Raw genomic sequence first — 288358 nt, 5'->3', positions numbered from 1 at the left:
TCTGTGGCGTAGCAGTTAAACACATTAAGCTGTAGTGTGTAGGTGTGTTTGAATCTGGCTTCCCTTCTCGATCCATTTCTTTTTCTAATGCAATAAATAACTTTAAATATATATTATTATAATTGGAAACTGTGTGTACAGAAATGATTTTCTAGGTGATAGGCTTGATTTTTCTGTGGTCTTCCACCAATACTGCGTCACATGCTCAAGGTCACACCTGTGAGGAACAAGACCTGAAGCCCTAAACACACACAGCATGGCTCGAACTCACTGCAGCATTAAGATGTGATGTACGCGGTACACACTCTGCTCTGAACATAATGCCATTTGATGTTTTCAGCGGAGGCTGTTGCCAGTGGTTTAATTTGGGCTGAGATGAGCTTCATGGCTGCCATTTGACCTCCTACAGGTCGACCCGTCTCTGCAGGGGTCAAATACATTACCCTTAATGTGCACGTGCAACTGAGTCCAGGGCAGTGGGGAAATAATCTCAGTGATGATGACAATAGATCAGAACAAACTGGGAAACTTGGAGTTATTCAGGTGGGATGATTGTGGATGGTGAGCAAAGGGGTGCTGGGACCTGGGGGAGTACCACACGGTTTACATTTCACTGCTGGAGAAATTATAGAATGGACTGCACAGCCATGAATGCGCACACTGAAGGTGGACGTGAATTTTTCAGTTTGTCCGTGTGTTTTTTCAATCTGAGAAACGCATTGATTGATTATGCTGTAGTTCCACATGACTCTATAATCTGAAAAACTGCTTTGCATAAAAGTTTTTTGTATTGTTTAGATATTTGTGGGCCTTCACTTATAATTATAATAATAACAATGTTATTATAAATGTAGGCTTAGATAGAAAATAATGTATTTGGATATGTACGGTGGGGTCCAAATGTTAATTTTATTTTATTTAGTAAATATTATATTATATTATATTATATTATACAACTACATTGACTATCTTAAACTCATTTGTAGAAAAGATTAGATTTGTTTATTTTCAATGTGGTAAATGTATTAATTTTTTTCACACGTCATTGTTCTAATAAGTAATGAAACAATGGTATTAAAATTCTTACACGTTCTAATTCTAACACATGCATTTATATCTGAAACTATAAACATCGCAAAGAGCTTTTCCTAATCATCAGTGTGAATTTAAATGTTTTTTCTAGGGATGCACCGATATGAAACTTTTGGCCGATAACCGATTATTCTTTATATTTGAAATCCAATAACCGATATATTGGCCGATTAAATTTAAATCCAAATTTTTATATCATTTTTGAGAGTCTGGTTACAAAGACAAAGGTTTCACCATTAAAAGTCATGTTCCAAGCACACAATTATAATGTTATCATTATAATTTTATGTAGCCTATATGACAAACTTGCGCTGTATATGTTGCACTTAACTGTATTTTCCTTTTTGAAGTGACTCCAATCATGTTTCAAGCAATTCAAAACCATCATGGCAAAGAGTGTGCATCTGAAGTATCTTAACTGAAGGAAATAATCCATTATTTATCAGCTTTAATATATCGGCCAAATTTTCTTATTGGGCCGATAATGATAACATTATAAATGAACATATATTGGCCGATACCGATAATGATAACATTAAACATGAACATATATATATATATATATAAATAATGTTAAAAAATGAACATTATTTATCGCTTTAATATATCGGCCAAATTTTCTTATTAGGCCGATAATGATAACATTAAAAATGAACATATATCGGCCGATACCAATATATCATGCATTCCTAGTTTTTTCTGCTGCTTTGTTATGACTTGCGTGGTGTTTCATGTTTTTTCTTTCTTATTGTAATGGTGATGTCTTAAATGACCCTGTGTGTCTACACACGCCTCCAACAGGCACGAGCCCCTCCGTCTGAACAAAAGAGGGCTGGACTCATTTGTGCAAATGTCCCAAGAATTTCTTGCTTTCCTTTTCTCTCTCTGTTTGTGCTGGAGCAGCCCCATCAATTACAGGCAATTGAGCCGGCAGCTCTCCACCCTCTCTGGCAAGGACATTGTAAAGCAAGAGGTTTCCTATTCATCTGCACTGAGCCTTGTTCAATGCACCACCCCGCAGTAGAGTCCATGCCTGTCACACTTAATCCAGAGCTCTCACACGGGACAGGAAGGTGTAATCAGTGGGATTTCTAGATCTTTACTGTTTTTAGAGCTCTTCCGCTTAGTTGGATGGAAATTGAGGAAGATGATGTTGGTTTTTACGCATGTTAGCTATGTTTGCTGAGACTGTCACTGCAAGGATGATTTTAGCACTTTCTCTATTCACATCTTGTCAGAAATTCTTAATTACTGAGTGATTAATGTACTAGGAAATTGTTTCAATAACAATTTTTATAATGGCAAAATTTGATCTGTGTGTCTTTATGTATAGCAAAACACTTAATCGCTGCATTAATTAATTAAATTCATGAATACATATATACTCTTTTTTTGGAAAGAAGTATCTTATGCACACCAAGGCTGCATTTATTCAATCAAAAATCCAGTAAAAATGGTAATACTGTGAAATATTATTACAATTTAAATGAACTGCTTTTTGAATATATTTTAAAATGTAATTTATTCCTGTGATGGCAAAGCTGAATTTTCAGCATCATTACTCCAGTCTTCAGTCACATGATCCTTCAGAAATCAGTTTGCTGATTTGCTTCTCAAGAACCATTTCTCATTATTATAAATGTTGAAAACAGTAGTACTTATTGTTATGGAATTTCTTTCTTTTTTTCTTTTTTTTTCAGGATAACTCAAAATATGACTTTTTGGCTTTCTCAAGCGAACATCAAAGTTTGTTTATGAACTTTAGCTTCTAGTTTTTATTATAATCATGTCTTTATAACTCACAATATGACTTTTTGTTTTGCCATTGCAGCTATGTAAAAATATGACTTTTCTTAATTTAAACTTTCTCTCACTAATTAACTTTTTATTTTTTTTATGAGTCAGAAACAGGATTCCAAAGAAAGCACATCATAACAAAATTAGATATGAAATGGTAAAATATGTAGCAGTAACATCTTTTAGCTGTTGAAACCACTACAATTTTGGTTGTTTTTGTCTCTTGTAATTACGTGTTTGACAAAGACATGGTTGGTAACTTTCAATAAAGGTAAATCAGACATTATGTGAAGTTTTCCAATCTCTTAAAACAAAGTATTGCAGTGTTACCAGTAATTTATCAGATGGTAAAATATGATGGTACTCTGATACATACTATGGTACTGAATGATTACCATATTCATATACATGGTGCTTCAAATATTACCATGTCTAGAAGCTGTGGTATTATCGTGGTACCATGATAATAGTACCATGCTACTTTTGTTAGTCAAGCGCTGTGGATCCAGAGAATTGTTTGTCTTGGGAGGAGAGTAGGAGAAAAGAAAAATGTTTGGCTATATCTCTGATGAAAATTTGACAAACAGTCCAGGGGACACCCTCCTCTCCAAAAAAAGAAAGAAATCCTTGTGGTGTAAGGCTTCAGACTCCCTCATAAATATCAATTTTAACATGCAGCAGTGGAGATCAATATAATTTCAGCCATGGAATACGACTTAAGGAGTTGGCTTTATCTAATTGGCCTTCACTGAAAAATGAACTCTGCAGCCTTGATAGGCACAAGCGGCTTCAGGCCTGGGGGGCGGCGCTGGTGATCAAGGGTCTGCTCTCTTTTTGTCCCCAGAACCACATCAATCACTGCTAAAGAGTCTCCCGTCCCACTGCAATTTGTTTCTGGAGCGCCCAGGATCTTTCCCTCCCACAATGCCCTTCTCTCTCGCTTGCACGGTGGCCAGAGAAGAACTCATCCTGTCAGCACGTCGTTAAATAGTTGGGTCTAAAGGCTCTGAGTTATAAATTGTTGTGCATAATTTATTTTTTCTGGAGGAGAGAAATCTATTGTGAAGTTAACTTTATAGAGGTCCGCATAACAAAAGGGAATAAATGAATGTGTTAGGGGTGAAGAGGGATTCATCCATCTAAAGGAGTCGACCCATAGGGTTGTGTGGTCTGTAGACATGTCTATGGTTTCGGGTTGCAGAGGTCCTTTGCAAATACGGGCTGTTATTGAATATTCTACACGCCTCTTGGCTTGTGCTCATTTTTATGCTCCGTATCAAAGCCAGAAAGAGAGTTTATTAAATAATTGTATCTAAATCAGAGTAAGGGATTGAATTATGGGATCGAACTTCATAGATGCACTAAAAGACATATTGTGCATTGTCTGAAGCAAAGCCTAACCAAAAAATTTAAAGTGTTTTCACAGAGATTTAGCATTTACATCCACCATGAGATTTTTTTTTTTCTCTTTTATCATAATAAATGATTTTTGTGTTTCAGGGACGAGCTCTACTGCACTGGGCGTGTGACAGGGGCCACAAAGACCTGGTGTCTCTACTCTTGCAGAATAACGCTGATATCAATAGCCAGGTAAGTCTGTAAACACACATAAAGACATTCTGGCTGATAACGATGACTAGATCATTTTCATGTTATAGCTGATAACCCACATGACGGCCAGTAAGTATTTTGTCCATCAACAAACACAATTGCACAATGGATTGCTGTGAACTGTAGACAAGTGGGTTTATGTTCAATGATATGGAATAAAACAAACAATATATTGACTTTTGAGATTCATTGAATTAATTTGATTAATTAATTTCATGCAATTCATTTCTTTAACATTTTTAATCATGTGAAAGTCCTAATATTGATCAATACTGGAACCAATATGATGACAAATATATTGTGTATATTAGGGATGCGATATAAGTTTTTTTTTTTTTTTTTTTTTTTTTTGTTATTAATTGTGCCTGCTCATTTCCTATATTTTTATTTTTATCTCATTTGTTAACATTAGTCAATATATTAACTAACATGAACCATGAGCAATACATTTGTTACAATATTTATTCATCTTTGTTAGACTGTTAAACTTATTTTGTTTGACTGTAATTTTTATGATACTGCTGGAAAACGCTTTTATTCAGAAACATGTTTACATGAAATATTTCAAAATGTATCACCTGAATGTATTTTAGATTTTCTATCATATGTCAAGTTGAAATGTTTTATATAATAATTTAAATTTTATGGATTGTAATTTTGACCTTGTGTTTGTCATGTAAATAATGCTAACAGGGTGTTAAAAACTTAATAAACAAACAAACAAACACACATTAATCTTTGTTAATGTTAGTTAATAAAAATCCAGTTGTTCATTGTTTGTTCATGTTAACAAATACAACTTTTGATTTTAATAATGTACTTGGAAATGTTGAAATTAACATTAACAAAGATTAATAAATGCTGTAGAAGTATTAATTCTTAGTTCATGTTAACTAATGAAACCTTATTGTAAAGTTTTACTGTTAAACTTTAAAAACACTAATAACACTGTTAAATGTAATCTTTAGCAAATCTCAAAATTAATATACATTTTTCATAATGTACATTATAATGTTGTAGTATACCTAACTTCACTTGTAGGATTTAAAATGAAAAATGGAAAAAAAAAAAAATGTAAGCATTTAAAAATGTCGTTTTTTTTATAGACCAATTAGTATGGTAACACTTTATTTTAGGTGATGTAGTTACATGTTACTACATGTACTTACTATAGTAATAACAGTAAAGTATGTATAATTACAAGTAACTAACCCTAAACCAAACCCTAACCATAACTCTATAGTAAGTACAAGTAGTTAATTAATATTGCTCAGTACTTATTTGAGTAGTACAACGTAACTATGTCACCTTAAAATAAAGTATAACAATTAGTGTATTTTAGTTATTTTGCTTTATTGAGATAGGACAGTACAGAGAAATGACAGGAAGTGAAGTGGTAGAAAGAGGGGGATGGGATCGGGAAAGGTCCATGAGGCGAGACTTGAACTCGGGTCGCCCGACTCAAAATGTTGGAGCGCTGCCCACAATGCTATCAGCTCCAACAGTATACAATTTTAATTGTCCATTTATCGGCTGTATATCATCAACATGAAAATAATTATATGCTTATCAGCCAGAATTTTAATATCGGTGCATCACTAGTGTATCCCTACACACAAGTGCGCATACAGTAGTTGTGTTAATGCTAGCTTTACTTCTTGAGTTACTACTGTTATTATTGGTTGTTTCTTGGCAGTCAGTATGCTTGTTTTGAGGTAAATGAATTGATTTATGAGCTGAATACTGTGGACTTTGTATAGAAGTATATATTTTACTTTTCGATCCCAGAGCTGATAGACCCTCATCCTCACTAATCTGAGAGAACAGTGAACTGGGAAGTCCTACTGCCATCCTCCATCCCTGAGCTTAGCAGCGACTGTACTTTAATCATTTAGGGATATCGTATCAGTGTATTTCAATGGGCGTTAAGCAACACACTGTAAGCAGGTAGCTGTATTTAAAAAAAAAAAAAAAAAAAACTACAGGTCATAATGGCAGATTTGGCTTTGTCTTAAGCTGGCTGAATACTGCATTGGGAAATTAATACGGTGAAGTACAGTTATGCGGTCACTGGCTTGATCTGATTCTCGCTAAGAAGAATCAATTGGAAGTAATCAGCCAAATTGTTTGCATTATACAACCCATATAATCAGAGCATTTGCAAATGACTCTCTTTTTTTTTTGGTGGCGGTGGACCTTTATTGTGTGAGCAGAGAGCAAATGCTTGGCCTAGATGACAATCAATGCTCTTCTATTGTTGTATTTTAACAGGTACACTAATGTGAAATCCCCACTAGAGCTACAATAGAGAACATAACGTCATATTATATGGAATAGACATTTTATCACCGGCTCTGTATAGCGTAAATAATCATATAAAGTTGTTATGTGCATAATAACACATAATAACTTTTTTTTAATTGATTAATCAGTTACCATACTCTGTGTTATTATGCACACCACAACTTTATATAATTATATATGCTATACAGAGCTGGTGATAAATATATTTGGATCATAGGTGGTCCCCTTACATGAAACAGCCATGTAGAATCTACAGATGTCCTTAAAAGTTCTGTGCTGGGTTACTGCACTGACCAGCAGAAGGTGAATATTGCTGGATGACAGCAGGAGAATTATTGAGGGCAGATTTATTAAGTAGTGTTCAGGTGGCATGAGAGAAAATATGGCCGTGTTAAATCATGCTACTGCTCCTGCCAAAATTATTATCCTATGTTAATACTTTCAGGAAGTGTGATTTGATAGCAATATAAAACTTAGTAGCCACTCATTAGGTTCAAGTATGAGCCATGACCGTGTTTGAAAAGCACACGACGAAACCACAAATAGCTCAGTTTAGACGTATTTTCTTATTTATAATTTTTTTCCAGGTACTTTGCCTCGTGTATACCAAGTGACTTTGATTAAATAAAATCTAAGACTAAAGTTAACACATTATCTATGAAAAATATTACAGTAGGCCATCAGTGAATGCTGTCATGGGTGAACCATGAACTGTAAAAACAGTGAGGTCGGTGTTCACGCATCTGTCCTGTGATCCGATTTCAGCTTAGTGTTAAATAAAGATAAAAGTGGTTTATATTTTTAATTTGTTGATTAAAAAGGGGGGAGGGAAAAAATGCTATTATGTATTGAATGAAAATTGTATTGAAATTAATCAACTGATGGACGCAGTGGTAGTTTGGTAGTAGTTGAATATTGTGGTGTTTTGGTGTAATCCTGGATCAAGTGAACCACAATAGGAGCAAAAAGTCCTCTTGTTCTCTCAGATTAGCTCATATGCCACCTGTCAGCAGCCACCTGGACAACATCACAGCAACAACATATATTTAGTTCTCTCTGCATAATTGAACAGAACTGGGACACATGGGAGAGTTTGGGGGGACTCGTTTTTCCCGCTCATTGAATGTAGTTCATGTGTGGTTCAGTCGGATATGTACCGGTAAAGTCTGTCCAGGAGTTCATGCATCTGTTGTTTTCAATTGCACTACAGAGGAAGTAGAACACAGTCAACTATGAAACCCACATATGAGTGGCATCAAAAAGTATTCCAATTATAATCAAAGCTGTGAAAGCACACAAGGCCACAGCATGCCTATTTTTATATACATATGTGTGGATATTTTTGCATGATTTTTTTTTTTTTTTTGTCTCTCTGTCCTAATTTATTTAATCTGTTATTTTTAACCATATACAGTACCATTCGATTTTTAATTTTATAAAAAGAAGTCTCATGCTCACCAAGGCTGCATTAATTTGATCAAAAATATAGTAAAAATGTACAGTGAAATGTAATTTATTCCTGTTACGGCAAAAATCTTTCAGAAATCATTGTAATATGCTGATTTTCTGCTCAAGAAACATCACTTATTATCACAGTTGAAAACAGTTTTTTTGTGGAAACTGTGATACATTTTTTTTCTTTCAGGATTCTTTGATGAATAGAAAGTTCAAAAGAACAGCATTTATGTAACTTTTGATCAATTTATTGTGCTCTTGCTTAATAAAATTTATTTCTTACAAAAAACTTGGAAACACTATATTTTGATGGTTCACTTTAGACATTCTACTAACTATAATTAACTTTGCAACCACATATCAACTAACTTTCAGTAGAGTATTGGTAAACTGTCTGCTTAATATCTGCTTACACTTTATTTTGATTACATTGTACAGACTGTAGTAACTTTTAGTATACTAGAGTCTACTAATATTCTAATGGGAGTTAGTTGACATGTAGTTGCAAAGTTACTTATAGTTATAGAATGTCTAAAATGGACCATCGAAATGAAGCGTAACCAAAAACTTTTACTGACCCCAAAATTTAAATGGTAGTATATGTTGCAAGGGTACAAGATTAAAAAAAAATATATATATATATATTTTGCTATTCTAAAATAATCTATGAAAAGTTGCATTTTTTTAAAGCAATAAAAGTTAGTGCTCACAGCTGATTGGTCCGTGTAAGTGCACATTCAGAGGTGACATGCAGCTTTGATGTTTCCAGTATAGACATCTTCACGCCGTTAAGCCTGGCACTGATGAAGGATCCAGTTTTCTGTTAATGTCAAACAGAACACAAACACCATTTATTAGAGATTTGATTCTAGGTGCTGGTCAAGCTTAACTCATTATTGCAATCATGCACCTAGCTGTATCTTCAGGCTAAAAATGGATGTATACAAACACACAGTTCTGTTCTTATACATTCTTTATTCTTTATACATTCTTTGGGGGGCTTTTGAAGTTATTTGCATGTTAAACAATCTAACAAACCGTTTCAGTGGCATGATCAGAAATTAGAGCATGACACATGGAACTTAATGAGCTTAGCACCACAAAGCATGTTTTGAGTCTCAAAGGCCTGATTAATGAGCGCTTCTCTCAAACAATGAAGCAGGCAAGCCATAACACTTTTGGTGAACCTTCTAGGAAAATATAAAACATGATAATCATTTTGAGTACTGTATATTTATGCATTGCTTGAAAGGCAGCATTATAGTGATATTCTCTGAAGATTCAGGTTAAGTATAAAATAAAATATTCAGCCCCAGTATGAAAATTATACATTTAATTTAGTTTGAATCGCTTAACATAAGGCTTGTTTCAATTATTGTTTTGCAGATCATTTCAGCCTTTGACATATAACTCTGTAAAATGGCACTTTTAGTATGCTATCCATTTTTGTTATAGTAAACTTTATACTTTTTAAGAAATTTGAGATTGTAGATTGACAATCGTCTATTGACTTACATTAAAGAATTAGTTCACTTCAGAATTCAAATTTCCTAATAATTTACTCACCCCCATGTCATCCAAGATGTTTATGTCTTTCTTTTTTCAGTTGAAAAGAAATTAAGGTTTTTGAGGAAAACGTTCCAGGATTTTTCTCCATATAGTGGATTTCAACAGGGTTCAACGGGTTGAAGGTCCAAACTACAGCTTCAATGGGCTCTACACGATCCCAGCCGAGGAATAAGTGTCTTATCTAGTGAAACGATCAGTCATTTTCTAAAAAACAAAACAAAAATGTATATACTTTTTAACCATAAATGCTCGTCTTGCACTGCTCTGCGCTCCGCCAGAAAGGTCACGCATGACGTAGGCGGAAGTACCGCGGTAGGGCGAAAAACTCCTCATTTTCTCCTCCAACTTCAAAATTGTCCGACATCATTGTTTTACCTTTTTTTGTAAAGGCCGTTTGACTTAGTCTTTGCATGATTGCTTTGTAAACACTTGCTCGGTACTTCCGCCTTCATCATGCGTGACCTTTCAAACATGATTGCGTAATGCGTGGCACATAGCAGAGCAGTGCAAGATGAGCATTTGTGGTTTAAAAAAAAAATATATATATATATATATATATATATATATATATTTTTTTTAGAAAATGACCGATCGTTTCACTAGATAAGACCCTTATTCCTCAGCTGGGATTATGTAGAGCCCTTTGAAGCTGCATTGAAACTGCAATTTGGACCTTGAACTTGTTGGTAACTGTTCAACTCCACTATATGGAGGAAAATCCTGGAATGTTTTCCTCAAAAACCTTTGTTTCTTTTCGAGAAAGAAAGACAAACATCTTGGATGACATGGGGGTGAGTAAATTTCTAATCCTTTTAATAGAATGTATTTAACCTAAGCATTCAAAATGTGACAGGCAACAATTATGTCATCATTTTATATTATTGCTGTTATCGTAGTCAGTTTGTATTTTCACTCATTTGCCACTCAGTTTTGTGGCCTTTTTTCAAATTTAGCTTGAGCTACTCTGTTTTTCTCCTTCTTTATTTTTTGTATTAGTAATTCTCTGTTTTTCCTCTATCTTTCTCCTCCTTTCTTTGTGTGTATTCTTATGAAAACAACATGAGCCGCCAGCAGTGGAGGGTGAATCCCAGAGCCGCTGTGTCTAATTAATCCACTCCCCTTCCTGCACGGCTGCGCTGGCCACACGCTCTCAGTCCATCAGATTGAAATTCATAACTTAATTGAGGTCAGAGCCTGGAGCCGAGAGAACAAAAGGCCCTGGCGAGGACCAGGTAGATCAATAGTGATAAATATCTGCCTGGGCTACTAGTAGTTCATGGTGAAGAATCGTTTGGGACAGAGAAAGAATGCTGTTTATTTACAGGTAATTTTTTGGTGTTGTGGAAAAGGAGAGATTTTTGTTTGTTTGTTTGTTTGTTATTTCGGTTCCTGATAGCAGTTTTAAGGGTTTGATTTGGTTTTACATAAGGTCACCTGTTGCATAATTTTATTTTAAAATGATGCAGATGTTGGAAGTCCTACACATTTAAGTAGGTTTGAAAAAAAGTGTTTGAGTTCTCATTCTCAACTTTCTTTATCCCAGCAATTGTTTAAAATTCCCTGTTGAGAACATTCTTACACATTCAGGTCCTTCTGCTGCTGCCACAGGTCCACTATAACAAATGGTTCCATCCTCCACATCATAACAAATACCAAAGGCAATCTGTCATAAGATTGGCGAGGAAAGGCGTCCAATCACCAGCTGCATGAGAATGGGGCTCAATGGTGGGATGGTTTAGTTGGATGGGGGTGAAACACCTGAGAGTCACACATTTACAGCTCATTCACTGGAGTTTTGCTTCTGATCTGAGGCTGGCTTTGCTATACAAATTGTAATCATTGTAGGGTAACATTTGAAACTCAGAGTAGCAGTGCAGGGCAGTCAGTGATTTTGGTTTCTCTAGTTTTGATTGCTGGTTTGGCAAGTGTTGTGAAGTCCAATTCATTTTAGCGAAAGCAAAAAAAGCAATTTGTGTGAGTCATTGTTTAAGAATGTTCCAAGAAGTCCCTGCTCTGCTTTTTGCTGTTTATTTTGAAGTGAAAAATAATCAGTTTATCACTGTTTTTCAAGTAGGTGAAATAGATTTCATCGAATGTTGGTTCTAGTTTGACTCTCAGCATTCTCTCTTACGGCCAAGTGATTTGCAAATTAGTTCAGCCTAATTATGAACTTTTATGTTTGGCACATGCTTTTATCCACGACTTGCATTGAATTCAATGTATGCATTTTATCAGTTTTAGCATGCAGTTGTTTTGGGGCAGTCGTGGCCTAGTGGTCAGACTGGTAACCCGAAGGTTGCAGGTTCAATTCTCAATACTGGCAGGAAACGACTGAGGTGCCCTTGAACAAGACACCTAACCCCCAATCGCTCCCCGGGCACCACACCAAAATGGCTGCCGGGTGTGTGTGTCCACAGTTTGCACTGTGTGTGTGTGTGTGTGTGTTCTCACTACTAACTACTCCTAATGTGTGTGCACTAACTTGGATGGGTTAAATGCAGAGGACCAATTCCGAGTATGGGTTACCATACTTGGCCTTCACATGTAATTTTTCACTTTCAATAGTAGTTTAAACAGATACAGACTGTGTATTTAAATTACATAATTGTCATACTTTTTTAGCATAAACATGTTGCCTTTATATGCAAATAAGGCTTATTATGGAATGTCTTATTTGCAAAAGAGGGCACTATTTGCCTGTCAAAATTAACATTGTTTACTAATAATATGAAGGGAATAGTGCAATTTTATTTAAATGATGTTTTGGAGAGGCATTAATTATCAAATTATGATTATTAAAGCATGGAGAAGTACATTAACCAGTCCAGGAATATATTACAGTGTAACTGAATGCACTTCCTGTTGCAAAAAAAAGTCGAGCAAGGTATTAGCAACACCAAGGTCATGGGTTTGATACCAAGAGAATACATAAACTGATCAAATGTATACTTTGAATGCAATGTAAGGCCTAGTCCCAAATGGCACACTTTATATGGTTTTGTGGACTTGCAATGGCCGCCCATGATCATGAAGTCCATAAAGCCCGGAACACACCAAGCCGACGGTCGGCTGTCGGGCAGTTTTTGTTCGTCGGCTGACTAAGTTTTCTCAGTGTGTTCAGCACCGTCGGCTGAAGTTGGTCCTCGTCGGCTTTTTTTCGGCCGATTCGACATGTTGAATCGGCGCTGGAGCTCGTCGGTCAGTTGGGCCATCTGATCATTCCGATTGGCTGTCCAGCTACTGCCACCTGCTGGTACGGAAAGACATTACTTCTTACGCAGGCGCAGAACAGACGTGCTACTTGGCCGTCGGGTGTCGAGCGTCTGTTTGGTGTGTCAGGGCAACTTTGGATCCAGACGCTGTCAACGTGAGCCAACCCCACAGTCTGCTTTCGTCGCCACTATTTCGTCGGTGTCGGCTTGGTGTGTTCCGGGCTTTAGACCGTAGTTTCGTGTAGCCAGACCTTCAGACTGATGGCAGAAGGTCTGGACTCCATAGCAGCTCTCATTGGCCAATGACCACCCAGAAGCCGTCTGACTGACATGTAAAGCAACAAATCACAGTTCGTTTTGTTCAGCATCATGAAAATGTTACGCTGATGTCCCTACAATAACAGACCGGTGTGTAAAACTCTTGGACGTATTTTAAAGAGTATATGCCACGAACTTTACACACAATGGCATGTAGAAACCTGTAGAATTCAACCAATCAGATGACGATTTCGAAACTCCTGAAGTGTTTCCAATTTTGTGTGCCATATGCATCAGACGTTCATCCAACTGTCCGTAGGTGTGACGTCTGAGGCTGAGACTAATGAGACCATAGGTTTCAAAATGGTGCTTATGAGTGCCCCCATTCTGGTCGATATACGTTCTTGATGCGCACTTTTGCTGAACCCGCACTGAAGCGAAATCCGCAGCAGACTCACCTGTCAAAGTGCCATTACGTTGCGAAAATGCAGACTCGTAGGAAGACCGCAAGTGTTTAGGGTGCCATTTGAGACAGGGCCTAAGTCCCTTTGGATAAAAGCAAATAAAAGCATCTGGAAAATTCACAAATGTAAATATGTTTAGAAAAAAACACTGTAAAGTCCCAGTAAAGTACACCAGATCGAATAGCAAGATACTCACCCTCAAATAGTTCCAAACCTGTATGAGATTCTGTGTTCTGCTGAACACAAAGGAATATATTTGGAAGAATATTAGTAACCAAACAGATCTCACCCCCCATTGACTACTATGCTAGTAAATGGGGGGGCGAGATCTATTTGGTTACTGACATTCTTCCAAATATCTTCCTTTGTGTTCAGCAGAACAAAGAATCTCATACAGGTTTGGAACTACTTGAGGGTGAGTAAATGATGACAGAATTTTCATTTTTGGGTGAACTATCCCTTTAAATTGCGCCATTCCGCACATATTTTTGCGGCACTGGTTGATTTGCATAATTCCTTTAGTGAATTGTGTGCTAAAATGCAGAAAGCACGTGAAAATAAACGACGCTATCAGCGGGCTCAATTCATTCTCATCGAAGTGTTTCATTCCAGCCGCAGGCAGCTAAACTCCTCTGATGAAAAGCCACTCTAGAACCATCTGTTTCTCTCTCTTCCTGCCGCCTTGCCACAATACGTACACTCAACAGTTTTCTTCCTGTTTTCAAACCATCCACATAAATTGTGAAGGACATTAAAGCTGTCCACAGCTGTGTGCTGAGAAAGAGGGAGAGAGAGAGAGATTGAGCATATTTCCCAGCAGGGGCAGAACTTGCCCTGTGGTTTATTAGTTTTCCCCCCACAGCGATTTAGCTGCGCCTGCAACATTGATTTTCATATTAGAGCGGTTTATGCATTTATTTATTTTATGTATTTCTTTTTGAACTGCTCTGATGATCCTGGACTTGCCCATGGTAATTCTCTGCCACTCTTGGCCCATGTGAAATTGCTTAATGGATCCTAAGACGTCCCCTGGGGTGGACACGGAGACGCAGACACAGACGAGAGGGGGGCGGGACTGAATTCCACGAATGTGTTTTGTTTTCATTTGCGCTTCTTCTTAAATGCTCTGTGTTTACCCAAGGACTGTCAATGGGAAAAGAGAGTCACTAATTCAGAAAGAACAAAAACAAAACCCAGACAATGATTTAATGTGGTTGTAGGAAGGCGTGAGTGCTGGTTATGCAGCTGATTAACATACGTACGGCGTTGTGCATTAGAGAGAAGAAAGGTGAACGCTGCTCTGCCTGGAGGATTGACTGTAAAAGAAAAAAAATCAATCAGTCGTGCTGCTGCTAATCAATCTCCCTCTGAATATTACAGCCAACTTAAACAGCCCCGTCCTCCTTAAGTGTTTCTTTGGAAACAATGTGTCTTTCTATATCTCTCCTTGTTTCTCTCTGTCCCTTGATTTAAGTCAGTTAGGCTAGAAAACTGCATGCAAATAATGTTATTGTGCTTATATTCTCAATTAAGGTGCATTTTTATTCACAGAAATAAGGATTTAGTGAAGTATTAGGCCCAAGTCATGAGAGCCTGTGGTAAAATCACTGTAACTTGAGTGATTTATTGCTTTTATTCAATGGCAGCAACAGTAGTATGATAAAATTAACCAATTTTCATTAAATAATTACATTACAATAACTGCATCCATCAAATAATGTTTTATTCAAACTGTAAGTGATAGTTCGTATGAAGACTCACTGCATTAATACAGATTTTAATTGATGTGCAGTCACAGGTGTGACAGCGACTTTTACGGTGACTCAAAAACATTTTTACAGATTTCTGAGTCATAACTGCTTTATAATATAGTATTATATATATATAATTGTTGTTGGTGTGATGGACGCCTTCCACTGAACTCCTGTTTGTGAAGATGCGCTTGAGTGTTTTGAGATGGTACTGTGAGGGAAACAGCCTGACCTGATCTTTACAGAGGGTTTGTCAAGGACAGTTTGGGATTGAGTGATATGCACTGACAGGCTAACCCTCACACACACAGACTGGCTTGCAAGGTTAACACGCTGCACACAGAGGTGAAATAGATTCAATTAGGAGCGGTCCACCCGCCTGATCCTTTTAACACAGCTTTCCCAACGAGAAAGTACCCTTGTGCACACACTTATATGGGTCATTCCTATTTGTCTTCTTCATATGTGTCTCAATATATTGGGTTTATTATTATTAAACTCGTAATTTTTTAAAGTTTTAGTTTTTAATTAGTTTTCTTTAATCACAGTTAGGGTTGGAAACTTTCAATGGGGATTAATGGGAATATATGGGATTCAACAGGAATTAAAGGCACACTATGTAAATTTTCGCTGCTAGAGGTCGCTTATTCAAAACAAAGGCATAGCTTGATGATGCCTTGATTTTGCGGAATCATGGGAGATGTTGTCTTCACGTCTACAGCCTGTGGAAAAGAATTGGGAGAATTGGGCAGAAATCATGTTCATGGATGAGATTATTACCGTTACTGTAGTATTAAGCAGAGTAGGACCGAGTGCTGTGCGAGCAGAAACGAGGCCGATGGAGCGATTGCTAATGAGAGACGAGCGCAACACACGTCTCGAGAGCAGCGAAACTGTTATTATGCCACAGTCGCTGCTTCCGCTTCTTCCGGACAAGCCTATGTGGGGTAAAGCAGCGCTGTTTTATCATATTAGATACATTTGTGTGTTGAAAGTTGTTAGAGTGCTACTCTGCGTTCGCTCAGCGGCTACTATGAGACACTTAATGCACACTGCAGTAAGCTAGATTGATATTAGTCATGGTAAAACATGGTACTCACTGTAAATCAAGAAAATGATATTTAAACAATAAGACTTACTGTGTTGAGCTATATAACATGATGTTTTCTTTCGATGAATGTATCCAAACTGTTGCTCACCTGTCTAATAAAACACATTAAAGCGTCTTTGGTGTTACCATGTTTTCTACAAAATAAAACCAGAAACCGAGGGTAACGCGGGTATGATGTCATTGATAGGCGATGCACGGACACAGTACATGTTCTGGTTAAAATGGCTTATTTCTCTTGATTTAAACATTCTTGGTAACATTTGGGATAATGTAAGTACATAACTAAATAAAATATATAACACTGTTCTAGTGATTTTTTGATATTTTAATCCAAAAATCTTATATATTGTGCCATTAATGGGCATAAACTGGAAATTTGCAAAATTGCAGGTTAGCCTATAACAAGGAATTAAATGTAGTTGAAAAAAACCCACCTTGTAGCATAATCTTGGTTAAAGGTGGGATCAGTATATTTTGAACAACGCTGTTGGACATTGTTGATATTTGAAATCAACCCAAACAAACCCACCCCTCTCTTCATTGCTCCGCCTCCAAAACTCACCCTCCAATCCTAACCACCCTGTCTGTCTCGAACCCCATCCAGATCGCTGTTGGCATGCGAGGCGAGTGCACTAACAATGACGCTAAACACCTCATTCTCTAGCAGTCGTCAGTGTGCAGTGTTTTAACTGCAAAACTCTCACTATCTGGCCACTGTTACACATGCAATGAGAGAGTGGATGTCTGTTTATCACAGCTGACGCGCAACAAAATGGTTCACGAAAAATAAAGCGCAGTTGATGAACGAACGACAAGGAAGCACAAAACATGATAAAGTAAAGATAAAAACACGTAAAGTACACGTACAGTAAATACAAAGTGTTCGTTGTTAGTCACAAACAGCACTGCAGCTCCAGACAATCAAAACCCAGTGTTACTTAAATGATAAGCGGAATCAAAGCAGCCTCCGCATCTGTTTTCAGGCCTTCCCGCTTAGCACTCTCCAGCGCTGGAAAGCTTTTCTAATATAAACGCGGTCCTAAAGTGCTTGCCCAGTCATAAACCTTCATTCCAGTGATATTCTTTTGAGCTATTTTGTATTGTGTCCCATCTCTCGTTCTGCAGTTTTTTTTCTTCTTATTTTCAAATCTCCCTCTTGCTCGTTCTGTCTCCTCGACCGTTATATGCCTCCTAATGCTGATTGGTTAGACGTTTGTTGTTGGTGTTGGCCCGACTACCTTCCAAACAGTGTTTTTGAAATTCTACTGAGACCACCTTTACATTTCTGAATTTCTAGTTCAGATGAATTTCTACCCTGGCCATTCCTCAATCACATGTACACAGCATACTACTTACTGCAGGGCTATTGAGGATTGAGAGGAAAAATGCAGAAACCAGAGGCTTGAGAAGCTTGAGATATCAAGGGATTGAGGGATCAATTATTCCCATAAATTACTGTTAAATTTCTAACTTGGAATGTTTCCAAAATTCCACAACTTAACTTCCCATGGAAAGTTTCCAGAAATTTACCGGAAAATTTCAGCTCCTTTGCAACCCTAATCACAGTATAAAGTGAATATAGGTGTGTTTTATATTTTTGGTACTTTTGAGAGATTTTTGACTTTTCCCCAAGTGTTAGGCACCAGCTTATACCAGCAATTTACTAAGAAATATTCCAGGTGTTTCTTAATGTTGTCTGTTCTCTAATTGAAATGTTCCAAACAAAACCACGTTCATTTTGAGAATATTGTTTTCATTTAGGTCCTTAATTACATCCTCCTCCAGGAAATTACATCATTTTTACATCATAGTTTGTGTTTCTCACTTAAAAACTTTCCGGATGGATGGATGGAAAAATGTAATTTATTCCTGTGATGGCAAAGCTGCATTTTCAGCATCTTTACTCCAGTCTTCAGTCACATGATTCTTCAGAAATCATTCTAATATGCTGATTTGCTGCTCAAGAAACATTTCTTAGTATTATCAATGTTGAAAATTATGAATGCTTTAAATAAATAAAGTGACAAAATACCTGAACTTGACCAGAGCATATTTCTCAAAATTGATTATACCCTTTTATAGAAATACCTCTTTAAATGCTAATTCATTTTTAAACATCATACAAAAGATCCTGCATAACAGCAATGACCCATAGATGTTTACATCATGCATAACTGTTTCCTCTGTATAAGTTAAACATCTTCAGTTTAATATATGTACAAGAACAAGAACTCCTATATTGTAAAGAAGAAGGAACCAGATATTCATATATCTTGTATTCTATCTGTGTAAGGCTGTAGGTGTTATGATCATGCATACTGCTGCATTTTCTGCATGCTCTGATTAATGGCACCTGCTCATCATATGCGTATCTGCATATGAATGCCGTGTGGTTATATCGATTCACTCCTCTGTCTGTCCCTCTCTCCTCCTCCTGCCTACTACCAGGGTCATTAAAAACCCCTGCGCTCCCTGCGTACAGTGATCATAAATCATAATTGCATGTGCATTTTCCCCATTTGTTTAATGTTTCTGTCCGGGACAGCACAGGGGGAAAAAAAGCGGGCGAGAGAGAGAGATAAAGAGAGAAAGGGTGTTCCTGGGAGAGATTTAGTCGTACTAGATAAAGCTGTGATGGTGGCTCCCAGCACACCTACCATATGCCACGGGGAGCTGCCGGGTTGTGCTGGTATGAAAACATGAAAGCTTTTAGTGACCTGGTGGGCAGCGTATGTATGCCAGCTCCTGTTGAAGCCTACACAGATGGTACTAGTGGACAGTCTCTATCACAGACGCCACAGAGACATAGTCTAATCCGTTTTACTATTACATTTCACCTCATCTTCACTATTTCTATCACTCTACTTCTTTACCCTGATACACTGTCATTTTTCCATTAATCTCTTTTATGTGTCTACCTTCCTGTGTCTTTCCGCTCTGTGTTGTCATCAGAGGGCTGTTTTGAGGTGTTCCGTTTTGGGCTAATCTGATTGGACGATGCTCCCTGAATGGATTGAAATACATAGAAGTGTTCTGGTGCACTTTGAAGTGTGAACTGATGCCTGTCTGTGATGACTAGAAGAGTTTAGACTTTATAAGCTTGTACAGAAGTCTCTTCTGCTCAACAAAGCTGCATTTATTTAATCAGAACAGTCATATTGTAAAATATTATTTCAATTTTAAATATATTTAATAATGTAAAAAAATATTTTTTAAAAAGTTACCATTCAGCACCATTACGCCAGTCTTCAGAGTAACATGATCCTTCAGAAATCAAATCAAATTTCTTTTTAGTGAAAAAGGTTGTTCTTAATATTTTTTGTGTAAATAGTGATAGAAAGTTCAAAAGAACAGCATTTATTTGAATTGGAAAAATTTTATAACATTATAAATGTCTTTACTGTCACTTTTGATCAATTTAATGGGTCCTTGTTGAATAGAAGTATTAATTTCTTCCAAATCCCCAAACTTTTCAACGGTGGTGTATTTGCCAAGTACAAAAGTACAATGAATTTAACATGCTGCTATTGTCAGCATAAAAACAAGAGTAAAAAAATGTAAATTTTCAATCACAGGTTTTTATCTGGGTCTTTTGAACCCCACTGCTTTTTTCTGTCTTTAGTGAAAGTTTTGTATGATTCACATTGTCATCTTTAGATTGAGATGTGAATTAGTTTTCTATATAAATATATATATTTATATACGGATTCTCTCACAAATTTGGTGCATCTCAGTGATATCTTTGTTTTCTGCAATGCAAGGGAACCTAGAGGTCTAGTAGTTTCTCTCTATGTGGTTTCCTGATTACAGGTTCGCTTGGTAAAAATGCTATGCTGGCTTCTTACTTGACTTTTCCGCTTCTCCCTTGAAAACCAAATGGAGGACAATCCAATTTATGGTTGATTCCATCAGTCTGCTCTAGAGACATTAGTCCCTGACCCCCTTACTCACGCACACACATAAATACATACAAACATGCGCTCACACATACATACATGAACACACATGCACTCACACACAGAGCTGCATATAGGACTTCAAATGCTCCATTCAAAAATTTATTTTATTTGTAACATTGCAAAATCAGCCTGAGAATTATTTTAGTTTAGTTTAGTTTAGTTTAGTTTAGTATTATTTTATTTTGGTGATACGAATTCATATGAATTCTTTCTGTACTCTTTAAAAAGCGTCCCAGGATTGAACAGTGTACTTAAAATATAAGATGATTTTGCTATTATTTTAAAACAGAAAAAAGTGGTATAAACTAAGTGTGAACAGACTAACTTTGACAGGTGTATGTCTCAATCCATTTCCCATGAGTCATAGCAGTTTATGTGATAGCCAACCTGTTTGTCTGCTGTCCCCGTCCACACACTGCCTCTTTTTGTCCATACACTAGCTGTGAACCAGAGCTCAGGGCCGATGCGGATGTTTCCTGCACACAAGATTAGTGAAAGAAGATTATGTTTCATAAAGCCCTCACTGTTTAATTATGGCTATATGTATTTATGTGCATCTCCATATCCTGTGTCGACCATTATCATAAACATCCACCACTCTATTATTCTATCGAGAAAGAAAGAGAGAGAACTCTGCTTATTTTTACTTCTGATCTCTTAACAATTGTTTTTGTGTGGGTGAAAACAATAAATATTGTCATTAATTGACTCGTTTCTGTATTTAGAAATATATTTCCATTGATTTTAAGCAATGTTTCCCTTACAATGATGTACCACGGTTTTGGCAGAATACCATAGTTAGTTGTAACTGTGACTTATTTATCATTAAAGCACTTTCTATCATTTTAAGTTTTTTTTTTTTTTTTTTAATCAGTAGTGACTAAGTTACCATCATTTTACCACAGTCACAAAAATTACTGCAGTAACTATGGTAAAAACCAATGGTTAAAAACTGTTGTTACCACGGGCAAGTTTTTTCATGTATATCAAATCATTTTGAAAGTTTTTTCTTTATCTCTCTTGCATCAAAAATTGTCACATTTTATTATGTAAATAACCGGTATTCCTGGACTCCATATCCTGTTCAGAGAGAAGTATCTGTATCAGAGAAGGTGAGGAGAGAGACTGCATCAGTATTCTGTTCGTCTAGTGGGATTTTAACCAGCTAATCCAATCAGAGAGCCCCCGGAGTCACTCTCTTGCCTCTCTGTAAACAATGGCTGACTCTGACTCTGGGATCGTTTAAGAGCCCTGGCCCTGGTGTGATGAAGATTTTTGGATTTGGAACAATGGGATCAGACTTTAGCAGCACCTGACTGACAGGGCCATTTGCCATCTCTCTAATTTGGAGAAGAAATTTCACTGGGTTACAGTTTAAAAGAACGAGTTTCTGAATGATGGCATCAGTTTTGGATAATAGATAATAGCGGTTTCAAAACCTACAGTGCTGCCTACTTAGATGGCATTTTAAGGAATCATAAACTCTCCTGAGTGTGAAGTCTGCTTCAAAAAGAAATCAGCAAAATAGCCTGTTTTGCAGTATCATGTTTCAAGTTCAGTAGAAAAAAAATCCATCTAAAATGGTGGTCAGAGAAACTTTACAATACCGTATTTTTCAGAATGTCACTTTTTTTATGATTTGAAATGTGCTGCGATTTGTCGGCGCTGATAGCCTCGTGGGCAGCGCGCAAACATAGCGCTGTTGTGCTTCGGGCGACCCGAGTTCGAGTCCTGGCTCTTTCCCGTTCCCATCCCCCTCTCTCTCTCCCAATTCTCTTCCTGTCTACTTACTGTCCTATCATAATAAAAGGCAAAAATGCCAAAAATTAAATCTTAGAAATGTGCTATGACTGTAATGCAATTTACGCCAAGCACCAAACATGCGCAAAGTGCACACATTTGGATTTGTGCTGAATTAGAGAGGTGTGGAAGCCCAAGTTTATTTGTATGGCACATTTCCCACATGCTTTCTCTTTAAATTAATTTAGGCATGATGTTTATTATAAATGCTGTTTAAAATGAATGCTACTATAATTTATGTTTGTTTTATACTTCTGTTTTAGCGTTAAATTTGGATTTGTTGTGGAGTGAGGGAGATGAATTTGTAGCGATTTATAATGTTTGTATACGTTTCATTTCATGTTTCGGTATTTTACATCATTTCTGAATGTAATAATAAAATGTAGACCTTATGTACCTCCGCCCCTTTTCAGCGCTGCGCTCGTTGTGTTCTGTCTTCCGGTTTGTATTCCCACAGCATGAAGGTCTTACGGATTTATGAATGAACCGTTCGTTTTAAAATCTTCCCGCTCTACTGACATTCGTTACGACATCTGCTTCAAACATTTCAATGCTCGTGATAGCTTTCATTGACTCTACAATAAGTAAATCCACTACACTAGCTAATTATTCTTCGACACAATATTCAAAAGATGGCTGCGCGCTTGTTTCTTTGGCGCATGTGACTTATTTTCCATGTGACTTTTTTCTTGGAAAATACTGTTTGTTTTTGCATTTGTTAGTGTTGCATTGTTAGATTTTCAATAGCATTAAAGTCTACTGTCAGATGCCTAAACAATATGCATGACCAAAAATATGTATGACCTGTATAGTAAATCCTCTGTACAAGTTTGCTAATGATATTGTCTATGGAGTATAATGCAGGCTGATGTTGTGACAGAGGGGCAAACATGCGACATGTCGTTAAATTCTCTCTGTAGTTCTCATTGGGTTCTGATGATCTCCACCAACCACCCAGCAAAAACAATAATGCCGTTTATCATCATTATAAGGGTGAAGAAGGCACATTGAAGTAGCAATTATAATATAATTTGGCCTGACGACACATGTCATCCGCAGAACTTCCTGACCCCTTGAGTGTTGCATTCCACTGGATTTATATCCACACACGCAGGATCTTTAATCCTTGCCCTAAATATGGCTTTCTCTGCATCGCACTTCTGATACCACAAGCCGTGTGGCAATTTGTCACCAGCACACCAGGCAGATTGGGCCTATTGTATAAGCATCTATTGTTGTGTGATGCCCTCAGTCCCCGCGGCTAAAGCATCCGACACGGTCCCAGCAGGGGACAATGAATAGATCATCCTAGACCTTTATACACATACAGCACGATGGCCTCATTGCCTCGTTGAGCACGCGGGTCAAAGGCTTGTTCATATTAAACTGATTTATATATCCACCCAAACAAAGTGCTCAAGCTCCTCTGATCCTGGTTACTTGTTCAAAAGTCTGTTTTGGAGGTTTAGGATCTGATTGTTTATCTGACAGGAAATCAATGTTTAATCTGTTCTCCTAATCCCTTCAAAGTCGAAATCACCTGTTTTAGGTTCTATCATGTGGCGGTAGTTGAACTCAACAGGCAGGGCTTACACTTGAACATGTTTGTTTGTTTTATGGATCTTTTTGGAATCTAATAGTCATTATGGATAATGATTAGAAAGTGTCTGATGAGTTTCACAAGAGTTTGATATCTCTAACTCAACTTCTTTCTTTTTCTCTCACAGGATGATGAAGGACAGACAGCACTGCACTATGGTAAGAACGCAACTATGCTATGGCGAGCAAAGTCTTTATTCTTAAAATTCAAATGTAAGCCATCTATGATAAAGGAATGTTTTGGGTTTTATGTATGTTTCACAGAAATATACATTAAATGATACCAGCGACTGATTACATGCAAATCCATCCACAGGATTTTCAACAATAACACATTAATAAGTAAGCAATAAGGTACGAGAGGCTGTGCTGTATCGTGAATAAGTCACAGCTGAAGGGCGTTGTTAGACTTATTGACGATACAGCACTAGCCTCGAGTACCTTATTGTTTTTATAAAACGGTTACCACACAATACAAATATTAAAGCCAAAAATATGTTTTAATGCAACTTTCATGAAGTTAACTTTCACTAAAAGCCTTCCTTCCGCCGGAAAAAATAGTCCCTGACCGTGAGCAGCAACGGAAGTTACATTATTACGCCATTAGATAGCGGCAAAGACTGTCTTTATGAGTGTGTCAGTCAGTAGCGAAGACTTTTACATTGAAAAGGCTGAATTGTTGTGAACACGGAACAAGACGCAACTGACAAATGCTTTGACTAGCGCTGTCAGTCATGGGAAAACCCCTTAACTGTTAAAAGGACAAGATAATACATCGGACATTTAAACAGATTTTTTTATTATGAACATAGGACTGACCTGAAGGAAAATGCTAAATCTGAATGCAGGTAATAAACTCGCTCACTCGATCTCTTTCTCACAACACTCTTCTACATAATACAGTAAGCTTCAATGAACAATATCAATTGAGAACATACAGTTTACGTTGCTAAGAATGGTTGGAGGGTGTTGAGTAGTGATACACAGAACCGTTGGGTGAAGCGGTCATAGGCGTGTTTTATCATGAATAAAACACAGCTATTGACCAATCAGAATCAAGGACAGAAACTAACCGTTTTATAAATGGTCAATATAGACCAGTTTACACCTCAGATAACACATTTTAGTACCGAAGAATTAATATAACTGCTTTAGGAAAACAAAATATTATTAAATTACTATTAATTACTGATTTTAAACCCTCTATACTGTCTTGTCCCATAGACTTCCATGGTAAATGTACTACTGTGAACACACTTTTTGTGTGTTTTTACAAAGTGAGGGATGAGTAATTCAATTAGTTTTTTTTTTTTTTTTTTTTTCAACTACGATTCAAACGTTTGGGGTCTGTAAGATTTTTTTAAAGGGATTGTTCAACCAAAAATGAAAATTGTCATTATTTACTCAACCTTATGTCGTTCCAAATCTGTAAGACTTTCGTTCATCTTCGAAAACACAAATTAAGGTATTTTTAATGAAATCTGTGAGATTTGTGTCCATCCATTGACAGTCCAAGAAACTGACACTTCAAAAAGTTCATTAAGAAATCATAAAACTAATCCATATGAATTGAGCTGTTTAGTCCAAATTTTCTGAAGAGACTCAATCACTTTATATGATGAACAGACTGAATTTAGGCTTTTCTTCGTTTAAACATTAATCAGTGAACATAAACAGAAGCTCAACCGAACCTGCAAAGATGAGCGAAAGTCTTACAGGTTTTGAAACGACACGAGGATGATTAAATGATGACAAAATGTTCATTTTTTTTAATGATTTTTTAAAAAAGAAGTCTCTTTTAAGCTCACCAAGGCTGCATTTATTTGATCAAAAATACAGTAAAATCATTGTAAGTAATAATGTGAAATATTTGTACAATTTAAAATAATTTTCTATGTTAATATATTTTAAAATGTAATTTAATCTTGTGGTCAAAGCTTAATTATCAGCATCATTACTCCAGTCTTCAGTCACATGTTCCTATAGAAATCATTCGAATATGCTGATTTGCAACTCAAGAAACCTTTCTTATTATTATCAATGTTGAAAACAGTTGTGCTCTTTAATATTTTTCCTGGAAAATGATTTTTTTCAGGATTCTTTGAGAAAATAGAAAGTTCAAAATCTTCTGTAACATTATAAATGTCTTAACTGTCACTGTTATTCAGAAATATTTCCTCCTTTTGGTTGAAATCTCTATAAAATGATTTCTGAATTAAGTTCTTATCCACCTCACCTCACGTCACAGGAGAAAGGTGTATTTGTGTGTGAGTGTTGGTACATTTGTCCCCTCAGCCACACATGTGGTAAACAGGACCTGTAATAATCACCAGTTGTCCCAGAGGAAATCAACAGTGTTCCTCTGTCATGTGACACTACACATGGGCGGCCTCCAGGCCCTTGTTTTCTATGTGTGTGTGTGTGTGTTTGCCATCTGTCCTCAGGTTGGTCGCGTGGCAGGGTAGACGCTTGAAGACGAGCACCCCTTTGGGAGGGAGAGCAGAAAAATGATAGGGGGATGGGATATAAAAAAGTGACTAATAAACATAAGCGATGAACTCAGAGAGACGAATAGCACAGAATGAAAATTCATTTCCACCTCTCCCTGTGTGGGGCCATGCGGCTGACACATGATTAATTGAGGGGTTTACAGCATGCTGTAAATTGTTCTTCTTCTCTACGGCTCCCCAGAGGCGTGAGGGGCTTTACGGCCCAAGGACCCGCACGCGTGCCGAAAATAAAATACAGTAACAAAAAAAAAAAAAAAATGGACTAGAGGAAAAATTCAGAATGTTTTATTTATTTTGCTTTCTACTTAAAGTGACAGTTCACCCAAAAATGAAAATTCTGTCATCACCCTCTTGATTTACTCATCCTCACGTTGTTTATAGACCTGTATGACTTTCTTTCTCGCATGGAACTCAAAAGAGATATTTCATACAGTGGAAGTAAATGGGGATAAAGGACAACCATGGTCACCATTCACTTTCATTGAATGGAAAAGAGCAGTTTTCTGCAACTACTTGTTACTTGTTTAAGAAAAAATGTCGTAGGAGTTTTAGAACAAAATAAGGGTGAGTAAATGATGACTGATTTAAAAATTATTTTCTTTTTTGGGTTCTTGCGCTGACATTTCCTTTCCTTGCTTGTGGAGCTTGCTAAGGAAGTAATCATTATTACTACATTTAGTAACGCTTTTACCAAAAGCTCAGAAATGAGAAAAAGCACAAGCAATTTATTATAACAGCTATATTAACTATACCATAATACTGAATTTTAAGAGTATTTTATTCTTAAATTAATTTATCACATTTAATTAATTAAATCACATTTTATTAAATATTATAATTTAATAAAATGTTATTATTTAACATTTAACATCAAATGTTAGTATTTTATATAAAATTGTTTAAATTTTTACCTGCCATACAGTAAAAAGTTTTAAAAATCCCAAGCACTATTCAAAAGTCAGGAGTCAGGAAGATTTTTTAATTATTATTATTTAAAGAAATTAATACTTTTATTCAGCAAGGACGCATTAAATTGATCAAAAGTGACAGTACAGACTTTTACATTGTCATAAATGGTTTCTATTTCTAATAAATTCTTACATTTTTAATAACAAATGCTTAACTTTAGATAAAAAGACTCATGGTTTCCACAAAAAATTAAGCAGCACAACTGTATTCATCATTGACAATAATAATAAATGTTTCTTGAGCACCAAATCAGCATATTAGAATGATTTCTGGATCATGTGACACTAAAGACTGGAGTATTGATGCTGGAAATTCAGCTTCGCCATCAAAGGAATAAATTACATTTTTAAATACAGTAAAATAGAAAAAGTTATTTTAAATTGTGATAATATTTTACAATATTACAGTATTTTTGATCAAATAAGTGCGGCTTGATGAGCATAAGAGACTTCTTTCAAAAACATTTAAAAAATCATACCATCCTCAAACGTTTGAGATATCATAGAGACTTGATCCTCTTGACTTGGGCCAGTAAACATCCACTTAACAACGGCCTAGCAACCGCACAGCAACATTCTTGTACTTGCCTTCTCTTTCTCCCTCTCCTTCTTTCACTTCCCTTGGTTGGGGGTCTGAGGTTAAAAGCCACTCTTGTCACTCAGGGTTTTCCTGCTGACATCAGCCACTCACCTAAGAGAAAGAATAAGGAGAGCATTTTCCCTCGTTTTTAAAAGAAGGCAGTAGTTGACACAGACGTGAAAAAGCACTCAAGCTTAGAGGATTGTCCTTGCATCAGCGTGGCAGGCAACACTAACAGGGTTACAGAAGTGCTGCCCCTCCCTGCCCTGCAGCCTCCTAATGGGGCACAAACTGCCAATGGGGCACAAATGCAAGCGTGCTGCTCAACTACAGGTGCAGTCTTCATATGTACTGTAACAATTATTTTAAGTGTATGGGTGAGAAAACTGGACTGGATTAAGTTCTTTTTGTCTTTTTGCTGTTACCTAAGAACTGGTAGCATTTTAGCTATCATTGAGATACAATTTTAGTTTTTATTCATATTTTGAATATTCATTAGTTTTTATTTTCTTTTTAGGTTTTAGTAATTTTGTTGTGCATTTGATCATTTTTATATAGTATTTTATTCATTTTTATTTCAGCACAAAATACAAATATACCCAACAGTATTTGAAAACTTCTTTTGTTGTGTTCCTTCTCTCTCTAGCCTCAGCTTGTGAGTTTGCAGAAATCGTTGAATTACTCCTGAAGGCCGGAGCTGACCCGTCAATCAAAGATCAAGAAGGCTCCCTTCCAGAGGAGGTGACAGAGTCTAGTGCCATCTCCTCTCTTCTGCGCCAGTACACTGCTCCTAAAGGATAAATCTCACTCTCTGAAACCCAAAAATCAATCCTAACCCACATGATCACCATCCTGTTAAAAGTTTATACAAACTGTGCTCCTTATCCAGATGGTACATGCTGTCAAATCAACAATAGTTCCCGAAATGAACTCGATCAGCTCAGCATTTTAGAACTATTCTAGTTCATCATTTGGCTGTGGAGCACAGATGTTGTACTTTCAAGCAGTTAAGTTCAGACAACCTGTCCTCCCTGTCCTAGAATGGTACATTCCAATGAATGTGTTACTGTTGTTACTATTAAAAAAACATGGAATCTTAAAATGGTGTCTGTTTTTTTTTTTTTTTTTTTTCTAAAGTTTTTCTGCCAAATGCACTATTCTTTATTATAGCGTTACCAGAATCAGCAAATATTTCTTTAGGAAGTCATTACAGAATGGTTTTATGCATGAAAGTCTGTTTTTGAACTGCCATAAACAGCATTTTTGACAATGAAATGTTAACAGTAGTGCTTTAGGATCATGGTAGAGGTCAACCAATGTGTTGATTATTATATACAATGGTGGTCAGAATTATTGGTACCCTTGGAAAATATGATCAAAGATGACTGTAAAAATAAATCTGCATTGTTTATCCTTTTGATCGTTAATTCATAAAATTAGCAAAAATCTAACCTTTCATTGAAGGAAAAGAATTGAAAGTGGGGGGAAAATCACATTATGAAATAAATGTTTTCCTCCAAAACACGTTGGCCACAATTATTGGCACCCTTTTATTCAATACTTTTTGCAACCTCCTTTTGCCAAGATAACAGCTCTGAGTCTTCACCTATAATGCCTGATAAGTTTGGGAAACACCTGACAAGAGATCAGAGACCATTCCTTCATACAGAATCTCTCCAGATCCTTCAGATTCCCAGCTCCATGTTGGTGCTTCTTCTCTTCAGTTCACTCCACTCATTTTCTTTAGGGTTCAGGTCAGGGGACTGGGACGGTCATGGCAGAAGCTTCATTTTGTGCTCAGAGACACAATTTTGTGTTGGTTTTGATGTTTGTTTTGGATCATTGTCCTGATGGAAGATCCAACCATGGCCCATTATTGGATTTCTAGCAGAAGCGATCAGGTTTTGATTTTTTTATCTGTTGGTATTTGATAGAATCCATGATACCATGTATCTGAACAAGATGTCCAGGACCTCCAGCAGAAAAATAGGCCCACAACATTAAAAATCCAGTGTTATATTTAACCGTGGGCATGGGGTATTTTTTTATCCATGTGTGCACCAAACCCATCTGGTGGGTTTGCTGCAAAAAAGCTCTTTTTTTTTTAGTTTCATCAGACCATAGAAGCCGGTCCCATTTGAAGTTCCAGTCTTGTCTGACAGCTGAATATGCTGGAGATTGTTTCTGGATGAGAGCAGAGGATTTTTCTTGAAACCCTCCCGAACAACTTGTGGGGATGTAGGTGCTGTTTGATCATTTTTTTAGGCTTTCTGAGACTCAAGACTCAACTAATCTCTGCAATTCTCCAGCTGTGATCTTTGGTCATTGGTCTTTGGCCATTCAAACTCTTCTCCTCACCGGGCATTAGACACACGTCCTCTTCCAGGCAGATTTGTAACATCTTTAGTTGATTGGAACTTCTTAATTATTGCCCTGATGGTGGAAATGGGGATTTTCAATGCTTTAGCTATTTTCTTACAGCCACTTTCTATTTTGTGAAGCTCAACAATCTTTTGCTGCACATCAGAACTATATTCTTTGGTTTTACTCATTGTAATGAATGATTACGGGAATTTGGCCTTTGTGTTTCCTCATGTTTATACTCCTGTGGAACAGGAAGTCATAGCTGGACAATTTCATGTTCATGATCACCCTGGTGTGCTAAAAAAAAATGTAAATATGAATGGGAATATACTTCAGAGATATTTTACTCATAAAAAAATTCTAGGGGTGCCAATAATTGTGGCCAATGTGTTTTGGAGAAAAACATTTATTTCATAATGTGATTTTCCCCCACTTTCAATTCTTTTCCTTCAATGAAAGCTTAGATTTTTGCTAATTTTATGAATTAAAGATCAAAAGGATAAACAATTCAGATTTATTTTTTGCAGTCATCTTTGATCATATTTACCAAGGGTGCCAATAATTCTGACCACTACTGTATACAAGTACATGGAATTTTTTATTTTTTTTTTTTAAACTGGGGGAAACATTGAGCCACAGAGCTTTAATAAGCACAAGAATTGATAAGCTACCTAATTTAGTGGATAGTAGAACATCTTTTTGATTCTCAGTGGATTCAATATTAAATGTAGCACAATTATATACTATATTAATTTTAGGTCTCTGGAGGGTAAATAGCATAAAGTACCTCTGATCAATGTCTTCATGTTGCTATCATTGAATTTTCGGCTCTTTGAATCTTTATGCTTCAAGAACACAAATATATTGGGTGACTTAGTGTTTTTGAACATTTTCCAAACAACCAACACATAGGAATCCTCAAACTTTGTTTTACTCAAAGCTCTACAGCTGACATTTGTTCAAAAACAGTGGGATCACCCTGTCTCCAATTGTGCAGTCATATTTACTATTGTTCAGGTGAAATTTTGTGGGGAAAATCCAGTAATTTCACTAAGAATCCACACATTCGGGAGTTTCACATGAGGTCAAAAATGTAGATTTCCCTCATGTTCAATTTGGTCATGTGAGAATTCTCCATGCTGACCAACAGAAAGATGTTTGTTTTGAAAGTGACTTCGGTGTGAGCAGTGCTTCATACATTGCTATGTTATTGACTTTTTTGGCCCATGAGATTTTGCAAAAATAGCGCTAATGTGACTGCACCTTAAATTGTCCTATGACTTATTGAATAAAAAGGGGACTCAAGTGGTTTGGGACTGCAGAGCTGCATCCCTCCTCAAGAGCAAGATCCTCTGCCAGTCGCTTTAGTTATTCCATAGGCAGCCAGGAATTATGGTATTGGTTTGTTTGTAAAGGCTGTTTGTCCCTTATTCCGGTAATTTCCATAAATCCGCTGGAGTTGGGGGAGGGTCAATGCCGCTGACGACATCCTCCGTGGGCTTGTCTGCACGACAGTGACACTAAGCCCATTATGTTTCCATTATGTGCCTCAATTTCCCCCTGAGCTCTTCACTTTTGACACGGACTCCTCTAAAATCATGTCCCATATTGCTCAGCTTTCTTTACTTAACGTTTATGCATTTTTACAAGTCGCCTCTCTGGATGCTTCCCTAACACCATTAGTGCCAGATGGTGGAGGTTTGTTACTCTCACTCTTTCTCTCTCTCACTGTCTGTCCCTTTCACTTTCTCTCTTTTTGTCTATCTCTTTCTCCGGCTATTCAGCCGCTTGTCCAGCTTAAATGGAATGACACGTACTGGACTACTCTTAATGCAATGCTTTACTCCAGCCTTGCTTAGAATTTGCCAGCCAGCAAAAAAAAAAATGCTGAAAAATATCTCACTAATAACTCTAAAAAAAAACTTGTAGTTAAAATATTTTGCTTGGTGTGCTATATCTAAGGAATAAATACAGTCAGCCAAAGTCAGACAAACACTGCAACAATATTAAAGTAATATTAAAACTGAAAATTGTGCCAATTGCTATTGTATGAAACACGCAAATTGACAGAGAGTGATACAATAGACATGAAAGTAGTGCCGGTTTCAGACAGTTACCCAAATAAAGCGCTGCAGTGATGACATATTTTTGTAGGCCAACCTGGAAGTTCGCATCACCCTGGTTCCCTCAACAAGAGCAGCTTCCAAATCATTAGTACCCATCTTACTGGATCTCATCTTGTCTGCTGCTTTTTACACAGTTAACCACCGGATCCTCCTGTCATCCTCGTGATGAAGGGCATCTCAGGAACGACACTCCAATGGTTCAAGTCTTACCTCTCTGGTAGGTCCAACATTTAGCTACTGGGGTGCCTCAGGGCTCAGTGCTTGGACCACTTCTCTTCTCCATCTACATGTCATCACTAGGATCTGTCATTCAGAAACATGGTTTTTCCTATCACTGCTATGCTGATGACTCACAACTCTACCTTTCACTCCAGCCAGATGATCTGACGGTAGCTGCTTGTAGTCTCAGCTAACCTAGTCTCGCATAGCCAGACCTTCAGACTGAACTCGGGTCTAGACTCTATCACAGCTTTCGCAGCTTTGACTGACATGTAACGCAACCAATCACAGTTTGTTTTGTTCTGCATCATTTTTAGGGGCGTGAAAATGTAATGTTGATGTCCCTGCAATAACAGACCGGCGGGCATCTATAAATTAATAATACAAGAATGTTGTGCAAGTGTACTGTAACAATGGAGCCGTGGACTTTACATACTTTTAAAAAACCAGCGTTTAGTTGATCCTGGTAAGTGCTTGTAAACACGACCGCATTCTTCTTCCACGAGGGGGTTAGCGTCACGGCATTTGTTTCCAGGCGAACCGTTAAAGAACGTGACACACGCGTCTCCCGGACATCCTGTATAATTCAACCAACCAGATGACGACTTTGAAACTCCTGAAGTGTTTCCAGATAAGTGTACCATATGCATCAGACGTTCAGCCAACGGTCCGTGGGCGTGACGTCTGAGGCTGAGACTACAGCTAACCCAACACTTCATCACAACTTCTCCATTCAGCTAGGTTCGTCAACCATAACTCCATCCAGGACAGCCAGGAACCTTGGAGCTGTGATTGATGATCAGTTAAACTTCACAGACCACATTGCTAGAACTGCCTGGTCCTGCAGATTTGCCTTATACAACATTAGGAAGATCAGGCCCTTCCTATCGGAGCATGCTACACAACTCCTTGTCCAAGCTCTTGTTCTATCCAGACTGGACTATTGTAACGCTCTCTTGGCAGGCCTTCCAGCATGCACTAACAAACCTCTGCAACTGATCCAAAATGCTGCAGCAAGAGTGGCCTTTAACGAGCCGAAGAGAGCAAACATCACACCTTTCTTCATCAATTTGCACTGGTTGCCAATTGCTGCTAACATCAATTTTAAGGCACTGATGTTTGCCTACAGAACAACCACTGGCTTTGCACCCCTATACCTAAACTCACTACTTCAGACTTATGTGCCCTCTAGAAACATCTCAAAGAGGCACAAAATCACTTTCATTACCTTGACTGTTCCATGCTGGTGCAATGACCTGCCTAACAGGGAATAGTCACAGCACTTACATATTGTTGCCCTATTGTTGGTTTGATTGCTTCTGTTGTTCTCCTCATTTGTAAGTCGCTTTGGATAAAAGTGTCTGCTAAATGATTAAATACTGTAAAGCTGTTTGGTTTAAAGCATTCTATTGTATATAAGCAAACTTGACATGATTTTATTTGACTGTCGAATTGGAGAACTCCTGCAAACATCCACATTGCTATTACCAGATGCTTTCTTAACTGCTGTTTTCTCACCATTTTTATTTGTGTTGTGTGTTTATTTTGTTATTGAGAGGAAAGAGAGCAGCACATATTTTCACCTAACGCCACTCTCAGCAGCGTAGGTGGCGTCAGGATGTTTGCTAAAAGTGTATATCGCTGCAAAGGTATTTCAACCCCTAAACAAAGAACAAAAATGAACTTTGCTGTGAGTAAATCGGGGCCTTAAGCGTTCTGACGACTCCAGCTGGATGGTGCGATTGACCAATCAGAATCAAGTAGGCTGTTTCATCCAGAGACAGCCTAAACAGTTCGAGTCAATCAAAGGCCGAGGTCATTCTAGTGCATATAGGCCATCAACTCAAGAGCTGGCTTCTTTATTACCTCAAATGCAAATGAAAATAATGCCCATTACACCGCTACAGTTATACTATGACCGTTTGTCCTTGCAAAATGAACCTTTCTTTATTTGTATGGCTGTTGAATTAAAATGCCAAACAAGATGTCAGTGAATGCCATCAGACACAAGAGAAAAATACCCAGTATATGCAGCCCAGATTACATTTAGGCTGAATAACTATTTGCATGTTAATTTATTCCTTCTCACCCGGGAGGCTGGTGAATCGTTGGCTTCAGGAAGTTCGTAATAAAAGCTCGCAGATCGATGATAATGGCATTTGCGCTTGTGTTTGTCATCTTTGCAAAAGCAACAGTGCAGGAATTTGCTCAGATTTATATGTATACTAGAGCTGTAAGTGGCGTGTAAATTATCCCAACTGTCTTTGTCGCTGTTTATCTTTGTAAGACTGAACTATTAAAGGCTGTACATTAATGGCAGCGGCAGCCCAATCAATGGCTGAGAGAAATCAGCTTGTTTGTGGCGTGTTTCTCTGCAAATAGCGCCTGTTTTGCTATTAAACCCCTTCTTTTCCATAGACATTGCTTTCATACCAGAAAATCGATACTGTTTCCAGTTAAACGCAAGCCGAAAACACAGTTTAACGATATTAATTATATCACTGTAATGTTTTAGATCAAATTTTGCCGCCTTTCATACGTTTTCACGACTCGGAAAGTTTAGGACGTGGTTTTGAGACGCAAAAGTCCATATATAGCATACAATATATTTCCATTTTGTAAATGTCAGGTCCAATTCACGCGAGTAAGAACGTCTTTTGAATGTGGTTATTTTACTCACAGTTGTGTTTTCTGGCCGTTGAGAACATCAGGCAACCTGCTTGTCCTCATTTCACAGAGCAGTTTACAATTAGGTAACATTTTAGGGGATTAGGGAAGGTTTGACTAAACAGCAATCTGCTACAGTCTGTGGAAGCAGAAGGATGAGCGTGTGGAGCCGGCGAACAGATGTGCGTCTGAAAGTTCCACATGTTTATGTGTGTGTGTGGTGGGATTTGCAGAAACGTTATTCCATTGTTCTTGATGTATAACCACAATGTATGGACACATATAGATGCTTTTGTAGTTCAACACATTAATACAGAAAATTAAGTAATTCCTAACGTGCACAATGCCACCAATTTACAAAATGGAAAAGAAAAAAAACAAAACAACAACAACTGTTTGTTCGGTGCTTGAAATATTATAAAGTGTGAAGAATTAAAATACTCCTATGGCATGTATGTTGGGAATACAATTAACAAATTAAGCTAGAGCCCCTGTATGTACTTTAAAACCCTGCTTGGTCAGTTCTTTTATATTTTACAAGCAAATGTCTGATTTAATTTAGACGACATAATTAAACATGGTGACATCAGTAGTTGAGATTAATGACTTTAAACCATGGGAGGTTTCTCAACACAAAGCCAGTGTTGTGAGGTTATACATTTTGTTTTTCTTATATGGGACAATGATGTGACGTGTCACTTTTTTGTCCAAAGGCCTTAATAATAATAAAAAACAAAGATATGACATCCAAAGTATGTAAGGTAGTACAACTAGGTCTCTTTTATTGAATCAAAAAGGTTTTAATTATATTTTGCTGCATATAAAGGTATTTTAAAGATTTTGAAGTGTCAAAAGGTCATTCGGTTTAACCGTCCAAAAGCCAATACATTTCATTTGTGATTTAAAATATCTTAAAATGTAATAAATGTATATGTTTTTTATTCTGGCATGATTTTATAACATCATATATTAACATAGTGCAAAATGGTATTAAAATTATGTGAGGAAGTCGTTGCTTTGTTATGAGAAAGAATGTCCGGAAAAATGAATTTCATTGAAGTCATTCGGAGTTACTAATATAAAGGGACCATTTTGGATCAAGTCATGCGGTCAATATCATGTGACAGGATGTGACATCATTCAGACACTTGTAAAGGACCAAATGATCGTGAAGCAAAGTAACTAACTCTCTTTTAACTATTTGAAAAATTCATGTTTTCACTTGCTCATACACATGTTCCGAAACATCAGGTCATTTGGTACAACCGCTATAAAACATGGAAAATGTTGTAATATTTTTTTTAAAACTACTAAATATAAAATGTTTAATTGTCCTTTTGCTTGCTAGCTAGATATCAGCCTGTTAGCATTGTTCGAAAATATCGTCATTCGGTTAAACCGAATGACTTTAAAAAAAAAAAAAAAAAAAAAAAAATGACAAAAGCAGTGTTAATCCATTATAAAAACCACATAATCTCATTGTTAACACTTACAACTCAAAACTAATTATATCTCCATTATGTTTTTTTTTACACTTTTAAAAACCTTATTCGTTAATGACCCATATATCTTAGGGCATTTTTTACATGTGTAATCAATGTATTTGTTTATTTGAATGAGAATCAAATAATTGATCTACTATAAAACAACAACTGTTATAGCTGTGTTTTATTTTATAATCATGATTAATAAAAGTGTGTGAAGTAAAAAAAAAAAAATGTTAAAAAAAAGAACTGCAGTAACCCAAAGACAATTCGGCTTTATTTCTCCATATAGATTTGACTGTACACAAACTCATACCATTGGACAGAAGGCATATAGGACTAAATTCAGTGCTCTTTTTTTCAAAGATCCATAGCAATAAATAGTGCTCATGAAACAAGACTGTCGACACTTTTTGAGACTTTACAAAATTTACAGCCATTAAGACTCAACAAAAACATTTCTGAATGGTTATTTTTCTTTTTTCATGTTGCCCTTTGTTAGCTTATGTTCACTCTTTCAGCATAGCGTCATCTTTACTCAGTCACCATTATGTGGGTCCAAAATTTGCAATATTAAAATTTGAATTATTTTCCTTGTGTTTACAATTGTGTCACCAGTTTTATAGTTTTACATCAACACATACTCTTTCCCATAATCCAACTCTTCATAATACTGACATTGGTACCCATAACAGGAATAAATAACACAAAATCCTCGTAGTTGTTGCTAAATGTGTTAAATAAGAAATGTAAGTTTTCCCTTTCACATGTTTTGCTTGATAATAATTGTTCAGGCCATACTTGTGTCTGTGTAATGGCCCAATCACATATTCTGATTAAAAAAAAAAAAAAAAATCCACTGTTGTCATCTGCTCTGAAATAAATTACATTCTAATGCATGTATGATATCTATTTTGCTCATGGAGCAATGACTGGGAATAGCAATGGAAAACAAATGTATGTTGGTAATACCAACCTTATTATTATCAAATATATTAAATAGTGCCGGAAATAAATATTAACCTTTATTTTAAACTTTTAACCAAGGTGTTTTGTTTCATTGCTTATCCAGGATGCCTGGATTTAACGTAAAAGTATTGAATGGACAGGGACCGTTGACAGAGAGAGCATCAGAGCAGTGCATGCGGATTCATCCTTATTAAAAAATAATCTTTATCTCTTCTTCAGACCTAATGTGAAGGGCCACCTCTAGTAGAGCCGTTTAGAAAGTTTCAACCATTAAAATCCCAAACCCTTGTAAGTAGGAAAGATACACTTGTGCCACTTGTTTAAATATCTCTCCTTGCTCGGTGCGCTCCTCTTTTTCCCGTGTTCAGCCTGCCGTGTGCAGTCGAGGAGGAACATAAAGTGCGTCGCCATTTTGAACATGGACGGTTCTCTTCCTCATTCGGAAACATGCATGGACCCTCTTGTTCTCAGAAACGTGGCGGATCGTGATTGTTTTTCCAGGGTGGTCTGGGCTTTGAACGCCATTCTCAGCCGCACGCCATTTCATGCTGGAAATCGTCCAATCCAGTTTTGAGAACAATGAAAAAATATGAGTTACAAAATTATGATACAGCGCAGACATTCCACGGCGGGTTGCTCGTATCAGCACGCCATTCAGCAAGGTTGAAGTAGGTGCCATTTTAGGCGTACCAAATACCCTCGCCACACAAACATTTCGCCACAGTTCTGGGAAAGATGTCTATAAAATCTTCAAACGTCTTTGTCTATAGTACCGCACTTTCCATTATGACCTTTGACCTCAGAACTGGGAGTGGTCCATTTCATCGAGCCATGAGGCAGGGCTGGTGGGGAAGTCTGGGTAGCCCGTGCTACTTCCTGTCGACAGGTCAGAGGTGGGTCCTCCCGCCATTGCTCTCAGAGCTTGACCTACATTAGGCTGACCGCCCTGACCCATGATCCCGTCCATGCTGAAGCCTAAGTTGTTGAGCAGCGGGGTGTGGCCTGGGAGGGAAGTGATGGATGAGGGTGACTGTGGCAGGCCGTAGGGACTTCCTGCCCGCAGGTCATGGTAAGGCTGCCCGCCCCCCTCCAGGGAGAAGTTCCCATTGAGCATGTTGCCGTTCGAGACGTCTCCGATGCTTCCGTACAAGCCGTTAGCGTGACCCAGGTCTGACAGGATCTGGTCTTCTGTTAGAGAGAGCACACAACATCACTTTCAAGATTGTTCTCACAAAATACACTATTGTTCAAAAGTTTGGGGTCAGTAGAAATGAATACTTTTATTCAGTAAGGATGCATTAAGGATTAGTTCACTTCAGAATGAAAATTTCCTGATCATTTACTCACCCCCACGTCATCCAAGATTTTTATGTCTTTCTTTCTTTAGTCGAAAAGAAATTAAGGTTTTCGAGGAAAACATCCCAGGATTTTTCTCCATATAGTGGACTTCAACAGTTACCAACGGGTTGAAGGTCCAAATTGCAGTTTCAGTGCAGTTTCAAAGGACTCTACACGATCCCAGACGAGAAATAAGGGTCTTATCTAGTGAAACAATCAGTCATTTTCTAAAAAAAATTACAATTTATATACTTTTTAACCACAAATGCTTGTCTTGCACTAGCTCTGCAATCTGCCACGCATTACATAATCACATTGGAAAGGTCACGCGTAGACAAGACCCTTATTCCTCAGCTGTAGAGTCCTTTGAAGCTGCATTTAAACCGCAATTTGGACCTTCAACCCGTTAGTAAATGATGAAGTCCACTATATGGAGAAAAATCCTGGAATGTTTTCCTCAAAAACCTTAATTTCCTTTTCACCGAAAAAAAGAAGGTCATGATTATCTTGGATGACATGGGGGTGAGTAAATTCTGAAGTGAACTAATCTTTTAAATTGACAGCAAAGACAGCAAAGACATTTATATTTTTACAAAACATTTTCATTTCAAATAAATGCTGTTATTTTTAACGTTCTATTCATCAAAGAATCCTGAAAAACAAAATGTATCACAGTTTCCACAAAAATATTGAGCAGAACAACTGTATTCAACATTGATAATCATAAAGAATGTTCATCAAATCATCATATTAGAATGATTTCTGAAGGATCATGTGACACTAAAGACTGGAGTAATGATGCTGAAAATTCAGCTTTGCCATCACAAGAATTAATTACATTTTAAAATATATTAAAATAGAAAACAGTGTCACGATATTACTATATTTACTGCATTTTTCATCAAATTTGATCCAAAATAAATCTTACTGAACCTAAGCTTTTGAACGGTGGTGTACAGAAACTCTTTCACATAGAAGAAGAAGAAGAAGAATTTCAGTTATGAGAAAGACCTCATAAATATCCCATTTAAAAAGAAGATTACATGCTTCTGGAAGTATCAGAGACGCGGTGAGCATTTGTGATTTACTCTCCATATATGCACAGGAGCGCAAACCAGACTCTGTTTTTTCAACAACAAAGGCCCTGTGTGCTTCCTTTCTAATTGACTAAAAGCTTCACCAATTTTATAGAGTTTGTGCATCGCTGCTTTCATTTCTCGTAAACACAGCCTCCCTTTGAAAGCGGCTCTAGAGTTTTATGTGTTCTCAAAACTGGCTGACAAAAATGAAATAAACATTAAAAAAACACGTAGCAGAACCAAAAACCTCATTTGAATATTCCAAACAATCCATCAAGTGGCATATTTTAAAAATAAAAGGAAAAGGAAATTAATGCGTGAAGGGAAATAAAAATGTTTTTGAAAAGAATACAAAGAGAGGCATCATGGGAGATGTAAATAGACTCACCTCTGAAACTAAGCTCGCTATCGCTGAGTCCTGCATCATCGGCTGAGCTCTCCTTCTCCGTCTTACTGGACCCTCGGCTGCGTTTGACACTTTTGTAGAACTGACCCCAGCGGTGCCGACCAGCATCTTTCTTCAAGCGTTTCTCTTTTGCTCGTCTGTTTTGAAACCACACCTGTGAACAAAAAAGCCTCAGTCAAGACTCAGACAGCCGCACTTTGAAGCCTAATTTGAAACTGACTTCTAGTCTCACCTGCACCACTCTCATGTCCAGGCCTGTTTCTGAGGAGAGCTGCTCGCGCACATGTCGTGCTGGCTTAGGCGAGTTCTTGTAGGCGCTTTTGAGTGTCTCCAGCTGTTTGGCTGTAATGGTGGTCCGTGGACGTTTTGCTCCTGTCTCTGAATCATCTGTAACACACAAATTTTAAAAATATGTTAAAATTCTGTCACTTCTGTGCCACTAAACAGAACTGTATTTGCTGCCACTGTCTGGTCGAACAGATAGCCTCTTATAGTTGTCTTTGCATATTAGGATATGTATGTTAACATGGACAAAATTGCACATTTTAGCTTTAAAGTCCCCCTGTGGTGAAAATCATGTTTGTCATGTTGTTTATATGTCTATCTGGTGTTTTTAATATGCTTTAAGACAAACCATGTGTGAATTCATAAGTCAACACCATTGCTGAGTATTTTCTCCTTAAAACTGCAGTGAACCAAGGACAGTCTCAAAAACGTCGTTTGAAAACGCTGGTGTTTCTGACATCACAAACTACCTTGTAACCAATCACATCAACGTGCCGGCGGGCTTTAGCATATCATTAACTATTACTGCTCTGAGTCTGAAGCAGGGGAGTCTCAAGAGAAGGCAGGTTAACCCGGTATATTTTTCTATTGACGTAAAATTGGGTAGATTTAGCAATATAGTGGGTGTATGATGTATATTACGATGTTATGAACTATATATTGTTCAAAGCGTTTGTAAGGATGCTGATTTTAGAAGGAAGCTGTCTGACTCTGAGATGAAGAACGGGAACATGGTTTGTGTGACATTAGCAACACATTATTTGCTGTTTGATAACAGATAGTCAAGCAAAAGGCTAATTACCGTTATGTGTCTGACATTTTAAAAAGCGATACCATTGTGCAACGTTTTCCTCAGTAGGTTGACCGAGTGGATCTCTGAGCTCGTGCGAGTGAGTGGAGGCGAGGATAATTAGCATATTCATAGATCTGCGTATATTAAATGAAGCAAGGGTGTTTAAATATGTAATTTTGGTGATCAAAGATGAGTTTTAAGGGATAAAATTATTTGCACTGTTCAAAAGTTTGAGGTCGGTAAGATTTTGAATGTTTTTGAAAGAAATCTCTTATGCTTATCAAGGCTGCACTTACAGTATTTGATCAAAAATACTGTAACGAATATTGTTAAATATTATTACAATTTAAAAGAATTATCTTCTATTTGAATATATTATATAATGTAATTTATTACTGTGATGGCAATGTTAAATTTCAACAATATTACTCCAGTCTTCAGTGTCACATGATCCGTCAATCATTCTAATATGCTGATTTGCTACTCAAGAAACATTTCTTTTTATTATCAATGTTGAAAACAGTTGTGCTGCTTAATATCTGCCATTACAGATCAATTAAACAATAAAACTGTAACGTGTGTTCTTAGAAGTTTTAAATTAGATGATATTTTTTGTTATTTTGATATTTTTTACTAATAATTGTCGTAATGAAAATGTATAAAGATAAAGGTTATTTTGAAATCGACATGAGCAGGGCTGAACTGAACTCAAAAAAGTTAATCAAATAAAATTTAAAAATTCAACTGAACTGATTCACAGTTGAAATGACGCAAACGTCTCAAGCATCTAAAACAAATCATCAGGCAAAATGTCAGTAGCTCATCTACTGTGGGTTACAAGTAAAGAAGAGTTTGTGGGATGCTTTGAGTGGAAGTGCTCACACATGGCCAGTCGATACTCCCCTGAAACTGTCACACTGTGGCGGAAAAGGGAATAAATCTCTCAGGAGAATGGCATGCCAGTGCGAGTTATAGGGGCCCTACCGTAAAAGTGCATTGCATCACTTAATATAATCAATCAACAGCCCACAGAAATCTCCATAAATACAGCGTGAGGGGCTTTCAGAGGCAGATCCATGAGAGGTCAGATCACCGAGAGACTTAATATGCCAGACACTGAGACCCCACTAGACTGTAGTTAATGATGATTTTGCCTCCTTACTACCATCCTGTTGCCTCATCTGATCTCTCAGTGTCTCTCTATGATTGTAAAAGAAGAAGTTAATTACACCATCTCCACTCCTGAACTTTGCTGTCAGAATGATTTCCAATTGAGACAGAAAATCCAGTGACGTGGGCCGAGCCTGAGGCAATGCATTTACTGTATATACTGCGGACAGTATAAAAGCATATCATGTGCCAATTCAGCAATTTAAATTCTGATGGGACTGAAATGGGCATAACTCATGTACATAAATAATAATAATAATAATATATGTTATAATAACATTTATATATGTTTTTATATTAATTATATATTTAATATTTATTTATTTAAAGTAATCTCATACATACATTTTGAGATTTGTATGTTTTATAAATATTCATTATATATATATATAATAATATATATATCTATCCCTGGACCACAAAACCAGCCATGAGGGTCAATTTTTTTAAATTGAGATTTATACATCACCTTAAAGCTGAATAAATAAGCTTTCCATTAATGTATGGTTTGTTAGTACAATATTTGGCTGAGATACAACTATTTGAAAATCTGAAATCTGTGGGTGCAAAAAAAATCGAAATACTGAGAAAATCTCCTTTAAAGTTGTCCAAATGAAGTCCTTAGCAATGCATATCCACTCACAAAAATACATTTTTGATAAATGTACGGTAGGAAATTTACAAAATATCTTCATGGAACATGATCTTTACTTAATATCCTAATGATTTTTGGCATAAAAGAAAAATCAATAATTTTGACCCATTATTGGCTATTGCTACAAATATACCCGTGCTACTTATGACTGGTGTTGTGGTCCAGGGTGTTTTATATATATATATATATTTTTTTTTTTTTTTTTTTTTTTTAATTGTTTTAATTTTCACTTTCACTTTCACTTTCCTTTCAGTTTATTTATATTATTATATTATAATATGTTAAAAAAAAAAAATCTCAACATTTTGTATGTTTTATAAATATTCATGTTTTATCGCATATGATACATATATGTCACACATGATAATCCCATCAATGACATCATCCTCCAGGAAGTGACATAATATTCTGTCATGTTTTGTAGTGTCAGTTAATTTGCCTTGCTTTAAAACATTCCATAATGTGTGATAAAATTACAGAAATTATTTCAGTTATTACAGAAATTATTTCAAAAAGTGGTTTAAAATAAAACAAAATCCTCTAAACCCCCATGCAAGCTAACTCAGTCCCTTCGCGAGCAATGGTTAAGAGTAGCACTTTATTTCTATCCCTATCTATCTTGACATTGTGTAAAACAATCAAGTATAATTAATAAATTTATTGAGCATATTTCTGAAATTCTGATATAGTCATCTGATCCTTTAGCACAAGCATATTCATACACAGCTTAAAATGTACAGCATGATAGGAGCAACCAACTGATGGTTCAAGAAGGCATGATTTACACTGATCTGAAGACAGCAGCTCACCATTTTGTTTGGCTGTTTCATAGTCCTCCTTGCACACGAGCCTCCCGTCCTCCATGAGGTAAAACTCATCACCAGTGGCCAGCTGTCTGCTGCACATTACACAGGCGAAGCAGTGAAGGTGGTACACAAAGTCCTGAGCTTTCCGGACCACCTGCGTCGGGGGAATCCCTTGCTGGCACGATGCACATTTTGTCCCGAAACGCCTGCGGGTACAAATTCAAAGTCAGGTAACACTTTACAATAAGGTCTCATTTGTTTACATTAGTTAACATAAACTAACAATGAGCAATATGTTTTATAGCATTTTATTAATTTTTGTTAATGTTAGTTCACAGTACATTAACCCTCGTTTTTCAATTTCAGTTATTTTTAACCATTCAGGATGTGATGTTACATCCAAACCATCATAGGCAATTACTTCTGACCCTTTCTCATAATCCTATATGCCTGTCCTGTTTATATTTTATAGTGAATTTTATATATGACAACATTCCCAGCAGTGTTTCGTTATATTAGTGCTTTTAGTTTTTGGTAATAAAAATAATACCTAAAAAGAATGTTCCACAAATGTCAGAATAATTCCCAAAACTCAGAATACACTATTTCAATGAAATAAAAGCTTTGGAAATGATTATATATTATTGTTTTGAAGTAAAAAGATTAGTTTTGCTTGCATCAGTTAAGTAATGTTAACAGATACTTGATTTGAAAAATAAAATACATTAAAATGTATTTAGAAACATTATCTAAAAGTAAGAGCTAGAAAGCAATATAAACTATGCAATTGTTTAAGAGGTACAATGTTTATATATATATATACATATAATCCTGGTTATACTGTATATACAATATGCTTAGTTCTGTAGATGTGTTCATGTTAACTAATGTAGTTAACAAATGTTAACGAATGAAACCTTATTGTAAAGTGTTACAGAAATTCATTTTTATAATTTAAGCATCATTACATCTTGTATTCTTCTTATGTTTTTAACTGTGGCTATTTATATAAGCAATCTTTTTATAACTGCAAAGTTACAAACGCTCAGAATACTATAGCGGGCATCTTTGTTTGTGCTTGTCATGTCCCTGGATTTGACAAATGGTCTTGATCAATGTAGCAGAGCAGAGAGATTCACAGGAGAGAGAGAGAGAGAGAGAGAGAGAGAGAGAGAGAGAGGCCACTCTAAACGCACGCACAAAACGCCTCATAAAGCACTGAGTCAGAATAGGCTGTAAATCACAGTGTGAATACTGCTAAATAAACCCTCCTTTTACTTAACCAAGGTGAAGTTTTTGCAACATTAACGGGAAGGCGAGACCCCCCCACCCCGCCCCCCTCGCCTGTGAACCGCCAGCATTTCCTCCTCCATCCCCCCCTCTCCGTCCTTCTCAGCAGCACCACGGCGGTCTTAACATTAAAATCCCTCCTTTTGTCCCCACGGGCTTGCTAATAAAGTTAGCCTCCACTCTGAGTCTTGCTAGCGTTTTAGGTCTCATTGAAGCCTGTGACATTAAAACCTCTCAAACATGATTTGGTAAAAGCCACTACTGATCCTGTTTTGGATAAAAGTCAAACTTAATTTCCTTCCTTAAAGCCAAGGGGAAAATCCAATCGCAAAACAGAAGAAAAGAGGAAAGAAAAGGAAGGGAACACAGGGGGATGTAGAGTAAAAAATGCAAACTTGCTTTCTTAAGTTCTAATATAGCATTGGGAATTGAATTTGGGAACACGCAGTCTTTGCAGCTGAGTTCCAGCACACTGTGCTTCCTAAGCTGACACAAGAAAAATGAAACACAGCACTTTATTAACAATGACAGAGAATGTGCCAGCCTTTACTTGAACATAGACACACACCGACACACACACGCCAGTGCCAAACTGCACTAAAGAGCAGAAAGAATCTGATGTGAACCGCCTCTGTGTAAAAGAGATATGACAACTGTTGTCCGACAGTCTAACTTAGAGCAGTCTGGTACTGCCATTTCCAGTACTTGATAATTCATGCAGCCAATATAGTTACTGAAACAACAGAAATTAAATAACATCTCATCATATTTAATCTCATGATATATAATGATGTACAGCTAGAGGCTTACATAAAACCCTGCTCCATTAACCACTTCAATTATGCATTTATTTCATTGGATAAATAAAGGTTGACTATTTTCTATTTGTTTAGGTATTTGATGTAAAAAATTAATATTTATATAAAATTAATATTTATTATGTTTTAATATAAATCACATTTTTGTTTTGCATTCATCAACAATATTATGCAATGAACACATTTATCAGACTGATATATGTATTAAACAAGAATAAAAAAGAAATTAGGCTAATTAAAAGACAGACAGACGATAGATAGATAGATAGATAGATAGATAGATAGATAGATAGATAGATAGATAGATAGATAGATAGATAGATAGATAGATAGATAGATAGATAGATAGATAGATAGATAGATGGAAGTACTCACTTGAAGAAATCCTCTTTGCAGTAGACATTCCCAGCGCGAGAGAAACACTTGTCTGCCAGGAGCGCGTGACAGTCGGCGCACTTGAGACATTTTGAGTGCCAATGACGATCCAGCACCTTCAGAATAAACTTATCCAGGATGTGTTGACTGCAGCCTGCGCACTGGGGGATCTCTGGAGGAACACACGAGGGACACTTAATGATCATTTTAAAAAGTTTCATTATAAGTCAATAAAAACATGCTTACATTATATAACGGTGGACAGGAATTGCACTTTCAAATACCTAGAAATTACGTTAATTTTAATGTATATTCATATAATTGAAACGCTACTGATCTGTAATGATCATGGCGTATAGAATAATGATAACAATAATGGAAGTTTTTATATAAATTGAAATAAATAAAAAAAAAAAAAGATTTAGAACTGGTAGATCTATGTGAAATCTAGTCGTTTTGACACCATGTTACCTTGTTCGATTGCATTATTTAGAAAATTATAACCTTCTGTTGTGGAAAATAATCTAAAATAATAATAATGGTGGGGAAAATACTGGTGAAACGTATAGATTTTCATATTTATTTTTGAAAATGCAAGGAAAAGTCAATAAAAACGCGACAAAAAATGTCTAAATGGATAGTATCCTAAATACAAATAAAAGCATACAGTCTAATGGAATTAGCTACTATAATAAATAAGACTTGTAAAAAAAAAAATACTATTTAATATTAATAAAATGTAAAATCTGAATTATTATATTATTATTACAATTATTAAATAATCGTCTTTATAATTGATTAACGTACGTTAGAGATCACTGTGACAGCAAATTTAGAGAACATTCCACGAGACAACCTATGGGACCGGTAAATGGTGGACAGGTGAGGAAAGATGTCCATTTGTTGGTAAATAATCAATATCTCTGAAGAAAACAGGCGAGGACATGAGGACATTGAGATTGAAATCATATAACTGCTCCATTGATTCTTTAACAGAGAGAGTCTGTCACTTCAATTACTGATGCTCGAGAACAAGTGATCGAACAAAACAAACACAAAACACTGACATTTAAAACCAAACATGAAATACATAAATAAATGCAGTAAAGAAGAAAATCCGTTCAAGCGTTCAGACAATACTCGGGATAATTTCTTCAAATCACAATATCATGACATTTAATATCGATATTTGACCTTTGATCCTCTACTCTTTCTGTCGGCAAGTTCTCACAGGTGCTGTTTAAATTCTGATATTATGACGCAAGAGGCCTATTATTTATATCAATTAAAGAATTTTGATCTCAGCAAATGCGTAATCATGTGATAACTGTTTTATACGTCATTAAACGTACGGCAAATGTCTCAAAGTTCATCGAAATTGACCTCTACAGCAACCGTAGCCAATAATATCACAATGACAGAGAACAGTATTACCCACACAAACACCATCCAATAACGCACAACACTAAAACAATGCCGTAAACATTAATTAAATAACAGAAATAGAAACATAAAACACCAAATAACAAAAAAAAAATTCTAATAAAATACAAACAAATGTGATGGTTTGCGTAGTATAATTCAGGAAATGCCCTTTTTCCATAAATTAACAGTTGTTATTATTGTTTTATTTATTTATTTATTTATTACATTTTACTTAACACAATATTTTTCCGAAATAGAGTAGCCTACGTATTGCCTAAGTAATTTATACTTTTTAACTTCCATAAAAAACTACAATATTTTGCAATAGAATTACATAGGCCTATATTGTATTTTAAAACAAAATAATTTATCGTTTCTTGTAATGTTATTTACATTTAACCAGTTTTTACTGTAGCATTTTACATTCATTTTCCGTTCAAATGTTTGATAGTGCTGTGTGGTTGAAGCCTCGTGTGGTGCTGAAGGAACAGCGCCCGCGCGCAGCTTCACTCACTCAACCGCCTTCAGCTTTTAACGCTCATTTAGTCGAAGGATGTATTTGATTAGCCATTCAATTAAAAGATGGCTGCCATAGCAGGCCTTCCTTTAACATCAACGTGTGCATCGGAAATAAACCAATAAACTCACTCGTTACTGGTTTTGAATCTTTGTGTTTATCATTCAAAGCATTCTATTTTAGAACTCGTTTCCTTGTAGGCTTCTGTTTTCGAATGTTTTTTTTTTTAATAATTACCCATATGTTGTTTTAAAAGCACCTTATTCATAAGAATAATATTTAGATCCATACCGCAAGAACAGATTATTCTTAAAATAATCCTCACTTAATCCATCATTTATTCGCCAAGGGGGGTTGAGTAGCAGTATCTTTTAATCTACTATCATTTAATGAAATTAAGCACTCGCCACTGACAGACCTATATATTGCCTACTTAACCTTTTGGCCATTCTTTTAAAAAAGCTAAGTGGTTCGTTCGGTTCTATGTTCCGTTAAATGCCCTTTGTTATTTTATTATGCACGGATCTAGTGACTAAAATTATGTTTTCTCTTCTTTACAATAGACAATTGCATGAGGTTACAAAAAAAGTCTGGTCCAAACAAGATGAGGTCCATCTGTACATTTCTGAAGCTCGCCTGTGAATAATTAGGTCAGCAATTTATCCAATTCAAACTCCATCTTGATTGTGAGATCAGATTATATAGGCCTAACACAGATTAATTTGCGACTGATAAGGACCAGATGCGAAGATAATAAGAAATGCCATTTTTAATATAAAATGTCCATGTACTGGTCTTATAATCTTTATTTCATTGAGACATATAACATGAAATGCACTCTGCTCCATTTAACCACTGCATTATAGAGAAATCGGATTAAATTATTTTTCTATCAGTCTCATTGTTTCGTTTCTAGCATCTTTTGGACCGCTGTTCCCAACCACAACTTATTAAGAGGTGCAATATAGAACTGTAGCCAGCTGTGCGATCTAACATTTGTCTGACCAACATGCAATCTGGCTGGGTTTAATTTTTCTTTACTGTGAGATTATAAAGCATTGCATTTACACCAGACACATTTTTATGATGCTGTGGCATGAAATTATTTGCAGAGCTCAGTTATGACCAGATTCAAGAAGAACATTTATCAGCTCTCATCTTAAAATAATATTTGAGATCTAATGCACGAGATTAAATCAGAATTTATGATCAACATCATATACTGTTAAAGCTATTTACACACACAAAAAAAAAAAAAAATACACACTAGTCGTCTGATTTAATTTTACCACCCAGATAGTCCCAGTGGAGTTTAATTAAAAGCTACATGTTATTCCACAGTGGTGGCCTGCAGACGCCCGGAGGAGGCCTGCCAATTCTCTGATTAACTAATCAATATAAGCAGAAGAAAAATCCCTTACGTTGCAGTGGCACTCCGAGGATGTCCGGCAGACCCTTCACCGCGCTCTCACCGGGCAACACAGCCGCACTTTGCATCATTTTCATCCAGTCTGATAAAACGCGCACATGCACACGCTCGCGGAAGTCTGAGAATCTCAGATGTGCATGAAATAAATTTTCTTTTCCCGGATAGTGTCCTTTTACGGTCCTCGCGCCTGTGGTTATCCTCGTGAAATAGTCGGGCGCTCGCGCGTGAGTTCGGGCTCGTGCGTTCTTTCGCTGTGTGTCACACAAACCGCTTGATTCATTCACACTGCAGGGGCGGCCCTGACGTCACTGCCCCGGGGGGCCAATGGGAGGCGTGGACAGGCGAAAGAGAGGCGGGAACTTGTGCTGCTAGAGCTCCCAGGTAAGTAGAAAAAGCGACGAGGAAGTGATGACGATAAATACAGGGCCACTACCGAAACCTCAGAATCTGAAGTGTTTTTAAATCCTTTTGAGACGTGTCAGGGGTCGGTCAAGCAAGTAACGTAAATATTAGATCTACGTGAATAATTAAAGCGTAGTTTATTTCAGGGTTGCTGTTTAGTGGATATTCAGGCCTGTGCAATCGCCTCGAGTAGCTATGGGGATGTTCAGGAATGTGTATTTCGACATAGCCTAGACTGTAGGCCTAAATAATATTCATAATAAAAAAGTAAAATGCTGATTATTGGCTGCCTGTAAGTTACCTTATCATATAAGCTATATATATAGCCTATATTTTTAAATTAAAGTTGTAAATTATTTTAAAAGATAATTCATTTTTACTAGGCCTAATATAAAAACGAAAAGAAAAAAGTATGAATTACCTTATAATGAATTACAATTATGAATTAGGCTATTCTCTCTACGTTCTGAGAAAATGTCAACAAGGCAATATGTGGGCTAAAATTGTTAAACTTATGTTACTTAAAATAAAAATATAGCACATTCCGTGCGCGGACTATTACATTAGGCTAGTTTACATTTTATTTAAAAGTTAGTTTCTTCTTAATCTGTCCTTTATAACGTTATACTTTAAATGGCTCAAATTAGCTCTCATTATTTTGTCCTGTTGACCTGAACAGTTCATAGGACAAAAACACTCGATGGTGCCTGGAAAACGTTTGCTAAAAATACAAACTCAAGAGAGCTTTTACGTTGTTTATCAGTCTCGACACAGTCGATCCTGACAGGACTCATTTCATTCGAGCTTTTCTCCCTCCGGAGAGAGCGGAGTTCAAGCGAGATGAACTCAATCTTCACTTCCAATTCTCTTCATGGACACTATAATGCGCCGTGTGTGCTCGCGAGCTCTGACAGTCACAGCAACAATGAAAACAAGCTTCAGAATGGAGCAGACAGTCTCATCATCGTCAGTCTCGCTGCTTTACGTAGCCTGTATCACGTAGCTTATGTCTTTATGTATGTCTCTCTTCTCTTATACCTCACTCCTCTCATCCTTACAATTACTTAAACAGCATATATATATATATATATATATATATATATATATATATATATACTGGAAGCTCTGTCAAATTCGTATAGAATAGCTGATGCGCGAAAGAACAAACTCTATGAATACAGTGAGAACTTTAGTTTCCTGTAGCTAAATAGAAATACACAACACATTTTAATTACAGGCCTACTGTTATTTACAACTGTATAAATAATATTTATAATTTCTATCTTACATTTTAACATACTTATTGAAAAGAAAGGTGAAGGAAATCCTTTCTAACTTTGCTAGTTTCACTATTCTATTCTATTCTATTCTATTGGAATGCATTATGTAATTCCACCTATCTCCCCACATCACACAACGCTTAAATAACTGATAAATCTCTCAGTTTACTGGACAGTCTCGTTGAAACCAGTTAATGTCCAATTTCAGAACACTAATAATAAAATCAATATCTATCTAAATTGCTCAACTTGAGACTGGAGACACACAATCCTCTCGTTTATATACACAGCGTATTTCAATCCCTAATTATCTTGCCTGGTGTAGCAAAATTATATAAATCATGGGCAGCTATGTTATAGTGATATGTGTAAATAAGACGTAGATGTCATCAAAGTCAGATTATTTCAAGTTTTAAACAACGCAACCCCGTCCACAGTCTTGCTTAATGGCTCCAGTGTAATTTAGTTAAATGAAAGTGATCATCAAGCTGATTAAATGGTGGCAAACAGCAAGCCCTCGAGCTTCACCAGATTCCCTCTTCATGGGCCAATGGTGGACATGGGAATTATCCCGGGCCACGCTTTTGATTTTCATTTTGATTATGGCGTGGAGTTATTATGCAGATTATTCAATTACGCTGATGGTCAAGTGAAAATGTGAATTTAGTCTTACTTAAACAGAACAGGGGAGCAAATGCTCTTAAAGCGCCAATGTTTTGCCACACGATTAAATCCGCGTGGAGTGCACGCGCGCAGTTATTTTGCATCTCAAAGTCAGTTTAAGTCACTATAAAATGCACTAAAGGGCACCTGTCCGAACAACGAGAGACCTGTGCACTATAATTCAGGGAAAGGGTGCGACTCCCGCTGACCCCGAGCACCTCTAATTACTGCCAGTATTTCACAGTATCCGCATTCTGACACCAGGAGCTGCTGCTCCATCATATTAGTAAAATGCAGGTCTCTGCACGCGAACAGTAATAGATCAGATTTCAGCCTCTCAATCTTCTCCTCATTGAGCGTATACTTGGACAAATGAATGTGAGCTTTACAACTGTACTACTCAAAACGGTGTTCATCACAGAAATTCAGAGGAAAATAAAATCAGGATCGTTAAGTAACACTTTACATCATTATAATCTAATAAAGCAGCGTTTAGAGGAGACTGGGGAGTGCTGTAAAACAGCGAGTTGAAACGACCAGTTTAACCAATTTCAAATGAGCTACATGAGTGAACCAAACTATCATATATGACCACCTCCCTGCTGAGGTGATAGTAGAAGTTGAAAGATATAGCCTGTATATAGAGAGAAAAAAGGCATTTTATTACGTGTGTTTTATAATGTTATTTGTGAATCAGCAGGTTCATTTGATAACATCTTCTTCTATAAATCTACATTAAAAAAAAAAAAAAAAAAAAAATGACCAGACGGTACTTGACCCTCAAATATTGCTTCTAATATTTGTTTACCATTTTAATCAAACTATTTAGAATGAAATGCCATTACTAGGAATAGTAATGAGGGATGACATAATTATTTTGAACAAGTAAATTAATTAACACAATGAATTCATGCTCAACATTTAAAATGTCCTTGTTTTCTATTAGTGTTACAACCCACTCCGGGAGTGACAACAGCGCTCTTTCTATTTGATTTTACACCGTTTAGGGAGAAGAAGTTGCCAATCTCATATAATATAATATAATATAATATAATATAATATAATATAATATAATATAATATAATACCAAAGTGTTAGATATAGCGCGAAAAAAACAAACAAATGCTTCTCAGTCTCCCTGTTGACTAATAGCCTACATGACAAATGCTGTTTGTTGTCAGTTTTCATCCATTTGTTAATTTAAAGACAGTGTCATACACTAAAAATGTGTTAAAAATACGATTTAAATACGAAACGACAATAAACAATGTTTGCGCGCCAAAAGAAGCACATCACGTCGCAGAGAGAGCATCATGCAAACCTACCGACAGTCGCGTGGCATGTAAATTTCAGCACTTGGACAGCGCTCGAGCACACAGGAAGTTAATTTCGTCTCACAAATACAAAGACTACAAAGATAGAAACGTTTTACCTGTCTACATCTGGTGGTTTCTATTCCGCGTAAAGAGTAAATAAAGGCTGGAACATCAATGTCAGAAGCCGTTCCCCCCATTTTCCCTGCAAAGGAAAGACAGAAAGAGACGAAGAGACCTCAAGAGAGGGCAACAGAGAAAATTAAATTGCACTTGGGGGCAAATTCTATTAGGGAATAGTTATTGTCTCTTGACAGGTCCTGTCCATTTACGTAATTAGTTGAAGTACGAGGTTCGGCATTGTTTAATCAGAATCTGAATTCAGGTTGGGTAAGTTACACTTAGGAGACATTTACCTTGGTGGACTTCTCCAAAAATCACAGTTACTATATGCCATATCAGTCAGTTATACATGATATAACAAAATATATTCAGTATATACACCCAGCAATGCATAATACCATATAATATTCAATACAATAAAAATGCATGTTTAAACGTGTATATTGGGTTTTTATGTAATTTATGTAAAAAAAGGAATCCTGGTGAACCTTAAAAAGTGAACCATACAACACAGTGATGGCTGACCATTGCAGACCAGGTCAGGAATAATACATTATAATTGTCTAATACATTATAATTGGCTAAGGGCTAGATCCTGCTTAGGTTAGAAATTCAATTAAAGGCGACGGTGTTTCACCTTAAGCTTACCATTAAACAATGAAGGATCCCCTGTAATGTTTTTACTTGCTTCAGCAATCGATACCTTTATTTATGTGCATTTAAGCAGGCTCCCATGAAGCATAATGATTCTGATCTTATGCATGATTTTTATTGTGTTATTCAATTGAAGAAAATACTTTAAATTAAAGTGCACATCTAATAGTATAATTAGATAAGCACTGAATAATACTAATGTACACCATGCACTTCTGTGTAGGCCTAATTGTTTGTTTGTTTTTTGATAGCATGAATACAAGTTGTATTTGTTATTTTAATCACTTACATGGAGCCTGATATGTGTTACATGACACTGTAATGTTAAGTAAATGCAACACATTTAGAGTTTATACTAACAAAATGATTTACAAAATCTTGAGTTGAGGAGTCTCGTCAAAGACAGATTGGGGTAAAAGAGAGGGGCATTTAGCTGGTAATATGTAATTGCTTAAACGACACTGATGAACATCTTTGAAGCATCTTCATGGAGATTACATTTCCGGTGTTTGCTGACAAGGCCGTTCATTCTGCTTCATTATCGCACGTTGATGGACATTCTTGGGAAGTCATCCAAAATCGTCTTATTGACATCATCTGGCCTGTCCTATGAGAAGAATGGAGGCTTTCAGGATAGAGCTTGGCCTTATGCTGATCTCAGACGACCTTCACCACACTATTCTGCAGTCGGTATATGAAGGGAAGGTCAGCAGAGATCCACAATAGCCTACATAGTTTACAGCTGCATGCCAAGAAGCTGAGCATATGTACTCAGCAAAAAAAGAAACGTCCTCATACTTTCAACTGCTTTTTTTCCCCCCAGCTAATTTCTTAACATGTGTAAATATTTGTATGAACATAAAAAGATTCAACAACTGAGACCTAAACTGGCATTTGCGAACAGAAATGAAATAATGAGGGTGGTGGGGGTCAATATTAAAAGTAGCAGTCGGTATGTGGTGTGTCCACCAGCTCTACAGTCCTACAGTGCATCTCATCTTCATGGACTGCACCAGATTTGCCAGTTCATGCTGTGAGTTGTTACTTCACTCTTCCACCAAGGCACTTGCAAGTGTCTGAGGGGGACATATGGTTACACATGAGGGCTTTTCACATTGCGCTTAAAGGGATAGTTCACCCAAAATGAAAGTTCTGTCATCATTTACTCACCGTCAAGTTGTTCCCAACCTGTATACATTTATTTCTTCTATGAAACACAAAAGAAGATATTTTGAAGAATGTTGGTAATCAAACAATTGACTTCCATAGTATTTTTTTTTCTTTTCTTTTTTCATATGAATTCAATAGGGTACATCAACTGTTTTGTTACCCATATTTTTCACAATATATTATTTTGTGTCCAAAATAAGAAAGAAATTCATACAGGTTTGAAACAACCTGAGGGTGAGTAAATGATGACAGAATTTTCATTTTTGAGTGAACTGTCTCTTTAACCCCGGGTTATCGTCGTTCTAAACAACGCTTTTAACCCCGGGTAAAGGAACGTTTCACACTAGTAATTTAGAACCGGGGTTATGAAACCTTGCTCTGGAGCAGGGTTAGCAACACTTTTGCGGTGTCAAACTTGTGCAGTGTGAAACGATGCGGCGTTAGAATGTTACAACTAGACGCTTAGCAACAGACAACCAATCACGTACTCATATTTGCCTGCTTTAGACAGTCACTGAAACACCGCGCATTGTATATAAACAGTAAATTCAGCGTTTGAGAGGAAAAATGTCAAATGTTGACAGAAAACACGACAATTTGAGTGAAGAATGGAACGTTTCATTCATACCTTTATAGTCCAAAATTCAGTATAAACTCGATAGTACAGACAGCAATACGAGGATGCGCAATGCTAGAGCTGCGTAAACAGTTCGCGTGCTGCGTTTATCCAATCAATGACACTGACACCACAAATATGCAAATATGAACGTTAACCTGGGTTCGGGAATGTACAATGTGAAACGTCAGCTTATGAATACCCAATTAATTGTAAACCCCGGGTAAATTATGAGCAGTGTGAAACATGAAGCAAGATAACCCTAGATTCCGTTTAGAATGACACAGGGTTAACTATTTCAAGTGTGAAAAGCCCTATGGTTTGGCACTGTAGCACTGTCTTAGGCATCTTACTTTAGGGACATTGCAGTTTATTGATCTGTTCACATCTGCAGTCCTCATGCCTCCCTGCAGCAGGACTGTGGCATGTTCACACATAACAGGGACGCCAAGCACCTTTCTCCTGGTGTTTTTCAGAATCAGTAGTGACTATTTAGTGTCTTTTATTGGAACTGTGACTTTAATTGTCTATCGCCTGTAAACAGTTAGTGTCTTAAGGACTGTTCCATAGGTGCATGTGCAAAAATTGTTGATGGTTCGTTGAACAAGCATGAAAAACATTGTTTAAACACTTTTCAATAAATATCTGTAAAGCTTTACAAAATTATCTTTAAAATAAAGTATCCTGAAAAAGAGACAGTTTGTTTGTTTTTTTTTGTTTTTGTTTTTTTTTTTTGCTGCTGAGTGTACATACTTGCTTTCATATGGCACTGGATAAAAGGACAATAATATAGTATATCTAAACGGAGCGTATCTTTTCTGTTCCAGCAGCACGGTGTCCCCGTGTGCAAAGCAAGGTTCATAAAGAAATGATTTACTGAGCGAAACTTGACTGACCTTCACAAAGACCAGAGCTGAAGCCCTTGGGGATGAATTGGAACGATGAATGTGAGTCAGACCCCATCACCTAACATCACTGCCTGACCTTACTGATGTTATACTGTCTGAATGGGACCAAATACCTGCATCCCTGTTCCAAATCCATCACAAGAGAACAGAAGCTGTTACAGCAGTCAAGAAAAGACCAAATTACTATTAATGCATATGGTTTTGAAAATAAAATCCACATATCTTTGATTATGTAGTATGTAGGGAACTTGCTCTTGTTACTTGCAAAATAAACACTACCAAAACAAAAGGAGATACTAAGAACCTTTAAAAAATAATTTAACCTTAAAAGCCTAGACAATATGTAATCTCTCTCTTTTTTTTATCATTAAACCTTTCAACCAGATTTGGGGGCTTATATCAAAAATCTCATCACATGGATTCAGTATAAAGACAGAATTCAGATTTTAAAAAATCATCTTTTTTTTCACAAATTTGTGTGTGTGTGTGTGTGTGTGTGTGTGTATATATATATATATATATATATATATATATATACTGTAAGTACTATATGTGCAACTAGTAACTAATGGCTTGTTTTCTTATAGTGGTTTAGCATGTCCTGCCATCTCTCTCCTGTCAGCAGTCCATCCGTCCATTCTGACTGACCGCATTAAAGCTAAGAATGAGGGCTGCATCTCAAAATATGTATTATGGACAAGGGGTAGTAAAATGAGATTAATCTGACCTGTTTGGCTTCTGCTTTAGGGCTAAATGTAACATTCAGGGGTCAGAGTATAAATGAGCTACAATAATGAAACCATATATTAACCCTTTTCCTCTCTTCACAGAATTAATTCACTCTCAGTGTGCATACACACTCACACACCCTGTGTACGCCTATGGCAGAAGCTTTATTGTATTATTAAAATCAGAGTGGTATGACAGCAGAGGTATCAAACCTGTCCAGCATTTTAATACCGGTATGCGATAGACCATAAACACGCAAAGTACATGTTGGAGGGCCTCTGCAATAAAACCCAGCATTGTCTAATTTATGGAACACAACACCAGCAACACAAGGTGATGTTTTACCCTTGCTTTCTGATGCTTTTGGTTGGGGGCTGGGGAGGTATCTTTTGTTCCATTGTTCCCATAGCACACAAAACAGGTCCCTCACTTAAGTCTGGAAGGGAACAGGAAGCACATTATAATGTGTCTTCACAGTTATATAGTCTGATTTGTACATTGAGACACTATAGCAAGATTGGATAGAAAATCCATGACTATAGTGTGTACTACTAACCCACATGCTGGCAAATTTGCTATGATGTATAAAGATCAGCCAGTTCTGCCAATTAAAAACAGTTAGCTATTGTTTAATATCCTCTAAAAAAACGTATAACCCGGAAGTGCTGCACTGTGTTTACTACATCAACAGTGTGGGAGACTGACATGGAAGGGAAGATATTGTTCAATAAAGTCTTTATTTTTATTTTGTTTTTGCACACAAAAACATTCTCGTCACTTCATAACATTAAGGTTGAATCACTGTAGTCACATGGACTATTTTAACAATGTTTTTACTACCTTTCTGGGCCTTGAAATTGGTTATGACATTGCTGTGTATAGGGAGATTGGAAGCTCTCAGATTTCATCAAAAATATCTTAATTTGTGTTCCGAAGATGAACGAAGGTCTTACGGGTTTGGAACGACATGAGGGTGAGTAATTAATGACAGAATTTTTATTTTTGGGCGAACTAGCCCTTTAAATGGACTCACAGAAATGGATAATTTCGTAAAAATCTTAGTTTGTATTTATCTGAAGAAAGAAAGTCATATACATCGGCGAAGGCATGAGGGTGAATAAATGATGAGAGAATTTTAATTTTTGGGTGAACTAACCCTTTAAAGCGATAGTTCACCCAAAACTTTTGTCATCATTTATGTTGTTCTAAACCTGTATGAGTTACTTTCTTCCATTGAACACAAAAGAAGATTGGTAACCAGACAGTTGGCAGTAGCCACTGACTTCCATATAGGAAAAAAAAATACTATGGAAGTCAATGGCTATCATCAACTGTCTGGTTACCAACATTCTGTAAAATAACTTCTTTTGTGTTCAACAAAAGAAAGAAACTCATACAGGTTTGAAACAACATGAGGGTGAGTAAATGATGGCAAAATTTTCATTTATGGGTGAACTATCCCTTTAATGATGATTTTTGGGGGAACTATCACTTTAAATGTAGTAAAAAAGTTCAAAGAAATTCTGTTTCTGATCCTCTGATCTACACTCTTTGTCCTTTGCTATAGGAGCCTTGAACTTCAGAGATTTTCATTTTAACATAGTCACTATACTTTCAAATGCTTAACATTGTCAACCCAAAGATTCATGTAGTACATCTAGTAAAGAAAAAAAAATGGGACAAGCAAACAGAGATGTGGGACAAAAGGGCGGCGCTCGGATTTCCACGAAAACCCTAAAGCTCAAGATCAAGCGATGGTGCCCTTCAGATGAGCCTGTAATCTGGAACACTTCAAACCCTTGTCTTCCAGTGTTCCTCTTCAGATCCTCTCTCCCTGGGGTCACCACCCCCTCCCGGGCACAGCCAACTTCCAAGTGTGTGAGGGAAGAGGCCTTGAAAGCCGATTGCGTTTTAATAAAGTTTATTATCGGGTGGGGGCTAATCCCCGTTGTAATCTCCCGCAGACCCAAAGGAAAGCAGGATTACTCACTTGCTATAATCCCAATGAAATTGTTAGGATTTAGCTAGCAAAACAGACCAGATGGCAACAGGCTAGTTCTTCCACTCGTGGGTCTGCTCACCTCTTCCCCGACCACTCCTCACCCCAGACACACTTAAACGCAACACATGATCTATTCATTGAGATAAACGCACACGGCACTGAGGACACTGATAGGGTGAATAATGCTCAGGCTTTGGAAAGGCTATGATGACAAAAGAGTCATGGTGTCTCATGAATGGTTACTGTCACACAGTCAAGTTTACAGTGTTTGAGAAATGAGTAAAATCATCAGGAACAGTCTGGAAGGCTGGAATACACTACAAGAAAACTTAAAGGGGTCATATAATGCCACTTTTACAAGATGTAAAATAAGTCTCTGATGTCCCCAGAGTGTGTATGTGAAGTTTTAGCTCAAAATACCCCACAGATCATTTTTATAGCATGTTAAATTTGTCACTTTTTGAGGGTGAGCAAAAACGCTCTGTTTGTGTGTGTCCCTTTAAATGCAAATGAGCTGCTGCTCTCAAGAAGAGGGCGGAGTTTCAAGAGCTTGTGTTAGCAGCGCCGATTACCTCATGCAGACTCACTAAAAATGTCAGAAACTGTTTCAAACCGAAGTTGGATAATTACAGAGAGACTCAAGAAAAAGTGACAACATGTAGAATGCAATAGGATTTATGTAGCTGAAGTGGAGTTAACTATCTTAACGTCATTAATTAGCATATTTTGTCATGATAAGCTATAAATCGCTTGTGTGGGAACTGTTATAAGTTCCTACAGAGCCAGAGAATATTTGCTGCTTGAAGATAGAACAGGTATAGTTTAGTTTAATTACGGTTATTACTTATATCATCTTGCTTTTATGACATGCTATTGCATTTGTGTTACGTACTGTATTGCAATAACATGGCCTTGACTCTTTTGTTGTGTGTTCTCGGGGGCGGGGTTTATGTAAATTTTAGGGTTAGTGATGTCACCAACCCAGGAAGAAGCTCGTTGTAGTCCCTACCAGCCATTTGTTGTAACAGAGAATTCTTTAAAAGAAAATATCTCCCGTTGCTTTAAACTTTGAATGTCATAACTTTGCAGATGTTGTTTATGCTCTAACAGCAACATTACACACTAACTGAGGTTAAAGAAGTGAAATCATAATCAACCACTCCTTTAAAATCTGATTTTTAAAAAACACTACGCATATTACACAGGCCAACTTTGTAAATACTTAAACCAACAATTCTTTTTTACAGTGTAACTTAAAGTAAGTTACTTGGTTGCCTTAAAATTTTGACTTCATTGAAATTAAAAATTTGAGTTAATACAATGAAAGTGAACAAAAGAAACTCAAAATATTATGTTATCTGAACTACATGAATTATCTAAGTTGATTTGACAAAAGAAAAAATTTTATAACATCATGAAAATAATATTAAAGGCACTGGAAATGTAAACAGGTGTCAATATGGTGTTAAAAAAGTCAAGTATCTAATACCATGGCAGAAAAAAACAACAACAACAACAACTGAATTTTAAAAATGATACAAGACGTTTTTAGAAAAAATAATTTTAATCAGATTTTACCCAGCAAAGCACATAATTTTAAAATATGTATAGTTCTTGCTTACCTAACAGGCACAAACCATAATGTCTGTGATTCTGATTGTTTTGGGCACTTGTGTAGAGTTGCTCTGCAACACACATTCATCTCTTAAAATATTTTTGTGAAGAAAAAAAAAAAAAAAAAAAAAAAAAAAAAAAAAAAAAATCGAAAAACATCATTATTTGATCAGGAAGGCACCGTAAATGAACAGACACTGAGATTAGACAAAATTAAAAAGGTTTAAACATACATACAGATGTAGCTCTACTGCTGAGCAGTGAATTTTCATTATAACCACAAGATGCATTTAGAGAAATTTAATTATTTTACTGAAGAAAAAGTTATGATAAAATATTTCTTATAATTTAAATTTTATGTTTCAAGAATATTATACAAAATGGTTGGTGCTTTTAAAAATGATGTGTGCTGCAGATTTTTTTTGAGTGGTCATATAAAAATGAATTTTTGTAGGACAAACAGATAAAGACATTAATTACAATTTTAAAAAAATGTTTAGATGCTTCTAAGAATGCAACTCACAGATAGTTAAAGTCAAAAAAAAAAAAAAAAAAAAAAAAGCAGACCACAAGCAGCCCTTCAAGTGCAGGGTCTGTAAAACGAGACTTTGGCATGTGTTCCTACTACCCTCTTAATTACCATAAAATCAAAAACAGTACTTGGTAATCCCCCGATTTCTGTGTATTGTTACTTTGGCGCTGAAGCTGTAAGTTTCTCTAGTAGCCACAGATTTGGTAATTCCTGCTAAAAGTAAAAGTTTACTCTGGAGCGATGCTCTAGGGCAGAGACACTTTAGCACGTCGCAGCTTTATCCTCAGTTTAAAATACAGGTACATGGCGAGCAGACACATGGTGGAGAGGAGGTACAGCAGGACACATAGGCTCACATCCAGCCTGGAGAATCCCACACTGAGCAGGGACATCCAGCGCTTGCTTTGGGGTCTGGGGTATGGCTCTATCCCGAGGTTCTCTTCCTGGCTTCCTAGGTCTCGCTTCACCCTCCAGCCTCCCTCAAACTGGAGGTCTTCCACATCCTCCTTCTTTTGCAGACTCCTCCGTCGCACTACGCCAGACATGGCTGCAGCTCGGAGGGCTTTGGCTTTATAGTGTTGGTTTACAAAGGAATCCAGGTCTACTATGTCCTCCTGGCGCTCCCGTAGTTTCAGTCCCACAATTCTTGGCTTGTGTTGGGATTGTGGCCGCTGTGGCTTCTCCCACGGTGCCTGGTTATCTGCTGTGTCTGCTCCAGTCTCCCCCATTCCCTCCAACTCCGCAGGGTACGGCTCACCAGCCTGCTCCTCCAGTGCTGGTTCTTCCTCTTCCTCCTCCTCCTGCTCGTCTTCTTGAGGCTCTTCGGCAGGGTGGCTGTCGAGAACCTCTCGAGCTCTCCGTTCCATCCCACGCCCGGCTTCTTTCTCCATCCGAGCTGCCGTAAGTCGGTTCCTCTGATGGATGAGAGCCTGGGTCTCGTTCTGCAGGTAGTCTGTCAGAATGCGAGCTGAAGAAAAGTAGTTTTGGAGGAAGGTCAGCACCTCCTCCTGGTTCCACTGGTGCTCACCGGTCCACTTTACACCATGACAGCTAGGACACAACTCCGGAGACGGCCACTGAATCTTAGGGAAATGGGGGTCCTCACTGAGGTCTCCTGTGTGAGATAAGAAAAACAGCCATCATAAATGGAGTTTTATAATTTCATAAATAGTCAGAGGAGGAGTTTCATAAAGCAAATCAACCAAAAATCAAACTTTCACTTTTCACCTGAAATTGTTAATCCAAAGTAATTCTTGCTTGTCCATCTGTGGAAATGTTATCAAAGTATACAGTATTGTTTTTTTTTTGTGTGTGTGTGTGTGTGTGTGTGTGTGTGTGTGTGTGTGTGTGTGTGTATATATGGGCTGTCAAACGATTAATCGCATACAAAATAAAAGTTTGAGTTTGCATAATGTGTGAGTACTGTGTGTAATATGTATATATAAATACACACAAATTAATGTATACATTTAAGAGAAATGTTATGTACAAAATATTTTTATTTATATATAATATAAATTATATAAAAATATAAATAAATACATATACTTGTAAAGATTTCTCAAATATATACATGAATGTGTTTGTATTTATATATACATAATTACACACAGTACACCCACATATATTAGGCAAACTCAAACTTTTATTTTGTATGCGATTAATCACGATTATATATAAATAAATTTATATATATATATATATATATATATATATATATATATATATATATATATATATATATATATATATATATATAAAAATATAATTTTATTTGTAAACAATTTATACATCACGGTAGTATTTGTTGTTCATACTTTATCCTGGTTTAAACTAAAAAGACTGTATTTTGTTTCTAATACAGTTAAAAAAAAAAAAAAAAAAAACTATTAAAGTAATAAAAACCAAATGAGAACCATTATTGAGAATAATTAACACTTTCAAATGCCCAGAAAGGTACTAAAGATGTATTTAAAACAGTTCATGTGACTACAGTGGTTCAACCTTAATGTTATGAAGCGACGAGAATACTTTTTGTGCGCCAAAAAAAACAAAATAACGACTTTATTCAACAATATCTAGTAATGGACGATTTCAAAACACTGCTTCATGAAGCTTCGAAGCTTTACGAATCAGTGGTTCGGAGCGTGTATCAAACTGCCAAAGTCACGTGAACCATTGAAATTTCGAAACGTTTTGAAACACTTGAATGTAAAGCCTTGTTTGCTGAAATCACGTGACTTTGGCAGTTTGATACGCACTCCGAACCACTGATTTGAAACAAAAGATTTGTAAAGCTTCGAAGCTTCATGAAGCAGTGTTTTGAAATCACTAGATATTGTTGAATAAAGTAGTTTTTTTTGGAGCACAAAAAGTATTCTCGTCACTTCATAACATTAAGGTTGAACCACTGTAGTCACATGAACTGTTTTAAATATGTCTTTAGTAGCTTTCTGGGCATTGAAAGTGTTCATTATCTTGCTGTCAATGGAGGCCTCACTGAGCCTTCGGATTTTATCAAAAATATCTTAATTTGTGTTCCGAAGATGAACGAAAATCTTACGGGTGTGGAACGACATGAGGGCGAGTAATAAATGACAGAATTTTCATTTTTGGGTGAACTAACCCTTTAATTTCAAATGTTGATGTCAATATTTAATTCTATAAAAGTATCTGAAAGCAATATTTTGTGGATTAAAATATGTTTTAATTAGTTCAGAACAATTTCATTCTGTGTATCAGAAAATAAATGGGTATAATTAGTCAAAATGGAGCAAAACTAGGTGAAAAAATGGTTGAGTAACTGTTGAATTTCTCTTGCAATTCCTCTTCCTGTCATTCAAAATTCAGAATTTTGCCCAACCTTGAGGTGCTGTGAGAACCGTGTGTGTGTGTGACAGGTCTAAAGACATGATCAATAGACCTGTGGGCTCTCCCAGAGGGAGGATCGTGAAGATAATAGATGAGGTTGGGGTGAACAACACACCCCTCCCCATCCACATGCACACGCACCAGCCTCTTCTCTTCACACCCCCTATGAACATGCCACCATCTCCAAATTGAATATGAAAGCCAGCACCTCTGGGCTGCAGCTCTCCCTCTAATGAATTACTATTTTTTCCCTTCAGATGTTTTCCTTTCCTCCCTCCCCCCAAAAGCCACCCCAGACGGAGGCATCCGCTAATAAATTGCTTGTGGCGGATGTCAGGGGGTGGCTGGGACACTACAAGAGGTGGCAGCAGCGGTTAGTTTACATCCCTCCCCCATCTCTTACGTAGATTAATCTGATGTATATATGCATGTGTGGACATACTCTGCATACCGCACTTTACATAAGAGATACATCAATTTTACTATGCGTCTACAGGAACCCAGGGGTCTTTATGCCTCACTCTGTGACAGCACTCATATCTGGCAGTGATGTGATGCAATGCCTATGAAGATCTTACTTTTAATCATAGAGCCCTTCAGCACAGAGGTGACTTCAGCTGTAGCACTGTTAACATTGATACAAAAGCTGGCTGGGACGGTGCATTAATATTCATGCGTGTGAATAGAGAAGGAGCCGTCACGTAGGACAGTTCCGGTAAGCGTGAGTGAATGGGAGTGCCGATGGATGGGCAGGGTGTTCGGATGAAGGGTGGATTGGAGGTCTGTCCAAACAAATGCAAAACAAACATATAGGCTAATCCTCTTCTTGGGATTTTCAAAAGAACCATAGAAAGTGGGGAATTGGAGAGTCATAGAGGAAGAGAGGGGAAACAAGAGGAATGTTTGGAATGGCATACTACCATACTATTCCTACTAATTTTGTAGCATGCAAAAAATGCAGCAAAATAACATATGCCACAACGCAACATACATGACCTGATCTGGCACCATGATTTTTTTTTATTTTTTATATTACTACTGTACATACTCAGCGTAATCATAAGTATTAACCCTAAATATTATTCTTGTGACCAAAATAGACATTTTTCAGTTGAGCCAATAAGCAATCACCTAAGAACATCCTAGCAACGACATAGCAACACATTAACAACAACATAACATAATGCCCTAGCAACCACCCAGAACACCCTAGAAAGTACCAACTATAGTAGTCAACATTTGAAGTGGATCAAAAAAGTTCAAAGTTGTCCTAAGAACTAAGTTGTCCTAAGAAGAAGGTTTTAGGACAACTTTGATGAAAGGTTTTGATTCACTTCAAATGTTGACTACTGTATATAGCAACTCATTACAAACCTCTCAGAACACCTTAGCAACCATATAGCAACGCCCAAGCAACCACTCAGAACACCTTAGAAAGTAGCAACCACATAGCAACTCATTAAAAACCTCTCTGAACACCTTAACCACATAGCAACGCCCTAGCAACCACCTAGAATACCCTAGAAAGTAGCAACTATATAGCATTAACATCTCATTAAAAACCTCACAGAACACCATAGCAACCTTATAACAATGCCCAAACAATCACTCAAAACACCATAGCAACTCATTAAAAAACTCTCAGAAACACCTTAGTAACCACATAGCAATGCCCTAGCAACCACTCAGAACACCCTAGAAAGTAGCAACTATATAGCATTAACAGCTCATTAAAACCCTCTCAGAACACCTTAGCAACCACATAGCAACTTATTAAAAACCTCTCAGAGACACCTTAGTAACCACATAGCAATGCCCTAGCAACCCCAGAACACCTTAGAAAGTAGCAACTATATAGCAACTCATTAAAAACCTCTCAGAACACCTTAACAACCACATAGCAATGCCCTAGCAACCACTCAAAACACTCTAGAAAGTAGCAACTATATAGCATTAGCAAGTCATTAAAAACCTCTCAGAACATCTTAGCAACCACATAGCAACACCCTAGCAACCACACAAAACACCCAATGGTTGTAGTGTTTTACATCTCTTCCTCAATTTTGGCAGACAGGTCAAATAATGATTTTACACAAAACAATAATTTAAAAAAAAAGCAAAATTAACAGTGGTTTCTGAGTTAACAACTGGACAGCACTTGCTGAGTTAAGCAATGTAGTGAGATCATATGTTGCATGTGTATATTATTTCTCATACCATTTAAAAAAATTGCAAGCAGTATCCTTCACAGTATACAGTAAGCAAGGATAGAAGAGGGAGAGCAAATAAAGAAGCTCCCCAATCAGTTTCAGAAAGCGAAACTTATTTGCCTTCCTTCTGTAGACGTCTCCCCCCTCGACAAGTGGCAGCAGTGCTGGGCTTAGGCACGTTGCTTGGGCCTTTATGCCAGTTAAATTAATTGTGCAGCAGTGATACTAATAGGCCACTATTCATGCCTGGTTAGCGGTGTGTGTTTGTGTGTGAGATGGGAGGGAACTACTAAAGAGGCTCACGATCAGGAGGAGGAAAAGGAGGGTCCCTCTTGGGGACCGAGAGGAATAAAGGGTGTCGAAGGGTGGGAGGCGAAGGTGGAGGAGGAGGAGGAGGAGGGGAGAGCGCCACCCACCTCACACACACTCTGTGTAAGCCACTTGGGCCAGAGATTACAAAGCAGAGGAAGGCTTGATGCTGGCGGCGTGGCGTGTGCCACCTGCTGTCCCGGGTGTCTGGGGAATAGAGGGCCGCGTGCCCCAGGCAGGAGACACTGTTGCTTTATCAATTGTCAAGCGGCGGGAATGACACTCCCGGGACACAAGAGACAGTGAGACCTAATCAGCAGAAGTGACAGGGGACCCAGGGACACAGAAGAGCCATAGGGGAACACACATGGGGGACTTTTGTCCAATTATTCATGACTTCATGGCTGGTAAAACGGAACAGACGCTAAAGAGGCAGGAGACATCAAAAGAGGACAAACAAATGAATTAAGCATGTGTGAAGAGAGGCAACTAACCCCCTTTATAGCCCTTATGGACAACAGTCATGCAGGTTGACAAGTTGTCAGAGAGATAACTAAGATTTTTATTTATGAAATGTCAACTATGTAGCCATTCACTTTTACTAGTGAATTCTTATTAAAACTGTAAGGTAACAGACAATGTTTTTATCAGAACAATAAACGAGTATAACTTCAAAATAAAATAAAATAAAATACTTTTTTTTTTTAGATTTAAATTAATTCATTTAGCAGACCCTTTTTATCCAAAGCGCCTTACAAAACAAAAAAATAAATAAAAATAAAATAATAAAATGAAAAACACCACTGTATTTGTAAAACAGGAAATTATATGGGGAGCAACAGAAGGTGTGAGAAATAGAAAAAGGGATGGATATAAGTGTAGGGACAGAGAAAAAGAGAGATAGACAGATAGAAGAGAAGAGGACAGCTGGTGTCTGCCCAGAGGATCGTCGAATTAAAGGGATTTAAAGAGAAGAAGCTGCACTGGTGCTCTGGAGAGGGAAAATCCACCCCAAAACTCCTGGTGTGCTCTCTTCTTTTCTCCTGCTCTATACTATGGTCATGAGTGACAGGACTGAATAATATCCTTGGTCCATAGTTAATTTTGATGAACGACACCTATAATTACTCTGCTAGGATGCCTGTGTGAACTGACTTCATACATCCACCAGTTGGTTGAATGCGATTTGAAAAATGGCTCAGAAAAGTGTTTTTAATGCAGTGAATTAAATTAAAATGTGTATTTCCAGTTTTAAGTGGAAATAAATTCCAAAACACAGTCCAAATACTTTTTGGAGCCATGTTAAATGTTATTCGTTTATGTTCAACACTTTACATTTGTTTACACTGAAAATACTCACCTGCCAGGCGGTTGTTGACCCGGTTGTGGCGAATCCACAGCCAGAGGATAGCGTAAGGCAGCGAGGGCACATGATCCATGCTCTCCTGGGCCATACTCTCAAAGTGAGTTGCACAGGGCCTGCACCCGAAAAAACTGCTGACATAGCCTCTCATCGCCTGCAACACTTCCTGAGGGTCTGCGATCAAGAGACAGAAAGAGAAGAAAGAAAAGAGGAAATGGACAAAAAAAAAAAAAAGTAAAAGAGGAAGTTAAAAAAAAAAAAAAAAGAACGAAAGTGTGATTGCAAAAGAAGCACTGCTAACTTTTGGTGCATGAAGCATATAGAATATAATATTAATATATTATATAATCATATATATTAATTTATAACAACAAGAATAATAGCAAAAATGATAAAATGTTATTATTTTATATTGCCAACAAGGCATTATTTCTCAATCATAGCTTAATAAAAATATGCTAATTTAAAATTTAAAAAACAAATTATATATATAATATAACATTTGACCCTCTCCTGTAAAATAGTTAGATAATGCATGACAACTTCAGTAATCTAATCAAAAAATGTAGACACCTGTTAATTCAGACACACAATAGGCCACTATCTAACCAATCTCTGGAGTCCAGATTGACCTACACTAATTCTCTCAAACACAACACATTCTGAGGACAAGTCGCTGCAGGTACCAGGACTGAGACAGGTCAGCTCCCACCTCGAATGCTCTCTAAGTTAGTTTAGTGTTGTGTTTAGTGCACTTCTTTCTTTCCGTGTTTAGCTAGTGGACATAATCCAGAGCATTGCCAGTGGACAGATGGACACCCCGTCCCTGGCCTTCCATCTGCAGGTTACATGACCCCCCTCCAACCGCTCGCACAAACACAAACACGCATCCACACGCAGATGCCCCCTCCGCTCTTCTTCCGCCCACTGTAAGCCTCTGGATTAAGTGTGAGTGGAGAAGCTGTGTTCACTGGGTCTTATATTAACCCTTCAGATTCCAATAATCTAAACAAATCCCTCTCTTCTACCTACACACAATTACTTTTCCAGCAGCAAAATAAGGCCCAAGAATAACACCGGCACACTGGTTTCCTGGAATGTGACACTCTGGTGTGTGTATATGTATGGGATGAAGATAGACTTTTCAACAAAATGCACCATAAACATGCTTGAGGAAAACACAGACGGCCACACACAGCCTAATACAGATGCATGTCAGCCTTCCTTACACAATAGCCAGAGCTCATCTGTCTCTAAAAGGCCTTGAAGGTTGTGACACAGGGCAGCTGATGGCAGCTCTCGAGGTCACCAACAGGCCAAGATGGGCCACATAATTCAGTCCCAGATTCATTAGACCACTTACAGTGTTTCATTTACATAAGCCTGAAACGTGAGGTCTGCAGCAGAAACTGCACAAAAAGATTACAGATCAACAAAGCAGACTGTGCGAGACACTTCCTGACTGATGTTTCATTGATTTGTTCTTTTTAGCATATTGCATTTCTGAAAGATAATGTTGCTTTTTACAAGCCCGAAATCATGAAAAAGTCGACATGAAATCTAAATTGACCCTTTTTACTTTTTAAATAGATTTACATTTGTGCATTTGCCAGACGCTTTTATCCAAAGCGACTTGCAGTGGGCTGTAATATTGGCACCCTTGGTAAAAAAAAAAGAAAGAAAAAAAAAAAAAAGAGCAAATCTGACTGAAAATTTGTTTTTGCCACTTCTCCTCTAAGTCTTTCATTCAAAATATTCACAAAAATGTAACCTTTAACTGAAGTTAATTTACACAAAATATAAATATGGAATAAATGAAATAAATACGGTTTTCTCCAAAATATGTGCGGCAAATTTATTACCATCCCTACAAATTAAGTATGTTATATAATATATATTAAGTATATTCCCATGGTATGTTTTTAAGTTCACTTTAGTGATCAGGAACACTTTAGTGAAAAGTCATGTCTTTCTGTTTCACTGGGCTCTAAATATGAAGTGACACACAGGCCAAATTCCTATAGTCATCTATCACTATGGAAGGTTGTTGAGCTGCACAAATCATGAAATGGCTATACAATAATATTTTAATTGTTGGAATACTCATTTCCACTATCTGGGCAATAATTAATAAGTTTAAATAACTGGAGATTGTAACAATCTACCTGGAAGAGGACGTGTGTCTATACTGGCCCCACACACACTGAGGAGGATGGAGTCGCATAACAAACTGTAAGGATCAAAGTATTTCAGATTCTAGTTGGGTCTTGTGGTCAGAAAGTCTCTAAAACTATGATCAGACCTCACCTATAAAACCACAACTTGTTTGGGAAAGTTGCAAAAGCCTTTGGTGACATCAAACAGCAATCTCATGCACCTACAGTTTGCAAGGCATTACTGGAACTTTTAGTGGGACTGGGTTTTATGGTCAGATGAAACCAAAATAAAGCTTTTTGGAAAAACACCAGAGGTGGGTTTGGCATAGACAGAAAAATAGCCATGTAGAAAAGTACCTCACCCCCACTGTGAAGTATGCTATGGAGCTAATTTTCTTCCAAAGACCCTGGACAACTTGTTAGGATACACAGTATCAGAAACTTCATTAAGTACATGCAGATATTAAATCAAGACCTGACTGGCACTGTCAGGAGGCTTAAACATGCTTCCAGGATGACAATGATCCAAAGCACGATCTCAAAATAAACAATAGAAAAGTTCACCGACCACAAAATGAAGGTTTTCGCCATTTACATAGCAGTCCCCTGAACCAAACCCCACTAAAAAAAAAAACCTGTGGGATAAGCTGAAGAAAAAAGTCCACAAGCATGGACCTCTGAATCTGAGGGATCTGGCGTGATTCTGTACGAAGGAATGGTCTCAGATCTCTTGCCATATGTTCATCAACCTTATTACGCATTCTTGGAGAAGATCCAGAGCTGTTATCTTGGAAAAAGGAGGTTGCACAAAGTGTTAAACGAAGGGGGTGCCAATAATTGTGGAATACATATATTTCAGAAAAAGAATATTTTGAATTAAAGACTAAGAGGAGAAATTGCAAATATTAATTTTCACAGTCAGTTTTGCTCATATTTACCAAGGTTGCCAATATTTGTGGAGCCCACTGTTACATTTATGGTATAGATCAGTTTAATTATGCATTCCATGGGAATCGAGATCCATGGCTTTACCTTGCTACCGTTTGAGCTGCAGAAAAACTGTTTTGGTTCTTATTGTAAACATCAGTGCACATTATTACAAAGAAAAATCTTTCATGAAAATGTAATAAGCAACTTTCCCATTTCACCATTGTCCCTTTGAGCAAGACATTTGGAAGACTACTAATTATAAATGTTTAAAAAAAGAAGGGAGCATTCACTCTCTAGTTGAGGTGCTATGCCTATTAATAGTACCTGAGCTGCCAATTTGTTTGGCCTGCACCGTAAGCACATGGAAGAGTGTCCAAACAGCACAGGGGTATCCACGGTATCGGGCTTGAGATCCCTGGCAGCCCACCCACCGAACACCCTCAGGCAACACGGCATCGCTCGTCTAAAAAAAACAAAACACACACACACACACACATATACAAAAATGCAGTCTCAATTGACTTGTGTTTCACTTAAATGACAAGAATCAATTGAAGTCAATCAATTTTCCTTTCAGTAAGTCCTCAAATGAAGTAAGGTGGATACTGCATTTAAAGCAGGTATGAGTGTTATAGGAAATGAAACCTTATCAGGGATTATTTTCAATCATATCTTCATATAATTTATGAAGATAACACAATTTCACTTAATGCATAAATAAAAGCAAATATCAAACAGCATTTAAACTCTTAGGCCTGGTTTGGAATGAATCCAGATCTCCCATTGGTCCATCTCTTGTGCAGAGTCACTCAGCAGTTGATTGGTGGGCGTGCCTATAAGAGGCGATGATCTTGATGACATCAGCCCTTTTCCTTATAGGACGCCTTCCTACTTCATTGATTCATTGATTGATTGACTGGGTGGCTAAAAGCTAATGATGTCACTAACTGATCCAGAGTATGTTTGTGTATGTAGGCATGTGTTTGTGTATATAGGCATCTTGTTCAAACAAAAATGAAAATTCTGTCATCATTTACTCTCTTTCTTCAAAAAAGAAGATATTTTGAAAAATGTCAAAAGTGCTTTTTGTCCATACAATGAACGTCACTAGGGTCTAGTGTTGTTTTGGACCCCGTTGACTTTCATTGAACATTCTTCAAAATATCTTTTGTGTTCTCCAGAAGAAAGAAAGCCTTTCCAGTTTGGAACGACATGAGAGTGAGTAAATGATGAAGGAAAATTCATTTTTGGATGAATTATCCTTTTAAGTAAAGGCAACTCTTTTGACTACATTTGAACATCTAACCATAGTGCATTATCACTATGCCTTAGCCATATGAAAGGCTGCATCACATGCAGGCTGTTTTTATGCAGCCTGCGTTTGATGTTGAATGGCATGGCTTGAAATTGTGCTTGCAACAGCTTAAATAGTTTAAATAGATGTTTTAATAAATTTAGATGAGTGACAGTCTCCCAATACACTGACCTCATGACACAAGTCTAAGTGGAGAAATGCTTACGTCAAAGTATTGACAAATTCAGGTACCTTTTCAAAATAAATGCAGTACTTTGCTATATCAAATGTCTGGTTGTAAAATTCTTATTTATAGTCATAAATGGAAACAAAAAATGAAAACCAGAGCACTTTGAGATGTTCTGCTCAGGTAAGCTTGACTAACCAGCACAGTATTGTCCAGCACATCTCTGAAATCGCTGTATTTGATCTCTGCCCCAGTCTGTTGATGTAACCAGCTGTCCATGATCTTCAGTGCACTCTTTACGGACGGACGACCTGGGAAATACTACACAAACAAAACAAGCACACACACAATCACACACTTGTAGACTAAAACATCTCATTATTTACATAAGTCCTTTTAAACCTAATAAATGTGACAACTATTTCTGCAACGCCGGTAGCTGTTGTCAAATGGTGAGATCACTAAATTTGCTAATGTGCTACTAGAAGACGCTAAGTAACAGTGAAACCACACATTGCAATCCTCTAAACCAATGAAACAAAGAACATTTTTTTACCTTAATTTAATAATGTTTAATGTTTTTAAAAAATATTAAGTCTTTTTTTTTAGTATTAAAAAGAAACACTGAATTAACTACTGGTAGATGCACCTTCTTACACCAGTGCAAATTTTATAGTGTTAAAGAATGTGTGTATGGAAGACTCTGGAAGCTCAGTGAAGTAATGATCAGCCTGAGCCATGTGGCACGAGGGAATGGACAGATTCAATGGCCCTGGATGGATGCCAGTGCTGACCTTACAATTCTGTGTCTGAGCTGGGGCCACAAAGCCAACACTAACACTCCGTCATGGCCCCATAAACACAGCCACATTAGTGCAGGCCAATGCCTGTGTGTGTGTGTTTGTGGGGAGGCCCTACAGGATCCCAGAGGTGCACCTTTCTTTGATTTGTGCTCTTGCGTCTTTTCAATTTTCCTGTGGCCATCTGTTCAGCATGGTGCGGCCTTCTATTCATCACCCTCTAACAGGATCTCTATTAAAACGCAGCTCACTTAAAAAGGCCTTGCAGAGATTTACTTAACCCCAATGCCCCACTCCATTCTGATTTGTTTCCTTAATCTGGGAGATTCGGCCATTGAGAACGCAGCCAAGGCGGAAAGCTAATCAAAGCTGCACAGGTGGGAAAAGTCAAAAGTCTCTACTAGTCAGTCCCTGTGTGTGTGTGTGTGTCATTGAATAGATCTGTGCACTGGTCTGGCCTCTAACTAGTGTGAAAAGCTCATTAACAGACCTGGATGCTGAAGAGGGTAATCTGGGATTGCTCATACAAAAGGCATTGTTCAAAACTAGGAGAAAACTCTGTTCTGAATCACTGCAATCAAAACAACAACGCCTACTGTGTGTGAATAACTCTCCAGGGTGCTGGCAGCTAGTGAATGAGATGCCGTGGAATCATTCTGTTATGCTGCAAAGTCTCTTTAAGAGTTGCATGAAGAAAGTACACAGATACTAATCCTAATGGACTCGATATTTGACCTGGTTAATAGTGTAAAGGCAGTAGTTATAATAGTGGTTAATAAAGGTAAAGTTAAAAGTGTGGGTTGAGAAAAGAAAACAATGCAGTCATCTGGCTCACATACTTTGATCTACACTGGCCCCAAAAGTGTCTGTGTATAATATATTTTATTATATATATATATATATATATATATATATATATATATATATATATATATATATATATATATATATATATATATATATGCGCATATGCTATTGAACTTTCTATATTTCTATACATTAAAGAATCCTGAGGAAAAAAATCTATCATGGTTTCTACAAAGAAATGTTTCTTGAGAACCAAATCAGCATATTAGAATGATTTCTGAAGGATCATGTGACACTGAAGACTGGAGTAATGATGCTGAAAATTCAGCTTTGCATTGGTTTTTACATGGTAAATTTGAAAGTATATTAAAATAGAAAAGTTTTTTTTTTAAATTTGCAATAATATTTCACCATCTTTACTGTATTTTGATCAAATCGAGCCGACTTATTTTAAAAATCCTACCGACCCCAAACTTTTAAACGGCAGTGTAAAATGTATGCATGTCATAACATTATATAACAAAATATTTGCATTTACTTTGGAAAAATATAGCACATTAGCAAAGTTTGTTTTTAATTACAACACGGTAACATGTCATAATGAGGTTCAATTAGTAAAAACATATTCGTTATCTTGAAATAACAACGAACAATACTACTTCAGCATTTATTCATTATAGGTTAATGTTCATTTCTACATATATGAATATATTAACAAATCTTTTATTTATACAACTACTGTATTATGATATTGAACCTAAAAAAAAAAAAAGAATATTTATCAATTAACATTAACCTAGATTAATAAAAGTTATATATTGTTAAATATTGTTGTACTTTGTTAGTTTATTAAACGTAAAGCATTAACTAATATAAAGAATTGAACCTTATTGTACAGTGTTAGTGATAAAACAATAGACATGCTGTTCAGCAGCTGTTTTGTTACTGTGTTCAGTTGTTAAATATTACATGCCCATAGTCGATGTGTGAGCTTTAGGGAAACTGACTTAACACGTCTACTAAAAATCGGACCAGTTTGTTAAAGTTAATAGCAAAACGGCACGGAAAAGTCATCTGTTTGCAGATGCCATGATACTTTGCTATCTAATGCAATAACATTCAGGTATTTTTAAGAGTGACTTAAGTGTCTAAATACTTTTAAGGACATCTGTAGTGATTATCTTTTCAAGAGAAGACAATGTTTTACTCTTAGATACTCTGATATTCAGACTAGGTCTCCAAAAGTATTTTTCTAACAGCCTCTGCATATTCCATCTACCAAAGCAGGGATATAGATCACTAACCACAAACAGCCCTTTCCAATCACTGTCCTTACTGATTCAGCCCCCCGCTCTCCCTTCTTCCTCCCCTTCGGACCATGACAATCCACTTCACCCTAGCAATATGTCATCTCCAATCCGATTAGTATCAGCATTCGAGAAACCACAGTCTCTCTCTCGGCAGTGGTTCAAAAGAGAAGGCATCTGTTGGCCCGGCCCTGAAGAAGACCCCAGTTTAATCTCACCCTCTGGGACTCAAATACAAGTGGGCCATGTAAAAGCCATCTAAAATGTTTCCCTGTTATCATGGCACTAACCAACAGCAGGTGCTAGTTGTCCACCAACATTAGGGATCTCTGAAAGCTGTTAGAATGAAACAGGAAACAGAGTCAGACATTTAGGACACCATGCCCTAAGATAAAAGATGGAGGCACGGCTGGATCTGGACCTCAAATTGCCTTCTAATTCCTTGTTTTATTCTCTCCCTCTTGCATGGCAGGAAGCCTCTTTCAAGAAAGCAGGATAAAGATGGGTAATCCTAAAGCCTCTTTGTAATGCTCTCATGTCTCCAAGATCCACTCTTTTAATCCTCAAATACATGTTCTGATTCATACAAATCCGGATTGTGCTGCAAACCTAGATACGTTGAGCAACAGCGTGACCGAGGAAAACACTTCTGTGTCAAACTCCATTCTGGCAGTAAACCGCTGTGCTAACAGCTATAAGGCTCCTATGTTTAGATTCAGTAATTTCACTTTAATGGCAATGAGAATGTTATTTGTCAGTTTTTGAAATGCCTTATTTTCAAAAATGTCACTCATAAGAATAAAATTAAAAACATAAAAATGCTCTCTCTTTATATTATATATATATATATATATATATATATATATATATATATATATATACACACACACACACACACACACACACAGTACTGTGCAAAAGTCTTAGGCCACCATTAGATTTGGTTTTAGCAATGATATAATGACCATATATAATTATTTCTCAGTCTCTTTATTAGAATATAACCAGAAAATACAGTAAATTTGTATGAAAAATTGTAAAAAAAAAAAAAAAAAAAAAAGAAAAAACAGCTTTTATAGGCTAAAGTGGCAAGTATTTTGTGACCTAAATGGAACGGAAAAGGATTGGAAGGCCAAGAAAACTTTCAAAATCTGATATTTGCTTAAAGAAACAATTTTGTTCAGATTTTTTTTTTTTTTACAATTTGCGTACATATTTCCTGTATTTTCTGTTTGTATTGTAATTAAGAGACTGAAAAATAAATATGGACGGTCATTAAAACATTACTAAATCAACAAAGCTGGTGGTGCACAGTACTGTGTGTATTTTATATATATATATATATATATATAAAATAAATTACATTACATTGCATTACATTTTTAAATATATAAAATAGAAAACAGCTATTTTAAATTGTAATACTACCTAACATATATTTTATACATTTATATTTGTCTGTAATTTGGTTTTCCCTGTGGGCACAGAAGACCCCAGGGTCACCTGGTGCAGGAAAAGGTTCAGGACAAGAGGGCAGGTTCACAGGATTACCCCATTACATCAGTCTGTCTGCATTCTAAGCATCTTAATCTAAAGCACCAAACCTGTAAGCAACCTAACAGTGTTTAGCATTCAAGCCACTGTACAGATCTTCAGCTCAGAACACGGAGTGAGTGTGTGTGTGTGTGTGTGCGTGTGCGTGTGCGTGTGCGTGTGTGTGTGTGTGTGTGAGAATGTGCTTGTTCCTCCGTGCCACCATTAATCTCTCCATGCTTTGCTTTAGTGGGGTTAAACACTTCCTCTTCACAGACTGTCAATTAATGCAGCCAGCGTGTCTGTTTAACAAGGCAGCTCAAAAGAGCAGGCCAAAAACAGCAAGGACACTCTGAAGAGGCCCAGCTAACACTGGAATACCAGAGGGAGTCGGGAATATTGACAAAACTAACCACAGTTAATGGGAGGCCTGCCCAGGGCCCCTGCCACTCCTCCAGGCATCTGTGTAGACCTTCCCTAGAGAGGCCTAAATAATCAGAGAGATTGGCAGTGCTACGCTGGACGGACGCAAAGCCAGCGAAAGGTCATTGTCTCAGACCTCATCAAAGAGATCTGCGGCACGTGTCTGATCCGGTAGAGAAGGAAAAGAGAAAGAAGAAAGAGAATATTCGAGTGAATCTCAAATGTTCAGTTCATATTTCACCCTCTTAAATCAAAACATATAATATACAAGATATTATATTTATTATCATTAAAATAAGGTCACATAATACAATGAACCTTAATGGCCATTTCTGCAAAATAATTTAATATTTATTTATTTGATTTTTAGGTGAAATGTTACCTGAACATTTCTTGTGAGAAAGATTGTTAGAATGTATAATTAAAGAAAAATAAACATATGAGGAAGCAACAGAACCATACACAAATGCAGTGAAATACATGTTTTTTTAAGATAAGCAATTGCTAAATCATTTTCTTTTCATTAAAAAAAAAAAAAAGCGGTATCATTTAAGTTGCACAAATCCTTTATCATTTTTTTCAGCTCTTTGGATGTATTCTTAAATGTCAGAAAATAACATCAGCAGTTAACATGCTGCAGTGAAAACATTTCAACATCAAGCGTTTAAAACCGCTGTACCATTTTTATCATAAGTGCTAATATATTTTCACCCTGAAACATCCATATGACCATATGGTGTACTTGATCTCCAGGATCATTTAAGGCCACAAGCACTGAAAATCTTTGTGATAAGGGTTGAAAAACTCATCTTGGATTGAAATGTTCAGTGTATCTCCCTCTAGTGGTTTGTCATGTGAACTGACTTGGCTGATACAGTTATGGTGATATAAAAGTGTAGATATTTTAAAAAGTGGATATTTAATGTGTGTTTACTGACGTGACTCACCTTAGCCAGTACATCTATGTACTTTTTGAGTGCAGTCAGATCTTCTCCACTGATGATGATATGACTAGACAGCTCTACACGCAGAGAGTAATGCAGCGCTGATTCCAAATCTGACATATACACACGTGTCCTAAATACACACACATAAAAAGCTCTATGTAGGATGATCACTGACATTGTGTGTACTATTTAAATCATGAGAGGCAACTATGAAAGAGTCCACATGATTCAGTAAACAATTTTGTTAAGACTTTAAAAGGATAGTTCACTCAAAAATTATTTACTCACCCTCATGCTATTCCTGATGTATATGAATTTCTTTCTTCGGATAAACAGAAATGAAGATTTTTAGGAAAATAATCAATCTCTGCAAGTCCATATAATGCAAGTGAATGGGTGCCGCTCAGTTGGCGATTGAAAAAGCACACACGGCGATCGTGATGGTGATTCATATGACCCCAGGGAATGAATCAATGATTTCTGAAGTGAAACGACAGGTGTGTGTAGGAAAAATACTAATATTTTAAACTTTAACTATAAATCTTTGCATCCGGTTTACTATCATACAGGCGTTCTTGAGAGGGACATTGTTACCTTCCATGTTACCGTCACGATCGGTGTGTGTGGTTTTGAGCGTCAACCGAGCGGCATCCATTCACTTGCATTATTTGGACTCAGAGATTGCTTTTTCTCCCGTAAAAATCATTATTTGTGTATATTTGTTTATGACAGAAAGTCATGTATATTGGGGATGGCATGAGTAAATGAGAGAATTTTAAATTTTGGTTGACCTATCCCTTTAACTATAATACATAATTACTGTAGAAAACATCATCACACTAACACTTAAAGGGATAGTTCACCCAAAATGAAAATTCTGTCATCTTTTACTCACCCTAATTTCATTCCAAACCTATAACTATTTTTTTTTAATGAAACCTGAGATGTTTCTGTCCCTCCTTTGAAAGTCCAGGTTACCAAAACCAAAAATATCCAAAAAGGTTATAAAGGGGTCGTAAAATGAATCCATATTAATTGAGTGGTTAATCCAAGTATTATGAAGAGATACAATCATTTCTTGCATGAGAACCAATGAAGTTCATTTTAGCATGTTACCAATGCACAAGTTTCCCTGTTTACCATATGTGATTTTTTATATTACCATATGCTCTATGCATATATTTTCATATGTGAATAAAAGCCTAGAATAAATCTGTTTGTCATATAAATCTCTTCACAAGACAAGTCTTATGGGTTTGAAATTTCATGAGGGTTAGTAAATGATGACAGAATTTTCATTTTTGAGTGAACTCTCTCTTTAACAAATGAAACTTTGATTTATGAATGTTCAAGTATGTACATATTTGAATATTCGTTAACTACTGTTAAGTGTAATAAGACTTAATAAAAACTAGCATCCTGTAACATTTCAATGCATTTATCTAGTAACCATGTAAGTAACTGATGCATTTAAATTATGTATTAATATGTAAATTATGACTAAATGTGTAAAGACAATGAACAATTTTGAGGCTTAAATGGCTTAATGGTTGATTATGTCAGCTTGTTTGCACTAACTTGTTAAACGGCCTCCATTCCTCTGTAGAGTTCTTGATGAGATCAATGATAGGAGTCTGGGGTCTGCCTGTCCGCACTACCCCCGGCAACCTCTGGAGGGCATATGAGTAGAAGGTACGAGCTTCACTGAGTCTAAGAAGGGAGGAGAAAAAGGAATGAGGGCCACACAACCACTAAACATGATCAACATTTGACAAAAGAATGTGGAGTAGCTGTCATGTCTGTCAGACTCCAGAAGAGGTCAAAGTACATGTTTATAGAGCTGCTGCTTGTTGAATCATTTCAATTTATGACAAGAATTAAAAGAAGAGTTAAGGTTAGAGTCTGGATAACAGCCAGATATAGGGTAGAGACAGTCACTCTACATCCAAATATAACTACTTCCTACTATACAGTATGCAAAAAGCAGTATGCCAAATGAGTAGTATGTCAGAATACATAGTATTCATAAAACAGTAGGCAAAAAATGGATTGCATTTAAACTATAAGGACACTTACAGAACATAAAGGGTCAAGAAATATGTTCTTCATCAAATGCATTACATACTCTGACAGTATGTGATTTCGCATGCAAGATTTAGAGTTATGGCCAAAAATAGAGATATAGACAGGAAGTGAGGGAAATGCGGAAATTACAACCCTAAATTACGTGTGAAACGCTCCTTTACCATGGGTTAAAAGCGGTGTTTAGAACGACCATAACCTGGGTTTAAGCACAGTGTGAAAAGCCCCATTTGTGAATTTTGAGTAAATAGTAGGCTAAATAAAGTAAATAGTACAACAAATAGGTTAACAAATACACTGTCAGCACTAAATGCTATTTGCATGGCATGAGCAGAACAGTTTTACAGTTGAGCTCAAAAGTTTACATCCCCCTTGCAGAATCTAGAAAAATGTGAATCATTTTAACAAAATAAGAAGATTGAGATTAAGAAGATCATGAAAATTGCATGTTATTTTTTTATTTAGTACTGTCCTGAATAAACTATTTCACATAACAGTTGTTTACATAAAGTCCACAAGACAAAAAAAAAAAAAAAAAAAAAATGCAGAATTTATAAAAATGACCCTGTTCAAAAGTTTACATACCCTTGATTCTTAATACTGTGTGTGGTTACTTGGATAATCCATGACTGTTTTTTTGTTTTGTGATGGTTGTTCATGAGTCCCTTGTTTGTTCTGAGCAGTTAAACTGAGCTCTGTTCTTCAGAAAAATCCTTCAGGTCCTGCAGATTCTTTGGTTTTCCAGCATCTTTTGCATATTTGAACTCTTTCCAGCAGTGGCTGTATGATTCTGAGATTCATCTTTTCACACTGAGGACAACTGAGGGACTCAAACACAAGTATTAAACAAGGTTCAAACATTCACTGATGCTCCAGAAGGAAACACAACGCATTAAGAACTTTTTGAATTGGATGAACAGAATAAATTGTACTTTTTTTGTCTTCTGGGAAACATGTAAGTATCTTTTGTAGCTTCCAAAGGGCAGAACTAAATGAAAAAATATGTTCTTTAAACAAAATAAAAAAAACTTGCACATCAACTTCTTGTTCAAAAGTTTTCACCCCTGACTCTTAACGCATCGTCTGGAGCATCAGTGAATGTTTGCAGCTTTTGTAATAGTTTTGTTTGAGTCCCTCAATTGTCCTCAGTGTGAAAAGACGGATCTCAAAATCATATAGTCACTGCTGGAAAGGGTTCAAATATGCAAAAGATGGAAAACCGAAGAATCTGCAGGACCTGAAGGATTTTTCTGAAGAACAGAGCTCAGTTTAACTGCTCAGAACAAACAAGGGACTCATGAACAACCATCACAAAACAAAAAAAACAGTCGTGGATCATCCAGGAAATGACACACAGTATTAAGAAACAAGGGTATGTTAACTTTTGAATGGGGTCATTTTTAAAAATTCTGCTATTTTCCTGTCTTGTGGACTTTATGTAAACAACTGTTATGTGAAATAGTTTACTAAATAAAAATAACTTGCAATTTTCATGATCCTTCTTATTTTGTTAAAATGATTAACATTTTTGCAGATTCTGCAAGGGGTATGTAAACTTATGAGCTCAACTGTAAGTAGACTGACAAACAATAAACAAACGATTCTTCTAACACTGTATGAAGAAAGTATCTTTCAACTTCATATTTGGCAGAAATTCTACATTTTTTTTTTCAGATGAATATCCATTAGAAAACTTTTTGAATAAAATCTTTGCCTAGTGATATTAAAGGGAGGGCAGTTTGTAAAATATGCTTAATAGACAATAGATTTAGGTAAAGAAATGACAAGGTGGTTCTTAAAGTGTAAATGTTCATTTCATTTATATACATTATATACCATCCAAAATGCTGGGATTGAAATGTTTTAAAGCTTAAAATGTTTTTCCAAGATTCTTTTAGGAATAGAAAGTTCAAAAGAACAGCAAGAAATCTTATGTAACAAATGTCTTTACTGTGACTTTTGATCGATTGAATGAATTCTTGCTAAATAAAATTATAAATTTATTTTTAAAAACAAAATCTTACTATTTGGCATTACCACTGTACCACTGGCTACCACAGTCTCTAGATATAAAACTGACTTTCTTGAATTCTTGACTCCAATTCAAACCTTTCTTAAGAATTCTGGGATCGAATAATATTAAAAAGTTACTTTTTTTCCAAAAAAATATTAGATGCGTCTAGGAATGCATTGTGAGCTTATACTCCCATGTCTCTCTTCTCCTGTTTTCCACTATCATCCATTTACCTTTCTTCCACGGATGAACAGATGGTGGGTATGGTGTGCTGATGAGATGTCATTACTGATCATTACCCTCTTCACTAACCCTGGCAATCAAACAATAAACACCACTGTGCATTCCTGAGTCTCTCGCACAGGAGGACACACACTCCCTCATCTACCCAGGCTTCAATCAACCCTCGCCGGGGAGACGGGGCAAAGCCTGAGGTCCCCAGGGTCCGACGGCACGCTTCTGAGACCACAAGGACCTGTTCGCCCAGGGAGATCGTGGAGATAGCGTGCGTGTGTTTGTGTTTTTGTGCATGCTACACGAGATCAATCACGCATTCAGACCTGACGGCACACCATCTGTTGCTCTGCAGAGCAGGGACTGTTTGGCAGGTGAAATGCAAAAAAAAAAAAAGAAAAAAAAAAAAGAGCACTATTGTTTCGGCGTAGAAGATTAAAACCCCCTCCACACACATGCGCACACCATCAAGGAGGATGGAAACAACATAAGCCAACCATAAATCATTTCTCTTTTGCATTTGTCATCTAAAGAGCCCCACACCCATGCCAAGTTATTTTTCTCAAACAAGCATAACAAAGCAAGCAAACCTCTGATTTATGCTCCTGGTTAGAAATGATTATGAAAGCTCTGTGATCCTGAATAATTGCTTGTATTAAAACTCTGTTGTCTCATTAACATGGCCAGATGTTGTGGGATTCTTTCTGCAATGGCTAATGATCATAAAACTGAGAAGACAGGATCAGGCAAATGCTAAGTGCTTAATTATAAGAATCTAAGAGTTAAATGCCTCGGCTCTAGCTCATGCTAATGCACCAAGAAAGAGAGATTAAAGGTGAAGTGTGTCATTTCAGTCTCTCAAGTGCAAGTTTATGTGATTTTTTTCAACTGTTTTATCAAAAACAAGATCAAAATCTGGAAGTCTGGTTGCTTAGAAAAGTAACAGCACACCTCGCCTCAAAAAGAAACATGATTTGAGGTATCATTCATGTCTGTAGCTAGCACAAACAGCACAGGATAAGTTAAACATAAGTGTAATACCTTAGTGTGATAATTTTCAGTAGGAGCAATATTAAAGGATTAGTTACTTCAGAATGAAAATTTAATGATAATTTACTCACCCCCACGTCATCCAAGATGTTTATGTCTTTCTTTCTTCAGTCAAAAACAAATTAAGGTTTTTGAGCAAAACATCCCAGGATTTTTCTCCATATAGTGGACTTCAACAGTTACCAACGGGTTTAAGGTCCAAATTGCAGTTTCAGTGCAGCTTCAAAGGACTCTACACCATCCCAGCCGAGGTTAGGTTAGGCATTTGACTTAGTCTTTGCACGTTCGCTTTGTAAACACTGGATTGCTACTTCCACCTACATCACGCGTGGCCTATCCAACGTGATTATGTAATGCATGGCGCATCGCAGAGCTAGTGCAAGACAAGCATTTGTGGTTAAAAATTATAAAATTTTTAGTGTTTTTTAGAAAATGACTGATTGTTTCACTAGATAAGACCCTTATTTCTCGTCTGGGATCGTGTAGAGTCCTCTGAAGCTGCACTGAAACTGCAATTTGGACCTTCAACCCGTTGAACCCTGTTGAAGTCCACTATATGGAGAAAAATCCTGGAATGTTTTCCTCAAAAACCTTAATTTCTTTTCGACTGAAGAAAGGAGGACATAAACATCTTATATGACATGGGGGTGAGTAAATTATCAGGAAATTTTCATTCTGAAGTGAACTAATCCTTTAATAGTTAGCATTCGGTCATATGACCACACTCTTTAGGCAATTATCTACTCATCAGGCTTAATTTACATGATTTAATGTATAATTTACTCCTGAAAATTTCCATGAAATCAGTCTGAAGTTTTACATCTGCTGTAGGGCTGAATGAAGGAAATGGAGCACTTACACTTTCAGTCTAGAGATGTTTCCGGACGAGTAGTACAGGTAGCAGGAAGGAAAATCGGTCACACCAAACCTGGACACCAAACTTATCTCTGTGTCCAAAACCCTACGCACAGCGATATTCTCATACTGCAACAAATCCAATGTCACCTAAATAAAAAAGAAAGAAAGAAAAAAAAAAAAAAAAAAAAAAAAAAAAAATCACAAGATAAAAACAACAATAAAAAAAATCTAATCTAATCTAACCCATTAGTACATTTTATACAACAACAAAAAATCCTACTCAAAAGGTATTCTGTATTCTGAAAAAAAGTATGAACAAATTAGTTAAAATCTTGTTTTTTGTTCCATGGAAGGGATCTGGACTTGGAATGACATGGTGAATAAATAATGACATGAATTATTCCTTTGAATCATCTTTGTGTAAACTGATCTCACCTCTCTCCCCACATAGGAGTTTTTACTCTCAAACACAAGAGCGAGGTACTTCACACTGTTGGTCTGGAAAAAGTTGTCTATCTCTGCTTCACTGTGGAGAGAAATTAGATTCAAATGAGTTAAGATAATGTATGCAAACCAGTCTGTAATGAGGACATGGTCTGACTCTAAAGTTTACTCATATCCTACCTACAGAGTTTACTAAAAGCTTACTCAAAGTCTTGAGCCTTGAACTAATTTAACTATGATGCTAACTTTAACACAAAATATATATTCTTCATTAATCAAAACACGATAGTTCACCCAAAAATGAAAATTCTGTCATCATTTAGTCACCTTCAAGTTGTTCCAAACGTGTATGAATTTCTTCTGCTGAACACAATAGAAGATATTAAAAAAAAAATACTAAGGAAGTCAATGGGGCCCCATCAACTGTTTGGTTACTGACATTCTTCAAAATATCTTCTTTCGTGTTTCACATAGCATACAGGTTTGGAACAACTTGAAGGTGAGAAAATGACAAGAGAATTTTCATTTTTGGGTGAACTATCCCTTTAAATTCCTGTCTAAACAATTTCTGACATTTCTGTGCTCTCTCTCTTTATTGGCTTTCAGAGGAGAAAAGGCTTTTTTTCTTTTCTTTTTTTAGCATTTCCTGCAATGATTTGACAGATGATACCAAAATAGAGAAATAAGAATGATGCAAATCAAGCTTATGGTGTGTCCTTTTCCTTCCCTATCAGTAACTTTTTTGCACAGTAGTGTTGACTAAAAAGCTCACAAAACCAACATGCTCGCTGACCCTAACAAGCAATGCTTTTTACATCACAGAACTGTTAAATCAACAAAGAGAGGATAAAAAGTGACATCCAAGTCTAAATTTTTAAGATTCAAAGTGCAAATAAAAATGAAGATATGCTTTAAAATTGGAGTAGAAAAGTAAGACATTGTGTTCTAACCTAGCTGTCTCTAAAGGTGGACAAGCTGGTGGCCAAGCCTCGTTGTGCATCTCCAAATTACTGATAATGTAGTGCCGAAGGCCTCTCACATCCCTCGGGAATCCTACATGGACATTCAAAACATGCTCATACATCAGGGGTGTCCAACCAGTGTTGCCAACTGCTTTCAATTGAAAGTAGCTAAAACTGGTAGCCAAGTGTCACTAGATGACATCATAATGGCAAATTCATTGATCTATATAAATATGAATAGAGATCAGTGGGCAAAATAAGAATCTAGATAAGGTTTGTCCAAGAAGTTGCTAAATTTGTCCCTAAACTTTTGAAAAAAAAGTCTCAAAAGGGGCGGGGAAGTCACTAAATCTAGTGACAAAATCCCTAAATTGGCAACACTGGTTCCAGCCCTGCTCCTGGAGGGCTACTGTCCTGCAGATTTCAGTTCCAACCCTGCTCCAACACCTGTCTGTAATTATCAAGCAGCGCTGAACACCATGATTAGCTGGTTTAGGTGTGTTTGATTCGGGTTGGAGCTAAAATCTGCAGGGCGGTAGCCCTCCAGGACTAGGGTTGGACACCCCTGTCATACATAGACAAAAGTAAAGTCATCATGCACAACAAAGATCTTGACTGAGACATTGGATTGGATATTTAAAGGGATAGCTCACCCAAGAATGACAGTATAACAACATAAATTTATGGCTGTTTCACATACTTATCTGTCATGAATATTCAAAAGACTTAGAATATATATATTTGTAAATGTTCTGTCATGCTTTATTTTCAGTCAGTCAAATACTGGCGCTTAATTTTTAATGTGACATATCACAAGAACTTCTGTGGCTTTTTCTTTTGCTCTCGCAGTGTGGAAAAGACAACAGTTGCTGCGGTCTTGCAATCAACCAATTTAATGAACAATATACTGCGAGATATTCAGCTTGCCTCAACTACATGTGGAATTTCTAGTTCCTCTTCCCACATTTCTCCTGGTCTATTTTGGCTGGAACAGTTTAAAACTCCCTTTTCTTCTCTTGTAATCCCTATTAACCTCCTGAGCTGTGGGAATGTTTCTTACAGAAGGAAGAATGTCATAAGGGTTTGGAACAGGGGTGCCCAACCCTGTTCCTTGAGATCTACCTACCAGCAAAGTTTAGCCAGAGATTGTATATTATAGGGAGATGAGAGGGTCTGTATCTCTTACCATTGGAGAAAGCGTAACGGCTAACTTAATCACGTGCGGCACCTCTCAGCCAATCGTGTAATGGCAGTGACATCAGTCGCAACATTCCCTAGTCTGCCTTCTCTTAAAAAAAATACATTTTTATCAAGCTAAAATCTACATATAGTTCCTAACAAAAGTATTGTTTAGTGTAAAACATGCTGAAGATTAGCAAACAGGCTGTCGATTAATTAAATGATTAGCATAGCATAGTGAAGCCTCTCATCCATTGACATCCATTCAAAAAACAGCCTCTGGTTTCCTTTCCTGCGTACTGCCAGAGGCGGAGCGTTAGCATTAGCCGTTACGCTTTTTTGGCTAAAGGTTGCAGGCTTGCCTTCCAGTGGCTTTGGTTTAGCTCCAACCCTGATTAAACACATCTGAATCAGCTAATTAAGCTCTTCAGGAGCACCTGATAATTACAGACAGGTGTGTTGAGCAGGGCTGGAGCTGAACTCTGCAGGAAGGTAGATCTCCTGGAACAGGGTTTGGAACAACATGAGCATCAGTAACTGAGAGAAATGTTTTAATTTTGAAGTGACCTAAATAAAGAATAAAGAAAATACATAAAGAAAGATTTTTACCTCTGAGCTCCTGCCCCCTGGACTCACTGCTTGAATAAGCAGGGAAGAACTGAGAAAGACAGAAGGAGATCAGTAACTTTGCTACTTGAGACCTTCACATCGGTTGCCCGCAGAGCCCCAATGACAGCTTTAGTCAACACCTCTTCCTTTTACTCCCCCTTAAAATTCATCAAAGCCGTGGAAGAATTTTACCCTGTCCCTTCATAAGAATGACCACTTTATTTTAAGTCAAGAACACAAAACTACACTAACAAAATCCAGATACAAAATGACCTAAATAGTAGAGGAACATCTATTGAGGAGTTTCAGGATGTTTTCCTGAAGGAAACTGATGACAGATAATAATTTAAGGAATGGCAACAGTTAAATGTTTACATGGAGAACGGACAAAGAGCTGACAGTTTCTGTTACATCAGTCCATCCCTCTGGCTTCAAAATAGCCCAAACCAGTGCATGACTGAACAAAGAACAGTTATTCACGAATAAAATGGATTCATCTGTGTGGAAAAACCTCACAAGTCGAACTATTGCAATCTGCAATGGGCCTCATTCATGAAACACAAGCAGAATGAATTTCTGTGTAAATCATTTGTTGTGGCAGCAACAATTTATGTTAAGAATGGTTTTATGAACAATTTACACACAGTTTCTTAATAAATGCAGTCTACCATTTTTGACCATTTCCATTTATTGTCATTTTGAGTATACACACATTTACATAGTTAACGCTGACATTTGTGTCCCTGGACCACAACACCAGTCACAAGTCACACAGGTATATTTGTAACAATAGCCAACAATACATAGTATGGGTCAAAATGATCGATTTTTCTTTTATGCCAAAAATCATTAGGTTAAGTAAAGATCATGTTCCATAAAGATATTTTGTACATTTCCTACCATAAATTTATCAAAAAATGTATTTTTGTGAGTGGATATGCATTGCTAAGGACTTCATTTAGACAACTTTAAAGGCGATTTTCTCAATATTTTGATTTTTCCTCAGATTCCAGATTTTCAAATAGTTGTATCTCGGCCAAATATTGTCCTATCCTAACAAACCATACATCAATGGAAAGCTTATTTATTCAGCTTCAGATGATGTACAGTTTCAAAAGATTTACCCTTATGACTAGTTTTGTGGTCCAGGGTCACATTTTATAAAAATTTGCATAAGGTTACACAGAAGAGAAAATTGTGTTGCTCAGATGTTGCTTGCATTTTCAGAGTTTGGAATATATATCATTAAATATCAACTTTGTCTCGAATGTTTCAAATATCAACTTTGTCTCAAATGTTTCAATTATGGTTGTATAAAATCAGCATTGCATTAAATTGCGTACAGCCATTTTTTGAGGTTGGCATGTTTTTTTTTTTTAATGTTTTTTACAAAGAAGTCTCTTATGCTCAACACTGTATGTGTGTTATTGTTTCCTACAGGAAAACAAATGGTGAACTGTAATTATAAACAACTACAACCGCAACAGTAATTGCATGGTGTCTAACTGCACTTTACCTTCAGTGAGGGATATCCTGTGATGCCGAAATTGGTGCACACTTTTCTGTTGCTTTCATCAGCACAATCAATAGCGGCCAGTTCCACAGCAGGCCTCCATTCTACAAAAGCAACACAACACAAACAATGCTGAGTTTATGAAACTGAATCAATGCACAGAATGGGGTTGATAACATTTTTGCAAATCAATTTCAGTTGCATGTCGTAAGGTTTCAAAAAGGAAAGTCTGGCAAGACAAGGCTGTGTTATCACAACATATGCTCCAATAACCTTTCAAAAAAGGGGACTTCCCAGGTATCAAAAGAGTCTGCCGACAAGTGTTTTTGTAGAACAAAGATACTTTCTGTCAGCCTAGATTAGAATCTCTAAAACCTCAAATCTAGGGCAACAGAAGAGGAAAAAAATATATGTACATTTCAATGTGGTGGTGTGTCAAAATCTAAATCAACTGCCTACATTTAGTATGGATCAAAATGAACAGACTCTGAATGCACAAATGATGTCCATAAATGCTGGCCAGGTATATAGCTCATTAGGCATGCTCACTTGGTAGACAGCTGACTAGGTCACATGATTATGATACACACTTAGTCACTATTTAGGCTCACTATGTTGATAGCTCACTTGGCATGCAGCTTAAGTTTTGAGACTTGTGTATATGCCATTGCACAAAGTAGTCAGCTCACTAGGTCGTTTATATCACCTAGTTAGCGGTCTGTGTCAAATTGAGAAAGCTAGACTAGTTTACCAGCTTAGTGGAACATGGTCATCACTAAGGTTATTATTACAAGTTTGGTGCAGATTGAAGGTTGTTAAAAACAGTTTGCACAGACAGCAGGATAAACCTCTCACAAAAAACATCACAATCTTAACCATAGCTTCGGCCAAAATTACACAAAGTGATTGTCACTAATGTAAAACCAGAATAAATGTATTTAAAATAACCTTTAAACCCTGTAGAAGATTACCGCCATTGTGTTTATTTATATTTGACAACAGTTGTGGCTAATAATACCAATTATAATGCCACGCCACAGTTTTATTGTAGTAACAAAAACAGTAACTATGGTATTTCAGAGGAAACAGGTTACCATGGTAAATTATATTGTAACGAAAGTCCACTGTTGAGGCTGCAGGACACGAACAGCTGTTACTGTGGTACCGTATCTTCGTGATGTGGAAATATAGCGCATACTAACCTTTAATATCTCTGGCGAGGGTTTTCCAGATGGGTGAGAAGGCGACACAGTGTCCGCACCAGGTCGCGTAAAACTCCACGAGAAGAGCCGCGGAGGAGTTAAAAAGCACCGAGTCCACATTCTCCGGTGATAAAATAATGACTTGATCCGACGCTGTGTACAGCCCAGCTTCGGTGATTAAAGGACTAAGACTTATAAAAGAAATAAAAGCACATAAAAAAGAGTTCAATGGATTTAGTTTGTATTTTGTCTTGTAACAAGACGTGGCACCGCAGCTCCACCGCGCCATCTTCCCTTATTTCAACTCAGACTAAACTAACACTATTAGAAAGTGATAGAAAGTTTACTGCGTCTGGTCACACGTTCAACTCCCTCCCACTTAACTCTACTCAACTCTCTCTCTCTCTCTTTGAACTCTAGTTCATAGCTAAACAAACCATATGAGTGTTTTTTTAAACTTTGGGCACTTTTATGTAATAGTCGGTTGATTTTTATTGAAACTATTAGATTTAAACTTTTCCCCCATTTTGTTATTAGGTCGCATTAAAGCTGTCTTGGAAACTTTTTTTAACCATGCCAAGATGTTTTGTTTTTTATTTATTTATTTATTTTTTACGTTTAATTTTAATGATTTTCTCTTGTCCCAGACCCACCTATAAATCATTCTCATAGTTATTAAAAAGAATTCCATTAATGTGTACACAAATTAATATCTTCCCTCAGTTGTGGTGTTATTGACATCGCGCCCAAAATCTTCCAACGTGTTTTCAAATATTCTGAACAATGAAACGTGAAGATAAAAAAAAAAAGAAAATGAAGTAGGCCAATTTTTATTATTTACAGACTGAACACGGAGGAGGCATATTGTATGTTTCCTTATTTCCTCACTGGTAGAACAAAGAAGAGCCACACTATAATTTTTTTTTCTCATTCCATCCATCAATATCCTTTTTATCACAAACATTAAGAACATCCCAAAAATAATTTAGACTTTGTAAGCCAGAATTTGTTTGGTCATCCCTGAATGTCTAGGTATTGACACCTTGATCCATTCGTCCAGAATCACCCTTTGCTCAAATATTGACATACTCTGGTCCAAAGTTTCTGACTAGGCACATTCCACCCAGGCAAACTTTGATTCAGTGTTGATACTTGGGGACCTTGGTTCGCTTTTAGAGGATGAAACTCACATTTTACATAAGGCACATATATCACAAATACAGTACACTTTGCGGTCCTGTTAGCATTAGAGACACAAATCTTATGTTTTTTTGTTGTTGTGAGAACTATTGAATGTGTTGAACTAGTATCTGACACAAAATTATGCATCAGATGTCTATTTACTGCCTTAAGATGCTGATTTTGGCCTGTCCCACCTCAGAGGTATGGACTGTATCCAACAAATAAAATCATACAATATCAAAATTTGAGATATTGGCCTGGTTTCACAAACAGGGTTTAGATTAAGCCAGGATTAGGCCTTAATTCAATTAGGTTTTATAAACATGCCTTAGATCAGTGGTTCCCAACCTTTTTTACGCCAAGGCCCCCCTCCTCTGCGAATCAATTATACTGCCCCCCCCCCCCCCCCCCCCCTTTTTTTTTTTTTAAATTCACAAAAACATTTGTATTTTAGTGTTATTAGCCAACTTTTCAACCCCATGTTATTATTTTTAAAGAAGAAATTCAAAATAGATTTAAACCTTCAGTGTTCTGTTTTGCAAACGTTCTTTACAACTTAAAAGTATTTCCTAAACAAATAAGCACGTCAACCTGCCATACCAAACAAGACCACAGGGACATCCCAAAGGACTGAATTTAAATACTATGCGGATCAGTGAGTCGAGAGCGCAAATGTGCGGTTTGTTTGCGCATAATAACAGACTCGCGCATGCCTGTCACTGAATCACTGAATCGAAACAAAAGATTCGAAGCAGTGTTTTGAAATCGGTCATCACTAGATCTTGTTGAGAAGTCGTTATTTTGTTTTTTTGGCGCACAAAAAGTATTCTCGTCGCTTTATAATATTAAGGTTGAACCACTGTACTCACATGAACTGTTTTGAATATCTTTCTGGATCTTGAGAAGTTAGCATTGTTGTCTACGTATGCAGGCCTCACTGAGCCATCAGATTTCATCAAAAATATCTTAATTTGTGTTCTGAAGATGAACGAAGGTCTTACGGGTGTAGAACGACATGAGGGTGAGTAATAAATGACATTATTTTCATTTTTGGGTGAAGTAACCCTTTAAGCGTTGTCTGTGAAACCGGGGAGTTTTGTTAAACTGATATTCAATTCAATCTATATAAAAATATTTTTAAATTATTAACCAAATTTAAAGGTCAAAAACATTATATAATGTGTCATTGTGCTTCAGTTTTTATCTATAAAATGTTCCTTTTGATTTTGTTTTGTTGATTAAACAAACAAACACAAACACTTTTCACAAAAAAAAAAGATCTCACAGCAAATGTTATGACTGAGAAATGAGATCATCTTTATTTACAATTTCCAAAGGATCAGTTCAGTTAACAAATATATCTATAATATGTACATGGAAGCAAAAGGAACCATGTCCATTTTCACAGCAATCTTCCATGAGTCCACTCACAGGAGATAGGCATCGACTCTATTTACATGGGTAAAACAATTTACAAGTCTTCAAGTGCACCTCTGTCACTCACAGTACATCATTATAAATATACATACACTTACGGGATGAAAAACATTTCTATGACCTACCAATTTAAAAGTAGAAACTGATTATCAAACCATTTGTGCCACACAAATCCTAATTTCCCCCAAGGCAGAGAATTACCCACCCATAGTTAAAAGTTTAAACTTATTAGCCAAAAAGACTATTAATAGTAGCCTATTCTCAGAACGAGGTAGAGATCTCCGTTACCTATAATTAGACGTGCTATTGTATGAGCGACTGATGCTGGGTATCAGAGACTCTGTTGCTGCATAGATGAAGTTTAACCCACTGACACGGCACAATACTCAAGATCTAACCTCACAATAATGCTGCAGGTCACTATAGGACAGACTGGCTCAGAAGATACAGAGGCAAGGAAGGGCTGGTTACAGCTAATTAAACATCTCAGACACTATGATCATAGTATGTTTCTGATGAAACCAGGATTGTAATGGACTTACAAACAAATATGTACATCACAGTATTTGTAGATAACAGAGTTTGGTTATAAAAACAAGATGGACGTGCTGAGCCCTTGAGCAATTCCTCTGAAAGGTACACAACGAGTAAAACGCCTCCTTTAAAAGTAAACAAATGTGTCCTTGTGCCGGCGATAGTGTAACATTACCATTCATCTTTCCTTAAAAAGGCAAAAATGTACTTTAAAAAGGTTCTGATGATGAATACACACACAAAGTAAGGCAGAAATGTACATTATACACTATTAGAGGTTTGTCCAGCTAAGAGGAAATAAGGCCAAAGGCCAAAGGGACCGTTACAACAAGTCAAAGGAAGGCTGGGAAAAGTCGCTCATGCATGAGCAAACATAACAATGGAGGCACTTAAAATGAATGGGATAAAAGGCAAATGTTAAGGCTAGAACCCAGCATGTCAGTGTTTAGCACAGTTAATGTATTTCAAATTCAATCTTTTGGCATCCAGTAACCATAGCATGTGTTGCCAATACAACATTGCTTGTAGGAGCAAAACAAAACCATTACTAGAACAGTTTTCCTGTTGCTTTCAAAAAGCATACAATTTACATATTTTTGCATTCAACATTATCTTGCATCAAATCCCTTTACACTGTATTGCCATTTCAACATTCAAATTGTACTCATTGTGCTTAGTTCTGCAATTAATCATGTCAATGGTAAAATAATCTCTTTTCTTTACATACTTTCCAACGTTACTTTCAAATTCAAATGTTACTTTTTTAAAAATAAATTAATAGGATTAAAAGAAAAAAAGTATTTGTAATTATACAATCTAATTAGAAATAAAAACCAAGTCTTTAAGTCCTCAGGTCTGTCTTGATTTGATCTGACCCATTTGTATATTAATAATAAGACTTGAGAATGGCAGAGCCAGTTTTAGCAGCAATGATGAACAGACACAGTATGGGGAATTTGGACCCGAACAGCTGCTACAATTAACACCGGAACACCAAGAGCGGAGTTCATCAGACTTCCCGGATGAGAATGTGAATATCTCCACGACAAGTCAGACCTCTGATAAGGTGTTATGGCCTTGAATCCTGAATCCACTATAGTTCTTGTTGTGGACTGCACAAGCAGACTGAAAGGGAATTCCTCTCTGAATGTCCTTTTATGCCAAAGCCTGGATTTTGTGTTTAATAGAAGGTACCTAAAACATTTCTCTGTACAGACGAGAGCATCATCAAAGAGTTCTTTTGGACTTCTTCTCTTGGATTTGGGTCAGAACATCAGCCGTGTCTTTTAGCAAGGCATCAAAAATCCCATCAGCTAGCTGCATCTTTACAAAAAGTTCATCCTCATCATAGTTCACCCACTGGGATTCCTCCTCATGCAACTCCTGGACCTAGAAGTGGAAGAGTGATTATGAATAAACTATCCATAGTTAAGTTTAAGTGGCAACATTAAAATATATTTACTCTATGTAAGTGTTTTCCAGTTTGAGACACTAACATTCTGAATGTGTAGTTAAAAACACTTACTAGAATGTGGTCAACTCTGTCTCTCTTTTTCCGTCCAAATTTGATCATTTTCTGCCAGTCTGTTTTCTGGTTCTGCTCTTTCTTTAGACCACACAACTTTAATACCTCAATGGTGACAAATTCCTGAAATAAAAAAAAAAGAATAAAAAACTTCAACATACTTATACATATACATATTAAAACAAATAAATAAATAAAATAATATACAATTATGTAAGTAGGGTAACACTTTATTTTACATATAGTTACTAAAGTAGTAACTATAAATTATGCATAAATACAGGCAACTAACCCTAAAGCAAACCCTATAGTAAGTACATATTGTAAATTCATATTACTCAGTACTTAAATGTATAATTACACTGTAACAAGGACACCTTAAATTAAAGTGTAACCGCAAGTAGTGTTGACAACTATAAGCAGTATTGACATCTTGCATACCTGGACTGTTGTGATGTCATTGGGGCATTTCACTCGATGGAAGTAGGTGGAATTAAGGCGACGTGGCTTCATCCATTGTGGTAGATCAACTTTCGGATCTTCTGCATAGATGTCCTGAATGACCTCCCATGATAAATCAAAGACGGCCTGTAAATAAATACAATGGCAAACATTTTTACAAATTTTCCCAGAAATGTTCACAAAAACAACCTTCCAAGGTTAAACAAACACCTAAATGTCAGCAACTCAAGCCCTACCAGTCTGTAGCTTCGTTGACATTGAGCCTCCAGGTCACTGGCTTTGGCGTCTCCTTCCAGGAAACTATTAGAGGGTTGAGGTTTGGGTACTGCAGTCAGACTTGGTCGACCATGACCCAGTTTGCAGATTTTCCAGATCTCCTGAGTAGCAGCGATGACCAGTTTCTCCACCTCCTGGACAGTGTGAGGAACAACCATGGCAGGCTCCACTGGTTGCTTCATCTGAACAGGAAGTTCAGGCCTGGGTGGTGTTTTGACCTGTTCACCCAAACTCAGGGAGCCAGAAATCCCATCTTGCTGCTGTTGACGTTTTTGCTTTTGCTGCTGTTTCCGTGAACTGAGACCAAAGTCCTCATCGAACCAGTCCTGCTCATCACCAAGGACATCGAAGAGCTCACGGCTCAGCTCCAGCTCTGCCAGACGTTTAGCTAGCTCTTCCTGTCCACTTGTACCCAGGACAGGGCTCTCCTGTTGAAGAGGCATAGTTAACATTCATCAAGATCACTTTTTTACAACTTCCATCAAGAGAAGATCTGATTTAACTTTACATGCTCTATTTGAACTTTGCAACACACTGCAGGCCTACAAAGAAGGTTCCAAGGTAACATCAGTCACTGGATATCTGTCAGTTCAGCTGAAAATGTCAACTTAAGCATTACACATCAGCAATGTTATCAGTTTGTTGAGTAAATCATTCACTTATTTTCAATAACTTTAAAGACTGGGTTTTTTAACTGGTTTCTCATTTCAGAGAGTTCTATAGGATCTTGAGATTAATCAAAATAGTCACTTACAGGTCTGTTGCAATGCTCTGGAGATGAAAGTTCCTCCTGATCATCATCAAAGAAGGTGCGGAAACTGTCTGTCTTTGTTTTGGATGCAGACCTGCTTTGAGACTTGAAGTTGTTGCTTCTAAGTCCATCATCTTCATTGATGAAGTCTCTTTTCAACTGATTAGCAGCTGATAACTTCCCCTCTTTGTCCTTCTTGATCTTCTGAAATTGCTTCACCGCATCACTTAAGAAGTTTTCCACAAGTTTATCTGCGAGGGTAGTCAAAGCTCTTTTGTTATTCAAGTCTTCTCCATTATCTAGACTGGCCTCCTCGATTGAGATGTCAGTGGATTTCTGAAGACCATCAACTCTGGATTTCTCACCCTCAACCAAAAGGTCCAAAATGACTGCTGTTGGTTCCTCTTCCTGCTTTTGGTTTTTGGATGTCCCTTTATCCAAATTATTGAGCAATGGAACGACTTCAACAGATGCGTCCTCGAATTTGAGAATGATGTCCCTGTCTCCGCCGTTAGGCACTGTGTGCGGACCTTTGTCACAGTCCTTAATGATATTGCAGTCAATATCATTAAAATCCAGGTTATGCTGAGATTTAATAAAGGTGCTTTGCCCAATGGAAAGCTGTTTGATGTTGAGTTCCATTGGCTTTTCATGCTCATCCAAGGGCTCTCTGGTCTCAGGATGCAAATCTAGGTCAGATTTTTCTCCTTTCATTTTGTTTAGCAGATTTCTGTGCTCTAACTGCTTCTCTGAGCTTTTGTTTTTTTTGTTTGGCTGGTCATCACATGAAGAATCTTCATCTTCTGTGTCTGCACTGGCCTCAAACTTCTCTGGCAGACGAGAGATCTTGTCCGGTGGGGCAAATATACCATGTTTTTCCCTACACTCAAAGTACACCACCCCATCATACGTTCCATTGTTACTTCCCTCAGGGTTGTCCAGTTCAACCCCGGCCCAGAATCCATTGGCAAATTTAGTTTGTCCCTTGAATCTCAGTGTCCCTGGTTGTACATTACTCAACAGAACTCGGTCTCCAATGCAGAAGCTTGGCAATTCGTCCTTTATTGGCAAGATTGGCATTTGGGGCTGTGGTGAAGTTGGACATTTTGAAGGGCTGGTGATGTCTTCTTTATCAAGGCTATTCAGGTCTGCATGACTTTCAGTTTGGAAGCTGCCATTAGTACTTCCTGATCTGACACTTAATTCTTCTTCAATTTCATCTTCACTACTGTATATTGGAGACTTATGAGATTTTTCTTTAGGCTCTGGGGCAGAAGGTGATGAAGGCTTTGATTCATGGTTATCCTCCTTGAATGACGACCCAAAGGAAGACTCAAAGTCATCGTTATAATCACCTGGGGGTGACTGTGAATCTTTCATCTTTGGTGAATCCTCCCTCCTGGACAACATGAAGTCAGGGGTATAAGAACGATCTATGACTTGAGGAGTCTTTTCAGCTGAAGGGTAGTCTATATCTTTTGATTTCACCACAGGAGATACGTTTGAGTCAGCAAAACTCATACTCTCTCCAGCAGCTGCAGAATCTCGAAATGCTGGCTTGTCATCAGCATCCTTCGCAGACAATCTTTCCTCTTCAAATTTGGAGCTCGCATCCTTTAGAGATGGCATCTGAAGTCCAAGATCCAGTTTAAGCAGAGGGTGAGAGGGCTGGTCAGATTGGTCATTCTCAGAAACCTCTGTCTTTGCATATTCCAGTTCCTCCATAATACCAGACTTGTGGCTAGAGACCAAGCTCTCATCTCCCGAAAGGAGGTCATTGGCCTCTGGCCTGGTAGAATGCTCTTTGATTGAGAGGGCATCTTCTGACTGGTGGCTTGGATACTCTGGACTATGCAAGCTCCTCAAAACGTCCATATGTTCTGGACTTCCCATAATTGGGGTTGGAGTGACTGTAGGAAGATCTTCATCTGAGGAAATGTCATCATGTTCATACTTATGAAGTCCTGATGGTACAACATCATCTGCAAGCAAAACCAGACACCATGCACAATTATAACATTATGTATATTTTTATTTTATTTTGAAGCAATATCCTCAATTTCAGCACTTATGTGATTTAGTGTAAAAGGCATTGCACCTTTATCTACTGATGCCTCCGTGGGAACAGCCTCTGATTTCTCAGATTCTGTGACAATCTTCCAGTTCTTGCTAGTCTCTGGCCTGTAAGAGTAAACATGTATCAATTGTTAAAAAAAAAAAAAAAAAAAAAAAAAACTGAGAATGAAGAGTGAATTAAAAAGGACTGGTAAATGTCAAGGCTGACCTCTGAAGAGGAGGGGGTTTTATCCGAGGCTTTTCAGTGGCTGACGTGGGAGTTTTAATCTGGGGTTTGGTAGCTGGAGTGCTGTCAGGCTCTTTACTCAACTCAGCCTGGGTCTTCTGAATAAAGTCATTATATGACTGGGGAACCATAGGAAGAGACAGTCACAAACATTAACATACAGCAAAATAAGAAAGTTACAGTATAGCCAATTTAAATAATATTGCAAAACTGCAAAAAAGTGATTTATTTAAAAGAAACAGCATAATGTTCCACAGAAATAAGTGAATATAGAAGGAGCTGGTCGCTAACCTCCAACTGTTTCAGCAGACTCGCCTCCTGAGCTTTCAGTCGCTCTTTTTGCCTCTTTTTTTGCTCTTTCTTTAGCTGGTACACCACTGATTTGCGCTTGCGGAGCTCGTCCTTGAGGGCACGAATGCGACTCTCAATATCACTCTGATCAGATGTGGTCTCTAAGGTAGGATATTTTAAAAAGTTATATTATTACATAATATTACACATTAAAATATTACACAACCTTAGCTGAGTATGAATATGAAACTAAATCATTGTCAAATCATTGTCTTCACCAAAAAAAATTGCCTCATGTGGTAATAAATATTTTATAGTCTCTATAAAGATTAGAAGTGACTAAATAAAACATTTAGATGGACAATGTTTGAATATAGAGGATATCACACAGATAATCAGTATAAGGCAGGTAGACTCATCTGTGCTTCTGTAACATGACTAAGCGGTTTGAGCCAGAGAAGTGCAGACACAGAGCTAAACATCAAGCATTATATTTTGCTGGCACAGTGTTCCTCTTCCTGTGTTCACGTCTCCAATTTAGTAAAGATGTAAAGGATAAACTGGGGCTAGTTCAATTAAACCTAAAACATACCGAGCCTAAAAAAACTATGATTGAAACTAAATAAAGCAAGGAAAAAAAAAGAACAAATATTACTAGTAAATAAGAAGAGGTAGAGGTAGTCAAATGCTACATGAAACTGTGTATTCAAGAAGTTGTAATCTACAAGGAAAACAGGCCTAGACTGAGTCGATAGAGCAAATCCTGATTATTTTCGAAGTCTGCTGGGGGAAGCAAGGATCTTACCGGATGGAGTGGCCGAATGAGGGTCACTGGTGAGGGCCTCACTGGTCTTGGAGTTGGAGTGCACCTGCATCTTGCTGCTTCCGCTGGTGCCAGTGATAGTGCCAGGTCGGCTACTGTCTGAATGATGAAGAGAGCTGAGGCTGGCTTTCCCTGGAGGAGACTGCAACACACATACACACACAGGATAAGGAATCCAAGGTCAGGACATGTAAATCACACTCACCAAAGAGAGCTATAATCAACCCTGTGTAATGTCACAAAACATTAAAAACAGCTTGGACTTGTAAGATGCAAACAACTTTGCAAATCCCAATGCCCATATTCAATAACTGCTCTAATAAATATTACCTATAAACATTAGATGCAGCATATTCCATCTTTGACTTCCTGCCCTAATGTTTCAATACAATTCAAGTGACAGCCACACTACTGAGCTGCTCTAAAGCACATACACAGATGTTTGCATAGTAAAAATGGACAAAAAAATTCCTAAACAGAGATGTGCAATGCTCATATCAAATGATAGGAAGCATTTAGTTGCAGTTATTGTCCTTAAGGGTGCAGATAATTACATATTAGGTTTAAGGGAGCATTTACTTTCTCACAGGAATGATATGGGTGTAATCTAACTGAGGGAACAAAATAAATATTAAATTACAGCATTTAATATTCACTCAGGTAACAGTTGTGCACTATAAATAGACAATGTCACAAACATAGGGGGCAAATACTGTGCAGGTTCCGTTTTCACCTGTTTGCTGCCTGTGGCGTTAAACTCAGGTGAATAGAGGGTATCAGGGGCTGGGCTGCTGCCCGGCTGAGGAGAGTGGAGCTCAGAGACAGGCCTGTCTGAGGAAGGGCTTGCCAGCTGCTCTGGAACAGACAAATCAGTGTGCACACTGGACACAGACAGCGCCGGGGAGTCATCTTCACTGACTACTTCTGTGAAAACATGGATGAAGATAAACAAGATGTAACAGGTCAATTCATGATCTTTGCTTTGATGCTCTTACACACCAACCTTAAAAAAAGTGAACAGAGTAAACACAACACAGTGTAGAAAACCTTTCCAGGGGCTAAAGGAGCACATTAATAAATCAATAATCCACAAGAGGTTGTGCTGTACAGTGATTTTACTCCAATTACAGGATGCCGTTAGGCACAAGGTGAAGCAAAGTTCCTAAAACCCCCTGATACTAAAACTGTAACAAAACTTCTTGTGACTCTTCATAAAACAGAAAAAAGGAAAGTTAATGAAAACTATTTTTTTTTAATACTAAATCACAGTATAAATTGTAGAAAATAATATGGCATAACTTAACCAGTTGCCAAGCAAATTTCCACACTACCATTCAAAAGTTTGGAGTCGGTAAGATTTTTACATGTTTTGAAAGAAGTCATTATGCTCACCAAAGCTGCATTTATTTGATCAAAAATACACTAAAATCAGTAATTTTGTCAAATAATATAACTTTAAAATAGCTGTTTTCCATTTTAATATATTTAAAAATGAAATTTATTCCTGTGATGGCAATTTTCAGCGTCCATTACTCCAGTCTTCAGTGTCACATGATTCTACAGAAATCATCCTAATATGCTGATTTGCTGCTCAAGAAACATTTCTTATTATTATCAATGTTAAAATCAGTTGTGCTGCTTAATATTTTTATGTAAACCATGGCTTTTTTTTTTCTTCAGGATTCTTTGATGAATAGAAAGTTCAAAAGAACAGGATTTATTTTAAATGGAAATCTTTTAACATCATAAATGTCTTTACTATCACTTTTGATCAATTTAATATGTCCTTGCTGAATAAAGGTATTCATTTCTTTCAAAACAAATCTTACTGACCTAAAACTTTTTGAATGGTAGTGCATTCGGAGTACAACTCATCTGCAGTCACTGATATAAATATATTTTCCAATATCACTTCCTTCACTATGTCTTTTCACACTCTTCACCTTGTCCTGTGGGACTCTCTTGTCCACCGCTGGTTTTACTGTGTTCGCTTTCCCGGCTGCGCTGCTGCAGTGGTGTTCTGGTTCGTGGCTGCTGCTGTTTTTCCCAGGCCGCCAGAGCTTGCTTCTCCATGCGGCGCACTTCTGCCTCCTCTGCATCCAACCGCTGCCTCCACTCGAGAAGTTCCTCTGCATGTCTGCGCCTCTGCATTAACTGCTGCTCCCTTTTAGTGAGAAATCTACAGGACAGAGAGTAAGAGAGACAAAAGAGAGACAGAAAAGGCAGAAGAAGGGAGAACAAGATTGTGTAAAGCAAAGTGACACGATTTGAAGACACACCACCACAAAAGCAGGCAAAGCAGACATCCAAATAATGGCACTCACCCACCTTCCTCAAACATCAGATTAGTCTCTTTTCCAAAATATGTGCAAACAAACAAACCCAGATACACACACATTCACTCTCCAAAACATGCTTCCCAAAACAGGCATGCCTCCGATTGGAGACCTGCATTCATTTTAATGGGGAAAATAGCCTTACTGTGCCTTTAATATCCTTATCAGGGTAAAACTCATGCATCTGGTACAGCTCATATGTGAAACACACAGAGACAACCACCTGACAAACACACAGGTTCCACCCAGGGTTGGACAAAGTGTTACACTTTTGTCTCTGTAAGTGCAATCCTGCAGAGGAATTATTTTTGATAGTATATTTAATAGGGGTGTGACGAGATCTCGTGACACAAAATCTTGCAAGATTAAATTGTGAAGAGATTTCTCGTCGAGGTGAAAAGCTGTCTTGCGATATTGCCATAACGAAGTGTGAGGGTGAAAATATTGTAGAATATGCTACCACTACGTTAATATTACACCTCCACTGTCGTTTTGCTTTTTATAGAAATAAAAACCATTTAAATCAGTTGGATAATGTTTGCTTCATCCCATCCAGCTCATCAAACACGAGCTGCAGAGTCGTACGTAATGCAGCAGGAATCAGAGTTCACTGATCACGTGACGAGAGCAAGTGACGAGATGACTGATAAGACCATGGCGGAGGATTCGCTGTGCAACAGAGTCTTAGCGTCTGATAAATGTCTGATCTGGTAGAATGCGCGTGTAGCACTGGAGCTCCCTATTCACAGAGTATGCATGATTGCAAAAGTAAAAGGCACATTCACACGCGATTACAATACCCTACTTTTTGAAAGCGGCTTCCTGATGCATGCAAATATCTCCCAATATAAAAGTTAAGTTAAGCTGGGCTGTGTAGTTGTAACTACCTCTTGGCTCTGTATCATGCTTGAAGAAAACTTTGGTCTCTATTTGCACTTTGAATATTGAGAGAGTACTTTGATTATGGTTGTGCTTACTGTTTGCACTTAATAAGACTAAGAAAAAACTGTGCTATTCATTTGTATGTATACTGTTTTTATTTCTATGACCAATTTATGTAAAGGAGTTCAGTTAGGAGGTCAAAAGTTGTAGAAGCTCATAATTCATGTAAAGTTCTGAAGAGACTCATATGAAATCATACAGGAGAGAAGGCAGCCAGTTGAGTTTGTGGCAAAACCTTTTACAGTGCTTCAGTATTGTCTATTATTGCATATAATAATTCATACTCAGAAAGTAGAACTGAAATGACATTCATTATAAGATGATTAGTTAAAACATTTCAAATGCATCTACAGACTATTTTTCTAGTCATGTATTTCATCGAGGATTTCTTTAAAATACTGTGTAAAAATCTCATCCTCGTGAACCCAATCTCGTGTCTCGTCTAGTCACACCCCTGATATTTAATTTACAGAGAGCCAAAACGTGTGTAAAATTTTTGAATTGAGCGTGAATCACAACTGAATTCTCGCTATTTCAGTTTTGCACTATTCCCTCTCTCGCATAGCGAATGTTCAAATGCTTTGTCAAAACTGATTTGACATGCGCTAACAACGCACATTAAACTGAATAATTAGCGTTTCACATGCTATACTGAATATTATAGTATATTTATCATTTTTAGCAAGCTGCACAAAGTAAAACTTGTGCTTCACTAAAGGCAGGTCATTTTTTCAGGGAGAAGAAAAAAAAGTCCTCCATGCATCATGACTTTGGTCTGGGAGATCAAACCCGCCTGCCTTTTTCATTGAGGTTTAAGATAATTAAAAACATGTTAGAGAAAAACAGATGGCTTTATCTAAAAGCAATCGTCTTGCCTCGTGAATACAACGGCCATCTTCATCTAACCATAAATTCTATTATGTTGCCTCAGTCATATATACTCATTAGCTCATCGCGGGCTACACTTATTTAATCAGGGGCTGGAGTTAAGATTTACTGTGGCCATTGGGCAGATGAAGAAGTCCTAAACTAGCATTATTCAGAAGCATACAATATATCAGTCTGCCCGGCCTGTCTGAAAAGAGATATTCCTTCTGGTCTCCACTCACCACGATACCAAGTTCAAGAACTGATTTAACAGAGTCGGTTTTTCTGTGCAGTGCATAGGTGAAGCTCACGAAAGTTGTCTAGGTTGTATTACACCACAAAATCAGAAAAAAAAAAAAAAAAAAAGTATAAATGCAAAATGATAATGAAGCCTATTTTTAGGATAATCAACATTATTTGCATTGTGATTTTCATGACAATTAGGCTAATAAATTCACCCCCCCATTATTTCTGTAAAGCATGTAAAAAATTTAAAATGTAAAAAGTTATTTATACAAGTATCTGCATTTAATCTATGAGCATTTCAATAAAAAAAAAAAAAAAAAAATTACATTAAAATCTAACAACAATCAAAACTATATAAATGAAACACGACAATATAAAAAAAAAGTAAACCATCTTGATGCATTATGGCAATGTGGTAGCCAGTGTTCTTAACGGTCATGAAAATGTTGCAAAAAACGTTACTGTCATAAAACAGGCTTCATGTATGCAAAATATATTTTATTGTTTTCCATTTGAATCCGAGGTGAAATTTGGACATTTTCGTGAGATTCACCATATATAAATTATATATAATTATATATAATTATATAAATTATTATATAATTATATTTATATATTAATACAAGACAGACTAGCAACAAGGCAAAGACTGGATTTGACAGGATCACACCACAGAGACAAAAACAAAGGACCCAGAAATCATTTAACCCACCATGATTTAAACAAGTCTGATCTTTGGCTTTGGGATTGACGGTAATCAATTTCAAGAGATTTGCCTGTATCTGATAAACAAATAAAGACTCAAAAACCAATCATGAAGGATTTTGGTAAAACATTGAATCATTAGAAACAAAAAATAATCTTCCCCGGTCAGATAAATAACTATGATTAATATTAAATTTGCTTTAGCCAAAGAATCAGCTTATTTCACCATGGTGTAGCTGGTTCATTTTCATCCATCCATTCATAACTGCATTCCTTTTTTCCGCTTTTATCCCCACCAAACTTCCCCCACCCACCCAGTTGTGGCAGTGGATGAACAAAAGCATGCTCCATGGGAAATAGGTGCTGAGAGGGGAGGAGGGAGGGGGCGAGAAGAGAGAGGAGGATTGTGGGTAACTGTACCTGACCAACTGGCTGTAGATAAAAAGCTGGAATTTGGGGTGAAGTTTTGGGAGACAGACAGACAGAGAGGCCCAGTGATGAGCAGTAAAGACAGAGAAGAAATAATGGACAGGAGAACAGTGTCTAAAAACAAAGGAAGAAAGAGAGGAGAGGACAGTCAAATATCAAGAAGCGCAGAGTTGGAGAGAATGAAACCATAAAAGAGAAGAGAGACAGACATAAGAAACACACAGATATGGAGAGAGAGAGAGAGAGAGAGAGAGATTGAGTGTAAACATGTGTATCCTTATTTTCCTCTTACTAATGTGCAACAAACAAACCAACCTGTTAGTGACTGTCAGCATTTAACTACATGCTGCAAATCCTTAAACCTCTACTGTGAGTGTCATGCATAAAAATAAGTCAAACTTTCAAAAATGATCAAAGACGCTACGCTTTAAAAAAACATTTACGATCAAGATGAAAGGTCTTGGTAATTACAAGCTTTCCTGGAAAAGCAGCCCGGGAAAAAGTATTTGCTCCAAACAGCAGTCTGGAAATCTCACAAATTGTCTAGTTCATATTTCAATTTTTCAGATTGGCACAATTAAAGGATTAGTTCACTTCAGAATTAAAATTTCCTGATAACTTACTCACCCCCATGTCATCCAAGATGTGTATGTCTTTCTTTCTTCAGTTGAAAAGAAATTAAGGTTTTTGAGGAAAACATTCCAGGATTTTTCTCCATATAGTTGACTTTAACGGTTACCAACGGGTTGAAGGTCCAAATTGCAGTTTAAATGCAGCTTAAAAGGGCTCTACACGATCCCAGCTGAGGAATAAGGCTCTTGTCTAACGAAACGATCGGTCACTTTCTAAAAAATAAAATAAAAATGTATATACTTTTTAACCACAAATGATCGTCTTGCACTAGCTCTGTGATGCGACGCGCATTACGTAATCACGTTGGAAAGGTCTTGCGTGATGTAGACTGATGTACCATGGTACATTTTCTCCTCTAACTTCAAAATAATCCAACATTGCTGTGCTGTGCTGTCTTTGCACGTTCGCATTGTAAACACTTGCTCTGTACTTCTGCCTTCGTCATGCGTGACCTTTCCAACGTGATTACGTAATGTGTGGCGCATAGCAGAGCAGTGCAAGACGAGCATTTGTGGTTAAAAAGTATATAATTTTTATTTATTTATTAAGAAAATGACAGATCGTTTCGCTGGATAATACCCTTATTCCTTGTCTGGGATCATGCAGAGCCTTTTGAAGCTGCATTGAAACTGCAATTTGGACCTTCAACCTGTTGGTAGCCACTGAAGTCCACTATATGGAGAAAAATCCTGGAATGTTTTCCTCAAAAACCTTAATTTCTTTTCGACTGAAGAAAGACAGACATAAACATCTTGGATGACATGGGGGTGAGTAAATTATCAGGAAATTTTAATTCTGAAGTGAACTAATCCTTATATAATGCTTATAATGCTTGTGTGTGTTTAATTTAACATATTTATTACTAAAATAATAATATTTGAACTGCTTTGAATTTGATTATGTTTAATATTTACAAGTATTTATGGTGATATAGAGAAAATGTGGACGGATATATAGTATTTAAATGCAATTTACAATTTAAATTTATTTACAAGTACAATTGTGAGGTATACTTGTAAATATACATAACTGTAGTATGAATTAATTTTTGCTGACCATATAAAAGTGTTTATATGGATGAGCACTGAATAATTACAGCTGGAAGTTATACAAAAGAGATCATCATGCTATTAGTCAGAGCGAGAAAAAGTTAGAAGAAGCGTGTGAACGGTGCTACAATCGCAGCACAGCAAGTGATTAGTTGAATCAGACAAGCGTGAAATCCCCTTCTCTCTGTGTACCAATTTTATTCGCAGGAGAAAAATATTTGTGTCAGTACTATGAAGTTTTTAAACAATGGGACGACCCTCATCAGTTGCCAATATATAAAATGGTAAACAAGAACCTGTTGTCAAAGCTTGAGTGGCTGAATATGGGAGAATGAGATCACGTACAATGGACAAAGCATTTAGAGAACATGTGGAGCTTTTTAAATGCATTAGTGAAACCTCATAACCAGCTGACTGTTTCAGAAATCTGGCTGCCATGAATGTACTTCCTGTTTACTAGTGGCATAAGGAAGCTGCTCTCTATTTTAGAAGTGAAAGATTCCTCCATTAATTAAGGGAGAGGGGTGTTTTCCTACACAGAGCACGCTTATGTTCAAACCAAACACTGTGCACACAGAAATAAACACTTTAAAATGTCACACATTCAGCAAGCTGTAGATTAAACCTCAAGGAAATGAATACATGTTATTAGTAGTATTAGCAAGTCATAAATGATAAGAAAAAGGCCCCTGTGCACACCAAACATACATTGTTTGTTTGGCCTTCTTGGAAGTTGTTTGCACTGCAAAACTTATGCATGTTTAAAGTTTCATTAAAGTTTGGTTAATATAATCAAATGGATAAAAAGTTCTGATTTTCTTCTTCACAAACCAATGCATTACTTTAGAGGACAGAAGAGGGATAAGATGGAAAGATAGAGAAGAAACATGCGTGGGGTTTTATTTACTTTTCATCCATGTGAGAGCGCATCTTTTTCAATTTCTGCATGATGCTGCTGGTTTCACTGCCAGACACGGACATGGGGGAGGGACTACGGGTCTCTGCGTCTGTCACTATCACACTGGGTGGAGCCGACTCCTCCGCTACACCTGACACAGGTGACTCCTGCATACATTTGATTAAAAATAAAAAAATCAGAGAAATCTACATTGTGTCTTTATTTAGAAGGTTTAAAGAAAATCTTTCAGAAGACTGACCAGCTTTGTGTCCTCAGCACTCTTAAGCCGCTCTTTGAGTTTGAGAGTTGTGTGTCTCATTCTCTCAATCTCCTCCTGCTGTTTGAGGAGCAGCTGCCTTTCTCTCCTCGCTGCTTTATTGGCCTCCTGTAGCCGTTTAATCTCTGCCTGTGGGACAAACAATACAGCAAAGTTTTAGCTTTTATTTCTGTGCCATACTCATGACAATTAATATTTGAGTATTTCAACAAATTATGAATATTTAACTACATATATAAATTCATCTTAAAGATATTCTCATAATTCCACATATGATCTTCACCTGTTCCTGCTGTAGCTTCAGTATCAGGCCTCTCTGCTTCTTACGAAGAGGTGGCATCTTATCATCCTCGCCTTTATCTCTAAGACGCCTGGAGGAACGGAAAGATGGTGAATATCATGTCACTATAGTTCACACGTATACTGTCTTTGAATGTATGGGTTTCTATTCCATCTATCAGATTTAACAAAAAAATAAATAAAAAAAAAAAACACTGCAAATTGTACAGAAATCTCTCTCTCTCTCATATATTATATATATATATATATATATATATATATATATATATATACACACACTATAGAACTGTAGGGAGAGACTTAAATGTATCAACTGGTTCAATAATAAAATTAGGCCATGATAATATGGGGTAATATTATTTACTCCCCACCTGTGCAGCCTTGGTTATATGAAAAGTCATAACATTCAGAGGCAGTAAAAATTATTAGATTTTTGATGTAACAGGGCTCGACAATAAGGACTGCCCGATGGCCCGGGGCCAGTGTGAACGATGCTCGGGACAGTTGACAGAACTGTCACTTGCCCGATCGGGCCACTGTTGTAGGGGTGTGCGTTATATATCATCTATGATATCGTAATTGCTGATTTAACAATCTGACAATCTAGTATGTCCCTCACTTTACAAAAACACACACATTGAGTGCACGCATGCACTATGTGACGTGGTCTAGTAGGTTAGACTAGCGTGCATATTTAGTGTACGCTGCGTGATTTAGTCTATTAAAATGCCTTTAGAATGCCCCAGAATTCAAGATAAGTGGCAAAAATGCCCCTGTATGTCTTTTATATATAATTTAATTTAGTTAACCAATATTACAGGAAGAGCGCCATTTTTCTCCAAATAAGCATGATTACAAATATGATACTGATTTTATACAACGTACAGTTTAATAAACAGTTTATATTAATGACTTACATTTTAGACACCAAATCGCCTGTTTCGCTCTATTTCGCCAACGGAAATAGTTCCACAGCATTGTTTTGCATCTCTGAGCAACACTTCCTGAATGAATCGGTTGAATCTCAATGACTCGCTCATTAACAGGGACTTGCTGCCACCTACTGGCGGGTTTAATTTCACATTTAAAGTATCTTTTCAGTTTATAAATAATTTCAAATGACATTATTTAAAGTTTTATATTTTCAACATTTCAAAACATTATTTATGCATCTGTAACTACTCTTGACTGATTAACTTTAATAAAGTTTAATCTAATTATATAGTTATACATTATATTACAATTTCTGTACCTGAAAATCTCCTGTTTAAGCCTACATAAAAAAACCTGAAAAGCAGCGTTTATTTCACTTGTTTATTCTGTTGTATTTATTTGTGCTATTACTTGTAATTTGATTATTTGTTCCTATTTTATTAATTAATGTTTACTTGTCTAACAATATTTAAAATTTAAGAGTTCATCTAGCTTTTGGTGTCATGACCTTATTTATTAAGGTTACATGAATCAAAAACAAAAAATAACTAGGCTTATTTTATAGGCCCATTTTCTTTTCTTTTACTTTATCAATTTTTTTATTGTGGGGCCAGTGAAAATTTTGGCAGGGCAAGTAAAAATTTGAACCACTGGCCTGACCGGGCCAGCAGAAAAAATTCTTAGTGTTAAGCCCTGTGTAAGCTTATGTAAGCAAAACTTTTTTTAATAATGTGTGTGAATTGCACCAGAGCAATTATTAGGAAAGGAAATTGGGTCAATATTTAACATCCGATAGTTTTAACATCCTAATAGTCAAAGTCAACTCATAACATAAATGTTTGTCCTGCCTCTTTTGGTGTTCCAGCCAGGCTAGTTCAGTCTTGGTCTTCTCTCGGAGGGCCTTCTGACGCAGACGCAGCAGAGAACTCTGATGCTGAGCGCGAACTTCCTCCTCCTTCATGTACTGTCGCACCAAGTCCATGGTGAACTTGGAGAAGCTGTCCTGGCCGCTGGAGAAGGGCATGCTGTCATCCTGCTGTGTATGGCGTGATATGAAAACAGCAGGGGAAAAACACAAGGTCTGAGTCACGTACCCATAATCACATACAGAGAGCTTCTTATCAACACACCAGGAAATCACAAACAAACTATGACATCCAAACAGAAAGAAACAACACCACCGTTCATACTGAACAAAACTGGAGCCAGAAGACGTGTGGCATGAGGAGTGCTGACAGGAAATTACCTTTGAGCTCACTCTAGGGCTGGATCTGTCGTGGCTGTGGTCATCATCAGACTCAGGGGTGAGCACTGGGCTTCCTGTCCAGCGATTCACGACGGTGTGCCTCGGATGGTAAAAGAGAGCGGAACGATCTTTCCTCAATGTCATCCTCTGTCATAGAGTCATCAAACTTCACAGAGTACTCTGTAGCAACGGAGTCTGCTGATTAGAAGAATAGACAGGAAGTGGTCAAAATAACTCACATTTCTCAGGACAGACTATTCACAATGCTTGTCCTCAAAAATTGGGCTTTACCTTTTTCTTCGAGCAGGCTGCGCACACTGTCCGAGCAAAGGGAGTCATCGGCAGCGGTGTGAGCCTGGTCCTCCACTGAACTACTGCTCCTGTCTTTCCCTTGTGTCCTCCTCTCCTTTTGATCAGAACGAGGTGGACTCAGCTGGGTACTACTGCTGCCACCACCACTTAAAAAGAGACAGAAATTAGCATTTACATACTCTAAACCATTCATTTGTGCTGTAAAAGTAAAATCATCTGAAATGAAAAGTACACAGCATTACCTGATGGTGGGTCTCCTGGAAGGGATGGACTCTAAGAGGCTGTCTGGTGGTGTCTCGACCTCTGACGGACTCTGATGTCTCTCAGGAGACAGCTCACTCTTCCAGCTACTGGAGAAGATCCAAAACAGCATCAGTACTGATGTATAGATCGCAATCACTAATATGACAAATTTGAAAAAATCTTTCATTTTAGAAAATGCGAATTGAAAGCATGGTTAAAAAAAAAATAGTCCTGTCATGATTTACTCATCTCCATGTTGTTCCAAATCCCCTGCCGTGGCTCTCATATCTCATCTGCACTTTTGCATAATTTAACTTTCACATAAGATCCCATTTTTGGAACGATATGAAATAATGACATTTTCGTTTAGAAATGAATTGTTTCTTTTAATGAAGAACTCCATCTGGCTCTTAAGCTGAAGCAAGCGTCGTACAGGAAGATAAATAAGACAGTTACCTGTCTGTGTGGGGGTGTGGCTGGTGCGGTTTCAAACTGCGGCTGTGCTGTCTCTGTTGGTCATACGGGGTTGTAATAGAGGGTCCAGGAACACTTAGAGCTCCTGCAATTTGTGAACGAGCCAGCTCAGTCATCTACAGGGGGAGAGAGAGGGAGAGAGAGATAGTTAACTACACTTTTGACCCTTCAAGCTGACTTCAAAGAGAGTCGCAGTGCCTTAAGGGAGTATACTTTACACTTTGAAAAGATAAACATGTAATCTTGTTTCTAAACAGTTGTGCATGTGTAGGTTTTTGTTTCTAGCATACAAACAAACACCCAAGAGTGTGTATTAGTAGGACTGAGAATCTCATTCGATTTAAGTGATTGAATCATGATTTAATTAAAAAAAAAATTCCAGTGTTATTTTAGTATTACTTATATACTATAATAGTTTTTATTAATATTTTAAATAAGTGTTTATTTTTATATTTTAGTTTTAATTTTAGTGAATTTCAGTAATTTTGTTATGTGCTTGTCATTTTTATTATTTATTTACTTACTATTTAGGTTTAATTGATTTTTATTTCAGTTTAAGTTATTTATTTCCAGTTATTAATTTAACATTTCAAATTTTAATATTTCAAAATATTTATATTCTATTTTATTTCAGCTTTATTTCAATTAACAAAAATGTTTTAATTTTAGTTACCAACTAAACTAACTGTAATTATCAGTAAATAAATGTAAAAATGTAATTAGAATTTCAGTGAGTCAATCCAGAATCATTTGAGAAAGAATCACAATGCATCTGTGAATCGTTTTCCCGTACCCCAAAATTGAGCTCACCTCTTTAATGTGTCGTGCCGTTTCAGCTGTGTGGCGTGCGGCCTCAGCTTGCTGGTTGATCATCTTGTTTGTGGTCTCATGCAAACCTCCTAATGCCTGCTGTTGAGACTGGAGCAAACTCTCCTGCAGCTCTGCATGGGCCTTGAGTCAAACACAAACATGTCACAAAATATATCTGTGCAAAATCATTTAACTAAAAGCTGCCATTTTTAACTTTGTTTTAATCAGATTTAGATTTTATCACCTGTCCTCATCTCATGAAGTTATCATACAAACTATGTTTTTTTTTTATACTAAACAAAGCAAATTCTGACATGAAATGCCCTCAAAGGTCTTAAACTATTGGCATAATGTGGTGTAAATACCCGTGCAGCTTTCTGTCTGCTTTCTTCCAGCTGCCGTTGTGTTTCAAGGGCTTCCTGCTCTGCCTTCATCCTCAGCAGGTACAGGTCACGTTCATGCCTCTGCTGCTGGGACTGCAAGAGTCAAAGGTTAAAGGTCACCCTCAAATACATGACCACAGAAGGTCAGATAATTGCTTTAGCAGGTGTAGAACTTCACCTTAAGAATCTGAGCGAGCGAGACGGTTTCTTGCTGAGCAAGAGACACACCTCTCACTCTCTCCACATCACTGAGCTGCCGCACTGACTCCTCCACTGCATCCAGGTAACTGAGCTCAGCAGACAGGCGTTGCTGCAGGACTCCAGGAGCAAACTGGTGCTCCGCTGAACCTGGGGACACATAGCAGACTAAGTAAACCAATTCCATCCCTGAACTGAAATTCTCCATTATCAGAGCAGACGACTTCAGCATTGCAGTTGCTTACAAAAACTAGACAAAGTCTGTTTACCTGCAGTCCTGTGCTCTGTTCTTCCTGGGCTTTGAGTATGGGGTGAGGGGTTGGATTTAGCCCTAGCAGCTGAAGAGGAGGATGAGGAGGAACTGGGAAGAGCCGTGTGAGGGGAGCCCGACCCTTGGGCAGATTCTCTGATTGGGATACTGTCACCTGGAGACAACCGGGAAGAACGAGAGCTGGCTGGAGAAGCAGCAGCAGGAGTCGTACCACGACTTCGGGGAGATTTCTTTCCCTCAGAGCCAAAATGACTAATGAAACAAAATAGGGAGAGGGGGAAAAAAAATATTATTGTTTATTGAGAATAATAAAAGTATTTTTAATACATATCAATACATTTTAATAATTGTTTTTTATATATTTTCAATGAACAAAATGATTTAGTAGAGATTAAGACAAGACATTTTAATTAAAAGTTCATCTAAAAGGTAAACATCTTGAGCTGAATTGTGCACAGCACTATACAATGACCACCAAAACCTCCTATAGTCCAGTAACCCTAAACAAATAAGGATTTTGTGCTTCTGTGGATGGAAATTATATCAGAGAAGTGTACTGATGACAGGAGTAACTTAATCTAGTTAAAACTCTGCTGCGGGATAAACTCATCCAGAGACCACATCTCTGGAGGATACGGCCTTATGAATGCTGAAAAGACAGGAAGGCATGAGGGGAATCTGACTCACAGGCTTCAACAAATGCCACAGGGAGGTTCGAATGTCACACTAGAGGGAAATATCTGCTTGGCAATGAGCCTGACCTGCAGCGCAGATAACCGACTGAACAAAAGAGCCAGTGTGTGCCTGCACGTTGCCTCCCACCTTGTTTCGAGAAGGGCTACAGCAGGCCAAACACTTCTACCCTCCACCTGATATTTAGCAGTACTAATATTGACACTGGCTCCAGTGGGCTCTAATAATTATGATAAACAGGAACAGCAAGGATATTGCATTTAAAGATATTTCCGTTCTGTGCTTAAAATGTCTGGGTAATGTCCGGTAACCTGCAGACTAGCAATGAAAGATGACTGTGCTAGTAAAAAAAATAAATACATTTAAAAATAAATAAATAAATAAATAAGAATTCTTTAAGAACTCTGTCAACTTTTAAAAATAGCATGAAGGTAACATGCAACAGGTACATGCAGCAGATGTTTTTATTCAAACTATGGTGGCTAGGGTGACCACCTGCAAAATCAAAAAACAAACTGGTTTGAATTCATTTTAAACAAAATCTGGCCAAAACAAAGTTTGTTTGGAGTTCGTTTCAGTAGTTTGAAACAGCTCACTAAAGCGAACTTTTCAGAAAGATTTGTGCCGGCTAGTAAACGCCTTCAAACTGCCACTGGTCCATAACAATTATGTAATATTCTTCTTTTGACCTATGAGCGAAGAATTAAAAAAAAAAAAAAAAAAAAAAAAAAAAACTTTGCTGTCACCATGAAATCAAAATTGACAATTCTTACTTGTTTTATGGAATATTGCAGTATTTATTATAAATGATTTATCCGTGCACATCTTTTTTTAAATTCATGTGCCCTAGTAATCTAATATTTAATCAAAATAACTTCCTCTCCCTCTTGCAGTGACTTTTCTTCTCTTCTCTGATGACGAGTTTACTGGAGCGAGGGCAGGACAACCTGTCAGTCTCATTAAATCACGGCAATAGCAAACTAAAGCCATCCAATCAATTCCCAATCGAAAAATCAAGTCCTGCCATACATTTTTTTCTTGTTCGAGAAACCGTTTTACTTGGATATACTACACAATAGGGAAGAAAAGACTATCGCAACTTCCATTTCACGCTGATTTTAACAGGACCTACCTATGGTTAGAGTGGACTGAGGCGCCCCCCAGTGTGCTGTCTGTGTCCACGCTCCTGTGAGAGCTGCGACTGGATGCTTTCTCTGAGCCACTCTTCTTAAAACCCTCAGAAGGGAGATCAGAGACAGCAGAGGATGTGTTTTTTTGTCCCTCCAGCAGGCTCCTTTCTGAGGCTGTAGGAACATACACAGAGATAAAATTAGGACTGTAATCATGATACAAAAATGTCTGTTCAAAACCAACATCAGTGAAATTGAGTCAGTAATCCTGATACTGTAGAAAGACTGGTACCTAAGTACCAGTACTTCTGATATCCCTATAGGAATGTACACAGAGAACAGAAACAGATTTAACACTGTATCACACTCAAAATCACATGATGTGGCCCTCTATAATATCTCTGACCTCTCTTGCTGCTTGAGCTGGCTGAGTGTGGAGAGGAGAGGGGTGTGAGAGCTGGTGAACGCTGAGATCTCTCTCCAGCTCTGTTATTGTAGGCAGATCTCCCACTTAGCAACTCGTCTAAAGGACTGAAGTGACCATGGCCATTACTGTGGAAAGAAGGCATCAGATATTATATTGAACATATATACACACAGATATGGACAATATACCACACAATGATTTTCATGAAATGGGAGGAAGGGATGGTATGATAGAGCAACACTGCCCTCTTCAGGTTGACTACTAAAAATTGCTAACTTCACTTTCTTCATCCATTTATATATATCAATTTGAATGTACAAGGTAGTGATCTACTGAGCATTAAAATCATTTTGTTTTACCTGAGCCCATTGGGACTTCTCTTGGATGCTGATTGGCTACTGCCACGCGAGGAAACAAAGTCATCCTCATAGACCATTCCATCCAATGAGCTGGCACCAGACAGAACAGAACGGAGAGCCGGAGAACTCTTATCGCACCTCTCTTCAAATGCTATACAAACAAATATATGCATGCAAGACATTTTTTAAAGAAATTAATACCGTTATTCAGCAAGGATGCATTCAGTTGATCAAAAGTTAGACTAAAGACATGTATAAAGTTTCAAAAGATTTCTATTTCAAATAAATGCTGTTCTTTTGAACTTCCTATTCATCAAAGAATCCTGAAAAAGTGCATCACTGTTCCACAAAAATATTAAGCAGCACAACTGTTTTCAACATCAATAACAAGAAATGTTTATTGAGCATCAAATCAGCATATTAGAAAGATTTCTGAAGGATCATGTGACACTGAAGACTGGAGTAATGATGCTGAAAATTCTGCTTTGCCATCACAGAAAAAAAAAAAAAAAAACACTTTAATGTATATTGAAATAGAATGCAGTAATTTTAAATTGCAATAATATTTCACATTATTACTGTTTTTTTTTTCTTTTTCTGTATTTTTGGCCAAATAAAGGCAAGACTGGTGAGAAATGACTTCTTTCAAAAACTTTTACCGATCCCAAACTTTTGAAATATCATATAAATGCATTATATATACATAATGTGACAGTCTTGTACACATCAGTTAGAATGAGTTAAACCTCAACAGGTCAAATGTTTTTAAAAGTTCTCACCTTTGCCGTAACTCATGTTCTTTGTAAATATATTAATAACACTGTGTGGGCTTCCTTTGGCCAGTTCTTCCCACGGTCCATTGCTTCCTCCTTGTGCCAGACTTGCTGAACTAAAGGGCAGGTGCTTCTCTGCCTCTTTCTGAAAACGTGAAATTGGGTTCAAATTGTCTCCATTCGAATGGGCTGCACTGTATCCTGTGGTTCTCAGTCTGGATTTGGGCAGCTCTTGCAGGTCTTCATCAGATATACTGCCCTCACTCAGCAGAGGACCCTCGCTGATAGAACCTCCGCTGGAGTCCAGCTCAGCTTCTTGAGCAACAGACTTTGGAGGAGAAGGGGTCTTGCGTACATTTCTAGAAGGGAGGCCGGAGACCGTGGGTGTTTGTTTGTTCCCATTCTCTATCCTCTCCCTAAAGCTGTGCAGGTTGCCCACACCTGGTAGGGCCTCATCATAAGTGCTCTGACCCGCAGCAAGCAGTCTTTCAATCCTTTCGACCAGGTCATCAGAATCTGTCGGATTCTCTCTGACTGGCGGACTGACAGGTTTAGCCCAGCGGTCATCGTTAGGGATTAAAAGACCCGTTCCTGTATCCCTGCTGCAACCGTAGTTTATTCCGGCACCGGCTAGCTTGCGTGCCTCGCTCTCAATACGGCTGGAGAGAGAGGCAGCGGTGGCCTTAAGAGCCTCAATACGGCTCATTTTGCGGCCTGTGGCTGAGGGCAACGACGCATGTGCAGTTCGGGACTCTCTGTTAGGTAGTGAAGGTTCTGGATCAAGTTCTAACAGCTGAGAGAAGATATGACCAGAAGGGGGCGGTAAAGAGCTGCTGACCCTCAGAGCAGGACCACACTGGTCGGATTGAAGCCAGGGTGACCCAGCAAATCCCAACTCATTCCTACAGTAACAATATAAAACAACAGATTATTGAAGTATAATGACTGTATGACCTAAAAAAAAATAAATAAATAAAGACTGCCACTAATGTATACACAAAAAAATCTGAAAAAAAAAAAAAAAAAAAATCTGAAAAAACATATGAAAATGTATGAATATTTGAAAATTCACAAACTGCAAAAAGCATATTATCATGTAATCTCACCAAAAGAATTCATTAGTTTAAGGATTCAGTTTTTCTCCATTTTTTCTTTTTTAGGAACGTCCCAGTGTCCACAAACTCAATATGCAGCAGACGCCACAAACTACATGCACTTAAAGGTGGCCATGGAAACCGATACAGGCTAGCAACAAACACTTCTCACTGAGCACTGAGCTGACGGAATAATCTGTTCTTACAGAACTACTTGAAATAAGAGCATAGCGTCAGTGTAAGGGAATACAAATGACTTCCCGTTTAGGGAAAGAGGATATTTTACTAATCTGTTCAGTGCTTAGAACAGATAAACACCAAAAAAGGAAGCTCTTTGGTGGAAACAACAGCTAACAATTTCAGGGATTTCTAGCTGGAAAACCAAACCTTACATTATGGTACGGATAATGGAATGGAATGGGATTCTCTGTGTGTGTTTTACCTGGAGAAAGGAGGCTGCCGTTGCTCCGTAAGGGACAGATCACTGCTGGAGGTGGCACTTTGAGGTCGATCATGTCTTTTGTTTTCTTTATCAGACTCTCCAGACGGCTGGTATACTGGTCTCAGCTGCAATGTTAACAAAAACACTTACAATAGTGGCCAATCAATATGGATTTTGCCAATGTCTAGACACCAGGGTGTCCAATGGTCAATATAATGATGATATTTAGTTGAATAGCCTAATACAAAAAGAGCAAAATAGACTTTTAACTGAACTAAAACGACAAATATACTTTTTTATTTATACTATCATTCAAAAGTTTGGGGGTGGTAAGTCTATTATGCTCACCAAGGCTGCATTTATGAGATAAAAATTTGATATTGTGGAATACTATTACAACTTTATAATGGTTGTTTATCATTTAAATAACATTTTTTAATTCATTAATTTTACAAAAATATTTATTCAAAACTCACTCAAAATATGTTTAATAATATAATTAGTGCTGTCAAAATTAGGGTGTTAACGTATGCGATACATTTTTTCAGTTTAACGCGTTAAAAATATTTAACGCAATTAACGCAGCATTTGTTTGTTTCCATCATAATTTGGCTAGTGTTACATTATATGCTTCATGCAAATGTTTTTAAACCATTTAAGCGCTACAAGACAAACGAGAACACGCTGTCTGTGAATGTGTCTGTGTGACACACACGACTTGTGTGCACAGAAAGGCGCGCGCCAAAAGAGTTCTCTTTTGCGTTTGAACAAACAATAACACAAAATTATGCCAAAATGCCTGTTTTGTCGAGTATCTCATAAGAGCAGTCTTAAATGAGTTAAATAAAGTCTTAAATGCACTTAGAGTTAAAATAAGATGGGCGTAAAAAAGGTTTACCTGCTGGCTCATGTTTGTCATGTCTGCACCATTGATCTCTCCTCTGAGCTGAGTCTGTTCCAGCAGCAGTTTGGTGTATGTTTCCTGGAGCCGCTTCTTTATTGGTGCTTCAGATGTGACTGGGCCCTTGGAAGCCCCTGCTCGTTGTCTCCTGTAGAGCTCTTGTAGGCGTTTATTCCTGTTCTCTTCCTCCTCTCTTTGAGCCCTCCTCTCCTCCGCTTGCCGTTTTTTCCGTTCTTCCTGCTTTTGAGCAATATACATTCGCACAGCTTCTGCATCATAGTGCCGTTTCTTTAGCACGGGCTGCTCAAGAGGCTCTGCTCTCTTGGTGGTCTTGGCAGGGCTGGCACTGCGGGAAGCTCGGGTCGAGGCACGAACTCTGGAGCTGGAGGCTGCCACCCTTCTGCTGATGTCCTCTTCCAATTGCAGGTCATCTAGTATGCCACGGATGTCAGCTGAGAGGAGGTCTGTGCTGGGAGACTTTCTTCTATCATTCCCTGCAGATCTGGAGGGTCCAGCAGGCTCATTCCGAAGAACATGATTGCGAGGTCTTTCCACACTGCTAGGCCTTGAACACCGGCTACGCTCAAGACGAGGATCAGAGCTGGAACGGGGGGCAGGGCCTGCAGTAAAAGATAGAGAGAGGCAAACAGTAGACAAGAGAGGGACGATATGTGAGATTATTACACATATAAACAACCGTCAAAAAAGTTTGGAATAATTAAGTTAATTAAGAAAAAAGTCTCTTATGCTCACCAGGTCTGCATTTATTTGATCAAAAATACAGTATAAAAGGGTATTGTGAAATATTACAATTTAAAAGAACGGTAACACTTAATCAGGTTTCATTAGTTAACATTAATAATTAACTGCACTTCGACAGCATTTATTAATCTTTGTTAATGTTAATTTCAACATTTACTAATACATTATTAAAATCAAAATTTGTATTTGTTAACATTAGTTAATGCACTGTGAAGTAACATGAACAAACATTATTATTTTTATTAACTAACATTAAAGATTAACAAATACTGTAAGAAATGTATTGTTTATGGTTAGTTAATACATTTCTTTACAGTTCTTTAAGTGTTACCAAAAGAACTACTCTATTTATACATTTATTTGTTAATCTTTAATGTTAGTTAATAAAAATAATAATGTTTGTTCATGTTACTTCACAGTGCATTAACTAATGTTAACAAATACAAATTTTGATTTTAATAATGTATTAGTAAATGTTGAAATTAACATTAACAAAGATTAATAAATGCTGTCGAAGTGCAGTTAATTATTAATGTTAACTATATAATATATATATATATATATATATATATATATATATATATATATATTTATTACACACACATATATAAAATATAATTCTACATGAATAAAATGTAATTTATTTCGATGATCCTTTAGAAATCATTCTAATATGCTGATTTGGTGCTCAAGAAACATTGTTGAAACAGATTTTGTTGTTTAATACGTTTTGTGTAAATCATTTATTTATTCCAAAGAATATTTAATTGAAATAGATTTTTTTGTAACATTACAAACATCTTTACTGTCACTTTTGATCAGTTTAATGCATCCTTGCTTATATGAAGCTTCAGTTTCTGTGAATTTCTGCCAAATCAGCAGACAATGTCAGAAATGTAGTGCTTAAATACAATAACGATTAAAATGTCTCCTGTTTTAATCAATCTTCCAAAAAAAAAAAAAAAAAAAAAACGCCACCCATACACTGCATTTATGCCACATGCCCTGTATTTATATGTCTGAACTGGAAAAACATCCTCTTCAGCGGTTGCTTGCATATAATGTTTAAATCAATACAGTATTGAGCATTTCCGTCTCTGCAGTCCAATAAATCAGTACTGGAGTGGCTGTATAAAGTCTGGGTCCAGCCCTGCGTGTGTGGAGGGCAGCATGACTGTGGAAGGAATCAGGTCGGCTTGTGCAGTGAGTCAGAAACACCCAGTCGAACCCTATTCATTACGGTCACTGGGCAGCAAAGTTTACCAATGCGGGGAGGCTGTCTGAATCTTTATTTATTAATAGACCTGACACTTGGAGCACTAGCTGCTGGAACACTAGCACTAGCAACAATGTGGTATTTAATAACTGTTGGCATTAAACTCATTTAAAACGCCTCAAGAACATGGGGTATCCAAAAACCAAAAACCAGGTAGCTTGTGAAATTTAAGGCTAAAAGAATACAGATATTTTAAGTTTGGTTTTTGATACGGCTGAGCTCTAAAGTGTCGGCATGGTGACAGGAGCGGAGCCAGGCAGATATCTCATCCTCTCACCTGTTCTCATCTGTGTCTCTGAGGACTGCGCCCGAGGCTCTCTGTGTAACCGTGGCGGTGGCCCCAGCATCATCTTCACCAGCTTTTGCCCATCTCGCCATGCTGACGTGCTGATCGCTATGGAGACAGATTACGCAAATGCCTTGAGACTACAGTTGTTCCCATAATTAATTAGTACTTTTTTTAAACAGGTGTGATTAAGGCAGAGAGGAAAGTATGACAAAAGTAACTAATAATAAAGAGACAGAATAGCTGCTCTGAATCAGATTCACACAATTATTTAATTAAAACAAACCTCCTGGTAGAAATTATCTTTCTCCAGAGAAAAACCCACGCTCGCATTTTATGTAACACAGATAGCAATTTAAAACTGACAGTATTTACATTTAATAAATGAGTCTGGTCTTACTGTGCATGATTCATCTGGGCATGGTATTATAAAGAATACAAACGGTGTCAAGATCAAGATATAATACATTTCTCAGCCTCTAAAATCAACGTCACTTGGAAAGGGAACAATATTAACCAATATCAATGCCCATATTTCACAATCCAATAAAAGCCAGGTGGATGAAATCAAAATACCACCCTATATTATTTCCTGCAGAATATCATTTCATTTTGAAAAACAAAACATTATTTAAAAAAAAAAAATCATTCAAAAGTTCCAGCTTTATGTACGAATTTTGCCTTACAAAAAAAAAAAAAAAAAAAAAAAGGGTCGGAAAAGTCATCATTCCCCTGATTTAACACTTCGCAGGGCCACATTTTGCTTTAATTACAGCCATTAATCTTTTTGGATTTGTCTGTACTAGCTTTGCACACCTAGATTGGGGAATATTTGCCCATTCTTCCTTGCAGAACAGCTCAAGTTCAGTCAAATACAATAGACTGCTCTCTTCAAGTTAGTGCTGGCCGGTATACCGGTTCATATGGTATACCGGTTTCAATTTCGAGACCGATATGTATTTTTCAAAAACCGTCATACCGGTGCGTAGCTGAAACAGCTGCTGTATCTATTCAATGGCCATGAAGCGCTATGTAGAGTGCAGACTTCTATTAACTGCATACCCTTCTTACACGAATGGAAACAACTTTATAACACAACAATAAATAGCTCACAAAACTAACTCTGTTTAATACTGCAAATACCATGTAGAGCTATATGATTTCCACAATGCAGAAAACACGAATGAAAACACGAATGAAATCACGGAATCCAGTCACAAATAGAACTTACTGTATAAAGCGGAACGTCACAGAATTTGGCAATTTTTGGATGAATAAATCAAAAGTAGGGCTGCACAATGAATCAGATATCGATACGGACTAGTGTCTGTGAATATTAAAGCTAAAAATGACTGCTATTGAAATCTGAAGTCTGTATGAATGAGCGGCGCATATTCGTCTACTACTACACATACTGAAGCATGCGTGACGCTCGCGATGATTTCAGTGTCTGTCTCACTATACATGAACTTCATCTGCAGAGCTGCTCTTAGAGTAGCTTTATGAACATTTCACCGTTTAATTTGAGAAAACTATCGACATTTGTCGTATCATATACACAGGAAGTCAAACGTCTTCACGACCGTCAAAATAAAAGTTCTGTATAACTTGAAACAACAGAAATATGCTATTGTACTTCGATTAATAGAGATAATAATAATCATGATAATAATAACACCGTTTATTAAAACTTAAACTCAAAAGGTCTTCATTGAAATTACAGAAATTGCACAGTGAAAATGTAGCCTACTTATTAATATTATTAATTTAATTAAATATATATATATATATAACAGTGATATACCGTGTATACCGTGAAACCACCAGAATCTTAAAAAAAACCGTGATACAGATTTTTGGTCAAACCGCCCAGCACTACTTCAAGTCCATCCACAGATTTTCAAACACGCTGGATTTCACTTAGGGTTCTGACTTGGGTATTCAAGGACATTCACCTTCCTATCCTTAAGCCATTGCGTTGTTCTTTTGGCTGTATATTTAGGATCATTGTCGTGTTGGAAGGTGAACGACCTGCCCATCTTTAGCTGTCTAGCAGAGGGATGCAGTTTTTTCTAAGAATTTGGATGTACTTGGCAGCATCCATTTTCCCTTCAACCCTGACAAATAGCCCAGTCCCTGATGAAAAGAATCACCCCCCACAACATAATGTTGCCACCACCGTGCTTCACAGTAGGTATAGTGTGTTTTGGTTAGTGTGCGGTGTTTGCTTTTCGTCAAACATAGCACTTGGAGTTCAGTCCAAAACGGTTAATTTTGGTCTCATCAGACCATAGCACCTTTTGCCAGATAGCATCAGAGTATTCCGGGTGTGTTTTTGCAAAGCCCAAACAAGACTGAGTGTGGCACTTTTTCAGGAAACGCTTCTTTCTTGCCACACTGCCATACAGGCCAGCTTTGTGTAAAGCTTGTGAGATAGTTGTCACATGTACAGAGTAGACCAACCAGTCCCAGCCCTTGTGTCTTTCTACAACTTTATCCCGGAGGCCTTTTGAAAGCACTTTCCCAACCATGGTGAATTCTTTGCAGTACCATGCACTACTAACAGTGGAAGCTGGTTTTATTCTGAAGTAATCAAAACCACTACAATTGATGTCAGGTGGGGCAAATATACACACACATTAATGTAGCATTAACAATACATTAATGTAATATTAATAATATATATAATTAACATGCAGCAATGTTGAGAATTCAATGTGTACTTGAACTGTGTTTGGCATTGCATTCAAAACATTTAAGAATGCAACAAATAAAATCTAGCTTGTATAACTAGAAGCACGCCTTCTGGGTTGTGTTAAACTAAGAGACACCGTGAGAAGAACTAACAGACTTCAGAAAGCTATTTCTGAAGTTAGGGGTGCACAGGGTAAACTAGTGGAGGGATGGGAGGAGGAGTCAAATTTCGCTTTTCTATCTTGTTGTGAAAAGAGTGACACCTCTCCAGCTGTCAGCGAGGCCACAACGGCTTGAGCTGGGACGCATCAAGCATTTCTGCGTCACTGTCACAGCACAGCAATCCCGTTAATCTGCATGCTACACATTCTAAAAATTTCTGTGGGGATAAGAGACTTAGCTTGTGCTTGCAGACAGACATTAACACACGTTGCTGGCAGGGCAAGAGGTTCACACAGGGCTGCCTGCACAGTTTGTGGGCATGTATGTGTGTTGAGTGGAACATTTGCACATTTTCAGTGCAGATTGATATCTTCATATGCAAAACTACAATTAAGCACTATTACATTCAGATGTTGAATTTCAATATAATTTGCTTAAATAAGCTACAGTAGTTTGCTTCCAGGACACAGAGTGCACAAAAGACAGACAGTAAGAAAGTAAAAGAGAATTCAGACCTGGTTTAACATTTGAGTCTGGTGCAGAGGAAGATCTGTGTACTTTCCTAACAGGCTTCGATGATTTCTTCTCTTTCACCCTCTCTCGCTCTCCAGGCCTCTGCTTTGGCTTTGTGCTCTCTGCTGTGAAAAGACAGAGTTCATAAGGGTTATTATTATTATTATTATTAAACTATTAAAACATGCTAACTGAAATAAAGCTGAAATAAAAATAAAGCATAAATATTATAAATGAAATCAGATATATAAAATTAGAAATGGTGACTTTGCAACTAACTGAAAAAAGTTTAAGTTGAAGCACTAAAATTACTAACTGGAAATAAATAAGAACTACATTTGAAAAATAAATAAATAAATAAATAAATAAATTAAACCTAAATAGTAATATTTAAATATACAAAAACTAAGATAAATGACAAAAGCACATAATAAAATTACTAAAAATTAAACAAATTAAAATGAAAACTGAAAGCATAAAAATAAAAGCCAATTCACAATATTAACAAAAATAGTATATAAATAATACTAAAATAACACTGCTGTTCATTACACTACACTCACAACCATTAGAGGTGTTGAAATTAATTGTTTCTACGATGACTACGACATCTAAAACTAAATTCTATTTTTTTGTGCTATAAGAATCTTTACATAAATTATAAAATAACTCAAATGGACTGTTGGGGGAGAAAATGCTATAAATTTGTACCATATGGCCTCTTTAATGACATCAACTCAAATCTACTGCATGCCAAGAGGGAATAAGCTGCATTGTTATGCATACTATAATGAGCTTGTTCTATAATGCTATTTTAAGGAACTGTGGAGCAAACTGATGCAATACTTCCAAATAACCTTGAAGAAAACTCCTAAGAACAGTCAGAGCTGACATGAAAACTTGTAACTATGGCAGTATGCCTGGAAACTCTGAGCCAATTAGGAGCATGTAATTCAGCGTCCAAGAGCGGTTTGGATTAAACATGCTTTTTAACCATACTGCAATCCAGTAGAAATACATGAATTTTGTGAGTTGTTTCAGCTGCATTCAGTGGCAGTTAAAACAGTGATGCTGTCCTAATTCCTGTTCATTACTCATGCTTCCTGACTCGGAGAGCTTGCAATGCGCAATAAAACATATTTGAGCTCCTTCACATCAAATGGATGAAAATTTTAATTCCAAATAAATAAATAAATGCCCCATTCACTATACTGCTATTAGGCTGAAATAAAGAGGATGACTCAAATCACAAAACATAATTATAGCATGAGTGATTAAGTTGACAACCAGTGAGCTGTTTATGATCAAGATACTGGCAGATAAGGTTTGTGGGTACCTTTGCTTTGTATTGGCAAGACTTCACAGTAAGGTTAACATTAGTTAACTACATTAGATAACATAATTAAAAATACTTCAATAGCATTTATTAATCTCCATTAATGTTAATTTCAACAATTACTAATACATTATTAAAATGAAAAGTTGTATCTGTTAATATTATTTAATGGTCCTGAGATACCATGAACTAACAAACAATTTAATTTAACTAATGTTCACAAAAATTGATAATGTAAAATGTATTGCTCATTGTTAGTTAATCAATTAAATAATGTTAACTACATTATAACTAATGGGATCTTATTGTAAAGTGTTACCAAAGTATTTTTCATTGTTATGTTCATGTTACCCAATGTAGTTAACTAATGTTAACAAATGGGACAATATACAATATAACAGTCTGGTACACTATGTATACCTGCGAGCTGTTGCGTCAGGTCTTTGTATATTTCCCTGCTTAAGTTCTGGAAATCGTCCTCTGCCCACACTTTCCCATCAGGTGTGCGAATCTTAGTCTCAATGGTATTGAAGCCTACAAAACGGGAAAACACAGAAGTGAGCCTCTTCTTACTCAACCACCTCATAAAACTTTTAGCGGATGCTTTTAACTTAAGTATCTTAGAAAACACCTTTACTGGTACTATACTCCTGGAGCAACCTGAGGTTAAGTGCCTCGCTCAAGGGCACAACAGTGATAGCCCTTATGGGGTCTGAACCTACTACCTCTCAACTACTAGTTCAATCCAAGGGGGTCATCTTTTCTCACTGGAGTCAGCTTACCTTTATAAATAGGTGCGGGAGGGGCTGGGGCCACTTTCCGAACTTTAGCAGTAGGTACTGTGGTACTGTGTACTGCTGCCCCAATACCCACAGGTTGCTCCAGGTATCCCAGGAGCTTGTTTCTGTCCTCCGTCTCTTCCAGATGTTCCCTCTGTCTGCGGATTCTCTCTTTCAGCTTCTCCAGCTTTTCATCAGGTAGCCGTCGTCGCAGATTCTCCAACCGTTGTGAGGATGCAATTGAACCCGGGCTGGGCCTCAGGGACATCTGGGATGTCTCAGCCTGTAAGTGTGTTCTGGGACTGACTTCTGACCCTAGTGTTGATTGGTCGGGCTGATGAATGGCGTTGAGAGCAGACAGATCATTGAGGTAGCGTACAGATGTGCTGTCTATAGCCGAGGAGCATGGGCTGTCCAGGTCTGCGGTCTGCATGTCTCGTGTGTCACGCTGATAGACCAGCTGACTTAAAGCAAAGTCAGGCTGAGTGATGCCCACCTCTGCCTGTAACGAATGGGCTTCTGGTTCAGAGTGGGTCTGGGACATTGGCAGCGGAGATGCTTCCCTATAAAAGAAAGACATGATTCAGGTTAAACTGAAGATCACGAGAAGATTTTTCTAGAAGTCATGTATACAACAACTCAACTGGCAACAGAAAAAGCAGTCCTGTAAATGGAAGTATCAACTACATGTATGCTGAAGTTAGAGAAGCAGAAATGGTGGTTCCTTGTTCAAATGTCTAGTTTGGGAGGATTAGATAGCAAACTTAACCTATAGACACAAAACCTGCACTCACTGACCACTGAATACTCCATAACCCGCTCTGAACTTTTATTCCTTAAAGTCCCCCTGTGGTGAAAATCAAGTTTTTAATGTTGTTTATATGTCCATGAGGTGTTTTAATATGCTTTAAGACAAATCATGTGCAAATTCATAAGTCAACACCATTGCTGAGTATTTTTATTTAAAACTGCAGTGATCTAAAGACCAGAATGGAACCAGGTTACCCCGTTATATTTTTCTGTTGATATAAAAAATTGTGTAGATTTAGCAATATAGCGGGTTTATGATGTATATAATCATGTTATGATGAACTATATGCCTTTCCCACTGATGATCTAAGGTGTACAAAGTATTTCTAAAGATACTGATTTTTAGAAGACAACTCATGAGCGGGAACATGCTTTGTGTAACATAGCAACACATTATTAGCAGCTGTTTGATAATGTAGTCAAGCAAAAAGCTAATCATATTAATTACCGTCATGTGTCCGACGTTGTAAAAAGCGATACCATTGTGAGGCGTTTACCTCAGTAAGTTGACAGAGTGGATCTCTGAGCTCATGCGAGTGAGTAGAGGTGGGGTTAATTAGCATATTCATAGATCCACGTATAATAAATGAAGCAAGGGTATAGTGATTCAAGCTATTTTAAGGCATGAAGACATTTTTTTTCACAGGAAAAAAAAAGTTTAAATATCTCATTTTGGTGATCAAAGAAGAGTTTTAAGGGATAAAATTATTGACTACAGGGAGAGTTAAACTTCTATATAGTGGTGAACAGGAGATCCCATTTGCTCCAATGACAAAAGAAAATATCCATGATAACATTGAGAGAATGATTACAGTGGTCAGAGGAGAGAAAGATGTCAAATTTGCTGTCACTGTCTCAGCTGTTGTTTTAGAAACACCATTGCAGCTGCGTTAATTTGTGTTAATTTTGTGCGTTAATTTCTTCGGCATTAAATGACAAAATACAAAGTATAGCATTATAAATGTGTATTAAATTAAAAAAAAAAATGAAAATATGCAAACTTTTACTAAATTTACGGTGTTGATAACTGTGGAAATGCGTCATCACAATCTGTGAAAAGGGTCCATTCTAGCTGCAGCCAACGTGCAGCATCAAAAATCTTTTTTAGTTCTGTTTTCTATTATACACTTTAGCTTTAACACATTAATTACTTTGCAGCTTTTACCTGAATGAAGCGAGTGGTTCTCTGAACTCCACAGCGCTGGGTTTTCTGGCATTACTGTCCAGAGTGCTGTTCCTCAAGGGACTGCGGGAACTTTTGTCTGGACTGCGTCGACTCCTTGTTCTGGATTTGGACCCACTTTCCTCCACATGATGCCCATCTGTAGTAAATACATAGAAGATGTGTATAATACATACATACATACACACACACACACACATATATACATACACATAAGTAGTTCACTTAAGTAGTCCTGTGCTGTGACAAAGGAATTTTAAAAGTACAATATTCTTATCAAATATGAGGTACATACAAAAAGAATGTATAACTGTACAACAATTAAAAACATTAAGATTTTAAATAGTTTTAACATCACATACCAACGACCCACATTATTTGATATATCAGTGTTTCATGCATCACTATTCACTGGCTACAGAACTTATACTTTACCCAAGTTGTGAGCTTATACACTAAAATATACTAAAAAAAAAAAAAGCGAAATAACTTAAAAAATAATGCCAAGGCAGCATGCATTTGTTGCGTCATCCTCATAGGTTATGCTCAAAAAACAAACACTGCGACTACTGTAGTCTGATTCACAAATGACTCTCATGAGTCATTTCTTTGGATGAATCACTCAAAACTCACAAAGCAGTTACTAAATTAACATATGAATCACTGAATTTCAAGCCTTTACTTTAAGTCATATATGACTCGAAATAAATCAAGAACAGTGTGTACTATGTTCATGTATCTTCATTAACAGAAAAAGCAGAGCTAATTTTTGTAATAAATGGTTTTCAAAAATTGAACATTAAAAAAAATGAACTGAAAAAAAAATATATATATTATATATATACACACACACACACACACATACACACAACTATGACCAGATATTAGTTAAAAACAAAAATATACCATTTCAGAAAACATACATACTGATCTGGTACAATATATATTAGGTGACATTAAAAACACCTAACTAAGGGATGTATGATATTCCCTAGTGGATTGCCTCTATATGTGTTACAGAGGACGTGTCTGTCTCACCTCTGCGGCTTATTTTCCGACTGCCACTCACAGATGCTTTCTTTGTGTCTAGCACTGAGTCCAGAAGCACTCCAGTGCCTGGTGCTGCCTCCAGACGATTCTCAATGTGTCGCAACTGAGACAAGACCACAATTAGCCATTGAGTCGACAGATCTTTGCACTCGTGGGGATAATGCTACATTAAACCTACAGAGTATACCTCTGAATCTTCCTTTATGATTTCTTTATGAACAGCTACTTATAATTACATTTACTGCATAACAAATGACGAAGTCTATGTAATAACAAGTATCTGTTAAGTAGGCCAGAACCTGAAACACGGGTTAAGAAATACTCACGGCAGCTTTGGTCTGATTTAGACTATTCCAGGCTTGAGATATCTCTGTTGAGAGATAAACATTAACATAAGTAATCACACAAACATGCTCATGATAATGTTCAAAGTATAGAGTTACATAGTTGGACAAACCTCTCCTGTTGTCTTGCCCAGCAAGAGCAGGCTGGGAAGAGACAGAGGCTGGTGGCCCCGCCTCACTTCGCAAGCGACTCCACATCGCTATGCCAACCTGAGAGGAAAGGGGGAAAACAGGCAAACAATGTGAGAGAAGCAATTATCTTGTCCACATCTGTGCCAAACATTGTTTTCTTTGGCAATGGCTTTTTGCTTAGATTATCACCTTAAGTGGCACTAAAACACATGACTTCATTCACATAGATTGATTCAAGCATATCGCTTTTAGTTTCAATGTCTCACCTAGAGGCCTCAGTTGTTTCATCAAAGCGAGGGATAAAGCATTGATGTACAATTATTGTTAGACTGCCTGAAGCCCAGACATATGACGATCTCAGAGCGTTATCAAGTCATCTGAATCATCCAATCTTCCTCTAAGCACTACCCTTATAACATGGTGTCCCTGTCCTTAAACGTCCCCAGAACAAACAGATTCAATGGTCTATTCTAGAGTAAAGAAAAAAAACTGTTTTGTGCAGTATTCCAAAAGGGACACTGAAATCACTCCCTCTGCTCGGAACCTTGAATTATATGGTATTAATAAAGCATGCATAAGACATATCTCAGAGGCCTTCATGCATATTTCATTGAGTGAATGCTGGAAAGCAGAGGTGAAGAGTCATTCAAACACGCTCTACCACTTCTCTAACAGCAGTGAATGAGGTAACGGAGATACCAAATGTGTCTGGAATGAGGAAAACAACAAAACTTTAAAGTCAGCAGCATGAAAATCTGTGTTCTAAATGCATATTATAGATCTTTTTTGTGAACAATTCATTTGTCAACACATTTCATTTTTTTGACCTCATATTGCTTAACTAAAATGTCATAACTGGACCTTCCAGTGAAAACCACAGACTTCTCTCTGATGACATGTAAAGGACTTCTCCAATCATTCAGGCCACTTAAATCCCTCCCATGCAAGATTGTGTTCATCGTATGCCTCCAAATTATGGTGCACTTCTCAACATCCAATCAACAATCGACATATAGAACCAAGTCCCAGCCCTACATTTTTCTTTTGCAATTATGTTACACTGGGATGTGCATAACAATACGGAAGAAAAGATCTGTTGCTACTTGTTTCATCACAAAATACAAAAGTACCCTAAATTTAAACCAGCTTTAAAGTGTTAGTTCACCCAAAAATGAAAATTCTGTCATTAATTACTCACCCTTATGTCCTTCCACACCAATAAGACCGTTGTTCATCTTCGGAACACAAATTATGATATTTTTGATAAAATCCAATGGCTCATTGAGGCCTCCATTGACAGCAAGATAATTAACACTTTAAAATGCCCAGAAAGGTACTAAAGACATATTTAAAACAGTTCATGTGACTACAGTGGTTCAACCTTAATGTTATGAAGCGACGAGAATACTTTTTGTGCACCAAAAAACCAAAATAACGACTTTATTCAACACTATCTAGTGATGGGCGATTTCAAAACACTGCTTCATGAAGCATCGAAGCTTTACGAATCTTTTGTTTTTCGAATCAGTGGCTCGGAGCGTGTATCAAACTGCCAAAGCCACGCCCCCAGTGGTGAACCATTGAAATTTCAAAACACTTATGACATATGAAGCCTCGTTTACTGAAATCACGTGACTTTGGCGGTTTGATACACACTCCGAACCACTGATTCGAAACAAAAGATTTGTAAATCTTCTAAGCTTCTTGAAGCAGTGTTTTGAAATCGCCCCCATCATTAGATATTGTTAAATAAAGTTTTTTGTTGGCGCACAAAACGTATTCTCATCGCTTCATAACATTAAGGTTGAACCACTGTAGTCACGTGAACTGTTTTAAATGTCTTTAGTACCTTTCTAGGCATTTTAAAGTATTAATTATCTTGCTGTCAATGGAGGCCTCACTGAGTCATCAGATTTTATCAGAAATATCTTAATTTGTGTTCCGAAGATGAATGAAGGTCTTACAGGTGTTGAACGACATGAGGGTGAGTAATTAATGACAGAATTTTCATTTTTGGGTTAACTAACCCTTTAAAGCTCTTGTTTATTTATTTATTTATTTTTTAAAAGTACTGATAAAGTTTTAGATTTTGAAAGCCCGTCATCTTTTCTTTCGATTTGTTATGCACATCCCAGTGAAACAGACTATCAAAAAAGAATTAAGACAGGGACTTGGTTGTACCCATCGGCTGTTGAATGGATGGAGGTAGATCGGCTGAATATAAGAGTGCAGTTGATTATAGAAAGAGTCCAAAATACGTCAGAGAGAAGTCTGTTGTTTCAATGGAGATAAAGTTAAAAACTTAAATTACAAATTAATAGGTCAAAAAATAAACAAAAAACATATGCATGGGTTAACTGTTCACAATAAGATAAATACTACGCATTTAGAACATAGAGGTAAATGTTCATTTCATGCTGACTTTAAATTTTTGTTGCAAATCCCATGTTTTTGGCTACCAATAAGAAAGACATACTTTCAGTTTTGTTTAAAGTGACAGTGCACCCCAAAATTAACATTGTCATCATTTACTCACCCTCATGTTGTTCCAATCTCTTGGAGGTTTGGAACATGAGGGAGATGTTAGGCAGAATGTTAAAGACTGACAGCCTCAGTCACCATTTTACTTTTATTGTATATTTTTTCCATAAAATTAAAATGAATGGTAACTGAGAATCATTCTGCCTAAAATCCAGCCATACGTGTTTGGCACAACACTAAGGAAATGACAGATTTTTGGGTGAACGCATTTTACCACAGATTTTGCAAAATCATACAATTCTATTCTACAGAATCCTGCATTAAGAAAAATTTAGAAGGGTTTGCAGATTCTGTGTGGGTCTACTCATAATAAACAAACAACCTTGTGAGTAGGCCTGTGTAATGACACACTCTATTGACATTTGCAAAGCTAAATGCACAATTAAACCCTTTTTCCAATTATAAAGACATAATCTGTGTGTGAGAGGTTGCCAGGGACTCTAATAAGAAATAATGAGACCACTTGTGGCACTCACCTGTTAATAAAAGAGATTTTGATTTTAAGTACAAACAAAACAAGTACTTGAACAACATGCTTTGGACTGGAGATACTGACAGAAACAACAATATGATCGGATTCTTCTTGTTAAAACGAACAAAATAAGCACTGCAAAAGAATCAAAGCTTTAAATCCTCAAAGTCCAAAATAGGCAAAGTAACTGCCAAGAAAAGCACACAATATCCTTTGATTTACTCATAAAAGACCCACCATTCTCATCCATATGCTCTCTATTCCGATACTCATAAATATAATTCACTTTAATGTCTCACTTTCTGAAAATGTATAATTAAAAACACAATGACCAGACATAGGCCTATTCTCTTCCTGATTCAATTTCATTTCACATTTTGGGAATTGAAACTTCATCTAACCTTGTGTGCACAGTATTCTAAAGTTACGAGATTATAGTTTAATTTAATGACTGCTCACATTTAAACAAATGATGAATAATACTAATAAACAAGACCAAAGATAAGAATGGACAAGTTACGCCTTCATGCATAACGTATGATTGACCAGGACTCACTTTCCAGCAGCTTTATTCAGAGAGACATAAGTCCACCTTGTCTTCTGGACTGCTGGACACATCGGACAGCTGGCGATTCTGTCAGCTCTACCTGCACCCAAACCCAGTGAAAAAAAGGTGACTTGACAGTGAAAGTCTTTCTTGAGGTATTAAACTACCAGATCATAAATCATTATACAAATCAACCTGACAGCACTCATCTTATGTTCACAGCTCTAGTTAGATGCTGGAATTAACACAGCTGATTACTGAAATTGATTGGCCTCCCAATAACTACTCATGAGCATCACTCTGAATTAAAGGGAAAGGGAAACACTGACAGATCAGCAGCATCAGCTGAGAGATCAGCTGACATCGCAAACAAAATCAGGATCAAATCTCAAGCGAAGGCATCTAAACGACACGCAAAGTGTGCGATCGCATTAATACATATTCTACATTACTAAAAAAACAAAATGTAACGTAACTTTAGTAGACAAAAAGATATAGAAAATAAAGAGCACAAAAAATTACAGCAGAAGAGCAACATAAGCATTACATAGACGTTTATATTAATACAGAATCAAAACTATATTACTCTAGCAAAGAAAAAAATATATGCGACTTAAAAAGACATTAAAATGAAATAAGTATATAAAAAATACAGTTGACGTATAAGTGTCAATCACACAAATACAACTTCAAATGAACTACCTTACTGAGGAGAAATCCAACAGCGAACTAAATCAACCAAACAACCGCCTAGACGTCTGCTTAAACCAATAATAATGTACCTCAGAGACTTTCGCAATATTACAAGGAAAATTTTGACCTATGTGTTTAAATTTTCTGACGAAAGTTATTGCTAACAGCTGCTGCTAACCGGCTAAACCATTAAAGCTCGCTAACAAACTTTTTTGCCTTTCTGGGATCAGGTTGTCTTTCGTTAAGCGTTCAGGTCAGAATGTGATTGGTTAATACTTACCTAAAAGTTTATTGTACCTGCTACCCGCCTTTCGGTGTATGTTTCCCGGCTTTAATGATAAGTTAGGACGGCCGTTGGCTAGGTTTGACGGTCCGCCATTATCCAAACAACTGTTCCAGGAAGTTCACGTCTGATAGAAACTCGCGATACTTCCGTATAGAACGAGTGTTTATTTCTTGGCCGTGTTTGACATCTAGTGCTCAACTAATGGAATTACAACAAAAATCATTTTACTTTGATCCTATATGACACAAGAAAGCCCTCATTACATATTTCACTCGATATGAGTTCAGCAAGGTCAACACTGGCTCTCACTTGTTTTTATTAGGCCTATTATTATTATTATTGCAATTGTAGGCTACTTACATTTTCTGTTACAAGCATGATGTCAACAGTCACATAAATGTTAAAGCAATCATTTATAATAATTATAGACCTAATAAATAAATATTGTTGTTATTATTAGGCCTGTTGTTATTGGTTGTGTATTATGGAATGTATAGCCTACACCAGTTATAACAGGAACCGCTTACTGTCACTCCACTTGTCAGTGTTTGTGGTGTTCCAGACCAAAGTGAGGAGCACATTGTGTGATCTTGCCTGGAGCAAAGAGCAGGTTTTTCAAAAGAATGACCGTCTGTCTGTGTTTTCTTGCTTAAGGATTGCCCAGAGCAGAATGAAGTGGGTCCTTGAAATCAAAGGATAGACAGAAAGCCTAACCGCAACAATTGGTTTGTCATTTCTTTCTCCAATAAAACCCATTAAATAAACCATGCAACACACCACTCATCCAAAAGATAATGAGGACCAGAAATAATTAAAACTATGGAAGAAGCAAAACTACTGGAGAATTTTCAGCATATATTTCACCTAAGAAAGGTGGGCCACACAGAACAATCATAAGCAAGCCCTTAAAATTAATCACTTCCATGGCATAAAGGAGACGTAACCATCAAAGCAAACGTGTTGAGCAACAGAAAACAGATCTTTTGCACTCTACTTAGACCTTGAACTTACATAAAATAACAGAAACAGAAATATTGGCAAAATCAAGAAAAAATATTGTGCATGAATGAAGCTGATCAACTGAATTTCCATACAAAAAAACCTCAACCATAGACAGATTGATGGCCTTCAGTATCCATAACAATTGGTTTTAAATTTCTTTCTCTAATAAAACCATTAAACAAGCCATGCATTTAGTGTAATAATGCATGCATGGAATTTCACGCGCCACTTACCCAAAACTAGTATTTCCAGATTAGACAGTCCTCTTAATAATAGCCATATAAACCGAGCTGCTGACCATACTTTCATTGTGTTAAAAGCATAATGTGAAATATTTAATAATTAATGTTTCCTAATTACCGAGACAGTTACTCTCGGCCCCCCTCTGGTGATCTAACCTGTCGTACTCAGTTTGTAACTGGGTATTTGTGTTCAGCACCCGCAATCTCTCCCGTACATTAACCATTTTAGTGCTGTATCAGAGAAGGAGCGCGAGAGAAAGACAGATGTACTTACTCGCTTAACAGAAACATATTTTCAGAATACGGGCAAGGCAGAAATGGAAAAACGCCATTCGGTCGCAGGTGAATGTGAGGAATAGTATAAGGAAACTCTGCGTTCCTGCGCGCTATTGCGGTGATGGAGCTCAGAGCACTTGTAGCTGCGCTCCGTTTATCTGATGCTGGTAAGCTTATGTTTTTATTCACGCTCATTATCGCATAGAGGTATTAGACTGATGTCTATGTTTGTTTAACATTGCCATCCACTCAAAATTTATAACTGCAGTTCTTACAGATGTTTTGCTGGACATGTAATTTACATTAGATTGTCTTTAACTTCTTTTAGTGTTTTGATAACATTATTTTTGATTCTTTTTTATTTGCTTGTTTGTCATTTCTGTTCATTTTAGTGAATCGCCTTGTTGAGTCATTCATCAAATCAAGATATCTAGTCAAGAAAATTATAGCCTATTCGTAGCCTATGAACCTGCGTGGTTCCGATTCCGAATCCTCTTTGCCGGTTTCATTAACGATTCTTTTAGCTGGCTATTTTTGAGTAGGCTATAAAATACTTTAGAAGGGAAATTCTTATTGCATACTGCTTTTGAAGCCTGTGCTGAGATGAAATGATCATTTATGAGTATGCTATTACAGATTTAAACAGAAAAGATAACACATTAGATATATATTTAATAAATACTTACAGAAGGTTTGACTTTTTAAATGACTTTTCACAGACTTTTTATAGGCAGGCTGTATTAGCCCTTAATAACAACACTAAACAAAAAAAAACAAAAAAAATAAAAAAAATGTGGTAACATATATAGGCTAGTTAATTTATATTTTTTAATAATCTGTCATGTTGTCAGCAACTAGTCAGTAAATACCATACTGATTTAAATGTCAATTTAAATGCCTAGCTACAACATACCATATATCAATTCGAATCGGACATTACGAAAGCAATTAGTTATGGTTCATTAAGAAATTATTCATACGTGAAGAACCGGCTAAAGAGTCGAATCCTTAAGGTCATTCATTCGTCAATGAATGTGATTCGCGCGATTCGAGTCACTAAAAAGAACCGCCCACAAGAGTAATTTGTTCGAGAGTCGGACTGGTAGCGTTGTATGTTTTGATTCACTAAAAAGAACCGACTCAGACGAGTCATTCGTTCTGGAATCGAGCTACACAGGTCGCGTGACTCCATGTGAAAATTGAAAATGCAGTTAACAAAGGTAGGTAGAAATCAAATCATGTTAGAATGAAATATTTACAAAACATCCTGTCTACTGACAATTTCAAAGACGCCATGAATGCATTTATCGTTGCCGATATCCGGTTCGACGGATAAATAAAAATGGCGGCTGATAGAGCGGATATAAGGAGTAAATAAATTCGTATATGTGCATAAAATATTAACTCAGTGTTGTTCTTTATTGTTCCATGTCACCATTCGCTTTACTGTTGTGTCGATAGTAGCTTCTGGTAGCCTACCCTAGTAACGGTTTTGTGAGTGTCATTACCGCTAAAGTGTTGTTCCATGACAACGTTTTGCGATTTAAAGGGATAGTTCACCCAAAAATGAAAATTACCCCATGATTTAATCACCCTCAAGCCATCCTAGGTGTATAAGACTTTGTTCTTTCAGACGAATACAGTCGGAGTTATATTGAATAATGTCCTGGAGAGGATAAGATTTTGAAGCCCAAAAAAGTGCATCCACCCATCATAAAACATGTCCACACAGTTCCAGGGGGTTAATAAAGGCCTTCTGAAGCGAAGTGATGCGTTTGTGTAAGAAAGATATCCATATTTAGAACTTTAAAAACTAAAATAACTAGCTCTGGCAGATGGCCGTACACACGCCGACCTATGCCAAAAGAGCAACCCCTGATGCGATGTAGGAGTAGCATAAGCTTTGACGCCTCTTTGACGCCCAAACCGGAAGTTAGCGGCACACGGGTTCCCTCGATCGAAAGCCTATGCATTTTTCCCATAGACTTTTGGAAAATTGCAAAAAATAAGCTCTGTGTTTAACAAAGGGTTATGACACTTACACGCTTTGTCTATCAAGATAATCTTTACAAGTTAACACAACATTTATACATTTTGAAGCCTAAATAAAGTCGTCAGATATAAAAAGCTAACATTAGGCTATAAACGGTCTACAGCACACCATGGTCGCGGATCAACGTCACCACCACCAAGCTTCCTCAAAGTTTATTTAAAAAACAACTTTATTTAAAAACATGTTTGCTGATTATGATCCGCGCTGTGTATGAATACTTATCCACTTTTTCATGACAAATGCTGTCCAAATGTCCTGTTTGTCATGATGACGTCTAAAGTCCCCGCCGAAGGAAGTAGTCCCTTTTAGCAATTTGTTAGCAACCGCCGTTTTTAAGACACAATAAAGGTTTAAAAAAATCACAAACGGGTTATAACTGGTGTGTTTTATGTCATAGATCAAAACATGAAAATATTTAGAGGCTTTGTTAACCACAGACCTTATTTCAGGTGATTTAGCAAAAACCCATTAAAAAAACCCATACTTTAGTGCGATGGAACTGGAAGTCCTAAAATGCTAACTCGCTTCTGGGTTTTGCCTACAAAAACACGTCATCCCTGAGGTACTCTATAGGGCTGAACTAACCCTTTAATACTGCTAAAAATGAGCATTCTGCTGGGAAAAGCGTTGTGTGTAAATTCCAGTAAATACTAGTAAGTAAGACATTATATCAAGGATTGACGAAAATCAGCGATTGAGGCAATCTATCTTTATCGCTTCACATTTTATAAACTACATAGTTAGACACATATTGCATAAAGATACTGCAAGTAGTTGCATTAGTGTATTAGTGAATAATTGTAAACCAAATAAAATGCACTTTAAAAGAAAGTGCACCTGTCACTGACCACAGTTCAGTCATTGTTCATGATAACATGAGCAAGCGCCTCTCAATGCACATTGATTCTTGGTCAGGGAACGAGGTGTTAGTCAATACAGGTTTTCTGTTGCAAAGTAGATAACAGACATCCCCATTTATAGAGTCAAAACCCCAGGCGGTTCTGCTGATGTCTAGGTGCATTATGTAGTGCTGCTTGGAAAACTACAGAACCAGCACATCACTCATTAATTGCACTGACAAATGGCTTTCCCCATTCAGTTATCACTGCATTATTTATTACTTAAACAGTTACTGGAAATAAAAGATGTAATCCTCATTGCAATGCACCTGAATAGCAATTACGGTCACTTTTTAATTTGAACAATAATTATGGCTGTAGATAAGTGGTTTTATCCTTTACAGACCAGCAAAAAAGTTTCCTTGATAACACGATATAATAATTTTCACTATGGGATGGGTATTGACACAAATATCATGACTCGATTCAATTTCAGTTCATAAGCTTTCAGTTCGATTCAACTGAATTTGGTTTGGAATTTGGAATACAAAACATGCCAATTTTTCTCAAGGAAAAAAATGCTGTAATGATACAAGGAAACCGTTCAGTTGGTACATTACTGTAATATTACAAATTAAAATAAACAGCTGATTTGTATCCAAACATTTAAATTGCACAAAAGGCATTTTTTTTCATAATAACATTTATAATGACATAATTATGTTTTTGAAATATCTCCAAAACATTTAAATGGTGGCTATCATAAAAACTTGTATGAGTTCTTTATGACTATTATTTGTTTTAGATTTTAGTTTTACTAAGAAAAATTGAACATTTAATAGGCTGTCATGATCATGAATTTTGTGCTGACGATTAATTTTCATTGCGATTAACGATTTAATTCTGTTTTGTTTGTATCACTTACAGTTTGGAATTGTATATAATATTATAATAAAAAAAGGCCCATATGCTTTACTTTAATGCTGTAAAAATATAATATAATATAATATAATATAGGGGGGAATTCTGGTTGATTGGGACACTTTTCCAGTTCATCTCAATGGCAAAAGTGTCCCAATCACCCTGAATTCACCATAATATAATATAATATAATATAAGTATTCTGCTAGTACCTTAACATAATATAATGCAGTCTGATTAAACCCAAAAACCTTTTTGTATAAAGGAACACCTTTGATTATCGTTGTGTACTTCACAGCTGTGCTTTTTATGTTCTTTGGCAAAATGTGATTTAAATTTAAACTGCACAATAAATGCGGTTATCTTAAATAATTGCGATTAAATCAAATAACCACAACCAGATGATTAATCAATAATCGTGACAGGCCTAACACTAAAGAAAGCTGTTATCTACAAACAGCTCAAGGTGCCAGCAGTTTCAGCATTGGGGAGATCCGATGTTTGGGTTTGTCTCTTTTTCACTTTGATTTCCATGAAAGCTGCCTGTGAAGTCAGTAGATCTCTGTGCCTGGAACTTGATGGTCTGAAGTGCCGAGTTAAAGAGGCTTTCAAAAGGCTGCAGAATGTTTATTGAATCATATTTGCTGTGCACATGTGTCTACACCACATTTGTGCTTTGATCCAGATTCCCTAATGCACAGAGTATGAAGCAATGTGAATTGCTCTCTTATTCGTGTATATTCTTTGTTTGTTGTCATGGAGACGAGGGTTGAAATTCAAGTTGATTGTTGTGTTCCACTTAAGTTTTAATTAAGGATTTGTGCTTTCATGCATCGTACATTTGATCCCTCAGAATTTGAATTTTGTCTGTTTTTCATGTGACTGTGAAGTCATGACCTTGTTGACAACAACTTTCGTGCGACCTCAGAAATTTTGTTAAGACACGTTGCTAGAATTAATTAATATCCCACAGGGGCATCTGTTGTTTATTATGGAAAAAAATCAGCCAAAAACCTCATTAAAATGAGATGGTCTTTCAAAGGTATTTTGCTGTTGGTGCTCTAAAGAAGATATTTTAAATGTGACAAAAGATGAGACAGAACAAGAATATATTTGATTTAGAGGACAAAATTAGGCTCAACATTGTACTGTACCCATCACTCAGCCATAAGAACATTTGCAGAGAGTTCAGTAGCAGCTCTCTTTTCACATTAACAAGGCTTTTATTGTAAGGTGGTGACTGCACTAGAAATTTCTGAGTACTTGAGTGGTAAAATAGGCTTTTTTCTTTAAAAAAAAATCACAGGTAGTTCTTAGCAGAGAGCATTAAAGGTGCACCAATGCATGAGAGAGGCTGCAATTCAGAGTCTGGCAAGTCATCGATTAAAGCATCTTTTCTGCATAATTAGCCCCGATTAGTTTTGAGCTCATTCTCTCCATCTGTTCTGATGCGAAAGCCTAAGCTCTGTCCACTGAGGAAGTTACGTACATCTTGAGCTGTTTAATTTCAATGCACCTCAGGTCTCCAGCATACAAAAACTCAGTGTGGCGTAAGGACTCTCATTTTCAAAATGGGCAAAGCCGTCACGGTGACACAAGCCATTTAGTGTGCCATTAGGTGACTTGTCAGGGCTCTCCAGAATTCAAACTTGTCTTGTAACCGAGTACTGTTTTTCCATGTTTCTAAACGAGATATCCAGATTATCCTATACTCACTGTAATTGTATTACACCCCAGTAATAGGGTCCTTTATCATTTCACTGAATGTGATTCCTCTTGCCACCTTGAGCGTGACAATCCTTTGATAACAGCTCTCAGAGATAAATAAGATAAATTGACTTGTTACGTGCATGACAGACCTATTTTTGAGTTAGACAATAGCATTTGCAACGTGTTTATTTGTCTTATTAATTTCAGGGGCCGTTCACATAGGATGTGTTCTTGTGTTCCGAAAGTCTGCAAGAGTCTTGAGGCGCATTTTTACAAGCTGTACAGTTTTTAACCCGCAACTCATGGCACGAGATGTGGAGAAAACCACAAGACACATTGCAGTGATCAAATACATTCATTTAGTGCAGGAGTCGGCAACCGATGGCACTGAGGGATAAACACTGGCACATAACAATAGCAAAAGAGGTGTATGTATTTCATTTAAATAAAGTCCCTCGAACTTGCTGTCACATTCACGCCTGCCCGGACTCCGTTTCCCAGTATCCTCCTGTTCCGCACTCCTGTTTGCACTTCCCTCATCAGTCTTCCCGCCATCTCCCCGGATTCCCAGCACCTGTTGTCCTCGTCAGCACTCCCTTTAAGTTGGACTCACTCCCTGCACTCCTTGTCCGTTATCTTGTTAACTTTATGTGTGTTAGTGTTGGTTTTCCGTTCCTACGTTCATTAAAGACCCATACTTTGTGGATTTCCGTCTATTGCCTGATCCCTGCAGCACCACAACGTAACAGAATAACGGACCAAAAAACTGACTGGTAATCTACAAAGATGGGATTATTCCTGGTTCCCGAGCCTCCCCAGCAAGCTTCAGCTGTGGATCGCCTGTGTGGCTGCCGGCAGGGCGGTCGCCCGCTGGAGAGGTATGTGGAGGAATTTGTCGAGCTTGCGTATTTGGCGAATTGGCCAGATGCATGTTTGAACGCCTGTTTTCTGGCGGGACTGGATGAGGACATGATTCGTTTTAAGGAACCTGCCTGTTTTTTTTCCCTAGTCGAGACAATTAATCTGATTCTCTTTCTGAATTGTTCTGATTTCGTAATTGAAGAGGTTCAAGAAAAGTCATGTACTCCTCGTCCAGTCCCCACAGAAAAACGGGCGGCCTGGCCAGTTCGCCAACCGCCGGTTTCCTCCGTCTACCCCTCCAGTGGGTGTTCTCCTGGGGTCCTGCCGGACCCAAACCCCAAGCCGGCAAAGAAAAGGAAGAAGGCCACCAAACAGCCCCAGTCTCCTGAGTTTTCTGCCTCCGTGCAGCCCCAGTCTCCTGAGTTTTCTGCCTCCGTGCAGCCCCAGTCTCCTGAGTTTTCTGCCTCCGTGCAGCCCCAGTCTCCTGAGTTTTCTGCCTCCGTGCAGCCCCAGTCTCCTGAGTTTTCTGCCTCCGTGCAGCCCCAGTCTCCTGAGTTTTCTGCCTCCGTGCAGCCCCAGTCTCCTGAGTTTTCTGCCTCCGTGCAGCCCCAGTCTCCTGAGTTTTCTGCCTCCGTGCAGCCCCAGTCTCCTGAGTTTTCTGCCTCCGTGCAGCCCCAGTCTCCTGAGTTTTCTGCCTCCGTGCAGCCCCAGTCTCCTGAGTTGCCTGTCACTGTGCAGCCCAAGATGCCAGTCCTGGACACGGAGGACTGGTTAATAGACTTTTGGACTGAACCAGCTCCCAATCTCCTCGACCTTGTGTCAGCCGTCCACGTGCCAGCCGCTCCAGCCGCCGCCGCCGCCGAGCCAGCCGCTCCAGCCGCCGCCGCCGCCGAGCCAGCCGCTCCAGCCGCCGCCGCCGCCGAGCCAGCCGCTCCAGCCGCCGCCGCCGCCGAGCCAGCCGCTCCAGCCGCCGCCGCCGCCGAGCCAGCCGCTCCAGCCGCCGCCGCCGCCGCCGAGCCAGCCGCTCCAGCCGCCGCCGCCGCCGAGCCAGCCGCTCCAGCCGCCGCCGCCGCCGAGCCAGCCGCTCCAGCCGCCGCCGCCGCCGAGCCAGCCGCTCCAGCCGCCGCCGCCGCCGAGCCAGCCGCTCCAGCCGCCGCCGCCGCCGAGCCAGCCGCTCCAGCCGCCGCCGCCGCCGAGCCAGCCGCTCCAGCCGCCGCCGCCGCCGAGCCAGCCGCTCCAGCCGCCGCCGCCGCCGAGCCAGCCGCTCCAGCCGCCGCCGCCGCCGAGCAAGCCGCTCCAGCCGCCGCCGCCGCCGAGCCAGCCGCTCCAGCCGCCGCCGAGCCAGCCGCTCCAGCCGCCGCCGAGCCAGCCGCTCCAGCCGCCGCCGCCGCCGAGCCCGCTCCGACTCCAGCCGCCGCCGAGCCCACCCCAACCGCCGCCGAACCCACTCCAGTAACCCACGAGCCCTTTGAACCCCTGAGTCTCCCAAAATATTTTTTGGGGGGGGGAAGGGTATCTGTGGGTGGGAAAGATGGGGGTGGGCTAGGAGACCCGCCGTGGCCTGCCAAGGCTCCTGACCCTCCGTGGCCTGCCAAGGCTCCTGGCCCGCCGTGGCCTGCCAAGGCTCCTGACCCGCCGTGGCCTGCCAGGGCTCCTGACCCTCCGTGGCCTGCCAAGGCTCCTGACCCTCCGTGGCCTGCCAAGGCTCCTGACCCGCCGTGGCCTGCCAGGGCTCCTGACCCTCCGTGGCCTGCCAGGGCTCCTGACCCTCCGTGGCCTGCCAGGGCTCCTGACCCTCCGTGGCCTGCCAGGGCTCCTGACCCTCCGTGGCCTGCCAGGGCTCCTGACCCTCCGTGGCCTGCCAGGGCTCCTGACCCTCCGTGGCCTGCCAGGGCTCCTGACCCTCCGTGGCCTGCCAGGGCTCCTGACCCTCCGTGGCCTGCCAGGGCTCCTGACCCTCCGTGGCCTGCCAGGGCTCCTGACCCGCCCTGGAGACCTCCGCACCCGCCTGCACCCCCCGCACCTGCCTGTAGGTCTCCAGGGTGCCCACCCCCCCTCCCCGCTGTTTCATCTGAGGCGTGAGGACACGCCTTCCGGGGAGGGGGAGGTAATGTCACATTCACGCCTGCCCGGACTCCGTTTCCCAGTATCCTCCTGTTCCGCACTCCTGTTTGCACTTCCCTCATCAGTCTTCCCGCCATCTCCCCGGATTCCCAGCACCTGTTGTCCTCGTCAGCACTCCCTTTAAGTTGGACTCACTCCCTGCACTCCTTGTCCGTTATCTTGTTAACTTTATGTGTGTTAGTGTTGGTTTTCCGTTCCTACGTTCATTAAAGACCCATACTTTGTGGATTTCCGTCTATTGCCTGATCCCTGCAGCACCACAACGTAACACTTGCATACGGATGTACATTTTGAGGTAATCATTCCTCATAGTCACACAGCCTGTTAGAACACAGCCTTTTTTCAATAAATGTTTTAATTTTGATTGTTTTAATTTTAAAATTATACACATATTGGTCTGCACAACTTGGTCAAAAATTATATTGCAATTATTTTGTCATATATGAAGGTTTTAAAGGATTAGTTCACTTTGAAATGAAAATTACCCCAAGCTTCACTCACCCTCAAGCCATCATAGGTGTATTTGACTTTATTTTTTCTGATGAACACAATCGGAGTTATATTAAAAATATCCTGACACATCCAAGCATTATAATGGCAGTGAACGGGACCAACGAGTATGAAGCTCAAGAAAGTGCATCCATACATCATAAACGTTCTCCACATGGCTCCGTGGGGTTAATAAAGGCCTTCTGAAGCAAAGCGATGCATTTGTGTAAGAAAAATATCCATATTTAAAAAGTTATAAAGTAAAATATCTAGCTTCCGCCAGACTGCCTTCCGTATTCAACTTACGAAGAAAGTGTAAAACTCTTGCAGTTCAAAACGCTTATGCTACGTCCTACGCCTTCCATATTCAACTTATGAAAAATCGTAACCAACGTCAGTTACGCTTTTTTCGTCAATTGAATACGGAAGGCGGTCTGGCAGAAGCTAGATATTTGTTCACAAACTAAGTGCTTTGGTGTGTTTTTGTAAGCTCTTACAGGCAGCAGCTTGAGTCTGTATGAATATTGGATCTGACGGTCTGCAAAACAGTAAATCTCATCACTTTCAGACCCTTGTCTTTGAACTCAGGAGCATGCTAATAAATACCCGACTTCATGCTCCCTAAGAAGCTATTTCCAAGGGCACTTTATGCCCTCATCATATTTCCCAACTGCTCTCAACTGTTTCGTCATGCTTTTTGAAGGGGAGTAAGGGTTGATCATTATGTGTTTAGTCTTGCTTTGTGTTCTCAGCAAAGTTGATGCTTGTTGTTCAAGGCAACCTGGGCTCATTCTATTAACAGTGGTGATAATTAAAAGGCATATAGTGCAAATGAGTGTAATTTTCGTTGTTGATGTAGTAGACTAACAGCAGGGGATGGGGCAACATCAGGCTATTATCTTAGATTAATGTTTCCCCCCGTCTCTGTTTAGGATTGTCTTTATCCAGCTTAAGTATGAAAATATGAACAATATGACTTGTATATGTGTTCAAATGTTATGCCACAAGTAGATAACTAACACCCTGGGCTCATACAGGGCTACTATAGCTGCTATTATGCTGATACAGAGAAACAAAGATGTTGTTGCTCTTTCATAGCTCAGGAAGAAGAAATGTATCTATTTTGTCTCAAATGATTCTTTAGGAAATCAAAAAGTGAGAAATTGTTTACATAGTGGGAGTACAGAGCTGTAATTAAAGTGGATACTGGATAGCATAGCTCAGATAATTTGGTCCTGGAAGAATTTGATGAAAAATGTTGAGGTTATATTGAAATTTCTCACTCTTGATGGCAGACTTTGGTATCTTGATATATTTGAGCGCAATTTGTTAAATTATTGAGACCTTTTTCAAAAATGCCCCATTTGCCAGTTGAATCATTGCTGTCTAGGCAATTATTAGGGGCCAAGCACCGAAGGTGCGAAGGCAACTATTGTAATTATTATTAGTATTAGTATTACGATGGTTTATTATTGAACATATAACGAAAAGCTTCCTCTGTCATTTGTTTTTTAGCTGATTTATTTTCAGTTAGATTATTAAAAATATCATGCTATACCTCAGTGATAAAAATAAAGGTGCTCTGTTTTTTTTTTGTTACCTTACTAAAGCATAAAAATAGCATAATATGTTCAGATCACAGACTCTGCCTGACCTAAAAAGCCTCTGCAATAAAAACATTGCAAACCTATACATTAGCTTATCAGCTTACAGTGTAAGGTTTGTCACTTTCCATTGTCAGTTGCACTCTCTCCAACCCGCGTGAGAGTCAAGTCTGAGGAGGAGGGGGCGGGGGAAACAACTAGTATTTTCCAGTATTTTGAATTTGCACTGCAGTATTTCCACTAGCTTTCCATAGTATTTCCTACTGTCAATATTACATACTGCACTTTTAAATTTATTTATTTTTTTTATTCAGTTTTTCATTATTCAGTTCTAGTTGCTGAACAGCATAAATATGCCTGCTTGGCAAACACATCTTTTATATTTGTGTGGATACTTTTTTGGCTCCTTCTTCAGCACTCCATAAACATCTTCTTCATCTTTGAAGTGCTGTATTTCATTTTCTTAGTAACCTCAAAAGCAGTAAAGTGTATAACTGCAGGAGGTCAGGCTGCATCTGGCTGAAAGCTTTTAAGTCCTGTGTTGAGGGGCACTGAAACCTTTGTGACTAACACTGGATTTGGCTGTCAGGTATAGCTTTCCAGGAAATGATGCAGCTTTACCAAGTACATCCAAACAGTTTGAGAATTAAAGTTAACCGTTTTATCATTTTAAAAAGTTTCACATCTATAGTAGTGAGTTTTGATTAATTTTGTTAGAATTAATGCCATATTCTATGAAATATCAAAAATTAGCTCAAATAAAAATGTGATGATAAATCCAACAACCCAATAAAACTGTACTTAAAGGGTTAATTCACCCAAAAATGCTGAACGAAGGTCTTACGGGTGTAGAACGACATGAGAGTGAGTAATAAATGACATTATTTTCATTTTTGGGTGAATTAACCCTTTAAGCCTGGGACACACTAAGCCGACATCAAAAAACTAGCGGCGACAAAACCTGACTGTGTTGTTGCCTCTTGTCGGCTGTATCTCGGACAAAAAGCTGCGCTTGAACACACCGCAAAGACTACAGCCGACTACCAACTAACACGTGCATTCTGCGCCTGCGTGTTAGTAAATATATGTCTGTATCAGCTGGTATCAATAGTCTATTTTTTCATTCAAAAAGGGAAACCGAAACTAGGACTGCAGATACACAAACCGTAAACAAAGCAGCGCTTGCTTACCATTTTGAATATCAATCACTTTCTTCATAGTCGGCTCGTTATTATGAAAATATTCGTGCATTCGAATGCTCAGGTAAGATGACGTAAAATTATAACAGCCTTCTTTTTGTACCCTCTTGACTTTTTTGCTTGCTTTCTTCACTTTTGCCTTTATTCTCGTGCATTGACTCCTTCACTAAACTGAACAGCCAATCAGAGTCTTCGGTCTCACCGATGGCCCAACGCCAATTCAACATGCTGAATCGCCCCCCCAAAAAAAAACAAAAATAAAAACAGACGCCGTCTGACTAGAGCCAGCGGTGTGGAACACACTGAAAAAAAAAGGTGACCGACGCTCAAAAATGGCCCGACATAGCCCGACATTGGTGTGTCCCGGCCTTTAGAGCCTGCCTTTGTTTTCTTGATGTAAAAAGGAAGAGCATTAAAATGTGTATTTGGTTGTTTGTTATCAGAAGCTTGAAAGGGGTAGTTCACCCAAAAATAAAAATTCTGTCATTAATTACTCACCCTCATGTCGTTCCAAACTCATAAGACTTTCGTTCATCTTCGGAACATGAATGAAGATCTTTTTGATGAAATCTGAGAGCTTTCTGTCTCTCCATAGACGCAACTGACGAACTTTGAGGCTTCAAATAGTTCATTAAGAAATTGTAAAACTAATCCATATGAATTGAGTGGTTTAGTCCAAATTTTCTCAAGAGACTCGATCACTTTATATGATGAACAGATTTAATTTATTCACATATATAAACTGATCAGCGAACATAAACAGAAGCTCAACTGAACCTGCTTGATGCGCGAGAACAAACCTCTTGTGGAAGCTCAAATGTGCTGCGTAACACATAAGGATGAACCTCATTGAGCTTCTATTTACCACAACTCGTGTGAGTTGATGAATGTTTATAGGCGAATAAAAGCCTAAATTCAATCTGTTCATCATATAAAGCGATCGTTTTTCTCTTCAGATTTATTTATCTTCAAATTGCGACTAAACAGCTCAATTCATATGGATTAGTTTTATGTAAACTTTTTGAAGCCTCAAAGTGTCAGTTGTGTAGCTGTCTATGGAGGGACAGAAAACTCTCAGATTTCATCAAAAAGATCTTCATTTGTGTTCCAAAAAAGAAAGAAAGTCTTACAGGTTTGGAATGGCATGAGGGTGAGTAATTAATGACAGAATTTTCATTTTTGGGTGAACTAACCCTTTCAAGTCATTTTGATTATTTTGAGATTAATCTCAAGGGTCAGAGGTTTCAGTGGAGTGAAAATGGAACCCTGTCTCAAGAATGTGTCTGTTCATTTTAATGGGTGCTACATGGCTTGGATGAACAGCATGGATGTGCAGGCATTGAACCTTATAAAGAGATTCACTTGTCCAGTCTCCACCACTGCTCAGTGAAACAGCAGCTGTAGCACACTGTGAAGGTTTCAGCGACTATTCTTATCTTCCAACACAGTGTCCTTCATTCCAGTGGCTCCTCAGTGCCACACAATATCAGGGGGCATTCAGAGAATTGTCCTGAGTTTTCCTTGTGAGCATGCACTAAAAAAAAATAAAAATGTTCAATGAAATTAATTAAATTCAGGACTTTTTTTTTTTATACACACAATTAAATTAAGCCTTTTAAATGAATTTTTGTTCGGATTTGTTCTAGTCTTGTCATGTGAACTTGAAATGAATTTAATCATAATGCAATAAAAATGTGAAGGACTGAGCGAGATTTGAATGCAAGTCATGTATTTCTCAAAAGTTGCTTTGGATAAAGGTGTCTGCTAAATGAATAAATGTGAATATACTGCATAAAACCAATACATTTAAAAAAATTTTAATTTTTACAATGTTTGGCTTTTTGTTTTCAAATAATGGTTTGTATACCAGTTTATTTCAGCACACATCAATAAATGAACGAATTACCATATTTTAATTTAGTAGAGTACTTAATTAAATAAACAGGGGGTGATGTTTGGTAAAAAAAAAAAAAAAGGCACTCAAATAAGATTACATTGTGTCTGAATCTGGATCTCAATTTATGTACATCCAGTTATGGCAGATACATGTCCTAATGCAAAAAGGTTAGCATTCCATTTAAAATTACATTTTATTTTGTGTATTTTAAAGATAAGTTCACCCAGAAATAAAAATTCTTTTATTATTTACTCACCCTCTGACTTTGTTCTGACTTTGTTGTGTGTAGTGCATGAGGTGTATGGACCAGTTTTAGGATACTTTTATGGTGATTTTGTGTCCTTTTCGAAACTTGAATGCTTCAGTCCACATTTATTGTAATGGAGAAGAACAAAACAACCAGAACATTATAAAAAAAAGTTATTTTTTTGTGGTCAAGAAAAAAATGTAAGGGGTTGGGATGCTGAACTATTACTTTGAATTGATTGCGTTCAATGAAATGATGTAAATTGTGACCAAACTTCTCACATAATTAGCTCAATTTTAATTACATTAATTTGAACAAGCAGCAAAAATGCATTTTTGCCTGATCCAACTGCTAAACAAATAAACAAGCAAGCAAATTCCTGTAAGTGCCACATACGTTTTCTTCCCTGTGGAAGACACCATTTTCTTTTAATGTTTTTTTCTTAAACCTGAGCTCTGTGTCTTTCCTTCCTTGTGTTTTATCTCCCCTTTCATTATCGCTTCTTGTTTACTTTCCTCTGCGCACAAATATATTCTTTCTCTGGTAAATAAACCGCCTCCTCTAAGCAGCACGGGATGAGCCATGTTCTCTTCATCATCTATTTCAGCTCAGCGAGACACGCACAGACACGCTCCAGTCACCATACTACAGTAATTAGACTCATGCTCACTGCTGTCTCTTTCCCCCTGAGCTCTATTGTTTAGGGACGGACAGGTGCTGTGGCCCAGGTGGATGTAGAGATGAGTTCCCGCAGATGGGTTGTTGGCCCGGCTGACGTGTGCACCGGCCAGACTTTAGGTTAGACTCGTTTCTGCTGGTCTGCATGTCAAACAGACAGCACTTCATACCGTTTCAGCCCGCCAGCAATGAGTCATGTTCATTGTGAATGTAGCAAAGGAGACAAAAAAATAAATCCTCTCCATACAAGGTTGTTTAGTCTTTATCTATTCCTCTTATGGAATCTAGTTTTACACAATAACAGAACTGTAGAAGAGTTAAGCTTGCATGTGCAGCTGCTCGGATTTGGGTTTTTGGATTTTTAGCTGACTACTTAGTTATTGTGATCTAGGGATGTTACAAAGCACAATTATGTTACCTTCTGAAGCACTGGTGCATGGGTCACAACCCAGAAATGGTTATTTTTTTCCATATCTATTGTTGACTTCAAAGGCCAGTCAAATTATAGGCAGGTTGAGTGACACCCCTCATCTTCAAAAACCATTAACCAAACTGTTTTAGGTTTAAGTTTTTCTTCAACCCTAATTAAACATACCTGGATCAGCCAATTATTGTCTACAGTGTGTCCCAATCTGCATATTACACATGCTAAATAGTATGTGAGATTAGAATAAGTGTCTCCCAAAGCATAATGTTGAAGAAAAGAGTATGCCAAAAAAGTCCTTGGATGGTCCTTATATTTTGGAAGATCTGTGGATCAACTCATTGCACTTTGGAGAAGAATTCAGTACAGAACTACAAACATGGTGGATGTGCAATAGTCTTTGGGTGTGTCTCAATTAGTATTCAGTGGTCAGGGCCAGTGGCGTAACTTTGTTTTAAAAAGTGGGTGGGACAGGAATGTGTGTGTCGGGAATGTGTGTGTATCATTACAATAATAAATGCACAAAATTTATTGACATAGACCTCATGTTTAATATGATAGTTTCGTCCTTACATCTACTATAATACAATATACAGTTAGTCTCGAAAGTATTTACATTAGTTAGTAAATACGTAAATCCGCATTTATATTAGATTGTCCTGATGGACTAGAGGTAGATTTTTTGTTCAGCATGCCAGAGGTTCTGGGTTCTAATCCGCCCTCGTGTTATTTATTTTATTTTTTTCTCATTAAAACCAAAGATGTTCATCAGTGATTGTTTATCAAGAGCAGAGACACATTTATGTGCATTTTGTTTGTGATTTCACCATAACGAATAGAGTCCGCGGCCACAACAGCGATAGATTGAAGCGCTCGTCCGTGTGAAGACTGCACAAGCGCAAAGAGAAAACTGTTGCGCCACTGATAACAGCGGTAACGAGCACTCAACATGATTTCAAAAACAACACATCCCAGCGCAAGATCATCTATTATTTAAAACAAACGAATGAATTGCTAATCAATTAGAGATGTTTCTTTTCTATTAGTATACATCCGTGCTGCAAGATGTTTCAAAAATTGGTGGGGAAATGTCCCACCCATCCCACCCACAAATTACGCCTATGGTCAGGGCACTGATCAGCGTGTCAGCCATGTAAGGACTGTTCCCTTAAAGGCACCCAAACACTTCAAGATAATCGGGCCAATTTTGGGCCCAATTCTCCCCTTCTGACAATCCTAGGTAAAGTCCCAATTATCTTGATGGTTCTACAGATTATCTTATCAGATTTTCCTGTGGGGTGAGTGATTGAAACTGCTCTGAAGAACGTTGGGGCCGCACTGATCTCAAATATATAGCTGAAATATATCACTGTGAAATATATAAATGTGGCAAATATATAATATACAAATATCGGAAATATATAACGGTGGCAAGCAGGATGGGGCCGAGAGTCACGGGAACGGAGCAAGGCCGGTGACTCGAGTGCCAATGAGCGTCACCTGCGCAATACAACAACATGTTAAAAATTTACCATCAGAAATCCTGTTGCGTGGGGGGAACCCTGAGGACAAACATGCACACACTCTGTAGATTGTCACGTGAAACTACACAATACCCAATCAGAAAGCGAGCTGACGGATAACACAACTTTTTCCTCAGCAATTTTTCTGTAAAAAAGCAGTCCAAACACTATTATCGCCATTTCATCTTGCCCGTCCTCCTCCATGTTTGTTTACTCTATAGTCACGTTTGACCACAAGAGATTTTGCGAGATTTCCTGTGATCACAGTCAAGACTCTGGTTGTTTGTGAATGGAATCTGTTAGTGTGCGCACTCCACACACTATAGGAACAAAGATATCAGTTGTGCTGTTGTTCATAAAAACCAAAGTGATATTGTACAATGAGGACATTGTCATGTGACCAGAAATAGTCATCAGTGTCCCAATGTGTAGTGAGCCAGGGTCCTTATTGTCCTTACCAGTGCCCGAATTTGTGTACACGATATACTGGTTCACAAGATAGACAATTGATTGAGACACATGCTTTTTTACATTATTGTGACATATATCCATGTGAAATGGCTTCTTGAACAAGAAAAAATGTAGGGCAGGACTTTGTCCATCTAGAATCAAGAATGGATAGTTGTGGGTTGCTATTGTGATCTCATGTGAGTGCCAGGTTGTCCCGCCCTTGCGCCAGTAAACACGTCATCAGAGAAGAGAAGTTGTTGCATGTAGACTGTAGATAGTAGACAGTGATGCAGCTAACTAGGGTTTTGAATAGAGCTTATATATTTATTATTCTATTCTAAAGTGTCTTTTGACATTGATGGTCTCTTTTTTCCTTTTCTCTGGGATGACGATAATAATAATGAGGATGATGATGTCGATGATGCCAATCATGACTGATAAAGCTATGATTAATCCTTCACACACTGTAAAGTACCAGACAAAAAAGGACAAAAACAATTCACAATCCAATGATTCATATAGGAATTTGAATGAAAACCTCCTCTTTTTACAGCCATTTCATAGCTGACACAATGCAACCAAAGCTTGTCATTTATTGTCTCCAGTTGTTTCAGCGTATATTTTCAGCTTCTGCCATTTGTGGAAATCGCACCAACACTTAACCTAACAATCTGTTTCCTGGTGAACCATGAAAATTCCCTTTTACTACCTCAGGCTTGTATACATGTAACATGTTTACAACCTTGTGGTGTAAAAATAATGGTATTGTGTGTACATAGTGTAATCGTGTGGTATTATACAACATGCTCCTTCAGTGATAGAACAGTGAAGCTGTCATAAATTGTCTTTTTATGGTAATCTGAATTGCCCACTCGTAGCATGGTGAAAGGACATTGAACAATTCAGAGGAAAACAACATCACCTCAGCTGACACATTTTGACAGACGCATTATTTAGCTGACGGAAATGTGCTTAAGACCATTAACACTGACCATTTTTTTTTCACTCAGTGGTTGAGTGAGAAAAACTCCATAATTGTGGCTTAAAACACTGAACTTGGAAAAGAGCTTAGACTTTTTGCTGCTTTTTGCTGTGGGAACTAAGGTAACAGACTTTTCTGTTTACAAAGCCTTTGGAAAATGTCAGGAAACAAAAGTACCATTGTTTTACCTTGGTATCCTAGAAGTACATGTAAAGAAAAAGTGCTGCGTCTGAAATCGCATGTTGTATAGTAGGTATTTGGTGTCAAACCGACCGTTAAAAAAGTATGTTCTATATAGTATGAATGTGTGTAGTAGAATGAATGAAATTCGAACGTACTACATCCACTATGTTTTCATTGTCATGTGTCCTACGGCGTCCGCGTCGCTTCACCTCCATTCATAAATCCTCCCGTGGCCTCATGGGATAGAAAAGTGCCCACCGAATGCGCACTTCGGAATCTCACCATAAATAGTAGGTCATCCGGGTACTTTCTGCCTGTTTTATGAATACTATTGGACGTACTGCTTGGCTCACAAACCCTTACCACTAAATAGTATGGAAGTAGATATATTCGGACACAGTGCAGACAGAGTTACGGAGCCCTGCATATGACATGATTACCTAAATGAAAACAAGGGGACAAATTAGTCCGTGGCCACTCTTTAACTAAAATAAGGGAACAAATTAGTAAAACATTGCCACAATTTAACTAAAACAAGGGAACAAATGAATGAAACGTGGTCATGAATAAATGGGAATGAATTCTAATAATAAAACAATATCCCAAGCCAACATTCAAAATTTGTTTGGATTTCTTATTTTAAAAAAATATGAATATCTTTATTTTGAATTCTACTTCCTTACATTCAGTTTTGCATTGCAATTCTGTGTCATGTATGCTACCTCAATTCAAATTAAATTCAGGAATTGAATTGGAATTGAAAAGGTATTCTCACAACCCTGGTAAATACCATGGTACGTACATGTGGTAATCATGCAGTGCCATGGTATATATCAAGGTACTTTTTTGTAAGAGTAGGGATATGATATCTTGAAATTTATGTTTTTTTTATTAGCATTCTCACTGTAGAGTGTTGAGTTAAATACCAAATGTGTGATTGTGGCCTTTGTGTAGAATTTTAGCTAGGCGTATAAAAAAGTCCTTTCAGCTTTTTGTTGTATTTGTGTTCTTTTGCATGAGATGGAAAAGATTCTAAGAGCTGTGGAGGTTCAGAAGTTCTCATTAATGAGATAGAAATGGTCCACTGCTGATGTTCTCTTCACCTCCTGTGGTAAAGCAATAAAGGGAAATCAATTTCATCTCCTGTATTTCAGGCTGTCTCTGTTGACTTGAGCTCTGATAATACTCCCAGACAGGCTTGCTAAGTGTCGAAGGTGATGAAGTAGGGCAGGAAAAGAGGGGGAGGACAAAAAGGGATTTTGCTGCTTAAAAGGGATTTGTTCAGGGTAGCAGGTGTTTGCAAAGGTTACGCGCTCTTTCACCCTCACCTTGAATTATCCAGTGCTGAGGGATTCGAGTTCAAATTCCTCTGAAAAGCGTGAGGGCATGCTTCCGCTCTCTCATCCTTGCTAACACATCCGGTCCACTGTTCTTAGTGTTCAAGGCTCTAAATGGTTTGCTTTTGTCCGTTTTACTTGAAAGAACTTGAGTCAGTTTGGATTATATCTTGTTCCCATTCCCAACCCATTTCTCATTATTGTCTCTCCTTTCAGTCTCACTTGAGTAATTCTTTCCTGTGATTGATTCATCTGATGTTCACCTGCATTCCTCTTTTGCTGATATAATTGACTGTTTTTGAGAGATGCGGCATATATATGACAAAATTGTTAAAAAAGAAACAGCATGTTACTTTTCCTAAGGAGTATGACTCACTAAAATAAAAGTACTTTTAAAGATGCCGGGTAGACATATCAGTAGAAAGGAAAGATAAACAGTACTAATAAAAAGAATAACCCCAACTGGCTGCGTTCTTCCTGGTCCAGGTGCAGCTTGTTAGCTATTTGAGTGGAATAATGGATCTGCGTCATTCACTGCCATGAATGATTATTACTGGAGATGCTCTGCTGTGCTCATATTTCTTGAGGTCATTTGGATGTTGTTTCTGTCGGTATCTCATGGAAAATAGATAATGTGTTTACTTGTGTTTTAAATGTGAATTTTCTGCGTGCCATTGTATTACCTTGGCTTTTTGTACATGGTACTATGATGATACCATTTTTTTGGATATATACCATCATAATACCATGGTTATTGAACATGTAACATGGTAAAACCATTGTATTCCTTGAAGCAGCTTGGAGTACTGTGTAAATACCATAGTATCATTCAGGAGCACCATGTTATAAGAGACACCAGGGCTAGTCATATACATAAAGATTTATAAATGTAATAAATGTCAGTTCAGGGCAAGTTGTCAAATGTGTTTTAAATGTTATAATTTGATACATTTAACTGCAAAATCTGTTAGCCATAATGATAACTTAAAGGGTTAGATCACCCAAAAAATGACAATTGACCCATGATTTACTCACTCTCAAGCCATCCTAGATGTATGACTATCTTTTTTCAGACGAACACAATCAGAGATATATTTAAAAAATATCCTTGCTCCTCCAAGCTTTATAATGGTTGTGAAGGGGGGGCCACATTTTAAAGCCAAAAAAAAAGCATTCATCATAAAAATAATCCGTACAGGGGGTTAATAAAGGCCTTCTGAAGCAAATTGATGCGTTTTTGTAAGAAAAATATCCATATTTAAAACTTTATTAACTATAATAACTAGCTTCCTGCAGACAGCCGTACACATCCATTTGTGGTGGAAGAGTAACCTCTGACCCGACGCATGACGTAATGACGAACGTGGAAGCGCAGAGGATAAAGCAAAACAAAACACAGGTCACAAATTAGAAGTCTCAAATGATCATTTTTAAAAAGAAATGTTGGAGGATTTCGATATAAGAGAAGAGGAGCTTGAGTTTGTTACCCAGCCCTATTTGTTTAAACTGCGAGAAGCGTCTAAGCTTACGCTATTCCTACATCCTGCGTCATACATCACGTCAGGGGGTTACTCATTTGCCGCAAGTTCACTGAAAGCTAGTTATTTCAATTGATAAAGTTTTAAATATGGATATTTTTCTTACAAAAACGCATCGCTTCCCCCTTCACCACCATTGTAAAGCTTGGAGGAGCCAGGATATTTTTTAATATATCTCCGATTGTGTTCGTCTGAAATAAGATAGTCATATACACCTAGGATGGCTTGAGGGTGAGTAAATCATGGGATCATTTTAATTTTTGGGTGAACTAACCCTTTAATATTTTTGTATGTTACCTTTTACCCTTTTCCTTCTTTTTTTTATTATTGTTTTAATGTTACAATTTAAAAAGACAGTGAATAGTCTATAATAGGCTGTTTAATGGCAGGTTGTGACAACTTACCCCATATAATCTGACAATATACCACACTATTTGGGGCATGTTGTCACAAAATGTCAACAAGTGTTAAATGAACATTATTTTTGTTGTAGCCAAGATGTTAACTTACATAAGAAATATTCAGTTGGAATAAAAAGTATGATGACTTGCCTTGGTCTCTTTCAAATCAAAGGCCATGTTGTTATCTGACACCATAGTAGTTCTACAGCACTTTTTATAAATAAACTTCTTTAAAAAGTACTCCAGGACGTCTGAAACTTCAGTTATCATCAAACACACACATATATCTATCTACTGACTCATCCAGTTGCAAACAATATCACAGTGGCATTGTTCAGATGTGTTTAGTTCAGACGTGCTCTGGGTTCATTTACTGTCTGCAATCATTTAGGATGGTTTCTCTGATCATTGTAGGAAATGGACACATTACATCCATAATTAACTGACAGTCTGCCACAGAGAACCTTTCCTGGTTTTTGTTTTTGTACAAATGCATTTTTATTTCTCAAACATCCGTCTTCCTTTTTCATTTATCAGAGTCTAATTAATGGCCTTCGCTGAAACTTGGCACAGGCAGGTGTATGTTTCTAGCTCGCTGTTGGAAGCTCTTATTCGTTATTATGCAGCTGCAATTAATCCCTGTACTTCCGAGTCAATACGTGGCCTGTCATTAACTCACCAAGGGTCAGGCTACAGCGATACTCACAATTGGGCAGAAATTTAGTGTGTGAATGGAAGTGTGACAAAATATATCTTCTCACAATGGTGGGATCATGTGATACTGAAGGCTTTTGCATCTTTACATTTTTTTATATTGTTGTTTAAATGGTGAATAATTTTGACTGATTTGATTTGAGAAATCTCCGTCTTACAGACATCTTGAATTCACAGCAATGATATTATAGAGCTAAAAGACTGAGAGCCATTTTCTAAAGTCTTTTGCCTTTAATATTTTGAGGAAAAAGGAAAATAGATCACATTGTCTCAAACTGTGATTTAGTGTATATTCTTGCTATACTGTATCAATAAATGTCTAATTTCTTTCTATTTATATTTCTTCTAAGGAATTTTAGGAAAAACCTCTAAGACAGAGTTGATACTTAAATGAGATTTATCTGAAAACTCCATGAGCACCATTTCTTTTTAACTATAAGAGCAACCTCTGAGCAATAAAATTACACAGCTACGTCACTGAGATAATAATATCCACTTTTAAACAGGATTTGGCCTTTTTCCTACTTACCGAAGGCTAGCATCATACTATATTTCACCCTTATTAGTGTTTGAAATGATGTTGGATGTGGGCCACCATGGTAAATATAGTCTAAACAGAAACACCCCTGCATCCTGCCGCAACTGTCAACAGCTGCTCCATTTTCAGCTGGGGTTTAATAAGATGCCACACCGCTTCTGCGTAGATTTGCGTGATGAATCACAGAGCTCGGAGCGCAGGATCAGTTTGTATTTTTCAGTCACATTGTTTTATTTGGCCAGTCTTACTAATTTATGCCCTGTCAGCTCTTGCTTCATGGTGTCTATGTTAAAAGGGGGCGAATAATTGGCTGGACCCTGCAAACAAGGTGCAATAAAAAGAAAGAGATACACACTGAAAATGTCTTTTATTTTAAACTATAACTTGCCTATACTATTTCAACAGTAACAACAGTAATCTATAGAGAATCATCATGGAAAAATATGTCATCAGCAATCAAAATTTCAAAGATTTCACGAAATCTGCTTTTCAGGACTGCCCAAGTTATGTTTAAAGGGATAGTTCACCCAAAAATTAAAATTCTGTCATTATTTACTCACTCTCAAGTTGTTCCAAATCTGTATAAATTTCTTTGGTCTGCTGAGCACAAAGGAAGATATTTTGAAGAAAGTTTGTAGCCAGGCCGCTTTGGGCACCATTGACTTCCATAGTAGGAAAAAAAAAAATACTATGGAAGTCAATGGTGCCCCAAAACTGTTCAGTTTCCCACATTATTCAAAATATCTTCCTTTGTGTTCAACAGAACAAAGAAATTTATACAGGTTTGGAACAACTTGAGGGTGAGTAAATGATGACAGAATTTTCATTTTTGGGTGAACTATCCCTTTAACTTAAGATATACTTAATATACAATACTTACTATACATCTTTTTTTTGTTTTGTTTTGTGATGGTTGTTCATGAGTCCCTTGTTTGACCTGAGCAGTCAAACTGGCCAACGCTCTTCAGAAAAATCCTCAAGGTTCTGCAAATTCTTTGAATACAGCAGTGACTGTATGATTTTGAGATCCATCTTTTCACACTGAGGACAATTGAGGGACTCAATATGCAAATATTACAAAAGATTCAAACATTCACTGATGGTCCAGAAGGAAACACAATGAAAACATTGTTTTGTAACATCATGCTTAATATGTTTCTATGAATGGGTCTTAAAAATTTATTTTAAGGCAAAGGAATCCTTCATATTTGGGGTTCTTGGCATTTACTCTAAAGAATTGTGGCACTGTTACATTGTTAAATGAACTCTAGATATGTTTTGTCATTAATATGAGAAGCTAATTTATAGAGGACACAGACATGAATGAATTGTTTAATAACATTCTTTTGCGTGATTTGTGACCTTAGCTGGGATTTTATTACGATTTAATTTGTTTATAAGCTGCATAACTGATTCCCTCATTAGGTTATTGTGACTAGAACATTGTCATGATTTTTAAAAGCTGTCATTGTCGCAAAATTGTTTTAAAGGCAACGCATTTAACAAGCATTGTAGCGGCAGCATTCTTTCTACAACAATTAGGGCTCCTTGTGAATGAGACTGGAGGGAATATGTCATTAAATTAGTGTTGCATTTGACAGTGAATAAGCTAAGGATGCTAAAACTCTTTACCTTGATGCTCCTGGCATTATATCAAGTCTTTGTTAGTTATTAATATCATAGTTAATAGTACATTTGTTTTTAAAGTCTTTATTGCATGTTGATGAACTGCTGGGTCATGACCCAAAAAAGTCTATATTCTGATAAATCACATGTCTGCTCCTGTGCATTTGCAAAATTGTCCATTTCCATGTCAGGTTAATAATTTTGCACATTGGTAGGCCAATGTGCAAATTTAATGGCTGGGTCCTGAAGCAAAACCTGTTATCAGTGCAGTGGTACGCCTTTTTGAGTCCAGTGTCCCCCTTATAGACATTTCTGGTACTTTTGTTGAAATAACTGCTTGTTTAAAAAAATTACATTCTGTAATTCCAGAACTTGCAATTTCAAGAACTGAATGTTCTTCAGGGTTCACACTTTTTATGACTAATGAATTTACATGACTTTTCCAGTCATTCGTGTTTGTTGGATAGGTTATTTTTTACTCACAAATAGCAATTTCTACAAAATAAAATTTTTAACAGCTTGACAGAGAAAAAATTACATTAATTTTTAGATATTTCCATGACCTTTTAAGATTTTATGTAACACTTAAAAAAAGGTCTAATTTGTTAACATCAGTTAATGTATTAACTAACATGAACTAACAGTGAGCTTTAACATTTAATAATATTTGTCAATGTTAGTTAATAAAAATACAATTGTTCATTGTTTGTAGGGATGGGTAAAAAATATCTATTTCTCGATTTTAATCGATTCTCATTTTTATGGACCAAGAAAATCCCAAGAATCGTTCTTTTAGTCTATGTTTTCAGTTGATGAATGAACAGAACTTTGTAGCATGTCTCCCATACAATAAATCGCACTAAGCTTTGTGCTCTGTTACTTTAGATATGAAACAAAGTTTCAGATTTAAATTCTGTCCATTCTATTATGAAATTCAAACAATAAATAGCATTTTGGCGCTATTTATTGTTGTAGAGCCTCAGTTCAAGTGAAGCGGCAGCGCGAAGCGCACATGAACTGATCATCTCTTCCGCTTTACTACTAGTTATAGCACGAAATAAACATGTATAGCTTACTGAATGAATCATGTCTTATGTAATCGCTCAGTCAGTGTTTCAACTTCGGAAAGATGCCAATAAAACAACTTGAAAACAATGTCATGTAACGTTACCTCAGAAAAGCAATTCAATGACCATAAACCTGATAGTTACCTAAAACAATAACTCTAGAGAGGTGCATTTTGCTAAATATATGCACTATATTACATATTCATTACCTGTTTTTTTTACTGTTCTTTCAATATTTAATGTATGTTTGAATACATTTGTCAAGTTTTTATCATAGCCACCATTTAAATGTAAAGTTAAACCATTAAAAAGTTAGTATTATAACTTTATTATTATAAAAAACTTTCATGTCTGTAATTTAAGTGTTTGTATATAAATCAGTTAATAGAATTGTTTATTGTTAGTTCATGTTAACAAATTAAACTTTATTGTAAAGTGACTTTTTCTAGTTTTTATGTCGCTTTTAAAATTCCCTTTTATATTCAGGTTTTTCAAGACCATCAAAACCCGGAATCGGAAGCTTGTGTTGTCCTATGTTAAATAATTTTAAGTCATCTTGCAGTCTTTTGGAGGCATGATGAGGCCCCCTAATGGGTTCTTGCCACATGGTTTAATTGTCGCCTTTCTCTATTTTCTCTTTAAACAGAACGATGCTGAGAATCTGTCCTCAGGATGTTGGAATTGGGCACGTGTTCGGTCAGCGCACAGACCCTCTCTGACCGTAATGCCCTGGCAGTCCCTTCTTTCGGTCAGGGCATGTGTGGCGGGAGCCCGCCTCCGCGATGTTTTCTCCTCCAGCCTAAGGACCCGGAGAGCTGGCTCAAGCACCGAGGAACCCTTGAGGACGGCTCCCGCTCCTGTTCGCTCCTGGAGCCCCAGAGACTGTCTGACAGCTTCCTGTCCCATGCATCTAGTTTCGATACACTCTACGTCCCCCGCCCGATGGGTCTGGCGCCATCCTCCCTGGATCTGGGGGGGTCGTGTGAGGGGGCGGCCGCGTTGGGTCTGGACCCCGACATGCCCGTCAGCCCGAATATCATTAAACGGCGCAGGGGGGGACTTATTGAGCAACGGGACATCATTAAAGCTCATCAGGCACACAAGATCCAGAGCACCCCACAGGCCCGGCGCAAGGAATGGGAGTAAGTGGCACATGCATACACACAGCATGCAATTTAATAAGCTCTTCACACACTTTGTAGAAATGTCTTTATTGGTAGGCTTTTATTGGTCACACTAAAAGAAATAGCTCACACAGAAATGAAAATTCCTTCATTTCGTTCAAACCGGTAGGAATAATACATTTTTAATAATGTTCTGGTTCCTCTGCTTTTGCCATTTCAATGAAGAAGCTTTATTTAAGCTTCAAAAAACACCATAAAATTATAATAAAAGTGGTCCAAATGACTGGTGTTTTATGTACCAAGTCTTCTGAAGGCATACAATAGCTTTGTGTGACGAACAGACTTAATGAAACAGATGTTATTCACTTAAAAGTGCATTCATGAGAGAAGTAGCTATATCTGATACACCAACAAGTTGTTGTTTTTGGAGCTTGAAAGCTCCAGTTGCCATTTATTCTAATTGCATGGAAAAAGAGTGACCAGTAAAATATTAAAATTTCTCCTTTTGTCTTCCATGGAAGAAAGAAGCTCATATGGGTTTGAAACCACATGAGTATGAATAAAAAATTAATATAAGATTATTCATTTTTGGGAGAATTCTTTTAAGATAGCTATAACCATAAATACACTGAATATATGACAGTCTTACACTGGTGTTGTGGCATTGTGGGGAACCGTTTACTTCTGTGCCATCAGGTGACAACATGCTAAGAATAATACAAAGCCTTGTTTCCACTGATAATAGAGTGATGTATCATCCAGGCTAATATATCAAAGGCTGATGTATCAAATTGCCGACCCCAAACTTTTGAATTGTAGTATATGTGTCAGCAGCATATTAGTCATATATAAACCTGTTCTCCAGATATCGGCATCAGTTATTGAAACCTGTATCAGATGACTAGTTCCACAGTGGGTCAGATTATCATGATTAGATTCTATATACGTCAGGTTACAAGCCAATATTGTGGGACATGTGGGATCCCACATTCATTTTGTTCCATTGGTGATCCTTGTAGATAAAACAGTTGGCTTTGTGTGCTTTTGCAGGCTAGTCTTCATCCTCTGCTTTTTTCATCATTAGGACATGCCAGTGTGGGTTTTACAGTTGTTAAACCAGGAGAAAATGGGCTGAAAAGAACACTCTGAGCTTACTTGTTATCGCTGCCTTATATAGTACATGTCATAACACTGGGAAATTATAGGTGTGTTGCATCAAGAATGATTTTCTGTAGTCATTTGAGTAAAAAGACTATATGAGCAGAATAGAAAAGGCTTTCTCTATTATGAAGTTGCAACCTTTGCAATTGATTCGAAACAAAAGATTCGTAAAGCTTCGAAGCTTCATGAAGCAGTGTTTTGAAATCGGCCATCACTAGATATTGTTGAATAAAGTAGTTATTTTGTTTTTTTGACACACAAAAAGTATTCTTGTCGCTTCATAACATTAAGGTTGAACCACTGTAGTCACATGAACTGTTTTAAATATGTCTTTAGTAGCTTTCTGGGCATTGAAAGTGTTAATTATCTTGCTGGCAATGCAGGCCTCACTGAGCCATCGGATTTTTATCAAAAACATCTTCATTTGTGTTCCGAAGATGAACGAAGGTCTTACGGATGTGGAACGACATGAGGGTGAGTAATTAAAGACATCATTTTTATTTTTGGGTGAACTAACCCTTTAAGGGGCAAATTCAGGAAAAAAACTGTGTAAAAAGTATTTATTTGCAATTCTTTGTTTGTATTATGAGCCTTTATCTTTATTTAAAATAAGTGTTATCAGGCTTAAATTGTAAATTGTTAAAGTGCTATTCAGCTATTTTTCTTGGTAATCAATGTCTTATAAATTAATTTTATTATACTATATATAAGTAAGAATTAATAAGTATTATTTAGAGAGCAAAAAACAATAAAAGCAGATGAAAGTACATCACCGCTGCAGCACTTTCATGTGTGTGAGTGACTAAAAAGAGTGTATAAAGAGAAAGAGAGAGCCGTGTCTCGCTGTGCTAGGACATTGTACTTCTGAAATGATTACCTATCATTTGGCTTTAAACATAGTATGAGGGGCTATAATGACCCTAACGCCCCTGAGACACGCTCACACACTCTCACAGACTCCAGATACACTAGATCCTGCTGAGCTGGGCAGCACATATCAGCTACTGATTTGTTCCCTGGACCGTTCTTTACTTAAATGTACCCTAGTGCTGACGCTAATGTACCGTGGGACTAAATATTTAAACAGAGATGTGAATGACGTGAATGTGTCGAAAAGGCATTTCATTAGATTGGGTGGTGGAGATAAGATGAGTGTAATATAGAAAGGAATTCTAGCGTTTGATTTGTGTAAATGAATGAAGTGCTAATACTGTTCTCGCAGAATAAAATACGTGTGGGTTTACTTAGCTGTGCTTTGTATATGATATGTCCTTATTTAGGCTAGGCAAACATGCACCTAACCTAATTTAATCTATGAATAAAATCTCTTTGACAAAGTAATCTGTTGGCCTGACAAGACGGCATAGCACTGTATGTTCTGTCTTAATAAGTGTTCAGTTTTCAGTGCACAGAGAGCTGTTATTGGGGCATGTTGTCACAACAAACTGCATTTCTTTTCAGGGGAATAATGGTGGAAATGTTCAGTGGCTTTTTTTTGTAGTCAAAACTGTCTATACATAATTATTTGGATAGATTTTGACTATTCATTGACCTTAGTTAAGTTTTACAGTATGTTTTTCTTCTATACAAAGGCTAGAATTTTACAGCCAATGAAATTTTTTTCTACCAATACAGCAACTACCTGATGCTGTTCATAAGTACAGTGTTTCTCATCCATCTAGCCCTGCTGGATAATTAAGACTTTTCAGTTGTGAGTTTGCTTTGAGGGAGGGAAGAAAATGAATGGTCCACGCGGGAGGTGGGGGTAGTGGGCTATAAATTCTGGCCTGTACTCGACTGAAAACGCAGTTTGTAAGAGAGATTGCTGCAGATATTCTTTTTCTGGCAGTGTATATAGTGACTTTTGTATGCAGTGTAGTCTCAGTCTCAGACATCACGCCCACGGACCGTTGGCTGAAAGCCTGATGCATATGGCACACAAAATGGGAAACACTTCGGGAGTTTCAAAGCCGTCATCTGATTGGTTGAATTCTCCAGGATTTCCAGGAGACGTGTGTCTCGCATTCTTTAACGCTTATCAGGATCAACTAAATGCTGGATTTTCAAAAGTATGTGAAGTTCACAGCACCATTGTTGCTCCATTGCTCCATTGACTTTGGCCAGTGAAAGCTGCTATGGAGTCCAGACTGTCTGGTCTGGCTACACGAGTCTTAAAGGGTTAGTTCACCCAAAAATGAAATTTCTGTCATTAATTACTCACCCTCATGTCGTTCCAAACCCGTAAGACCTTCGTTCATCTTCAGAACACAAATTAAGATATTTTTGATGAAATCCGAGAGCTTCTGACCTCCCTATACACAGCAACGTTATAAACAATTTCAAGGCCCAGAAAGGTAGTAAAGACATCGTTAAAATAGTCCATGTGACTAGAATGGTTCAACCTTAATGTTATGAAGTGACAAGAATACTTTTTGTGCGCAAAAAAACAAATAAAAATAATACCTTTATTCAACAATTTCTTCTCTTCCATGTCAGTCTCCTATGTTGTTCACGTATAAACACAGTGCAGCGCTTCCAGGTTGTATGTCAGAAATGTATTTTTGTGAATGAATACATATGAATGGTTGTATGTCAATGTATAAATACCCTTAGCTGAATGTATCTAAAGACTTATGCTTAAATCATTTAAATATTAAGAATGAGAAATATGGTAATAATATGTCAAAATGATTCTTTTAACTTTTATGCATGATATAGATAAGCTGGTTGGTGTTCTGTGTTTCTATCCATCTATGAAACCTGGCATGATAGTATTTCAACGTGACTACTGTAAGGTTGCATATGAGTCATATCTCTTGCAAGATGTAAGCTTTTGTCCTCCTTGAGCCCATGTGAAAAAGAGCCAATGCTTTTCCCGTCACCAAACAACTATTTCATATCTTTCCTTTATAGAGGAAAAGGTTCCTTTTCTTTTTTTCACCAGACAATGGAAGGACACATGCTAATTTTGTTCTTTTCAGCAGCCTCAGCCCTTAACATTAAGATGTTGAAGAGAACATTTTATTTCTTATATTTGGTCCAAATTGTTCAGACAGACATTTACGTGAACTTGAACTAACACTGTGTTGCATGACTGTGAATGTAATATGTGACTGCGTGGGAGTCTCTGTTCATTTAAGTAGCAGACAGAAAAAATACAAAGCCGGGGGAAAAAAAATTTGCTGTCACAAGCATACGTCATGTGTCATTTCACACACATGCAGAGACAATTGCGCTTCTCAATATGTCTTGCACTGGGCTATTATCGCCAATGTCTCTACAGATGCCTAATGGTTTGTTGATGCTCGCCTGGGTTGTGTGATTAAGCACCGTCAGGATAATCCAGCACATTACTGTAGACAATAGCACCGGTGCAGTCAAGAGTGACACAATGTTTTCATCTCCCATCTGACTTTACTGTATTCAAAGAGGTCATAGGCATCGCCATGGCAACCTCATCGCTGATTGCGCCAAAATCAAAACTCTCGAAAAGTGGATGGAGCGGATCCTCAAGCCACCATCCCCGTTGCATCCTTTCAAGATCTAATTAAACCTCTCACTCTAACTGATCTTTAGCCCTCATTTTGTGAATCATGAGAGGCTTTTACCCAGGCCTTTTCACATAAGCGTGCAACATATAAGCTTGTTGCCTGAAATACTTGAAGCAGCATAATAATGCCACCATTGCCAATGTATGGTCCTTAAAATGTTAATTCACCCAAAAATGAAAATTCTGTCATTAATTACTCACCCTCATGTCGTTCCAAACCCATAAGACCTTCGTTCATCTTTGGAATGGAAATGAAGATCTTTTTGATGAAATCTGAGAGCTTTCTGTCCCTCCATAGACAGCTACGCAATTGAAACGCAATTGAAAGAGATCGTAAAACTAATCCATATGAATTGAGCGGTTTAGTCCATATTTTCTGAAGAGACACAATCGTTTTATATGATGAACAGATTGAATTTAGGCTTGTATTCACATATAAACTTTCAACGCACACATCAGTTGTGGTAAACGGAAGCTCAAGCACGTACGCTTGACGCGTGAGAACCAATGAGGTTTATCCTTGTGTGTTACGCAGCATGTTTGAGCTTCTGCAAGAGGTTTGTTCTCACGCATCAAGCAGGTTCGGTTGAGCTGCTGTTTATGTTCGCTGATCAGTGTTTATATGTAAATAAAAGCCTAAATTAAATCTGTTCATCATATAAAGTGATTGAGTCTCTTCAGAAAATTATTAAATATAAAGGCATAAGTATTATTAAAATTAGTAGTAATAATAATAATAATATTTATATTCTGTAGATAATAGGCAGGTCTGACATCACAGAAATTGATTTGACCCTCAGTTTTTGAAGGATCTATTCTATTCTATGCTATTCTATTCTATTCTATTCTGTTCTACACTTGTCTTATAGCTAGCCCTTCACTTTTATTTTATTTAATTTTTTATTTTTGAATTTTATAAAAAAAAAAATATATTATTTTATTTATTATTTGTCACAAAACATGTAGAAGATGCATTGACATTTTGTTCCTTATATATTTGTTTTGGTGGTTATTGTGAGGAATTATTCTAGGCGTCCTAGAAATGTTTTTTTATTTTTTTTTTTATTTTTTTTTTTTAGTCTAGATGGATATAATTAAAGTCACCCTGAAATCAAAATTTTAGTTTTTTACCTTTTAGTATTAAATTGTTAGCCTTAAGGTTATGAATAAGCTGGTGTATTCCAAAACAATGACAAAATTCACGTTTAGGAGATATATAAATTCTAAACTTAGTCTCTCACTTCCGCTAAAACGGATCACTGATTTTCATGACATCACTGCGCACTTCAGCTTCTAATCAAATCTTCTGTCCAATCAAATGCTCTCTAAAATCTGAAGTCCCGATATAGAGGAGATTAGAATGGAGATTAGAATGAGAAATGGATAGAGATTAGAAGGAAACGAAACTCTATTGGCTATTTTAATAAAAGGGGCGGGGCTGTTCGACATATCCTGCCCTGTCTTCCTGTTTCAGTTGAAATTACGTCAACACACTGAATAATGCTGAATAAAGGCACTTCAGTTGGCCTTTAAGGATCAGACTATTGTTCTTATGGCATTCATTAGTTGCAGTTCATTTGGTTATGAACCATAGACATTTTTTATTTTTTTTTGCCAAAGCCAATTTTTACTCACATTTGGTGTTCAACAGGGGTTAATTTTGGACACTCTGGTCAAGACGTCACTGAAAGGGAGACACATTGTAAGATAATGAGAGCTGCTCCTAAACAGGGTGGGCAGAAGCTGCTCTGAGAGGAGAACAGTGTAGAACAGAGAGACCAAATGACAGACAGGCCTATATTTAGAATATATTCATGAAACAGAAAGAGGTTCTCGCACATACATTCATGAAACATATCTGCACAGATACACACACAAGTAAATGTGCACAAATTTCAATGCATTTTACCTTTTCACTAAGACATAATTTAAGTCAATTTCCCAATGGTGATTGTTGTTTGGTCCCCTGTAGGTTTTAATTACTATTGTTGTGAGGACATTTGCTGACCCAGATGCACTCACAATCATTTGTGAAAAACCCACAATTGCGCTTAGAAACATAATAAATAAACACTCAGTAACGTTCATAAAAACACACACACACACACAATACTCTGTATTGCCCTAAGCCTGTGTGATCTTACAATATAGGAGTCAGGGTCGTTTATCCAGGTGGAAGACAGGTGTTCTCTACCGTGGACCTGTGGCTGTGATGTGTTGAATGGAATGGCCCTTGGCGCTCTGCTGTCTCCATCTTTCACCATCATTCTGTGCTCTGACCAAAAGCAGAAATACAGCGGAGCTTGTGTAGACATCTAGATGTTGGGTGGAATTTTGTGTCTCATGTCCACAATACACAGTGACAACAGTGCATGATAAGAATTTGAATGTGATTAATGTAGTCGATGTATCAGGAATATTGGGAATGATTGACATGTTCATTGTCATGATACCAGGTGCAACAGTTCAAAGTTTCACTTTCTTTTCTGTTTATACGTTATGTTTTGAAGCATGTTCTAGAATTTATTCTTTTGATCTTTCGATCTGTATATCTTTTGATATGCACTGCCATTTAAAAGTTTAAGGTCAGTTTTTTTTTTTTTTTTTTTTTTTTAAAGAAATTAATACTTTTATTCAGCAAGGATGCATTAAAATGATTAAATGTGACAGAAAATACTTTTCTAATGTTACAAAGTAATTTCAAATAAATGTCTTTTTTTGCTTTCTATTCTTCAAAGAATACTGAAAAAAATGTACCACGGTCACCACAAAAAAAAAAAAAATATATAAAAATGTTTTCAACTTTGATAATAATAAAGAAATGTTTCTTGAGCTGCAAATCATCATATTAGAATGATTTCTGAAGGACTCTTGTGACACTGAAGACTGGAGTAATATTGCTGAAAATTCAGCTTTGTCATCACAGGAATAAATTACATTTTAAAATATAAAATAGTTATTTTAAATATATTTAGAATTATATTTTACAATATTACTGTTTTTACTGTATATTTGAAAAAAATGCAGCTTTGGTGAAGTTTTTTTTTTAAAAGTGTATATTTTTATTTAATTTTACTTGAAATACTGAATATGGCTGAATCTGTATATGGCAGAAATTGTAAGAGTAGTAAGCTATTTACTGTTCATTTGGTGATAAGGTTATAATCATTTTTTTTTTTTTTCTCTTTTCTTTTTTAAATGGTCCTCCCTGCCTTCTAGGGGGAAAAAATCCAATTAGATATTTCCCAACAGATCTGTGAGTCCAGGCTGTGCTGTACTGCATGACTGTCATGACATTATATTAAATGGCAAACTGAGATATCTCTGTTCACACAAATCACGTATACAGGGGGGAAACTATTTAAACAGTTATGGAGGTTTATATTGAGATGCAATGGGTGTTTTTGTCTCCAAGGGACATTTAAGATGCATTTGAGAGCATTTTCACCTTAAGTTGTTCTGTTCAGCCTATAAATGTTCTACTCTCAACAACCAGCAGAGTTTAAATGTCAGACTTGTTTGTCAAAGCTGAATAATTTATGTTGACATGTTGAAAAGGCCTATTCATCAGCCTGATCTGATGTGTTTGTCAGTCACAAAAGGAGGAGGGGCAGAAATGAAGAATGATGCTTCTGAATGCATGAGCACAATCTTTTATTTGTCAACGTGTTCATAAATTTAGCTTAAAGGTGTAATATGTAAGAATTTTGCAGTAAAATATCCTAAAAACCACTAGGCCAGTGTTATATATTTTGTTCACTTGAGTACTTACAATATCCTAAATGTTTCCAACTATTTGTAAATCATGAGAAAATTGCAATTTTAACCAAGGCTCCGGGACGTGTGAGGAGTCACCTGTCAATTGCACCATACCCGTGTTACCCTCGGTTTCCGGTTTTATTTTGTAGAAACCATGGAAACACCAAAGACGGTTTAATATATTACATGTTTTAATAGACAAGGGAACAACTGTTTGGTTACATTTATAGACAGAAAACTAATTGTTGTTATATAGCTCAACACGTTTAGTCTTCTTGTTTAAATCTAATTTTCTTGATTTTTTGCGAGTACCATGCTTTTACCATGCCTCAGAGAAAAAGCAGCTAACATAGAATAATCAGATGCAGCTTTATTTTTAGTAACCGTAATACAGAATTTTCTCCATCATACAATACGTTTTAAAATTAATTGCATGCCATTTATCCACACAAGCTATCCAGCATTTAATATGATATTCTAAAATCGATCTAGTTTACTGCAGTGTGCAACAAGTGTCTCACAGCAGCCACCGAGCGAATGCACAGAGTAACGTTATAACATCATTTTCAACACAGTCAAATGTATCTAATATGATAAACAGTGCTGTGTTACCTCATACTCATGACCGGAAAAGCGGAAGCGGCGCCGGCGACTGTTGCGCAATCACTCCAGCGGCCTCGTTCAGCTCCTACAACACTCGGTCCTGCTCTACTTCATACTACAGTAACATTAATAATCGCATTAACGTTAATAATCGCATCCATGAACATGATTTCTTCCCGAGTCCTATTGCGATTATTTCCACCGGCTGTGAGGTGAAGACCATATGTCCCAAGATTCCATGCTCAAAATTGGGTGTCATCAAGCTACACCTTTGTTTTGAATAGGCCTCTAGCGACCTCTAGCGGACAGAAAATTTTACATATTGCACCTTTAATGCACCAAGCTGCACAGTAAATGCCGAAAAAAGCATAACTAAATATTTTGCCTATGTTTACTTGCTATTTTGAAAGTTTTTGGTAAATTCTAACAACAACTTTCAGTAATATACATGTAATGTGTCTTGATGCAGTTTTTCTGTTATAGTCAGAAGTCGAATCAGCAAGCATAACAGGTTTTTGTACTTTTGGTCACTTAAAAATGGCATTGTTAGTCAGTCTAGTGAGATAAATCAGCATAATGTAATGTGTATGTTCTGTTTTGGTTTCATTTTCATTCTGTCCCCTGTTCTGCTTTGCCTAAGTTCTGTTCCCTAGTTAGTTTGTTATTGTTCCTAGTTCTGTTAATTTGTTCTCCCTGTGTATTTAAACCCTGAGTTGTGTCTGTTCATTGTCCGGTATCATTTATGTTTGCGCCTATGTTATATGTGGTTGTGATTATGTTTCTCCTGAGTTTTCCTGTGCCCGTTGGATTTAATTATTAAAGACTGTTTGTTATTTTATTCTCAATCGTCATGCACTTCACTACAGCCACCCACACGTGACATTTAATCATTAAGCAACAATATTTAATTTGAAAATTTAAATTGATTTTCAGGGGCATTGTTCACAAGGGCATATTCTTTTCAAACCGTGTAAAAAAAATCCACAAACACAGTGCCCATTAATGTCAAGTGCTTCAATTGAATCATTTAACTGAAATAAATTTTTAGACTGAACAATACACGCTCTGCTAGAAATGCACTTTAAATAATTGTTTGGTCTCTCTCTACTGTATAAAATAACAGACCAAACCCATAACTAGATTGGCCTAATATCATGAAATAGAAATAGCATGAAATATATCAAATATTGGATAACAAATATAAAACTGTGGAATTCACTTTTGCTTGGTTGCATTTTTGTACCAAGCCTTGGTTAATTTCTGACCCTAGTTCAGTCCCATTTGCCCTTTTCCCAGAAGGCACTGGGGGATGAGTAATTATGGTTGCATTGTTTGACTGTTAGCACTGTTGTTATTGATTTGTTGTCACGTTTAGCAAATGGTTGACTCTTCTCAGGATGCGCTTGCGTTTTATATGTTTAATCCTGTTTTGTGTTTTAGTATTGTGTGTTTTGTCTCATTAGTCTTCATGTGATGTTGTCAGAAGTTTTAACAAAAGCATTTTTTGAGTTGTACATTTCTTATATGAAATATTAACTAAAGCACATATTGAACAATTTTAAAATCATGTAAATAAATGGTTACTTTCCAAAGAACTTTATAGTACTATAACAATTCTTACTGTTTCTTAAATGAGTTGCCTTGGTTTTTTACATGAACACCTCTTTTTTTTTTTTTTATAGATTGAGGTTGACGGGGAGGGACCAGAGAGTGTCAGATTGCAGATGCATTACTTTTGAAGGAGTTTGAATGTATCGATAATCTAGATCTGTCTGCAGTCTGGAGAGAGGAAATAAATGGAAAAATGACTGAAGGTTTCTGTCAGAAAATGTAATTGGTTGCTAAAGTAAATGAAAAAATGATCTAATCAATGTGCACAGGGTCTTGGTACACTATGTAACTTTTGGCATTCTAGCGGTTAATAAACAAAACTGCATGCGTCTTGAGGAAGAACATTGTAGCCGGAGCTACTTCTCTCTGTTTATGTATATGACGAGTCATGCTGCTGGGCTACTCCGCAGTGGTTGTCGTCCCGCCCAGTCTAAAATAGTCCTAATATAAACACATATTATAGGTGTTATGTAGTGATTTAGGATAAGACAAAACACGGTTTGGTAGATTGATTCAAGATGTAGTTGCTCATTATATCAATTCTGAACAAAAAAAAAGCTACGTAGTGTACCTTTAAATAAACAATTTCATAAGCGTTGGATGATTTTACACATTTGTAAAGATGCTTGTCATCTATGAAATATGAAAATCGGTATATGTGAAAAATATATGAGAACACTTGTTTTTATTTCTGTAATTATTTCTTCCAGCTGCTTTCATAGAACATTGTTACTCTTCTTACTGCAGTAATTCTAGGAATATGTAGCCTAATATGGTCACTGTAAAACAAAGTGTTATCAAATTATTTATAGCATTAAATAATTTCTTGTAATATATACTTGTTGTTTGCTAAAAATTAGTGTTTTCACTGCAGGTAGACATCAGTATTACTCACAACTGCTTCTGAAAAGACTATATATATGGAGTCATAAGGTGTCCAGGACTCGTTTGTTGGTTTGTTTGGAATTTTTTTTTTTCAGTTTAGGGCTCATGTAAGCTCAAGAAAAACCAGGGCGACCATACACACTGACCTTCTGGAGAGATAACCATTACACTGACAATTTCTCCTGTTTTTACTGTCCAGACACCTTCAACAAACACCTCCTGCTGACCGAAAGATGAAGGCTACTTCTCTTAGCCTCAGAGAAAATTGAGATATATATATATATATATATATATAATTTTTTTTTGTTGTTGTTGTTGTTGATGATGGACTGCATTCAGTCTTTTAAGCAAGTACATTTTGGGGTCTTTTTAAAGGTCTAATTTTTTCTTTTTGCCTTCAAATATGAGGCTATTTATGTGGGAAACAGGTTCTAGTCATACCTGGAGCAGACTAGGCTTAAAGGATTAGTTCACTTCTGAATTAAAATTTCCTGATAATTCACTCACCCCATGTCATCCAAGATGTTCATGTTCTTTTTTTCTTCAGTCAAAAAAAAATTTAAGGTTTTTGAGGAAAACATTCCAGGATTTTTCTCCATAGTGGACTTTAGTGGGGTACAATGGGTAGAAGGTCCAAATTGCAGTTTCAATGCAGCTTCAAAGGGCTCTGCACGATCCCAGCTGAGGAATAAGGGTCTTGTCTAGCTAAAACGATCACGTTCATTTTCAAAAAAAAAAAAATGTATATACTTTTTAAACACAAATGCTCGTTTGCTCTGTGATCCGCCACTCATTATGTAATCAAGTTAGAAGGGTCACATGTGACGTAGGTGAAAGTACAGATCCAGTGTCTACAAAGCAAACATGCAAAGACTAAGTCAAACGTGCTTTACAAAAAAAAAAAAGAGATAAAACAATGATGTCGGACGATTTTGAAGTTGGAGGAGAAAATGAGACAGAGTTTTTCGCTCTACCGTGGTACTTCCGCCTACGTCACGTGTGACCTTTTTAACATGATTATGTCATGCGTGGCGCATCAGAGCAGTGCAAGACGAACATTTGTAGGTTAAAAAGTATATAAATTTTATTTTTTACCCCTATTCCTCGTCTGGGATTGTGTAGAGCCCTCTGAAGCTGCACTGAAACTGCAATTTGGACCTTCAACCCATTGTACCCCACTGAAGTCCACTATCCACTAAAAATCCTGGAATGTTTTCCTCAAAAACCTTAATTTCTTTTCAACTGAAGAAAGAAAGACATGAACATCTTGGATTTCACTCTATATACGACTAGGGGCCAGATTTACTAAACAGGGCAAATTAGCGTAAGAACACAATTACAAAAAAGCGGTGATGGGAGTGGAAAGTTTTGCACGTGATCTACTGACAAAGCGCAAATTAAAGAACACAGACACAGCCAGATCATTTCAATAATGACCAACGCAATCTACCAAGAGCAGCGCAAATTAGCAGGTTTTCAGCGGTAAATAATGGTGCAAATAACAGTAAATTGACTAGCGCAAACCTTAGTAAATCACTTTGCATGATTCATTTAAATACTCTCCTCCTATAAATTTTGCATCTGAAAGGGAAACTCCTACAAATGCATATGCAATAAAGTCAACCACAAAAATAACTCCTCTTCAGCGCTAATTTTTCACTGCTTGTCTTTAGTAAATCCTGACAGTAGTTTTTTAACGCCAAAAGAGTGCGCCAAAAGAAATTCGCTTTTGGATGCAGCGTTTGTGTTCGTGCGCAGCTTTTTGTCCAGGCGCAGCTGACGCGAGGCGACAACATAATCCGCTAGTTCTTTGACGTCAGCTTGATGCGTCACGGCCTGTTCGTAAATCCGGCCCTTGGTTTGTAATATGTTATATATATATGTTATACTTCTCTACTATATAGTACGCAAAAAACAGTATGTGAAAAAAAGTAGTATGTCCGAATTCATAAGATTCGAAAAACAGTAGGCGAAAAGTACTCGGATGACTTACTACTTCCGGTGGGATTCTGAAGTGTGCATACGATGGACACTTTACTATCCCATGAGGCCACAGGAGAGGATTTGTGGATGAAGTTAAAGGGACATAACTGATGCTGGTAGGTCATGTGACAGTAACAACATGGCGGATGTAGTACGTCCGAATTCATTCTTACTACATGTTTTCATACTATATTGAGTATACTTTTTCGTTCAGTTCCTTTTTTATCATGTTTAACATTACATTTCTCAAGCACAATTTGCTGTATTTGCTGATTTAGGTGCAGTGAATGGGATCAGGCCATTTGTTTCGTCCGTATTCTATGGTATAGTACTAATAACAATGCTTGTGGGAACGGATTCTGTGTTAAGAATAGACTACACTAATCATTTTGTTTTTAATTTCAGTCTCTCTCCCCTTCTGTTTCTTTGAGATCATTGCCTCTCAGCTTTCTGTATAATGTTGTTGTAGCTTAATAGACCCAGTCTCAGAGAAGCAGAATGTGAAATATTCCTCTCATAGGCCAGTCTGACTCTGTTATACACCAACACACAGTCTTGTGTGTTTTTAATTATTTATGACCCAGATTTATTGATAATATGGAAGCTGCTGCTGGCAAAGTCATGAAATTACATGTCAGCCATTGGTTGATGGAAGCGCTTCAATGTAAATATGCAAGTTTGCCAGTTTGAGTAAATTAAATAAATAAATAGGATGAGCTGATTTGTTTACTTTGTAAATAATTTTAATAAAAATATAAAATGTTACTGTCACAGATGTTCATTGCTATTATTTTTCATCAGTGGGCACCAATTATGCAGCGTTTTCACTCTCTTGATTAATTAGTGATCTAGAATCTAATGATATTGGAATCTTTGATTTGAATCAAAGGATTCTCATAATAAAGGGAGGTCATTTTCTAGTCTGAATCATCCATATTAAACCACATGAAACAGCTTACTTCATTATATTATATGCTTCTTCAGCCATTAGAACATAATTTGCATTAACAAAAGCAGAATCCAAAAGGAGACTCCCACATACCTCCTATAGTCTGTTGGGTTGTCTAATTAATTTTCTGTCCCCATTAGCGAATTTCATAAACGAGATTAAAAGTTCCATTCACTCTTATTTTCCCATTTTCTCCATTGATGTAGCACACAAATGAATTCAAAAGGAGCTATTACAGCTGTCTGTACAAAAAGATTGCTGCTCATAAAAACTTCATCATGTCCGTGACTGAACTGGGTGGTTAGCTAGAGTTATGGACAGTGTATATTCCTCTAATAGGGAATGTGTTATTGGTCTAGAACAGTGGTTCTCAATTGGTGAGTTACTAAAACAATGGCAAATGTGGTAATAACATGTAGCACATGAGCCATGTAATTGTACATAGTTTAAATAATACAATAAATAGTAAACTTTATTTTGGAGTTTCTATATAATTATAATACCCGTATTATTTCCAGCTATTACTTTTTTAAATTTGTATGTGTGCAAAATGCATAATAAATAATATTTTTTTTAAAGAATATAAATAAATATTAAATCATTTAAATTTATAATAAACCTTATATATTTAAAATTGGAAATGTGAAATTATAAATTATAACTATATAATATTAAATATAATTTCATAAATGTGTATGTGTGCAAAATGCATAATCAATATTTTTGAAATAATATAAAATAAATATTTATTTAAATATGTAATAAACCTTATACATTTAAAATTGGAAATGTGAAATTATAAATTATAACTATATAATATTAAATATAAATTCATAAAAAAAGTATGTGTGCAAAATGCATAATCAATAATATTTTTGAAATCATATAAAATAAATATTAAATAATTTAAATATAAACCTTATACAGTACATTTAAATTTGAAAATGTGTAATTATAAATGTAAATATACAATTATAAATTATAAAATTCATTTAAAAGTTGTGTTGGGGCAAGTGAAAATATATATTTATAATATATATAAATAAAAATATGAACTACTGGCATGACCAGACCAGCAGGAAAAAAAAGTACTTTACTGAGCCTTAAATAAACATATTAATTTTTTTTTTGAAGGAGGAGAAAACACTTTTTTTGTGACATCAAAGGCTGGACATCAAAGCATCCAATCAAATGTTTGCACTTTATTTTACAGTATGTGTACTTGCATGTACTTACAATGAACTTACCTAAGAAAATACTGGGTAATATTAGGTAATACAGGAGTTAAGGTTATGTTTAGGTGTAGGTTAGTACCTAGTTATTACCCAGTTATTGGAATTACTGTAATAAGTTGTTGTATTTTTCTATTTACCCTAACATAATGTTAATAATTTTGCATATTGTTGCACCTATTCAGTTCATAGTAACATTTAATGAGTTTTAATGCTTAATTTTAAGGTCATTTTTGTTGGGTCGGTGTTGAGCCGCCACATGATGTCCAATGTAAAATCTGTGTCCTGAAGCCAAATCTGGTGAGAATGTGGTCTTGAAGGGCCCTTTGGTGCTTTGCAGCTTGTGACGCAGTACAAAGACGTGCATGGGACAATTGTAGAGGGAGGTGAGTATAGTGGGGGGTGGGAGCTTTTAGGAGCATCGCTCCGTGCTTAAAACATAAAAGTGTTGAGAATACAGCAGGCCAGATGAATATCAGATCTTTCCTTTGCTGTGGAATCACTCACATGCATGTTCACACCGCATTTAAATATCAAAGGTGGAAACGTGCTTGGAAGCCCTTTGCATACCGGTGAAACGCTCTGTTTTGGGAGAGATCTGACGAAAGAATGTCATTAACCCCATTTTGGTCCTATATGTGATTATGAAAAATTGCTGCAGTGCTGTTCCTTGTGTCATCATCAAAAATTAGGTCTTAATTAATGTGTCTGACCTACCTGTTGTGCACCTGGATAGTCTGGGAAGTGTGTTAGGCTGACGTAACAAGCAGGTGAAAGATTATATGTGTGTGTGGTTGCTCGTTCTCTTTGGATACTCTATCATCTTGCCTTTCCATTCCTCCATTGGGAGGCGGCGGCCACAGTCATAGCTCATGTGTGGTGAGTAATGTGTTTTTGGAGAGCGTGCTGATAGATGGAGACAGCTAATAGGTGCATTTCACAGAAGCGACTCACACCTGCTTCCAGCATTATACAATCTCATCATCTCCCCCTTGTGGTGAATCACGATACTGTATTAACAATCATATTTTTTGAAAATCTCTTGTATTTTTTAGTTTCAGGTTGTAGAGGAGGAGGTCTATATATGATATCAGGAGAAAAATATACATCAGCATTCACAATCATCTCAAAGGCAGTTGTTTCTTTGGAAGTATGTGATTTAAAATACTGTGTTTGTTTTTGAAATCTTTGTTCATGGGCACTCAGTCCTAATCAGCGGGCCATTTGTTTATATATATATATATATATATATATATATATATATATATATATATACTCAGTCAAACCAAAAATTATTCAGACATTTTTGATATTTTTGATATATTTTTACTAGTGGGTGTAGGACACTATAGTTCATTTATGTGAGGATATCAAAAAAAAAAAAAAGTAAACTGTGACATTTTATACACAAAAATTCTTCATACAGTGGACTACCAGTAAAATTGATAAATTTAGAAGCAAAAATTATTCAGACACTTTGACCTGACCATGTTTTGCTTAAGTGTTATCTGACATAATTAAGATTATTTTTTTCTGACACAGTTTAACTCTGAGATCTTGTCACATTTTATTACCATTTATTTAAACTGTAGTGAATAAACTGTAATAATGAATGAAATGTTCAAGGTGTCTGAATAAATTTTGGTTTGACTATGTATATATATATATATATATATATATATATATATATATATATATAAATAACCCAAGTTAGGTTGAAAATGGACAAACCCAGCGATTGGGTTGTTTTAATCCAGTGGTTGGGTTAAATGTTCGTCCAATATGCTGGGCAGTTTTACTTAACCCAACTATTGTTTAAAAATTACAATATGGCTGGCTTAAAATGAACTCAAAATAGGTTGGAAATTAAAAATCAGACACATAATCACTAGAGGCAACAATAATAATCAAAAGGTGAACATTTATTAATAAGCAATTTAATAAATGTTTATTGTTTAATTATTATTAATTAAACTTATTAAAAAATGTTAATTTATTAAACATATTAATAAATGTTAATTTCCAACATGTTTTTAGTTCATTTTAAGCAAGCAATACAGTAATTTTTAAACAATAGTTGAGTTAAATAAAACTTCCCAGCACTTTGGGCAAACATTTAACCCAGTCGCTGGGTTTGTCCGTTTTCAACCCAACTTGGGTTGTTTTTAACCCAGCATTTTTTAGAGTGTATATTTGCTATAATTTTGCTGGTGAATATTATGCTGACTTTAATGGGCTTTTTAAATAACAGTGTCTGGTTTCAGGTAATTTCAGTGAACCAGTTAAACAATTAGTTCCCCTCAAAAATGTTCACAGAAGTCTCCATGTGGCATTTTTTTAATACTGTACATTCTGAAAAAATGCTGGGTTAAAAACAACCCAAGTTGGGTTGAAAATGGACAAACCCAGCAATTGGGTTGTTTTAACAAAGCGAATGGGTTGTTTTAACCCAGCTGTTGACCCAGTTGGGTTAACCCTCGTGCTCTGTTCGATTTCTGTGTACACTCTTTATGGAGCGGGTCAAATTGACCCTAATTGGATTCAATACAATCCCCAAAAATCACACTATGAAAAAAAAAAAGCATACAAGCAGGTACAAATAATTAACTTTTAATATCAATACGTTTCACACATCACAAAGAATACATTTCTGAATTTATGATTTATAAAAAATGTTTTTACCTGCTATTTTTAAGACTGCCCCTTCCCCCTCCTGTGGGACATTTACAATTATACATTTAAAACAATAATATCTTAGTCTAAACCTAAAGTAATCTTGACAAACTATATATCATTTGAAAGCTTTCAGACTCTAGTTTTTATATTTGGTGATTGATTTTCAAAAGAAATGACAGAACAATTAATAAATAGTGATAGTTTCTTCATTTGTGATGTGGTGCCAAACTATAACACACGCTCTAATTCTTTCCATATGTTTCTTATGTGGGTTTTAGAGATTCAATTCAAATCAAATATTAACATTACTGCCCAAACTTCTTCTGAATAGGATGTCTACTTCATAAATATTATGAAAATTATTGAAATATATGGTTCAGATCACTCAAACCATATATGGAAATGGAAGAGTTTGTATATGGTCACCGGTGGAATCTGGATGTCTAGTGAAAAAGTTTGGTACTGCGCACAAAAAATCTTACTAAAAGTTCTTTTTTTGAGATATCAGCCTAAAATTTGTTACAGAGCTAGTTCAGATATTTAGCTTAGATTTTTTGTAAAATACATATTTTATATAAAATATAAAAAACTATATTTTTATATTTTACATTTTCATAAACGTAAACTTCTGTAACTTTTTTTTTAAAACTTTACTTCTACAACTTTTTTTTTTTTTTTTACTTCTACAATAATCTGTAACGTTTTACCTTTAAAAAGATACCAAACTTAAGTCTATGCTCTGAAGTATTCAAGATTTTTAACAATTTAAGTTGGAAAAGTCATTTTCATATCTATGTTCAAAAAGTGTGACAGACAGTTAACATGTAAAACAACTTTTCACAAACTTTGAAAATAAAAAGTTGTTAAACTCAGGAAGACACTGGCACTTCAGGACTAGAGTTGAAGTGCTCTGACATACAACACAGAAGTGTTTTGTATTTTGGGTCTGTAGTTGCTTTTGAATGGCTGTCTATATGGGTCAAATTGACCCACGAACAGTAAGAATGTATAAAATGGGTCAAACTGACCCGCAACATAACACAAGGGTTAAATAAAACTTCCCAGCACGTCGGGCAAACATTTAACCCAACCACTGGCTTTGTCCATTTTCAACCCAACTTGGGTTGTATTTAACCCAGCATTTTTTAGAGTGTATATCAAAATGTTTAAATAAACATCCATCCATCCATCCATCCACCCACCCATCCACCCATCCATCCATCCATCCATCCACCCACCCATCCAGCTGCCGCTGAAAAATTGTGTGGCACTGTTGTGCTCTATTACCAATAGAGAGTGAACACTGTAAATCCCTTGCATAAGAGTACACTTAGCTAATTCTCAGCTAATTTGGGAAATTTGACAAAAAAATAGCACACGGATTTTGGATGCTTGACTATATCAGTGCTTGACCTTTCATGACCTTTATCTATGATTGCTTACAAATTTGCATGAAATGGCATTTGCATTGTTGTAATCAAAACCTCTCTTTGATTACCTAATCACATGGAGTGATACTTCACTTACAGGTACTAACTGTAACTGAGCCCTGCTCAAACCATCAATGCATAACACAAACACACACAAACAAATAACATTACACACACAGAGCACTTCCAGTATTCCTCATCCGCAGCCCCATCTGTCCCTACCCTGATTCTGTGCCCCTGACGCCCTTGTCTGTGCCAGCAGGGTGAGAGCCAGGCAAGCCATCCATCCTCCCCTGCCATGTGGGCTTTAAACCTCCGGCAAACCCTGCCAGGACCGTCTCCCGAGGGAAGATTTTGAATGGCCACTGTACAGGAAGTGTAATTTACAGTGCTGCTCTGATCTCCTCTCTAAATGCCAATATGAAATACAATATTCAATCTGCTTCATTTTAATATTCAGAGCAGCAAAATGAACTTTATGGAGATGGATTATTTAATCTCTGAAATAGGAGAACTGCTATGGTCAGGAGGTCTGGTGTACTTGTTAGAGCTTGTTAGAAATGCAGATTTTTACTAGCTGTTTAATTTTTCACCATAAGGTTTCATACAGTCCTGTTTGTGTGCAGCTGCCAGTTATTAGAAATAATCCTCATTCATTCATGAATGACATTTATACATTTTTTAATCTTGCTCTCTGTCTCTTTTTTTCTTTCTTTTTTTGTTTTTTGAACAGGTTTGAGGAGACACTACTTGTTCTAGACTGGAATCCAGACATTTTTTTACATCTTAGAGACCTTATCCTTGCACACACATACTGTGGATTTACCATTTTACAGTGAGGATGCCAGATGGGTAGTGTGATACTTTGATATATTCTATGACACTGAATGATTATCATATTCATATACCTTGATATTTACATGATGTTACGAACCCCACTTTCAAAGTGCTTGTTAGGGAAGGGGGCAAGTAACATAAAAAGGACACGCGAGATTAATAAACAGCATTTTTGCCGCAGCATTAATAAACAGTTTTTTAATAAACAGTTACTTAAAGTTCTTCAAATCATTTGTACCATGTACCATGGTACATGTGCAAAAACAACAACAAAAACAACATTGTAGTATCATGGTATGGTCTTGATGCTCTTCTAAGTGTACATCTCTGTTCTTTTTTACCCATTTGACCCCCCCTTTTTTGGCTGAAATTTTGCTGAATTTTCAAATTGTTCTCTTTCATTCTATGAGGATGGATGCTGTCAATCGTAAAAGTAACATTTAAGTATCCTATACAACTTTTTCATTATAAATCAAGTCTTCTGAAGCCATATGAGTAAATGATGACAGAATTTTCATTTATTTGGGTGAACTGTTCCTTTAAAGAACTCTTACTCTCCAGTATTGTTATTATTAAAATAATTTTCACTAATTAAAAATAAAGCTGAAATAAAATAAAACATAAATATTAGATGAAAAACACTAAACGCAAATTAGAAATCTTGCCTTGAGAGCTAGCTGAAATAAAGTTTTGTTGAAGTATTGCAATTACTAAAATTAAAACTGAAATACAAATAAATTGGTAACACTTTACAATAAGGTTCATTGGTTAACACTAGTTTACTACATTAGTTAACATGAACTAATAATGAACTGCACTTCTACAGCATTTATTAATCTTGTTAATGTTAATTTCAACATTTACTAATACATTATTAAAATCTTGTTAACATTAGTTAATGCACTGTAAACTAACATGAACAAACAATGAACAACCGTATTTTCATTAACTAACGTTAACGAAGATTAGTAAATACAGTAACAAATGTATTGCTCATGGTTAGTTCATGTTAGTTAATACACTAACTAATGTTTAACTAATTAACCTTATTGTAAAGTGTTACCAATAAATTAAACCTAAATAAAAACTAATATATAAGCTAATTCAATAACTTTAATAAATACTATAATTGTATATAAATAATATGAAAATAACACTATCACTCGTTTCTTTGGTCACAGTTTCCTACAAGCTGCGACCACTAGATGGAGACAGATCTCTGTCTACCACAACAGTAATAGACATTGAAGCTTCACACGCACAACAAAGAGTAACAGGTGTCTCACTGTTTTTTTGAGCTGTAACCAAATATGCTTTTACCTTGACAACAGAGAAAATGCATATGCTAGCTCTTAGATGTTTTTATGTCAAACTTTTGACATAAAAAAGGAACCAAAATAAGCAGGGATGCTAGATATCTAGAGTGGGCTTCGAAGAATGAATGACATGATATTAAACATTAATATTTTTCTCCTAAATAATTCAACGTACTTAGTACGACCAGGATGTGTCACATCACACTCATAAGTAAACATTTACAGTAGAGTTTGAGTTTGGATTTGCCACTTATCTTATATCTGATGTATTTTTAGTTGCAAACAGAACTTCAAATGAATATACGTTTGGGATGATGATGACCGTGATCACATACAACAATTAATATCCTTTCATGTTGTTGTTCGTAGTCTTTCCTGTTGCCCTATGCAATTATACATTTCTGAATTGCCGCATAGGAAGGTGGAAACAAAATTGTGGCTTCATCCTCTCAATCTCACAAAAACAGACACAAATTTATATATGTTTGCAGATCTGCTGTCTTCCAACTCACAATCAGTTGTCATACACTAAAATAAAACCAAGATTATTTTCTGAATATACGATTTATATAAGCTTGAGTTATGGTTTCATCCCAGTCGTTTGAGACGAGGAGAAGACGAGGCTGTTGCTAGGTAACAGAGCACAGAAAACACAAGCCAAATCGCTTGAATTAGGGCTTGGTTGAGATACTGCACTGATCCCATAGATGGGCTTTATTTAGTCTATGTGAGTTGTGATCAAGTGCTCTCGTCTGGGCTTTGTGTTGCTGGTGCTTTTGTGGTGACATTTCTAAGGTGATTATTTCAAACGCTACCCAGGCTCATTGTGCATGAAACAGGATGTGAGAAAGAGCGTTACTATCGATAGATTTTCCAGGACAGGGTTTGTGTATGTGTTTCTCCTTTTTAAATGACATTTTGGAAGATGTTCAATGTTTATAGACACCTTATAAATTTTAGTTTATGACCTATGAAAGAAAAAAAGGGACTTTAAAAAGCGAATTTGAAATTTACAATGGTTGAAAAAGATGAAAAATTAGCTAATAAAGATGATGAGAATGCAAAAGCACATACTGGTTTAATGGCATCCAGGGTGCCTTTCATATCTTGCAGCCTCTCATTTCAAATCCCATTTGAGTTGAGCTGTTAAAAATGAGACACATTTTGTCCTTGAAGACAAATAAAACTAATTATATCCATTTGTTTATGGTCCATTTATACCATCAAAGAAATCAAATCTCTTGATCTACCCTTGTGAAAGGGAAAATTCTCCCAAAAATGAACTCAACCTTATGTCTTTCCAAACATGTATACATTAGGTTCGTCATATAGGTTCGGATCAACATGCGGTTAAGTCAGTAGTGGCTTTTCTCGAAAAGAGCCCCGTACCCTGCCATCACAGAAATTAACGGTGGCTTGGGGCAAAAATGCCACCAAAATTAATAAAAATGCCCCCCAAAAATCAAGATATATGGGGCAAAAATGTCTCTGTATGAGTTCTTTTTTTTAATATATATAACAGGATATACAGTGCTGTTTTCCTGAATATCAGCATGCTTGCAAATGTGATAGCTTATTTATTTTATACTACAGTTCTTCTTTCAGATGAACACAATCGGAGTTATATTAATTAATATCCTGACGCATCCAAGCTTTATAATGGCAGTTAACAGGTCCAACGAGCATGAAGCTGAAGAAAGTGCATCCATCCATCATAAATGTACTCCACACGGCTCTGGGGGGTTAATAAAGTCCTTCTGAAGCGAAACAATACATTTGTGTAAGAAAAATATCCATATTTAACAAGTTTTCTAAACTTTTATAAAAATACTTTTATAAAACGGTTACCACACAATACAAATATTAAAGCCAAAAATATGTATCAATGCAACTCTCATGAAGTAAACTTTCAATAAAAGCCTTCCTTCCGCCGGAAAAATAGTCCCTGACCGTGAACAGCAACAGAAGTTACATTATTACGCCATTAGATGGTGGCAAAGACTGTCTTTATGAGTGTGTCAGTCAGTAGCGAAGACTTTTATATATACTTTTATATACAAGACGCGACTGACAAATGCTTTGACTAGCGCTGTCAGTCACGGGAAAACCCCTTAACTGTTAAAAAGACAAGATAATACATCGGACATTTAAACAGATTTTTTATTATGAACATAGAACTGACCTGAAGGAAAATGGTAAATCTGAATGCAGGTAATAAACTCGCTCACTCGATCTCTTATTTACAACACTCTTCTACATAATACAGTACGTTTCAATGAACAATATCAATTGAGAACATACAGTTTACGTTGCTAAGAGAGGTTGCTAAGGGTGTTGTGTAGTGATACACAGAACCGTTGGGTGAAGCAGTCATAGCTGTGTTTCATCATGAATAAAACACACCTATTGACCAATCAGAATCAAGGACAGGAACTAACTGTTTTATAAAGTAAAATATCTGGCTTCCACCAAACCGCCTTCTGTATTCAACTTACGAAGAAAGTGTAACGCCTCTCGCAGTTTAAAATGCTTATGCCTTCCATATTCAACTTACGAAAAAAGCGTAACTGACGCGACACAAATGCATACTTACACAAATGCATCGCTTCGCTTCAGAAGGCCTTTATTTAACCCCCAGAGCCGTGTGGAGTACGTTTATGATGGATGGATGCACTTTCTTGAGCTTCAAACTCGTGGGCCGTTCACTCCCATTATAAAGCTCAGATGCGTCTGGGTATTTATTAATATAACTCCGATTGTGTTCATCAGAAAGAAGAAAGTTATATACACCTAGGATGGCTTGAGGGTGAGTAAAGCTTAGAGTCATTTTCATTTTAAAGTGAACTAATCTTTTAACAATGTTAAATATAACAGAGATAATCAAGTAATTGCAGTCCATTGCATACATTGTTTTTTTGGGGGGGAATGGGTGGCCTCCAACTGTTTGCTCGAAATGGGCCTCAGAATTGCAAAGACTGTCTCTGGGTTGAGTAAATGATGAAAGAATTTTCATTTTTTAGTGAATTATCCCTTTAAGAACTTGAGTTTGGTCTGGAAATGAATTGGTTCTTTGTATCATATAATGCAATTAGATGGAAATATGTTGTGTTTTTTTTTTTTTTTTTAGGCAGTGAAGGATGATTCACAATCTAGGTATATTGTCATCGGAGGTCGATTCAGATGGAAGTTGCTTTGCAAGTGAGCATGTAAATCCTGCAGGTTGGACATTTGGATTGTCTATAGCACATACAGCGTGTCTCTTGAGTGTGACAGTGGAACGTACGTATAAGATCCCAGCTGTGAAAGGTGTCTTTTTGTTAAGCGAACCTTGTGCTGCCAACAACCGGAGAAACAAATTAGAAATTCAACGGTGTACAGTCACCATGGAGACCACTATTAGGATGACAAGGACACTACATTATGTGGGAGCGGAGATGTCTTGCAGGTTCATGCCTCTTGATTAGCTTTTAATTAGTTGGGAGTAAAATACAAAACTTAAACAGAGAGGTCAGGGTCCGCTAATTTACCTTAGATTGAGGTACGACTAGAACTGTCAAATTAATTGTGTTTTCTGTGATCAAACACAGACCTGCTAGACAGAAGTAGGAGGGAGGGAGAGAGAATGACAAACACAGAGAGACAATTACCAGTCTAGACATTACGTATTTTAAATGATTTCTTTTTTTATCAAGTATATAGCGACAATAAAATGTATTGGCTTACGATATACAGTAGGAATCAGCTGTTTTTGTTGTATCACCCTGTTGCATTTGTCTTTGAAAAATAGCAACAAACAGGCAGCAATTTTTTTTTTTTTTGCATATCTGACTCAAATCTGTTTAGTTGTTTATAATGTCTGAAGCTGTGTCTGAACTCATTTTCTCCACATATAAGGCTTCACTGTGTAGTAAAGACTGAATGAGTAAACAAGTGCATTTTCAAACAGCATATGCATGAAAATATCCTCTCAGGCCCCTCATGAGTTCAACATCACAGTGTTATGCCACGATAAACACAACGAAAGGCAAAATTCCAATTTTCTGCGCTTTCCTCTCAATTGTTGTTGAAGAAAGTCCCTTGGCATCACTGAAGCTTAGGTCAATTCTACTGCAAATGATGTATAGCGGATGTTGAGTATGCTACCTGAACAAATGCATCCGATTTCATCATTTGCAGTATATGTACATACACTCACTGGCCACTTTATTGGGTACACCTGTTCAACTGCTCGTTAACACAAATACTAATCAGCCAATCACATGGCAGCATGTTACAAGGCAAATGACAACACAATACTGTTGCAACACAATGTGTATTTTTCGGCTGTTTTTACTTGCAGCCTTCAACCTTTGCTCAAACAAAGCTGTTGTATGTCCTCCATTGTTGTTTACTGTCACTTTCTTCTTTATGGGAGAATGATGTCAATCACTTCTTTCTGGCATACACCACACCTATCAAGTAAGGGTACTGTTGGCGGTGGAAACGCAAGCCGGATCAGGGTTTGCCGTCCTGAATCGTACTGTATTGTACTGAAATGAACCATACTGCTCGGTGGAAACGAGCCATAAGTGACTGAACATGGCATGGTTGTGGGTGCAGACGGGCTGGTCTGAGTATTTGAGAAACTGCTGAGCTACTATGATTTTCACGCACAACCATAAGGTTTACAGAAAATGATCCGAAAAAGAGAAAATATCCAGTCAGCGGCAGTTCTGTGGGCGAAAATGCTTTGTTGATGCCAGAGGTCAGAGGAGAATGGTTTAAGCTGAAAGAAAAGGCAACAGTAACTCAAAGAACCACTTGTTACAACCGAGGTCTGCAGAAGACCATCTCTGAATGCACAACACATCGAATATTGAAGCAGATGGGCTACAGCAGCAGAAGACCACAACGGCTGCCACTCCTGTCAGCTAAGAATAGGAAACTGAGGTTACAATTTGCCGGCTCACTAAAATTGAACAATAGAAGATTGAAGGCGGGATGAGTCCCAATTTCTGCTGTGACATTGAAATGGTAGGGTCAGAATTTGCCGTAAACAACATGAAAGCATGGATCCATCCTGCTTTGTATTAACTGTTCAGGCTGCTGCTGGTGGTGTAATGGTATGGGGATATTTTCTTGGCACACTTTGGTCCCCTATAGTACCAATTGAGCATAATTTAAACACCACATCCTACCTGAGTATTATTGCTGACCATGTCCATCCCTTTATGACCACAGTGTACACATCTTCTAATGGCTGATGGATAACTCTCCATGTCACAAAGCTCAAATCATCTCAAACTAGTTTCTTGAACATGACAATGAGTTCACTATACTCAAATGGCCTCCAGTCACCAGATTTATATCCAATAGAGCAAAAAATCTACTGCAACAGAGTGATGCTATCATGTCAATATGGATCAAAATCTCTGAGGAATGTTTCCAGCACGTTTTTGAATAGTTGAAGGACTAAAATGACTAAAGCTGATATAAAAATAAATTAAAGTTAGCCTTTATAGAAATATATAAAAACAAAAATTATAAAACTTAAACTATTATGAAAATTAAAATATATAAATAAAAGCTAATTGAAAATATAAAAACTATAATAGTACACAAATAATACTAAAATAACATGGTAACACTCTACAATAAGGTTCATTAATTAACATTAGTTAACTACATTAGTGATCATGAACTGCACTTCTACAGCATTTATTAATCTTTGTTAATGTTAATTTCAACATTTACTAATACATTATTAAAATCTTGTTAACATTAGTTAATGCTCTGTGAACTAACTGTATGAATGAACAACTGTATTTTCATTAACTAACGTTAACAAAGATGTGTAAATACAGTAACAAATGTATTGCTCATGGTTAGTTCATGTTAGTTAATACATTAGCTAATGTTTAAGTAATGAACCTTATTGTAAAGTGTTACCAATAACACTTATTGGGTACAGTGTGAACAAAACCTACACGACTCTGTTCCAAAACCTATTGATCTACCTCGCTGCTTACTTCCTACATAGGCAGCGACTTTCTTGATTTCAGTAGAGGACGACATTAGCATGTTGCTAACCTAATGGCGTGATTCTCTAACAAGCATGAAAAACAGAATACATAGACATTTTTTTGAATAATATTAATTGATTTTAGTAAATTAAAGTCCCCCTGTACTGAAAATCAAGCTTTTAATGTTGTTTATATGTCTATGTGGTGTTTTTAATATGCTTTAAGACAAACCATGTGCAAATTCATAAATCAACACCATTACTGAGTATTTTCTCTTTAAAACTGCAGTGAACCAAAGACAGTCTGAAAAACGCCATTTGAAATCATTGGTGTTTCTGACGTCACAGACTACCTTGTAACCAATCACGTCAACGTGTGATCATCAACGAGTGGATCTCTGAACTGGTCTGAGTGAGTGGTGGCGGGGCTAATTTGCATATTCATAGATCCACATATAATAAATGAAGCAAGGGTGTAGAGTTACGTTCAAGCTATTTTAAGGCATGAAGAATTTTTTTTTCAAGGAAAAAATGTTTAAATATGCAATTTGGGTGATCAAAGATGAGTTTTAAGGGATAAATTGACTACAGAGGGACTTTTAAATAAAATATTACATTTGCCATCTTTCACTGAGCTCTGTGCAATGCGTTCCGGAATTGCACTCTCTGTGAATGGCACTTTTGATGCTGCCTTGTAATTTGGACAAAATTGGGTATCTAATTAAGTAGCCTACCTTTTGGAAAAGCCTTTGCTTTGGGAACGCAGCTATGGTGACAATGACTAGGTTTTGGAACAAAGCAACAGTTCCTCTGTCAGCACAGTCAGGCCGACTGCTGCTCTGGCCACTCCCATGCTTTCCATTAGGCTTATTCAACAGATTGTTATGAAAACGTGTTGACATGATGAATGCGTATCCTACAGTACTTCCTCCCTGCTTCTTTCATTCTACTATTGTCTTTCTCTCTCTCTCTCTGACACACTTTCTCTCATTCTGTTACCTTGCACACACACATACACTCTTTTTTCCATCACCACCATGGAGCACAACTGTACTTTCACATTCTGTGAGTAATTGGCCATAGAGGATGGACGCTGACAGCTCGAGTGTTTGAGTGTTTCTTTGTGTGTGTGTGTGTGTGTGTGTGTGTGTGTTTGCTCTGTCTTATTTATAGTAGACCTCCATATAGGGCACCTGCTTAAGTTTACTGCTTCACCTACTCATCTCAGCTGGGATATATACACTACCCAAATGTGTCTATAATTGGGGCAAAATTCACAGTGTTCCACGCAGACACACCCTGGAGGCTATTAAAGATCATCAAAGTCATCAAATAGGAAGTCATCAACTGTTTTTTACATTTTTTTCCACCTCTGCTCATCATCTGTGATTCCTAAATCATTAGTTTCTATTCACTTTTGAGAGGAAGAGAGAGGAGAAATGTCTATTTTCATTCATCTTTCTTGTGCTGTGCGATAATAACCTCAATCTGGAATGATCTACTGGGTCATTGGTCTATTGCAATTTCCATCATCATTTTTATTAGCCGCATCCATTTCCACCCCTTCTGTGTGAGATCTCTCATTTTGCAGTTGACTATTATTAGCAGGTCCTTTCTGGCCCTTAAACTGTTCTGCTCATTAATTTTAAGCAGATTAAGTGACATCACGAAATGCCTTACTTTCTCGCCTCACATTTGTTGGGTGTAGTTATTCACTTTCAAATTAGATTATTATTTGGTTTCTTCAATTCTCTGGACATTTTTTTTTTTTTTTTTGTCATAGAGGTGCTGTATTTTTTTTAATTAAAAATTATTTATTCACTTAAAAAAATGGACAAATTGAGAAAGGATGTGGTAATATATGCACTTGTTATTGCTGTTTTTAATCGCCCCTTCAAAGAATGCAAAATTCAGTTTTCTATGTAACACAGCATTATTTAAGCGGTATCTAAGCGTGTCATATAAATTTGTTTTTAAAATAATGCTGATGTTCCATGTTTAAAGAGAGTACAAGGTTTAGTTCAGGATTCTGAAAAGTCAAATGCACCCTGCATTACACCTGCAGAAATATCTCTGAACTCTGACAGTGTTGTTCCACTGATCATGTCTTGTTTCTTTGTGACAATTTGTGTCGTTACTAGGCCAACAAGTACTATCTCGCGCACAGGCCTGTCAGTAGATCTTGCAAACGCGCCGGAAGAGCGAGTTTAAACACCAATTATCTCTGAGCTCAAAGTCAACTGAACAAGCTGCTCCAAGAATAGAGATGCTTACACTTGGCACGGTGTCTGTTGTGAGTGAAAAGAATGTTACAGTGCTCGTAATTGATAATCCTCAAACATTCTGGAATTGTTCTGTATGTTTTCTTTATTTGAAATGTATATAAACTCCACACTTTCTCCTTGAGGGAGAGTTTGATAATAAAAGGGCTTAGTGACGTCAGTGTGAAAGGAACGTGTTTCAGAGACAGAAAGACTTTTTTTATTTTTTTATTTATTTATTTATTATTATTATTTTTTTTGCAATAACGTGAACCGAAGAATAGCCTATATTTAGAAAGTAAAAAATGTCATTTGGATTTCAATCTAACTTGTGTACTTTCTGAGAAGGAACTAGGCTACATGAAAGAAAGTGCTCACGATAAGGCTGAGAGGCTAAGATGTGAACGGTTAAAACTTTTGATGACTGTGTGTAGCCTATGCGTAAAATGAGGTAAAATATTTTTCCCTGTTTTTAATCGCTCTTTGATTTAAACGGACAAAACTTACATTAATATTGACGGTATCGTATAACCTAGTATTTGAAGAAAAAACATAAAGTAACCTATTCTGAGTATATTTGCATGTCTATAGAGGTTGTCTCGCTTACAGTTAAATTTATGCTCTGAGTAGCGGTTGGAGAGCCAGCACGCGCTCAGACACATTCGCGCTGTTGTGAGGGGTGGCCAAGCGCGCGTGCCAACCTTCAACAAACCTCATCCGCGCCTCACCGCACACACAGTGAAGATGGAGCTTGTTGAACACTGTCGTTGACGCGTTGAAATATTAAAAAAAGATCCAAAAAAACATTTACATTAAGTAAGTGAGATGGAAGAGTGACGGAGGCTGGCAAAACAGACCTGGAGACATTCAAAAACGATGGCTTTTTAGTTTTACCATGGTGTACTAAACATGGGTGCTGATTTCTACGGTTCCTCAGAAAAGAGTTTGTTCTCCTCCTGTTAAAAAGAACATCTTCATGGGATGTACGACTGGATATTCGGATTATAAACGGTTTTATTCCCCATTTTACTTTCAGGTAATGATACTTTTGGTGTTTTGGCGTGTGTAGGGATGTCTGTTGGAGTAAGCTACGTGTTGCGCGTGCTTGGAGGATGCAACGGTCGTTTTTTAACTCGTCGTTTGTCATAACAGGGAAACTCTTTCATTTTGGATGATTATTTGCAGTTCACCATGTGGAGGTAAATCGCACTTTTGCACCTGTTTTCAGAGGGGCTAAGATTTCTCTGTTTTTGCTCCACACAGAATGGCTCGCTTCGGAGACGATGTTCCCGGTCTGCTGGGAGCCGGGGATGGGGGTTCGGAGCGCAGTCGGAACCGGGATGCTCCCGCGGTATCCACAGGTGGAGTTTCACCAGCCTTCAAACAAACCAAAGCGCAGCGAGCCCGAACTATGGCCCTGTACAACCCCATCCCAGTTCGACAGAACTGCTTCACCGTCAACAGATCGCTTTTTATCTTTGGAGAGGACAACGTCGTTAGGAAGTATGCTAAGAAGATCATAGAATGGCCATATCCTTTTGTCTAAACGGTAAAACACGCCCTGCCCCCTAAAACACCAACTCGGTGTTGACAGCTCATGCAAATGTGTTGTCAACACGTTTTACAAAAGCACATGCAACTCCTGTGTTTATTTATGCTGATCTGAAACTCAAAATTAATCAAGCTTTTATAGCTTAAATATGCTACAGTCCCCTCAAAATCTCTCCCTTAATTTGAGTTTATTCTTATTGTTTATTTATTTTTTACATATTGTTTCTGTAAACTTTGTTACAGGGTATTACGACTTCAAGCCTCACAAAAATATCAAAATTAGCCTACTATTAATTCAGAAATTTCTAACATTATTATCTTATGACAGGTGTATTCAAGTCTTTTGTGAATGTGAATTATTTATGCAGTGAATTTATTAAAATGCCACAGACATATAAGTTAATCAAAAATACATTCAGTTCATGCAATTCATGAATACAGTTGGATGTTTTTGTGGGGCTTAAAGTAAAAATATGGTGTAACTGTCTGAAGATTGTATAAAGAAAATAAAAACCAGAAATTAAGCAATTTTTGTTGTTTTAAAATATTAACAATTCAAAGTTTTGTTCAGTCATTAAAATTGTTTTGCACACTCCCGTGCATTCAAGGTTTTTACTTGATGGTTACACCACTAGACTTACTTTTTTGAATTATTAAATTGAAAATTTTGTAGATAATTACAAAAATGTTTTTCAACACAACATTTGCATCTCTAAGATATTTTTATGTTTTAAATACGATTTTTGTTTCTAGATTTTTTTTTTTAATAATCTGACCCACTAACAGTCATTTGCATCAAGATGGCCTTGTAATGACACAAAGTGAAAATTGATGTATTCTGTTTCATAATACACTTCCTGATATTTTACACTACGTAATTCCTTGAACTGACTTGCTTTCAGGACCATGGACAGGGCAGTCAGAAATATATCAGGAGCAAGGCTTTATAACTCAGGGTTAAAAATGGTGAGAGTTAAAAAGATGTTGATTAAGGGTTAAGTATAGTGTGAAAGGACATGTGAAAGTAGCATATGTGTTTTAGCATTTCAAATTACAATCTGTGAGTAAGTGTTTGATGATGAGGATTATGTTTTGTTGTGAGCTCTCTGTGTAATTAATGCTCTGTCAAGCTGGTTCCTGATGATGAAGAAACATAAACAATTGTTGATGAGTTTGTCAGGAGAGGGAGGAGAGGTAAACCCAGCAACTACATAATCCCCACAGGAGGTTTTTGGACGCATGTCATTGATTACAGACTTCAAAGTGCCATGGTGTGATTAAAAAAAGCCTTCTCTATGATGCAAATTAGATGAGTCAGTGACAGGACATGATAAGGCTGTCGACCATAGTTGTCACAGGTGTGCACTACTGGAACAATTGTAAGGTTTTCATTTGCCCTTTTTTAATGTCACAGCAGACATGACTGTGTGTCTTAGCATTTACTTAAATTAGGCAGAGCTCAGTGACTAACTGTAAAAAATCTGTAAAAGCATTGCTGTAATCCAGTTATCACAGAGTTTGCTGGTTTAAAGCATTACAGTGTTTAAGCTTTAAAGTCATTTTAGGAGAAAGTAAGAGTGTCGTTTGAAAGCCATTGCCAGGTGGAGCACAGTATATATATATATATATATATATATATATATATATATATATATATATATCTTTTATATATATGGATGATTTCAAAACACTGCTTCATGAAGCTTTGAAGCTTTACGAATCTTTTGTTTCGAATCAGTGGTTTGGAGCATGTATCAAACTGCCAAAGTCACGTGAACCATTGAAATTTCAAAACACCTTTGACGTAATGAAATCTCGTTTACTGAAATCACATGACTTTCACGCTCCGAACCACTGATTCGAAACAAAAGATACATAAAGCTTCAAAGCTTCATGAAGCAGTGTTTTGAAATTGTCCATCACTAGATATTGCTGAATAAAGTCTTTATTTTGTTTTTTTGGCGCACAAAAAGTATTCTCGTCACTTCATAATATTAAGGTTGAACTACTGTAGTCACATGAACTGTTTTAAATGTTTTTAGTACCTTTCTGGGTGCTTGAAAGTGTAAATTAACTTTCTTTAAAAAAGAAAAAATCAAAAATATCTTAATTTGTGTTCCGAAGATGAACATAGGTCTTACGGGTGTGGAACGAGATGAGAGTAATTAATGACAGAATTTTTATTTTTGGGTGAACTAACCCTTTAAACACTACAACAACTAGCTTACTATTAATAAGCAGTAAATTTAGAGTTTATTGAGGCAAAAGTCGTAGTTAATAGTCAGTATGTGTTCCCCATACCAAAGTGTTACCATAATAAAATAAGATTAATTCTACATAGAAATCCATGTGTCATCACATACTTAAATATGTGAAATACAGGGGTAATTCACTGCTGCCAATACTGGTTTTTAATAAATCTTGGTTGTCTATGCAGTAGAAACAATTTTTTTAATTGCATTTAAAACCGAAAAAGGGCTGTGGCATTCCCTTTTCCAAAAAACTTTAACACCCACAATGCACTTTTGATATGGCACCACCTGTATGTCGACCCGATTGTCTGTGGGCAGAAAGTGCGGACAAAAATGCAGACGCTTTGCCTGTAGTTTTAACAAGAGCTCTGGAGCTGTCAAAGCTCCACCTGATGATGCAAAATAACATGTTTTGATCATTTGGCGAATTTTTGCTTACAAATATACAGGGAAATCTGGATGCTGACATTGTAACAATACAAAGCTGGTTGATAATTGCTGAACTTAACAAGTTTGATTGTTTATGCTTTAAAACATATTTCAGCGACATTTGATGTTACATTTGAAATCAGTTAAGCAGCTATTTGCTCAGACGTCTAAAAACAAATGTCTAAAAGCGAAATGAGTATGCAAGCTATAAAGAGAAACTTCTCGCACTATGCAGGCGAGGATTGTAAAGTGTGAACCAAACTGAGCCTTACACAGAGGTGTCACTTCCAGAGAAGAGAGGCTTTCGATAATGTGATTCCCTGCTCTTGGTTGACTCAAATTCTTTACTTGGGTTGAATGCCATTCCCGTTGTTTTGAATGCCATGAAGCAGAGATGAAATTAGAGCGGGTGCTTGCTGTAATCATGTGACAAAAGGTTTGGTTGTTGCCTTTGTAAGACAGTAACATGCTTAATGTTACAAGCGGTTCAGCAGCCTAATGATGAAAGAAGGAGAGCGATTGAGGGCAGTGATATCATGGAAATGTGCTTGTCTACGTTGATTGATATGCCTTTGTGTGTTCCTGCTTTCATTTGCAACAGCGTGACTCAGTATGTGTGTGTGCCTGCATGTTAAATTCAATTATAGCATCTATCTGGTCACGGCTCTCTTGTGTATCTAATGGCCCACTTGCGACATAATGCAAGTGTCAGTGTCTGTGATCACTTTAGGCAGATTTTAAGCATATGGTCTCACATCTCTCACTCTTAAGCTGAGAGCTTCGGGGAGCTGAAGAGATGGAGGCCCTGCTAATGGTGCTGTAATGACTTGGCATTGCCCCAAAATAAATGCAACTAGAGTCTGTTCCTTAGAGAAAGGAGAAAACTACATCCCTGTGAGAGTGATACTCAAGAGTATTACAAGGAAAGATCTAAAGTGTAATAAAATGTATGTCGTAGACTCATTATGGATCCGATTTGGTGTCATTATTAGCCAATGGTAAAGAGTTTCATGACTTTAGAGTTGTTCACACCCACTTGAGGAATTGATTGTAGGAGCTCTGTTCCAAAACCTAGCAAGCTGCCTACGGAGGGAACATTTTAAGGCATCATAAGCGTGTTACTGAAAGACTGTTCTAAAAGGTAGGCGTCTTAATTATGCAGCCTCCTAAGATACCTCATTTTGACCAAGGTTTTTAAGGTTACCGTCTGTTTTATCCCTCACATAGAAGGCAATCCCAGAATGGATTGTGAGAGAATATCTCCAAGATTCCAAGGTGACATAAATATAAATAGTAAATTATAAATAAATTTGTTTATGCAGAATGCTGAAAAGCTTAAAGTATTTCAGTATTGAAAAGTATTATTTTACCCAATATTTTTATTGAATTCTATCTCTTATTAGAGTATTGCACTATTAGCTTAGCAACATTATCAAAATTAATTCTGAGTTATTTTACTTGTGTGTGTCTGTGTGCTTTTGCTTATTAAGGCATCTTTACACAGAAAAGGCGGCACAGAAACCAACTCTGAAGCGGCATAAAATCACAAAAATTTGCATTTACACAGACTGTTTAATGCTTCTCTGAAGCGGCATAAATGCTTTGAACAACTATTTTAAAACTACAGTTTTACCAAAATGAATTTAAAAATAATTAAATAATAAACAATGAAATAAATCTCGAAATAAAAACATACGAAATTTTAAATTAATTTCCTCTGCGTGCTATAGCTATCTCACGCTTTGATGTTTGTCATAATTATGTGGTACTGATAGTTATTTTCTATTTCTTAATAAAAATGGTTAGAGTTGGAACAAATGCTACAAAGAAATTATTCATTATTACAGCGGGTAGATCACCACAGGATTAAAAGAGGTCGAACATTTTTATTTTTTTTTTTCCCAAAGAGCCAGAACAACAAATGATGCTAGCGTTTGCGTGTGTCAGGCAGGACAGCAGATGTCACCAGACCGTCGTGTGTGGGTGAAATATCGTCCTCAAGGAGATGATTTTTGGAATATAATATAACAATGGACAATCACAGTGACGCCGATTGTGATCTGGGAGAAATGTAGCAGCGCGTTGATCTGACAGTCTCTTCATAGGAAGATTACAAACGGCGAAAGCCAATTAATGACACACGGCGATTCTCTGCTGTTATTTTGGTGGTTTGCTTCACGATGTGTGTACAGGACTCTTTTACTTCACTGCCCCTTGTTGTTAGACATTTTTTTTTATTTGCCCTATATGTTTTGTCTCCTGCTTCTTGAATCTTGCGCCGCCTGAGCTGACTGGAATGCTTTTGGTTGTCATGACAATGACATAGTTTAGGGCGGCTATATTTCGCGTTCATTTACACTGAACCAGAACAGTATCAGAGTCGCCTTTGATACTAGGGGCTAAGGTGGGTCAGACCCGGCGTATTTTAGGTCTGCTTTTATGCGGCATTGCGTCTTTACACTGAATTCTGAGCAGACACAGACCCGCTTTAGAGCAGCCTTAAATCGGCTGTGTAAAGATGCCTTTAGACACTGTTAAGGTGATGATACACGCGGCAACTTTTTGAGCAATGTTTCTGGGCAATGTTGCCGTCAACAGGCAACCTAGTGAGACACAGGGCAACTAATTATGGCAACAGACAGTTGGCAGCAACGAATCTGAGAGGAGCAAATCTATTGCCAACCCAATAAATACTTTATTATTAAACACTTGTTAGGCACTTTATTTCAACTTTTCAAATATTTTCTTCATTTTGATTAAATATATGTGCCTTTCCAATCTGATTTGTGATGGGAAAAGCGAGTTTGGCAAAAGGTGGATTCGAACCCGGGTTGATCGCATCAAAAGCTACTTTCACATACCATACGCCCTACGCCACTGTAGACGTTGAACAGAATGCGTCTTTTTAGTATTTAACTGAAAACATTGGATGGCTAAATTACAGCCTATGTACATTAAATTGGACACCTGTTGGTATTTTAAGCATTAAATGAGGTAAATCCCTGTTTCAATCCCTGGTTGACACATGACAACTTACCAGCATACAAATATATAAGTTCATGCTCCTTTTCTTCGCTCCCCTGCCGCTGAGAGGCCACCATCTTGTTTGAATTTTTTCTGAAATCTCCATTCTGATTGGTGGATCTCAAAAAATTGCCCACGATCAATCTGAAGTATCCAGATAGAAATTTGCTCATTCTCAATGGGAAAGTGCCCAAGCAGCATTGCTCAAAAAGTTGCCCCTTGTATCATCACCTTTAGATTAGGAACATGCTATTGCCAAACTCTTTTGAAATCAATTGCAAGTCTAGTGTCTGTCTTAGGGGCCATTCACACAGAATGCATTTTCCATTGCACTTTTCCATTGTTTTTCTATGTAAACACATGCTAGACTGATGTGTTTGACTGTTGTGCTCGCGGCTCGCATCTTTTGCAGCGTCTCGCACATGACACGGCATTCTAAAAATGCAGTGCTAAAGTTAAAAAAAAAAAGAAGAAACTTTTAAACAAAAATTATGTCTCTAGACCTTGAGAACCCCCCCCCCCCCCCCCCCCATTCCACTGACATGCGTCTCACTTTTTTTAACAGCAAAAGAACAAAAGAACATTTATGTATGAACCGGCCCTAAGAGCATTATTTGTGTGGCATGCAGAGAAGCTGGGTATGTACGTGACATCACCGTTGACCGTTATGACTGCAGTTACGCAGTCATACACAACAAAACACATCCAAAACGCGAAAGAGCTCTGCGATTGACTGTACAAATAGCTTTGACACAAAATCTGAGGTAAATTTTTACAGACTGCCAAAAGCTACAGAAAAAAAAAGCAAATGGATTGCTGCAATTCACAGAAACAGCTGGACTCCAGGCAGAGAAACATGGATTTGCAGTTATCATTTTGTGTCGAAACGATGGATTTTGGGGTCAAATCATACCCTATATATTGTATTGTTATATATTGTTTTCAAATCATCAATTAAATATTTACCATGTTATATTCTGCATAATTGGGTGTTTTTAAATCAACACTGACAAAAACTATACAAGTTTTAGGGCTGGATGATATGACGATATATATAACATTGATATAAGTGATCACTCGGATTTAGACCTACCTTTATTGAAGTTATATAAAGCGTAAAGCGTTCACAGGCAGATTTGCTTTATGTATTTCCCCAGCATCGAAATCAGGCACATATAAATGTCAGGAAACATGATTCCTGGCTGCATGTCAGTATCCATGGATTAGGTTTTTTGACATGCTATAAGGAACACTTTCGAGCCCAACCTTTAGTGTAATTGTTCGTTTTACTTGCGTTTTCACAGTTTCCCCTATTAAATCCAGTCATGCAGCAGATTCTTTTGCCACTCAGCCCAGCTGAGGGAGCGTGTTCTGGCGGGAAAGTGTCGTCAGTGCATTCCCTCTATACTCCAAATCAGTCAGTTATGAAGTTTCATGATTTTTAGGATGCTGACTTAGAAGGCAGCTATGTGTAGGCAGCGCACTAGGTTTTGGAACAGAGCTCAGGTCTGGTCTCATTGTCTAACCCACATATGCATTTCAGATACATGCATCCTAAATGGATGGTTCTTGTTGCATCAGATTGCACTGTATGACAGCTGTGGCAGAGAAGGAAAAGTATTAACCCCTGCGATATCTCATAATTATGATGCAACCAAACAATGTAGGGAACAGCTGTTGAATAAGACTTTTCTAGGTGCATTTCACTGTCAAACAAAGACATTGTGACCTCCCCAAGGGCAAACCAGCTCTCATGTTTCTGTCAAGCTCTTTTTGAGTGTTTTTCTAGATGCTGATGACATCAGTCAAGATGTCATCAGGATGCTACTGCTTATTGTTATGGTTTCCTCAAGGTTACATCAAAGCACTTATTTAGTTTGCTTCACAAAAAAAAAAACATTAGATTTGACAAAAAGAAAGTTGAGTCCCCATGAGTCAGACCACAAAAAAAAAGGAAAAAAAAGTCTTGCTCCAATTTAGATGCATGTGTCTCCTACACAGTCTTCATTCATTTGGGAGGAACAGTCAGCATTTGCATGTGGTGGTATCGGATGCGGTCCAGTTTTGCTCATTTGATCCTTTCAAATAATGAACTTTCCTCTTTTGGATTTGCTAATGTGATACATCATGGGATTATATCAGAGTTCTAATTGTGGACTTTTGAAATATATCTGAAATCAGTGGCTTTTGAAAAGGATTATTGAAGCTTAAGCTTGTTAACATGGATTTGTGTTATATCGTTCATGCATTTATAATGGATTTTTAATTAATTAATTATTTTATTTCCTGTAGTGGATACATCGTTTGCTGCAATAACATTAGCTATTACTCTGTCTCCTAACCAGGTTTTACATGGCAAGTTTCCATCAACAAGTGATTTGTCTGTCCACATTGAAAGCAAAAATACTGCAGAAAGTGACGTTCACTTTCACAACCAATCGAAAGATACTTGATGTACATTTATGAGGAGAAGAATTTTGGACCAGTGAAATAAAAGTGAACCAAGCAATCAACAAAATTTCCTTTTGCAATATCGAGTATAATCAGAAAAAAAATTGAATTTAACATTTTTTTAATTAAAAAAAAAGAAAATTAAATTTTTTTTAAATCTATTGTAAATGAAATCATAACAATTTGTGAAAAAAGACACACCTCTCCTCATATGTACACACAAACATGCACACACACAGAAGCCTGTGGCATAACCAAAGGTCACACCGGTTTGCAAAACAGCATGTTCACGAGCCCTGTGTGGTGCAGCATCGACAACCTGTGTGAGAGAGCGGTAATTTAGGAAGGCTTTGTTTGAAGTGCCGCTCGACGTGTGATTTGAGCTCAGGCTGATGAAGCGCTGGGAGGAGGGACAGAGATGTGTCTGGAGAGAAATGCAGTCATTTGGTGGATTGGAAAACTTACAGATGAAGTCATTAGGGAAGAACATGTTTGTTAGGGTGTGTGTAGGCAGAGATTGTCGAGGAGGGCTGGAAGCACGTGTTGTTTCCTCTGTTAGTGACGCACATTAGAAGGAGATCATCAGGTGATGTCATTATTTGTCATCATGGTTCCTGAAGTGGGCCGGTTTGGCCATGGGGTCAGGTGGACAGGTTGGTTGTGGCGGGTCGATAGTGTATATGGGAAGGACAGGGCTTAATGAAGTGAGTGGGCTGCTGTGCCGCTCGGCCGGTGGGGAAGCCACAGCTGTTCGCCCCTCTGATCCCCACTGTGTGGCTAAGGGAGGAAATACCCCACCGTGCCCATGCTTACTCAATAATTGATCCTGTCAATCGGCCCTATGCCTCCCTCCAGTGAACGGGAGAGGTAGAAACAGAAGATGTGGTGGGGGGTGTTAAGGACCTCTTCATTTGCTTTAATCAGGTTTGGAAAACCACCTGAGGAATGAGATTTTTAAAGTCAATATCAAATGAACCCTATTTGCTTTCCTAATTCATGTTCCTGATCTTTTTGTGCCTGGAATTATGCTAAAGAAAGAAAGCTTGCATTTTTAATCATTGCTGAAAATATAATCTTCAGCATAATCTTCAGGTTGCTCTGCCTCTGAAACATTACATTTAATGGTTAATGTTCCTGGATAATGTTAATCAGTGTTGATCAGTAACAGGTAAACATTAATATTAATCAAGAGCCAAATAGATATTTATTTATTGCTTTAAAATTTTGCAGTAGGTAATCCTTTTCCAATATTTAAAGCTGCAGTCCGTAAGTTTAGCCTCTTTGTCGCCATCTCTGTTTGAAACCTGCAATATCAGTTATTTGTGGAATTATCATCTTTATGTGGGTTGTACATTGGCACGGCTCCTCAGTGCAGATGAATCTTCAATAATAATTCAATAATGTAATTAAGGGTATAGCAAATAAAGATTTAAAAAAGAAATGTTACCATACACTGTAAAACCCGATAAGTTATGGTAACTCAAACCATTTGAGGAAACCGATTGCCTTAAACCATTTAAGTTTTAAAACCAATAAGTATGAGTACTGTAAACTCATATACATTAAGTTAAATTCACTTATATTTTTGTGCTGGTTTAGTCAATCATTAGAGTAAAGTCAACTTAAAGTTTGTTCCACTCATTCAGTTACAAATCTAATTTAGTCTTAACTATATAGCTACTTAAATGGTTTGAGGAAACTGATTGCCTTAAATGGCTTAAGTTCATCAAACTCAAAGTAATAAAGTTACATAAGACTAAGCAAAAACTAACTTTGGTACAAAGCAATGATGACAGAACAGGATACATTGAAAAGCATTGTTTCAGAAAGGGAGTAATCATGGAAATCTTGCTTTATCGTGTTTGAATTGGAAATACGTCACGTCACAATAGTAGCCGATTGAACATATTTGTTAAGTAGGTTTTTTTAAAATGAATATTTTTATTTAGCAAGGATGCATTAATTTAATTACAATCATGGATGCATTAATTTAGTTAATCACAGTTTTCACAAAAATATTAAGCAGCACAAATGTTTTCAACATTGACAGTAAAAAGAAATGTTTCTTGAGCAACAAATCAGTGTTTTAGAATGATTTCTGATCATGTGACACTGAAGACTGGAGTAATGATGCTAAAAATTCAGCTTTGCCATCACAGGGATAAATTGCATTTTAAAATATTAAAACTTAATATAATACACTTAATAACTAAAAACAGTTCACAACTGTATTGTTGATGAAATTAATGCAGCCTTCTTTCTTCTTTCAAAAACATTAAAAATGTAGAGCAGCATTTGGGGCCAATGAAAGTATAGTGTAGACTCCCCAGTACGATGACACAGAAATAGAAACTAAGCAAACTGTTTTATGTTGGTTGATTGTCACAGCTAGTTGGGACAAAAAGAGATTTTATTAATAAAGAGCCTTTATTGCTCGTGGCTTTATTGTGTCATGTCTGGTTAGAACACAGTGTTAGAGTGATGTTTGCGATGTTATGAATAGTATAATTTTATGTCTCTCGCTCTCTCTTTCCATGCATCTATTCCGGTCTCTGTATTTCCCCTAATCACTTTCTCTCTCTCATGCTCAAAGCTTCTATTGGATTGAAATCCAATTCATTCTTTTTGCTCATTGAAAATCACTTACATAGACGATACTGTATCACATTGCATTGCAACATCTTGCACAGCTATTTTGAAATATGTTCCAGTAAAAATGTAGAAATAGAATCAGAGAGTATGGAAGAGAGAGAGCTTGCTCATAAAGTCACTAAAGTTAGATGTTTGTGAGCAGCGATACCTGCGTGATACTGTGGCTAGACTATTCAGTATCGTCCAGTATCCTGAACTTATTAAGAGCTGATCTGGAGAAGTATTGAGTATCGTGTGTCATGGTGGATACAGTGAAAGGATGTTTGTGTAGTCAGTATTGATTGTACGAATGCATTCAGCAGCAAGTATAGAACACTGATGGCTCAGAGACCATATTAACTCTGAGTACTGACTTATGGCAGACAGGAGAGAGCCTGTTGCCACGGAGACCGCTCTCTCTGTCTCTCTACTGCTCTTTTTCAGATTGTAATGGCTTTAGTCTCTCTTTCTGTGACTCTCTTGCATTGTTTCACTTTTCATAAAAACTGTATTAAGTAACTCCAAATTAAGTCTTGAGAAATTAAATACTGCGTTTCCTAACCAAGTGAGATGCAGTAAGTTAACAATTTAGAAGAATTACTGTATGAAACTGCAACATTATAGCCTATCAAAACATAGCATATTGTAGCATAGGGATGGAAGACTCATTTTAGGTCAAGAGCTGTACTGGAGGAAAAACCTTTTTAAATATTACATCATGTACCCATGCTGAACGTGCGGACAAAATGTAGTTAATTTTTGGAGATTATACAGCCTATATGGTACACGGTGTTACTTTTGAAATGTTCCTCTGTGTATTTGTTTTATCACTAGTTTATTCTTCTCTATTTTTCATCTTAAATACCCTAAAAATATACTGTCCATTTTACCAGAACACCAATACCAGAACATATGTTGAATTTACTGTTCATGCCAATGCCAACATATTGACACTAGCATCATGCTATTGCAACTCAGCAGAGTCTGAGCTTAATTTAATTAACACAAACTGAGGGAAAAAAAGGCACAGAAGAGAGAGACTCTTCCCCAGAGGTCTGTCCTCCAGCTGCCTGTTCTATTTGTACTGAACTCTCTGTCTTAAGCAGATTTGGGCTCTTTTATTTACTGTTTTACATCCCCACACACACTGTCAGAATTTGGCAGGGGCCCACGTTTTAAAATCCAACATTTTTCTGTACACATGCAAATCATTGGCTGACTGTAAACTCACAACCACCAGGGGTCCTGAGAACATCTTGTAAATTTGTAGTTAAGTAGCTGCTCTCTTTCAATTGACAGTATAAGACAATGATCTTTATGCACTCTTTGGGCATGTAAGTTTGTGTGTTTGAGAGAGCATCCTTTAGTGCCAGCCTGCAATGTACTGCTGGAGTATACTGGCACATTTTACATCAGCAGCCTTGTACGCTGTTGGAGGATCACACACACACACACACACACACACACACACACACACACACACACACACACACACACACACTCTGAAATACACTCCAGGGTTCCCCCAGTCATGAAAAACCTGGGATTAGGGATTTATTTTTTATTGTGTGAACAAGTCATTGAAATTTCTGCAAGTACAGATTTTTCTAAAACTCACAAGCCATAGTGGTTCAGTCTGTCAGAATTGTGAGTGAGTCATTTATTTTCAAATGAGCAAGTAAATTAGGTTCACAAAGGGTAGTGAATTAATCTGAATAAAAATTATTAATTAATCTGAATTTGCTGTAAAATTAATGGTAATGCATTGGTTCCCATTGTGACTCCATCCAAACTTTGGCTGCATTTACACTGCAAGTCTTAATGCACAGATCCAATCATTTGACCTGTATCTGATTTTTTTTGGCCAGTGTGTTTACATTCACTTTAGACGCGACTGGTATCCGATATCTGTGTTTACATTATTTCCCGCCCCAAAATGATTGTCATTGATAGTTTTACATGCACATGGTAGACCCTCTGGTTTTGAATGGCCGTGCTATTAAAATTATTTATATATTTCACATCGGGTGGCCATGATTACCTGCCAGAGTGGATAAGTTAACAGCTGTCAGTGTCATGGATGTTTTGCAGCGCGAAATCTGACTGAACGGATATAGACTGGAAAATAAAGGTAATTTGCATTTGTTATTTTATCTACGGTCGTTAGATCTGTAATTCTGAAGTGAAATAAAGGAGCAGGTAAGATAACATATATTTGAATGAATTCGAATATGAACGAGAGAGCGCGCGTGAGAGAGAGTAGCCTACCTAGTGAAGCATTTGGTTTATTAAAAACAAACAAACAAAAAAACACGGTGGGCTCTTTTAAATTAACCGGGCAGAGGTTGAAATTCAGCTGCTGAATGTGTGTGTGTGTGCCCGCAGCGTGCGTGCAGTTTCTTTCTAGGAAAAGATATAGGCCTAGACATAGCCTATAAAGTTCCCACCTCAATAATAAAGCTGCGAATTTTTAGTGTGGGTGCATACAGGCACGTCTGCTTCATAATACAACATAAAAGCTGCCTTTTAGTGAGCAAATGTGTCGCCCTCACCGTGTGGTGGCTTGAATTTCCAAGGGGAATCGGATATGCATGTTTAGACGTAGGTCACATGTCCAGAGATTGGATATGTATCTGATTTAAAACCACATTTGGAAGTGGCTCAGATCGGATGCGAAACAATCGGATCTCGTGCAGATTTTTGTGTTTACACGTGTGCAACTAATTCCGATCTGTGTCAGAAGTGAGCAAAAAATCTGATTTTTTGTGCCAGTGTAAACGCAGCCTTTGTTTGTTTTTTTTAAAGTGTTAATAAGGTCTTGAAATCATATGATTCGATTTGCTCCTTCCGATTGGTTCTTCTATGGACTTAGATGCTTTTGCTGACAAAGGGAAGAGCGTTAAGTCGAACCAGTATTTCTGAATATATTTAAATGCATTTAAGATATTATTATAGTATTATAATATTTTGAAAATAATCACATTCAAAATGTAACAGCAGTGGTGTCATATTTGCATGCTGAATTCTGGTCTTCGTGTATTTGCATAATGAAATATGATTATTAATTTTTCTTGCAACAATTTACACTAAAACCATATTTATTCTTTTTCTTTCTTGCAATAATTAATATTTCCTTCAGGAAATATCAATGTAGTTTTCATAACTATTCATAATCTTTTTGTAGCATGTACCACTTATATTGTTAGTCAAGGTAAATCTTTTTTTTTTTTTTTTTTTTTACACAATAATTTTCTACCCTCTCTCTGATCCTTTAATTGAATTGGCTGTTTTTACTAGGGTTATAATAGTATTATTATTCAAGTGAAAAGTTTTTAAATACTTTTACAGATGGTACTCAACCAGAATGCGTTTTTCGCTGCTACTGGTACCACCGCGGTTGCAGCGGAAAATGCATTTCTGCTCTTGACCACTAAGTGGCGCTATAACCACAGTGCTGTTTAACTTTGCACAGTGAGCACAGCAACAGTGTGATATTGTGTTAATAATGACACTAACGACCAAACATCAATAATGGCAAGATGTCTTAAGTATGTACTATTCCTTAACCTTCCTCCTCAACTCCGTTTGAATACATGATCCTGGCCACCATTATTGCCAACTGCATCGTCCTGGCCTTGGAGCAGCACCTTCCTGGAGAGGACAAGACGCCCATGTCAAAGAGACTTGTGAGGACACTCCTACTCACTTATATATATTGCTGTCCTCATCTCATCTTTTTAAGCTGTTTTTCTGTTTTCATTTGAAAGCATTTAATATAGATGAATCATTTTGGCCTAGTTATCTACTTATAGATGTATTTCTAGCAATTTGTGTAACGAGAAAACCAACTATTCTGGTTCAGTCTGTGTGTCAGGAGACCACAGTTATACTCTAAATGTAGCACAACCCTTCTCTCTAGTGCTTTCATATTCTTTGTTCTTGACAACTTTATTCAGACTGTAGTTTCCTCCATTGAATCGCTCACCACAAGCTAATTATTCCAATTCAAAGAGTATTTCTCTACTGTTTTACTTAAGTGACATAGTGCTTGTTTAATCGGAGGCAAGTAGTGACACTCTCGTCTCACTAAATAAACCCTAAATTAAAACCAGGATCTTAATAATTGCTGTTCTTGGAGATTAGATGAATAGAACATTCTGGCTGTCAAGATCTTATGTGCACCCTACCTAGATGTCATTTTTTTAGGGTGAGTTTGAGTTCTAGGGTAGTTTCTGTTGTCTCACATCCAATCTGTATTCTTTTCTCAGGAAAAAACAGAGCCCTACTTCATAGGAATGTTTTGCTTTGAAGCTGGAATAAAAATCATTGCTTTGGGATTTGCATTCCACAAGGGCTCGTACCTGAGGAACGGCTGGAATGTGATGGACTTCATTGTTGTCCTGAGTGGGTAAGTGACAGGTGCTACTATCTTCTGAATGATGCTGAGTTTGATTCAAACCTTTCCAGGTCAGGGTCAAGCATCTTCATTTGTTTCGAATTTCATTGCATGGTTTTCATTCCGCCTTTACTTGTAGATCAAGTTTTCTTCTTGTAAAATAGTTAGTCAGCTGGACCTTTTGATAGTTTCCCTGTTTTTTGTGCTGTAGATTTGTAGAGTGTGTCCTTGCGGGCAACTTTCTGCATTGGCAAGATGTTGCGCAACACAAGGTTGTGGATTTTGCTGAAATTCAGTGGGCTTTCACCTCATTTTACCTCATTAAACTCAGCTTGATTGAATCATCTGGGTAGAGTGTTAACTTTCAGACCAGGCTGAGTGGAGAAATGAACAGCACCTTGAAAACACTTCATCGCCAAGAACAGATATTGCGCTAGTGCTGTCAAAACAGCAGTGTCAAGAAGTGCTCTCCTCAAGGGAAAGGCTGCTGAAGCTTTCATTTGCAGAGTAAACCACAATTTAGAAGCCTGGGTGAAGGGCAGAGGCCATTTTGCTTTGTATCGTAATATTTTTCATCTGTTTTTCAGAGAGGGGAGCTAGGAGAAAGGAGGAAGAGAGGGAAAGAAAAAGACCGACACACACATACACAGCGCAACGTAACGATACATATGAAATATTAATCACTGTCATAGTGTTAAAGTACAAAGGGAGATGGGCTTCTTAGAGAATTTTACATGATTCCAGCTCACTTTCATTATTGATGAGCCCTGGATCTTTGTCTGGTTTAAGATAGGAAGAAAACGCGAGAAAGACTTTAACCTCGCAACCTCTATTTCTCATTAGCTCGAAAGACATACTGACACCTGACAAACACACACAGCAACATTATACAGACATTGTCCTTGAATATACACCTCTGTGCCTGTAAGTCATGACAAAGTTGGTTATACAAATCGTAGTCATCAGAAGCAAGAAGTAATCATTTTAAAGACAGCACCGGAGCAACGTTGAGGTCTCGTAATCATAAGGTTCAGAAGGGCAGACGTGTAATTAATTTGATGACTGAGAGTCTAAAGGCGCTTTAACATGATTCACATCAAGGCATTTCTCAGCAAATGTGCAATACGTCGCTTTGACCTCAGCATGAAAAGTGCTTCAGCAGTGTTTCCTTAACAAAATGGTTTTGCCCCCAGCTCTAAATTGGTCATACTGAACCGACACTACTGTGCAGATGTTTAGGGTTGGTAAGATTTTTTTAGTTACACTTTATTTTAAGGTGTCATTGTCACAATGTTATCGTTAATTTAAGTACTGAGTAATATTAATTAACTACATGTACTTACTATAGGGTTAGGGTTAGGACTAGGGTTTGGTTTATGGTTAGTTTCATGTAATTGTGCATAATTTACTGTTACTACAGTAAGTACATGTAACATATAACAAGGAGACTTTAAGATAAATTGTTACTGATTTTTTTCATGTTTTTGAAAGACGTGTCTTACCTCACTCAGGCTGCATTTATTTGATCAAAAATACAGTAAAAACAGTAATATTGTGATATATTTTTACAATAAAAACCTACTTTGTATTTTAATATATCTTAAAATGTATTTTCTTATTCCTGTGAATGCAAAGCTGAATTTTCAGCATCATTACTCCAATTTTTAGTGTCACATGATCCTTCAGAAATCATTCTAATATGCTGATTTGGTGCTCAAGAAACATTTATTATTATTATTATTATTATCACTGTTGAAAACAGTTGTGCTGGCTTAATGTTTTTGTAGAAACTGTTTCAGGATTCTTTAATGAACAGAAAGTTTGAAGAACAGCATTTATTTGAAATAGAAATCTTTTGTAACATTGTAATGTGTCTTCTTTACTGTCACTTTTGATCAATTTGATGCATCCTTGCTGAAAAAAAGTATTCATTTCTTTAAAAAAACCTTACTGACCCCAAGCTTTTTGTCCATATGCTAAACAAAATGATACTATTTTCATGAATTCATTTCACTGATTTAGACTGATAACCTGTGAGATTGTGCGTCTTTTTGATTGGTTGATTGATTGATTGATTGATTAATTAAAATAATCATGTCGTCAGTTCATAAGAGTCATTTGTTCATGAACTGGGCTCTACTGTCATGCTGCATGCTTTTTGCACAGACAATGCAGCAGAAATATGTTTTGTCTATTGTCTTTGTGTTAATTTTTCTCATCACTTTCAGACTGCAAGCTGCAATGCAATTTTTTGCCATGTTGATTAAGTTGCACAACTGCTGAATAGTGGTCCAGGAAACACTGCTTTACAGATAGTCACATTAAAAGTGTTTTAAATATTTATTATCATTAATTTGTGTTGAATATCTAATGTGTATAATATGATGGTTCATTTCTTAAAGCCTTCAATGTTGTGTTGTACAACTGGATGCGTCTATATGCGTATGATCAGTCTCTCTGGCATCTTGGTTAAATTTTCTATGCTGGCACCACCCACATAATGATAGGCCATGCAGATTATCTGGTAATCTTTAAATGACGATGTCAGAGTTGAAATTGTGTAAATGTTGAATGTCGTCTTACTACACTTGACCTGTTTATGAATGCCCGTTGTAGCTGGATGATTCCTAGAGTTCAATCTATACATTTTCTGATGGAACAAGGGTGTAAAGTCAGTAGTATTTTGCTAATGTTTGTAGAGGGGATGTAGGCAGTCAGTTTTGCAAGTTTTCTCTGTTCCTTTCACTTGCACTTATCCTGTGTTTCTCCATCTAGATGAAATGGCGAGGCAGTATTTCATCAAAGCCTTGCACTCTCATTAGGAGTTGAGTGAAGATTATAAGATCTGGTGGTATCAGATGAGTCATCGTCGCTCATTAGATTTTAATGAAGTCAGTTGCACAGAGAACAAGGAGAAAGAATGGAAAATGAATGATAGAGAGAGGGAACAGGAAGAGGATGGAAAGCTCATCAAACATGTGACATCATTGCCAAGTAAATGACTACAAGTGCACAATGCCTTTGTGTTACTAAATGGGATTTATAGCTACATTCACACTAGCCACGTTTACATGTACACTGTTTTTGCCACTCCAATTAAAATCATTCCGATTGAAAGAATCGGTGGACTGTTTACATGAGACATAATCCGATATGGTGTTTACATGTGCCGGCGCTTTCAATCGGAATGACTTTGTGACATGCACACATTAGCTTATGTCCTGTTTGCCGCCTTTTATTCCCATGGAGTTCCATTATTTCTTATGCGTGCTATTTTTATGTAAAGTGTTGCTCTTAATCAAGCAACAGCTTGAATTTGTAGCATATTACTGCTGGAAGGTATGAGGAAAATACGGGTGCAGGAAGCTGACCTTTTTGGTGGCTGTGCATCTCTAAGGAGCATCTCAATACTACCCCTCCCTCCTACGAAAAGCAAAAGCATGTGGATGAAGGTCCGTAGTAATGATACAGACTTCCTTTAGTGTATTTAATAAATGTGTTGTTTCAGTTTTACTCCAGTTTGATTTTGCCGCCGCCATTTTGCATTCTGATGACCCCGACCTCTTGACGTGATGACACAGACGCAAAGTAATCGGTTTAACGTGTTTACATAGCAGAATTTTTATTTTGTTCGGTTTATAGAAAGGTTTATCCCACCCTTTCAAACCGATTACAATTTCATTCGGTTTGGGCATTTTTATTCCGATTGAGGTGTTTATATGGAGCATTTTCATTCGGATTGGACTTTTAAACCGATTACAATGCTCCATGTAAACGCACCTACTGTTAGTTTTTGAGATTAACCAACCGCATTTACTTACAGGTGTGAGTCTCGAAATGTTCCGTTCACACAGCAACGTACAGTAGCATCTCGAATACTGTCTGTGTGAACATGCAATACGAGTCAAACCTGTATTCTCTTACCAGTAACCATAGAGACAGTGACCAAAGTAATATCAACACAGCGCTGGTTTTCCAAGAATGAGGTTGTGAGTCCTTAAAGGATCACATATTGTCACTCCTGTAAATAACTGAACTGTGTGTGAACGTAACCGTATTGAGGACTTAAATACAGGACTGACAACCGTATTCTGTTGCTGTGTTAATGTGGCCTATTTATCTATCAGGGTTTTATTACAGAATCAAATCCTATTGGCTTAGTAACCATAGTAATTTAACTTAAGAAATAGAATTTTTTTTAAATCATAAGTTAGGAATTAAGATAAGAAGTTTTTGTAATACAGCTCTAGGAATAGATTAATTCATTAAAATGTAACATTAGATGAAAAGGAAAGCATTTCAGTTTGATTGAAGATTACATAGGCAAACTTTATTTTTCTTTGAAATAACATGCACTGATAATTCACGCACCATAACACCAGGGACGTGTCTCCAAGTAAATAGGTTTGCATGTTGCCTGGTTCATCCAAACATTTTGTTGACACGAAATTCAAGTGTTCTTGTGTCATTTCCAGTGTCACTGCATTCACAGTTATCAGTGCACGTGGGTGTGTTTTTGTGCTAGTTATCATTCCTCTGCTCTCGACTGTGTCTTAGCAGTGTTGTGCACAGGAAGTACAGATTAGCGCAGTATGGTGGCATGGTGCAGAAGTCTGATTGTATAGTCACTGTGAGTAGGTGGATAAATGGGTTGCCAGTCCTTCCTTAAAGCCTATTATCGGCTGGCTTAGGACTCCAGTCATTTAAATGCAAATAGTGTCTTTGCAATCTTGGGCCTCGTTGCAAGTCAACATCCAGCACCCAGAATCTTGGGGAATGAGAGGACCTCATCCCTAATGACGTTAATAAGCACTGGTGTCTACTAGTCACCCGCCCCCTCTTTAAGCTGTGGGCATGTGGCACGGTGTACTCCCCTCGCACTCTGTTTGTGGCTCCTCGGCTCTGCCAAACACTTAGAGCTCTCTCAGAGATCCTGATAAGCATCCTTCAGCTCCACCGACATTGGTCTGCACTGCCAATTTTAAGAAAACATGCATGCGTGACAGTAAACATGATTTCTTGGGATGATGAAAATGGTAGAATTCCTCTGATATACTACTTGAGTACTTAGAAATGTCAGCAAAGATCAGTTTAGAAAACAGTCTCTTTTAAAAAAAAACATATTTAACCCTTACAGACCCAAGTATTGATATTGTTTTTCCACCTCTTAAACATATTTTTAGGGATTGTGACTTTTATGCTTATTTTGTTCCTAAGTTATTTTTTTTTTTAGAAGTGTTGCAAAATTTACCTCTATAAACGTCTTTCCAGTAAGCTAGAAGATTGAAACTTGCAGTAAGTACTGTAAGTTTGTGTTAGACCAGTACATTTCTACTCATTTGGAGTAGTTTGTTTACAGTAATTTACAGCATGCTTCACCTAATGGGCTCTTTTGTGTGAATAACATTACAATACCTTGTTCACAATGACCTGACTATGACAACATTAAGAAAAATTACATTTGGACTAAGCTTGTAAAAACAGGGTTAAATACTTTTATTGTAGTAGGCAGTAACCAATGTTATGTGAATTTGGCTTGTTGGGAGATTCAAATTGTAAACAATTTACTGCCAAAATAGATGCTGTAATACATTTTAAAAAGGGAGGGGACCTATTATGCCCCTTTTCACAAGATGTAATATAAGTCTCTGGTGTCCCCAGAATGTGTTTGTGAAGTTTCAGCTCAAAATACCCCACATATCATTTATTATAGATTGTCAAATTTGCCCCTATTTGGGTGTGAGCAAAAACATGCAGTTTTTGTGTGCGTCCCTTTAAATGCAAATGAGCTGCTGCTTCCCGCCCCCTTTCCAGAAGAGGGTGGAGCTTTAACAGCTCATGCTTTGGGTTGCTCAACAACAACAAAGCTGGAAAATCTCACGCAGCCAAAATGACGATTGTCAGTAAAGGTGTTCAGCCTTACATTGTTCAAACCGGAGTCGGACACTGATGGAGAGACTCAGGAAGAAGTTACAACTTTTAGAACACAACTGGACGTTTCTGAATGGTTAGTGGATAAATTTATGTAGTTGCTGTGGAGTTGATTCAACTCATCAACTAGCATGTGCCGTCATGTTATTATTTTGTGCAAATCCAGCATTGAATTGACCCTCATTTGTGAAGCAGTCTGGCGTAAAATGACAGCATGGTAACAATACTCTACTACAACAACTCTTCCTCTTCTCTAAAGCAGCCCAACATGGCCTCACCCTCTTTGTTGTGTGTATCCGGGGTAGAGTTTATGTGCATTTGGGGTTTGTGATGTTAACAACCCGGGAAGAAGCTTGTTGTAGCCCCTACCAGCCGTTTGTTGTAGTCCTTAAAAAGTGATTTCTGTAAAAGAAAATATCTCCCTTTGCATTGAACTTTGAGCATCGTAAGCAGATGTTGTTTATGCTCAGACAGCAACATTACACACTAACTAAAGTTAAAAAAGTGAAATCATAATCAAGGACCTCTTTAACCCGAAGGGTCAAAGTTTGGCTGGTTAGCATAGCCCGATTAACCTGCTGGCTGGATACAAACTACATCATCTGGTTCTAAAAAACACCTTTCTCTATTGACTGCTTTTCAAAATTCACATTGTATTTTGAATTGCAGAATCTGCAAAATGTTATAAATAAGTGTAGATTGTTCTTTTGTTTACATTTTTTTTTTTTATTTAGTAATGCATTTTAGAAGGTACATCATACATTTGCATGTTTCCTAGAATACAAAATAATAAACAATTTACACAGTTTTAAATATTAAGAATCAAGCATATGTAAAATTTTGAACTGATTCATTTGTGCAAATTTAGTGAAACATTATTCCTAGGAGTACTAAATAAAAAACAAAATCCCTCTGTTGACTATCATTCATTGCATGCTTTTCTGGATTCTATCAACATTTCTGCCATCATTGTTCCGTTGACCCCATGTTTAACATGCACATCTATCTGTTATAATTAGATTAGAAAGGCAGAATCAGTTTCGGAAAAACACACTAAGCTCCAATTAATGCTAGGTTATCATGCCTGGTGACAGGTAGCAAATATAAACACACATCCTAATGAGATTGTGTGCCTGGCCTGCTTCACATAAACCCAGCGGTAGCCTAATTATCATAAACAGCTGTTGATTAATTGATTGATCAGTTTAAATCTGCGCTCCCCATCTACCTGCGGTTGTTTGCTCTAAAGAAATCGTGGAGTGAGCCTGCAATAATTTCTTCTCTTGGTGAACAGGCAGAAGCATATAGGCTCCTGACAGGAGTTATAAGTTCGTCTGCCGGGAGCCTGTCGCACAGCGGAGGTGTCCGTGCTCTGACAGGACAGACAGCTGTCATCCGCGCATGGCCCCCATTGTTCTAGCAGGGCTTTACACCCACGCTATTTTTGAGAAGCGCTAGGCTCCAAGGGAAAATGCTGTAATAGAGAGAGCTGGGTGACGAGAGAGCAGGAAAAAAGAGCTTGCCTTCGTTTTACCACAGCTCACCTGTCACAGGCTTGCTAGAGAAACCCAGCTGATATATTCATAATGAGGAGCATACAGAAGACAACATCAGCTGGTCTAGTAGATAACACTAGTTTGCACATGGGGAGAAATATGGGCTGCATCCCTTTTCCCATATTTCTATGACACACTAAAATGATGTACTTCACTGGTGGTAGGAAGATACCTACTTTTGAATATGTAGCATCATATGTAGTAATATATTTATTATTGATAGGAATGTTTGAGGAATATCTATAAACCTTATGTAGCCCCGCCCCTTTTCAGTGCTGCACTCGTTGTGTTCTGTCTTCCGGTTTGTATTTCCACAGCATGAAGGTAAGATCTTATGGATTTATGAATGAACCGCTCATTTTAAAATATTCCCGCTCTACTGACATTCTTTACGACATCCGCTTCAAACATTACAATGCTCATGACAACTTTCATTAACTCCACAAAAAGTAAATCCACTTTACCAGCTAATTACTCTTCGGCAGCGATGCCATTGAAATATACAGAGCTACCGCAAAAACATACGTTCAAACACAAAATTCTAAAGATGGCTGCATGTGCTATACAGTGCTGCCTTGCAATCTGGAGACCTATAGCGTGCTATTTTCAATGCATTAGGATTTAGGATGCACTAATCCAATTCTTGCATTTACCATGTATGAGAACATGCATGTATGCTGGTGTGCATGCACATGAGCTTGTGTGGTTCACGTTGTGTGTGTTAATTATAGCGCCTGTCTGCTAGCTGCTCCTTTACTGGGCCACGTGACTAGCACAATACAGCTTCTTCTGGATAATGCGTTCACACACTCTATCATTACCTCAGCTGCTGATGTAAGAACAGCAGGCTTGAGTTTTGACTATGTGATGCAGATGCTCAGTGAGCAGGAACAGTGTGAAACTCCATGTCACCCTGAACTTGTGCTTGTGGAGAGAGCTGTAGACAAGCTGTTGTTACTATAAAAATCATTTATATTTTACATGTTATTGAACACTTTTGTAGCATTTTAATTTTTTAGAATGCAGCAAAAAAAATTTTTTGCAGCAAAAAAAAGTGTGTGTGTGTGTTTGTGAACATTTAATTGATTTACTTTTTATTTTATATTTTATGGCCATATTCCACCAGCAGACTGTATTTCACGTTGTCTTCTATGGAGTGGGTCAATTTAAAAAAATAAATGCAGTCATATGTTAATGTGCCCATGGTTCTAACACAAATTTGCCAATTTATGACCCATTTTTTGCACTTACTTTCTATATATGCTCTGGGTGGACTAGAGCGTTGAGTGAACATTAGAGTGTCTGCATGGTGCAACATATTTTATTAAGTTAAAAAGAGCAAGAAAAGTCCAATTTGCCATGAAATTGAAATATGTGGAAATGTATTGCACTTGTATATTTTGAAACAATCTTAAAACAATCTAAATTGACTGATTGCAATCAGAGAGTGACCAATCAACATCTATCATACAGCAGCCTTTCATAATGAAGCTCTTTGCCTGATATACTGTAGTACATTACTGTAAAATGTGCATTACGTCTAGCTTCATAAAATCCTCTCCACTGCCTGTTTTGTCTCAGTAATTTGGCCGCAACTGGTGTATATATGGTTGATCTTTAAGGACTGCAGGCTCTAGCTGTCATTCAGATGCTCTGGACCAATCAGCTGTCAGCTTGATTGATTTATGTGGACAAGGTGGGGGATCTGTGCAAAAGACCTCACCCCCTGCGGCTTTCTTTTGATATATTGGTAATGTTCCATATGGCCCTCCAGGATTCTATATGTACTGTACAATTAAAAGGGTCATAAAAACGCAGATTCTTTCATCAATGAAACACCACTGTGTTTTGCTCTGAGATGTTATGAACTATTTGAACTATTATCCAAATATTATATATTATAGAGGAAAAACAAACAATATTGTGTATAAAATGTAAATCACATAATATTAACTTTTTGTTAATTGAATTGTATAAAATCAGTATCATTTTCAATCATGCTGATATTTGGGGAACACAGCACTCCTGCTTGTGTGATTTTGCTTAAATATATCGTGTTATAAATATTAAAAAACAAGAACTCATATAGGGGAATTTTTTTTGCCTTCATATCAAATTTTGGGAGTATTTTTAATTTTGATGGCATTTTTGCTCCTTTCTGACCCTGCTTCTTATAATCCAAATTTAATTTTTACAGGCTGCAAACAAACAACAGCAGCAGCTCATGTTAACCTGTTTCGCCTTGTAAACATAAATATACAAAAACACAATGTTCAGTCTCTGAAGTGTAGTTCTTTGCACACAACTTTTTTGCACTTACTTTGTGGATTGAAGGTATTAAAAGCAGCAAATCAGTGTAGATGCATTTTGGGAGTTTTTATTCTGATTGTATTATACAACTATTCATGTGCTTCGATCAGGTCACTCACACTGGTGTGCCCACATATTTTTTCACAATCATAAACATTAATTTTTTAGTCATGAATGCAACTTAAATGGTTGTACTCTGCAGCCCTGAGTTACATTGTGACACAAAACAATCTGCACTGTTGTGTGTCGCACAAACAATTTTTTTAGAAGGATATGCTAATTTGTGCAAGCCACTGTAATCTCTATATAATATAAATAATATTTATATGCAGTAGATAAATGCCTGCTTTATGTAGCGATGAGCTGTGAAATCAGGGTTAAGGTTAGAGATTTGTTGTTGGGAACCTTCAGAGTTTATTAAGTGGGCTAAATAGGGTTAGCTTGTGTGATACAATGGAATGAAATGGAATGAGATCCGCAGTATTTTTCCAACAAAAATGTACTTGCAAAGTTAGTACTGCACCTGTTTTATTGAAGAAATATCAGAAAAACAAATCACTTGTAAAGCCTTTTTATGAATCTATGGGAAAGTGATGATGCTGGACACATCTTTATTTCATAAAAAAAAAGAATGAATGGTTTTGAATTGATTGTCACACGCTTGTTGTATTTTCAAAGCAAAGTCAAACTTGACAGTTCGACATCTCATCTTTATCAGTTTGCTGAGTGATGATCACATGGTCAAGTGTTTGGAGAGCACACTGGTGGAGTGTGTGCTTCAGAGAGATGCCATTGAAGTTGGTCAGTGATATTTTAAATAGGCTTGTGTCAGTGCTGGAAAAGAGCGTAGGCTGGTGCAACAGCTGTTATACTACAACTCCACGATTAAATTAATTTTTATGAATTTTCAATAGATTATTATTATTATTATTATTATTATTTAAATAATTAAAAAATAAATTTCTTATTAAAAATATGTAGCAGAGTTTGTCATCGTAGCGGTTCACATATGCAAATTTGGTTTGATTGCTTATAGTTGGCATTACATAGAAAGGGAACATGTTGCCAAGGTGTCTTGATGGGGTAGACAGCATATGACCGTAATAGTGATCATATAATATGAAGTGAAGAAATAACTTTAAAGACACAGTAGAGCATTCTGCACTATAGTAAGCTTTCAGCTCCACCCTCTCTTTTTCTTTCTCCCTGTCTCTTTTGCTTACGCTCACTGTCCTACACTTCAGCAATAAAACAGAGAAGAGCAGGTCATAACATTAAGTCTCTAAGAGCTAAGAAATACAACATTGTGTGAATTTGCCCTTTGGGAGTGTTGAAAGTGCTGTTTCCAGTAATTTAAGCCTTTATTGAGACCAGTTAGTGGTCTCTTCTGACTTAACCAGAACCTCCCGTTTTATTCTTAACTCCCATCTGTCCAACAAAGATAGTAAAAAGATAACATGATCTGTGGTCTATGGCCACAAGCTAAACTGCTTGTCTGCAAAGACTCCTTAAAAAACAAAAGCAGCGGTGGGAAGTCTGATTCATTTTAGTGAATCGGTTCATTTGGACAGTTACTGTACCTGTCAATGAATCAGTTAAAAAAAAAAGTAATCACTCCACCTTTTTTTTTTTTTTTTTTTTTGTAGGACAATACATTTTTAGATTTTAGATAATACCACTATGTTTTTATTAAGCCATGTACTGTTTTTTTGTTTTGTTTGTTTTTTTGTAAAACTAATGAGCTCTGTGAATTGATTCTAAATGATATTTAAAATGATCTTGCTCATAAGATGACAACCTTTGGTGGTTCCCGTATTTGATAACTAACAGACTGACTTTGTGTCTTTTTCCAATTCCTTTTTCTTTTTAAGGAAGTCTAAAACTGGATAAGTTACATATAGAGAGCTAAATGAAGGAATTAGCAAATAAAATGGATGTAAGAACTTTCTTTCATCAGGCTAATGTCTGCTCTCTATTTTAAGTCATTTGGGTAAACAAGTTTCTTCAGGACGACGACCTGTTCTGGGGCCTGTAATTTCTCCTTCACTGGCTTGGCACACTGACAGGATGGGTAATAACTGGCTGGGACACTCTGTGTCTGTCTCTTTTTTTTTTTCTCTCTTTCTGTCTGGTAAAGTGAGCAGTTGTGGAACAGTAATGTGGTCAACAAACATGGAACTACTACTTCATAGTTGTGCAATTATAAAAATGTAATCACAACACTTGGAACATGCCAACCAATCACAATCAGGAATTTGACATTTATGTGGTAAAAATGCATTTAAGAAACCATTCATAATACAGCATGATTCTAATAATGATAACAATTATATGTTCACACCAATGTTTTAAATTATATTCACTGTAATCAACAGGAAAGACCATCAGTGGCAGTGCTGGTTGTGCCTGGGGTTGCTATGGTGAGAGTAGGGGGTGTGTCATATAGACAGATGGAGGGAGATTTTCCCCTGCTGCTGTGTGAAGCTCCACTGATGGTGGAGGAAACATTTGAACCTCAGATAATGAGCTAACTGATATACATTAAAGTCAGTGTGGGGTAGCTATGTAATAGGGGTTATGGCGGTATTCATAATCCAAAGGAATGGGGGTTGTCATCACTGTAAATACCAATATCTGGCATAATATCCAATATTATAATATCTTGGAATAATTTTTTGTTTCCCTCTGGGAGAAGTATTTGAAGTCTGTGAGGTATTCAAAGTTTAGTAGTGATATGCTTTGTTGTAATGATTAACTATTTTACAAAATACTCATGTGGCTTTGAATTTGACATTTAAAGGTGCAATGTGTAAATTTTAGTGGCATCTAGCGGTGAGGTTGCGAATGGCAACCAACAGCTCAGTCCACTACTCACCCCTCCCTTTTGTAGCACATAGAGAAGCTACAGTGGCCGACACAGGACAAAGATGTCGTCATCTGAGACAGCAGAGAGTAGCCAGTCAAGCAATGAGGTTTCTTCTAACTTCTAACAAAGAACAGTCTCTGCTTCTAATAAACCAGATGACGACTTCTACAACTACTACTACTTCTTTGTGCGTATTCTACGAAGTGATGAAGAAGAACAACAACAACATAGTGACGAAACGTGCTCTGTAGAGCAGTTTGTCCGTTTTGGGATACTGTAGAAACATGCCGGCGCAAAATGGCGACATTTTACTTTCACTTTCAAATTAGCGACCAATTCGGGAGCGGTGATTGCTTGAATGGTTGGTTCATTATTATTCTTAATGAAAACCACAACAACAAAACAGTACAATGACAAACTCACTTGAATGGGCTCCTTTACATTCGCTTTGAAAACAAATCTTCTGCCGTCGTCTTGTCAGTTAAGAGTGAGACGAAATGGGCTAAGTTAGGTGAAATCTGACTTCTGCTGCTGATCTGTGCTGTGACGCTCAGGCTGAATTGAGCAGACACGTTTAGTTTGTTAATTGTAGTGTATGTTCTCTAACTGAACAAAATTATTTTTATTACTATAAAAAAAGAAAACGACGGTGGGGTGTGGTTCCGCGGTGGGCAAGTGATGATACCGGTGTTGCGAATGAACACTGGTAACACTGGCAACACCGACTATCGCAGCAAGCCTACCTCAAGCCATAATGATTTTAGGCTGCCTAAACACTTTATAACATATTGTGAATAGCCTGAATGATGAACTTATGTGAACATTAATTTTAACGTCTCTGTTTTATGCTACATAAGTCTGCAGTGTGCGTATGAGGCATTGTGTTCTTCTTCTGTTGTCTGAGAGTTGATTTGACCGCTGTTAGGTGCGTTATTGGTGGCGCACACCACCCTATAGTTACATGAATCTATAGTTACATGCTGCCATGTAGTGAAATATGCAGTGTTTTAATCATTTATTTAATCATGAATTCTGAGCGTTCTCACATAACTCTGTCCTCATTCATTTGTATATGTTCATTTGGAAGTGTTGTTTGGGTGTTTAATATTAGGATATTGTTTAAAATCCTCCACCACGGCACTGCCCCGCAATATCAAGCCCTGCAGCACCCTCAGCACCCTTACTTCCCGCGGTACAGATTACAACAGGACCTGATCTGATCTACCCTCACACTTGTGTTGGTAAAAAGTGAAGGTGTGAAAAATCCCTTTGAAATTCAGTGCAAGGACACAATGCTAAAAAATACTTGGCGTTACAAAAACTGTTATATTCACACATTGTTAGATAGATCCTAGACATCCTAGTTGCTTTGCACCTTTATATTTAACTATTCATGTAATGAATGAATATTTACTCCTGGATCCTGAATGATAGTGAAGGTAAATTTTTCTATCTGAGCATCTTTCTTTGCCAAACAGTACTTCATCTAGGGCTGGTTATTGGCAATTATCTTACAATACAATATAAATCTGTTCCTGTCTATATTGGAGTCTGCATTTAAAATTTGTTTTCTTGTTGAAAAATGTAGACCGCTATATATTTATAAATATATTTTTGGGACTCATAACTGTGTTATGCTGCTATGTGAACATAGCCTATTACTAATTGCTTTATAAGGCAATATAAATCAAGCAGCTAAGGTCAAGGGTTAAAACACTCTGATTGGGCGTCATTAGCACTCATTTGTAATTTATTACAGTTTCAGATGTCTGCTCTCTGCCTCTCTCTGTCTTTTACTCTCCCTCTCTTTGTCTGTTTCTCCCTGCATGTTTGACAATTAGTTAAGTGTTTGCTCTTTACCAATGATGAATAATTGATCTACTGGTGTCTTAATGATTCATATGCCATCTGTTACAATGTAACGGTTGCATGTGTGAGTCAGGGGCCCATCAAAGAGCCATGTATCTGGAGCGGGAAGAGAGGGATAATTAACCAGCACTGTCTGGCTAACTGACAGAAGACTGGAAATACCACAATATCAACATTGTGAGGGACGCAGGCTGTTAAAATGTGTGTGATATCATAGAAGTCTTGAGAGGATTTGCACATATTGACATTTGGTTTGCAGATCAAATTAGGTGTTATTTTAAATGGCACAATACTCTTACATTTTAAATTTAGGTTGGGATCTGCAAAAGATTATGTTGGCTAACGGAGATTATACCACCCACAGGCTTTGTATGCCTTTTTTTATTTTTTTTTTTTTAAGAATAGTCAGTGTTTGCTAAGGCAAGCATCATTATTTCTGGATTTGGACAAGCACGTACTGTATTTGCTATGGACATTAAATTATTAAAATTATGCAAATGTTGAGCAAGGTTGTTTTATTACTTTTCTAAGTGATCAAACTTCACATAGTGGGTGATGGGCCATATTACAGAAACTTCTTGTCTTAAGTCTTAAGTCTTAAGTGAAGTTCTGACAAATACTGACAAAGTTTCTAACTGAAATTGCTGTATTGTTTCTGTAATATGACCCTAGAATATCATGGAGACTTGCAATGCATATCATAGGTTTGGTTCCCAGGGAACACACAAAGGGCCAGATTTACTAAACAGGGCAAATTAGCATGAGAGCGCAATTCCACAAATGCGCCGATGGGAGTGGCAAGTTTTGTGCGTGATCTACTGCTGATGCGCAAATTAAAGAACCTAAACTCAAAGACATGTGTTCACAACCTGATTGGTCGGAATTTATGACGTATTGCCTATTTTAAGACGGAACTCACCGAACATCCAAAACAATGCTGTGTACTGAGATAAATGCACTTGTTGTGTGTGCGTAGCCTGCATATGATGGTATTTTGGCCAGCTGGGAACTCGTGAAGAGCTTATAAAATGTGTAAAGGAGTCAAAACACACACACACACAAACGATCTGCTGCGTGGAGACGTGCGTCTGATGCCTTTGATGGGCAAACTCATGACTATGACGAGAAAAAAACGATATGCGTGAGGATTCTGTCCTTTTTAGGGTCTCATCTTCCTGTTTTTGGTTCGTTTACATGTCTTTGGTCCGTGTTGCATTCATATATCATTTGAACCGCACCAGAGTTCGTTTGGAAGCGGACCGAGACAGGTGCAACTTGTTACATGTAATATTCGGATAAAGTCTTCCTCTGGCATTCCAAAGAAATTAATACGAGTGGAAAAAATTTCTCCCTTCTACCACGTGCTCTATGTTCTCTGCGGTGTCTCCTCCTGACAGCAACAATTGCAGCCATGTCACAAAATGGGTTAGGACATGCTTTTTTTTGGGCGTTAAATATTTGCGCAAATACCAGTAAATTGACTAGCGCAAGCATTAGTAAATCGCGTTGCGTGATTCATTTAAATACTCTCCTACCATAAATTTTGTGTCTGAAAGGGAAACTCCTACAAATGCATATGCAATAAGGTCATCCACAAAAACAACTCAGTCCACGCCTTTTCAGCGCTAATTTTGCACTGCGTGTCTTTAGTAAATCCCGACAGTAGTTTTTTAACGCCAAAAGAGGGTTTGCGCTGGTGCAAGCTGTTAGTAAATCTGGCCCAAATTTATCATATTTTTTCTTTAAGTCAGTTTGTGTTTTACAGTAAGTCAGTTTGGATCTGCAAATTGTGTAAATATAAGGACAAAAAAACTAAATTTTAAGATGTATACAGAAATTCAAGATATAGGCCTAATATCTAATAAGTTTTATGCAACAGTATGTATACAATTTTGTTACTCAAGTAAATGTATATTGGATTTTTAGATATTTTTGTATTTTTAAAGTGCCATTTCTTTCTATTTGCAGAGCTTAATCCTGCATGTTAATCATTAGTATGAACTTTTGCTCGCTCACATGAATCACAGGAAGCCCATTCTGCAATGTTTTTATGGAGATCTTGTGGTCTTTTGTTAGTGGTAACATGTCGTACTGTTCATTCAGTGCCAGGGAATTGTCTTCACACCAGCTTTGTGTTCCTGACCCGCCCACACACAATATTGTTTTCAGAGAAAACAGTCAAGATCTCTCTCTTTCCTCTCAAAGTGAGGAATGATGCTTTCCTTGCATGAAATTTGTGTTCTCTCTTTCTATACATATGAATGCATCTTTGCATTAGGCTTAGAGAGCGTTTGTCTCTAGGCAGTAATAGTTTGTAAATGCTAACATTATAAACACAAGCTGTTATGAATTATGTAAGCATAATTGAACATGTGCTAATGTTACATAATTTGTACTGATGGATCCATCACAATGCTTGCAGGGCACATGATCGTTTTATAAACTTTTCTCAACAGATTTCTTAGTGAAAACTATCATTCTGCCACTTATATAAATGCAACAAATAATGTCAGATATCATGGTCATCATAACATTTTCCATCTAATTTCTTATCCTTTTAAAAAAAATTAAACATTTTTCTGATTGCATCCTTTGTGCCCTTGCGATTTAGAGACTCCCCGCAAATGTAGGAGCAATGTTCTCTCTTTCTTTCTTTAGCAGTCTTTCAGTGAAGTCTTTCATCTCATTCCTGTGCTGCTATTTTAATTTTTTCACAGGTCCTAAATAGAATCACTGACATCTTGCTACCTTGACACCCCAGATGTGACTAATATGCAGGACAATCTGGGATTAATATTCCACTGTTATAAAGCCCTACTGAAAATGATGTGAAAAAATTGGGTGGGAAATATTCTGTGGTTTGTGCTATGCAGTTATTAATTTCACTATGGGTGGGCTGCAGGAGTTGTGTAAAGCTGTAATGAAGTTGTATTTTATCTTTGATGCATCATTTAATACAGGTCTTCATTAATGCTCATGAGCCTGGCTGCAGGAAGCTGGTGGAAATGAGGGTGCTGCAGAATAGTATGATGTGCACTTAGATAAAAACTGCATTTGTGCAATTCATGACTATAAACGGCTTATTTGTAATTGTGTAATAAATTAGAGATTTAACTTTTTTTTATTTCTGAATACTTCTAAACATTTAGTATCAATGTTAGGTAAAACTTGTTTCATGCACTGCCACAGTGTATCAATTAGCATAAATTATGAACTTTTTATTTTTTTTATTTTATTATTTGTATTTAATAATGAGATTTGGGATGGGGGTGCTTAAAGGGTTAGTTCACCCAAAAATGAAATTTCTGTCATTAATTACTCATCCTCATGTCATTCCAAACCTGTAAGACTTTCGTTCTTCTTCGGAACACAAATTAGCTTAAGATATTTTTGATGAAATCCGAGAGTTTTCTGGTCTCCCTATACAAAGCAATGTCATAACAAATTTCAAGGCCCAGAAAGGTAGTAAAGACATCATTAAAATAGTCTGTGTGACTTCAGTGGTTCAACCTTAATGTTATGAAGCAATGAGAATACTTTTTGTGTGCAAAAACAAAAATAATGACTTTATTCAACAATTTCTTCTCTTCCCTGTCAGTCTCCTATGCTGTTGACGTAGTAAACACAGTGCAGCGCTTCCAGGTTTTACATCAGAACACCGGCTTAGTATTGGCCGACACTGTACATGTAAGCAGCACGACGCATACGTGTGATGCTGACGCAGGAGCTGACCAATACTGAGCCGGAGACTGAACACCTAATATAGTGTGACCAAATTTTCTTTACTTGATATGAAAACAATTATTTAAAAATTATCATGAGAATAATTGAAAGTCTAAAACATTTTTAACTTAAAACTAACATTTTAGAACAATAATTTAAAAAAATAGAACAATATAAGACAATCATAGCTTAAATGTTTTATTTATTTAACTTAAATAATGTTTTTTTTTTTTCATATAGGAACATTCATGGCAGTTGCACCACCTGACTTCATGGTTGTGCCGCCTGATTTTTGCAACTAATTTTACATTCAACAGGCTTCTATTTGGATGTCTGTATTAGCTTTTGTCTATGCTAGCAAGTTCATACATAGAATTTTTAAATGCAATAAAGAAGTTTATGATAAACTAGCATTTTTCTAGTTTTACATTGGTTGTACCACCTGACATAGAAAGTGTACCAACCTACCTATACTTGAAATTTTTATCAGTATTTGAGAGAGATCTACAAACCTTTTCATTTCAAAGCCACAAGGATCATTTGGGGTCCTCTGGATGATGCATGATTATTACCTTGTCAGTTCATAATAAAGACCCATGTTTGCAGTTGTGCCACCTGACATTTGAGAATATACAAATTACCGTAAAACAAAAGTTTTAAATTTATCACAGCAGCTTTAAAACTACTGATATTTATACAATTTGTTTATATGAAATGTTTCAAACATAAAATTATGCCATAGTATTTTATTTTGAAACTCTTATTATTAAAACACCATTTTAAATAGTTTTCTTAGTCTGTTCATTTGTGCGGATGTTTGCGCCACCTGACATTTTGGGGGTTTAAGATACCAAAACATAAAATAATATTTATTATTTGAATATACTAAAAATGAATTCAAACTAAATAGGTTTTATAGAATAAAGTTATACATGTCATGAATTTATCAAATTATTTTAAAAAGGAAATAATGCACTTGGACACAAAAATATGTATGTCATGCCACTGACCCATGTATATTTCATTTACACAGTGAATATATGCAGTGTTTTTTTTTTATATACATTTGATTACTTCATACAATTTATGTAGTACTTATTTCTAGTGCTTGAAGTTTTTCAGGTAGGTCTGTTTCTTTGTTCTATTCTAGTTTGTTGTCCTATTGCTTGTAATAAATTTCTTTGTTCTTATTTTATCACTGACTGTTTACTTGTCTTCAGTAAGCTTGAGAGTTTTTTTAAAAAAAAATATATATATATACTTAGGCTATTGCTTTTTTGTGATATTGAAATTGGTGACAAGAATTAGGAAATTTCAATGGTATCAGAAATTTTGATTATATAAAAATCAAATAAAATTACTATCGTGATATAAGATTTTGCTCATATAGCCCACCTGACTCCATACAAAGTCACTCTCATCTGACGCTCTCAGTTTCTCTTTATGTGTCTTCCTCTTTTTTTATGTGTCTTGTGTTCATGCACCTTTCTTTGGCACTCTCTCTCATCTCGGTGGGGTGGAATGGAATGGAGTTTAATTAGCCAGCAACAGGAGTGCCACGTGAACTGGGTTATGAGAGAATCCAGAATTTTTAGCTTTGGTTGAGATGTTGGAAAGGATGGTTCATCCGAGGTTACACACATGGCATCCAGTGGGTAGCTGTCAGAAACCGAATGCCGACAAAAGCTTCTTTCTCACACACTAATGCTCCTCTCATTTCCCTCCAGGCTGCATCTCAGATGAGTTGCGTTTCCTGTTAGGTGGCAAAGCAAATAAAGGACAACATTAGCATTTTATAATGAGCCATGCCCTTGATGGGTTCCCTCTGAGAGAAGAGGGATTCTATTCTTTCTAATCAGACCAACAATAATCATATCACATTATTACAAGGTCCTTTTCTGGCCTGCATCTTAGGAGGGTGCTAGTAGGGATGGTTACGATGATCCGCACAGCAATGATCAATCAGGAAAATGTATCTGTTGAGTTCCTCTGTGAATTCTCATCTTCTGTTTGGATTGTCACCACCAGCAAATGTTGTGTTTTAGATGCATGTATGTATGAGTGTATGTATGTATGTATATTTGTGTGTAAATACAACCCGAATTACGGAAATGTTGGGACGTTCTTTAAATTTAAATAAAATGAAAACTAAAAGACTTTCAAATCACATGAGCCAATATTTTATTCACAACAGAACATAGATAACATAAATGTTTAAACTGAGAAATTTTACAATTTTATGCACAATATGAGCTAATTTCAAATTTGATGCCTGCTACAGGTTTCAAAATAGTTGGGACGGGGGCATGTTTACTATGGTGTAGCATCTCCTCTTCTTTTCAAAACAGTGTGAAGATGTCTGGGCATCGAGGTTATGAGTTTCTGGAGTTTTGGTGTTGAAATTTGGTCCCATTCTTGTCTGATATAGGTTTCCAGCTGCTGAAGAGTTTGTGGTCATCTTTGACGTATTTTTCTCTATAGGTGAAAGATCTGCAGGCAGGCCAATTCAGCACCCGGACTCTTCTACGACGAAGCCATGCTGTTGTAATAGCTGCAGTATGTGGTTTTGCATTGTCCTGCTGAAATACACAAGGCTTTCCCTGAAACAGATGTCATCTGGAGGGGAGCATATGTTGCTCTAAAACCTTTATATACCTTTCAGCATTCATAGTGCCTTCCAAAACCTGCAAGCTGCCCATACCATATGCACTTATGCACCCCCATACCATCAGAGATGCTGGCTTTTGAACTGAACGCTGATAAAACGCTGGAAGGTCTCTGTCCTCTTTAGTCCGGAGGACACGGCGTCCGTGCTTTCCAACAAGAATGTCAAATTTGGACTCGTCTGACCATAGAACCCTTTTCCACTTTGAAACAGTCCATTTTAAATGAGCCTCGGCCCACAGGACACGACGGCACTTCTGGACCATGTCCACATATGGCTTCCTTTTTGCATGACAGAGCTTTAGTTGGCATCTGCAGATGGCACGGTGGATTGTGTTTACCGACAGTAGTTTCTGGAAGTATTCCTGGGCCCATTTAGTAATGTCATTGACACAATCATGCCGATGTGTGATGCAGTGTCGTCCGAGGGCCCAAAGACCAGGGGCATCCAATAAAGGTCTTCGGCCTTGTCCCTTACGCACAGAGATTTCTCCAGTTTCTCTGAATCTTTTGATGGTGTTATGCACTGTAGGTGATGAGATTTGCAAAGCCTTTGCAATTTGACATTGAGGAACATTGTTTTTAAAATATTCCACAGTCTTTTTACGCGCTCTTTCACAGCTCTGTCCATCTTTACTTCTGAGAGACTCTGCCTCTCTAAGAGATCCCTTTTATAGCTAATCATGTTACAGACCTGATATCAATTAATTTAATTAGTTGTTAGATGTTCTCCCAGCTGAATCTTTTCAAAATTTCTTGCTTTTTCAGCCATTTGTTACCCCCGTGCCAACTTTTTTGAGACCTGTAGCAGGCATCAAATTTGAAATGAGCTAATTTAGTGGATAAAAATTTAAAATTTCTCCGTTTAAACATTTGTTATGTTATCTATGTTCTATTGTGAATAAAATATTGGTTCATGTGATTTGAAAGTCTTTTAGTTTTCATTTTATTCAAATTTAAAGAAACATCCCTACAGTTCCAGAATTTGGGTTGTATGTATTACACTTTTTATAACTTTATTTTGGTTCTTGCAATTCAATATTATTGGATTTGTATGATAAATTACTTGTGATTATTCCTCATTTATAAGTCGCTTTGGATAAAAGCACCTGCTAAGTGATTAAATGTGTAATCTGCATAAAGCAGCCAGGAAATTCATGCTGGTCTTTTCAGCAGGGTTTCTAAAGTATGCAGGAGTCCAGGTGTTGGAAAGAATGTACAGAGATCTTTTTTTTTTCTCAGATTAGTGACTTCAGGTAACCCTTAGCTTTTTTATTTTTCTATGTTGTATCCTGCCCCCTCCACACTTACCCATTCAGTGCCATCACTCTTTGTGCCCCCTGAAAACTCACACATATTGTATTTACTTGACTTTGTAAATTAGGACATACCATAGACCAGGGGTATTCAATTAAAGTTCCAAGAACTCTGGTTTCTTTTCCCAGATTCTTTCCCAGCAAAGGTCCGGACAATACTTTTTTGGAATAGTTATATATATTTCCATCTGAGGAGCAGTAGTACTTCGTAAAAGAAAAAAAAATATCCCTAACAGTCAAAATAGTGATCAAAGGTAAGGATATTGGGTCCCGAGTGCCAAAACAGTGGCGTCTGAGAATTTAAAAAAGAATCTTCTTAGCAAAAGAACCTTTTTTTTTTTCGGCTGCTCACCATGTTTCTGCTACTGTTGTTAAAATAACCATGTCATCTGCAGCTCTTGTAGTGCTTTATGTCTTTAGAGGGGGAGAGAAGCAACATGCACAGAGCGGAAAGGGCTTGAATGAAGCGTGTTTAAAATAAGTAAAGACACATCCAGAAGCAATAGAAAGTGAGTCATATGAGTTTGAAACAAAATGAGGGTGAATTTTCATTTTTTTGGGTGAACTTTCCCTTTAAATCCTACTGGCTTCTTATTCTGTGCGTGTGTGTGTGTGTGTATATCTGTGTGTGTATGTCTGTGTGTATAGGGGGCTATAGACCTTAGGTAGCTCCGCCCCTTTTCAGCATTGTGCTCTGTCTTCCGGTTTGTATTTCTACAGCATGAAGGTGAGATCTTACGGATTTATGAATGAACTACTCATTTTAAAATCTTCCCAGTCTACTGACATTTGTTATGACATCTGCTTCAAGCATTACAATGCTCATGATAACTTTCGTTAATTCTACAATAAGTAAATCCATTTCACCAGCTAATTACTCTTCAACAGCAATGCCATAGAAATATACAGGGCTACCGCAAAGTTCAAACACAAAATTCTAAAGACGGCTGCGCGCTTGTTTCTCTGCGGCATAAGGTCTATACACAAAACAAACGAGTGGAATGAAAAACAGAGATGACTCATTGTTCATGCCTGATGAATGTCACCTGCCCTTAGAAGGAAGCTGTGAATCAGAAGTGACCCTTATTAGAAAGTGTGCTGGCTGTCATTCATTGAGAGGGATTACCTCATTAAGGACTACACACATTTAGCACCGCTGCTCTAATTACTCCCCTTTACCTACAGTGTCACTATGAATCATCCTTATGTCACTAATGATAGAGATTGCGTAGTTTACCCAACACCATCATTTACATATTTGTGAAATATTTATATATCCTGCAAAATTGTTGTTTTGTTTCTTCGCCTAACCTATGTTTGTTTTTATTTTGTTAACAGGATTCTGGCCACAGCAGGAGCCCACATGAATATTTCATTAGACCTGCGAACGCTGAGGGCTGTGAGGGTATTACGGCCCCTTAAACTGGTTTCTGGCATTCCTAGTATGTTTACGAATCTAAATGAAGTTCTTAATCACACTGTGTAATTTTGTTTGAGAGGAGGATTATTACACTGTGTCCTAATGAGGTGCAAAGTGATAAAACAACAAGACAAATCCAACCGCAACAAGTTACATGCAACAAGGCATTTTGTTTGTTGCAAGAATGTCTGTTTATCTGGGTAGCTGCACAGTGAAGTCTCATTGGTCCAAAAACCCACTCCACACATCTGTAACCTGTCACATTGCACCTGGTTAGGACACAGTGTTTTTCCACATCTAAAGAAATGAATAGTACATTTTCCAACCTAGGCTCATTGGAAAAGCTTTCCTCTACCTACATTTCTGCAAAACCCTGCCTCCCCTTCCCTTTCTGTATTTCTCCTTAGCACAGTTTTCCAAATGATTGTAATTACATTGGCAGATTCGGCACTTTTGGGGAAGAGCGGCAGTGGTTCTGACTTTAGTATTTTATGGTTATATACAATGGTGAAATTACATACCAGAAAAACACATTCTGAGATATGGAATGAAATAAATAACTGGGAAATTTTTTAACATTTAATTGTCCTTCTCCCATTTTCACCTCAAACTTTTGGGTAAGCTGTGCCTCTCTTGCCACCCCTGACGAGCAGCCACTGATTATGACCTCAAAACACTTTTTGCCATAATACATGATTTGTAAAGTACTACATTTTTGACATTTACATCACATAACCAGCTCCATATGTGTGGCTTTTCTGATGTACTGAACTTGCTCAGTAGCTCACCTGCTACAGCATTGCACTAGCAATGGGGAGCGCACGGGTACGAGTCCCATGAAACACAACAGAGGTGGACAGTAGTGAAGTATGTTTACTCTGCTGAAGTACATTTTTCAAGTGTCTGTACTTTATCACAGAGTTTTTCTTTAGAAAACTTTTCCTTCACAACATTCCAAAGTATAATATTGTACTTTTTACTGCACTACGTTTCATATTAAATTTCATTTAATAATTAATTACATTAGAAATCTAGTACTTTCTTACTTTTACTCAAGTAAAAGTAATTCAAAGTTTTACTTGAGTACAAGAAAGTACTACATTTTTTTAAGGTTCTTAAGTATTAAAAGGTAAAAAAAACCAAAAACTTTTATTTATGAAATGTAGTGCAGTAAATAGTATGACATTATGCTTTGAATAAAGTAAACACTCTGATAAAGTAAACACTCTGATAAGTACAGATACTTTTTAAATTTCCTTGAGTGAAGTAAAAATACTTCACTACTGTCCTCCTCTGAAACACAAGTCTAGATGAAAGAATTCAAAGACTTGTAGAAGCAGGTAAAATGGCATAGTTGCCTCAGCAAATGTGTTTTATCTTACTTTTGCTTTTGTTAACACTGTTGGTTAGGTTTACTGTAGGTGCCACGAAACGTGTAAGAAGTGCAATATCATTTTGTAGAAATGTTGCCACAGGCATGTTTTTCTAATGAGCCTAGGTTGAAATTTTCATATGTTTATGTGTGAATGATACTTATTGATATACATTTTTATGTTTTTTTTTAGGTCTCCAAATAGTTCTTAAATCCATAATGAAGGCAATGGTGCCACTGCTACAGATCGGTCTGCTGCTGTTTTTTGCCATTCTCATGTTTGCCATTATTGGACTAGAGTTCTACAGTGGAAAACTACACAAGCAATGTGAACCAGGCGTGAAAATCAAGGACGGTCACACACCGAAAAGTATAAGAACATGCACAGATCTACACTTCCACATATGTACAAACTTAGAGTACCTAGATATACATGTTTTCATTTATGTTTATGTCAGATGCTGGGATCCAGTGTAAGTCTTTAGAACACTGAAAAAGAAAGAACAGAATTTCACAAAAATTTCAGTGGAAAAAAAAAAACAAAAAAGATTTGGTTTCTAATTTTTAACATTTTTAGGGTCACAAATAACACATTCTTCGAATTTTTTTTTTTACCATAATTCACATTAGGGCTTATCACACTTGAAATAGTTAACCCTGGGTCATTCTAAACCACGGGTAAACGGAATCCTGGGTTATCTTGCCTCACGTTTCACACTGCTCATAATTTACCCAGGGTTTACAATTAGTCCTAGGTATTCATAAGCTGATGTTTCACATTGTACATTCCTAAACCCTGGGTTAATGTTCTTATTTGCATATTTGTGGTGTCAGTGTCATTGATTGGATAAACGCAGCACGTGACCTGTTTACACAGCTCTAGCATTACGCATGCTTGTATTGCCGACTGTACTATCGAGTTTATACTGAATGGACATTTCAGACTAAAGCTAAGAACAAAACTATTCTCCACTCAAATTGTCATGTTTTCTGTCAGCATTTGACATTTTGCCTCTCAAATGCTGAATTTACTGTTTATATACAATGCGCAGTGATTCCGTGACTGTCCAAAGCAGGCAAATATGAGCACGCAATTGGTTGTCTTTTGCTAAGCGTCTAGCTGCAACATTGTAACACTGCATGGTTTTACACTATACAAGTTTGGCACCATAATGCAGGGTTAACACCGCAAATGCGTGTAAAATGTTTCTTTACCGGGGGTTAAAAGCGGTGTTTAGAACGGAGATAACCCGGGGTTAAGTGCAGTGTGAAAAGGCCTATGCATGTTATTAAATAACAAAATATAACATTAGTATTGAGAAAAATAACATTATTACCATTTGCAAGAAAAAAATCAGGGATACAGATATGCAAATCAGAGTCTTTTTTACATGAAGTAAACACCTCCTTTTTCTGTAGGCCTCCTCCTATTAGCTGCATGATAACAAACAGTAAAGCAAACAGAGAAATGACACAGATACATTAAACAAAATTTGTCTCTCTCATTTCATGCAGACAAATCTGAACTTTGTGGGGTCAGGTTGTGTCCTGATAATTATACCTGCAATGACAAATGGCCCGGACCCAACGATGGCATCACTCAGTTTGATAACATCTTATTTTCCATACTCACTGTCTTCCAGTGCATCACCATGGAAGGCTGGACAACCATACTCTATAATGTGAGTTTCTGTCTCAGCTGACTGATATGTAGCAGTCCTGTTTCTGTATTATAATCCAAATGTATAAATGTATAATCTTATTGTAATGCAATGTCGAAGCATTACTTCACTGTTAAAGAAGATCTCGTAGCATTTGTGTTTAGAATCTTTGTAATATTTCACATTTTATGCGGTTTAATGACTCGTTTTACTGTTCATTGGTTGAGGTTTTTGGCTAGTAATGGCTTGAATGAGTCCAAGCCTTGCTTTCTGAGGAAATATAAAGAAAGTGTTTTTGTTGGTACCGTGGCCTTGTGGTTAGCATTTGTACTGGGAGACATTGATCTTTGGTGCTCATGTAGGTAGAATACATTTGCATTGTGTCCTAATCCAATTCCTTCTCTTCTCCCCAAAATAATAAATAAATGGCAAAAGAAAAATCTCTGGCCCACCGGCCCATTTTAGCTTAAATTTGTTGGTTGATGAACTTCCTCCTCCCTGGCAGCTGTGACCTGTCATACTTGAACACGGGTCTTACGTACAGTATGCATTACTGTGTAGCTTTTCCCTGATTTCTGATCTTCTTACAAGCCTATTCAAGCACAGTAACATCTCCTTTTTCATAAGTCATGTTTGGAAGGGTTTGTCAAAATGGTTTTATCTCCAAATAGCTCCAAGCACTGGAAAAGGAGAGGTGTTAGACATAGTCCTAACACTGGAGCTTTTAGTGGAATAAGCTTAGGTGGTTGACTTTGATCAAACTAATGTCATTTACATGCTGAGCTGGCTCTGTTCTTCACTGTCATAGTGCTTGTTTCTGAGCACAGAATGCCATTTTTTAAATATTTTTTATGTTCTTTTTGTGGAGGAGGACTTCCTCAGACTTTAAAACAATCATGCATAGTTTGAGATAAAATTATGTTTATTAAAGGGTTCATGACAGGGGTCATCAAATTTGCCTTGATCTTTTGACATATCAGAGGTCTTTGTACCATTAAAACATCCTGCAAGTATCATAGTTTAAAACGTCCTCCTCATTACAAACAGGGCATTTATTTAATAAAGCTCCAAAAATGGCTCGTTTGGATATTGTGGGATTGGTGACATCACACGTGCAAATACATTTGCATATGCCTGCGTCCAGAGCAAGGCATTGATGAATAGTTTTGCATCATCGCACCATAGGCCCCGCCCACTGGCATTCAGTCTGCATAACGGTTGACATTTGCCTACACTGGATGCAAGCGTTACGTCGCATCAAAATATACCTATAATTCACTTTTGGGTTGTGACCCACTGCTTGATAAACACTGGTTTAATCCACTCCTGGAGTAAAAATAGATTACTAAAATTTAAACATAATTTCTGCTAAGGTTCTGCTAAGATATACTGCCTATATACAGCAAGCACCCTCAAATAATGAAAATTATTCTTTGTGAGGCCAATTACTGTAAAATTAATTTGAAAAATCATGATTTTGTACTTTTGAATGTCTGGAAAATTATTTTGGAAATTCATTGGTCAAATTGTCTTGGGAATTCTGCTTCCGAAGTACAGTTTCTTTTTTCATGGATCCATTCTACATTTTAAAAAAACTTATTGAATTATTGCATCGAACAGCACAGACGTGACAGGAAGCATTGTGGAGAGATAGGATGAGAGGATGGTATTGGAAAGTACCACAAATCAGGATCCGAAGTGCCACCGCGCCATGTGTCGATGCTATCAGCTCCTACATACAATAATATATGGACTAACCATTAGCAATACATTTGTTACTGTATTTGTTAATCTTTGTTAATGTTAGCTAATAAAAATACAGCTGTTCATAGTTTTTTCATGTTACTTCACAGTGCATTAACTAATGTTAAAAAATGTTGATTTTAATACTGTATTAGTAAATGTTTAAATTAACATTAACAAAGATTAATAAATGCTGTATAAGTGCAGTTCATTATTAGTTCATGCTAACTAATGTAGTTAACTAATGTTAACTAATGAACCTTATTATAAAGTGTTACCAAGATATCAAGCAGGTTCATCCAGGTCCACATTGTTTTTAATCAGTCATGTGGTGTCATACATGTTGACGCGAGTCATGCTGCCACAGTTAGACTCGTTTTTCGCACTCATAACTGAGCTGTTGCAGCTGCGTCGGGATGCGGGGAACACCCTCTCAGCTCAGCTGGGCAATGATGCCACCTTCCCACGCAGTGATCACACCCTTTGCACGGCAGAGCAAAGCCCTGCTGAACCGTCTTCATTACAAGGGCAGGGTTTTTTGGTTTTCAGACCTATTCAATCTAAGCAATCTAGGCATTTAGATTATAATACTGCAAATTCAAAAAATATATATTCTCTTTGTTTTGAAGGTTAAGAACTGTGCACTTCCTGTTTTGTGTTTGCACAGACCAACGATGCCTTAGGCCCTACATGGAATTGGCTCTACTTCATTCCTCTAATAATAATTGGCTCCTTCTTTGTGTTGAATCTGGTGTTAGGAGTCCTGTCAGGGTGAGTACTGTTTTCCTCAATGAGCTCTAAGACAAACTGACACTACATCTAACCTGATGTCTGAGCTGACCCAGGGTAATGAGTTTTATCTGAGGTTAATGTGAAATGTATTAACTTCATCTCTAGAGACAAGAGGTAAGATTAAGTTACTACACACAGTGACCTTATCTCTTTCTCTTTCTACACATCTCTTTTCGCTCTTTGTACATTGACTCTGTGTTCACATACACTAACGGTCAAAAGTTTGGAATCACTGAGGTTTTTTTTGGAAGAAGTCTCTTATGCTTACCAAGGTTGTATTTATTTGATCAAAAATACAGTAAAATAGTAATACTGTGAAATATAATTACAAATTTAAATATCTGTTTTCTAGTGTAATATATTTTAAATGTAATATATTACTGTGATGCAAAACTGAATTACGTCATTCGCAGTGCTTCATGGGAGTGGGCAGAGTGTGCAAAAACTGTTCACTTTGTTTCCATTTTTATAATTCTGACAAAATTAAAAGAGATGTTTCTCCATAGGGAAATGTTTAACAGTGAAAATGAAATATGCTTCTGTAGAAGCCACAAATCAGTGTGATTTCAACTTTATTTTTTAAACATTATGCAAATTGGGACACAGCTTCCCTATCTCTGCCTTTCATTCCTTTACTCTGCAGGTGAAACACTTTGATAAATTAAGTGCATCCCATCCCTCTGGTTCTTCTCTGTGTGGGTAATTGTATGTTGTTGACTCCTGTAGGGAGTTCGCTAAAGAGCGTGAGCGAGTGGAGAACCGAAGAGCCTTCATGAAGCTCAGGAGACAGCAGCAGATCGAGAGGGAGCTGAACGGGTATCGGGCCTGGATCGACCGTGCAGGTACTCTTACACACTGACCTGGCAAATGCAAATCAAATTTGTCAAAACACACTGCCACAGCATCGCCTCATTCTACAACGGATGCTGAGTACTGTTCAAAAGAGACACACTAGTGAAAGAAAATGCATGCAAGTCTATTTTGCAATTTTTCCTTACCAAATTATATTATCACTTAGGGGTGGGCAATATGACCAAAATTTTTATTTCTCGATATGATAATTTTTTTTAATCTCATTTCTGTTTTTAAAAATAAGAAAAAAGAAGCATATTACCAAAAAAAGTCTCTAACAATAGACATTTTATAATGTGGTAATGATATATTTTGTCATACTGCCCAGCCCTATTATCAGTATAACAAATCAAGTAAAAAGCTGAAGTGAAAAATATATATTCTGTATTGTTATGTATCCCTTTTGCTTTTAACAACATAAGTACTGTGAATGCCACACTTTTGTGTAAAACCTCCTGTTCTCCAGCATTATTTGAGAATGATCCAGAGATCATCTTGTGCTTCAATTGAAATAAAAACAAAACAAAAACATGACATGATCATTGTCACAAATTTGCATATTTAAGTGACCTAGAAATAGTGCAGAATCTTTTAATTTTGTTATTTTTATGTATCTCATATATTTGTTATTCATTAATTCCTTTGTTCAACTTTTCTAAATCCTTTTGTTACTATCCAGGATTAAATTTGATTTTGAATGACAGTTACAATTTATTGTATGTGCACAACTTAAGATTCAAATTCGTTTTTTTATTTTTTTATTTTGCAGAGGAGGTTATGCTTGCAGAGGAGAATAAGAATTCAGGACCTTCTGCTTTAGACGGTGAGATGTTTGACCTCTGTTGTTTTTCTCTCTTATTTTCCCACGTAGATTGTGGGATGCAGTTTTTAATTATGTGTCAGGGTCATGTGCTTATTTTGAACACCCTAGTGCAGTGTACACTAGTACATAATAGTAAATATGCATTCTCTCTGTCCCAGATTTCATCATTTATCAGAGTCCTGCACACGGGCAGGTGAAATGCTAATATTTGATGTAACGGGTGGAATAATATTTACGTTGTCATTTGTGGTGCGGGTCGAGAATTAATAGGCATGGGCGGGCTGCAGGTCCATTAGCAATGACTATTACGACTCAATTCGGTACCCACTGATAGGCAGCTGCTTTCAAACGGTCAAATGCTTATTTGTGTTCACGCTCTGTAGTCTGAAGACCATCAAAGGTTTTCTAATTACAACGCAATTTGCAGCTTTGAGCATTGTAGCCAATCGTGCTGCAACCGAAGTGATTTTCAGCTTCAGTCATAAAGGGAGCACTCTTTGCTTTCTTTCTGTATATAATCTATTCATAATTTGAAGAGGACCAACGGCCACGTAAAATAAACAGTTATGAACCAAAATTATTACAATATAAATCTTTAAATTATACAGTTTTGAACGGTAAAATAGACGGTAAACTAAGTGCTGTCCTGTAAAACCTAAAATGTTGCTACAGTATTTTTTACGGTAAAGTTCTGGCAACCACAGTTGCTGTTTTTTTTACCGTAAATTTCCAGGGATTTTTTTTTTACAGTGCACTGTAAAATACATTTACGGTAAAAAGACATATTTCATATAACGTTAATTTACCAACCTATTGAAGTACTAATATCTGTTTTGTACCTTTGTAATACACTGACAACCACTAAACACAGTGGTGATGAGAGTCATATGATGAATCATAAATCATCACAAGCAGCTTTTCCACAAGCTGAGAAGGACAGTACTAATATATAGAAGATGCACACACTGTCATTCACACAAACACTAAACATCATCATGGTAACACACAACATTTTAAAAATGCAATAAACATTGATTTAACAACATTAGATGTAACATAAAACCCTAATGTACATAACTGATTAGCAAAAACTAAGAAGAAACAGAGTTTTCAGAAAATACATAAAATGTGAAGTGTCATACAGGGAATTGTGGGAATGTCAATTTAGAGTTTTTCACTGTAAATTATAAATAGACTTGTTATTTTTCACTTCCAAAAACTGTAAATTCAAAGGTATTTTACAGTAAAATTACATTAAATGTACCGTTAGATCTATTCTTTAAACCAAATAACTGGTTTTCACAGTAGCATTTCTGCAGTCTTTAACCGTTAAAATCACGGTCATTTTTTACAGTGTACACTGCAGTGTTTCAGGAGAGATAATTGTATTTAAATGCAGAGTGAATCCGCTAAATATCTCCAATATTATATGAAAGTAAAGACTCATATTTGGCTATATGTTCTTTTTAATTTATGGAGACCTCTAAGCGTCTGTATAGCCTATTGTGTGATTTATGCACATTTGTTTAAAATGTCCTGTATGGGCAGATTGTTCACATGATGTTTTGTATTGTTTACATGGCGGATACACGTTCTCATCTTGTTTTTTTTAATTATTACCATGTTGGGCATATTTTTCTTAAATGCATCAACTCAGAATGCCTAATGTTGGTTTGATTGCTTGTGTTACATGAGAAAATAAATTATTTTTGTCTACCTGATGTACTACATTTAGTGCGGGTGCGGTTTGGGTCATTTATGTCAAATGGGTCAGGTCGGGTACGGAATTAAATTATTGCTGCTTTCAGATAACTGTTCGGTGTTCTGTTAAGTACTGCGGTTGCTGCGTGGGTGCGGTTTACTAAACAGGACCCGTGCAGGACTCTGTCATTTATTCATTAGGCTGTTCTGGTGTATAAAGCCTGTTCTGCTCCCATAAAGCAGCACAGGGATTATATATTCAATAGACTTATGTCACAATAAACAAAAAGCCATGGTCGTTCTCATGGTGTGCATCTGTGAAGCAAAAACCCACTGCATGACATCCGAATCATGTATAAGGTGACAGGTTTTCCCCAGAATCAAACAAGGTTTTTATTTATTTTATTTATTTATTTGATTAAATGGTGATTGACAGCTTCCCAGAGGCTGTGTGAATGGAAAACAGGCAGTAACCATGGTGAACTCTTATTTGGATGCCCCTGCTGTTCGCCTGTAAGAGTCCCATCATACCATTTAAGACAATTGTCTTAAAAAAAACTTAGCCTTAAAATGGAAAACCATTTTTAGAGGGTCAGGGAGACTGAGACCAATTCTGGCCCTTGTATATGGGATTTGACAGCAGTAGGTATCCGGATGGCACTCTGAAGAGAGTTTAAAAAATAAAATGTAATGAAAGGGATTCATGTTTACTTCATTGTTTCCTTGACAACTGCAAAATATAACAAGTGGCTTTATTTGCAGTTCAATGCATCCTTTAGTGCAGGCTATTAGACTAGATGCTTTGATTATATTGGGAAACTTTCTGTTGCTGCTGTCTACCCTGTTATATTCTGTAAAAGCTCAGGAACAAAATGATAGATTATAACAGGGTGATGGCTGTACATTTGTCAAATCGTGTGCTAACCTGTCTTGATGCAGCAAGTTTCTAGCAATATATAGTTTTTCTGTGGGCACTGAAAGCAAAAACTCTGCATGACACAACAAAATCACTGACAGTCAGAACATATTTGAAGTTTCTGATGAGTTTGCCTTAATGGATAGAAAAAAAACACATTGTACACAGTAAATATTTGGTTTCTTTATAATAATCGCACTTTTACTCACACAGTATAACACGTCTTTATATTTGAGATTGTAACTGAGCACTGAGATGTAATTTACTGTACTTCTGACATGACATGGGCAGGGCTACCCATCATGAGATGACCGAAATGCAAATCATCTGACTGCCAATAGTTTTTACCCTGCCATATGCTTTTATTTATTAGAACTTTTGGTTTATTAATTTGTAAATTTATTTAGTTAGCGTAAAATAAATATTTAATAATAAGATAATAATAAGATAAATTATTTGGTACTTCTGTTCTCAGTGCTAAAAAGAGCCACCACCATAAAGAGAAGAGGGGTGGATGATGTTCGGAGAGCTCCAGAGGAACAGTATGCTGACATCTCGTCTGTAGGTGAGTGGCTTTCTCCCCCAGCTCACCTTCATATCCTGTCTAGATGATGCCCTGACCCTCAAAATATGGTGCATATTTACCTGCGTGTCAGTATATGTTTTCAGATTAAATTCACACAGAGCTGAAAACATAATGTAATTCATTCAAGAAATATGAAAAAAAAGGGGGTTTTAAGTTGTTTTACTTTTTTATACATTTTTTTTATACATCAGGGATGCCATTGAACAGAGCCAGCATACGCAGTGCTAAACGAGGACCAACGTCTTATTTCCAACGGAAAGAACGCATGCTACGGATCTCCATTCGCCGTATGGTGAAGACTCACACCTTCTACTGGATCGTTCTGGGTCTGGTGGCCCTCAACACTCTCTGTGTAGCCATCGTACATCACAAACAGCCTCACTGGCTGTCTAGTCTCCTCTGTAAGACCACAAGCAAAATGAAACTTTTCTCTCTATGTGTATGCTGTCATACATGATCAAAAGTCTTAACTTTAAAGTGGTTCCTTTTTATTGCAGACTATGCAGAGTTCCTGTTTCTGGGTCTGTTTCTAACTGAGATGTTTCTGAAGATGTATGGACTCGGGCCCAGACTCTATTTCCACTCATCCTTCAACTGCTTTGATTGTGGGGTAAGTGCATTTTCTGTCTTGCTTCCAATAATCCTCTTTGAAATGAAGATAGCGCAACAGGGCAAGTGTCGAAGAGGATCAAGGTGGTGACTCCAAAAATGAGTGTTCAAAACATTTTTTATCAAGAAACATAAAAGACATGCAAAGAAATAAGAGCAGATGAAACTGTAGATCTTATTTGATCTTTTTTGAAGTTACGCCTCGCCACTCTAGGCACTATGAACGTGTCTCAAATTTCTATGTAAATTTGAGGACTCAGCACTGAATATCAATATGTTGCTTTATTTGATTAAAATTCAGTTTTAGTTCTGGACTGTGCCACTTAATATATATAACGATTCTCTGTTGGCTAATCTTTAATTTAATCAGAACATTTGTAGCTGGCCCTTCCTATGAATACAGTTCCCATTACAGTTTTCTGTTTGAGAGCTAGGAAACATCATCTAACACACAGTTAATCTAACATGAAAAGTAGCTGGTTTTAAGTCAATCATTTAATTGATTTTAAGTCAATTATTGAATTATTTAAATGTCTGTATGGTGACTTTGATATATATAAATGAGTGTTTAAGAGAATATAAATGAGTGTTTAAGGTGTGGTCGCATGTTCAGCAATAGTAGTCCGTGCGACTGGGAATTTTGCACGAGGGTAAAAGATTTGCCCAGGCAGTTATTTCAACGGGTTCAGGTTGATCACACAGAATAATCAGGAGGCATCTTGGTTTAACATTGCTACCCTATTGACAACAGACAATGGACCTTTTTTCTGTGAAATTTTGAAGAAATTTTGCTAATGTGACTGCACCTTTAGACAGTATTTTTGGATATCATTGGCATTTTTGAAGAGGTGAAATTCCTGAATTCCTTCCAGGTGATAGTAGGCAGTATTTTTGAGGTGCTCTGGGGGTTCTTCAGACCTGGCACATCCTTTGGGATCAGCGTTCTGCGTGCCTTGCGGTTGTTGAGAATTTTCAAGATCACCAAGTAAGTGCAGGCTTGCCTGAAATAAAAGCCCTTTGGGTTTGTTTGCTTCTTCCAGAGGCAATAATCTGTTTATTGACTTGTAATGTCTTTGCTCAGTTCTGGATGTCCCCTTGTTGAACTTGAGATGCTGCATTTATGTGTTGTTAAGGTACTGGGCATCGCTGAGGAACCTGGTTGTGTCTCTGATGAACTCCATGAAGTCCATTATCAGTTTGCTCTTCCTGCTTTTCCTCTTCATTGTGGTCTTTGCACTTCTGGGCATGCAGCTCTTTGGTGGAAGGTAATATCTTATCAGTCTGAGCACAGACGACCCCTGTAGATATAGTTTTAAATTTGGATTTATGACTGAAAATATCTGAATGCTACACCTGTAGTTATGAGTAGGGCTGTGCAGTGGAGCCATTATCCATATCTGTATCTGTAACAATCTCAAAATTATTCGTATCTGTATTAGGATAAAACCAGAAGTCCATAAAATTTACTTGAGAAGCCCATTTCAGTTGTAATTCTGTTCTCTTCATAGTTATCATTTAACAAACATACAGTGTGTAACTAGTAAAATAATTATTTTCTTAATTATAATTATAACCTTTCTTTAGATATCTTCTAATTGTCAGAGCTGATATTCTCGTAGGCAGTGCTCCAACATGAAGCACAGTTGTGCTTCAGGCGACCTATGTTCGAGTCCTGCCTTGGGGACCTTTCCTTAACCTGATTAATAAATACTTAAACATCTTCTATTTAATACAATAATACTAAATGCACTAAACTTATTGCCAGGACAATCATCCACAACCTCAAATAAGAGGACTCTAAATAAAATAGCTGATTAGAGAACATGGGAGTTAAAAAAGAAAATGTTCAGTGGTTGAAAAGTGCTAAAACAACTTTTACTATGCATACAAATTACTATGCAGGCAAATCTGAACAATTTACTACTAGGCCTAAAGAATACATAAATGCTTGCTTTTTTAAAGTAGTAGAAAATGTGTATGATTCAGTATCTAGTTGATAATACTCTTGACAAAGCTCTGCTTTCTGAGAGATGCGCAGAGATGACAACACGGCTCTTTGATTTGCGATCGTGCTGTGCTCTTTTCATTCATAGAGTTTACTCATTCACTTCACACTCATTATTGCATAGTGATTTTAGAGGTTTATGTATAATATCGTGCAATCCCCTGGCTCACCTGTTATCTAGCAAACACGAGGAGTGACTATGTTCTGAATATTGTTCCTATTATTCTATAGAATTCGTTACTCATTCTGAAGCCATTATCTGCCTTTCCGAATAAGGTATTCGGCTTCAGGCACATCCCAAGTTATGAGCTGCCCTTTATGTCATATGCAATAACAATATAAAATCCTGAGCCTGCTTTGCTCCTGACCCAACAATTCAAGTGTTCAGTCCATCATATTAAACATGCCAACAAATTACATGCTAAAAAGTAATGCTTAAAGTGGAACCATAACCCTATGTGACAGGTGTAGCAAGACAATAGAAAATAGATCGGGTTCTCCAGCAGGCGAAAAGCAAATAATCTATAATTCAGTAACCTGGTCAGACACGTATTGAACAAAATGGCTTACACACAGATGTCACATTTTCTTTTTTCTTTTTTTCTCTTCACAGGTTCATTTTTGAAGACTACACACCCACTAATTTTGACACTTTTCCAGCAGCCATCATGACAGTGTTTCAAGTAAGATTCCACCCAGTTGTAATCTGAGTATAATGCATGACTCCGGATGTTTCTTAGTGAAAAATGACTTAGAAGGATGGCTAATTAATTAGACCAAGATTTAATTGCACAGATAAAGAGGAAATATGGATCAGAGCAAGAACAAAAACATACTTAGTCACAAAACAGAATCTGTCATCTCTTTATTAATGATGAAAATGCATAAATATACAGCAGTCCAGCACAGAAAAAAAGTTAAACAATTTTGTTTCTGTGGCAATTTTGTGGAAAAATAAGTGTAATTCTGACGAATGGATCAAAATGTGGTAAAATGTGTTATTGGGACTCCACTTATTGGTAGCTGAAAGGATACTAAAATTAGCCAAAATATTTCATAAACAAGCAAATGGGGAAGAATTTGTTGAATTTTAGCATTCCTATTGTGTGAAAATATGAGGAGCTCTCTGTGGAGTTACTCAGGCACAGATTCCATGAGGGCCTGGAATAAGTTGACTGTGTTTATAGATTCTCACTGGTGAGGACTGGAATGAAGTCATGTACAATGGCATCCGGTCTCAAGGAGGAGTGAAGTCAGGGATGTGGTCATCTATCTACTTCATTGTTCTGACTTTGTTTGGAAATTGTATCCTTGATTTATTCTTTCTCTATCCATCACCAGCAATATCTAGTATATATATACTACACTATCTGGTATATGACCAGATTTTTAATTGTTCCTTCAACGCGTTTACATTCTACGGGTGACCGGGCTTTTTCTTCTTTTGCTCCCAAACTCTGGAATGCTCTTCCCACTGAGATCAGACATGCTGACTCTTTTAGTGTTTTTAAATCTTCACTTAAAACTTATTTTTTTAGGCTAGCATACAAGTGATTTTTTTTTTCTTTTTAATGCATCTTTCTCTCTTAAATTTGCTTTAATGTATGTTTTCTATTTTTTTTTTCAATGTATTTTATGTTTCTGTGAAGCGCTTTGAGATGCAACTTTTAAAGGCGCTTTATAAAATAAACTTTATTATTATTATTATTATGACATAAACAGTATTACATTTACTCATTGTCTGGTGCACAAATGTTAAAAGCTTTGAGAATATAAAGATGTGGCTTAATTTGAACAGTTTCAAAGCTGTTTTACTTTAGCTTTCTGGGGGTTTAGCTTTGAAAAATCATTTGATGTTCAGCGTTTCACTAAAGGCCTTTATCAAGTCTACATGAAATCAAAATTGGGTTGTTTACTTTCTTAATACACTTTCCTGTTCTTGCTGTGCATGATTCATCACTACAATTTCCTTCGTAGTCTTTCATCAAAACGTAAATTGCTCTGCTTTTCATCTTACATTTCTAAGCTTATTTTTTTAAACTCTCCAACCAAGATTAGTGCATGTTGACTTTAAAGTCTGTTCTGGTATCATAATATGCTGGTTTGAATTTGTTCTTCGTAGTTTTGGTGGTTATTGCTGCATATCTCATTGTTTTGAGTCAAAATCCTTGACAAAATGTTCAGATACACTACTCAACGTCTTCTTGGCTATCGCTGTTGACAATTTGGCCAATGCCCAGGAGCTCACAAAGGTATACCCAGCATGGTTCTTTTAGCTTTATATGTTAGAGGATTTGTAAAGCAGTTGAATAATGAATAACGCCTTACTATTCCAAAGGATGAAGAGGAGGAGGAAGAGGCGTTTAATCAGAAACATGCCCTGCAGAAAGCCAAGGAGGTTGGGCCCATGTCCTCTTTCATGTCCTCAGAGTAAGTGAACCAAGTACACCCTTGCCTGCTACATTCACCCTCTCACAGAGATGCTAATATACCAACTAACACTACTAACACCAGTCTTATGTCTGGGTAGTGTGCTTTCAGAGATATCTAAATTGGCACATCTGCCAAAGTATACCTGTTGGATTTTCTAGCTTCAGTACCTGGCCAACTTGAGTTAGATGCACATGCTAGTTTGACTCTAAAGGGACATTGCTGTACAGTTGCCAGAGTATGTAAACAGTTGAAGTCTTTGCTTCTACAGATATTTCTTTCACTCTGTACTCTGCAAATCAAATGTTACATAGTTGTTAAAATATAGCTAAAATATGGAAAAATTAGTCACAAGTTAGACAACAGGTTAGCATGCAAGCAGAAATGTAAGAGGCAGTTACTTGAGGACAACAAAGCTGTTTCTCCCATTGTGGAGGGTTGTACACAGTGTTCCTTCGGTTGATTGCGTAAGGATTTTTGGGGCTCTTTATTCTCGAAGCACAATAATTTGCTTCAAAATCAACAGCAAGTTGTCATAGCAACCGGCAAGCTTCCCAGTCTTTGCAGGGATGAGTCTATTCTGTTGTCATAGAGACTATTTTGTTTCCATCAAAAGGAGAATTACAGAGTTTTGAATGCCTTTACATTGGTCAGCCTAGATATGTATTTGTATGTTAGTTTTTGCAAGAACAGAAGAGGCATCCAGTTAGCCTTAATCTCAAGACATGTAAAGATAAGATAAAAAAAAAAAAGATGAGATGTCTAAAAAGGGAGATGAAAGTTTCTATTACCGGAGCTCACACACAGATGCATCTTTCTGTGATTTTGGGAACTTAACACTGCATGGATGTGATGTCAGACTCCTGGAGTTGAGCATGTGCAAGTTGGGATGATTGGTCATATGTGTCCTCAACGTTACAATCTAACCAACTTTACATCTCTTGATTGATCATAGATACTTTAGAAGCACACTTTTGCGCATTTTTATTGATAGTATAATACATTTAACATGACTTGAGTGAGTTTTGAATGCTGATTTGAGTGAGTATATCACAGAAGTTCCAGTAAGCATGGATTCACCTTCATGCTGGAGGTGATATATAGGGTTCTTTCTGAACCCAGTAGCAATATGTGCTGTGTCTAGAAAGGGCGAAAAGTTAAGCCAGAATGAAGTTTTCAGTCAAGAAATGTAAAAGCAGGATCCAAAATTAACTTTTTGCTACACCTGCCTATGGCGAGTAATATGAGAATATTTAATGGATATACACATTTCTTAACAGTCACAAATATGTATATATATTGTCCTTTTGACAAATGATTTATTTAGCTGTTTTCCTTGCCTATTAGTGGCAAATAGTGTAAATAGCATCTTGTGTCACTCACAGCATCATGTACAAGATGAGTCAGTTTTCAACTCTCTGTCATTTTGTGGCTCCATGTGTCACCACATGGAGTTCTGGAGAAAAAAGAATTATCCCAGCCTCCTAGATACACTTCTGATGGCAAGTTTCCCACTGAGATTAAAGTTTTTAGACTACACATGAGTTGTGTTGGATATTTTTAGTTGAGGGAGAGTTTGTATCTTTTTGATTTAAAGACATTTGCTCATGTAGCTTACATTGAATTGCAACATAATATATCATTTCTTATAGTTACTGGCCACTGGCAAATTTTACACAAATCCAGTTCTTATTTGCATTTGGTGCATGGCACGTGTTATATTTGAACCCTTTGTAAACATTTGTATATACATACATTTATATATATTTTTTTATTATTTTGGGCATGCTCAGAATTTGCAATAACTAATAACAAATGTTTGTGATGAGTGTTATTGTATAGAAAAGAGGCTTTTTTTGTCATTATTGAGCAATAAGACTTTAATATAATACATGTGTGCTGGACAATTACTGAAAACAAAACCAAACAAAAAACATTCTGTATTAGGCAATGGAGGCCATGCCTTTGTCAGAACAAATTGGTATGATGTGAATACCACAGGGTCTCTTCTCTACTGCATTTTGGGAGATAATGTGAGAGCTGGTTGTCAGTGAACTCAGACTGGAAATTGTGGCCTGTGGCATTTGAATTTTGCATGTTTACTTTAAAACTAAACAGAGGCTGTCGTAGCATGTCCGAAAGTGCTTGACGAGAACTTAGAAATGAATGCATGTCTTCAGTTAGCATGACAATTATGGACGTCATACCTGGGAAATGCATATGTATGACTAGTTGACTACTAAAGAAATGAATCAGGGTGCTCTTTCTTTCTGATATTGTGTGCTTATGCATATTAATCCCATTTATATATGTCTTATATCTGTGCCGTTTCTTACTGTCTCAGCATTTCAAAATGTTCCAGAATACTGTATTTGTTGCTTCTAATATATCTACCATCATGTTGTCATGTTACGCTTTGCTGCCTTGTTACACAGCCCAAAACTTGTAATTGTTTTAAAACTTTGTGTAACTTTAATTTATTGTCAACAATAGTATAAATGCAACATGTTAAATGTAAAAAAAAAAAAGAAAAGAAGAAGAAGAAAAAAAATATTTTTTATGGTTATAACAGAGCATTGAAATACTAATGAAATACTTTATTTGTCTGGATACTAGTCAATGACTTTTTTGGGCTGTGATGCTTGGCTTGTTTTGTCCTTGTTCTCGAAAGCACTAATGTCTTGTTTTCAACCAATCGCTCATTGATTACACGGACCTCACAAGAGTACAAGTGCCAGTAAGTAATAGTCTGTTTATTTCAATTTTAACATTCAGCACCTCCTAATTTATCTATCTGGGTGAAGCTTTCTTTTCTGCCATCTTTATCAAATGTCTGATTTCACATTTTCAAGTCTGATCTTTGGTTGGAATTTGATTTGTCAATTTCCTGCAATGATATTTCACTCTTTTTTCTCTCTCCATTCTGAATCAACTTTTCGCTGTTTCGTTTTTCACTTTGATATCGCAACTCTATCCAGTTGTTTTCCATCTCTGCTGTCCTTACAAGCTGGACCATGAATTCCAGTCCCACAAAAACACAAAGTCACAAAAACAGAATTAAAGGACCCTTTCTACCATGAGTTGCAAAGTACTTGTTAACAGCAATCTATTAAATATTTTGCACACAGATACTTCAGTTCTCATATTCAGCTACTCTGCTGACTAGACCACTTGGTCACCATCATTTTGTTTTTTTCAGTGCCTGTCCCCCTATACGTTTCTTAACTTGCCAGTAAGATGTTCTTGGTGAACCAGCTTTCAATTCAATGTTCTAAGGCAGTGGTTCTCAACTGGTGGGTTGCAGGTTTGTTTGGGTAAACACTAAATATGAACATATACATTATACTTTTAGAATAGCAAATAAATAGGCTTATTCATTTTGAAAAAAAAAAAAATAGGCTTATTAATTTTGAAAAAAAAAAAAAATTGTTGTCATCTGTCCAATCAAACTCTATAGTATTTTGATGCAAATTTATCTGTCACTTGGTAGAAGGTGTGTTTTGTGCAATGAATTATTGGCTGCCAAGAGCAGGAGACCATCGATATTCAAAATACTTTTTGAAACCAATCATTCAAACTGTAAAGATAATTTTAAACTAAGAGTAAATTTTGCTATTTAGCCTTAATATCTGTTGATTTTGCATATTGTTGGGCCTAAAGAGCTGATGGTAATATAATTACATTTCATTGTTTGATTTTAAGGATGTTTTTGGTTACTTTTGCTTTTTTTGTATGCTAAACATTTATTTAGGTCTCACTTGATGTCAAATGTAATATAGAGTCCTGAAGCAAAACCAGCTGAGAACCACTGTACTAAGCTAGTCTTTTCAGAAGGGTAGAAAGGGTTTTGTACTGCTAATGAGTGATAAGGTAATGTAAGCAATTGTTGTGGCATGGTTGTTGAAATATTTCTTTTGCCACCCAGTATCATTGAGTGTCCTCTCTCTTTTTTTCCTCAGGAGGAGGAGGAGGCCCTACCTGTACAGGAAGCGTGCAATTCACCGGAGCCGTGCGGCCTACTCCTTTGAGGATGCAGAGAATCTGGCTGATGCCCGTCCACTCAATGCCTCTAACTCTTTCATGTCCAGGAGAGAGAGAAGGAGGAGGTTGACCATGTCAGTTTGGGAGCAGAGGACCAGCCAACTGCGCCGCCACAGGCAGATGTCCAGCCGTGAGATCCTGTTCAACAGCCCGAGTGAAGAGCACGATGGACCACCTGGCTGCCATCACCACCGGACCACTGGGATATCGCCATCTGATAGCATGCGCAGAGCCATCGAGACCTCTACAACCACCACCTTGCCAGAAGCTACCTTAGAACCACCCATGCCTATGGACATGCCTGTAGATGAGCAATCTCTATCCATTTCTATCCCCGAACCCCCTTTAGCTATTCCGATACCGGAGCCACCAATGCCTGCGGACATATCCCTTCCTGAACCCCCAGTGACGCTGAATCTACCCCTAACAGAGTCGTCTGAATCAAAGACCTCACCCGAGGGCACTCTAGACATCAACAACCATTGCCCCAGACTGAATGGGAACAGGCGGCAGCGGGCAGTCCGTAAGTACAGGCCACCTGCGATGGGGGACACGCTGACCCCTGATATGGGGCCCAGACCCCGACGCCCACGCCATCGCGAATCTCACACAGATGCCAGGGTCAAAGAGACACAACAGGGAGACGGTGGTGTTGACAGTAGAGAACAAAGGCCAGGGAATGAGGGAGATGAAAAGGAATCAAAGAATGATGGAGAGATCAGTCCAGAGAGCAGAGTGCTTGAACAGAGGTGATTTTATATGGTCTTTTGATTTATATAATTGTATAAATTATATACACTACAATTTAAAAGTTTAGGGTCTGCACAATTTTTTAAAAGAAATTAATTGTATGTAATTGTTATACAATGTTGTAGAACATACGTGGAAGTCATTTTAACCACAGACCTTATTTTACTCATAAAACAGAAGCTGCTTTTCCAAAAACCCATTAGAACTTCCTGAGGAAACTAGCAAATTGGCCTTCCAGGTTTACCTACAAATTGACCACATCACAACATAGTGACAGCTTAAATTAGTTTAACATATACCTAACTATTTTTTATGGTCAAGTACACAGTATTCCTTGTTGAGAGTCTGGAGAAAGAAATTGTGCTATTAACTTCTTCCCTTCGACAGGCAGAACAAACCAGACAACTCTGAGTCATCAGAGCCAAAACAAGCCAATTCCCCCTGTAAAAACCCACCTCAGGACTCAGAACCTGCAACTCTACAGCTCACTGAGAGCACACTCCAGAAGTCCCCACAGGCCACTATGGGTGCTGGCGAGACTGATAATAACAACCACGGATCCTTGAATCAGGATAAGTCGTCCCTGAACACCAGCATCATGATAGAGGTCACCGACACTCAGCCATCCATGGAGCTGACCTCCATTACGGGTTTGAGCATCCCTGCACCTCTGATAACCCTATTGATAAGACCAACTTAGACTAATTGCTGCTGGTTAGTGCTGGATTGGTGCTGGTCTAGCTAGAGGAGCAGAGCCAAGCTGTTTGTTCACCAGCACAGACATTGCCATTAGCATGGTCTTTCTTGTGAAGCTGGTTGGCCAAGGCAATTTTGCGGATTAAGCTACTTAAAAATCCTTGAAACACCACCATCCAAAAACATGACCCACAATGCAAGATTTTTCAGTAGGGAAAGTACACAAATATAAACTGATATAATTTTAAGATTCCTAGACATTTTTATTAGAATTAATATCATAAAATATCTTCATTTCAGTACACTATATGCAGATATTTTAGTGTTGTGGTCTTCTTATTAGAGACAATCTTGTATAATAGTTTCTTAAAACTTTACTTTAAAGTTACTTTATACAATACTTTTACAGGTGCTGGTCATATAATTAGAATATCATCAAAAAGTTGATTTATTTCACTAATTCCATTCAAAAAGTGAAACTTGTATATTATATTCATTCATTACACACAGATTGAAATATTTCAAATGTTTATTTCTTTTAATTTTGATGATTATAACTGACAACTAAGGAAAATCCCAAATTCAGTATCTCAGAAAATTAGAATATTGTGAAAAGGTTCAATATTGAAGACACCTGGTGCCACACTCTAATCAGCTAATAAACTCAAAACACCTGCAAAGGCCTTTAAATGGTCTCTCAGTCTAGTTCTGTAGGCTACACAATCATGGGGAAGACTGCTGACTTGACAGTTGTCCAAAAGACGACCATTGACACCTTGCACAAGGAGGGCAAGACACAAAAGGTCATTGCAAAAGAGGCTGGCTGTTCACAGAGCTCTGTGTCCAAGCACATTAATAGAGAGGCGAAGGGAAGGAAAAGATGTGGTAGAAAAAAGTGTACAAGCAATAGGGATAACTGCACCCTGGAGAGGATTGTGAAACAAAACCCATTCAAAAATGTGGGGGAGATTCACAAAGAGTGGACTGCAGCTGGAGTCAGTGCTTCAAGAACCACTACGCACAGACGTATGCAAGACATGGGTTTCAGCTGTCACATTCCTTGTGTCAAGCCACTCTTGAACAACAGACAGCGTCAGAAGCGTCTCGCCTGGGCTAAAGACAAAAAGGACTGGACTGCTGCTGAGTGGTCCAAAGTTATGTTCCCTGATGAAAGTAAATTTTGCATTTCCTTTGGAAATCAGGGTCCCAGAGTCTGGAGGAAGTGAGGAGAGGCACACAGTCCACGTTGCTTGAGGTCCAGTGTAAAGTTTCCACAGTCAGTGATGGTTTGGAGTGCCATGTCATCTGCTGGTGTTGGTCCACTGTGTTTTCTGAGGTCCAAGGTCAACGCAGCCATATACCAGAAAGTATTAGAGCACTTCATGCTTCCTGCTGCTGACCAACTTTATGGAGATGCAGATTTCATTTTCCAACAGGACTTGGCACCTGCACACAGTGCCAAAGCTACCAGTACCTGGTTTAAGGACCATGGTATCCCTGTTCTTAATTGGCCAGCAAACTCGCCTGACCTTAACCCCATAGAAAATCTATGGGGTATTGTGTAGAGGAAGATGCGATATGCCAGACCCAACAATGCAGAAGAGCTGAAGGCCACTATCAGAGCAACCTGGGCTCTTATAACACCTGAGCAGTGCCACAGACTGATCGACTCCATGCCACGCCGCATTGCTGCAGTAATTCAGGCAAAAGGAGCCCCAACTAAGTATTGAGTTCTGTACATGCTCATACTTTTCATGTTCATACTTTTCAGTTGGCCAAGATTTCTAAAAATCCATCTTTGTATTGGTCTTAAGTAATATTCTAATTTTCTGAGATACTGAATTTGGGATTTTCCTTAGTTGTCAGTTATAATCATCAAAATGAAAAGAAATAAACATTTGAAATATATCAGTCTGTGTGTAATGAATGAATATAATATAATAGTTTCACTTTTTGAATGGAATTAGTGAAATAAATCAACTTTTTGATGATATTCTAATTATATGACCAGCACCTGTATATCATAAATGACTTAATCTTAAAATTTGACTTGTGGCTTTGATTCCATTGTATTTCTAAGACTCAAAATGGACAGTGTCTCATTTTTTTTTCATAAAGATTTTATGCAAATAAATTGCTGATTACTTTCCAACATCTTTTATTTTTATTATAAATAGAAGATCTATAATATGTATATAATATATTATGATATACAATTATATTAATTATATCTATATAATATCTATAATATTTATACTCTATTATAACTATGATAATTATATTTATATACTGACTTTTGTGCATCAAGCTTCCAGCTGCCTTCATTTGAGTCAAACTGAGATGAAAAAAAAAATCTGTTTGATTTTTATTATAGATAGATAGATACAGATAGATATCTGTAATATGTGTATATATATATATATATATTTTTTTTTTTTTTTTTTAAGCTCCCAGCTGTCTTCTTTTACTGAGTTATTCTGAGTTAAAATAAACAACAAAAAAAATCCATAATGGAAAATCTTCTGTTTTCTAATATATACCTTGATTTTTTAGGTAATAGTAAAGACATGGAGGCCTCGAAGCCAGAGAAAGAAGAAGAGGAAACCCCAGATGCGCCCAAAGCCCCTCCACCTGTCAGCATGTTCATCTTCAAACCCAACAACCCGTAAGGCTGGATGTTTGTGGAGCCACAGCTGTATTCTATATTTTATGAGTATGTTTTCGATTCATCTCTCTCTCTCTATTCCTCATCTCTTCCTCAGGGTCCGTAGGGCCTGCCACTACATTGTCAATCTTCGTTATTTCGAGATGTCAATCCTTCTTGTGATCACTGCCAGCAGTATCGCCTTGGCTGCCGAAGACCCCGTCAACACTCAATCGGACAGGAACAAAGTAAGAATGCCCCTCCACCACCCTGTCTCCATTTTCTAATAATTGTGTATACAATAATCATATGTAAATAGTTTTGCTACTATTTTTAGATGGTCTGAAGTTGAATTGCATTAATATATTTTATTTCTTATAAGGAAGCTTACAAACAATACTGAGTATCTTTTCGTCAGTTAATTCACCTATTTCATTCGTAATTGCATTACTAAAGGGTGGATATTGGATAATTACAAGAATATAAAATAAAACAAACTATCTTACCACTATCTTACTTTTCTATCAATAAAAAAAATGTATGTTCATCTCAGTGTCACATTGAAAGCTGCAATAGGTTAGTTGACATTAATATTTTCGGATAATTTACATGTTTTGCATTGTGACAGGCTATACTCTAACTAAAACTACTGTAAACAGCAATTTTCTAATTCTTTTACAATAACATAATATGCGTGCAAGTTTCACAACCTCATATTAATTGAGAGACTATGTTGAATATTTATACTTTTAAACATTTTTGTCACCTTAACACAACACCTAAAATATTCTATTTCCATAATACATTCATAGAAAATTAATTTAAAAAACTGATGTTGATTTAAAAAAAAAAGAAAAAAAAAAAAAAGCTCATAAACATGTTTTAACTGCCCAGTATCATAACAAATGCATATGGAAGCTTGTTTCTGCCACTGAATAAAAAATAAAAAAGGTAATTGCGACTTTTTATCTCAGAATTCTGACTTTTTTTCTCACAATTGCGAGTTTACATCTTGTTATTCTGACTTACTTTCTCAAGATTGTGAGATATAAACTCGCAATTGCGAGTTATAATATCAGAATTGTGAGATATAAACTCATAATTGCGGGATATAAACAAGATATAAACTTGAAATTCTTACTTTTTTCTCTCAATTGCGAGTTTATATCTCGCAATTCTGACTTTTCTCAGAATTGTGAGATATAAACTCGCAATTCTGACTTAATAACTCACAATTGCAAGTTTATGTCGCGCAAGTCTGAGAAAAAAAGTGGTAACACATTAGTACAGGGAACACATATAAACTATTAACTATGACTTTTCCCTCAATCAACTCCTAATTTACTGCTTATTAATAGTTAATAAGGTAGTTGTTAAGTTTAGGTATTGGAAATTATTAAGAATGTAGAGTAAGTTCATGCAGAATAAGGCATTAATATGTTATTAATAAGTACTAATAAATAGCCAATATTCTAGTAATATGCATGCTAATACGCAACTAGTTAAAAGACCCTAAAATAAAGTGTTACCAAAAACGTCAGAATTGCAAGATGTTAGATTTTGTATGTAGATTTTTTTATTCAGTGTCAGAAACAAAAATCTGTTTTATTTTGAACAAAGAAAAAAAAAAAAATTATTTATCATTTTTGGCAATAAAACTAGATCAGTAGACATGTTTGAGTTTCTTTGGTCCTGATGATATTGTTCCCTGTGGGTTATGAAGTGTTTGGCATTGTTAGCTAATAGAAATGAGATTTTTGTTGCAGGTTTTAAATTTCCCTTGTGCGAGTGCACCAGCTGTATGAAACCACAGCTAATTACTCTTCCAGTAATAGTTGATGAGATCTTGTGTGTATGTAAACAAATGACGTAAACTATGCTCTAGATGTAGAGAACAGATGAAGTAGAAGCCTCTTTCCCCCTCAGAAACGCACAAACTAGGATTTAAATCTATACAGTGAGAGTGCTGTCACTGCTGTGATGTAGTCAGTATATCCATCATGAGAATACCAACATTCTGCCTTGTTCAAATTTAGCAGTCATTGACAAACAATGCTTATGCCAAGTCTCATGCATGCTGTAGCCTCACTTTGCGTGTTTGCTGAAGCTAACTTTGTAATCATTTTAGGATTTTTATTCGTTTCAATAGGTGCTGCGATATTTTGATTATTTATTCACTGGCGTCTTCACATTTGAAATGATAATCAAGGTGAGTTCCTGGACCATTCTGGGGTTCCTCTATCAGTTCCTGTATAAAGACTCAGTTTGCAAAATTAAGCTATATAATGTATTATATAAATAAGCTGTGTATGTTGTTATATTTTTCTCAGATGATTGAGCAGGGTTTGATCTTACATGATGGCTCCTATTTCCGTGACTTGTGGAACATTCTTGATTTCATAGTTGTGGTGGGAGGTCTGGTGGCCTTTGCTCTCACGTGAGTCAGATTAATCCAAACATGAGAAATAACAAGTGTAATTTAATGTTCTGTTGGTGAATCTGAAACTGTTTAGCTGCATTTTTTGTTATTCATTTTCAAATGCCATTAATGCCTTGTGATAACTCCATGAGTTATGTGAGGAAAGCATTCAGACATTCCAAATTCTTGACACATATTGATGTTAGTGGATGCTCTCTTTTCTCTGTTGTGAGTGGAAAGCATTTCTGTGTTCATTGAGAAGCTCTCTGGTTCAGAATGCCTGTCTGTTTCTCGTTTGTTTCTCTGTTGTTCTTCTTGTGGATTGTGGCTCACGGCATCTGACAGGAATGTGATGGGGTAAAAACACTCTGATTTTGTGCCATATAATAATGTGTATGTGTTTGTACATGGAAAATGGGACAGTTTTTATTGTTTAGTAATATATGTTTTCATGCTTTGCAGGAGTAACACAGGAAGAGACATTAAAACCATCAAATCACTGCGAGTGCTCAGAGTGTTGAGGCCTCTCAAGACTATTAAAAGACTTCCTAAACTCAAGGTATGTGAACATGAAATTAATGCTTTACCATTCAGAAGGTTTGGGTCAAAAGTTACTGTTTAATTTTTTTTATTTATTTTTTTGTCGAAAGAAATTAATTTTATTCAGCAAGGATGCATTAAATTGTAACTTTCAGTTACACTTTATTTTACAGTACGTATACTTGCAGTGTACTTACAGTGTAGTTACCCAAGAAAGTACTGGTAATATAAGGTTTGGTTTAGGGATAGGTTCAGGGTTAGTACCTAGTTTTAACCCAGTTATTGTAATTGCTATAATAATAAAGTACATAGTATGTACATGTGGAACAGGACTGTAAAATAAAGTGCTACCGAATTTTCTATTCGTCAAACAATCCTGAAAAAACGGTTTGCACAAAAACATTGGTAATAATATGTTAGGTTAAATAGGAACGAGACACCGAATTCCTCCCTCTCCACAGACCAATCTAATCAAATTGTTATGGTAAAATGATTGAGTCAGAGTATCCCGGTCAGCAGTGGTGAGAATTTACCAACAGTGGCAATTACAGAAATACTGTAGCACAATGGTCAACTGGAAATATTTTTATATCATCAAAGAATGGTCACAAAGTCATGTTTACATGCTGGGATTTTTGTCAGTCCATATTTTTATTGCTAAAATATGGAAAAAAAATCCATAAATTCAGTTATAAAGCTGAAATAAATAAAAAAATATCACATGAAAATTAGAAATGTTGCCTTGGCAATTAACTGAAATAAAATAGGTTCAAGTTGAAGTATTAAAATTACTAAAATTAAAAGTTAAATAGAAATAGAAATATATATATATATATATATATATATATATATATATAAAACTGATTGTCATTTTTTGTCTCTTATTGATTTTCAGGCCGTGTTTGACTGTGTGGTCACGTCGCTAAAGAATGTCTTCAACATCCTCATCGTCTACAAACTTTTTATGTTCATATTTGCTGTCATTGCTGTGCAGCTTTTCAAAGGAAAATTTTACTATTGTACCGACAGTTCCAAGGACACAGAAAACGAGTGCAAGTAGGTAGCCATTACAGCTGCAATATACAAATTCTAAATGTAATGCTAAAATTAATTTAAACAGCTCAGACATTATTCAAAGCTAAAAGACTTTAGAAAATGTCAATGGTGCTATGAATAGAAGGATGACATTTTACAAGCACAAAATCTCTGCAAATGATGTGGAAAATGTTTTTTCTTAATGTTCTATAGGGGTTACTACATTGACTATGACAAAGACAAGAAAAAGGAGAAACGAGAGTGGAAAAGACATGATTTCCATTATGATAACGTCATCTGGGCCCTGTTGACTCTCTTCACTGTATCCACTGGGGAAGGGTGGCCGCAGTAAGAGCCAGCTTTAGTTCATATTTTCACACTGTATCATTTGACAAACTTATTAACACCTTAATAAGATTAACATTCTTCTTAACACCTTTCTAAAAGCTGTGTGCTGATATTTACATATATTAAGTAATGTTGTGTAAGTTTCTAGAGGGAAATTACACAACAGACCCAAAGCATATTTGGACTTGACAGGGAGCTTTAAGTGATTTCAGCCATTTTGCTAACCTCCGCCAGAGCGAATTAGACACTGGCGGAGGTTAGTGGAGGTTGGCGGAGGTTGACATGCCTTTAACCTCAACCTCTCTTTAAAACCTCTCTTGTTTGGCATTGCAGAGTTCTGCAACACTCTGTGGATGTGACCGAGGAGGACCGGGGTCCCAGTCAGGGGAACAGGATGGAGATGTCTATCTTCTATGTCATTTATTTTGTGGTGTTCCCCTTCTTCTTCGTCAACATATTTGTGGCCCTCATCATCATTACCTTCCAAGAGCAGGGCGACAAAATGATGGAGGAGTGCAGTCTGGAGAAAAACGAGGTGACTGACCATTTTGCATTCCAGCTGAGTGCATGTGCTTAGTAGTGTGCATTAAAGCAATGACGCACACTTGAGGCAACATATGATTATATTTTAAAGAACATACAAAAGAAAAGTCCTCTGCACTTATGTGATTCACTGTTGAGTGCTTCCACTTGTACATGCAGCATGAGAGTCTTTTATAGAAAAAGTGTTCTTGTTTTCTTCATTTCAGCAGTCTCAAAGGACCTTTTGAATGAAAAATGCTCGTCATTATTTGACATCCAAATATTTTTGCCTGTGTATATGATCAACACAAAGCTAATGTAGCTGCAATTGGCATATGTATCATCATAGCAACCTCAGAGATAATTCTAATTGTAAACTTCCTTTCTTTGATATCCTTTTTTTCCTATTAGTATTTAAAAAAAGAAGTAGGCCAACAGCCATGTCAAAACAAAGCAAACTGGGTTCCTTTTTGCTTTAGGTTAAAATATTGTTGAGAACATTGTTATTTTATAGATTTGATGTGGAAAATTAAAAATGGCTGGTGAAAAAAAAAAAAAAATTGCATTCACCAAAAAAAAAAAGCCCTTAGTTCAACAAGGAGAGGAGCTTGCACACATAATCATAGAAAATTTGAAAATAAAAGTTTGACATCACAGACCACAAAGCACACCGGATTCTATTTATATAAATTTTTTAACCGTATTTCATCCAATAAGGTCAACTCAAAAATCATTTAAAAGTACATATACATCAATAGCATAAAAGAACATATGTGTACACTAACATTCACATATATAAATATACCAGACTACTAGAGTTGTCAAAAGTACCGACTTTGGTACCACGTCGGTACTAAAATTTTAAAAATGTGATGCTTTGAGCACTGTTGAGCAGATTCGTAAACACCTCTGGTTGGCCATTGTGTTTACAGCTCATCAGATATGTCTGTGATTGGCTTCAATGATCAATGCTTCAAAAACATGTTGTAAATAGTCATCAATGACGCTCTTCACTGAGCGCTTACACAGATACACACGGGGGGACTATCAGGGACACTCCCACTCCCACTTTCAAAACGCTTTCACATTCAAACACTCCCGTGCGTTGATCATTGTAGCCAATCACAGACATATCCGATGAGCACGTCAACACAATGGCCAATCAGAGGTGTTTACGAATCCGCTCAACAACGCTCAAAGCTTCACATTTTTAAAATTTCAGAACTGATTGGTACCGAAGTCGGTACTTTTGACAACTCTAGACTACATAGAAAAAAATACCATTTAAAAAATACAAAAAGTATGCAAAAATCATATACAATAATATTTTTTTTTTTCAAAACATCAAAATTATAAATGCAACATTATCCAAAAACATAAATATCAAACATCATAATGATTATCATGGTGTTTGTATGGAATAAATCCAACAAAACAGAAAAATAAAGAAAAATATCCCAAATATTTATCCCAAATAATGATGTAAATCAAAAATGTTGTGTCTCTATATATCTCTATATTTGGCCTCTTAATAATAAAAAAATATATTCTATGCGTGCTCATTTCCTTGTTGAACTTTGATAGTCTTTTGAGCTTATGCACCAAAGTAATTTGTTTGTTTATAAATTCCTTCAGTATTTGGCGCGGATGTTTTACAGATTTTTTGACTATTTTTGACACTCATGTCCTTAACCATCAATAATGTCATATTAGCTCTTTTCTTATTGGCATCCTGGTACCCTGAAAAAAATAAACAAATGTGCAAGCAATGTTTTTTACCTCCTGACAATCACGTGATAATCTTATGTTAAGTTAATTGCAAATGTGTTGGAGAAACTGTCTTACTGTATATTTCTTTCTTAGAGGGCTTGTATCGACTTTGCCATCAGTGCCAAACCTTTGACTCGCTACATGCCCCAGAACAAAGAGACCTTACAGTACCGGCTGTGGCACTTTGTGGTGTCGCCCTTATTTGAGTACACCGTGCTGACGATGATCGCCCTTAACACCATCGTTCTCATGATGAAGGTAAGGAGGGATGTCACTACACTATGATCTCTCTTTTTTTTTTTTAATAAAATGATTTCAAATCAAATCAGAATCTATCTATTTATTTGTTGCAAAAAATACTTTCCCTTCACTTAGCGTTGAGTTCTGCTCACGCTGAAAGGGTTTACTTTTCAGTAGCTATATATTATTCCCTTATCAATAATGCTAGAGATGGAAGGAGACATTACTCTTGTAAGTAGCTTTGGTAAGAATTTAAATGTACTTTAAGGCTGTGAGTATTGCAGGGGTAATAACTCTCTCTCTCTCTCTCTCTGTATTTGTCAAAATAAATTAGGTTGATTTAGTTGTTTTTCAGCCCCTGCTGGTGACCCCTGGTCTGTGATACTGCTCGAAAACCAGACAGTCATGAGTCACAGCTTATTAAATATTGATCTGACGCACCAGCTACTATTTAACTTTTCCTCATTAGCTTTAGCCTGACATCTCCCGTGAGTAATTTCACCTGAAGTTAGAGGTTGGCCTCCACTAGTCATCGTGTCTGTGGTGGTCTGCGTATGTGCTTCACACAGCACTGAGGCACAGAGAATGTAATAGAGCACAGATATTTTTAGATATTGCACTGTTTAAAAAGCTTCCTTTCTCTCTGTCTCTTTCATTCAGTTTTCAGTTACAATTTTTAAAATGCTTTATTGGCATATTAGGATCAATCAGGTTTTAATTGGATTGTGAAATGTGGGTATTCCATACCAGAATGGCTCCAGATCTGAATGTGTGTAAAATGAGGATTACTGTAAATTGTGATTTGAATGATTCTGCATCGATGCTTTGGATAAAAGCTCCTGCTAAATGATTAAATGTAAAAACAAAAGAATGGATTTTTAATTGTCATTCGCGCTAATACACACCCAAAGCTCACACACAGACAGACGCCTCTCAGATAGCATGCAATCCTGAATTCAGTTCTCTTTAGCGGCGTATTGCGTTTGAATGGTCAGATACACACAGAATTACAGTGTTTCAAAATATCTGTCTTGGTGAATATTCACACAAGCATAGTGGGTTATGTCTTAAGTGAACGTTTGGGGAACAGTTGTGGTAAAACATCTCATGTGTAACATTATATTAGATCCGTGCATTAGGTCTTCATATAATAGGCCTTACCTGCTGCAGTCTGTGTCATTAATGTTAGTCAAACAATAAAAGAAAAGAGGGAATCACTCACTGCTCTTGACTTAACAACTTTTGTAGCTTTAATAATAATCATTTGTAATGCAGTGACTATGCAGTGATTATTTTTTTTACATTTGATTATTCAGTTTCTGTTTTTCTTACCTGAATGCTTCTGTTTAGCATGATTTAAAATGAAAAAAGTAAATCACTGTTAATTTAATTTGTTTCTTTCTTATATTATATTTGTTCTACTGTTTATTATTTGCCTCTTTGTTCTTATTTTTAATAACAAAGATGAAATGACAAAAAAGGACTATGTTGTGATTATTAATATAGTAATTATTATTAATAAAAGAATTGGAGGAAAAATGCATTGTGATGCATTGAGAATCGTTTTATAATTGAGTCTTTACCCTCTGAATCAAAATCGAATCGAATCATGAGGCAAGTGAAGATTCACACCTTTACTATTAGGTACTATTAAGTATAAATCTATTAAAGGGATAGTTCACCCAAAAATCTTGCTAGGGTTTTTGGGTGGTAGCTAGGCAGTCCGAATGCAGTTGCTATGGTGATTTGTTGCTAAGCAGTTGCTTGGGGATTTTAGAAGGATGGATGGATGGATGGATAGATAGATAGATAGATAGATACATACATACATACATACATACATACATAGAGACTGTACATAGATATAAAAAATAAAAAATAAATCAGTAAGTAAAAAAAATAAGTAAATGATGTAAACATAATTGAATATTCAAGAAGACCTTTTTTTGTCTCTCTTTTTTGCTCTCTATCAGCATCATGAACCTCGTCCTGAAGGCTATGATGATGTGCTAAAATACCTCAACACTGTGTTCACTGTCATTTTCTCTGTGGAATGTGTTCTCAAGATCCTGGCATTTGGTATCATGGTAAGCTAACACTGGGAATGTGATACAATGCATAATATATATACTGAAATGCATTTCCAACATAAATTATTATCTTTATATCTTTCAGAATTATTTCAGAGACACATGGAATATATTTGACTTCATCACGGTTCTAGGAAGCATCACTGAAATTGTGGTTGACAAATGGCACAGTGGAAAAGTGAGAAATGTTTTTATTCCGATTAGAGCTGCACGATCTCTTGAATGAATGATTCAATGACAAATACTTTTTTTAACAGTCACTTGTCGCTAGGGCTGGGTAAACAATATCGATTTCTCGATTTTAATCGATTCTCATTTTTACGAACTGATATCGATTCTTCAGTCTTAAGAATCGATTAGTCTAGTCTGTTTTTAGTTGATGAACGAACAGAACATGTAGCGCGCCTCCCATCCAATAAATCGCAATAATCTTTGTGCTTTGTTACTTTTGATATGAAGAAAAGTCTCAGATTTCAAATGACATCCATCTTATTATGAGATTCAATAAATAAATACCGTTTTGGCGCTATTTAATGTGACGTGACAGATCGCTTTAGCGCCTCAGATTAAGAGACGCGGCAGCACGGAGCGCATGTGAACATCCTCTCCTCCGCTTTAATACCAGTTACAGCGCGAAATAAACATGACTAAATATCTGAAGGTATGTTAAAATATACAGTAAAACTTACCGAAATCCGTATCATGTCTCGTGTAATAGCTCAATCAGTGTTTCAACCTCGGAAAGACGTCAATAAAACAGCTTGTAAACACGTAACGTCACATTTACCTCAGAAAAACATATTCAGTGACCATAAACTCACAAGTCAGCTAGAAAAGTGAACTCTAGAAAGCAGCATTCTGATAAATATAGCTATGCACCGTTACATATTCAATATAATGTTCTTCAATATTTAATGCATGTTTGAATAAATCAGTTATCACAGCCACGATTTATAAAAAAAAAAAAAAAAAAAAGAATTGGAGTAGAAATATGATTATGTAATTCTAAACTTTATTTATTATAAAAAAAAAAACATAATGTGAGTGTAATTTGAGTGTAAAGTGTTTGTATATAAATAAGTTAATTTTAACCTTCATTATTATAGTAAAGTAGTACCAACTGACTCACATGTGTAGTTTACAGCATTAGTTGGGAGATTTTTTTCCTCTAGAAAATTTGCCATGTACTGTAACTGATATACTCCATCCAAAATAATCAATATTGAATCGAATTGAATCAAAATCGTAATCGAATCGAATTGCAAGCATGTGAATAGAAATCGAATCGAATACCCAGCCCTACTTTCGCCACTGGTGTAACGATGTAATCAGTGTAATCTTTATTTGAAGCATCAAGTGTATTTTCGAAAGGTGTTTTACTCTATTTTGATCACTACTGTAGACATCAGTGTTTATATCCGAACTATAAACTTTTATCCCAGTACTTCTGTGATAGTCTGAATTATTATAAAACAGAAATAATAAGACTGTGTGGTTGAAAAGACTTTGTGAAGCTGTTTTATGCCTCTACATGACAACTGCTCTTTCTGGATCAGCAGCAGCAACAATGGAGATCTAAATGTTCGCTGTGATCATACTTGTCAAAGTTTTAATAGACAAAGCCAAATCGTTGTCATTCAGGAATAAGATCTTGTGGCTGTTTGAATTGAGATCATGATTTTTTAACAATTAATCGTGCAGATCTAATTCCGATTGATTTGTAGGCAGTAGTTGTTTGTATGAGCAGTAATGTCTGTATTCTAATTGCTTTTTAGCCAATATTTTTGTGTTGTGTTTTGATTGCTATATACTGTATTCTATTTTATGTCCAGTATTTATTTGCATAAGCAGTCACCTCTGTGTTCCGGTTTTGCAGTCTTTTAATATGGGCTTCCTGAAGCTATTCCGGGCAGCTCGGCTGATTAAACTTCTGCGTCAGGGCTACACCATCCGTATTCTGCTCTGGACTTTTGTCCAGTCCTTCAAGGTCAGACATGTCTGCAGTGCCATTATATTGAAATCTCTTATTCTTCTTTTTATTCTTCTTCTTCTGAACACTGTTTTTGCTTTTATTTGAACCAAAACCACTTATTATAAAATATTTTCTGTGAGTTTAACATGAGATTTGTCTTGCAGGCTCTTCCATATGTCTGTTTGCTCATCGCCATGCTGTTTTTCATCTATGCCATCATTGGCATGCAGGTAAAAGTTGTCTTTGTCCCCAGACAGTCTGTCTCCATCTTTATATTCTTCTCTCTGTCTTCCTTTGTTTCTTTGCCACCTTTTCTCTTACTTTACTTTGTTAAGCCTTTAAATGTGACAGACACCTCTTATGTTTTTGTAATCTTGCTAAAGGTATTCGGCAACATCAAGCTAAATGAGAAAAGCCAAATCAACAAACACAATAACTTTAACACATTCTTTGGTGCACTCATGCTGTTGTTCAGGTAAGATTATGTTTATAATTTCTGCATCTGTTTTAATGTTCTTTCTTTTTGTTGTTAAAAACAGGTGCTACATTTTATGATATATTAATTATTTCACTATAAAACCAATACAGTGAACCAGACTACTCTTCAGGGATTAATAAATGTGTTTTAATTTATGATATACATATATGTGTGTATGTGTTTAGGAGTGCAACAGGTGAGTCATGGCAGGAAATCATGTTATCGTGCTTAGGAGAGAAGGAGTGTGAAATAGACAACTCAATTCCTCTCAACAACTCAACAAAGGGGATGAAAAAAGAATGTGGTACCGACTTTGCATACTTCTACTTTGTCTCCTTCATCTTCTTCAGTTCTTTTCTGGTGAGAAGCAATACAGTTTAATAATACACATCATTACAAACCTTTACACTTAAAACCCACACACTTAAGGCCTTTTCGCACCAAATCAGATTTTTTGGCACATAAAATATATACTGCAAGATTTTAAAATGAAACAAATAATCTGAAAAGGTTTAAAAAAAAATGTATCAAAATAAAGGAAAACATAAACTCTCTTAAGGCACATTCATACCAAGAACAATAACTATAAAGATAACCATTATGATAACTATATTAGCATCCACACCAACGAACAGTATCGTTCTGTTTATTCTAAGCGCGCATGCAGGTTTGTTGTCTGCTGCTTTAAATGCTCAAGCTCTTTAAAGCTGATTGGCTGTCAATGTTTTTGTCATTCATCGGCTGGAAAAAAAATTGTTGTGAAAGTGATTCCAACGATATTGTTTATCTGTGCCTTTATCCTTAAAGTTGTGGTGTGGACTTTGCTATTCTTTTATATTTAGAATGATTTTTAAAACTATATTGTTATCACTGTAGTTATCGTCCTTTGTGTGAACGGGCATTTAAGCTCACTTAGTAACTTCTGTTATTTTGTATGCATTTCACAACCTCCACACCTCTCTTTCAGATGCTCAATCTGTTTGTGGCTGTGATCATGGATAATTTTGAGTACCTGACACGTGACTCATCCATTCTGGGTCCTCACCACTTGGATGAGTTTGTACGGATCTGGGGAGAGTATGACCGTGCAGCATGGTGAGAGATACAGCTTTCCACTCTTTTCAGTTGATGAAATTTCATGATAGACTGAAATTTTTCTTATTCTGCAAAAATATTATATTTATTATATAATTTAACAATACATACAATTATATTATATAAACAGATACAGATGTTTATTTACAGTTGGATTTTATACAAGTATGCCGCATGAATGTAATTTGTAAAATGAACTGCATAGTTTGTTTGTAATTGTCAGTGATGTTTTTGTGTCTCTCTTCACATAAATTTGAAGCCCTGTAGGATGATTTAAAGGGGTCATATCACGAGAAGAATCATCTATGAAGAATCTATAGAAGCTTGTTTCCACCACGAAATAAAAAAATAAAAAAGGTAATTGCGAATTTTTATCTCACAATTCTGTGACTTTTTGTCAGAATTGCGAGATTTAAACTCGCAGTTGTTGGTTATAAAGTCAGAATTGCATGATATAAAGTAAGAATTGCGTGTTATAAAGTTATAAATCGCAATTCTGACTTTTTTTCTCGCAATTGCAAGTTTTTATCACACAATTCTGACTTTATAACCCACAATTGCGAGTTTATAAATTCAGTGTTGTGAGATATAAACTCGCAATTCTGATGAAAAAAAATTAAGAATTGTGAGATAAAAGTCGCAATTACCTTTTTTATTTTTTATTTAATGGCAGAAACAAGCTTCAATAAGAATCAAATTTCTTTATTTTTTTGTGAACAATTGTTTTTATTGAATAATCAGTTAAAATTGATACAACATACATTACAATACAACATTCACCCCCCAGGTAGACTTATACTGTTCTGAGGGGTTAAAAGACATTGCAGAGGAGAAAGTAAAAGATAAAATAAATAATCAGCAAATAATAGAAAATATAAATAAATACAAATACATTTTACATCAAAAAGAAGCAAAAAAGAAACAAAGGATTTAACAATATCAAAAGCAGCACTCCAGGTCTCTATGGTCTTTGGCCTTGCCCCATGGTTGTGAGCTGTTGATAGCTCCAAAGAAATAATATCAAGCCCCATACACACCTTTAAATATGTGGCAAGTACTCTCTGCGGACATAAATTACAATTCTTCGAAGGTGACTAATTTCTTAGTTATTTTGAGATAAGAGTTCAGTATAGTAAGAAAACAATCTGTTTGCAGAATTCAGATCTCATTTACTGGCACAAAGCTGCAGAAATTGGTCGCTGTATTTGCTTTACAACAGCAAAAAACAGCATGTGTGATTCTAAGGGTTAGAGAGATGGCTTAAAATGGTCATGAACAGCTATATTATGTTGGCTTTTGGTGAAAAAAATTCACTAATGTGTGATATGACCCCTTTAAAGTATATTTCATGAAAAATTACCACTCCTACTACATTTAACTTGGCATTGTCTATTTACCGTTAACGGCCAGTATTTCCTTCTCCAGTGGAAAACTACACTATAAGGAGATGTACAAAGTAGTACGCACAATATCACCTCCTCTGGGCTTTGGAAAGAATTGTCCCTACAGGGTGGCATGCAAGGTTTGGCTCAACCATGAAAAAACTACCCCTCTGCCTCTCTCTCTCCTCCTTTCCTTTTTTTCATTCCCCACTTCTTCACTAGCTACCACCCCTCACTCCCCTCTCGTTCCCGTGATTTACTCCAGTGCTGCTTTCCACCGGGTCAAAGACTGGCAGAGACAAGAGCTCAGTGCACAGAGAGACAGCTCATCCCTTTGGCCTGCATCCTGCTCCTGAAGTGTGAATAACTGCTGCAGTTAATGACACTGAGAGCCATCCATCAGTGAACTCCATTAGATAATATCTAACACTGCCAATGGATGTCAGTAGGGATTCAGTCTCTCTGTGTCTGAATTGGATTTGGGGCTTTTATTGAACATAATTCCATAAATGTGGGTTTTAGGTTAGTGGAGGGCAGACTCCTCGCATTCGCCATTGCCTCACCTGTTTGTAAATCAAGAGAAGATTATGTTCATCTCTCCTCTGACCTACCACAGTGTCAGAAATTAACTTTATATTTCTAAGGGGTATATTTGCTACTTGTCAGTTTTTACCGTATGAGGGCATATTTTTTGGACACTAGTAGGGGGCTGATCACCCCCGGCTGGGTTGTCCGGACGAGAGTGTATGATGTTTAAATCCCCGAAACACCCTATTACCCTGGGTTAATCACTGAAGACATGTCCAAATAGCATCGGAAGATGAATATCTAAACTAAAACTTATATTTTCATATCTATATTGTATGATTTATTTTTATCTCATTAAAATAAAATCTGAAAAATTAGTTCACTTCAGAATTAAAATTTCCTGATAATTTACTCACCCCCATGTCATCCAAGATGTTTATGACTTTCTTTCTTCAGTTGAAAAGAAATTAAGGTTTTTGAGGAAAACATTCCAGGATTTTTCTCCATATAGTGGATTTCAACAGGGTACAGCGGGTTGAAGGTCCAAATTGCAGTTTCATTGCAGCTTCAAAAAGGCTCTACACGAATCAAGCCGAGGAATAAGGGTCTTGTCTAGCGTAACGATCAGTCATTTTCCCAAAAAATTGTAAAAATTATATACTTTTTAACCACAAATGCTCGTCTTGCACTGCTCTGCTATGTGTTATGCATTACGTAATCACGTTGGAAAGGTCACGCATGACGTAGGCGGAAGTACCGAGCAAGTGTTTACAAAGCGAATGTTAAAAGACTAAGTCAAACGGCCTTTACAAAAAAAATTATGTTGGGTGATTTTGAAGTTGGAGGAGAAAATGAGATGGAGTTTTTCACCGTACCGCAGTACTTCTGCCTACGGTCACGCGTGACCTTTCCAACGTGATTAGTGCAACGTGAGCTAGTGCAAGTAGAGCATTTGTGGTTAAAAAGTGTGTATATATATATATATATATATATTTTTTTTTTTTTTTAGAAAATGGCTTATCGTTTTGCTAGATAAGACCCTTATTCCTCATCTGGGATCGTTTAGAGTCCTTTGAAGCTGCATTGAAACTGCAGTGAACTGTTGAAGTCCACTATATGGAGAAAAATCCTGGAATGTTTTCTTCAAAAACCTTAATTTCTTTTTGACTGAAGAAAGAAAGACATACACATCTTGGATGACATGGGGGTGAGTAAATGATCAGAAAATTTTAATTCTGAAGTGCACTAATGAACTAAAGTGAACTAATCCTTTCATTAGGCTATTCAATTTTACAAAATACATCCGATGTTAAAAATTTCAGGAATTCATGACAGGGAATAATTCATTTTGTTGGCATTTTTACCCAAAGTCCCTGTTAATTTCTGACCCTGAGCAAATTGACCCCTGTGGGTTTATGTATTATAATAGCTGGGTTTCCTTTTCACTACACCCAGTCAAACCCTCAGATCCACCTGCTTGACTCATCAGATCTTTGGCTGTTTTAATATTTTCTCTCCTATAGCCTCTTCTATGCCAGCGTTGCATAGAAAAATCTCCACCTGGCCTCACCTCTGTGTTTAATCAGTTTCCTTTTGACAGTTTTTCCTTTTCTTAAGTATGAAACACATTAAAATGACCTTCCCTTTCCTGTCTCTTCCTCTATCTTTTCTGTTGTTTCCTTTTTTCCTCCACGCCAATCTTCCTCTCCTCCCTCGTTCCTTGGGAATGCCCAATTCTTCCTCCTCCTCCTCCTACTCTTCTTCATCATTATTGCCCCTGGTGACTGCCCCCTCCCAGTGGCCGTATTCATTACACTGATATGTACGAGATGCTGACCTGCATGTCGCCACCGCTTGGCCTGGGCAAGAAATGCCCCTCCAAAGTGGCGTATAAGGTAGTCTGCAGTATTATGATTTAAACGAAGTCTGCTTGTTTTCAAGAGGCTCAATATAAAGGATGTAATTACAGTGCCCACAATAAGTATAAATTATATTTATATATAAATATCTTTTTGTGTTATGTAAAAGCATATTGAACCAAGTGACAATTATCTGTGAGACACAAGATAGTTAAAAGTAAGTTACAGCTACAGTAGTATGTTTTGTATCTAATGCAATGATATTTTAGTGTTTTTAGGGCCACTGTATGTCAAAAAATTGCGATACATAAAGCTATATTATTATCATTATTCATAGACTATCAGTGATGCTATTGTTTGTCATTGTCTTCTAATCATCCTACTGTAAAGTCCCTGTACATCCACCAATGATACTTTATTTGAATATGTCACCTTAATGTCTTCAAAACACTGTGATAACCCTGATGCTTATTCCAGTGTTAAAGACATATTGCAAAGGGCATATTCATAAAGTGTGATCCTTCAGACTTTTTTCAGTTTCTATGCATAAATCTCTGCTCTGTCTCTATCCAATATATGTGTTTCAATTGTGTGCATGAATGCGTGGTGTTGTGACATCTTGGTGTTAATTAAAAGTTAAAGATAATTAAACCTAGATGACTACTATTTTAAAACATGCACACTCACTTTTAGTTTTGCAGTTCTTGTATTTAATTTATCTTTTGTCCTTGTGGTGACTTGCTCTCAGCGTTTGGTTCTGATGAACATGCCAGTGGATGAGGACATGTCCGTCCATTTCACCTCCACACTTATGGCCCTCATACGCACCGCACTGGACATTAAAATTGCTCGAGGTTGGCATCACTGATCATTTCCAGTTCCTTAAAAATCAAACTTACTCTGATTTGTTTTTATGCTTTTTTTGTTTTTGTTTTTTTCACCATAATATTAGTTCAATGGTCTAATAGTTCATTGGTGTACAGGGGGTGATGACAGGGGACAGATGGACATAGAATTGCAGAAGGAAATCAGTGTCATCTGGCCACACCTCTCCCAGAAATCTCTTGATCTGCTTGTACCCATTCACAAAGGTGAGAGATCTGAGTGAGTAACTGTATGGCAGGTTTTTGTATCCTTTTGTATCCCTTTTTTGAGTGTAATTCACCTTGGTTGTGAAAGTTCAGCTTGTTGTACCAGTATTGGCCACTAGGGGTGCCCACTGACTCCCCTAAAAGTGAATGTAATTTGCACCCTGCATTGAAATCTTGTTTTCTACAATAAACAAATCTTTCTTCCAGCCAGTGACATGACCATTGGGAAGATCTATGCAGCCATGATGATCATGGACTACTACAAGCAGAACAAAGCTAAGAAGCTCCGTCAACAGCTTGAAGAACAGGTAGAGATGTATTTTACCTCTTGCAGCACTAGAACTGAAGAGCTGAAGACCAGCCGACTCACAACTTCAGGCCTATGGAATAAGCTTATATGCGCAACATTGCCATCTAACTGTATAAAATGGGGTTCTGTAGTATAGACAGAAAACAGAAAAACCCTCATATATCAACTTGAAGTGTGAACTTCTTAAAGCTGGAATAATGTGCTGTTTTGCGGGGTACTGGGTCACTGTGTCACTGGGGAGACTGTGCTGACCATCTAATGTTGTCTTGCAGAAACATGCACCGATGTTCCAACGCATGGATGCATCCTCACTGCCACAGGATATTCTCTGCAGTGCCAAGGCTCTGCCATTCCTGTCCCACAGTGCAGGATCTGCCCTGTAATTGTACATGTTGTGTGTGTGTGTATGTGTGTGTGTACCTGTATCTGTCTGCACTAGTGTTATTTAAATATCATTGATATACTATTATAATAGTATATCAATGATATAAAAATGTTTTTTAATATAATTAAAAAAAAAAAAAAAGTTAATATTTTGAATCAGATTTTATTTTTTAGTTAAAGTTTTTGTGTTTTTGTCATTTGTATTGTTTTTTTTACATGTCTATGTAGTTTTTATTAAGTTTTTGTTTTTAATTTTGAATTTAACTAAACTAAATAAAAATGAGAAATGTTTCCTTGGCAACTAGCTGAGAGTTTATATATATAGTTTTAGTTAATGATAATAACCCTGGTCTGCACCTCTTTCCATTACGTATTTTAATTCTTCTGTATATAAACAATAGGCACAATTCCAGTACTTTTTTGTGTGTGACAAAGATCGAAAATATTTTACATAACATACAATTAACCTAACATGAAACATTGCATCAATAGCATCTTTTTTATCCAACAACATCACATAAACTGTTGAACTGAATTGTAAGTTTTAAATATTAACTAATTTCTGATCCCAAAAAACGATGTTTAGCTCTTTCCTACAGTTTTCCCACAGTCCCACCTTATTTGTGGACGCATTTGTGGTGCAAGCCAACATGAGCATAACTGACAAGGATATCTGTTGTTTTTTCAGCACTAGAGGTGGGTTTGTGGCACTGAGTCCCATCTCCCCTCAAGATCTCTTCATGCAGCCCTTGGCCCAAGACAGCATGGAGGAGAGAGAGGAATACCAACACCACTATCACCTCCAGAGCATGGTAGGAGAAACTAAATCCTATACACAAACAAATGCATCTCATCTCAGACATATTGGCACAGTAATCCTTGCTCATGCTCAATGTTTAATTCCATGTCAGTTTATGAATAATTCAGGTTATAAAACAGTTACAAAAGGTAACTGGGTCTGAATACCACACAGCCAAAGACACTGATCCATTTTTGAAAGTTTTAGGAACAGAAAGGTGTAACAAAATATTCTGAATCTATTTTGAGATGTGATTGGCAAAGCACTGACTGTAATTGAGACTGTGTCTAAGACTGTGAGTAGTGTGTATGTTTTTTTAGGCAACTAAAAAATACAACAGTGGTATAAGCAAAATAACTGACTCTGGTGTGTTGAATTGCTAATTTAACTGTCCATTGTCAGTTATGTGCTAATATATGTGATAAAAGTTTTAAAACTTTTAGGAGCACATTAGCTTGTAGATGGCCTAACAGACATGGACTAAAAGTCTCAAAACTCCAACTTTGATATCTTTTTCTAATGTTTTTAAGATGTCTGGCAATGGTTTGTCAGATTTTCAAAAGTGAGTAGATTCGTTTTTATAAGCTATTATAAAAATGATCACGGCAGATGATATTTGATATTTTGAGAAGCAACAGATATAATCAACACTGTCCAGATTTTATCAAAAGGCCACGCTATATGTAAATTACTTTAAATCATTAATTGAATGCCTGCCAAGGCATATGGAAGCCAATATCTCCTGCATAAGAAAATCATGCTTTGGTAAATCTTGATTATGAGATACAAATTCATGATTATGAGATAAAAAGACATAATTATGACAAAAATTCTAAATGTGTCAAATATGATTTAATAAATCATGATTTTTTTCCTTATGTGGTGGAAATCCATAGAGGTACTCGCAAACTTGCCATCTGTTTGGACTGATGTCTAATCTATCACGAAGTCATCTGCATGGACATCACCTCTCTGGTTCACAACCTTGCATGATGCTTCTACATTTCCTGACTCATTTTCTGTTCACATTTGCAGCTTTATTGCCATTCTTTTATTATTTGCCTTCTGGCCTTGTAAAAGAAGAGATTTAGAGAGTTGTTTTTTAAGGTTCGGAAGGGTGTATTGATGTGGTTTCTCAAGGTTAGACTGCTAGGTCAAAATAACTTCCAGCACTTATATAACTAGTGAGCAGTTATACACAAGCTTAGATGTCTTTCTTTGCTCTTATCTGTATTCTTATTTTCTTCCCCTCCTGGTAGCTTTTTCTTTTGCCTCTCTTCCATGAACTGTGATATAATGCTAGATGTCTTAAGGGATTTTAAGTTGGTTTATGTTTGAAACTCTTTTGTGTAAGAGCACTTGTGTGTATGCCCAATATGTGTGGCTTCTGCTTTTAAACTTTCTACACCCCCTATGAGTTGCTTATGTGTAATGGCTCTATGTTGTGCTTATGGTGCTTCGCTCTTGCCGCTTTACTTTTCCTCTTCTCCATTTAAAGATAAGACAAGATAGGTTTTTATCCAAAAGGTGAACACTTGCTCCTAACTTGCTCCTGAAAGAGTATAACATTAGCCAGGTTATTACATTAGTATGTAACCCTGCATTTCTATTCTATGTCCACTTCTGATGGTGACACACTACTGGACATTTGGTGCAATGATATTTAGAGCTGCTTAGAGTGTTTTTTTATTTATTTTTATTTTAGTAAGGATTGAATGTCTCTTCCTCCTCCCCGTCTTTTCTCTCTTTAACTGCGTAGGTGCCAGAGCACAAAGAATTTAGCAGTGTGATGTGCCCCAGTAGCATGCAGGCCGATCCTCTGCAAGTGCCAGGGAGAGGCGTCTCTATCCGAGCCTCTTCCATGCCTCGTCTGGCGGTAGAGCCACAGGTACTACCTGTGTTAGCCTAGCCTAGCTTTCTGTAAATCTGCTCTGTGGTTAGCATCAGTGTTGGTGTTGGTCCCAAAGAGGGAATGGAAGAAGTGGGTAGAAAGGTGTAGTTTGTGATTTGATGGGACTGTAATGGCTCACCCTGCTGGAAAATCAAAAAATTCAAAAAGTCTGATTTGGTTTGGCAACATGTTTATGTAGCGATGTCTCTGAAAATATTCATATGAAATCATAGTGTTTAAAATATGAATTACGGTAATATAATTCTAATTACAATATTGTTGTATTTAATTATATTTAAATCATTTATATAAATGTTAAGTTTATATAAATGTTAAGTATAAATAAGTTAAGTAATATAAATGTTATGGATATAATATTAATGTATAAAATAGGGCTGTCAAACAATTACTCACGATTAATCGCATCCAAAATAAAAGTTTGTTTACATAATAGATGTGTGTGTACTGTGTATAATTATTATGTATATTTAAATACACACATTCATGTATATATTTAAGATATATTTGAATGTATATACTCTATATGTATTTATATAATTTACATTATATATAAATATAAATATTTTATATGTAAATATATCATTTTTCTTAAATATATACATTCATGTGTGTATTTATATATAAACAATTAAAATTATAAAATTATATATAATAATTATACACAGTACACACACATATATTATGTGAAGACAAACTTTTACATTGGATGTGATTAATCGCAATTAACCGTTTGGCAGCACTAGTATAAAATAAAGTAAATAAAGTAATGTTATTTATGCTTTAAATATGGTAAAATAATTTAGTCAGTTGATTGAGTGGTGTGCTAAAGGTCAACCTGGCTAGAACTGGTGGACCACCTTTAATTCAGTAGGAACCTATGGTGTAACCAGCTACCAGAAACAGCTTGACCAACCTGTTTTTTCCTGCAGGGAATGTTATGAGGTGGTCGTTGCCTTTGTTAGAACTCAGTTCAAAAACTTTTGTTTATAGAAACTCATTTCATTTACATTGTTTAGTGTTATGTCACTATGTACGGTTTCAAAGAGAGAGAGAGTGTGTAAATATTACAATATAACATGAATTTGTTTCGTTTTTTTGTGTCTGTGTTTGGCTGTTTGTTGATGTGTGTGTTCTCTTGGGGTTTGTATGTGTGTTTTGTTTGTTCTCTGTGTGTTTTTGTGTTTTGCACATGTACAGCAGGTATCTTCAGAGAGCAAACTGATGAAGCGTTCATTCTCTACGATTGGTGATCAGTGTGTGAATGGTGACTGGCAGGAAGAGTTCTCTCTGGAGAGGGTGAGCCCCGACCGACTGGAGAGACCCAGGCAAAGAAGCTTCAGAGGTCAGTTTGCAGTAGGGCTGTCAAAAGCGTGGGTACTAAAGTACCACGCTGATACTAAAACGTAGTGATACAAGTCTTTCTACTATATCAGACTTGTGTTCTCTGTGAGGATGCCCAGGTCAAGGACACATTTATATGTGTGTTTTTGTGTCTGCACATGTCTTAACATATGCTTATGTTTGTGCATGTGCAGCTGTCAGGTCAAACCTGCGGGAGCCAGTGGACAAGGAGAGAGGACGGTCTAAAGAGCGAAGACACCTGCTGTCTCCAGACGTGTCTCGCTGCAACTCAGAGGAAAGGAGTCAGTCCCAGGAGAGACGCCACTCTCGCTCACCCAGTGAGGGCAGGAAGCACACAACCCTCAGACAGGTGAGGACACAAATACATGTGCACAGCCTCTTACCCGACAGAATATTCTGTGTTTCCTAAGGTAAGCAAAAATATTACTAATGCTGATGCTAAGGGTTTGTGATTTGAACAAACCCCTAACCTTTTGGCACACATAATGTGTGCTATGGATATGAAAGATTACTTAAATCACGAGGCATATTAAAGAGAGGTGAGCTATTAGTTCTCTAAGGGATCAAATATCCCATAGACTTACACTACCGTTCAAAGTCCGTAGGATTTAAAAAAAAAAAAAGAATTTAATATGTTTTCACAAAAATATTAAGCAGGACAACTGTTTTTAACATGGATAATAATAAGAAATGCTTCTTGATCATGGATCATGTGAAGTAATGAAGATTGGAGTAATGATGAAAATTCAGCTTTGCCATCACAGGAATAAATTACATTTTAAATTATATTCAAATAGAAAGCAGTTATTTTATATTGTAATAATATTTCACAATATTGCTGTTTTTACTGTATTTTTGATCAAACAAATGCAGTCTTGGTGAGCATAAGAGACTTCTTTCAAAAACTTACAAAAAACGTACTGACCTCAAACTTTTGAATGGCAGTGTACACTGAAGGACAGACTATCTAATTATTAATTTATTTCTTCCCTCCATCACCTTATTTGTTTATTTCTCTTTCTGTCTCTTTATTTACCCCTCAATCCTATAGGGCAATAGTTCAAGCAGCCCAATTCCCTCCACTTCTGATTTAGGGACGCCTCGAGGGCGCCGTCAGCTCCCACAGACACCTTCTCGTCCTCGGCCCCACATCTCTTACTCTCCTTTAGTGTGCCGTGCCCATCCCGCACCGGGGGAGGCTCGGACAAGGGCCCAGCCCACAGAGGAAGGGGAGGAGCCAACCGGGACCGGGCCTTGCACCGCCATGGCCCACTCCACCCCTCACCGATACATCTCTGAGCCATACCTGCCACTGCAGGAGGACGTTAACAGTCCGGACTCGAGCGGTGTGGAGGAGACTCTCACTTTTGAGGCTGCCATAGCAACCAGCCTAGGCCGCTCCAACACCATCAGCTCCGCCCCACAACTACGTCACTCCTGGCAGGTGCCTAACGGACATTTCCGTAAACGACTAGCACAAGCCGCGTCGGGGACATCAGGTTGTGAGCTTCTTAGTGACACTGATGAGGATGACCGGTGTTAGGGGTGTGAAGAAGATTCTGTGTCACCATACGGGGAGGATTGATGCCTCTGAACTTTGTGCCTCAATCTAAGGAAAAATATGCCTGTGTGTGTTTATTTGTGTATCTGTGAATGTGGAGTCTGATCAGAGATGTGTAATCATCTCAGAAGAACCGTACTAAAGATCTGAAGATCACAACCTGCTTGTGGTGAAATGGAAATATGCTGAAATAATCATGAGCACACTGAGGTTGAAGATCAGGTTTGTGCACTTACACTTTCTCTGGACCCACCTCGCAGATCAAGCGCAGGCTAATGCAGATGAATCCAAACTCGTTATTAGGATTCGGGCCATGCCCGAACGCACTCAGGTTTCCAAACCTGCCTAAACATTTTGAGATGTCCCATCAGCAAAATACCTGTATACTGCCGATAAGGACAGGTTCAGACACAGCGTTTACATAGTCCTTTCCCGGCATTATATACAGCAACGTACATGTGGATGCCACTTATTTGTAATTTTTAGAGGGTGATGGGCAGAGAACAGATGCATAACCGGGGCTTTGACATCCTGATTGTTCAGCTACCTGTGTCGTTGGTTCATTTAGGAGGTACACAAACACATATGTTCCAGTACACACATTCAGAACGCATGCAGTGATGTTCAGTCTGTCCATGACGAGAGGTAAATACCCCTTTAAATACATATCGTAATAATGACTGACATTCCATGAAGGTAACAGGGACTTGAAGGACCTGATGAATAGTGCATGACGTTTAATGCAAGTGGATCCAGGTGACATCCTGGCCTTTAACAAAAACAGTCTTTATGGTGGACTCGTGTACCATATGTAAATATTACAAATCCGGTATATGTACTGAGAAGTCTCCAAGCCATGTTTTCTGTAAAGAACTTAAATTGTCTTAAAGATGTTATCTTTTGTGACACGATGACCAATCTCTGTCCTTTATACTTGTAATGCAAAGTATTTGAAATGGACATGGTTCACACACTCATGTTATGTTAGACTTATCATTTCATTCTTAACCAGCTGATTTTTCTTGGCCCTTAAGAAATCTCTTAAAAGTCTCTGGGTGAATCTCACAAAGCCTGTCGGGGTCATTATTTCACCTCAAAACCAAAAGGAAAAAATAAGCAATTATATTTTGCATTAATTAAATGAAGCCTATTTTAATACCATTATGAATTTTTGCATTGTATATTATGTTTTACTTTTAATACAGTACAAAAGTAAAATGGGTTGCGATCAGTACTTCAAAATGTAAAAACATACATGTATTTAGTTGTGAAGTATTTATGTTGTAAAATAATATTATCAATTACAAAAATGTACAAAATATCTCAAGTTCTGGATGCATTGGAGTAATAATAATTTGGAGAAAAATGAATTTTCATGAAAATAAATGTCAGTGCAAATAAACTTAATTGTACAAAAATAGGGTTCCTTGCTTTCTATGCAAATTATAATTTCAAAAAACAACAAAATTTTGGGTAAAATATGACCTGGACATGTTTTAGTGTGATTCACCCCTTAAGCTCTTTTAATAGAATGGGAAAGCAATTACAATGAGCGTTTGTTGCCTTCGGGTTCATTTGTAATGTTTACTGTGAATTTCTGTTTATAGTTTGGCTTAGAAACTAAAAGAGTCCTGTAGTTTAAATTGATGACAAGCATCGACTCCCTCTTATGTGCTTGGCCTAGCAGAAATGCTGCTCTTATGAATACATTTGTAGAAATTCAAAATGTACGTTTAGCCTGAATATGGGTGAGTTGCGATTGAAATGTAGCTGTAGGAAATGGGCATAACGTGTAATATTATTCTTTAGAGTATTGTAGCGGAAGTATGGAACCAATTGTATTGGTCACCCAACATTCCACCTCAGACCGGTCTCCTCTCTCAATTCCCCTCAAAAAATACAAAGAATCAAATGGAACAATGATAATTACATAGCATTTTTATTTAAAAAAACAAAAACAAAACATCTTTGGTTAGATTCTGTATATCCAGCATCTTAATAAAAACATTTTAAGATCAGTTGCCCCTCAAGAGAATTTCTGTATCATGTGTTGTGTTGTAATTTGTTTTCTTGACATGTTCCTGAATGTGAATAGAGAGTATTTGGTACTTGTTCTACATGACCTGCTGGGGGTCACTGCCTTGTGAATTATATGAAATAAAAAAGATTCCCGTTGCAGCAGAGTCTCTTCTTCCTAAATCTTAATGTGTGATTTGTTTAACAGTTTGTATATGATGCTATGCCATGTGTCAGTGGTTAGAGTTGATTCTGTGCTCTAGCATATTGCTCTGAGGGTGTTGAAAACCATTTCTTCTTTCCTATAAGGCTCTCTTGGCAGTGTCACATTTATTTATAAACTCTATTTAAAACTGTGAGATTCTCTATAGCGCTTCAGCAGCGTGTTGTGGATGATGATTTACTGCTGCTGTCTATATTTGGCCTGTCCCACTTTTCTGGAAGCCCAACCATCTGTTTTTCTATAAAAACAAAAAGTGAGAATGCCCACGACATGCAAAATATATAGCCTTAGACTATAAGGATTTCTGAAGAAAAAGAGACTGGTGATTCACCAAGAGAAAGAGAGATAGAGAGAGAGAGAGAGAGCAACAGAATGCTAGATAGATAGATAGATAGATAGATAGATAGATGGATGTTGTAACATTCAGAGAGTTAGAATGCGAAATCTTGCAGAATGTAAAGTCAACCAAACGGGTGTCGCAATTTCAAAAACTCAAAAATTTTTGTTGACTTACTGCATTGAAAAATGTTCAGTTGGCTCAATTAAATTATGTGAACTGAATGTCTTTTAACACTGGCATTTTATTTGTTAAACCAACATAAAATTTAGTTTTGACCTCAAAAATCTCATTACAGTGTATTTTTTATGGCAAGAACTAAGTTTTATGGGTTAAATCAAAGAGAAATAGTTCTTTAATGTAGCAATTGGTCACCACTTTAAACAGTGAATAGTGATTCTGTTAAACAAAATGCCTTTGGTCCCCTGTTAGATGGTAAAGTGCAACACCTGTTTGGTTGCTTTGCCATTTCTTCATTTTCATTCATATTGACCTCCAAAATCTTTTTACGGTGTACATTTTTTACAGTGTACATACATTTTTATGTATTTTTTAGATAGAGGCAGACAGACAGAACAACGAAAGGAGGGACAGACGGACAGATAAGGCTCGTTTCCATCGAAATTACTCAGAACAATTTGTCCCAGGAACTTTTTTTCCCCCAGACCTGTTGCTGTCTGCATTTCCATAACGGTCTAAAGTACTGTGAAGATTAGCCTGCTAACGTAGGATTGCGTGCGACTTTCGTCCTGGATTTCGTCCTCCGCGTATAAGCTTAATAAGCCTGAACCTCATTGTCGGTCCATCGTCGTATTTTTAAACTTCAATGTTGATTCGAACAGCAAACAACTCTTACTGCATGCACCGCAACAAACTTTTAAAAATGTTGGTTGAAATAAAATGTTGCATGGAGTCAACCAATCAGCATGTTCAGCGCCCAAGTCCCATCCCCGAAAGTTCCTGAACTTTGAAAAAGTACTACCTCACGGGGTGATAGATAGATAGATAGATAGCAATAGAACGATAGATAGAAATAGAATGATAGATAGAACGATAGATAAACAGAAAGATAGCAACAGAATGACAGACAGATAGATAGACAGACAGACCGCTCATAGATTTGCCAACCTGACATTTTCTCAAGACCTTAGTTCCAATATGACATGAATGAACCTGTCCCACTGCAATAGAACATAAAAACAGCCCCGAGTCTAACTGGTTACTGACCCAACTGGCCTCCCTGCTCGTGGGTGGAGAAAGACTCTGAGATCAGATGAAAATATTGTACCAGGGTTGGAGAAGAGTCCATATAGACATATCTCACTAACAGGTGAAGCGTTCTGTCTTTGATGCTCATGGATGAGTGAAGCCAAGAACGCTCTATAGAGCTGAACCTGTTCCAGGTGCAGCCAATCTGTCTGTTACATCAGGTCAGCATATGTGAGGGAGCTGAGGCGAGACAGACCATCTGCTGATAAAATCACTGGTGTTGGTTTAAACGAATACATCCATCAGTCAAATGTCTGTTTGTTGGTGTATAGGACCTGTCACATTTTAAGAAGGGACAACATCATGGTAAACATTTTCTTTTTGTCAGAGCAGCAGTCAAAAATTGATAAATATTGCCATTGGAGGAAGGTTACTTTCATATTTAACAGTCACTTTGTGTAATGAGTCTTTATAAACAAATATCCATGGTAATGACAGATGGCCTATGAATTAAATTATCTATATTTTTATATACAGATATTATGTTGTATGAATGTTATTGATTGGAGATGAAAACTCTATTTGTTCGGATTTTACAAGAAAGTTCAACTTTTTTTCCCAGCAACTTTCTTTTACTGAATGTACTTTTCAGGTCTGTGGTAAACCTAACATTAGTATGTGAGCTGAAGTTGAGTAGGGAAAACATCACTGTGTACATAACAGCAGTACTTTGACTCATCACAGATCTAAAAGTGGTGATCTGTACTGATGCAGACTGATGAAGTGCCTCAGCTATATTTAGGGAGAGGTAGTGTGTTAATTTGTAATAATCGGTTACGCACAGCAGCGGTACTTATGTTTTTATGTCTGAATGTACTGAATATGTATGTGTGCTCGGAATAATTGTGGGTGCATGAGCCCATTTGAGAGGTGTGTGCGTTGTGTATGTTGTGTGTCACAGGTTTTCTGATGAGGCAACACTTTCATCACCGCCTGGATTTGCTGATATGCAGTGTTGGGGGTAACACATTACAAGTTACTAGAGTTATGTAATCGGATTACTTTTTCAAGTAACTAGTAAAGTAACACATTACTTTTTCAATTTACAGCTAAAAAGTCCCTTTTTTAAATAAGTAACGCAAGTTACTTTTCACATTTATTGACTGACAGCTCACCTGTCCCCATGTTGAGAGAAATAAAGTGTAGAGGTGTTGTGTGCGCGGTGTAAATTTGATGGGTGTTGTAGTTCTAGACTAAATGTGAACATGTATTTCTGTCAGGACCACTATCGTCAAATATGATTGATAATTGCATAGAGTTTGTATTGCCGGTATGGTTCTGTTCAGGGCAAGAACTCCCTGCGCATCCATGCAGCCTAGCATGGATAAGAGCAGGGAGAGCAGCAATAACCCCCCTAGGGTAAACAGAACAGAACAAATATGCAGATATAATTAATGTCAATAATTTAACATGTACACATATTTCAAGAATTAGTTTAATTCAGAGGAATCATAAGGCCAATCCTGACTGAAGAGAGGAGGACCTGGGGATGGAGGAGGGTAATTAGCTCCTGAGAATGCAATAGCTGCTGATAATACTGAAGAGCTTATATATGGATGCTGTTATAGGCGTTGTATTCCTATAGCTAGACGTGAGTCACCTGGGAGTCAGCTGATGCGAGCTTGACTGACGTGATCTGCCAGAACTGACGCTAATGCTGGATTTACTCATCTCACTTGCATGAAAACATTCAGTATTCCTACTATATGTATTTAATCTCACTTTATCTAATGTCGTTGCTGCTGACCTTCAATGATCTAATTCAACTATACTAATAAGCAAAAATTACTTTGATTAGATTTAGAAATAAGAGTGTTGAACTTATTTCTCCTGTATCCTATTCTTCTTTAATCCAGAATGGCAGCACAGCTGAAAGGTTTATTTGAGCTGCACCCTCTACTGTACAGGTGTAAATTTGCATTTCTTTCAGCCTGAGGCTTATTCATTTCACTTTTGGTGTAAAAGGGCTTTAACATTTGCCAAAAATATAACTTTTTTTGTTGTTGTTATTAAAAAACAAACAAGCAAGCCCAGCCCAGGTGAGATAAAGTAACGCAAAAGTAATGTAACACATTACTTTTCATAAAAAGTAACTAACTCAATTAGTTACTTTTGTAGGGAGTAACGCAATATTGTAA

General features: G+C 37.0%; 5 protein-coding genes across 13 annotated transcripts in view; 2 read left to right on the top strand and 3 right to left on the bottom strand.

The window, feature by feature from the left end:
• acbd6 (acyl-CoA binding domain containing 6) overlaps positions 1 to 29142 on the top strand; it is a 38652-nt gene extending 9510 nt beyond the window's left edge. The window contains exons 6-8 of the mRNA XM_051904058.1: positions 4390 to 4479; positions 24111 to 24141; positions 28687 to 29142. Of these exons, the coding sequence (XP_051760018.1) occupies positions 4390 to 4479; positions 24111 to 24141; positions 28687 to 28841 (276 nt within the window). The 3' untranslated portion in view covers positions 28842 to 29142. The remainder of the gene's footprint in view (positions 1 to 4389; positions 4480 to 24110; positions 24142 to 28686) is intronic.
• Positions 29143 to 37150: 8008 nt separating this feature from the next.
• Positions 37151 to 50485, bottom strand: lhx4 (LIM homeobox 4). The gene is made up of 6 exons (XM_051904591.1): positions 50248 to 50485; positions 46885 to 47056; positions 44405 to 44607; positions 40925 to 41079; positions 40675 to 40846; positions 37151 to 39057 (listed from the first exon to the last, which is right to left on the bottom strand). Exons 1-6 carry the CDS (start codon positions 50330 to 50332, stop codon positions 38669 to 38671), a joined length of 1176 nt encoding a protein of 391 aa, XP_051760551.1. The 5' UTR covers positions 50333 to 50485; the 3' UTR covers positions 37151 to 38668.
• Positions 50486 to 61838: 11353 nt separating this feature from the next.
• qsox1 (quiescin Q6 sulfhydryl oxidase 1) lies at positions 61839 to 91893 on the bottom strand. The gene is made up of 12 exons (XM_051903412.1): positions 91546 to 91893; positions 90347 to 90447; positions 88831 to 88879; positions 87031 to 87133; positions 86072 to 86162; positions 85638 to 85783; positions 80977 to 81108; positions 79399 to 79528; positions 73780 to 73902; positions 72425 to 72563; positions 69012 to 69188; positions 61839 to 63375 (listed from the first exon to the last, which is right to left on the bottom strand). Exons 1-12 carry the CDS (start codon positions 91832 to 91834, stop codon positions 62507 to 62509), a joined length of 2349 nt encoding a protein of 782 aa, XP_051759372.1. The 5' UTR covers positions 91835 to 91893; the 3' UTR covers positions 61839 to 62506.
• A 2127-nt stretch (positions 91894 to 94020) lies between these two features.
• cep350 (centrosomal protein 350) lies at positions 94021 to 136492 on the bottom strand. Its single transcript, XM_051902566.1, is given in 41 exon segments — positions 94021 to 96087; positions 96224 to 96346; positions 96665 to 96811; positions 96922 to 97389; positions 97716 to 99694; positions 99811 to 99893; positions 99997 to 100133; positions 100306 to 100466; positions 101111 to 101270; positions 101862 to 102052; positions 103072 to 103307; positions 106645 to 106767; positions 109243 to 109400; positions 109493 to 109639; positions 109794 to 109881; positions 111592 to 111776; positions 111990 to 112049; positions 112051 to 112187; positions 112281 to 112447; positions 112544 to 112648; positions 113001 to 113134; positions 113829 to 113969; positions 114194 to 114304; positions 114390 to 114559; positions 114679 to 114932; positions 116506 to 116677; positions 116910 to 117055; positions 117290 to 117440; positions 118069 to 118964; positions 119599 to 119723; positions 120497 to 121119; positions 122815 to 122931; positions 126195 to 126317; positions 127949 to 128062; positions 128311 to 128870; positions 130283 to 130439; positions 131339 to 131453; positions 131677 to 131720; positions 131808 to 131904; positions 135396 to 135486; positions 136360 to 136492. Coding segments are annotated over 39 exon segments (9255 nt in total). The 5' UTR covers positions 131893 to 131904; positions 135396 to 135486; positions 136360 to 136492; the 3' UTR covers positions 94021 to 95925.
• Positions 136493 to 137795: 1303 nt separating this feature from the next.
• On the top strand, positions 137796 to 284553 carry LOC127517709 (voltage-dependent R-type calcium channel subunit alpha-1E). 9 transcript variants are annotated; one of them, XM_051903731.1, is made up of 49 exons: positions 137796 to 138052; positions 163937 to 164432; positions 195932 to 196198; positions 210587 to 210692; positions 211275 to 211414; positions 234976 to 235079; positions 236623 to 236799; positions 237945 to 238111; positions 240501 to 240604; positions 241352 to 241467; positions 242247 to 242300; positions 245393 to 245482; positions 245695 to 245904; positions 246001 to 246113; positions 246985 to 247097; positions 247246 to 247377; positions 248731 to 248800; positions 249305 to 249422; positions 250302 to 250369; positions 250456 to 250547; positions 254507 to 255337; positions 255726 to 255988; positions 258588 to 258699; positions 258797 to 258926; positions 260828 to 260887; positions 261009 to 261115; positions 261443 to 261454; positions 261560 to 261656; positions 262533 to 262693; positions 262886 to 263020; positions 263354 to 263555; positions 265406 to 265570; positions 267526 to 267639; positions 267728 to 267820; positions 269519 to 269629; positions 269779 to 269844; positions 269998 to 270089; positions 270278 to 270452; positions 271060 to 271187; positions 274896 to 274992; positions 275705 to 275810; positions 275940 to 276047; positions 276255 to 276355; positions 276630 to 276736; positions 277430 to 277553; positions 279300 to 279428; positions 280650 to 280794; positions 280988 to 281163; positions 281866 to 284553. In XM_051903731.1, exons 2-49 carry the CDS (start codon positions 163963 to 163965, stop codon positions 282355 to 282357), a joined length of 7350 nt encoding a protein of 2449 aa, XP_051759691.1. In that variant the 5' UTR covers positions 137796 to 138052; positions 163937 to 163962; the 3' UTR covers positions 282358 to 284553. The 9 variants fall into 9 exon arrangements, with proteins under 9 accessions (XP_051759691.1, XP_051759694.1, XP_051759693.1 ...); XM_051903734.1 differs by lacking the exon at positions 274896 to 274992 and adding an exon at positions 272613 to 272709 and having other exon boundaries at positions 280653 to 280794; XM_051903733.1 differs by lacking the exon at positions 274896 to 274992 and adding an exon at positions 272613 to 272709.
• Positions 284554 to 288358: the final 3805 nt, after the last annotated feature.

The sequence above is a fragment of the Ctenopharyngodon idella genome, chromosome 8, assembly GCF_019924925.1.
Source record: "Ctenopharyngodon idella isolate HZGC_01 chromosome 8, HZGC01, whole genome shotgun sequence".
Classification (NCBI taxonomy): domain Eukaryota; kingdom Metazoa; phylum Chordata; class Actinopteri; order Cypriniformes; family Xenocyprididae; genus Ctenopharyngodon; species Ctenopharyngodon idella.
The sequence above is the reverse complement of the archived record's forward strand: the minus strand, read 5'-3'. Positions and strand labels throughout refer to the sequence as shown.

Excerpts from the sequence above, each read along its gene's own strand:
- lhx4 (XM_051904591.1), bottom strand. The coding sequence starts at position 50,332 with ATGAAAATGATGCAAAGTGCGGCTGTGTTGCCCGGTGAGAGCGCGGTG. Across the intron at positions 47,057-50,247 it reads CCTCGGAGTGCCACTGCAAC|AGATCCCCCAGTGCGCAGGC; the intron begins GTAAGGGATTTT and ends GTGTTCCTCCAG. Across the intron at positions 40,847-40,924 it reads TGGACATGAGAGTGGTGCAG|GTGTGGTTTCAAAACAGACG; the intron begins GTGAGACTAGAA and ends TTTTGTTCACAG.
- qsox1 (XM_051903412.1), bottom strand. The coding sequence starts at position 91,834 with ATGGCGCGGTGGAGCTGCGGTGCCACGTCTTGTTACAAGACAAAATAC. Across the intron at positions 87,134-88,830 it reads CAGGGGGCAGGAGCTCAGAG|GATTCCCGAGGGATGTGAGA; the intron begins GTAAAAATCTTT and ends ATGTCCATGTAG. Across the intron at positions 73,903-79,398 it reads ACATAGATGTACTGGCTAAG|TATTTCCCAGGTCGTCCGTC; the intron begins GTGAGTCACGTC and ends TTGTTTGTGTAG.
- LOC127517709 (XM_051903731.1), top strand. The coding sequence starts at position 163,963 with ATGTTGGAATTGGGCACGTGTTCGGTCAGCGCACAGACCCTCTCTGAC. Across the intron at positions 242,301-245,392 it reads AGGACCTTCTGCTTTAGACG|TGCTAAAAAGAGCCACCACC; the intron begins GTGAGATGTTTG and ends TTCTGTTCTCAG. Across the intron at positions 247,098-247,245 it reads AGAATTTTCAAGATCACCAA|GTACTGGGCATCGCTGAGGA; the intron begins GTAAGTGCAGGC and ends TGTGTTGTTAAG.